This window comes from Cololabis saira, chromosome 17 (assembly GCF_033807715.1).
Source record: "Cololabis saira isolate AMF1-May2022 chromosome 17, fColSai1.1, whole genome shotgun sequence".
Taxonomy (NCBI): Eukaryota; Metazoa; Chordata; class Actinopteri; order Beloniformes; family Belonidae; genus Cololabis; species Cololabis saira.
This window is the reverse complement of record NC_084603.1, coordinates 14,321,013-14,552,134: the sequence shown is the minus strand read 5'-3', so window position 1 is coordinate 14,552,134 and position 231,122 is coordinate 14,321,013. Positions and strand designations below refer to the sequence as shown.

The 231,122-nt window shown below is 39.1% G+C and overlaps 12 protein-coding genes and 1 long non-coding RNA gene across 22 annotated transcripts in view; 5 read left to right on the top strand and 8 right to left on the bottom strand.

Annotated features, from left to right (window-relative positions):
* Nucleotides 1-1,347: 1,347 nt before the first annotated feature.
* Nucleotides 1,348-5,757, bottom strand: pcbd1 (pterin-4 alpha-carbinolamine dehydratase/dimerization cofactor of hepatocyte nuclear factor 1 alpha). Its single transcript, XM_061746171.1, has 4 exons — nt 5,612-5,757; nt 4,809-4,940; nt 4,629-4,709; nt 1,348-2,092 (listed from the first exon to the last, which is right to left on the bottom strand). Exons 1-4 carry the CDS (start codon nt 5,612-5,614, stop codon nt 2,000-2,002), a joined length of 309 nt encoding a protein of 102 aa, XP_061602155.1. The 5' UTR covers nt 5,615-5,757; the 3' UTR covers nt 1,348-1,999.
* Nucleotides 5,758-6,155: 398 nt separating this feature from the next.
* Nucleotides 6,156-49,770, top strand: si:dkey-192p21.6 (uncharacterized protein LOC565246 homolog). Of its 2 annotated transcripts, none has more exons than XM_061746048.1 (18): nt 6,156-6,563; nt 7,710-7,781; nt 9,332-9,456; nt 10,394-10,512; nt 14,078-14,147; nt 14,234-14,300; nt 18,098-18,177; nt 24,015-24,091; nt 24,881-24,911; nt 25,009-25,169; nt 29,180-29,292; nt 32,931-33,052; nt 34,063-34,186; nt 34,276-34,362; nt 37,921-37,998; nt 44,094-44,164; nt 45,241-45,353; nt 49,008-49,770. In XM_061746048.1, exons 1-18 carry the CDS (start codon nt 6,447-6,449, stop codon nt 49,187-49,189), a joined length of 1,809 nt encoding a protein of 602 aa, XP_061602032.1. In that variant the 5' UTR covers nt 6,156-6,446; the 3' UTR covers nt 49,190-49,770. The 2 variants fall into 2 exon arrangements, with proteins under 2 accessions (XP_061602032.1, XP_061602033.1); XM_061746049.1 differs by having other exon boundaries at nt 6,158-6,563; nt 7,687-7,781; nt 49,008-49,769.
* Nucleotides 49,771-62,781: 13,011 nt separating this feature from the next.
* ret (ret proto-oncogene receptor tyrosine kinase) lies at nt 62,782-99,203 on the top strand. 2 transcript variants are annotated; one of them, XM_061746041.1, is made up of 20 exons: nt 62,782-63,226; nt 75,216-75,452; nt 75,704-76,006; nt 80,436-80,674; nt 80,760-80,952; nt 81,042-81,241; nt 83,138-83,420; nt 84,359-84,490; nt 85,948-86,058; nt 86,803-86,916; nt 88,457-88,698; nt 90,287-90,434; nt 90,542-90,649; nt 90,728-90,942; nt 91,890-92,012; nt 92,098-92,168; nt 93,063-93,200; nt 93,355-93,454; nt 97,248-97,395; nt 98,276-99,203. In XM_061746041.1, the coding sequence occupies exons 1-20, from the start codon at nt 63,160-63,162 to the stop codon at nt 98,431-98,433; spliced, it is 3,330 nt and encodes a 1,109-aa protein (XP_061602025.1). In that variant the 5' UTR covers nt 62,782-63,159; the 3' UTR covers nt 98,434-99,203. The 2 variants fall into 2 exon arrangements, with proteins under 2 accessions (XP_061602025.1, XP_061602024.1); XM_061746040.1 differs by having other exon boundaries at nt 88,454-88,698.
* A 4,512-nt stretch (nt 99,204-103,715) lies between these two features.
* On the top strand, nt 103,716-111,754 carry csgalnact2 (chondroitin sulfate N-acetylgalactosaminyltransferase 2). 2 transcript variants are annotated; one of them, XM_061745967.1, is made up of 8 exons: nt 103,716-103,842; nt 105,548-106,391; nt 107,797-108,013; nt 108,147-108,248; nt 108,333-108,511; nt 108,601-108,695; nt 108,786-108,867; nt 110,011-111,754. In XM_061745967.1, the coding sequence occupies exons 2-8, from the start codon at nt 105,740-105,742 to the stop codon at nt 110,301-110,303; spliced, it is 1,620 nt and encodes a 539-aa protein (XP_061601951.1). In that variant the 5' UTR covers nt 103,716-103,842; nt 105,548-105,739; the 3' UTR covers nt 110,304-111,754. The 2 variants fall into 2 exon arrangements, with proteins under 2 accessions (XP_061601951.1, XP_061601952.1); XM_061745968.1 differs by lacking the exon at nt 103,716-103,842 and adding an exon at nt 105,312-105,434.
* On the bottom strand, nt 111,692-127,217 carry sec23ip (SEC23 interacting protein). The gene is made up of 18 exons (XM_061745965.1): nt 127,063-127,217; nt 125,403-125,929; nt 124,633-124,840; nt 123,910-124,103; nt 123,591-123,680; nt 123,375-123,495; nt 121,620-121,709; nt 121,396-121,537; nt 119,370-119,578; nt 119,185-119,282; nt 117,908-118,078; nt 116,794-116,889; nt 116,551-116,706; nt 116,300-116,455; nt 114,977-115,079; nt 114,577-114,756; nt 114,335-114,497; nt 111,692-112,142 (listed from the first exon to the last, which is right to left on the bottom strand). Exons 1-18 carry the CDS (start codon nt 127,193-127,195, stop codon nt 112,061-112,063), a joined length of 2,919 nt encoding a protein of 972 aa, XP_061601949.1. The 5' UTR covers nt 127,196-127,217; the 3' UTR covers nt 111,692-112,060.
* Nucleotides 127,218-127,586: 369 nt separating this feature from the next.
* On the top strand, nt 127,587-148,105 carry mcmbp (minichromosome maintenance complex binding protein). 2 transcript variants are annotated; one of them, XM_061745780.1, is made up of 16 exons: nt 127,587-127,590; nt 131,285-131,377; nt 132,759-132,899; nt 134,025-134,066; nt 134,163-134,253; nt 135,117-135,254; nt 135,349-135,494; nt 136,759-136,856; nt 136,936-137,105; nt 139,378-139,501; nt 139,588-139,705; nt 141,548-141,713; nt 141,833-141,966; nt 145,626-145,793; nt 145,893-145,981; nt 147,562-148,105. In XM_061745780.1, the coding sequence occupies exons 3-16, from the start codon at nt 132,837-132,839 to the stop codon at nt 147,686-147,688; spliced, it is 1,674 nt and encodes a 557-aa protein (XP_061601764.1). In that variant the 5' UTR covers nt 127,587-127,590; nt 131,285-131,377; nt 132,759-132,836; the 3' UTR covers nt 147,689-148,105. The 2 variants fall into 2 exon arrangements, with proteins under 2 accessions (XP_061601764.1, XP_061601763.1); XM_061745779.1 differs by lacking the exon at nt 127,587-127,590 and adding an exon at nt 130,261-130,449 and having other exon boundaries at nt 131,286-131,377.
* A 74-nt stretch (nt 148,106-148,179) lies between these two features.
* inpp5f (inositol polyphosphate-5-phosphatase F) lies at nt 148,180-167,074 on the bottom strand. Of its 4 annotated transcripts, none has more exons than XM_061745775.1 (21): nt 166,681-167,074; nt 163,377-163,457; nt 162,768-162,904; nt 162,418-162,453; nt 161,965-162,090; nt 161,627-161,812; nt 161,485-161,541; nt 161,042-161,240; nt 160,206-160,385; nt 159,405-159,472; nt 158,887-159,011; nt 158,712-158,789; nt 158,431-158,551; nt 157,458-157,586; nt 156,852-156,969; nt 156,546-156,744; nt 155,534-155,605; nt 155,371-155,444; nt 155,066-155,194; nt 153,871-153,958; nt 148,180-152,455 (listed from the first exon to the last, which is right to left on the bottom strand). In XM_061745775.1, the coding sequence occupies exons 1-21, from the start codon at nt 166,775-166,777 to the stop codon at nt 151,306-151,308; spliced, it is 3,450 nt and encodes a 1,149-aa protein (XP_061601759.1). In that variant the 5' UTR covers nt 166,778-167,074; the 3' UTR covers nt 148,180-151,305. The 4 variants fall into 4 exon arrangements, with proteins under 4 accessions (XP_061601759.1, XP_061601760.1, XP_061601761.1 ...); XM_061745776.1 differs by having other exon boundaries at nt 161,627-161,794; XM_061745777.1 differs by lacking the exon at nt 162,418-162,453.
* Nucleotides 167,075-170,059: 2,985 nt separating this feature from the next.
* Nucleotides 170,060-176,703, bottom strand: bag3 (BCL2 associated athanogene 3). Of its 3 annotated transcripts, XM_061745420.1 has the most exons (5): nt 176,456-176,703; nt 173,639-173,977; nt 172,369-172,716; nt 172,030-172,255; nt 170,060-171,978 (listed from the first exon to the last, which is right to left on the bottom strand). In XM_061745420.1, exons 1-5 carry the CDS (start codon nt 176,663-176,665, stop codon nt 171,281-171,283), a joined length of 1,821 nt encoding a protein of 606 aa, XP_061601404.1. In that variant the 5' UTR covers nt 176,666-176,703; the 3' UTR covers nt 170,060-171,280. The 3 variants fall into 3 exon arrangements, with proteins under 3 accessions (XP_061601404.1, XP_061601403.1, XP_061601405.1); XM_061745419.1 differs by having other exon boundaries at nt 170,061-172,255; nt 176,456-176,695; XM_061745421.1 differs by having other exon boundaries at nt 170,062-172,255; nt 173,639-173,972; nt 176,456-176,595.
* A 9,336-nt stretch (nt 176,704-186,039) lies between these two features.
* On the top strand, nt 186,040-197,452 carry tial1 (TIA1 cytotoxic granule-associated RNA binding protein-like 1). The gene is made up of 12 exons (XM_061745792.1): nt 186,040-186,210; nt 188,507-188,603; nt 188,730-188,828; nt 188,927-188,981; nt 189,065-189,152; nt 190,883-190,958; nt 191,197-191,305; nt 192,407-192,502; nt 192,602-192,686; nt 192,893-193,016; nt 194,503-194,645; nt 194,761-197,452. Exons 1-12 carry the CDS (start codon nt 186,182-186,184, stop codon nt 194,882-194,884), a joined length of 1,125 nt encoding a protein of 374 aa, XP_061601776.1. The 5' UTR covers nt 186,040-186,181; the 3' UTR covers nt 194,885-197,452.
* A 1,979-nt stretch (nt 197,453-199,431) lies between these two features.
* On the bottom strand, nt 199,432-214,129 carry pkd2l1 (polycystic kidney disease 2-like 1). Its single transcript, XM_061745791.1, has 15 exons — nt 213,840-214,129; nt 212,664-212,777; nt 210,978-211,105; nt 210,629-210,882; nt 206,485-206,709; nt 205,466-205,694; nt 204,665-204,835; nt 203,704-203,885; nt 201,916-202,036; nt 201,749-201,847; nt 201,548-201,669; nt 201,348-201,465; nt 201,143-201,255; nt 200,911-201,052; nt 199,432-200,084 (listed from the first exon to the last, which is right to left on the bottom strand). Exons 1-15 carry the CDS (start codon nt 214,117-214,119, stop codon nt 199,938-199,940), a joined length of 2,445 nt encoding a protein of 814 aa, XP_061601775.1. The 5' UTR covers nt 214,120-214,129; the 3' UTR covers nt 199,432-199,937.
* A 3,087-nt stretch (nt 214,130-217,216) lies between these two features.
* Nucleotides 217,217-218,291, bottom strand: atoh7 (atonal bHLH transcription factor 7). Its single transcript, XM_061745468.1, has one exon. The coding sequence runs from the start codon at nt 218,078-218,080 to the stop codon at nt 217,661-217,663; it is 420 nt and encodes a 139-aa protein (XP_061601452.1). The 5' UTR covers nt 218,081-218,291; the 3' UTR covers nt 217,217-217,660.
* Nucleotides 218,292-223,176: 4,885 nt separating this feature from the next.
* LOC133464028 (uncharacterized) lies at nt 223,177-226,260 on the bottom strand. Its single transcript, XR_009784401.1, has 2 exons — nt 224,337-226,260; nt 223,177-224,277 (listed from the first exon to the last, which is right to left on the bottom strand). It is a non-coding gene; the product is annotated as an uncharacterized LOC133464028 (long non-coding RNA).
* A 20-nt stretch (nt 226,261-226,280) lies between these two features.
* Nucleotides 226,281-231,122, bottom strand: part of mypn (myopalladin) — a 44,726-nt gene continuing 39,884 nt past the window's right edge. The window contains 3 exon segments of the mRNA XM_061745956.1: nt 226,281-227,260; nt 227,356-227,489; nt 227,700-227,865. Of these exon segments, the coding sequence (XP_061601940.1) occupies nt 227,082-227,260; nt 227,356-227,489; nt 227,700-227,865 (479 nt within the window). The 3' untranslated portion in view covers nt 226,281-227,081.

The window sequence follows — 231,122 nt, the reverse complement described above, 5'->3', positions numbered from 1 at the left end:
TGACTTAGTTTATGTTCATCTTAAGCCTGAATGAAGGCCACTGTTCTCACCCAATGAGATTGACACTACAGCGATAGTGACCAGAGCCGTCTGGGAGATTTGCGAGGCCCTGTGCGAAATGGCTCGGGGGGGCCCTTGCGCGTGAGCGTAGCGAGCATGCGCAAAATTTTTTGGTTTTTCGGGTCGGATCGGGTGTCTATATGCGCAATTTCAACTCTCCAATTAGCAAAATACTGGATACCTTCCCCTGCCTCATCATCATCTCTTGCCTCAACGCGGGGCCCCACGGCTGCTTGAGACCCGGTCGGATCGGTGATTTTTCTAACAAATTTATCAAACGAGCCTTTCAGAGAGGCATTAAACTCTTCCATTTTCTTTAGTTTTTTTCTTTTTTCATCCCCTGATGGAAATTTCCTGAATCTGTCTCGTTCTCTCGACATTGTGTGACTGTTTGTTCCAACTCCACCGTCTGGATCAGAGCACCTTGTGTCTGCGCTTGGTCTGATCAGTTGTATTGAACAACAGACATCAATCAGCAAGCACATCATTGCACATATATTTATTGATATGCACAGACTAGTACACATTTAGGTCTGTAATGGAACGTGACTGTTGATATTTATAAGGGAAAAAAGGAGAAAAAAAACGAAAAAAAAAAAAAAATGGCCCATGGCGCGAGGCCCCGTGCGGTCGCGCGGTTCGCACACCCCTTGCAGCGGCCCTGATAGTGACCTGTCCAATAAACAGAAAATTGCATTCCTTGGGGGGGAAAATAGCCCTATACAATATTTTTATGCGACTTAATTCATGGAGATTTTGGGCAAAAAATGACTTTGAAAATTAAATTTGACCTTCAACATGACCTTGAAATAGGAAATTTATCTCAGAATTGAATTCCTAGCACCAAAGAAGTTGAGAAAGTGACAATATACAACAATCTAGGACTAAGAGTTCTAAGAGTGCTCCGTTGCCCCTAAACTGTGGAACGCCCTCCCCACCCACCTGAGAGAACCACAGACAGTTGACACTTTTAAGAGAGGACTTAAAACCCACCTTTTTAACAAAGCATATGCCAGCTATGATAAATGATCTGAATGGTTTTTTTTTTTCTGTTTTTTTTTTTCTTCTTGTAAGCACTTTGAGGTTTCCGAATGGAAAGTGCATTATAAATTAAATTCATTATTATTATTATTATTATTATTAAGAGAAGCTGAGATATGACCTTTGGCCTTTTCGGCGGGTGACATTTTTAATTTTCTGCAAACCAGCCACTAGGGGTGGTCCCAATTTGTTTGCAGTGGTTTTTGAAAGCCTTATGTCCATGCCTAACACCATGCCAAATATCAAAAACCTCATGATCATTGACATATTCCCTCCCAGCTAAAAGTAATTTGTGATCAAATACAAAAAAAACACTGACAACTGTTAACAGGAGGTTTTAATTTAATAGATCAGATTTGTTTTGTGTTGGTCAGGACCCGTGTGAGCTTCTGGATGTGTTGAGTCTTGTGAAGTGTCTTCACGTAGGACTACATGAATGAACGAGTGCTGATTTGTGGTATCTGATGATGGTTTCTTCTTGATTAATCACACGCATCATTAAACCAACCAAACGCAGCCAAAGGCTCAATAAAATGCTTTAAATCTTATTTCCTGGAAATCTTTCACATACAACAGTTTGACACAGAAACAAACTCACTAACAACAGTACTAAGGCACATGAAGACACGTATTTGGACAGACGACGCGTACTACTGACATGTTTCTGTTGTAACACCTGGAACACTTGCTGGGAATCTTAATTTGTGATCGCCATTTCAAAGTTTACGTCACAAAATAGTTTATTTTTCTCACCATGTTCAAGATCAGCAACAGGATTTCTACATTTTTCACAAAAAGTTGAAAGTAACTGCTTCATTTCTCTTTGGGTTTTAAAAGTTCTGAGCTTTCTTAGTTAAATCAACCTTTAGAGAGCCGGGACTTGTTGGCATCAGGTTGGTCACATCACAGAAACCTGGTCAACGAAGGTGGCCAGCGTGATGTCCCGCTGGGACAGCCCGCCACAGTCGTGAGTGCTGAGAGTGATCTGGACCTGAACCAAGAGAGATTGGAGCACAAGGAAAGTATGAGACGATCACTCAACACTAAAACGGGTAGTGATCCAGCTACTTCCTCCACTTGATGCAAAAATATACAGCACATTTTATTTATTTTTATATATATATATATATATATATATATACACACACACACACACACACACACACATACACTATACATACCGTACATGCATACATACATATAGTTGTGTGTGTGTATTTAGATTTTTTCATCAACTGAAGGTACAATTTTGCTTGATATGTAAACAATTAGAATGAAACCGGGATTTGTGACATCAAAATTAAGAAAAAAAGGAAAAAAAATAATTATAATATATAGTCCTCCATACACATGACTGTCTCAGAAAATTTGAATATTGTGATAAAGTTCTTTATTTTCTGTAATGCAATTAAAAAAACAAAAATGTCATACATTCTGGATTCATTACAAACCAACTGAAATATTGCAAGCCTTTTATTATTTTAATATTGCTGATTATGGCTTACAGTTTAAGATTAAGATTCCCAGAATATTCTAATTTTTTGAGATAGGATATTTGAGTTTTCTTAAACTGTAAGCCATGATCAGCAATATTAAAATAATAAAAGGCATGCAATATTTCAGTTGATTTGTAATGAATCCAGAATGTATGACATTTCTGTTTTTGTAATTGCATTACAGAAAATCACAATATTCTAATTTTCTGAGACAGTCCTGTACATACATATAGTTGTGTGTGTGTATTTAGATTTTTTTCATCAACTTAAAGTACAATTTTGCTTGATATGTAAACAATTAGAATGAAATCGCGATTTTTGACATCAAAATTAAGAAAAAAAGGGAAAAAAAATAATTATAATATATAGTCCTTTTCCATATATTAAACAGGGAGGGAAGTCTCAAACTGAACTATCATTTGTTTAAACCCAGTAGAATAAAAAGACTCATTTTCAAATAGGACGTTCTCTGGAAAGTATGGCAGTCGCTTTATTTTGAAATTACAACCTGCTCTGATTTGTCAGCTCCCCTTTCATGATTACGGGACAGTTCTGATGTTGTTGTCCTCATAGACATATATACATGTATATATGTCTATGGTTGTCCTCCTTCATGCTTGTTTACTAATTGAACTGGAAGAACTCCAACACAAAAGTGCGTGTGGCGCCACCTAGCGTCCCAGATTCAAACGCACCTCACTTAAAGGGGACCTATTATGGCATCTAATACCTATTTTAAACAGGCCTTGAATGTCTTAAAAACAAGCTTTTGATTGTTTTTGCTAAATAAATTAGAAATTCAGCCTCTGAGCCAGGTCTTTATCTTCCCATTCTCTAACCTCATTATCTATGCAGGATTCTGAGTGGGCGGGGCTATGATAATGAGGCTCTGTGCTGATTGGCTGCCTGAATGACGCGATACACCGCTACGAAAAAATGGTGGAAGCTCCGGCCGGCGGAGTTACACCGTGCCCTAACTGCATGCGATGCAAGCGAGCGTCAGCGGCAAAATCAATTCCATTGCTTTATCTCCTATTGAACTGTCCTAACTGGCCGCGAGCGACGCAGCGCTGCACAGCGCGATGCGGTGCGGCGCGCTGTTTTGAGCTGAACATTGAACATTGAACGGTTTCAGTGTGGACAGAGAGCGTCCGATGTCACGCAGTGCGACGCGATAGTCGGGCGCTCGCATGCAGTTAGGACACGGTGTTTAGTTGTGGGCGTGGTTTGCATTTTGGTTACATAACGAAAGGGAGCAGAATCTGAACGGCTCCTAGAAGTCACATTACACTGGACGGTTCATCCGGGCGGCTGTACAGACACTGCAGAATTTGGTTGCTTTCCTCCTTCTCTGAGTTGGCAGGCTGAGGGGAGACCACTTTATATGTTAAAGAAAGAGAAAACCTGGTTTTCAGAATAGGTTAATAATATTATTAAGTTTTAATAATCGATTGTCTTCTCACGCATGTATATTTGGATTTCCTGGAAACTCCAATTTAATTCTGAGCTGGATTGTTGTTAAAAGCTCGATTTAGATGTGCATGTAACCGCACTGAGTATAAGAAGCTTCTTCAAATCTGCTACAACACAGGAGCTGGGTACCTGCTAGTGGTCCCTGGACCAGGGCTTATTTGGTCTGGAACAACTGTTTATTAGGTTTCAAAAGAAAAAATGCAGGCACTCTGGTGGCTTGTAAAAAGTTAAAAAACCTTTATTTAGACTGGGTTACATCTAAAAAACACCAATGGGTACATACTTCTCTGCTTGTATGGGTACATACACCCTGAGGAAGGCGCAAGCCGACACGCGTTGGTGTTTTTTAGATGTAACCCAGTCTAAATAAAGGTTTTTTAACTTTTTTCAAGCCACCAGAGTGCCTGCATTTTTTCTTTTGAGTTCATTGTTGCACCCATTGCAAGAGCACCGGTGGTTGTGGGGACACCAGCAGCGCTACTGTTATTCTGTTTTTTGTTTATTAGGTTTATTAGTCGGTCAAAACCGAGTCCAGTTGTGTTTGCTGGTTTTTAATACCTTGTTATAGACATTGAACCACTCAGGATGATGATCCATCTTCTCTGCTTGTAAGGCCACTCTGGACATGAAACCGAAAGCCTGAGGAAAAAAAATTAAATAAAAAAATCACGCAGGAATATAATAAACGTACAAAAGACGTGGTCTGATATGACTCAGGTGGGACAAAGCTGCACGTGCCTGATTGAAGTCTTTGAAAATAAACTCTTTGTAGATGGCGTCTCGCCCCACAACCTCCACCCACTGAGCCCCGCGTAGCATGGGGAGTAGGTGGGCCCTCTCCTCTTCAGTCAGACCCTGGATCTTTCCTGCCTGGGGGGGTCAGAGCAGAGTAGCACGCGTATTTGAGAGGGGCAGTTTCACAAACACAAACTGTGATTGGCTGCAAGCTCCCATCTGGAAACAATGAGGGGCTGCATTCCTGGTTCAAACAACTAGCTGGTTCCAGGGTGTGTAGTTGTGGTGGTGGGAGTCACTTGCTTCCTATAATCCTCAAACATTATCACGTGGATTAAGTTAGTTACGCTCATTATAGTCAGCCACACTAAAAACTGGCTCCAAATCTGAACTCTGTTGATGGTATTCCCCTTGCATATGACTTTATTGCACAATCCTAGGGGCCACATGTGAAGGTTTTGTCCCCAGATGATCATTGAACCGACAAAACAAACAGACGTGTCGGCCCCAGCCTGAAACACAGCGGTGACATCAACAGGTATCATAGCAACGACGTAATCTGCTGCGTCTGTGTTGATGAGCAGCACGCAAACAACTGTGGCTCAGACCTCCAGTCTGCAAGCGATGAAGCAGCAGCTTCATGAGCATAAATTACAGACACAGGAAAAGGTTTCTCTGTGGTGAGAAATCATGTAGGGACAACTTTAATTGTCTCTCTGCAATAAAACATTAAATTCAACACAATACTTTAAGTCAAAAGGTGTGAAGTAAGAGAGACATGAGCTGGAGTAAAGACGTGTACTCACCATGATTCAAGAGTGATCCTGCTCCCTGTTTCTCAACAGAAAAACTGCTGTGGCAGCCAGTCAGTGCAACTGGAATGATTTCATTAAACACACGAGCCTTGGACTCTGCTTAGCTGCCCCTGCAGGAGCCTGAGCAGAAATCCTCCCTGCTGACAGGCTCTTCATCCGCTCGTCAGCATGGGTTTAATCATAAACAGTCCTCTGTTGTGCAAGGCATTCGTGAGGCCAGCTATGTTTGCAGGATCCAACACAAAGGCCAGGGCGCCAGTGTTTGCTGTGTGATGATAGGAGCTGATAATGGAGCTTTTACACGCGCCTCAATAACCTATTTCTTAATCCTATAAAAACTGAACTTAGAGTATTCATAACCTCCGCTGCAGATGCGAAGGGACGGTCTAGCAGAGCTGATGTCAAAGGTTAATGAGCTGCTCCTGCAAAACCTGCCCCCTTTTGAACTCATCTGTCACAGCAAGTGCTCTGGGAAATGAACTAGTTAATGAAATGAACAGTGGGAGGGGATGTGACTGGTGATCAGCGTTTAACAGCTGAGTGGAGGTGGAAATGAGAAAGGTGCTTCAGTCAGAGAGGAAATTAAGCTGTTATTTAGAAGAAAACCATCAGACCGGGGTCACATGGGGGGGGTTTGATCTTTGAAATTACCTGCGTGACTTCTTAGGTGCACATTCACACGAAGCTGCGATCAGTCCTCAGTTTCCTGACGTCGCTTAACTATTACGTTCGCCTCGCCATTACTAATCACTTAAAAGGATCCACCAACTAGACATATACATACTGACCTTTGACCGTTTTTTATATTAGAGCCAGAGTTATAAAGATGAGCGCTGACGGAGACTGTTTTCAAACAGCAACATGGAACCCTACAGACTACTATTTACAGGTCTACCCGTGTTGTTTCTTATTAACGGCGGCTCTGGAGGACACGTCACAGACGGTGAGCCGTACCATTAGCCATTATGTTAAACGAGTGACAAAGGCGTTATTTATTTATTTAGCCTTTATTTATCCAGGAAATGTCCCATTGAGATATCTTCTCCCAGGGAGTCCTGGTCAAGACGGCACACATAAGTACACATTGCCTTGAATGTGCATTACCAGAGGTGTCAAAAGTATTCACATTCATTACTCAGGTAGAAGTATAGATACTAGAGTTTAAAAATACTCCTGCAGAAGTATTACTCAAGTTTTTTACTCAAGTAAAAGTATAAAAGTACTGGTTTCAAAACTACTTAAAGTATAAAAGTAAAAGTAATGTAAGGGGGAAAAAAGCCATTAAGGACAAAAGCTATTGAAAATGAATGCATCTTAGTATAATGCAAATATATTAAAGAACCATATATGTGTACTATTGAGCATTAACATGTGTTTCAGAGAGCAGGAGATATGATGACTAGTTGCCTATAAGTATTTTAATGGTGCAAAAAGTCAAACTTCAGAGGCATGTTATCATTTATCCTAACCTTTATTGGAATGTACATCCAAGTTTAGTTGCAGGAATCTGAGGGAACGGATGTAAGAACAAAACTGGACAAGAACATCTGAAACAACCACAACCAAATTCACTCTATCCGGATGGAGCAATTTAACTGGATAGTTTTTTTTGAAGGCCGAAATGAAATAGAGTAACGAGGCTGTTTTTAAAATGTAAGGAGTAAAAAGTACAGATAATTGCTTGAAAATGTAAGGAGTAAAAGTAAAAAGTCGTCTGAAAAAGAATTACTCCAGTGAAGTATAGATAACCAAAATTTCTACTTAAGTAAGGTAACAAATTATTTGTACTTTGTTACTTGACACCTCTGCTTATGTAATGTCAGTCAGCAACAATAACTTGTCTCAGTTATGTACAGTATGTCAATCAGTGATTGTTTCCTGAGAAGAAAATTCATTCATGAATTCATTTAGAAACGGAGGACATGTCATTAGTATGAGCATTCAATAGTATCGAGCCCGTGCGATGGTGATGGTGATCTGAAACATCCCTTGTGCTGTCAAATATTTATGAAGACAAGGAGATTTGTGCATCGTCAATAAATCCGAGCTCCTTTGACCCTACGCAGGGTCTCCTCTGAAAATGGACCAGGCTCTGCTCACATTTCATAATCAGCTGACAGAAGAAGTGCACGTTTTCTACACGTCAGATTACTGCTACAAGGTGAGAGATGGGTGGCGTGTCACCACATTTATTGGGAGTATAACATTGGTGGCAGCAGATTGTTTACGTGATTAACCATAATGTCCTGTGTCAGTTGGTCCGGTGTGGTACGAGAGGCCGCTGCACACCAGCCTGTAGTTAGGAAGTGACCGCTTGGTGACCCCTGAGGGCCAGGCCCCAGCAAAGTGAGGGGGGTTCTTCTCATCAACTTCTGCACATTATTTTCCTCTTTTCTTCCGTGTCACTGGAGCTGGAGAGTTCGGGCTGACTGCATTACTCCACAGGTCTTGTTTATGTATCAGCAGAGCTGGGTAGAGGAGCCAAATATTGTACTCAAGTAAAAGTACTGTTACTTCAGAATAATATGACTCAAGTAGAAGTAAAAAGTAGTCATCCAAATAATTACTTGAGTAAAAGTAAAAAAGTACTTGGTGAAAAAACTACTCAAGTACTGAGTAACTGTTGAGTAACGTCTGATTTATTTTTTTAACACAACCATTCAAACAGACAAAAGTAAAAAATAATCATTTTCAGGCAAATTAAATCAATAAAATAAATGAAAATTAATAAAAAAAAATAGCTTAAATTAAAAGAATCTTAAAGTAAATTCAAGTACTTTAATACATAATAAAATAAATAAAATAATAACAGAATGAAAAAATTTTAAAAAGCACAAGTAGCACAACATTTCAAGCCTTTGTACTTTTCTTTTTTAACCAGGCAGAACTAGAACAAGCCCATGAACTCATAGAAACTCTGTGTGTGTTTGAGTCTGTGTATGTGTGACAAAACATGCAAAAACTAACATTCTTCCCAAAGAATCACTCAGTGATGTCATGAGATTGACACGTACGTGGATAAAAGGGATAAAAGAAAAGTAACAGCTCAACGTAGCCTAATGTAGCGGAGTAAGAGTAACAGTTTCTTCTTCACAAATCTACTCAAGTAAAAGTAAAAAGTATAGTGATTCAAAACTACTCCTAAAAGTACAACATTTCCCAAAACTTACTCAAGTAAATGTAACGGAGTAAATGTAACTCGTTACTACCCACCTCTGTGTATCAGGTTTATTTGTATTCAGGTTATTTCGGATTAATCTTCCACGAAAGCCACATTCAAGGACGACGTCATAATAAAGCAAGATGCCTCCAGTCCGGACATCAAAAATGAAAAAGCGGCTTTGATTAGTTTTTTTTGACCGTCCTTTGACTCCCACTTTGTTTTCAAGACCTCAACGTTCATGTTCACAGTTATTCCTTAATTAAAATATATGGTCTGGGAAAGTGTCAGCCCAGAAATGATTTGCGTATTCTTGTGGCCCCTGCTTTGAAAGCCTCAGCTGTTTTTAATGTGCTCATCACGAGACCACAAGGCTGCTGAATGCACAGACTCGGTTCGAAAGAGAGCGTTTCAGTAAGGCATGAAAATGTCTGTTTCATGAAAGAATTAACCACAGCCTTGACAAGACCACAGTTTAAGACACTTTGAAACTGTTCTAAACAAACGAGGAACTTAATTGAATCCAGATTTCTCTTGTTTTTGTTTTTCAGTGCCTGTACCAGCATTTGGGCACAGTGAAGCCCAGGGACAAAAATGCATCTGCAAAAGTCAACACTCAGTTCACTCTGACTATGCAGGTGCACTTACAAACAGGAAATGCAACTTTCTTTTGCAGGTAATACTTTGATTTTCAAACCAGATGTTAATACCACCTTTGGCCTCCCCCCCGGAAGGCAAAAACACTGATTTGAGTGTTGTTTCCTGACATTAACTGTGCCTGAGGGGAGTGCACTCCTCTTGTCTTGAGGAACAGATATACTGTGATGGTATCCAATGATTGCATCAGCAGTCTGTGAGATTATTTACAGGGCTGGGGGGGATAATCATGACCTGCTTTCTGGACCTGAGTGATGCCCTCCCTTAAACCACCTCGCCAGGTATTGATCAGGAGCCTTTTTGGGGTTAATAAGACCTGACATTCTGATATTGATGAAAAGGGCTCATTAAGGCTTGAAAGCTGCATGTCCTCCACACGCATCAGTGGGATGCTAACAGGAGGAGGCAGTTTTACTTATGAAACAGTCAGACCTGACGGGACACGCTGTCTTTCGTGGGGGTCACCGATAAACACATTACAAGGAATTTTGATGCAGTATGAAAAGCCTGTTTTTTTTGTGTGTGTGTTTGTTTTCTTTTCTTTAAAGCTCTTTCAGAGGTCTAGTCTTGATCCTCGGATCAATTCTGAGGTTTCTAACCAGACTGTGCCGCTATTGATTTCTTTTACCCCTTTGAAAAAAAACACTCAGACTGATAGATACTATGTCATCCCAACACTGGATCAATATGAGGGTGTAATGCATGTTTTTTGGGCCTGAAGCTCGAGATGATGAGGGTATAGAGCTGCACTTGCAGCCTGCATAGGTGGTGCTCTTGGTGCTCTAGGTGGTGCTCTTGAGCTGCACAGATGCAGCTACAGACGCTTCTTTCTCTCTTTTTTTTTTGTCTTTTTAATTGTCATGAGTAAAAATGCATCCCTCTTCTATAAAAACAGAGCATCACATTAAAGCTTTGGGGTGGAAATGTGTCTGAATATTTCCCTGTTTTGGCCGCAGGTGGAGTCAGACGTACGAGGAGGGGGGTCATTACTCTGTTTGGGTCCAGAAACCACTAGGCTTCACTCATCCAGTCTGCAAATTCTCTGTGGATAAAAGTCCAAACAATGCATACCTGCGTAAGTAAAAGCACACGTGGAGAGGAATACGTGATATGACTTAGGCCCAGAGGTGTCAGAAGTATTCACATTCATTACTCAGGTAGAAGTATAGATACTAGAGTTTAAAAATACTCCTGTAGAAGTTGAAGTATCAACTCAAGTTTTTTTACTCAAGTAAAAGTATAAAAGTACTGGTTTCAAAACTACTTAAAGTATAAAAGCAAAAGTAATGTAAGGGGGAAAAAAGCCATTAAGGACAAAAGCCATTGAAAATTAATGTATCTTAGTATAATGCAAATATATTAAAGAACCATACATGTGTACTATTGAGCATTAACATGTGTTTCAGAGAGCAGGAGATATGATGACTAGTTGCCTATAAGTATTGTAATGGTGCAAAAAGTCAAACTTCGGAGGCATGTTATCATTTATCCTAACCTTTATTGGAATGAACATCCAAGTTTAGTTGCAGGAATCTGAGGGAACGGATGTAAGAACAAAACTGGACAAGAACATCTGAAACAACCACGACCAAATTCCCTCTATCGGGATGGAGCAATTTAACTGGATAGTTTTTTTTTAAAGGCCGAAATGAAATAGAGTAACGAGGCTGTTTTTAAAATGTAAAGAGTAAAAAGTACAGATAATTGCGTGAAAATGTAATGAGTAAAAGTAAAAAGTCGTCTGAAAAATAATTACTCCAGTGAAGTATAGATAACCAAAATTTCTACTTAAGTAAGGTAACGAAGTATTTGTACTTCGTTACTTGACACCTCTGCTCAGGCCTGACGGCCATGTGGAGATGCAGCGACGGTCATGCACCCTTGGCCGCGGCCAGGCCCGGCCTTTGATCCCTACTCTGTTTAATTGAGTCAGCACAGTGAGGAATCACTTCTCTCGTCCACGTCTACTGAGCAGTAATTCTCATCCATCTCACGGGACATCGTGTGTATTGATCAGATAAGACTCGACTTCTTGAAAAGGGATAAAAGAAAAGCTTTTCAGCCTGTTTTGAAGGCTTGGCTCTGGGTGTCCAGGGATGTGGCAAATACATTAGGGAGTGTGGGAGGATTAGGGCGTAATGGGATTTTGAAAGCGCCTCTCTCCATAATGTACACTCTACTTAACAATATTGCAGATTATGTTGTAGATCAGACTTTTAAGGCCAAGTAGCCATTATCCGTTATGGTCAGTGTGACTGCAGCTCTCACAGCGTGATGAGCTTCCATTAGCTCCGCAGACCGGTGATTACACAAAGTCCCAGTAGGAATTGCTCAGCTTAAGTAATGGTCTTGTCAGCGGCTTGAGACAGGTAAGAGTTGCCCTGCTCGAGTATTTCAAACTTCACTCCCGTCTCTGCCATTGATTGGCCGCAGGGCTTCACCAGCTCCTCCCTCGTGGTCCTCAAGCACATTTCTCAGTCCAGCTGCTATCAGATGCATCCTTTAATCATGTTAGTACTGTATTCTGCATCGGGCCACAGACCACAAGTCACCTGCTCAGCCCTTAATTCTTACGCATAAACCCACAATGTCAACTACTATTAAGTGTTTGTTCGACCAAACATATCAATATATATATGGTATATATACAGTACATGGCTTAATTGAGTTGTTTCAGATGCCTCCATCATATTCTATTTATTTTGTCAGAAATGATTACAGCAAGCACTTTATGTGCTGAGAGCTTTATCGTGTTTTATGAATGGGTGTCAGAGATGCTGTGACTCCTCCAGGGCAGTTAAGGGACCACTCTGCACTCAGAGATCGTCCCAGAGTGAATTCTGTTTTCCCACGGATGAGAAACGCGGCGCTTTGATGCGAGCTGACCATCGTGCTATGACAAGAGCCTTTGTGTTGTAGTTTTATAATAAGAATGAATGCCTCATAGACATAGTGAGGGAGGAGCAGGAACTCATTAAGAAGATTTTTTAAATCTTACCCGACCAATACAGGACGGTCTCAGAAAATTAGAATATTGTGATTTTCTGTAATGCAATTACAAAAATGTCATACATTCTGGATTCATTACAAATCAACTGAAATATTGCAAGCCTTTTATTATTTTAATATTGCTGATCATGGTTTACAGCTTAAGAAAACTCAAATATCCTATCTCAAAAAATTTGAATATTCTGGGAATCTTAATCTTAAACTGTAAGCCATGATCAGCAATATTAAAATAATAAAAGGCTTGCAATATTTCAGTTGATTTGTAATGAATCCAGAATGTATGACATTTTTGTTTTTTTAATTGCATTACAGAAAATAAAGAACTTTATCACAATATTCTAATTTTCTGAGACAGTCCTGTATACTGTAATATCTGTGCAACCCAGTTAAGAAAGTTTAACCTGCATCAAATTTAAATGCCAGGTCTGCTTACTTACTTCACTTTACTTGCTTACTTTAATGTTTCAGCAAATAGAAAACACCAGATTAAGTGCGTCAGTAACATAATCTTAACCACTCTCCTCTCACAGTCGGGGTTTTTCCGTGTGGTTTTGTTTTCCTTTTTCCACTTTAGCCTAAGATTTTCCTCCTCAGCTACTTGCAGGGTTAGATTGCCCAGAATAATGCTTTTTTGATGGTTCGACGGAGATTGTTGTCGTAGCTTCTTGTTTGGTCACAGGAGGGATCCCCTTTGACACGGGTTTGTTGACAGAGAGCCACTGGGGAGTAAATCAGACAGTTTGGCCTACCGTCAACACTTTTAACCTCCGTCAGGTCTCATCCTGACAGAGGTCCATGCAGTACTCGAGTTATAAAAGAAATCAGGGGGATGGTGGATTTTATCATATGGGGACAGATAATTTGTGCTGATTACAAATAATATAATATATTACAAATAATAGCAAAACACCTGCAGAAATACTGCAGGAATGACATAGCAGCAGTTAAATGCAGCCTTCTGTAAGCTTTAAATATCCACTGGGTTTACATCAAATACATCAAAACACAACAATAAAAAACAGTTTTCTGAACTTATCAATATGCCTCTGTTCTTCACAGGATAAGTAAAATGGATCACTGCAAAAACTCAAAATCTTAACAAGAATATTTGTGTCATTTCTAGTTAAAATGTTTCATTTTAGTAAAACAATCTCATTACACTTAAAACAAGACTCATCACTGGAAAAAACAACAATTTTCACCTGTTTCAAGTAGATTTTCACTTGAAATAAGTAGAAAAATCTGCCAGTGGAACAAGATTTTTTTGCTTGTTATAAGAAGATAAATCTTGTCCCACTGGCAGATTTTCCTACTTATTTCAAGTGAAAATTTACCTGAAATAGGTGAAAATTGTCAAAAGTTATTTTTCTGGTGATGACTCTACATGGTGAAATAGCAGTAAAACCACATTAATTGATGAAATGACATAAGGGATGGAAAGGGGGGATGGCAGTTTTACAGGGGAGATGATTTTGACTGTTTTTATTTCAGGGGGGATGCCATTCCCCCTCATCCCCCCTCAACTCCAGTACTGGGTCCATGGTATAAAGCTCTTGTTGTGGTCACTGAGTTGCTTTGACTGATTAAAGTTCCCACTTCCTTGCAGTCATTTCCTTTTCTTATTTTCCCAGCTCTTATGGTGGCAGCTCTCCTGCTCGCCATAATCACCCTCTTATTTGTCATGGTACCCTACATCTTCAGGTATGTTTTATGATGAATCAACCAGAGGTAAAGCTACTTCCCCGCACTGATGACTTATCCATCGGCTCAACTTGCTCGTTTCGCAGGAGGCATTGTACATCAGAGTTCATTAAAACCGTTTGCTGCCAAGATCCACAGCCCTCTTTGGATAATGTAAGTAACGTTCCCCTTCTGATGAATGCATTTGATCAACATCTTAATAAATTGAATTGGAGGACACAGGTGCATAATTTGATTGATTAGATTCCGATCAATCATAAGTGAATCAGAGGATTTGGATGGAAAGGACATCCAATCATTCGTTTTGTAATTCCAGTTTTTTCAGATGTGTACGCTTGCTCAGCACTTACCTGATATTTATTCTTGCGGTGCAGAAAAAGATTTACTTTATGATGTTTTGCAATCAGACATAAACATTCCTTTTATTATGAAAGTGACTTTGCAATATTTTGGTTGGCCTCCTATGCTTCCATCCTGAGATGCATACCAAAGTTGCTCTGAGACTCTCGTCATCAAGGCGTTTGGGAGACATTAATGGGATGATTGATACAAATGTTAGCAGAGCCAGTTGAACAGCAGACTTTCACGGAGGCAGGAGAGCGCCACAGCCCTCCAATCATCTCCCTCCCTGGGAAGAGCTGCTGTGTGCTTTTGGTCGGCATGAATAGCTCCTCTCATTCTCCTGAGCAAGACGTCTCTGGCTTCCATATGCTGTCTGGATGGCCCACAGATCCATCATGACATATTAGTGCTGGTGTCTTCCTGCTCTGGCGCTTTAAACTCCTGCACGGAGGCCAGAAAGTCAGACTAATTCAAGCGAGAGGGCAGCAGGCCAAAGTCATGGAAATGCTGCATTTACAGAGGGAAGAGGGCCAGGACAGAAATCAGCCTCAGTTTTCATCCTTTAAATATAATATATGAACTTGTTTATCAGGATTTAAGTTTTCTAGGACTCTCATTTCTTTACAGACACTACCAACCTTAGATATATAATGTTTTCTATTGTCAACTTCATTTAATATTGTTTATGACTCCTATTTTTAGGCATGTGTTTGTAAAAGCTGTTTGTCTTTGCCTACTTTAGATACTATAGAGAGCATCTATCTGTGACTGCCGGATCAAGGGGAAAAAAGTGCTGTTTTAATTGATCAGCTGGGGGGGGTTGAAGTTTAATTAACTTATCAGCTTTTAAGAGAGGACTTGTAAACGGCACTGTGTAGATTTTGTGCTGCAAAAATCCTCCTAACTGACCAAAAGAGAACCAAGTTGTATATTTCTTTTCAAACGTGAGATTCAATGATTAGATGTAGAATGAAAGGATTCACTTGGAGAGAAAAACAGCAGCTTTCACCTGTTTCCTGTCAGGATTACAGAACATTTCAGAGCGTTTTATTAACGACGCATCGAGCAACAGACAAGAGGAAAAAATGTTGCACACGGTGGAGCATTGGACGATTACAGAACCACAGCAGAAGATTACTTGACAGACGATGTCTTGATGTATCTTGGTGCTGAACAAAAACATCAAGACATCGTCTGGATATAGATATATATTACTTATATTTGAAGAGTCTGCCAACATTTATGAAGCACCATCTTATAAACCATTCTGTATCTGAAGAAAATGTTGGTAACACTTTATAATAACTACACACTATTAGGCATTAGTTAAGCATCAGTAAATGCTTAATTGATCATGAATTCATCATTAGTAAAGCATTATTCATACATTACTAAGCATTAATAAACACAGTTATAAACTTTACAACTATACACTATTAAGCATTAGTAAAATGCTTAAATGATCATGAATTCATCATTAGTAAAGAATTATTCATACATTACTAAGCATTAATAAACACAGTTATAAACTTTACAACTATACACTATTAAGCATTAGTAAAATGCTTAATTGATCATGAATGTATCATTTGTATAGCTGGATTCTCATACTTTGTAAATGATAGGTTCACCATTTATAAATAAGTATTATATGTCTGTTAATGGTTCATAAGATCATTTAGAATGTCTAAGTAAATTATATACGAACCATTTGTATGTATATTTATGCATACATTTGTACATGGTTAGTGTTAATACATGTTTTATAAACACTTATTCATACTCAATGAACGATTTATTAAGGTATTTACTATTCATTAGTTAAGTGTTTCACGAGAGCCCATCTAAAGTGAGGACTATATATGCCTTATAAGGCATTTATAAATGAGATAGAAGCAGTGATATAAAAAATGTAAATTTTTATTGCAACAATGAACTGCCCTTGCAGTTTAAAAATAAAATAAACATTTTTGTACTGAATGAAAGCACAATCTTTGCCACTTTGTTCCCAATTAGGTCTGAAACTCATTCAATGAGATCAGATCTGCAGGGGACTGTGACATCACAGACCCAGATCAGTGTGGATCCATTCAGCGTTTCCACCTTTTCCTCCACACAACTTCTTGTAACTCTGCAATGACTGTTCCTCTGAAGTGCACATTATTTACCTGCAATTTCAGAAGAGGCACTTGGACAAAGGAACGCGGAGGAGAGTGTGGAGGCCCCATAAAACCTGTGAAATCCATCAGACCAGAGCGACCTGGCGTTTTGATGGAAACATTTCACAGAAGTCTCATTCAGACTTCAGGAAAACTGTCAAAAAATGTCTTGATGTGTTTCCTTCACAGGAAGAACAGTTAAGATTAAGTGTTTTAAGCAGTTTGGGCCCCTGAGCAAGGCCCTTAACCCACACTGCTCCCCGGGCGCCGTGCAAATGGCAGACCACTGCTACTAGTTCGACCAGAAAATGGGTTAAATGCAGAGAAAGAACTTCCCCATTGTGGGATTAATAAAAGAAAAATATTATTAAAATTATTATTATTATTATTAAATGGTGTCTCTTTTGGGAAAGAATAACTTCCTTCTGAGCCAAAAACATGCAGAACTTTTATGTTCTCCAAAAAAAAGCCTTAACTTTTTAGGGGCCGAGCACCAGCAAGGATTGTGCGAAGCCCTATTGAAATCACAAAGATTATTATTATTATTTTATCCGAAAACAATTGCGTTTTTGAGGCGCATAACTTACTCGAAAAGTTGTGAAACTTGGCACGCACGTCCCATGTGGCGAAAAATTACGTATTCTAATAGTGTCAAAAAGGGGCGTGGCCTAATGGCTCAACAGCGCACCCTAGAAAACTTTGTGCCTCAAGCCCCACAATACGGTTTGACGTAGATGCACAGAAATCGATACACACCTGTATCATGTCCCAACTTAAAGAAAAGTCTCTTGGCGCCATGGCTGAAAACCAAACAGGGAGTCGGCCATTTTGAATTAATCGTGTCATTTTGGCGCAAATTTTGCCATTTTCGTACTTTAACGAACTCCTCCTAGCAGGATCGTCCGTTCGACATAAAACTCGCTCAGGAGACACAAAAGACGTTGACGATGAAAATCAAAATCGTGAGTTTTCGTGAAATGGCGTGGCCGTGGCGCCGCGTCAAACTTCAACCCTAAACAGGAAGTGATACTAGTAGCTGATTGGCCGATATGTGATTCTGCTGATAACTTTTGAATGGTTTGACATAGAGACTCGTGGGTGGTGTCATCGGACTCGGTATTGAGTCCTTGACCTTCATTGGCCTGAATTAGCTTCATCTGATTGGTTGTCCCTGTTTTCTGCTATAACTTTTGAAGGGTTTGACATAAACAGTCAGGGGTGGTGTCATCAGAGTTGGTTTTGAGTCCTTGACCTCAAATGGTGAAAATTGCACGCGTGAGGTCCCGTTCATTGCTGCTTGCAGCTTTAATTTTGAATATTGTGTTTATACTCTGAATTTCTCACTTGCATATTGAAGCAATTTAAGAAAGCTTGTGATCTAACTTTGGTGTGGCTGGTTTCTAGTTCAGGTCATGACCATATCTAGTCTCCCTGCTGGTGTTTCTACAGGACGGAGCTCCTGCTGGTGAAGCCACCGACACCGGTAGAGCCAAACCGTCACGCCTGCTCTCCCTGGACACTTTCCGAGGGTATGTATGTACACCATCACCAACATTCCTGCTTATCAGTCCATCGCCACATGCTGCTCATTCACAGGCTAATTCTTTATTTCTGATCAGTCTGAAGCACGATGAAGATTTACAGGCCGAGTATAATGAATAATTATGCCGGGGTCACAGTCTGGCCACATGCCCCCCCCTGAAGCCTTTGTTATCAGGCGGCATGGCCTTGGGCGTGATTTCTGATATCACTGCGTCTCGGGTTTGGAACAGAGTGTTTCTGTTGGACAGGAGTGATGCATGTGATTGAATCTGGGCTGCCTGCTAGCCTTAATTGTGGCCTGAGGGCAGACACAAAGCACGCCTATCTGGAAACAGGAAGCCAGCGTGGCTCTGACCTCCCCCATGCCAAATAATTGATGTAATAATACAGTCAACATATCAACACACATCCACACAGGCCATAGATCTCCTGCCAAACTGGAGAGGAAGAGGAAATCCAGCGGGACGGAGACAGCATCCAGCACAAAATTGGCATCTTCTCCATCTGTGGCTTCCTTTTTCAAATGAAGAGCTACTTGAAAACCACCACACACATGAGTGCCGAATTCAAAACGGTCTGCTTTTACTCTCCGTTAAGGAGCTGAAGGAGACTTTTCATCAGAAACTGCAAAAGCACACAGAGAAATATGTTTTCCCTCGGTTATAGTTTGTTGCTGCAGTTGTGTTCAATCTTCCCAGCTGAGATGTCACTCGAGGCTTGCAGATACTCGTCAGTTATTGATGTCCTGATTGGTGATACTGGGAAATTCTCATACCTGACAGGACAGTCAATCAAACTGTGACTCAGCGCTCAAGATTAACACTGCAGGTGCCTGCGCAGCCTGGTGACTTATGATCCACACCCCTGCTAAGTAACAACTTTCTGAAGAGAACAGACACATCAGTCATCTGCCATAAACGCCAAGACATTTCTGAAGGCAAAAGGCTCGGGTTCTGAGCCGAGAGGCTTTTCTGATCATTGCTCAGTCACTGACGTGATGTACAGAGAACTGTAAGATATGGTTCCCCGTTAATTTTTCTAAAAGGGTTTGGATTTTAATCTTGTGCAGGGGCTGCTGAAAGCTTTTCGCCAGTTTCCTTTGCTGCTGAAAGTCGTACCGTCAGACGTTAGTGGCGCAGAACAACAGATGGAACAACTATTAGAGCGAAAGCAAGGATTGTGAGTTGCGTTTAACACCAGGTGGCTGAATCATTGTGTGCTTCAGTTTGACCCAGAGCCAAGTTTTCCTTCAGTGCAGTTTCACTCATACGTGCTGATATCTGGCCACGAAACAAAAGAACGCTCACATTTCAGTCCAATTTATAATCTAATGTGATTGAATTAGTTGTCAAAGTACTTCATTTGTCCAGCCCAGCAGTAACTTAACACTTAGTAGTGCTCGAGTGTGACTATCAGTTTGTAATTGGGTGAGAGCACGAAGTTGATGCTCTTAACTGGTAATGTGCAAACGATTTAAATAACAGAAGACCGTAAGTGTCAGTTACAGCTCGGTTACTACTGCAATTCCTGACGAGTCTCCAGAGTGGAATTGGTGGCCGACTTTTACGGAAATGTTACAGAACGCCAGTATTTAAGCACCTTCTGTAATCTATACGCTATAAATAAGAGAAACTTATTCCAAGACACAAAATAAGTCTGTTGCTGAGTGACAAACCATAGGTGGAGAGCTTTTTTGGGATATGAACGATGTAAACTTGATTAAGACCAAAGAAAGAGTCTGCACTGATTCAATCTGGACACGAAAGCAACAGCCGACAAAGACTTCCCTAACCAATACTATGCTTCAGATTCATGGGTGCAGATCCCGGGGGGGACGGGGGGATGTGGGGGACATGTCCCCCCCAAATTCTGAAAAACATGAATTGTCCCCCCCAATAAAAATACCCTAAATTATTCAAAATTGAACAAATGTATTTTCAGACTTAAAGGTTGAATATGTAGAATATTTATTAAAAATATATTTCTAAAAAAATAATACATCCACGGTGCGTTTGGAGGTGTACAGAATGAAAGTATTGCTACTCCTTACGTCTTTCCTTCCTTCCTTCCTTCCTTCCTTCCTTCCTTCCTTCCTTCCTTCCTTCCTTCCTTCCTTCCTTCCTTCCTTCCTTCCTTCCTTCCTTCCTTCCTTCCTTCCTTCCTTCCTTCCTTCCTTCCTTCCTTCCTTCCTTCCTTCCTTCTTTCCTCCCTTCTTTCCGTCCTTCCTTCTTTTCTTCCTTCCTTCCTTCTTTCCTTCCTTCCTTCTTTTCTCCCTTCCTCCCTTCTTTCCTTCCTTCCTTCCTTCCTTCCTTCCTTCCTTCCTTCCTTCTTTTCTCCCTTCTTTCCTTCCTTCCTTCTTTTCTTTCTTCCTTCCTTCCTTCCTTCCTTATTTTCTCCCTTCCTTCCTTCTTTCCTTCCTTATTTCCTCCCTTCTTTCCTTCCTTCTTTTCTCCCTTCCTTCCTTCTTTTCTTTCTTCCTCCCTTCCATCCTTCTTTTCTCCCTTCCTTCCTTCTTTCCTTCCTTCCTTCTTTTCTCCCTTCCTCCCTTCCTTCCTTCTTTGATTCCTTCCTTCTTTTCTTCCTTCCTTCCTTCTTTTTTCCCTTCCTTCCTTCTTTGATTCCTTCCTTCTTTTTTCCCTTCCTTCCTTCTTTCCTTCCTTCCTTCCTTCCTTCCTTCCTTCCTTCCTTCCTTCCTTCCTTCCTTCTTTCCTCCCTTCTTTCCGTCCTTCCTTCTTTTCTTCCTTCCTTCCTTCTTTCCTTCCTTCCTTCTTTTCTCCCTTCCTCCCTTCTTTCCTTCCTTCCTTCCTTCCTTCCTTCCTTCCTTCCTTTCTTCCTTCCTTCCTTCCTTCCTTCCTTCCTTCTTTTCTCCCTTCCTTCCTTCTTTTCTCCCTTCTTTCCTTCCTTCCTTCTTTTCTTTCTTCCTTCCTTCCTTCCTTCCTTCCTTCCTTATTTTCTCCCTTCCTTCCTTCTTTCCTTCCTTCCTTCCTTATTTCCTCCCTTATTTCCTTCCTTCTTTTCTCCCTTCCTTCCTTCTTTTCTTTCTTCCTCCCTTCCTTCCTTCCTTCCTTCCTTCCTTCCTTCCTTCCTTCCTTCCTTCCTTCCTTCCTTCCTTCCTTCCTTCTTTTTTCCCTTCCTTCCTTCTTTGATTCCTTCCTTCTTTTCTTCCTTCCTTCCTTCTTTTCTCCCTTCCTTCCTTCTTTTCCTTCCTTCCTGGAAGTTTCTGAAAAACATGAATTGTCCCCCCCAATAAAAATACCCTAAATTATTCAAAATTGAACAAATGTATTTTCAGACTTAAAGGTTGAATATGTAGAATATTTATTAAAAATATATTTCTAAAAAAATAATACATCCACGGTGCGTTTGGAGGTGTACAGAATGAAAGTATTGCTACTCCATACATTTTTTTTTTTAGTCTGAATTAATATTTTTAAAACTTTTGACGGCCTTTTTGACATGTATGTAAATAAATTTGATGTTGGGTCAACTTGTGCTGTGTTTATTGTGCTCTTAGCAATGGGTCCTTTTTTTTTTTTTAGAACTGTTTACCACCATAACTGTGTTAAAACATGATCAGTTAGCTTAAACAACTTGTTTAGGGCTCCATATTTCATCCATATATCAATTGATTGTGCATAAAGTAGTCCCATAGGATAAAAGGAAGATGGTGAGAGGAATTTGAGATGAGTAGATCATCTCTACACTACATGCCCAAAACCCTTAAAATTATGATTTAGGAATATAACAGTTAAGTAAGCAGTGACACACACTGTTGGCTGTTTAGGACAAATAAACAAGAAAGGTAAGCACAAGAAATGATTCCCTGTGCAGTATTTTTTGGCGAGCCTTTACCAATTTATGGCATGGTATGAGTTGCATATTGGCAAAAAATTAAAAATTAAAATCACGTTGGTGTCCCCCCACATCCTGACATCGGATCTGCACCCCTGTTCAGATTAAGAATTTCTATTTCCCTTTCTCATAATTAGCGTCCCGTGTTGCATTTACAGTATAACAGAGCTCAGGATATTTTAATTAAAAACATGGTCAACATGCTCGCGATACTGCTGTGATTTTCACAGGGTCTCATCTGGCAAGGGATTTAACCTTTGTCTTTGTTACCATGGCGACTAATGGATTTGTTCGTTAAAATTTAAATGATAGCCCGTGTGCGTACATGTGTGCGAGAGACGGAGGGGGGGGGGGGGGGGGGGGGGGGGGGGAATAAAGCACACAGACACGCACGCACACCGGGGTTTACTCTGCTTTAATAGCCCTTTGGAGATGATAGTGACCGATTAAAATCTTGTATCAGCAGGTCGGGGCTGAAAGAGCAGTAATGGCTTCGGTGCACCTCTTAATTGAATCAAGGCAGAAAAACAAGAGGAGGCAGAGGTAGATACAGTGCACCTTATCAGTGAGTCTAAGTCTTACAGGCCGTCCTAATCTGGTTACGGCACTTAAAGAGCCCCTTATGATGTTTTTTTTTTTTTTTTTTTTTTTTCCTTTTGATGAAATAATATATGAAGCCATAAATTCATATGCTTCAGCCGGTGAAGTTTATGGCTCGCAGCAATCATCCGCTGCATCTCCACCACTTGCATTCCCTTGCAAGTTTATGTTGCGTCATGCACGCCCAGCCTATTTCCTTTGCAGGCCACACAAACACCCTCTCTCCTCTCTTCTCCCGTGCATGTCTGATTCAGTACAGCGCTCCATCACGTGAGCGGTGTTTCAGCAGCCTGGCCCAGTGCTAAAGCATAAAGTGCATCATATATTAGGTGCAAAGTCTTTAGTCAGCAAAGCTGCTCGAGGGGATCCAGAGGACAAGTGTTCATTTCCTGAGTGATTCATAATGCTTAGATTGCATTACCCTGGTTTTGGCGTTGTGACACAATAAAAAGCACAGTGTCTAGCCGCTCTAACTTTTATTCAGAAGTTAATATTCTCCGGTAATCACAAAATTGCGACTGATTTCTCGGAAAGGGTTAAAGGAGACATATATGACCTTTCGAAAGGGTTTCCTTCTGTCTTAATTTGCATGAGATGCTTTGGTCCATATATATTCAGATTCAGATTCAGAAAAGCTTTATTTATCCCAGAGGGGCAATTGCAAGACAACTGAGCAGCAAGACGTTGAAAATATCAAATAGAATAAGAAGTAAAATAGAACAAAATATATATTATTTTAACGTTGGAACAAAGTCTTTACGATACTGCGTTGCCGCGCAACAAGCGTCCAAATTCTGTTAGTATCAAAATTAGCATAGTTGAATATCTCAAAAACCGTAATAGCTAGCATGATGAGACTAAAATATTATGTAGTACAACGCGTCCTGGGTTTGTCAGTTATAATGATGTCTGTACGATAAACCGTTGCCTAGCAACAAGCGTTCAAATTAAAATTGAATTTTTTTAAAAATTTAAAGTTAAATATCGCAAAAAATTTAATAATTGGCATAATGAGGTTGTACGGTCCGTTAGTGCCAATCGGACCGAGTGTTTGAAAGTTTGAATAAACAACGTTAAAATGTAGAGTGACGTGGAGTTGGGTGGAGATAAAGATGGGGAGACTGGATTATTCTCCTGCAGGTCTGAGCGACTCACTAAATGAGACATTTTCAGACCACAAAGAAAATGAGTTTTTGAGCTGTTTGTGACTTCAAACACCCAAACAAAACACCCACATTTCATCGTTGCTGCATAAATGTTTTTATAATGTCTTGTAAATACAATGCCACATATGTTTTTGTCCAGTATTATTTATGTGTACATAAATCAAATGTATACTTAGTACATGCTCATCATTGCGATGTCTTCACAGGTTTTCTCTCACGGTGATGGTGTTTGTCAACTACGGTGGAGGAGGATACTGGTTCTTTCAGCACGCACCTTGGAACGGTTGAGTGAACTACAACACATGCATGAATTTGCAAAATGAGAGTGGCTCGTGTTGTACAACTTGTGCCTTGTAAATTAAGTTTAATCAAAAATCTAAAGATTAATCAAATCCAGAGGTGTTAATTAAGTGCACCACTCTCCACATCAGAGCTGATCTGTTCTCACCAATTATGATAAATAGTCTCAAAACACACACACACACACACACACACACACACACACACACACACACACACACACACACACACACACACACAGGACTCCCTCCTTCATGCAGACCAAACCAAAAGCCCAATCAGTAGATGTTTATTATTTCATACAACCAGTTAAAAAAAAAAAAAAACAAGGAGTTGAAGGTAACCCGGAAGAATATGAGGATAAAGACTGAGATACTCGCTGAGCTAAACAAGGTCCAAGTGCTCTTAAGCATTTGCAGGCAAGTCTTGGTTGTATTTTCTTATGCAAATATATGTTATGTGTAATATCTTTTAACCTTCAGGCCATGCATACCATTGTTCAGCAGTCTTTCCAAAAGTTTTGCAATCACCTCTTTGCCACAAGGGTGAATTGATTTCAGAGGTGTATTGATTAATCCTCGCTGCAGGACTACTGCCTTCACAAGAGTGCAGCTTTTTTTTTTTTTTAATTAATTGCAGCTTTCCAAAAATGGAAAGTTAATGATATAAGCAGTACTTTAAAGAAAAAGTATTGTTCTTAATTCACTCACTATAACGGTGTCCGTGGATCTGTTGGCTTTAGTTTACTCTGGTTCTCCTGGATTTGTTGCAGGTCTGACGGTGGCAGATCTCGTCATGCCGTGGTAGGTGCCGTGCAAGTGGACCGACCTTCATCCTGTCCTTCATTAACCGATGGGAAACCTATATGTTTGAATAATATATTACGGTTGTGTCTGCCAGGTTTGTGTTTATAATTGGAACTTCAGTGGTTTTGGCTTTCAACTCCATGCGGAGGAGAGGAGTTAGCCGCCAGCAGCTGCTGCGAAAAATCACCTGGAGGACGGCCGTGCTGATGATGCTCGGCTTCTGCTTCCTCAACTACTCTCCCAGAGATGGACCATGTAGGTACAAAGTACGCAGCAACATGACAGACATGGCAACCGTGCTGGAGAACAGATGGAGGGTTGTTATTTTTTGTTTGTGTGTTTATCACAAACCTGTTGATGTGTAAAATTAAGCTTGCTGATAAGGGTTTACTACAGGACTGTCTCAGAAAATTAGAATATTGTGATTTTCTGTAATGCAATTACAAAAACAAAAATGTCATACATTCTGGATTCATTACAAATCAACTGAAATATTGCAAGCCTTTTCTTATTTTAATATTGCTGATCATGGTTTACAGCCTAAGAAAACTCAAATATCCTATCTCAAAAAATTTGAATATTCTGGGAATCTTAATCTTAAACTGTAAACCATAATCAGCAATATTAAAATAATAAAAGGCTTGCAATATTTCAGTTGATTTGTAATGAATCCAGAATGTATGACATTTTTGTTTTTTTAATTGCATTACAGAAAACAAAGAACTTTATCACAATATTCTAATTTTCTGAGATGGTCCTGTAGATCTTTCAGTCAACTTTTACGCAACTTATGACTCATTTTTATAGTAAAGAAGTAAAAGAAATTATGCTTTTACTTGTTCTGGCTTCTTATTACATTATGATATGTTTGGGTTTTGGTCTTTGACATAAATGTTAAACATATTTGTCATAAAAGCCGGAGCTCCTGGACGTTCAGGGTTAACTAGGGGAGTAACTGTGCTGATCACCTGGGATGCTCAGGCCGCCCTTCACACATTAGCTATCGCCGGTGTTAATGCACTTTCCTGGGTGGGTGTCTGCATAACTGGGTTAAATAGTCCTGTTGCATGTGCAGTCTCCAAATCCAGCACCAGGGGACGTTTAACAGTGTCAGATTGAGGTAAGAAAAAAGAGAAAAAACCAACCACGGTGGTAATGGACAATTACAAACAGATAGAGTTACACTCGTCAGCTCCGTGCAGCTGCTGTCGGCCTCCGCCGCTGGAGCCCATCACAACAACACAGACTCTTCCCACCAAGTGCAGCTTTGTCCTCTGTCTCCAAGGATGTCCTTGGCTCTCCAGTCCCAGGGTTTGATCTAATAAGAGAATGGAGTCATATCAGCTCAATATGCTAAACCCTTTTAATGTCAGATGGGAGAGGAGGAGGTGTTAACCTTCGTCGGTAACCGTGAGTCATTTCATACGAATCCTGCGGTGGATGTTCAAGTATGGTCAAAAGAGTGTCAGATTAAGACTTTGAAACCAAATTCCTACACTTTACATACTACTTTTGTGCATTTGAGGGGGTTATAGTCAAGTACATAGACCGGGGTTCAGCAACCCGCGGCTCTAGAGCCGCATGCTGCTCTTTAGCGCCGCCCTAGTGGCTCCCTGGAGCTTTTTCAAAAATGTTTGACCTTTTTTTTCCTTTTTTTCTTATTTTTTCTTCCTTTTTAATCTCGGCATTTCGACTTTTTTCTCGTCATTTCGACTTTTTTCTCGAGATTGTCCTTCAACATTAATCTCGACATTTCAACTTTTTTCTCGAAATTTCAACTTTTTTCTCGAAATTTCAACTTTTTTCTCGAAATATCAACTTTTTTCTCAATTTTTTTTTTCCTTTTTTTTCTTTTCTTTTTTCCTTTTTTTCTCGTTTTCCTTTTTTCTCTTTTTTTCTTCCTTTTTCCTTTCTTTTTTAATCTCGACATTTTGACTTTTTTCTCTAGATTGTACTTCAACATTAATCTCAACATTTCGACTTTTTTCTCGACATTTTGACTTTTTTCTTGACTTTTCAACTTTTTTCTCAAGATTGTACTTTAACATTAATCTTGACATTTCGACTTTGTTCTCGAAATTTCGACTGTTTTCTCGAAGTGCATAATGAAAAAAAAAATCTTCCCCCAGTTATAACTAACATAGATGCATGCAGCATGTGTTGTCTTCATTCTAAGGCTGATACAAGACTTTTCATTTTTTGCGGCTCCAGACATATTTCTTTTTGTGTTTTTGGTCCAATCTGGCATAGACATAGACCCTGTGCAATTAACTTGTCTTTGGCATTAATATGCTGATCTGATCATCATCTTAATCATCATAATTAATAGTCAAACACAATGTGCTTCAGCTAGTGACAGACAAACAATTATAATTTCTGTTGTGTTTATTAAACACATCAAGCTGGGTTAACCAGCAGGTTAGTTAACCAGCGGGTTAGTTAACCAGCAGGTTAGTTACCAGGTATAAAAGATGGATGGAGAATTTTCAGCATAGCAGCAGAGAGGAAAACTGACCAATCACAATCTTCAATCTTTATCCCAGACGTATTGTTACTAAACTCCTCACAACCTCTAACTTTTCTTTTTTCAGTCTAAACCAGCTGGCTGCTGTTGACAGTTGCATCTTGTTTCCTCCCCAAACTCAAAAGAGATGTGGACCTTGCCCACAGATGTTGCCCTTCATGGAGCCACATAAACATATACGCAGATAAATATGTCCATCTCTCTCTCCCTCCGTTACTTTGATAAAGAACCTGAAAGCACTTTGGAGGAAACAAGTGGTGATTGCGGTGATAATCACCACCGTGCCTCAAATCTGCCGAGGCCTTTCTGTCCTTGGCACGAGCGGCCAGCTGTTTCCTTCTTTTCATTGTTATTCCAGTTTCTTTTTTCTCTTTTCTAACTGTCCATGTTCCTAATGGACTGTGCTGCTCCGACGTGTTGGGGATTCACTGCACGGCAACTGCGTCATTATTTACATTAGCACTCGGTCCGGTCACACAATACACTCTACTTTGCTCCAGACTCGACATGTTTTAAAGGATTATACCTTTTAGGGAGGCTTTTGGGTCGTGGGCGGGGCCTCTTTTAACGTTTTAGATGGATGCACCACCTTGGCGCTAGATAAACAGGGTCTGCCATCTAACTGAATGGGGTTAAAGCGTCTTTTGTTTGTTGTTTTTTTGAATAAATAAATAAATTCAAACTGACTGAAGAAGCTATTTTACTGAGTTACTGAATTTTTTTTGCACTCGGTTTTCTGACAGCATTTGTTTTCTTTTACAATATAATATATGGGCAGAAATATGTGCAACTAGAAACTGAATTTGAATCATTTATATTTGAATTGCTCAACTTGAATAATTGCATTAAAAAACTGAATCTGAATCACATAATTTGAATTTGTATTGTTTCATTTGAATCATTGCATTGAAAAACTGAATCTACATTCAGTTCTCACAATTCAAATTCAGTTCTTGCAATTCAATTTCAATTCTACTGTGCCAGACATCCGGGTCTTCCGCAGGAAGAGCAATCGAGTGCAGATACAGAGAACTCCTTTTCACGTAGCCTACTATAACCTCTATTTTCTTTCAACGATATAAACGACCAATGGGAGCTAGATATTTCGAAACCTATTGTGTTTTCTCCATTCTGTGTAAAAAGTGTAGATTTATATCTTGCCGTTCTGTAGAAAAATTGCTAAAAGTGCTCAGATTTTGGAAGTAAGCAGTTGCTAGAGGGGCTAGAAATGATTTGGCTGTAATTAAATGTAATATTTGTGGGAGGAAAAACACAGAAGTTGTTTAAAAGTGTGTAACTTGGGGATTAAAGTCAAGTTCCATTAATAAGAGCCTTGTACTTCTGTGAAAGGAGAGGTTTCCGTCCTTTATTTGATTTGCTCGGATCAATGACAGGAGCTATATTGTTTTTACAGCACTTGGTGTGACAAAGAGGTTTTCAATTAACTAATGTGTAGATTACCATCAATCTCTCGAGCAGCAGCCAATCTTATCCATCGCAGTCTATCACGGCCAAGAGATAACTGGGAATCTTTGATTAGCTTGGCATGTTCTTGACGTTTCCATATCCGGATCTCTCACTGCCGCCCCCTGACCTCACGCCGTCTGTCATTCCCATGTAGGGTGTCATAGGACGTCGATTCCTCGAGCCACCGTATTGGAGAGGTTTATCTGGGTCTTTAGGTTCATAGGGTGTGTAGAATATAAAACTGGCACATCAGTGTTTCTTGTGTGTGTTCCAGTGTCCTGCTCCTGGCTGAGGATCCCTGGAGTGCTGCAGCGTCTGGGCTTCACCTACTTTGCTCTGTCCATCCTGCAGACTTTCTGGGGCCAGACAGAAATCCCACTGAGAGCGGTGAGCTCTTCTGTCAAGTTCCCTGCAATCAATCATTACGCAGACAAAAATGCATTCAAGGGATTCAACCTAAAGCAGCACTTTTTTTTTTTTAAGACCGAAAGCCAACTGCTTTGTCACTGATTATTTCACCACCTCATTTTAGCTCGTAACATACTGAACAGGTCTGAATACAAGAGGTTGGACAAACGGAAACTTTAAATTTAGCATTCAGTTGTATGAAAAAAGAGTAAAAAAATGTATGTGAACTAGGGATGGGCGGTATGGACTAAAAAATGTATCACGATAATTTCTGGAATTTATCCCGATAACGATAAAAATGACGATAAAAAAATACCAATCCAACTCCACCTTTGTAACTATAAATCTATCACCACATTCAGTCTTTGGAGCCCCCAAATCACTGCTCTAAAAGAATACTGAATACTACTAAACTACACCAATTAAATTGAATTAATAAAAACCAATTAAATGAGTTACACCTGTACTGCAAAACTGGAATGACTCAGATCCGCCATGTTTGTTACACAAAAACCTCATCAACGGGAATTTTTTCTTTCTTTCTTTCTTTCTTTCTTTCTTTCTTTCTTTCTTTCTTTCTTTCTTTCTTTCTTTCTTTCTTTCTTTCTTTCTTTCTTTCTTTCTTTCTTTCTTTCTTTCTTTCTTTCTTTTTTTCTTTCTTTCTTTCTGTCATTCCTAATGTGAACATACTCAAATTAAAGTTTAATTTAAAAAGAAGAAAAAAAGAGTTCTGTCCAAAGCTAATTAAAAAAAAAACAATATTTTTTTGTAAAATGCAGCAACATTAATTATTGATTAATTTGAGCCTTTATTTAACAGACAAAAGTACATGATAATTGATTTGCAGTGTGTTCACCACATATTGACTCCAATAACACATTCAAAAGAGATCAGAGAGCGATTGAGGCAAAGAAAGCCAGAAACATCTACAAGTGACGTCAGGAGATTATGCAGCAGGCTGATTGATTGGTCACAGGTGAGGATGTCAACGTAAGTTATAAGGGAAACGTCCACTAAATCCACTTATCCTTTACAAAGATCTGTTGTGGCTGAACCTCTTCTGCCAAACTCTGTCAGTGGGTTGAAAAAGACAGATTCTCAGGTCAAAAACTGGAGGGAATGCTCATCTTTCAGGACCCACAGTAAACAAAAAGATGAAAAGATTCAAGATGTCTGGGAAACGCTCCGTGGGAGAAAGCCAAGGCTGGAAAACACAGTAGGATTAGTTTGACCTTGGAGTCCACAGGCAGCACTGGGAGATTTACTCCACTTTCTCCGTGGGCCTCTTATATCAAACAACCAGCAACCACTGTGTCCCACACACGTTTGCAAACTCTCTGATGGTGCGTCCGAGGCCAGTAGCCTTACTTACTGGATTCCTTACTTACGCAGAGGTGCAGGGATGTTGGAAATGCATTTGTTTACCATAGTGGAGACATCATTTTCAACCTCATTCTGCATGACTTACCTTCAACACACTGCAAAAACTCATTTCCTGGAAAGTAAAAAAAGCCTCATTTCAAGAAGACCAGAGGACTATTTAAGACTCTTTTGCTCATTTTAAGAAATCTAGCCAAGAAAATTTTTCTTGCCCCATTGGCAAAAATGTTGTGGCTTAAAATAAGACGATTTCGACTAAATTTAAAGGGGACCTATTATTTCATTTCATTTCATTTCATTTCATTTCATTTCATTTATTCCGTTCATGGTATATCTTCTTACAATGTTGTACATAATTCCAAGAAGTACACATTATCACCAGGCATCTAATACCTATTTAAACAGGCCTTGAATGTCTTAAAAACAAGCTTTTGATTGTTTTTGCTAAATAAATTAGAAATTCAGCCTCTGAGCCATGTCTTTATCTTCCCAGTCTCTAACCTCATTATCTATGCAGGATTCTGAGTGGGCGGGGCTATGATAATGAGGCACTGTGCTGATTGGCTGCCTGAATGACGCGATACACCGCTACCAAAAAATGGCGGAAGCTCCGGCTGGTGGAGTTTACACCGTGTCCTAACTGCATGCAATGCGAGCGATCGTCAGCGACAAAATCAATTCCATTGCTTTATTTTCTATTGGACTGTCCTAACTGGCCGCAGCAATGTAGCGCGACGCGGCGCGCTGTTTTAAGCTGAACATTTGTTGGACGCCCTGTTTCTATTTTCTTCCTGTCGCTCGCGTTGAAAGCCGGTTGAAAGCGCTATAGGAAACGGTCATGGATGAGGAACGGCTGATCCAGTTAGTTGAAATGAGAAGTTATCTCTATGATTCCTCCTCATTTCACTACAAAAACCTCAGTAAAGTGACAGCTGCTGGAGGGAGATGGACAGAGAGCGTCTGATGTCACGCAGTGCGACGCGATAGTCGCGTTGCATGCAGTGTTGCCAACTCCTCAGTAAGGAAAGTCGCTATTGGCTGTCCCAAAAGTCGCTAGAAGTCGCTAAATGACGTCATCGCCTAATTTGCATAATTGGCAATTTGCATATAACTGTAATTGACGCTGTAGGAGAGAGGAATAACGTCGTGGGAGAGACAAAAGTGAGTAAAAAACACCCTAAATATGTTTAGAACTACAAATGTACAAAAATAATTTCAACATTATCAAAATTTAATGATTTTAATGCTTTGTCTAGATCCACAATACACACATCAGTTTTGTCCCGTATTGTTAAATGTTATAACGGCAAATTTAATCAAAAGATTTTTATGTAGGGTAAAATTGCTAGCTCTACAACCAACCCTCCTCCTTTATCCGGGCTTGGGACGGGCAAAGTGACCCAAAAGAAAAAAGAAACGTTTACCTTTACATCCCGCTCTGCAAGCCAACGGCGGCTTTGCGCAAGCGCATTTCATTTGCAGTCTGGATGCGGAGTGGTGAGGGTCTCGTCTCTGCTCTGCTCTGCCCACCAGATAAGTCTCCAATAACACCAGAAAAAGTCGCTAAATTTGTCGCTAGTAGCTTTTTTGAAAAAAAGTCGCTATAGGGGGTCTGAAAAGTTGCTAAATCTAGCGACAAAGTCGCTAAGTTGGCAACACTGCACGCATGCAGTTAGGACACGGTGGTTAGTTGTGGGCGTGGTTTGCATTCTGGTTATGTAACAAAAGTGGGCAGAATCTTATTGGCTCGTAGATCCACATCACACTGGACGGCTCATCCGGGCGGCTGTACAGACACTGCAGAATTTGGTTGCTTTCCTATTTCTCTGAGTTGGCAGGCTGAGGGGAGACCACTTTATATATGTTAAAGCAAGAAATAACGTGTTTTTCATAATAGGTCCACTTTAAGGAATATTGGGCTTAATTCTAGAGGGGCTGTTTTTCCAGTGCAACACAGAGTGGGCTTGACTGACCTGTCTGGAGTCCACACCTGTCTCCTATTGAAGATGCATGAAGCATCACGGCGAGGTGGATCAGATATGAAGGACCACCGACGTTTGAGGGGCTGAAATCTTGTAATCAAAAAGAAAGACCTCAAATTGTGCAGCAGTTTGAATCTGCAGTTCTCAATCAATTAAAAGGTGCCTCTCTGACTTGATTTGAGTTTATTTCTGATATCATATTCAAGACTGGATCAAATGTTATCAATAATAGCGTGTGTGTGTGTGTGTGTGCAGCATCACTGGTGGAACCCTGTCCAGGACGTCGTCCTGTACTGGCCACAGTGGCTGATTATCATCGTCCTGGAGGCTTTATGGCTTTGCATCACTTTCCTCCTGCCCGTACCCGACTGCCCCACGTAAGTCCCCAACAAGGCTCCGACTGTCACACACTCTCATCCGGTCCAGTCATTCATCCACTCTACATATATGTGCGGAGAAAAACCGCTGCACACATCTATTCTTGCTGGGATTATCTCCATTTAGGGATTTTGTGCGGCAGCAGAGGTGTTAGTGTGCGCCTTGTGTTGCAGGTGTTATGAACCAGCCTGATTTATGGGCCTGTGGTGGATGCTTCAGAGGGTATAATTAGCCAATCTCAGTCTGTCATGTGCAGTAAGAGGAGGGAAGACAGAGGATCCATCTTCCTCGCTCTGTCTCTTCCGCGCTTTTTGTGTGCGTGTGTGTGTGTGTGTGTGTTTTTTTTCCCATCTTTGTACGGAATCAGGTTTAGAAAATTGGAGCTTCAAATAGCAGCAGTTTTGATCACTTCTCCTCCTTGTTTCCAATGTTTGACTCTATTGTGAAGATGCATGGTGAAACACATTTACCAGAGTTTAAAGTTCAGGGGTGATCCTAATTGTGGGGAGCAGGGTTATAATAGTTTTGAATTTTTCATTTTAGTTTAGTTTTATTTCGTTTTGACTTTTTCTCCTTCAATTCAGTTAGTTTTAATTCGTTTTTAGTGTGGGTTTGCTAGTTTTTATTAGTTTTTATATTTTCAAAAATGCTTAGTTTTAGTTTTTATTAGTTTTAGTTTTAGTTTTGACGTCACGGACCATGAGGCATTAAGGTGCCGTAGCTGCCAGTTGGAGATAAACGGCCAGAGCGGAATAAATTGATCATATCAAGAGGCTTATATTGACAGGGACGAAAATGGAGGAAATTATATCTATAATTTCACTTAGTTTTTTTCTAAACACGCAATATAGTTTCAGTTAGTTATCGTTTTTGTCTTTTAATTTTCGTTTTTATTTAGTTCAGTTAACAAAATTGTTTTTTCAATTTTAGTTTTCGTTATTTCGTTCGGAGGGAGTTGAACCTTCGTATTTATTCATATTTTAATCATACATTTTCTGATTGTGACCAGAGGGTATTTGGGAGCTGGTGGAATCGGTGACGATGGTCTTTACCCAAACTGTACCGGAGGTGCCGCAGGATACCTTGATAGATGGATCTTTGGAGACAACATGTACAGATACCCCACCTGCAGAGCAAGTATCTTTCTCATGTTCAAATAAATAATGTGTTTGTCACAAGACAGTGCAGCAGGTGTGACTGCAACACGTGGTTCCTCCCCCAGACTCTGTACCTCACTGTGATGCCCTTTGACCCCGAGGGGATTTTGGGTACGATCAACTCCATTGTGATGGGATTTCTGGGGATGCAGGTGAGCCGGGTCATTTATTAGTCCAGTATGAGTCACACATTATAAATCACACACCTCGGTCTTCATGCAGATTTATTGTTGAATATCAAGTCATGCCTGAGGCGGTCGTCAAGATTATACTTTGAGAAAACAATATTTATTTCACTGAGATAATAGTTGATGCGCAACAGAAAAAGATGAATATTTGCAGATTTATGAAGTTCTGCAAGACAATATGAAACACAAAACCAGGTAAAACCTAGATCAATGACTAAGAGCAGGGACACGCTCGTTGGTCCACATGCAACTCCCAGGCCCTCTCCAGAATCCTGTGTTTCCTGGTTATTTCTGTGGCACATTTAAAGCAACTTCAGCTGACTGAAGTGCCGTTCAGGTGAAAGCAAATAAAAAAAATCTCCAAATCAACAATAGAATGAACAAATAAAGCAAAATAGCAAACAAGAATTTCTACTAAAATTGTAGGGTCAACAAGATTTTCATATATCTATATCCATAATATGAATCTATATATCTACATATATTAATAAATGTACAATGTATCACGGTTAAATTATAGTATTATATTGTTATATATAATGGTATGGTTATATAATTTGGTTATGTTATAATATTTTATAAAAATTATGTGAAGAAAAAAACAAAAAAAACAAAAAAAAAGCAAGATTTTCATATATATATATATATATATATATATATATATATATATATATATATATATATATATATATATATATATATATATATATATATATAAAACCAATGGTCTCAAATCTGATACTAGAAAGTAGCTTGTTCCACAAATCATAAAAAGCTGCATCACTTCTACTTTTCAGTTTGAATCTCAAGAGCAGCGGATTGATTTAACTCAGAACTCTGACAGGACGATGAACGTTTAAAAGCTTGGATAAGTGAGGCGCTCCCTTTCCGTTCAGAATGTTAAAACAAACAATAAAATCTCAAACTGGATCCCGTGCTGGACGGGAAGCCAGCGATGTTTCTCCCCCACCAGAAGGCGAGCTGCTTTATTCCTGACAGTTTGTAAAAGGAGGAGCAGAAACTGATCAATCCTAAAGTAGACAGAGCGGATGGATAACGAAGGCAACATCATGCGCAACTTTGTTTCCCAGCAACAGCAACTTATGATGCCAGCGTACCTGTAGACGGAGCAACTATGCCGTGTAACCGCTGGTGTTATCACGAGCCCTAACTCGAACCGCTTGTCTACAACACCGCTCACGTGCATTGATCGGGTTTAGATAAGAACAGGTGATGAATCATCTCCATCAGCATCAGTGAAATAAATCCTTGTTGTCTTACAGCCTTCATATATGACAGATATTTTTTATTTGACTCTAATAATCATTATTCATATGATTCATCATCTGTGTGTAAAAATGATTTTAATAATCAGATTTTAAATACTTGACACCCACAGGGGCTGATGTGGTCTGTGCTGTAACATTGTCCTGCAAAAGGATCGATTGTACCTGATCTCCATCCGCTGTGTCTGTGTGCTGCAAAAGAGACGTTGAGCACAAATCTAAAATAGTAAATTGCTATAAATGTGTAAAGTTTAAGTTGCTTTAGATCCTGAAAATTGTCGACCGAAAGCATCCAAACTGTCTACTACCACACGTTAGAGCTACTAGTTATAAATACTTCACATAATCCCACTTTTAACTGAAAAACAGGTCACACTTCTACTAGTTTGTAGTCGCTGCTCCCGTTATAGAAGCCCACCTGCGTCTTGTTCGCTGATTGGGTCGCCAGGCCCCACACGGTCGAGGACTACGAAAGATGTGATATAGTTACAGTATGCATGGATATGTAGGCAACAGAAACACAATCAACATGGTGATTAGCCTCCCAAAACAGTCTTAAGGCTGAATTATGGTTCTGCGTTAAATCGACGCCGTCGCCGTGACGCCATCGTGAACCTTCGGACTTCTCCGTCACTCCAATTCGCCGCGGTGCAGTACCCCCCACGGCCGCTAAGTCGCGATCTTTTCCTGAATGGTTTATCCGACTTTTCCGGTCACAGTGAATCAAAGAGATAAGGACAACTATTGTGCAAAAAACCAAAACAAAAAAAAAATCACACATACACGAAGAAAAGAGCGCTGAAAGTTCACGAGTGCTTCAAACCGAAAACCAGAAATGCATTGCTACCAAGCGAACCAATCACAGCCCTATCGTCTGCGTTTGGTCTGCGTCACCTCAACGCGTAGTTACAATTTTTGGGAGGTGAACGTCAGTGACGGCGTGTGGTACAGTGTGCGTCGACGCGTACCCTACGGTGTAGGCACGGCGTCATTTTGACGCAGAACCATAACTCAGCCTTTACAGTAATATTTGTCAAGGTTTGACATTCCCCCCAGCTTTCAGTTTCTGTTTTGCCCCGCCTGTGTCCCATCTTCCCTGATTGTCTGCACCTGTGTCTCGTCATGTCTCGTTATCCCCTGTGTATATCTGGTCTTGTAATTCCCTTGTTCCCTGTCGGACCGTACTGTCCTCCCTCCATGTGCTCCTGATTTTTGATCCCCGTTCATGTTAAGTTTAGATCCTGCCAAGCAGTGCTTTTTGTTTTTACCTTTGTGGAATAAATCCTTTTGTTTTTTGAGAACTCCTGCCTCCGGCCTCCCTCTCTCTCCTGCGTTTGGGTCCACACCTTACCCCCAGACGTGACAATATTAATGTCAGTAAATCAATTGTGAGTCCTGACAGTTTATTATTTTTATTATATCAGCTTTTATAGGTTAACAATTATAACTGGGTAACTAAGACAAAACCAGAATATTAATTTAAGGTATTAAATACCTTATTCACTTTATTCATACTTTATTTTGGTTGTTGTTGTTGAGAAGCTGCAGAACTGTCCCTCATGTTTCATAACACCTTCTTTTCTAACAGATGCTTTCCTATGTTAATTCACAAAGAAAACGTGCATCTACATAAGCCTTCCTCTAATAACATATTTATAAAACACAGAAGAGACAGTGAGACTGCAGCTAATTACGTCCTGCCTCAATGTTAAGTGCACAGCTGCGCTGCTTTATTGACACAACGTCGTCAGAGAGCGAGGAGAAAGAGGAGAAAGCTTTGGGTCTGTAGGCCTGAGCCCGCGCTGCTGACGGTGTCACTTATAACCATTTGGGGCTGTGGGAAGCTGCCACGCAGCAGCGGCCACATTGCTTAATTCCCGGTGGGCGGTTAGCTCTGAGCCCGTCAGTCATCGGGTCTTACAAGACACGCCAGGTGTCGGCTGCCGCCTCTGTGCTCGTCCGTGCTAATGCTCTCAGCTGAAACATATTCATCATCACCAAATTAATCAGAGGGCGCGGGCGACTTACACGCCACATCTGGCTCCATGGGACGGGAGAAATGTGACCGCCACGCCAGGGCCGCCGCATCCACAGCCACATCCCAGGACTATTCAGTTACCCAAGGCCAAATGTGCGGACACTCTGAGTGCTGGTGTTCATGTGGCATTTCTCATTAGCTGCATGAGTAAATGGGTTGTGGTCGTCCGTGTTTAACCCGGCCTCTCTCTCTCCACAGGCAGGCAAAATTATCATTTTCTACAAAAGGAATCACGCCCACATCATCTGTCGATTCCTGGCGTGGGCCATCGTCCTGGTACGTATGGCCGCACGTGGAGCTCTGAAACAAAGCTAATAAATGAAAGCGTATATAAAAGTCAATTGATAATTTAAAACCGAGACAGCAAATCACTTCAAACATTGTCGTCCCTCTATTACTCACGAGGAGCTGAGCGCTTTTATGGCCCCGGATGTTTTACTTCGCCCTTCCAGGTAAAGTCTGCGATGTGTTTTCCAGCCTCCTGGGTATTAGTCATCGCTGCCGAGGCCATTCATTAGACGGATCTGTGTGTGATCTCAGTACAATTAAAGAACATCCATGTGGGGCTGCGTTTCCGGGAAGACATGGGTATCCGGTACCTCAGGGGGATGCACGCCGTCTCGCTGCCCGCCTGTGGCTCACATGTGGTTTGAGGATGAGATTAAAACTTTGCATATCATCAACAGTCTGCTGCAAGTATGGGAGAGCCGTACCAGCCTTTGGGTGCCTGCTTGCAATGTTTGACAAGCAGAGGTGTCAAGTAACAAAGTACAAATACTTCGTTATCTTACTTAAAGGAGCTTGAGGCAGGATTGAGGCAGGATTTATGAAAAAAATTTGTATACGTTTTAAGTTTTCTAGTAATAATGTCAGATGAAGCGTTCCAAACCCAAAAGAATGAGCCCTCTAGTGTATCTGTCCGTTGCCTTGAACAGGCTGTGTGCTGCAAAATGTGCTGCAATTCGGGCCCAAATTTCCCGCGCTGGGCTGCGGATGTGACGTCACATGACGATGCATGTGCGTTCTCCCCGTTCTCCCGTGCCGGCTTCGCTGTTGGCTGCAGTACCCCTGACGGCCGTCGTGGAGAAGGGTGGCGCTAGAGAGTCTAATTTACTTAAAAGAGCCTCATGCTCCTTTAAGTAGAAATTTTGGTTATCTATACTTCACTGGAGTAATTATTTTTCAGACGACTTTTTACTTTTACTCCTTACATTTTCACGCAATTATCTGTACTTTTTACTCCTTACATTTTAAAAACCTCGCCTCGTTACTCTATTTCATTTCAGCCTTTAAAAAAAAACTATCCAGTTAAATTGCTCCATCCGGATAGAGTGAATTTGGTTGTGGTTGTTTCAGATGTTCTTGTCCAGTTTTGTTCTTACATCCGTTCCCTCAGATTCCTGCAACTAAACTTGGATGTACATTCCAATAAAGGTTAGGATAAATGATAACATGCCTCTGAAGTTTGACTTTTTGCACCATTACAATACTTATAGGCAACTAGTCATCATATCTCCTGCTCTCTGAAACACATGTTAATGCTCAATAGTACACATATATGGTTCTTTAAAATATTTGCATTATACTAAGATGTATTCATTTTCAATGGCGTTTGCCCTTAATGGCTTTTTTCCCCCTTACATTACTTTTACTTTTATACTTTAAGTAGTTTCAAACCAGTACTTTTACACTTTTACTTGGGTAAAAAACTTGAGTTGATACTTCAACTTCTACAGGAGTATTTTTAAACTCTAGTATCTATACTTCTACCTGAGTAATGAATGTGAATACTGAAGACATCTCTGTTGACAAGCAGAAAAAGAAGTTATTTGAATTTCATGAAGAGGGTTTGAGGTTGTATCGGTTTTAGTTTGGCGCCCTTTCTGGGTGGTCTGCAAAACACACAAAGAAGAGGCAAGCTGGCCTCTTTTTTTCCTCCAAAGGGGGACCGTGTCCCCCGGGGAGAAGTCAAGTGTTACCAGAGGTGACTTGTTTTGCATTTCTAAGCTTGCGACAGGAGGCTCGTCTGCTCTAACGAGACTTGGGAGGTAACCACATAAAATAAAAAGCCAGGCTGTTGCAGAGCCGTGCCTGGCCCCTGTTTTCATGTGTTCACTGAGATGCTGAAGAGATGCTCGTTTTTCTAAATGGGGTTAGTGGGAGCCCGCTCGCTGCGCAGGCAGACGTCCTGAACTGTCTCGGTGTCTGCAAGGCCCCGTGACCTCGGGCGATGATGGAGCTGGCGGAGCTGGCGTCATCAGCAAGCCTTTGAAATCAAACTGTGCAGGATGAAACGGAGGGTAGTCTCAACCAGAAAACAACAGGGGTTTTTTGCACAGCTTTGGGAATCCGGTCCTCTCAGACTGTTATGTTTAACTGTACAAGGTTTGTTTATTTGACTTTGAAACCACCCCGAACAGTGAAATTGATTGACTTGTCAGTAACATACATCTGGTCGTTCAGTCATCAGGTTTAGGAAGCTTTTGTTTTGTGGGTTGTTTTAACTCCACGATTTAAAAACTGACAAAAGCAAGTTATTTTCCAATGAAAATAAAAAATTAAGAAAACACAACACCACGCTTGCAAATCTGTACACTGAAAAAGACTAACATATGTACAGGACTGTCTCAGAAAATTAGAATATTGTGATTTTCTATAATGCAATTATAAAAACAAAAATGTCATACATTCTGGATTCATTACAAATCCACTGAAATATTGCAAGCCTTTTATTATTTTAATATTGCTGATCATGGCTTACAGTTTAAGAAAACTCAAATATCCTATCTCAAAAAATTAGAATATTCTTGAAATCTCAATCTTAAGATGTAAGCCATAATCAGCAATTTTAAAATAATAAAAGGCTTGCAGTATTTCAGTTGATTTGTAATGAATCCAGAATGTATGAAATTTTTGTTTTTTTAATTGCATTACAGAAAATAAAGAACTTTATCACAATATTCTAATTTTCTGAGACAGTCCTGTAGGTTGAGAAGATTTTTTAATACAGAAACTAAGACGGTTTGGTCTTAAACCCCACCCAACTGTGAAAGAGGACAATAACATTAAATAAAAACATCAGCAAAAAGGTCTTTACTAAGGATCGGAGCTGTGTCTAAGTCTAAATTGTGTTTACGATCCTAAAAAGACTTCCTGCTGCAATCGAGCTGGAGTCACCTGTCACACAAGATGATTGATGCTAATGCAGGTTTAGTCTTTGCTGATTACTGATTATATCTTTCATATCTGTGGTTTCCAAAAGCCTGCACGATGGTGTGGTCACAATAACATCCTGGTCTTCAGCGTGCACGTTTCCCATTCATAATGTCATATATCAAATGGGAGATGTCCAAAAAGCCCAAAGAACAAGCGGTTTGTGTTTGTGGGTAAGATCCTGTTTATATGGGGGGGATCAATTGAAATTCTGTTGTGTGAATTTAATGTCATTAACCTCAATTCTTAAATGACAAATCTCCTCCATTATGTGTCCTGGTGTTGAATCTTATTGACTATCATTGTGCTGCGAGCGGCTGGAGGGAGGTGAAATAAATTAGATCCATTTAGCTTCTCCCAGAGGCGCAGAGTGATAAAGTAACACATGAAGGAATAAATAAATATTAAGCTTTTATGGTTTTTTTCCACGACATCCCATGGTGCACCAGTCAAAACCTCCGAAAAGATGTGGATGGTATGAAGGATCATCAGCTGCTAGTGATGGATCCGTACGTTGACTTTAAATACAGGTACATAGAAACACAATGAGATATATTTCCTCCTGTGTTGGGGGTTGACAGAAAGCAGAGCATTTTTATTGATTTTAAAACGGATACAGAAAGAAAGAAAGAAAGAAAGAAAGAAAGAAAGAAAGAAAGAAAGAAAGAAAGAAAGAAAGAAAGAAAGAAAGAAAGAAAGAAAGAAAGAAAGAAAGAAAGAAAGAAAGAAAGAAAGAAAGAAAGAAAGAAAGAAAGAAAGAAAGAAAAATATAATAGAAATATATAATATTTGCACAAGAGCTTCACATGCATATTTCCTTTTTTGTATCATTTCACTTGTTAAATATATTTTTAGAGAAAGAAAGAAAGAAAGAAAGAAAGAAAGAAAGAAAGAAAGAAAGAAAGAAAGAAAGAAAGAAAGAAAGAAAGAAAGAAAGAAAGAAAGAAAGAAAGAAAGAAAGAAAGAAAGAAAGAAAGAAAGAAAGAAAGAATAATATAATAGAAATGTAAAATATTTGCACAAGAGCTTCACATGCATATTTCCTTTTTTGCATCATTTCACTTGTTAAATATATTTTTAGCTGTGTGTTGTTTTGTTTTTTTAACAATAGAGGAATCAAAATTAGTTTGTGTTTGGCCTGTTCTTTTATTGACTTTTCTAAAACAGTCCAACACACGCTTGAGGCTGGAAGTCGAGCCTCCTCGTGTTCCAGGCGCATGTTCTTGGCGTTAGCCGGTTTCCTCAGTGATGCTGCTCGACCACAGGATCCTCCTCGGGTCCACTCATCAGGTCCAGGGTGTGTCCATATACAGTAGATGACAGGCCGGGGTGGGGATTTCTGTGCAGACAGATACTCGGGGCAGCCACGCATCTTCCTCATAATAAACAGCGGCCCCAGTTAATTAAAGTTCAACGATCAGGCTCCAGAAGTGCGAGATTGAAATTGAGCGATTGCCCCACATACCAGCCCCATCCTGCACCCTGCTGCCTGGATAGCCTGGAGACTCAATCCAGCCACAGCTCGGCTATTTCCACGCCATCGATTCTGTCATCTATACACATGATGGATATCCAGCTAACGAGCATGTTTGGATTCTGATCCGCCGCCCCGGCTTCTCTCTCTGGTGCACAGACTGGTTCTTCCTGTATCTAAATCACATGTAAAAGTGAAAAGATGAGAGAATAAAGCCTCTCACTGTACTGTACGTTTCATAATATGTTATATACGTCCCAGTGGGAGTGAATGAGACCGCAGAGCCGTGCTTAAAAAGCTCTTTTAAAGGGAATATATTATGAAAAAATATCTACTTTTTGTACTGAAGTGAATACCAACTTCAAAGCACTGACATAATAAAACCTTTTCGCTTTTTTTGGGGGGTCTGTTTAGTCCAGGGATCGGCAACCCAAAATGTTGAAAGAGCCATATTGGACCAAAAACACAAAAAACAAATATGTCTGGAGCCGCAAAAAATGAAAAGTCTTGTATCAGCCTTAGAATGAAGACAACACATGCTGCATGTTTCTATATTACTTATAACTGGGGGAAGATTTTTTTTTTTCATTATGCACTTCGAGAAAACAGTCGAAATTTCGAGAAAAAAGTTGAAATTTCGAGAAAAAAGCCAAAATGTCAAGATTAATGTTAAAGTACAATCTTGAGGGCCGCTCGGTGGCGCAGTGGGTTAAGCGGCGGTTCATATACTGAGGCTACAGTCCTCCTGCAGCGGTCGCGGGCCCGCGCACCTTTGCTGCGTGTCTTCCCCGTTCTCTCTCTCTACCCCTTTCCAGTCTGCATCTCAATAAAGGGCCACTAGAGCCCAAAAAAATCTTAAAAAAAAAAGAAAAAAAAAAAAAAAAAAGGTCAATCTTCAGAAAAAAGTCGAAATGTCGAGATTAATGTTGAAGTGCAATCTCGAGAAAAAAGTTGAAATTACGAGAAAAAGGTCAAAATGTCGAGATTAAAAAGGAAAGGAAAAGGAAGAAAAAACGAGAAAAAAAGGAAAGAAAAAAAGAGAAAAAAAGAAGAAAAAAAGGAAAGAAAGCGTCAAACATTTTTGAAAAAGCTCCAGGAGCCACTAGGGCGGCGCTAAAGAGCCGCATGCGTCTCTAGAGCCGCGGGTTGCCGACCCCCGGTTTAGTCTGAAAATTAATTAAGTGAACCTGTGACATCTCAGAGTACAGTTATCCAGTTTAGTCATCTTTTTGTCATCCAGTATCACATCAAGCAGCATTAACAAACCTTAGAAGTGGATAATAACAAAGCTGTAGGACAGATTTCAAAAGAGGCCTTGCAGAAGAGGGGTGTGGACTGGAGATGCCGACTCCACCTCCTCCAGCCAGCTGCTATGAAGAGAGCTGAAAACATGGTTGGAAATGTGCTGTTGTTCTGTATCTATGTGCTCTTGTTGTTTTTTAATTTTGAAAAAAGTGCATTGTATGTGTTTACAGGCTGTCATCTCATTGTTTAAGCTTTTCTGCGGTTGACCAAATTGTCTTTTGCACCCTGACAGAGAGTTGGCGTGACCTGGTGCATCTCTCCTCACAGTTAATCTGTTAATCCGCTGGACTCGCTATCTGTTGCCTCACCTTTTGTAGCACAACACGGATAGCTTTATTGCCCCGCATCGATTTGAAATCTGTTTAATTTCCACCCTCAGGGAATCTCCGCAGCCATCCTTTCTAAGTGCACGCGAGATGGAGGATTTATACCTGTCAATAAAAACCTTTGGTAAGTGCTTCCTGACCCTCTAAATCCAGTCACTTTTCCTCACAAAAAGAAAAGGATGGGTTTCCAACGGGCACAAATCAAAGCTGCTAAAACACACATTTCTTAACCTCTAACAGCAGCCACGACTGTAAGTAATCATCCCGGGTGTTGGGAGTGTGAGATGGAGTGGCTCTACACCTGCTTAACATGCTCTTCTTGCAGAAAAACAGAGATCACCGCATCCTCTTTACCCCAGAAGCACTTATTACACATTTAGCAGCCCTGTGCAATGAAAAGGGAGCAAATTCGGAGAAAAATAATAACGTGGCCTAAGTGAAGACTCGCTGCTCCCGTTGTCCTGGGGAATAACATGGATCAGCACCTTGATAAATGTTCGTAATGATTTTGGATTTAAAGATGTGCTATTACTACCTCAGATTTAGATTACTTTACGATTGCACATTGGTTCCACCCCCATATTCTCCTTAAAATGATGTGAATCATTTTAATGTTGCAGCAGGAAGCATGCCATTACATCTGTGATGTGTAAGCAAATTCCTCATGATGTTCCTCAGGGGCCCTCCACTAACGCCACTCTCATCCCTTGCTATTACTGTACCTGCCTGGCTTTTATAGGCAGTTCATCACACGCAGGTTATTGAGCTCTTGAGTACAAGTCCCTGCCTGAATGTCTAGAAGTAATTAACTCCAGGCCAAGAGTCCTTTTTTGGCCCCACTTCAACTGAAATGAAAAAAAAAAGAGAGAAAGAAAACGGCTCTGGTCGGCAGCCATCATACATTAGATGATATTTCATCAAGCATTCTTGCACTTAGCAACAGACAGGGACATGGATAGCTGGCAATGCTCCACGTAGCCGTTGCCAAGGATTCACGCGCCGATGCCTTAGACCGAAACTGTCCTACGATTTTCTGGATTGGCTCAAGAGCTGTGGGTGTTATTTATCTGCAGCAGAGAATTGATGGACTAAGTGTGTTTACATCCTTGTTCACACCAAACTGCTAGTATTTTAGAGATGCCCACGAGTAGGGAGTAAATGCTGTTGTTGTAAAGTGTTACTGACAGCCTGTTTCTCCAGGTCCCTGTCCTACGTGACGTGTATGGGCTGTTTCTCTTTCCTGCTGCTCGGAGGCATGTACTTTGTCATCGATGTGAAGGGCTGGTGGGCTGGACAGCCCTTTATTTACCCAGGTACTGTTCCTTCATGGACCAAGACACTGAGTGTTTTATGACAACAATGATTTGATTTGGCTGGAGAAAAAAAGCAACCTCAAGCTACTTCCACACAGATATTTAATATTTGAAACAATAATCTTTGACTGGATAAGCAATAGCAGAAATAATACAGGACTGTCTCAGAAAATTGGAATATTGTGATAAAGTCCTTTATTTTCTGTAATGCAAAAATGTTGTACATTCTGGATTAATTACAAATCAACTGAAATATTGCAAGCCTTTTATTATTTTAATATTGCTGATCATGGCTTACAGCTTAAGAAAACTCAAATATCCTATCTCAAAAAATTAGAATATTCTGGGAATCTTAATCTTAAACTGTAAGCCATAATCAGCAATATTAAAATAATAAAAGGCTTGCAATATTTCAGTTGATTTGTAATGAATCCAGAATGTATGACATTTGTTTTTTTTTTAATTGCATTACAGAAAATAAAGAACTTTATCACAATATTCAAATTTTCTGAGACAGTCCTGTATGTGGAAGGTAACTTGTCACACAACCAGTTTCAAACACCGAATGTTTTGATCAAATGTGATCCCAGAAAGATGGTCATGGCCCTACAAGCCTGTCAGATGATTACTGAAACTATTGGTTGCTATAATCCAAATGTATCTGCAGCTTGTCTGGTGGTAATGCAGCATACACGCTACCTTTGTGTATTCAGGCACAGATGTTCTCTTTTTACTTCTGCCACAAACAGACACAGAGGCTGATCGGGGATCATCCAGCCATGCACATCTCTCCCCTCATGTTTGAGCAGATTCACTTCATGGAAAGTTTACCAGCCACTTCTGAATGAAAACAGCAGATTTTAACAGCTCATAAGCTGCTTGCAGGGACAAAAAGGTGTGATAAATACATAAATAAATAAGCCTTCTGGTGGAAAAAATGTAATGCAGGAGCAACAAATCAGAGAAAGTGATGTAGGAATAAAACCCGGTAGAGAGAAACTTTCAGGGGCTTTGTGATCGTTTTTTGAGTTTTCAAATTAAACATGATTTCAGTTGAGTTTCCAAAAGTTTACAGAGGTCACAAATACTGGATCAGTTTACAATCACTGGATCGTTAGCAAAACCTATACATTAAAAAAAAAAACAACGTACTAATGTGAAAATAGCCTTTTTTCTTAGATCAGGGGTCGGCAACCCAAAATGTTGAAAGAGCCATATTGGACCAAAAACACAAAAAACAAATATGTCTGGAGCCACAAAAAATGAAAAGTCTTGTATAAGCCTTAGAATGAAGACAAATGGCGAAAGGCAAAATGTCGAGAAAAAAGTCAAAAGTTCAAGAAAAAAGTCAAAATGTTGAGGCAAAAGTCGAAATGTCGAGAAAAAAGTCGAAATGTTGACAAAAAAGTTGAAATGTCGAGATTAATGTTGAAGAACAAACTCGAGAAAAAAGTCTGAATGTCGAGAAAAAAGTCGAAATGTCGAGATTAATGTTGAAGTACAATTTCGAGAAAAAAGAAAAAAGTCGAAATGTTGATAAAAAATTTGAAATGTCGAGATTAAAAAGGAAAGGGAAAAAGGAAGAAAAAAAGAGAAAAAAAAGGAAAAAGAGAAAAAAGGAAAAAAGAAAAAAAGAAGAAAAAAAAGAAGAAAAAAAGAGAAAAAAGGGAAAAAAAGCAAAGAAGAAAAAAAGGAAAAAAAAGGAAAAAAAGGTCAAACCTTTTTGAAAAAGCTCCAGGAGCCACTAGGGCAGCACTAAAGAGCCGCTCTAGAGCCGCTCTAGAGCCGCGGGTTGCCGACCCCTGTCTTAGATACAGTAAATGTTGTGTTTTCAGTATGTCTTGGCCTTTGATTACTCTTAAACACAATATTAGGTCATCAAACTGTTGAACTTTCCCTCAAACATGAGACAATGACGAGAAACCCAGATTTCTAAGCACGTTAAACTAAGCGCTCAACTTGCAGCTCTTTGTTTATGCTGCATGTAAATGATCATGTGATGAAGTTCCTTCCATGTTCAAGCGGACGCCCCCCCCCCCCCCCCCCCCCCCAAACTAAACTAAAACATGTGTCTGACTCTGCACAAATATTACTACATTGAAGTGAAGATGAGTCATGAGTGAAGCGTGCATTCAAACTTTGAACCCACGGAAAAATACATTCACCGTCTTCAAGCTCCTGGAACTGTTGGTCTTTATTTAGGAAAAGATGACTTTCCACTGCTAATATTGGAAGAAAAGGTTTATTTTTTTTAGCTTTAAACTAATAGACAGTTGCAAACATGCAAGCTGCAGCTTAAATCGGCAGCTTTCACGTTTGCAGCGGTGCAAACGCGACTTGTAGTGCAGCAAGTTGTGTTGATTGGCAACTATTAACACATAGCTTTTACCAAATGGGACATGACACATGTCTCCACGTGGTAAATTAGATTAAAAAGTAAATGCTGTCATGAGCAACCCTTATTGCTCATCAGACAGGAATCATGAAAGACAACGACCCGGGGCCCAGATGGGCCGATGCTGCAGCTGTGCCGAGAGGCTCATGACACGGGTCTAAAGTTACGGGTCTAGATGTCAAACTCTTTAAATCCCTTTTACGCCGAGTTTTCTCTGTTCAGGCGTTTTCCACCCCTCTCTTATGCAGAAGTCAGGTGTGAGGGCCTAAAAGAGAGGAAAACAAGTGAGCTGAGAAAAACAGAGCGTAGAGATGAGAAGAGGAGCGTCTGTTTGAGTTATAACGTTTCTAGCAGCTGTAATCGAGTTTTTCACTTATTTGACAGTTTTTGAAGCCGTTTTGCTCTTACCTGTAAAATCTTTATGTTAAACATTTTTAATAAATACATCAGAAGTGGACAGAGGTGTCTTCAGTATTCACATTCATTACTCAGGTAGAAGTATAGATACTAGAGTTTAAAAATACTCCTGTAGAAGTTGAAGTATCAAGTTTTTTACTCAAGTAAAAGTATAAAAGTACTGGTTTCAAACCTACTTAAAGTATAAAAGTAAAAGTAATGTAAGGGGGAAAAAAGACATTAAGGACAAAGGGCATTGAAAATGAATGTATCTTAGTATAATGCAAATATATTAAAGAACCATATATGTGTACTATTGAGCATTAACATGTGTTTCAGAGAGCAGGAGATATGATGACTAGTTGCCTATAAGTATTGTAATGGTGTAAAAAGTCAAACTTCAGAGGCATGTTATCATTTATCCTAACCTTTATTGGAATGTACATCCAAGTTTAGTTGCAGGAATCTGAGGGAACGGATGTAAGAACAAAACTGGACAAGAACATCTGAAACAACCACAACCAAATTCACTCTATCCGGACGGAGCAATTTAACTGGATAGTTTTTTTTAAAAGGCCGAAATGAAATAGAGTAACGATGCTGTTTTTAAAATGTAAGGAGTAAAAAGTACAGATAATTGCGTGAAAATGTAAGGAGTAAAAGTAAAAAGTCGTCTGAAAAATAATTACTCCAGTGAAGTATAGATAACCAAAATTTCTACTTAAGTAAGGTAACAAAGTATTTGTACTTTGTTACTTGACACCTCTGGAAGTGGAGAGTACACAGTTATAAAAAACAAAAAGTGCCATTGTTTTGTTTTACTGAGCAATCTCTTTCAATAACCTCATCCCGTCCTCCCGCAGGGATGAACTCCATCGTTGTGTACGTTGGCCACTCTCTGCTCGGTTTCTACTTCCCTTTCAGCTGGGAAATGCGCTTCCAGGCAAGCCACTGGGAATCCCTGCTCCAGCACCTTTGGGCGACGGCGCTGTGGGTGCTCATCGCCTACCTGCTCTACAGGAAGAAATGCTTCCTCAAAATATAAGCAGGATGAACTTTCCCACTTTTTTTTTCTATTATTAAAAACAAATGATGTATGCACAGTTGAGTACATACATCATCCCAACATCTGTGGGAGTTTTATAGAGCTGATGTATTATTCTTGGCTTAAATAACATACAGAAACAGAGAGTCCATCGTTTTTCACTGCTGAGGTCTTCAGTAACAGGATGTAGTGAAAACTTTCTGGATTGTACCATCACTCAAAATAAAACAAATAAAAGATTGTATTTAAATCACCACACAACATATTACAATGTCGTTATTTCTTTAACTGATCCTAAAGTGTGCAACCATGATTTAATCACTTGTAAAAACCATTTTTAGCAGCAATTACTGACATTGTTTTCTGTATGAGGTCAATTGTTCGCTTTGTAGTGGAAGAATTTTGGCTCCGTCTTTGCATCTGAATCAGGTTAATGTCTGACTTTTTTTGTGGCACCTTTCTGCTTTTCCAGCCGCGCTGTGGTAAATGAGCCGACATGCTCGTCCTGCTGCAGTTTCAGCCAAGTTTAATACAAAACAGCCAGACTTCTCTGTGTTGCCTTTCTATGTCCACTCTGTTGTTCATAAAGGTTAGTCATGGCAACCTTCTGAATAAAGCCTTTACATACACAGTTATTTTCCTGCTGTATGGTCATGACCCTCAACATTTAAAGGTATTATCCATGATTTTGGAGAGCTAGCAAGATTTGAAAGTGGCACCTCGTGTAAGCCCCGCCCCCTCCTCCCCCTCCCGTCAGCGCAAAACAAAACTACCCCATGTCTCATTCACCTGTAAGCGAGGCCGGTTTTAGGGGGGGCAGGGGTGGGCTGTGCCCACCCAAACGTGCATCCTGCCCACCGGCGTCTCCATCCCGGCGAGAGTGGAGAGCAGAGAGCGGAGAGGGGCTGGCGGTGCGCTGCAGGCTCTCGAGCCACGGCTACGGCATATCCTACGGCGTAGGCGTAGGCTACGGCGTAGGCGTAGGCGTACCCTACGGGGTACCCTACGGCGTAGCCGTGGCTCGAGAGCCTGCATGGCACCGCAGCGCTCCGCCAGCCACACCGGCGCTCTCCGCTCTTGCCGGGATGGAGACGCCTCCATCCCCACGGACCCCCATACTGCTTCCGAGCCGGAGCTGCTGCGGCGCTTCATTGCGGCTTCACGTGTCCCCGCGGGCTGCTGCTGCTGGGCGGAGAGTCCTGCAGCAGCAGTCCGGACCGACGCTTTGCTCCCCGCTCTCACACACAGCGGGGGCCGAGCCGCTCTGGAAATAACTACATAATAACTACATACTGGGGGTCCGTGGCAGAGGGGAGAGAGGGGGGTTACACTGGGACACTGTGAGCCCAGGAGGACCCATGGGAAGTGGACACGGGGGGCTGGAAGCGAGTGCGCGCATGGGATAGGGGCGGGGGAGTCGTGGGCGGCATGAAGGCATCTGATTGGTTCTTTCCCCCCCTGCCAATTCTCTGGCCCTGGACCAATCTGTTTCATTTGGACCGAATGAAACGGATTGGTTAGAGTTTTTACATGATTTAAGCTGGGAGGGGGAGGAGGGGGCGGGGCTTAGAGGAGGTGCCACTTTCAAATCTTGCTAGCTCTCCAAAATCATGGATAATACCTTTAATGTGAAGCCTCTTAGCGTCACACTTGGGCCTAAAAGCAAAGTCAGGACTCACACGGGTTCAAACTGCACTACACTGTGTTAGGTTAAAAAGTCATCAACATACATTAATTAACTTAGAAAAAGACACCGGAGACTTATGGAATGATTTTCAATGGCCTTCTGCAGAAGGGAAGCACAGTCGAAGCTTGCAGAGCAACAGCCCTCTCGCTCTCGACGAAATGCTTGCTGTTTCATCCTCAGGGGCTTTTTATTTAAAATGGGACACAGGAAATTACCATATTTAGGTAGCCAATAGAAAATAGACATACAATGGACATATGGAAGAAAACGGGAAACATACAGAGGAACAGACATCGGGGTCAAAATGTCACACATGTGATATTTTCAGTTAAAGAGGTAAACAGAAGCTTAAAGTTTTTATAAACCATAGGTCGCTGAGGTTATATGCCCTCTGGGGCTGAAACAGGAACTCTGAACAGATGTGTGCAGGCTAACTTTACAAATATAATAGAACAGTTGTCCCAGGACAGTCCAAAAACCCCTGAGTATCTCTCAGGAATCTATGCATGTGATCGGTTTCAGGGCAAAGGTCAATTTGGGCCTCCTCCTGAACCCAGGAAATCTGTGACGGATGTGTCCATCTGACAATGGTTCATTGACAGACTGAGAAGTCAGCAGTTTTAACCTCCTGCATGGCAGGCGAGAATTCTACCACTGAACTACCAATGCATGTCATGAGAATAACAGGCAGTTTTCTAATTCTGATTTTGGCAGTTTCACAGTGATAAAACTTGGATTAATCCCACATTTCCCTCCTTTTTTTATCATTTTGAAACTTCAACAGTAAAAAAAAATAAAACACTCCAGTGTCATCGTAAACATACAGGTAATGAAAACACAGAACAGTACAAAGACAGTAATAGTCGGAATCGGAATCGTAATCTCAGTCATTATGTCAGCATGACTCAGTAGTGAAAAAGTTTCTTCCATTCCTCGGACTCCTCTCCTAGTTTGTTGTCGCAAGTCAGTTTGACTAGTCTTCTTCAGGCCGGGCTGGCGAGTAGGCATCAGTTGATTACTTCGGCGAGCAAAGGTTGTGGTACCGCTCGACTTCCCGCACTACTCGAGCCTGGCACTTCTCTGCTAGCTTTCACTGCAACTGGTGAACGCAGTAGATCGTTCAGCAGCCTTTACTGCTGCCGGTGTCCTGATCTGGACAGCAAAAAGGACCCGTCCTGATGAAGTGATGACATTTCACCACTCGACTCAGGATCCGGTTACCCAGTTTCAGCAGTTCCTGCTTTAGGAGAGGGAGAGAGGAAGAAACAGCAGCGTACAAGAAGACGATTCTCATGTACAGTTCGACTAATGGCCGTCATTCAGGCCATGGCTTTCTTGAGCCTTAACTTAACAGGCTATTAGTTCACTCCAAGAACGAAATCCATATGAACAACTTCAAATGGATAGGTCCTTTCATGTTGTATCTGCAACATGTCGGAAAACTCCTACTAAAAAATTTTTTAAAGGGTATTTAGTATTTAATCCTCATGATGTATCATATGTACCCCTACTCCCTCCTGTTGAGCCATAGAAATTCCCTATGGCTCAACTTAGCCACCAGGGGGAACAACTTCCTTGGAAGCACCGGTCTGCTTCGCAGCATTATTTCGCATGCCGACAGGGGTGGGGGTTTCGTGTCATCAGGCCCCCTCCTTGTTGACTTCTCCCTGGAAGAGTCAGGCTGCCAGAGTCAGGCTCCCCAGATAAGTGGCCCTCCCACTTCTTGACCTTCGCACCCTGGCAAGTCTGCAGGTCTGACTCAATGATTCTCTAGGGTTGGATATCTATGTCCCTCAGAGATCCCCCCTCCCATCACCAGATTAGATGGGGCAAAACCTTTAAAATTCTGTCTCCCACCGTAGATTAGACTACAGAATTTCTCATTGAAAAACGTTCTTATTTCAACCCAAGTAGGTTATGATCTTATTAAAGTAACACCACACAAAAACTGTCAGTGCAGCAACTCTCCTGCAACGTAAACAGTAGTCTTCAGTGAACTTATATATATATATATATATATATATATATATATATATATATAAACAAATAGTCCTAGTCACAAAACGTCGGACTGAAAGGAATCATCCTATCAAATAATGCCTTCTCAACTGTTGTTGAGCTCTATTTTCCCCAAATCAAAAGAAATGCCAGAAAATTGTCATAAAATTGTCAGAAAATTATCTCCAGATTAATCATATAGTCTTCAGGAGATTCCTAATCTTCTGTTTGCATGCTGCAACGCAAATGCACGCTCTTCTATGAAAACTCATAGAAGTCTTAAGAAAATTGTGGGATAAATTCCCATGCGTAAACTACACATAGACAAAAACCCACTAACATTAAACACAACTTCAGATCATCTGCATGTGGGTTTGTGTATCAGTGCAAATGTGTGAATTTTTTCTCCTCAAACTACACTAACTAAGCTCAATTGGTGCATTTTAAATTAACTCACAACCTAGATGGTAGCAAAACTGATCACAAATGTACACATTTTCAGTGTGAATAGCTAGTATGCATCCAGAAGTTCTTCTTTTCTAAAAAGATTGTACAACGGGTTTGTTACTCCTGCATACAATCCTTTCTGTGTAAAATATCACTGACATACAAATGACAGTAGGCTAATGAACACACCCCCTTCCACTGTATTCTAAAAATACAGCGGCGCTAATTTCATTGTACAAAACCCATCCTCTGAAGCTGTCAATCATCAGTAGTGATTTCACAACAGACAGAGTAAGGACAAATGATTGATTTGTTTTACATTCATGTCACAAACAACCCAATCATTTTATCTCATGCTCGCAAATTGCAGGAATCCCATTTCCATACAATCCAAGTCAAATACAGTGTTACAAAAGTAATCTGCAAATTAAATGGTGAATTAACCCAATTTAAAACTTCTATGATTCTATGCCTTCATTCAGGGCTTAGAATGATAGAACAAACTATATTTCTCCATTTCTACGTCTCCTCCATAAGGAGAGCTTCTCACTTCTCAGCCTGCACCCGCTCGTAAACCGGAGCATGCTTTCACACACACACACTCTCTCTGCAGCTTGGCCCTGCAAACTCTGCAGCTGTTTCACAAGGTCTCATGAATACACACACACAGAGAGTGTCTCTCACAAACACACACAGAGACACACACACAGAGCTGCAGCTTGTCACACAGACACAGAGAGTCACACCCAGCTGCAGCCCCCACTTCTCCCCATCTTCACGTAGCTTTCTTTACCTTTTTCTTTCTTGCTAAACCTTGTCCCGTTTTGGACATTTAATCAGTTTTCTTTTAGTCTTAAATTAGTCCATTTACTTCTTTTTAAGTTTCGTGTATTATTATTTTGCAAGATTTGTCTCCATTTTCTTAAGTTTGAGGACGTCTCCCCATCAATTAAGCATATTTTGAGATTCTTTAAGCATAAATTTCAGCTTAACCACGCCTCTGCTATTTTTCGTCAGTTATTTTCTTTCCTAAGTTTCTCTCAGAACACAAGTTTCCTTTTTCAACAGTTTGGTTTTAGCCTGATCTTTAGTGAACAATTTAAATTTTTCCTCTCAATTTTAGAAACCCCACATTGAACACACAGTTTTCCTCTCAATTTTGGAAACCCCACATTGAACAGACATAAACATCAGACAAACATTAGACAAACATAAACAAAACCATTAAAAAATCATTCCAAAGAAACCTCTTCTTGTTATTCTGTCGGGTCCGAAACCCCCGTGTTGGCCTTACGCACTGCCCCAGGCATAGTATTTTTAGAGGCCCCTATGCCTTCTTATAAAAATCGTGTCCCCGACCTGCTGCCAATCACCTCTTTCACTAACCTTCTTGTTAGTATACACAGAAATTTCACTCGTATTTTACACAAAAATACTTCAATACCCCAGGTATTAAGTAAGAGGAGTTTTCTCACCAGTCTCCAAGTGCTTTCCCCTGGCTGGGAAATCTCGTCGTCTGGACTCTGGAACAGCGCAGACCAAATCTGGGCCCGTTCCCTAAAGTCGGAAACGCTGTCGACAGATTTTTAGATGCCCTCCTTTGACCGTACGCCGTTCCATCGCCAGAACTTGAGATCCCGGGTTTCGGCACCAAATGTTAGGTTAAAAAGTCATCAACATACATTAATTAACTTAGAAAAAGACACCGGAGACTTATGGAATGATTTTCAATGGCCTTCTGCAGAAGGGAAGCACAGTCGAAGCTTGCAGAGCAACAGCCCTCTCGCTCTCGACGAAATGCTTGCTGTTTCATCCTCTGCAGGGGCTTTTTATTTAAAATGGGACACAGGAAATTACCATATTTAGGTAGCCAATAGAAAATAGACATACAATGGACATATGGAAGAAAACGGGAAACATACAGAGGAACAGACATCGGGGTCAAAATGTCACACATGTGATATTTTCAGTTAAAGAGGTAAACAGAAGCTTAAAGTTTTTATAAACCATAGGTCGCTGAGGTTATATGCCCTCTGGGGCTGAAACAGGAACTCTGAACAGATGTGTGCAGGCTAACTTTACAAATATAATAGAACAGTTGTCCCAGGACAGTCCAAAAACCCCTGAGTATCTCTCAGGAATCTATGCATGTGATCGGTTTCAGGGCAAAGGTCAATTTGGGCCTCCTCCTGAACCCAGGAAATCTGTGACGGATGTGTCCATCTGACAATGGTTCATTGACAGACTGAGAAGTCAGCAGTTTTAACCTCCTGCGTGGCAGGCGAGAATTCTACCACTGAACTACCAATGCATGTCATGAGAATAACAGGCAGTTTTCTAATTCTGATTTTGGCAGTTTCACAGTGATAAAACTTGGATTAATCCCACAACTGGCGTAATACTGACTGTGCTAAACTAAACACTCAGTAGAGACTCAGTAGAGACAGAGAGGATGAAAACCGTCCAACCAGAGGAAGTCACTGTGACACTAGTAGAATCTGAGATGTCTAATTTTGAGAATCTAATTTTGTAATTTTGCTTTAACATCATCCTGGATCTTTTTCTCTTTTGTGCGCCGCTTTTTTGTTTGGGCTTGCTAAACACGATGCTAGGCTATTTTTGTCGTCTATTTTGTTTTGTTAGCTTTTTTTCTTGCTGAAAAGACATGGACTATGGACTATTCCATTCACAAAAACCTTTTTTTTTCTCCCTCCTTCATGGCCCCTAACGGCGTGCGGGCCCGGGTGCAGCTGCACCGGTTGCACTGCCAATAGTTAGGCCTGTGGCCTGGAATATACGCACAGTGGACAACACGTATGTGTAGGTGGACAACACGTACGTGTAGGTGGACAACACGTACCTGTAGGTGGACAACACGTACGTGTAGGTGGACAACACGTACGTGTAGGTGGACAACACGTACCTGTAGGTGGACAACACGTACCTGTAGGTGGACAACACGTACCTGTAGGTGGACAACACGTACCTGTAGGTGGACAACACGTACGTGTAGGTGGACAACACGTACGTGTAGGTGGACAACACGTACGTGTAGGTGGACAACACGTACCTGTAGGTGGACAACACGTATATGTAGGTGGACAACACGTACATGTAGGTGGACAACACGTACCTGTAGGTGGACAACACGTACGTGTAGGTGGACAACACGTACCTGTAGGTGGACAACACGTACCTGTAGGTGGACAACACGTACGTGTAGGTGGACAACACGTACCTGTAGGTGGACAACACGTACCTGTAGGTGGACAACACGTACGTGTAGGTGGACAACACGTACGTGTAGGTGGACAACACGTACGTGTAGGTGGACAACACGTACGTGTAGGTGGACAACACGTACGTGTAGGTGGACAACACGTACGTGTAGGTGGACAACACGTACGTGTAGGTGGACAACACGTACGTGTAGGTGGACAACACGTACGTGTAGGTGGACAACACGTACGTGTTGGCATCATGGGTCCCACGCGTGTCCTGCCTTCATTTGACCCAAAGGTCCATTTTCTAATAATTACTCCCACGATTGATTTCTTCACACCAAGCTGCTACCTATTTCAGATTCAGTCTTCCCAGCCTGGTGCAGGTCTACAATTTTGTTTCTCACGTCCTTTGACAGCTCTTTGGTCTTGGCCATAGTGGAGTTTGGAGTGTGACTGTTTAAGGTTGTGGACAGGTGTCTTTTATACTGATAACCAGTTAAAACAGGTGCCATTAATACAGGTAACGAGTGGAGGACAGAGGAGCCTCTTAAAGGAGACCTATTATGTCAACTAATACCTATTTTAAACAGGCCTTGAATGTCTTAAAAACAAGCTTTTGATTGTTTTTGCTAAATAAATTAGAAATTCAGCCTCTGATCCATGTCTTTATCTTCCCATTCTCTAACCTCATTATCTATGCAGGATTCTGAGTGGGCGGGGCTATGATAATGAGGCTCTGTGCTGATTGGCTGCCTGAATGACGCGATACAACGCTACGAAGAAATGGCTGAAGCTCCGGCCGGCGGAGTTAGTTGTGGGCGTGGTTTCACGCATCGGAGGCCAACCGATGTAAATCGCGCCCGTCGTTACGTAACAACGGGAGCAGAATCTTATTGGCTCGTAGATCCACATCACACTGGATGGCTCATCCGGGCGGCTGTACAGACACTGCAGAATTTGGTTGCTTTCCTCATTCTCTGAGTTGGCAGGCTGAGGGGAGACCACTTTATATATCTTAAAGCAAGAGAAAACCTGTTTTTCATAATAGGTCCCCTTTAAAGAAGAAGTTACAGGTCTGTGAAAGCCAGAAATCTTGCTTGTTTGTAGGTGACCAAATACTTATTTTACCTAGGAATTTACCAATTTATTCACAATGTGATTTCCCGGATTCTTTCCCCCCATTCTGTCTCTCATAGTTGAAATGTACCTATGATGAAAATTACAAGCCTCTCTCATCTTTTTAAGTGACAGAACTTGCACAACTTCTGTCTTAACTGAGGTTACGATCTGCCCCTAGTGGAGGCTGACGGTATCACGTGTACAGGCCGCGTATCACTCAGAATGTTAACATGCAAGTCAGAAAGTCGAATTGTTATCCGACCGATATCGAAGTTTTAAAAGCCACGTATACAATTTAGCCGGGCTCTAGTCGAACCGAACTGAAGCTCTTGAGATCGCGCTATTAGTGCCAGATAATGTGTCCTAATTTGAGTTATTCCGGCATGTACCCACGCTGAACCGAGCTAGTGACTGGCCCTGCCGGAAGTGACGAGCCGCGAAAGAAGAAGAAGACAAACAACAAAGAACTAACCGGAAGAACACCAACGCAAAAGTGCGTGTGGCGCCACCTAGCAGCTGGTCGTGTACAGTACGAACGAAGGGTTGGACAAACTGCAAGTATAAACCAAGCCTAAGAAGAACACTAATGTTTTTCCTCTTTGGCATTGTATTTACACACGGCTGATGCTCCAGACCAGAAAACTGGTTCAAAACTTGTTTTTCAAAACTGCTTTAACATATGTGCTGCTTACTTTTATAGGTCCATAGTAGTCAGAGTGCACTTAGTTTTTTATTCACTGCTTTTACATTTTAGCTCGATTTTAATAAATACATATCACATATATATAATGATATACTGTCTCAGACAATTAGAATATTGTGATTTTCTGTAATGCAATTACAAAAACAAAAATGTCATACATACAAAAATGTCAGCTTAAGAAAACTCAAATACCATAATCATAAACCATAATCAGCAATATTAAAATAATAAAAGGCTTGCAATATTTCAGTTGATTTGTATTGAATCCAGAATATGACATTTTTGTTTTTTTTAATTGCATTACAGAAAATAAAGAACTTTATCACAATATTCAAATTTTCTGAGACAGTCCTTTAATGCAATGTGTGTTTATTTTACTCTGAAATTCCATTTTTACCCCATTTTAAGAAATTATATACAACTTGTTTCTTTGTTTGATTGATTGATTTGTTTAATGAGATATTTAAAACATTGAAATTGATAGATACAGTTTAATTGCTTCCCACATGACTGTACCAGTCTTAAGTATGTTTAAATACATTGATCTATACTTCTATCCATGTCTTTTACTGAATCAAGTAGTTTCACTCAAAGTTTTTGTTCAAATAAAAAAATAATAATTATAAAATGTTCATCAATACAATGAATTGAACCCGGAGCCGGTCTGTTGTCAGCGTGGCGAGCTCGTGATTTATTTGATGCCACCTGTTTTGTGCATAGAATTGAGTCATTAAATCCAATATACGGAGGTGATACTCAACAAATTAAGCCAAGTGATTCCCCGACACATGAGGCAAACCATTATAACTCTGTTGCCATGCCCACACCCCTGTTTAGTGTGTGTGTGTGTGTGTGTGTGTGTGTGTGTGTGTGTGTGTGTGTGTGTGTGTGTGTGTGTGTGTGTGTGTGTGTGTGTGTGTGTGTGTGTGTGTGTGTGTGTGTGTGTGTGTGTGTGTGTGTGTGTGTGTGTGTGTGTGTGTGTGCCATCTGCTGTCTTAGTGGCAGTTCTTTAATAGGGGTCAAGATGCGCACCTCACAAAGGAGTGTTGTTAATGGGACTGGCACCTCCTGCACTTATTATATTAGAAAATCAAGGAAATTACACCAATTTAATTCATTAGACGTTCCCCATCACAGGACCAGAGTCCCTTAGATGTTTTGCATATTGCAATATTAAACGGTGAAAGCTAATTACTAGATTACCTTTTTTCTCTCCCTCTCTGCCTTAGATTATAACATTTCCTCTTGTCACGGTCCTGCTGAGAGATTTACACGTAGGAAAACATCTATGACGGTGCAGAGCGTGCTCAGGCCAGAGTCTCTCAGCATCAGGTCAGGTGGACATCACGAACTGACCATCTAGTTAACAAAATAAACAGCATCAGGCTCTCCTCCCTGAGAGGAAGCCTATTATGCTCTTCTAAGAAGCCGTAATAACATTGTGTAATATGGTGTAATGGTTTTTGGTAATTGTCTTCCGAGGAGAAGTTGTTTGACTCCCAGCAGGTACAGCCTCCTTGAACAAGACTCACACCAGTAATTGCTTTTCCAAATGACTTTACTCGTACTGGAAATGCATAGCTGATGCTTCAGAAGAAAACAAAATCAATACAGTACAACCCCACAGGGATCAAAAGATATCTTTTGTTTATTTGCATGTGACGATAAAGTGTTGCATTTAAAATATAAGCATCATGCGAACTCATTTAAAGTCACTTCAAGTAGCTGGCACATTGGAAAGGAGGTAAAACCCGAGCAGCTCTTAACACAGATCCAGAGGGGATGAAACGTTGGTGGGCGTGGAAAATATCCTGCTCACATTACAGGCTGAGTTCCTGCTGAAACCATACAATCCATGTTCATACCAGCACGTTTCCTGGTATTTATGGATTGTCACCGAGCTCGTGTCCCAGGGAACCTGTGGTGTCTCACAGGGAAACTGTATCCCAGCCAGGCAGTGCACATTCTTGCCTGCTCAGTTTCTGCCCTCATGAACACTTTCCTGTGATACAGCAGGAGGTATTCAAGATGTAAGACGGCATAACCTTTTATCAGATATGCATTTGCATTCATTTCACATCTTAAGAAAAAATAAAAAAGCCACCAAATGTGAAAGTTTGATCTCCTGACTGATCTTTTTTGTCAGTAATTCCTTGTTTTAATCCCACTTTTGCAGACACACAGAGGAGCCCCTTTAAGAAAACAGGTGTTATGCTATTTATTTCCATTTGAGAGGATAAAGGTAAGCTTTGCAGGTTTCTCCAGCCCCACGGCTTCTGCTCCACGCAGAGACATTGATAGTTGAACCACTGCCGAGCTAGCGACTGATTTTCTGCCCGAGGCTCCAACAATGCATCACTCCACATTATCCAGTCACACAGGGATCCCACTCGCATCGGCGAGGGCAAAGGTCTGTCAGAGTTTGACCAGTCGCCCAGCTGGTCTTGGACTGGGAAATACGATGAAACAGAGAAACACTGTGCAGGTCTCCGAGTTGGTGGTGAAGTGTAATGAATCTGCAGTGTGACACGCTGCTCTGTGGAATCATCTCTATAGGAAAACTCAACACATAAATAAGGAAAAACCTTTAATGCAACATTAAGGCCCTGTCCCAATACTCCCCCTACCCCTACTTTTCAGCCCTACCCCTAAATTCTGCGCGTTCCCGTGAGGGTAGTGGTGTCCCAATTACTCTTTCCATCTAGGGGGAGTGTGCTTATTTAGGGGTAGTGCTTATGAATCTGGCCCTTCAGAGCAAGGGTTTTCAGATGTTGACTCGCTGACCGAGGGCTAGAAAAATTTCCCAGAATGCTTTTCGTCGTCACTTGCGGACTGAATAAAGAAAAAAAACATGGCCGACATTTCTTATTTTTTAGTGAATAAAATCAATATTTTGAGTTAGTTTCTGCATAAAAATGCATTTTGATTACATTTCTAACAAGAAATATATATTTTACTTTCATAATATTCACTCAGTGAATGTACATAATCACTCGTTTACCCGTTGTTGCGAAGTCTTGTTCAAACCTTGTCAGAATAAAGGCGTAGGTTACACAGCTACGCGCTCCGTACGCCGTACCCTAGGCCGTAGGCTCTGCATCGATTTAACACGGAACCATAAATCAGCTCCTGAGCCGGCAGCCGGCTGTACTCATCTCGATATTTTCGGATCAAATTTCTTAACAGGCGTTATTTGGATAAACTGAGCCCAGGTTGGGGATCTTAACGGTTACTTTTACGCCTGGAAAAAATATTAAAACTTAATAAAGTGGCATATTAACAGCGCTACAGCTGAAATTAAAACAGCTTTTAGCTCTGGCCTTCCTGATATGGTGTGACGTATGTGCAAACGTAACTACGCAGTCGCTTACGTACCCGAACGTAAACCACGCAGTGACGTAGCAAGCAAAATTTAGGGGTAGTGCTGAAAAGTAGGAGTAGTGGGAGTATTGGGACAGGCCCTGGGAAGATTACAAGGGCCCTAAAAATTTGTGATTTTTAGGGGTAGTTGTAGTGAGGGAGGGATAGTGGTAGAAAGTAGGGGGTGTATTGGGATTGGCCCTAAAGGTTTTTCCTTCTTTCATGTGTTGAGTTAGCCTATAGAGATCATACCACTTTGTACTTTTCAAAAATAATAAATCGTTGACACCTGACCCTGATTTTAAAATGCAGTTGCGTCCTTAAAGGAGACTTTCAATGAAAATAAAATACGGTTGTGTGTCCTTGAAAGTATATATTGAGAGTCTGAAGTTTGAGATATCAAGTGAGCTGTTCAAATGAACGTGTTACTGTGACATCACAGACCCAAATCAGAGTATATATATATATATATATATATATATATATATATATATATATATATATATATATATATATATATATATATATATATATATATACAGCTTTGCTGTTTCCATCTCTACTCAGGTTCATCTTTTACTACATCTATTAAACCTCTGGAGTTGGTAGCAGATGCTGCAGCATCGACTGAATAGTTAGCTTGTTCCAGCTGGCTTCATGTTTGTTCTGAGCATTATGGGTGGTGATGTCACAGGGGGGTTGTCCAGCTCTTCTTATACAGTCTGTGGACATACCACAAAAAGGACATGGGTTAAGGTGCAAACCCCACCTCCTTAAACCAGCTGCTTTGAACAAAACTGTAGAGACAGGGTGGAAAAAGAGCTGCTGTGATTTATTTCTGTGGTATTGTGAGGATAACACATATAATATATGAAACCATGGGAAACTGTGTCAACTATTTAAATATCTATCCTTAAAAATGAACCATTGCTCATGTAAAAATACTGGTTATTAATCCCCCCCGCTGAGGGCTAATGAGATGGCTGACCTGCTGATAAATGATGCTCTAAAATGTCCTGTAGATGCTGAGCTGCTTCTCCTGCGGACGCAGCGGGGCAGTGAGCAGTGAAGGAGTGCGCCTCCTCCTCCTCATCATCCTCTTCCTCTTCCTCATCCTCCTCCTCCTCCATCTCCTCTTCCTCCCCCAGACCAGCCAGTCAGCCCAGCAGCAGCAGAGACTGGAGCCCCGTATTCTCCCTGTTTTCTCTCCCAGGGCTGAGGATTTCATCTTTCCCCGGAGCGACGGACGCAGCGCGCACTGGTTGATACTGCGCCTTTTTGCGCGCGTGTGTTTTCATCCTTTTCATAACTATAATCATTTTTCTTATCACTATCAAATTTCCCAGGAAAGGAAACTTTTTTTTTCTTCCTTTTTTCTTCTTTTTCGTCAGTCGTGTCTCCTTCCAGAAACTTTCCCCTATGGTTCGCGAACATGGGGTCAAGTTGTGGTTTCTCTCGTGGAAACGTCGCGGTGCCGCTGCTTCTTTTGCTTTTTGGAGGTAAGAGAATCATCACTTCACCGTGCAAGTCGTGGAAAAAGGTCAACGGCACAGGATGGAGTTGGAAAACTGTTTTTAAATGTTGCATTGACGCATGTTGCTGAGCTGAAACAAGATCAGCTTATATTTGGAAAGAAATTGGCTCTGTAATATAAATCCTTGTCATTTTTTTTAAAGCACCTTCTTACTTCTCAATGAGTAAATTAGCCATATTTTTTGTGACATTAACACTGAGAGCTAAATTTGAGGTATACAGTATTGTTTCAGATTTATGAATATATCTGCAAATCTGCTCACAATGAAACAAGATAGAAAAGCAATCTCCCTGAGCAGCTCTTGCCAGTGGACCTGGAGTCTAGATTACAACCTGGCCGCCCATGTGTAAAACTAAATTGCTTTGCTAAAAGCATTTTGGAAGCTGAGTGAGTTTTTAGGCACTTTTCCAAGAAGTAGCTACCTGAAAATGGCACGGACGCCATGCCAACACCGCTCCCCCCTGCAGAAAGTGATACTTGCATTGTGTGCTGCATGTTATGTGTGGTATGGCACTGGAGTCCAATGAGAACAGCTATATATCATCATAATATTATAATCCCATTCACAATCCCACAGTCCAACTGTACCAACACTGTTGGCCCTTGCAGTCTATATTTAAAGTGTTTGTCATGGCTCAGGCCTGTGCAAATCTCAGAGTTCAGCCAGGATGTAGGACGTGATGCTTGGACAGATATGTGGACGCTTTTATCACAACCATCATCAGGGAAATATGGAAAAACGATGTTTAATACGTTTTTTAAAGATACTGAAATGTGATTTATTTTTTAAAAGATATTAATTTCCACATGAATTAGCCACTCCTATTTGTTGTCTACAAAAGTGTTGGTTACTTGTAAACTACAGTCCTCTGTAATCATGCAAGAGAGCATTTTGAAATGGTTAAAGATGGGCTTTTGTTAATATTATGATTCTTATTTTACTGTGATGGACACTGTAGTGTTGTTAATTCACGGAAATGGCGTAGACGTGCTCCTCTTGGACACTTTACGCACACCTACATTACTCTTTCACTTCGCTTTAGGAGTATCATGACTGAAAGCAGGTTTTTTCCCCTGACATGCACAGAAGGTGCGTCTAGTTGGATTCCTCGTGCCGAGGATGCGCTGGTAATTAAGTGGTGCTGAAATCTACGCCGTGTTCAAGTGCTGCGCCCATCACCTGCCTGCGTGCTGCAACAAAAGACGTCCACTTGCTGTGAGAGGAGAGGAGGCGAGCTGCAGGCAGGTGTGCAGCAGCTGCTACCATCTCTGGGCAAACACCCACTGTTTGTTTTCTTTAGGAAAATATCCCCTGTTATACAAGAGCGCCCGGCGTTCGGACCGTGGGACGGACGTAAACCTTACAATGACACATCAGATTGATTTCACCGAGCTGTGTTCAAGCTGATGATTGTGTTGTTCTGGCTGTTGATGTCATTAACAAAACTGCAGTGTACTCCTTTGAAGATGTTGGGGTACACTTTCTGTGTTACCTTGCCTCAAATATGTGTTTTTACTGATACAGTAGGAGTGAGTGTGTTTCAGTAGCAGTTGGGTGTGTGCAGCAGTTTAGGCCTTTTTGCTGTTTGAAATCCAGGTTACTGATTACTTTAGCGTTTGTTGCTGAGGTCATTAAAGGAAGGAAATTGGCAATTAGTGCTCACAGTTAGAGAAGTCTGCATTTTTAAATGTGCCAGCGACTCTGAGGAACGTAGGAAATGTTTGGCCTGATGGCGCCTCTGTAGGTATGAGTTCACTAGAATAAAAACCAACGAGTCTTTAGGACCTTTTAGAGATTTGAATATTTGCCTTGGAAGAGGATGTGAAGAGCTTACTGGAACGGCCTCTCGATCGTGGGACTTACTGGAAGGAGCGGCTGGCTCATTGTTCGAGGCGTTTCGTGAGCTGAAGAAGGCCTGCGTTGTGCATTTGCATGGAAAGAGAAACTATTTGGACTTCAGATCCGACTACCTTTCTGTTGTTGAAGTCTGTTAACAAGTGCATCTCATGTTAACACGAGCCGAGCCACAGATGTTCTCACATGAGAGGATTGATCCGTTTATCTCCCTCCGCGACCTTGCCACTGTATCTTTGACCCCGCATTGCCCTCTGACCTGTGAAACCGTAACGAAGCGCTAACCCTCGGTGATGACCCCTCCAGCCCCGGCTCTTTAGCTGCTCCTCCCGGCTCCAGAAAGATCATTTTCATTACTATCTTTTCCTCTGGAGAAGGACCAGTCCCATAAATCTCATTTGGTACGTGCTACTGTGTTAGTTCACGATTGCATTATATCATTAAGTAAATCTTGTTTGGCCCATAGATGCAGTATCAATCTTGTTATTTCAGTTTTCCTTTCTTCTCGTTCCAAGATGTTTGTAGGCAAAAGAAATCCGACTGCAACGTCAATGTTTATGTGTTGTTGTTTGCTTGTGTGTGCAGCTCTGCTTCACATGTGTTTATTTCACACTCTGTGGACTTTTAAACACCATTTTCTTGCCTAAGCTTCCTATCTTCATTTCAGCGCAGTGTACAGAAAGGCCTAACTTCATTTTTAATGAGTTATCGTGGCTGACTGATAATGACTTGCACAGATACTCTATCTGCCTTTCCTAACTTTTCCATTATGGGTCTTCCTTTTGGCAACTTTTGCAATTCAACAACAACATTTTGAAAGAAAAAGATTATTCCAGCTCTTCTGGATGGGCGGTCTGCTGAGGGAACCATCCAGATCTTAAAGTCCCAACCTCCCGCGCTGCTGCTTGCTCCTGTTGTGGGGATGCTGCTCCTACCTGTCAAAGCTCTGCGTCTGATCCTCTAGTCAGTTCAGGGTCACACTTCCCCCTCATGCATGGCTAGAATCTAATTTGCTGTGGTGAAAGGACAAGGAGACATTGATTGAAATTTCCCCCTCTGGGCATTTATTCCCCTGGTTTCACATGGGTTCTGACAAGTTATTTTCCAGTCGCCAAGCCATGCACGCTGGGTCTGACCCATCACTTACAACAAAAGATAAAACAAAGGACAGCTTTATCTCATTTGAGTGCACGTGGTTGGTGTAGCGCTGTAGAAATCAACAGAAAAACCTATTTTTGTAATTAAGTTTTTTACAAAAACTCATTTGTATACTGATTATGTTGACCCCACCCCGGGCTCCACCCCTCTGTTTTTCACTTTTTTAAATCTTAAATATTAAAACTAGGGCTGTGCGATTAATCGATTTTAAATCTAAATCGGATTTATTAATCAAGATGATGTTAAAAAAAGGAAAATCGGAAAATGGATTTTCCTTTTTTGCAGCTGGCTGCATTACAGACAGAGCTCGTCTAGTCATCTTTGTTTGGTCAAGAAAATTGTAAATGTTGTCACTTTACTAAACTCAAGGAGGATTTACAGTATCTTTCAATTGCACTTCATTCCCAATAGGGAAATTTGTTTGCAAATTTTTTTTTAAATATAAAGATAAAATATTTGAAACAATTTATTTCACTGTCTTTTGTAGTTTTACCAAAAAAATCGAAATCGAAAATCGGGTTTTCAGAGAAAAAAATCTGGATTTTATTTTCGTCCAAAATCACCCAGCCCTATTTAAAACATGTTTTGAAATCTTTTTACCAGCCTGTTTTTTTGTAGCTCGCATCATTGTGGTGGAAGAGCAGCGTCCTCACAAAGCAATGTCCCTCCTTTTGTTTCATGCTGTAATCTAATCGGACTCTGAGGTTGTAACAAACTGTACAAACTCTGAGAGTGACAGCTCCTCTTGACTCGGACATCTCTTAGATAATTCCGTAGCAAGCTGCTAAAGACCTAGAGGCTAAAGTGCTAAACATACTTGTAAGGATGTATTACATGGAAACAACAGCTGCATGTGGCACGATTATAAACAGCATATGTAGTTACACGTTTGCTTTTAATTATCCTTGCAGGATTGCCACAAGACAGCAGTGTTGATCATCTGTTCACATTCATAGTCTCCCGCTGACCTTAACCCTGACTTTTATTGAATGTCATAATTATGTCAGAATTTCAATTTGTCTAATAGTAGCACCACTAATGACTCTCATTGGCCTCAGCTTTCGCTGCAGTGATGACTATTGATTGTTATTCACGTGACAAAGATTAAAAGGATTAAACATCGTTACAGTAACTCTGAATTGTGATGAAGAGTCACAGACGCCACAATAACAGAGCTTTTATCCCACATGTGGGGTATTTCACGCGATACCCAGCGTGTGTTTTTGTTAGCTTTGCCTCAAGAGATTGTCGTTGCGTGGAAACAATTAACTAAAGTAAACTTAAAAACGGATCACTGGTTATAAAGCTTGTGTTTCTTTCTATTCTATTACACAGTTATGCAAAGTTAGGAACCTTTTATCCAGATAATTTTAACCTGAACTGTGTGTGTACAGTACATATCGCACAGATTAATGACTTTTGCATCAAACTCGGTCTCCACCTGTTCAATTTTTGATGTCACACTCTTTCCCGGAGGAATCCCCAAACTGTATTTGTACTTGCAGCTAATCCTCAGGGAGATGTTTTATTAGATTTCCTGATGGCTGATGAACACGTATCACTGGATCTCAGCTCTTGTATTCTCCCAGGGCTAATTGGATTACATTACGGGGTAATTGATCATTATGTTATGGTATGCATCGTGTAAACTGAGTAATCTACCTAGAGCTGAACTGCCTCCTCCAAACTCAGATCAAATATCTTATTACGCTGATGAAAAGTTTGATGACGGTGTCATCATGACAGGAAATGACTTTCCCTTCTCATTACATCTTGTTGTTTCGATGTCGAGGGCTTCACAGTCGTGACTATATTAAATCCAGGTTCTAAATCCAGTGTGATACAACGGAGCGGTTGTGCATAATGGCACAGGAAATGGAGGGAGAGAGATTTCCAAACATTCTGATCAATAATAGCTTTCAGAAGTGGAATTATACTTGAATGTGCAGCTTTTTAGTTAATTGAATCTCTGAAAAGAGCTATTCCCATAACCGCTCCGTCCTTGGGAGCGTAGCAATCCTGATAAGTTTCAGAGTGATTTTAATATTTATTGTCTTCTTATCGGTGTAATGTGACTGTTTCTTAATGTGAATGGATGCTGCTTTGTAATAGAGGGTGAATTATTTGGAAGATAGATATTGATGGATTAAATTGTGGCGCTGGCTGTGAATGTAAACTCAGAGCAACGGAGGACAAGTACTCAGTCTCAGACTCTGCAGGTCCATGACGCGTCTGAACAAGTGGGCCAGGCTGCCAGGGAGCGACAGGGATGATCGCTCACATGCAACCTGCAGCATTTTCCCGCAGCATGTCCGTCTCATCAGTGGAAAACAATCACTGTTGATTAGTACAGTTATTGATCGATCTGCTGCCAGATACAGTCCCTCTCCAACGGGTTGTTAGCACATGTTGACCTTGGGAGGGAAGGGGGCCAATCTGAGAACAAGATTACTGAGGGATTGAACCGTCCAACAACCAGGCCGGTAGGGCTGGGGATCGATTCAAATGTCAAGAATCGATTCCGATTCTTAAGATTCAGAATCGATTATCAAGATTTGATTCGATCCGATTCAATTCCGATATTGATTTGGGTTAGTGTTATTAAAACAGTTTTTTGAGCTGTTGCATGAATTATATGACTGTAGTTATGCAAAATATTACTACTGGTATTATATTGAGATTCAACAGCAAGTATTGGCAGCTAATGATGCTGTAAGGACCAATCAGCTCCCAGAATGCTGATAGAACTGCTTTCAGAAACATCGTGTGGGTCAGAATTACCAAACAGATCCAGGGAGGGAACAGAGACGGATGAAATCGGTTTTATTTGTTCCATTTTCGGTCTATTTTGGTTTTTAATTTTTGAGCATTTTGGTTTTTAGCATTTTTTGCAAATGTAACCCCAAGACAGTATATAAAGTAATGAAATATAGACAATTTATGCAATTATAACCTAACACTTTAGTGTTTTCATACCTTTAAACATATTTAAAGGCAAAAACATGGCACCAGTTATTCTTGTGTCCAACAAAACATTCCTTTTTTGGGGATAAACAATAAAAATCGATCTTTAGACATATGAATCGATTTTTAGGAATTAATATGATAAATCGGTTTAGAATTGGGAAATCGATTTTTTTCAACACAGTCCTACAGGCCAGGTCATTTTTCCGATCTGCCGTGGTTGCTGAAGTGACTCTTGTCTTGTTGCAGTGAGACTCAGAGGTGGATTCAAAGAGGCAGATTAGTAAGTCCGTGGGTTCCTCCGGCAGATGAGCTCATAGCTGGTAAATCTATCAGCCGGAGCACGCTCGAGGTAATTGAGTTCCTGTCTTTGTCTGGGACGATGGCGAGGGCGTCCCACCCTCTCAGCCCGACCGGTCCAGCTCTCTGCAGTTCTGCGGCTGATTAAACCTGGTGCTGTCCCATTCTGGGATGAGCTTTTTGTCCTTTTTGCTCTGACTCAGTTAAAAAAGAGGACAAAGATGTATAAACATACACAGCAATGTTATAAACTTGAATGATCAGCACACTAGGGATGGGCGGTATGGACTAAAACATTTATCACGATAACTTCTGGCATTTATCCTGATAACGATAAAAAGGACGATAAAAAAAATACCAATACAAAAACGTCATCAACGGGAATCTATCCTTCTTTCTTTCTTTTAGGCTCATATCTTTCTTTCTTTCTTTCTTTCTTTCTTTCTTTCTTTCTTTCTTTCTTTCTTTCTTTCTTTCTTTCTTTCTTTCTTTTAGGCTCATATCTTTCTTTCTTTCTTTCTTTCTTTCTTTTTTTCTTTCTTTCTTTCTTTCTGGCTCATTTCTTTCTTTCTTTTTTCTTTCTTTCTTTCTTTCTTTTTAGGCTAATTTTTTCTTTCTTTCTTTCTTTCTTTCTTTCTTTCTTTCTATCTTTCTTTCTTTCAGGCTCATATATTTCTTTCTTTCTTTCTTTTTAGGCTCTTCTTTCTTTCTTTCTTTCTTTCTTTTAGGCTAATATATTTTCTTTTTTTCTTTCTTTCTTTCTTTCTTTTAGGCTCATATATTTTCTTTCTTTCTTTCTTTCTTTCTTTCTGGCTCATTTCTTTCTTTCTTTTTTCTTTCTTTCTTTCTTTCTTTTTAGGCTATTTTTTTTCTTTCTTTCTTTCTTTCTTTCTTTCTTTCTTTCTTTCTTTCAGGCTCATATATTTCTTTCTTTCTTTCTTTTTAGGCTCTTCTTTCTTTCTTTCTTTCTTTCTTTCTTTCTTTCTTTTTAGGCTAATTTTTTTTCTTTCTTTCTTTCTTTCTTTTTAGGCTCTTCTTTCTTTCTTTCTTTCTTTCTTTCTTTCTTTCTTTCTTTTTAGGCTCTTCTTTCTTTCTTTCTTTCTTTCTTTCTTTCAGGCTCATATATTTCTTTCTTTCTTTTTAGGCTCTTCTTTCTTTCTTTCTTTCTTTCTTTCTTTTAGGCTAATATATTTTCTTTCTTTCTTTCTTTCTTTTAGGCTAATATATTTTCTTTCTTTCTTTTTTTTCTTTCTTTCTTTCTTTCTTTCTTCCTTTCTTTCTTTCTTTCTTCCTTTCTTTCTTTCTTTCTTTCTTTTTAGGCTAATTTTTTTTCTTTCTGTCTTTCTTTCTTTCTTTTTAGGCTCTTCTTTCTTTCTTTCTTTCTTTCTTTCTTTCTTTCAGGCTCATATATTTATTTATTTCTTTCTTTTTAGGCTCTTCTTTCTTTCTTTCTTTCTTTCTTTTAGGCTCATATATTTTCTTTCTTTCTTTCTGGCTCATTTCTTTCTTTCTTTTTTCTTTCTTTCTTTCTTTCTTTCTTTCTTTTTAGTCTCTTCTTTCTTTCTTTCTTTCTTTCTTTCTTTTAGGCTCATATATTTTCTTTCTTTCTTTCTTTCTTTCTTTCTTTCTTTTTAGGCTAATTTCTTTCTTTATTTCTTCCTTTCTTTCTTTTTAGGCTCTTCTTTCTGTCTCTCTTTCTTTCTTTCTTTCTGGCTCATTTCCTTCCTCCTTCCCTCCCTCCCTCCCTCCCTTCCTCCCTTCCTCCCTTCCTTCCTCCCTTCCTTCCTTCCTTCCTTCCTTCCTTCCTTCCTTCCTTCCTTCCTTCCTTCCTTCCTTCCTTCCTTCCTTCCTCCCTTCCTTCCTTCCTTCCTACAGCACACACGTGGATGAGTGAAAGGGTTTTCCACTGTTTCTCCTAAGGATTTGTGTCAGTAGTGGGTTTAATTGAAAGTAAAGTCACAGGCAAGAAAGAGGGAAGAGCGACAGACCAGGAGTGGAACCTGAACCTGGACTGTCCGCAGGACGGCTGTTGTCTCTGTTTATGGGGCCCCTGCTCAGCCAAATGAGTTATCTCGTGCTCCTGCTGCTTTGCTCTTTTATGATTTTCAGTGTCGTATAAGCCCAATCTTCTGTCCATTCAGCAATACCTGATGTCTACAGCAAACACAGATTGTTACAAGAGCCATTGTGTTCAAACACTGGGTTTGTTTGTGAAATCTCTTAATCTACCTATTGAAGAAATAACACCGATGTAGTGGCTCAGGAACGCTTTTATTCCTGAATGAAACCTGTAAAGCATTTTTCTTTAATGATGTTTATACACTTTGATTCAAAACAGGCCGAGCCTTTTTGTGTGTGTGGGTGCCAAAATGAGAAAAAGGACATACTCTGTCTTACTTTTTTGTGAATCTATCGTACATATAAACAGGTGAAATGTCATCACTCTGTTTATTTCATCCTTGCGGCTCATTATGGGAAGGTAATGAGTCATGCTTTGCAAAAATCATCATCATGGCTTCACAGAGCAAAGATGTCATTTGCTCAGGGAGGTCTGCTCAATCCATCCAATTAATTAGTTTTGATATAAACTGCTCGCTTTCTCTTGGCTTCTGTCCTGGTAAGAAATTGAATTTTGAAAGATATAAACGAATTGCGGGAGGGGTTGGGGGGGGGGCTCCAGTCATCGTGGCTTAAAGCCAAAACCTGCCTTCACAAATGAGTCCAGCTCCCAATGGTTAACACATCCAAGCCACTAGTTTTCATTTGCAGAGCTGCTGTCATCTGCTGCCATTGATTCATGTCTCTGTCACGTGTAAAAGTTCTGTTTATCTGATGTATTTTATTCGTTTATCCAAGAGACGCTTGTACAGCAGTATTTTCTTTCATTCTTACAAACCCAACACGGCCATTAATATAAGCAATGACTAATAATGCACTAAGGACATGACTGAGATCACGAACTGCAGGTCCAAGTGGGTTTAATGGGCCTTTGTCGATGTGATTATAGCGCCCTCTGACGGTGAGTGGCGGTATTACACCGAGCTTGAACGGGTCCGTTCACTTTGAATACTGTAGGACTGTCTCAGAAAATTAGAATATTGTGATAAAGTCCTTTATTTTCTGTAATGCAAAAATGTCATACATTCTGGATTTATTACAAATCAACTGAAATATTGCAAGCCTTGTATTATTTTAATATTGCTGATTATGGTTTACAGCTTAAGAAAACTCAAATATCCTATCTCAAAAAAATTTCTGTGAATCTTAATCTTAAGCTGTAAGCCATAATCAGCAATATTAAAATAATAAAAGGCTTGCAATATTTCAGTTTATTTGTAATGAATCCAGAATGTATGACATTTTTGTTTTTTTAATTGCATTACAGAAAATAAAGAAGTTTATCACAATATTCTAATTTTCTGAGACAGTCCTGTACATCAAATCAGAGGCACAAACAGCCAGTTTAACTGATCCATTATTTCCTGTTATGAGAGACTACAGATCCATAACTGTTTCAGGATGTTTCCTCGCTCTCTCTCTGAGGAATTTTTAAATTTGTCTGACCTTCCTGTTTTCAAAAACCCTAACTAATAAATAAATTATAGGTATCAAGTGATATCCAGGACAAATGCAGCCTCAGAACATATTGAAAGTATTAACTAAAGTTGGTTTTATTTGAGTGACATAGATTTAGAGAGGATAAATTCATCCCATAAACTTTAGCATTCATGAAACGGACTCCTGCCATCCCTGCAGGGCAAATTCATTTGTAGTTTTCATGTTTCGTTTTTTTCTTCTTCGTCCCAGAAACACTTCTAATAAAAAAGGTCTGCAGCCTCACTGAGTGTATCTCCATTCTTCAGGAAGGATGGCCACGTTTTATCTATCAGCTCGGCCTCCTGTCATCTAAGCCCGGGGAAATTAAATCAATGCCTGAAACCAGAGCCGAGGCCTCAATTGCACCAACAGAAATAGAAAATCTAGTTTTGCTGTCTGCTAATGACATTAGTGCGTTCCCTAAATGGTCGCCTACCATCGTCAAAGAGGAGCATAACAAGGATATAATTACAGGAGGAACACATCTCCATTTTCCTGTAAAACACACAGACCGCTATAGTGCTTTATGGATCACTCCAACACACACACACACATGCACGCACACACACACACACACACACACCCTCTTTGACAGGTAATGATTCATTTCTCCTCCATATCATGTTAGCCCTTGTAATTAAACTTCTCAAGGTGAACGCAAGGAGAAAGGGAAACCACATGTTATTGACCAAATGAGAGATTCATTATATAAGCTGCATTAAGTGTCATTTGAACCCTCCTTTCAATTTCCGCTAACAGGGGAAATTAAAGATGTAGGGGGAGAAAAAAACAAAATATTAAACCTGTCATATTACATGGACATACACGGCTGTCTCAGAAAATTAGAATATTGTGGTAAAGTTCTGTAATGCAATTAATAAAACAAAAATGTCATACAATCTGGATTCATTACTAATCAACTGAAATATTGCAAGCCTTTTATTATTTTAATATTGCTGATTATGGTTTACAGTTTAAAATTAAGATTCCCAGAATATTCAAATTTTTTGAGATAGGATATTTTAGTTTTCTTAAGCTGTAAGCCATGATCAACAATATTAAAATAATAAAAGGCTTGCAATATTTCAGTTGATTTGCAATGAATCCAGAATGTATGACATTTTTGTTCTTGTAATCGCATTACAGAAAATCACAATATTCTAATTTTCTGAGACAGTCCTGTATTCATTTTAATTTAGTGGCCTGACAGCATTGTCGGTGGGTTCTGTTGCCAAGTTTAAACTTCCTGGGTGACATCAGCCTTTATCTTTCTCTGTAATAACACGGGGGTCTCAACAGTGATGTCAGGCCTTCATCTTTGATTTTAGGTGTCAAGTAACGAAGTACAAATACTTTGTTACCTTACTTAAGTAGAAAATTTGGTTATCTATACTTCACTGAAATAATTATTTTTCAGACGACTTTTTACTTTTACTCCTTACATTTTCACGCAATTATCTGTACTTTTTACTCCTTACATTTTAAAAACAGCCTCGTTACTCTATTTCATTTCGGCCTTTAAAAAACAACTATCCAGTTAAATTGCTCCATCCAGATAGAGGGAATTTGGTTGTGGTTGTTTCAGATGTTCTTGTCAAGTTTTGTTCTTACATCCGTTCCCTCAGATTCCTGCAACTAAACTTGGATGTACATTCCAATAAAGGTTAGGATAAATGATAACATGCCTCTGAAGTTTGACTTTTTGCACCATTACAATACTTATAGGCAACTAGTCATCATATCTCCTGCTCTCTGAAACACATGTTAATGCTCAATAGTACACATATATGCTTCTTTAATATATTTACATTATACTAAGATACATTCATTTTCAATGGCTTTTGTCCTTAATGGCTTTTTTCCCCCTTACATTACTTTTACTTTTATACTTTAAGTAGTTTTGAAACCAGTACTTTTATACTTTTACTTGAGTAAAAAACTTGAGTTGATACTTCAACTTCTACAGGAGTATTTTTAAACTCTAGTATCTATACTTCTACCTGAGTAATGAATGTGAATACTGAAGACACCTCTGATTTTAAGGCTGTCTTTACAGAGTTGTTTTGTGTTTCCTCTCCAGGAGCGACGGGGCTGTACTTCCCTCAGAAAGAGTACATTGAGACGGTGTACGTGGACCAGCCGGCAGGGACGCCGGTCCTGCAGGTCCACGCCATGCTGGACGCCGACTCCGAGCGGCCGCACTTCTACCTTTGCTGGAGCAGACGTCAGTCCCACAACTACTGGTTCCACATAGACATCAGCACCGGAGTGCTGTTCTTGAACAAAACCCTGGAGGAGACAGACTTCGCCTTGCTATGTGAGTTGGATACGAGCCTTTTCGATGCTAATGCACAGCCCTTCCTCGGTGCCAGGTGCCTCCGCACATGAGAGGAAATAAATTTCTTGACATTTACGCTCTGTGCATACTAATAATTCACTGGCTCTGCATCCAGGTCTCCGACTTCAGCATGATAATGTAATTGCATACTCTGAAAGAAGTGCTAAGTCATCAAAAACAGCCTGAGATTAAAATGTGTCTTGTTTTTTTGTTTTTTTTTGTTTCGTCAGATCCAACTTCTCCACATCCGTTGTCGGTGAAGAGGATATTGCTCCATGTTATGGTTTTAAATAATGTCACCAAGTGGTCCCAGTGCATCACCAAAAAACCAGTTCAGATCACGCTGGATTTTGTCAACGCCACAATTCCCCAGTGTGATCAGTCCGACATGAAGGAGCTCTGCTTCCCACACAGAGACACCTCCAACCCCCACATCATGGAGAACCGGTTCCCGGGGGCCTTACGTCAGTTCCGACGTCTCACAAGACTCAACGTTTGCCCCAACTACACCATCTCTTACAGCGTCGAATCAGGTGAGACCAGGATGCTTCATCTCTGATGCCAAGGTCCTGTCCCAATACTCCCCCTACCCCTCGTTTTCATCCCTACCCCTAAATTTTGCGCGTTCCCGTGAGGGTAGTGGTGTCCCAATTCCTCTTTCCACCTAGGGGGAGTGAAGAAAAGTAGTGTAGTGGCTATGAATCTCTCCCTATGGATGTAGGGATTTCCGATCCTCACTAGTTTTCTAGGGACAGAAAAATTTCCCAGAATGCTTTTCGTCGTCATTTGCAGACTGAATCAAAAAAAAAAAACATGGCGGACATTTTTTATTTTTTAGTGAATAAAATTAATATTTTGAGTTAGTTTCTGCATAAAAATGCGTTTTTATTAAATTTCTAGCGAGAAATTTATATTTTACTTTCATAATATTCACTCAGTGAATGTACATAATCACTAGTTTGCCCGTTTGCCGAAGATCACGCCAGAATAAAGGCTGATTTATGGTTCCGCGTTACACCAACGCAGAGCCTACGGCGTAGGTTACGTACCCTACGCCGTAGGCTCTGTGTCGATTTAACGCGGAACCATAAATCAGCTCCAGAGCCGGCAGGCAGAAATCTCGAACTTTTCAGAGCAACTTTCTTAACAGGCGTAGCTACAACTGTTAGATTTCATCTATTAAACCAACACTTATCTTCCTAAATGATTTATTTCAGCCAGCAGTAATTCTCCACAGAGCTGCAGGTTTCTCCCCGGGACGACGGCGCAGGTTGACCCGGCGATCACGTCTATACTCCGGCTACTGCTGCTCCGAGCCGGCGGCTCTTCTCATCTCCGAAAACATCGGGTCAAATTTTTTTAACAGGCGTTATTTGGATAAACTGAGCCCAGGTTGGGGATCTTAACGGTTACTTTTACGCCTGAAAAAATATTAAAACTTAATAAAGTGGCATATTAACAGCGCTACAGGTGAAATTAAAACAGCTTTTGGCTCTCAGCTTCCTGATTTTAGTGGTGGTGCTGAAAGTAGGAGTAGTGGGAGTATTGGGACAGACCCCTGGGAAGATTTCAAGTGCCCTAAAATCTGTGGCTTCTTTTTTAGGTGTAGTGATAGAAAGTAGGGCTAGTGATAGAAAGTAGGGGGAGTATTGGGATTGGGCCCAAGTCAACACCCCCCATCTCTCAATCTGAATCCAGACCAGCAGTAATATCTCATTTTACTTACGTTTTGATAATCCACATGAAACGCAGATCATGCCTCGCTGGTTTTTATGAATGGGTTATCTCATTGCTTATACTAATGGCGCTAATACTTGTTGCTATCTGCTGTTGCTACCATTTATAAAAGCATAAACTTTCAGCCTTTACAATTTTGCTACACTGTTAAACATCTTAAAGACATTTGCTTTCCCAAAGGTTGCTAGTTATTCATATTGTACTGCATTTTTCGCATTGGATGCTAACTTGGCATATACGTTTGTTCTGAAATCTGCAGCACAAACTCAAATTTGGAAACGCTCAAAACTGAGGAGTTTCACAGTTTTGACTGAGATTACCAAGGTTTTCCTTCCTAGTGAAACACTTCCTTCCTAGTGAAACACCAAACATGCCCCTGCTGTTCGATGCTGGGAATTACAGCTCTGACGTGACGATTGGGGTCAATGGTAGTGCTAGAAATGCCAAAAGCTTATTTTTGCCATCGGAGATAAACTATTGTTATAAAAGCATACACTTTTAGCTTTTTTGCAGTTTCACAAAATCATTAAACAACTAAAAGAAGTTTGTTTTTCAAAAGTCTGCTCATTTTTCATGCTGTGCCAGCTTGCATTGGAGCCTAGCACAGAAATCAACCACAAGAGTTTAAATATTTCAATTAAACATGAGGACACGATCCCTCTTAATCACATATGAACCGAAAGCACATTTTAAGTAAGTAAGTAAAGTTTATTTATAGAGCACCATTCACAGACAAGGGAATGTCATAAGGTGCGTCACAAAAAAATAAAACAATACAATAAAAGTAAAAATACAATAAAAATTAAAGCTGCAAGCAGCGATGAACGGGCCCTCGCACTCACGGCCACCGCCCCCCATAAGCATATCAGAAAAGACACCACCCACGACTTCCTATGTCAAACCATTCAAAAGCTATAGCAGAAAAAAGGGACAACCAATGAGAAGAAGGGGCGGGGCTAATTCAGGCCAATGAAGGTCAAGGACTCCATAAAGAATCTGATGACACCACCCACAACTTCCTATGTCAAACCATTCAAAAGTTATGGCAGAGAAAAGTATTCTAGGGGGCGCTGTTGAGCCGTTAGGCCACGCCCATTAATGCAAACCATGAAATATCAAATTTATCGCCAAGTCTGGCTTGCATGCAAAATTTGGTGACTTTTGGAGAACTATCAAATATGGACCAATCACATGAAGGGGGGGCGCGCCTTTTGGCGTCTAGCGTCGCCAAGGTAACACTTTTGAAAGAGAAAAGTAATGCGTGGTGTCGCAGGATGTAGACGCACATTTTGATGTATAACACACCTGGGTGTACGTTACGGTTCGGGCTGAATTAACTGCCGAAGGAATGGCATAAATTTCGCCAAAATGACACAATTTATTCAAAATGGCCGACATCCTGTTCGGTTTCGGCCATGGCTCCAAGAGACTTTTCTTTAAGTTGTGCCCTGATACAGGTGTGTACCGATTTTCGTGCATGTACGTCAAACCGTATTGTGGGGCTTGAGGCACAAAGTTTTCCGGGGGGCGCTGTTGAGCCATTTTGCCACGCCCATTAATGCAAACCATGAAATATCAAATTTATCGCCAGGCCTGGCTTGCGTGCCAAATTTGGTGCCTTTTGGGGAACTATCAAATATGGACCAATCAGATGAAGGGGGGGTGCGCTTGTTGGCGTCTAGCGTCGCCACGGTAACACTTTTGAAAGAGAAAAGTAATGCGTGTAGTCGCAGGATGGAGACGCACATTTTGATGTATAACACATCTGGGTTCACGATACGGTTCGGGCCGTATTAATTCTCGAAGGAATGGCATATATTGCTCCAAAATTACGCAATTAATTCAGAATGTTCAAAATGGCCGACTTCCTGTTCGGTTTCGGCCATGGCGCCAAGAGACTTTTCTTTTAGGTGCGACATGATACAGGAGTGTACCAATTTTCGTTCATGTACGTCAAACCGTATCATGGGGCTTGAGGCGCAAAGTTTTTTCTGTCTGAACCAACCAGATGAAGGGTGGGCGCGCTTTTTGGTGTCTAGCGTCGCCACGGTAACGCTTTTGAAAGAGAAAAGTAATGCGTGTGGTCGCAGGAGGGAGACACACATTTTGATGTATAACACACCTGGGTGCACGTTACGGTTCGGGCTGAATTAACTGCCGAAGGAATGGCATAAATTGCGCCAAAGTGACACGATTAATTCAAAATGGCCGACTTCCTGTTCCATTTCCGGCATGACGCCAAGAGACTTTTCTTTAAGTTGTCCCATGATACAGGTGTGTACCGATTTTCGTGCATATACGTCAAACCGTATCGTGGGGCTTGAGGCACAAAGTTTTCAAGGGGGCGCTGTTGAGCCATTTTGCCACGCCCATTAATGCAAACCATTAAATATCAAATTTTTCGCCAGGCCTGGCTTGGGTGCAAAATTTGGTGACTTTTTGGGCACGTTTAGGGGGGCAAAAAGGCCCTCCTTTCGTCAGAAGAAATAAAGAAAGAAAGAAAGAAAAATTCCTACAGATACAATAGGGCCTTCGCACTGCAAGTGCTCGGGCCCTAACAAGACGATACAGGTAAAAAGTTCTTGAATAAAAGTACACAAGGGAAGCGTTTAGCACTACTCTCTTTCTTACGGAAGAGGATTAGGGCCAGGCAGGAGAAAAATAAAAATAATATTTTATAGGAGGAAGATTTTTCTTTTCATTATGCACTTCGAGAAAAAAGTGGAAATGTCTAGAAAAAAGTTGAAATGTCAAGATTAATGTTGAAGTACAATTTTGTAAAAAAGTCGAAATGTTGAGAAAAAAGTCGATATGTCGAGAATAATGTTGACGTACAATTTCGAGAAAAAAGTTGAAATGTCAAAAATAATGGTGAAGTACTATTTCGACTTTATTCTCGAAATTTCGACTTTATTCTCGAAATTTCGACTCTATTCTTGAAATTGTATTTCAACATTCATCTCGAAATTTCGACTTTATTCACGAAATTTCGACTTTTTTCTCGACATTTAGACTTTTTTCTCGAAGTGCATAATGAAAAAAAAAAACTTCCTCCTCTAAGATATTATTTTTATTTTTCTCCTGCCTGGCCCTAATACTCTTTCGTACTTTCTTCATATCAATCAGAATAACAAACACTCTTTCTGTAAATGTGTGTGTAAATGTGGCCCATGCCAAGAGGCTACAGAAACATTTGTGGGTTTTCTGTCTTGGTGTTTCCTGCAGAAACCCCAGCACCGTTTGCCGTGAATGAAAACACCACTGAGCTGGTGGTGACCGCTCCTCTGGACCGAGAGGAAAGTGAGGTCTACAGACTCCTGATGGTTTGTTGGGTTCGGACAGAAACCCTCATCACCACGCTGAAAACCTCCCTGGATGTCTATGTTGACGACGAGGACGATAATGCTCCATACGTGAACGGCACTGACACTGCAGACGTCGTCATCAGCTTCAATCGGGCAAGGGTGAGACATAAATCAAAATCATTCTAAGGTGCAGTTCTGGCTGGATCTGTCTTGACTCAAATGTCTGATCTGGACTTTCTTTCAGGGGGGAAAGTTTGGCACCTTGTCCGTCTTTGACAGGGATTTAACCACGACTTTTCCGAAAGAGCAGAGTCACAATAGGTATGTGGAGACGTTGCTCAGCACGGACCCGTGGATCAAGGAAACATTTGACATCAAATTGAAATTCAATGAGAGAAAAGCTGCTCGTGGCATCCGAGAGTCCGTCCACAACTACCGTAAGTAGCTGAGAGAGATTATTTTCTTCACTAGTTAATAGAGACACAGTATTTGACACTCTCTTTCTTGTTTCTCTCTCTCTCTGCAGACCTAGTCCTGAAGAGGAATCTCGATGTGACGGAGAACCGTAGCGTGTATCTGGACTACCTGGTCAATGACACCACCTACCCCGGCGTGGAGGGAACCGTGTTGTTGCACTTCAACGTCACCATTTTACCGGTCGTCCTCAGCTTTGCCAACGTCACCCCCGTGTTCACGGTGTCACGCAAAGCCTCTGTTTATGCACAGGTACGCATGACCGTCAACAAGCTTTTACTTCTCATTAAGTCGGCTTTTTTTCCTGCATTTTATTTAAGATATGATCATTAAGAAGAAGTTGCAAAAGGGGGAAGGAGTTACGAAGTGTTTATTCTAATGCAATTCTAGTTTAGGAGTTAAAGTGGGGAGCAGTCACAGCAATCTCAGTCTGGGGAGTCACTAGGATAGGGAGGTTGTGCACAGAGGTGGGTAGTAACGAGTTACATTTACTCCATTACATTTACTTGAGTACATTTTGGGAAATTTTGTACTTTTAGGAGTTGTTTTGAATCACTATACTTTTTACTTTTACTTGAGTAGATTTGTGAAGAAGAAACTGTTCCTCTTACTCCGCTACATTAGGCTACGTTGAGCTGTTACTTTTCTTTTATCCCTTTTATCCGCGTACGTGTCAATCTCATGACATCACTGGGTGATTCTTTGGGAAAAATGTTTGTTTTTGCATGTCACATTTACACAGACTCAAACACACACAGAGTTTATGAGTTCATGGGCTTGTTCTAGTTCTGCCTGGTTAAAAAAGAAAAGTACAAAGGCTTGAAATTTTGTGCTAGTTGTGCTTAATTTATTTTTTTATTCTGTTATTTTATTTATTTTATTATTGATTAAAGTACTTGAATTTACTTTAAGCTCTTTTTAATTTAAGCTATTATTTTATTTTTTATTAATTTTAATAAATTTGATTATTTTATTGATTTAATTTGCCTGAAGATGATTATTTTGTACTTTTGTCTGTTTGAATGGTTGTGTTAAAAAAATAAATCAGACGTTACTCAACAGTTACTCAGTATTTGAGTAGTTTTTCACCAAGTACTTTTTTACTTTTACTCAAGTAATTATTTGGATGACTACTTTTTACTTCTACTTGAGTCATATTATTCTGAAGTAACAGTACTTTTACTTGAGTACAATTTTTGGCTACTCTACCTACCTCTGGTAGTATTTAACACCTAAACACCTAAACTTCACCACAGTAATGTTATTTTCCTCATATTGCACATTACTGCAGAACTTTTTGTCATCTTCAGCCTTGAAACGTTACATTTATAAGATAAGATAAGATAAGATAAGATAAGATAAGTTAGGATAAGATAGTCCTTTATTGATCCCCAGAGGGGAAATTCGGGTGCTACAGCAGCTCAAAGTCGGACAACATGAACTCAGACTAAAAATGATAAACATAAATTATAAATATGAAAAATAAAAAATACCGTAAGAAAGAAACTGAAACTGAACAAGTGTACTGTAAACTGAATAGATATACTATAAAAATAGTAAGTACAGTATAATAAATAGTCTTTTATACATATTTTTGTAATTATATATATTTTATATATATATATATATATTTATTTTTTTTACTTTTTACCCCTCCCCTGCATGTGTGTGCTAAGTGTACTGCTGCCAACAAAGTAAGTTTCCCCACTGAGGGAGAAAATAAAGGATTATCTTATGTTATCTTATCTTATCTTATCTTATCTTATCTTATCTTATCTTATCTTATCTTATCTTAATATAATATAAAGGAATAGTGTGTATTGTGTGTGAATAGACTTTTTATCTTCCCATGCATTGACTGGTCTGACTGACTGTGTTTTTTTATTATTATTCATCATTTTTTTAGCCATGTCACTTAGTAGGCATTATGCAAAGTTCTTTTAGACTGATGTACTTGAGTAAAGGAAGAGAAGTCTAGACAATGACGTGTTTCACTTTGGCGCCGACTTACTGACAGACAGCCAGCTGGTGGTGGTTAAAAAAAAGAAAAACAACAACAAAGGAAGTTTTTAATCCGTTCCCACGTGTGTTTGGGTGATTTCATCCTTCCAACCTGAGTGACCTTTGAACGGCTCCATTTCCCGGCAGGTTGGCAGAGTCTGTGTGGAAAACTGCCTGCAGTTCGACGGCATCGGGGTCACGTACCGCCTGGAGCTGCCGGATAAGAACGTGTCTGCTGACACGTTGTCCTGCTACGCTGCCGTCAGCATCACCCAGGCTCCAGACGGGATCTGGGGACTGCTGCATGTGAATGACTCCAAGGTGCTGTCCCGGCCCGAGTGCCAGGACCTGCAGTACCTGGTGGTGGCTCAGGAAGACTTCACGCAGCTGGAGACCAGCACGGAGATCCTCGTCGTCCTGACTGGGGCAGGTAAACCTGTTGTAATGTAGTCTGTGCTGCCAATCCAGGTCTAAACATTCAGGGATACAGTCAGTACTGGAGTTGAGGGGGGATGAGGGGGGATGAGGGGGGACAGCATCCCCCCCTGGAATAAAAACGGTCAAAATCATCCCCCCTGTAAAACTGCCATCCCCCCTTTCCATCCCTTATGTCATTTCATCAATGAATGTGGTTTTACTGCTATTTCAACATTTAGAGTCATCACCAGGAAAATAACACCAGAAAAATAACTTATTTGACACTTTCACCTGTTTCAAATACATTTCCACTTGAAATAAGTAGGAAAATCTGCCAGTGGGATTTATCTTCTTATTACAAGCAAAGAAATCTTGTTCCACTGGCAGATTTTTCTACTTATTTCAAGTGAAAATCTACTTGAAACAGGTGAAAATTGTTGTTTTTTCCAGTGATGAGTCTTGTTTTAAGTGTAATGAGATTTTTTTTACTAAAATGAGACATTTTAACTAGAAATAAGACAAATATTCTTGTTAAGATTTTGAGTTTTTGCAGTGATCCATTTTCCTTATCCTGTGAAGGACAGAGTCATATTGATAAGTTCAGAAAACTGTTTTTTATTGTTGTGTTTTGATGTATTTGATGTAAGCCCAGTGGATATTTAAAGCTTACAGAAGGCTGCATTTAACTGCTGCTATGTCATTCCTGCAGTATTTCTGCAGGTGTTTTGGTCAGTGTTATTATTTGTAATATATTATATTATTTGTAATCAGCACAAATTATCTGTCCCCATATGATAAAATCCACCATCCCCCCTGATTGTTTTTACAACTCGAGTACTGGATACAGTGGAACATTAACTATTTCTTCACTCACTTTGTCTTCTTCTATCAGTTTTACTCTCTCCTAAATATCCTTTATAGATTTTAATACAAATATAATCTTCTACATAGCATTCAAGACGGGTCAGGACAGCCAGGAGCTCCTGTCCTGTGCTGTGAACAAACTGCGAGGCGACTGCGAGTCCACCCAAGGCCTGGGGGCAACGACGGGGAAATGCCAGTGGAGGCAAGGCAAAGAAAGAGGTAGACTTTATTTGAATTAAATGAGCTGGTCCTTCACGGTTTCATGTACAGAATTACAGCATCTATTCTGCTGGTTTCTCTCAAGTCTTTAATCCACCTAAATCATCTGAACCTGAAGTAGATGCTGGAGTCGTGTACAGGCTCCTGCAGCCACATCCTGACAAACACAATATTCCTGCTGTCTATCAGCGCTAAAGCTCACCCATGCTCCCACCAGAGGTGTCTTCAGTATTCACATTCATTACTCAGGTAGAAGTATAGATACTAGAGTTTAAAAATACTCCTGTAGAAGTTGAAGTATCAACTCAAGTTTTTTACCCAAGTAAAAGTATAAAAGTACTGGTTCCAAAAATACTTAAAGTATAAAAGTAAAAGTAATTTAAGGGGGAAAAAAGCCATTAAGGACAAAAGCCATTGAAAATGAATGCATCTTAGTATAATGCAAATATATTAAAGAACCATATATGTGTACTATTGAGCATTAACATGTGTTTCAGAGAGCAGGAGATATGATGACTAGTTGCCTATAAGTATTGTAATGGTGCAAAAAGTCAAACTTCAGAGGCATGTTATCATTTATCCTAACCTTTATTGGAATGTACATCCAAGTTTATTTGCAGGAATCTGAGGGAACGGATGTAAGAACAAAACTGGACAAGAACATCTGAAACAACCACAACCAAATTCACTCTATCCGGATGGAGCAATTTAACTGGATAGTTTTTTTTTAAAGGCCGAAATGAAATAGAGTAACGAGGCTGTTTTTAAAATGTAAGGAGTAAAAAGTACAGATAATTGTGTGAAAATGTAAGGAGTAAAAGTAAAAAGTCGTCTGAAAATAATTACTCCAGTGAAGTATAGATAACCAAAATTTGTACTTAAGTAAGGTAACGAAGTATTTGTACTTCGTTACTTGACACCTCTGGCTCCCACCCAGGGATCTTACAGTCTTACATGGTCGTCCAGGGGGGGAAATGGTCAAAGCTTTCCTCTTTTCTTCTTTTTGGTATCCATTTTTCTCTCCTCTCTTTTATTTACCAAACACCTCAAAATAGACCAAGCTGTGTTTATGTCATGGTCATGTTAGCATTTTATCATCACCGGGTAATTACGAGATCTTTGAATGATTCACTCAAATAAATGATCGCATGTTTTTTTCCTCAGTGGAAAAAATGAAAAGGTTCAGATCCCGTAAGCAAGAGGAACTTTAGACAACGATGGTTTTCATCTTCTCAGAGACAAACGCCAGGAGCGTCTTAACAAAGACACGCTCTGCAGGACAAACTGCCACATTTTGCACATTTTTAATTAGAACTTTAGTACAAGTTAGCCAAACGTCAAACATCACTGTCAGTTCCCGCCGGTGGGGTCTGCTTTTTGTCAGCTATGTTTCCATCTGGATGCACGTAGATGTTTTTCCTGCTGAAATGCATTTCCTACCTGTGGTCACATTTCAGGAATAGCTGAAGATTATTCCACGTGCTCCCCTGATCTGCGGACCTGTCCGGATAGCGTCTGCGATGCAGTGGAAAGCAAAGACATGTCGATATGTCCTCAAGACTGCACAAGTAAGAAGTACACGCTTTGCCTTTTTAAATGAACATGCAGTGTAGGAATGGGCGATATTTTACCGTTCACGATAAACCGTCAAAAAAATTCCCCACGGTAAGAATTTGTCATCTCACGGTAAAAACGATAAATTCCTGTTGATGATGTTTTTGTGTAAAACTGATTTATGTTTCTGTGTTAAATCAACGCACAACGTACGGGAAGGAGGGAAGGAAGGAAGGAAGGAAGGAAGGAAGGAAGGAAGGAAGGAAGGAAAGAAGGAAAGAAGGAAAGAAAGAAAGAAAGAAAGAAAGAAAGAAAGAAAGAAAGAAAGAAAGAAAGAAAGAAAGAAAGAAAGAAAGAAAGAAAGAAAGAAAGAAAGAAAGAAAGAAAGAAAGAAAGATAAATTCCCATTGATGAGGTTTTTGTGTAACAAACATGGCGGATCTGAGTCATTCCAGTTTTGCAGTACAGGTGTAACTCATTTAACTGTTTTTTATTAATTCAATTTAATCGGTGTAGTTTAGTAGTATTTAGTATTATTTTAGAGCAGTGTTTTGGGGGCTCCAAAGACTGAATGTGGTGATAGATTTATAGTTACAAAGATGGAGTTGAATTGGTATTTTTTCTATCGTCATTTTTATCGTTATCAGGATAAATGCCAGAAATTATCGTGATACATTCTTTAGTCCATACCGCCCATCCCTAATGCAGTGTCATCCCACACACTGGAAAAGTTCTTCACGTTTTATTGTTGTCTGCAGCGGTGGCTGCAGTCGGAGGCTATGAACCCGGCCTGAGTGGGAAAGGCATCAGGGCCTGCCACGGGACCTGCTACTGCTTCGATAAATGCTTCTGTGAGAAGTCCAACGTTGCTGGTGAGTTGTCCTTCACTGCACAAGTTTTGCATCATTATATTTTTTTTAAATGAATGGCCGTTACAGTTCTCCTCTGTAGTACATACTGTATACAAATGACTGCTGTAGCACTTTTGAAAACTGTCACATACTGAAGTTTGCAGATGACACTGTTCTAGTGAGCCTGCTGAAAAGTACTGAGACTTCACATGGTCCTGTGTTTGAATACTTTTTAAAATGGTGCGAGGAATCTTTTTTATCTTTGAATATTTTAAAGACAAAGGATATGTGTAATCGATTTCAGACGCGTGCAGCCCTCTCCTGTAAGTAAAGTGATTGAGGGTGAAGAAGTTGAAATTGTTGAGTCTTATAAATATTTAGGCACTATTATTGACAACAAACTGTCATTTGGAAAAAATTCAGACTCAATATATAAGAAAAGCCAGCAGCGCCTTTTTTGTCTTCGAAAACTTTCTAAATTCCAGGTGGATTCTTCCCTGATGTCTATGTTTTATCGTTCTTTCATCGAATCTGTCATCACTTTTTCTTTCATTTGTTGGTTTCAATCCTTGAAGGTCAAAGACAGAAATCTGCTCAATAAGGTTGTCAGTCTAAGCCAGGGGTCGGCAACCCGCGGCTCTATCTTTAGCGCCGCCCTAGTGGCTCCTGGAGCTTTTTAAAAAAAGTTTGACCTTTTTTTTCTCCTTTTTTTTCTTTTTTTCCTTTTTTCCTTCTTTTTTTCTTCTTTTTCCTTTCCTTTTTTTGTATTTTTTTCTTTTTTCTTCTTTTTTTCCTTTTTTTCTCTTTTTTTCTTCCTTTTTCCTTTCCTTTTTAATCTCGACATTTTGACTTTTTTCTCGAAATTTTGACTTTTTTCTCAACATTTCGACTTTTTCTCAACATTTCGATTTTTGTCTCGAGATTGTACTTCAACATTAATCTTGACATTTCGACTTTTTTCTCGAAATTTCGACTTTTTTCTTGACATTTCGACTTTTTTCTCGAAGTGCATAATGAAAAGAATGTAGATATATGTAGCATGTGTTGTCTTCATTCTAAGGCTGATACAAGACTTTTCATTTTTTGCGGCTCCAGACATATAGGTTTCTTGTGTTTTTGGTCCAATATGGCTCTAAAACATTTTGGGTTGCCGACCCCTGGTCTAAGCAGTAAAATCATCGGGTCGGCTCAACAAACTTTACAAGAACTTTATAAAAAACAGCTGATCAAGAAGGCAAACTCCATATTGTCTGATAGCTCACATCCCTTACACAAACAGTTTCAGTTTCTACCATCAGTTACTGCTTAGACTCCCTTTTGCAAAGACAAACCGATATAAACACTCCTTTGTTCCTCCGCTATTGTTCTTTTAAATGCCGGAAGGAAAAGGTAGTGGGTGAAAAAAGCCTTCACTCTCAAGCTTAGGTCTATACTACTATTGTAATTTATTATGTATATTTTATGTATATTTAACATTGTGTGCTTCTCCTGTCGAGAAACTAATCGCCCCCTTGGGGACAAATAAAGTAATTGATTGATTGAAAATGCTCTCCTCCAGAAGTGATCTGTGATGACATGTGTAAGACTATCATCGCCACCGCTCTGCTCCTCTCCTTCATCGTGTCCATCCTCCTATCATCATACTTCCTCCACCGCTACCACAAGAACTCGCCCAAGCCCCAAATATCGTCGGCAGAGCTGACTTTCCGCCGGCCGGCTCAGGCGTATCCCATCAGCTTCCCTGCCAACAACCTGCGTCGGGGCTCCACGGACTCCACCGAGACTGAGATCTTTAAGATACCCGTACGTCTCTCTTTCACTCTGCTTTTATTCTCTCTGTATTTTGTTTATTTGTGTTTATTTAAAAAGGATCCCCATTAGTCTTCACCATGGGAAGACTATTCTTCCTGGGGTCCACACATAGACATACAAAAGAACAATAATACAACTCAAAAAGGGTGAAAAACATTCACTATAATTCCTGAAATAATAAATTGAAACAAAAATAAAAGATTAAGTAACCAACCAAAACCATCCACATCTTAAGTAACAATATTTGCTACTATCACATCCACTTTTGAGCAAAATAGTTTGCAACGACTTTATAATTTATAATATACCTATACCACTATTTATAGTAGTATAAATAGACTATATATCATAATATACTTATACATTATAATATACTTATACTACTATACTATAAATACACTCATAGCCTACAGTAATTTAGAATATTATTTTATTTAGAGGTCCTAAACTCTGGAACAATTTAGATATGTCTCTGAGGCCCACAATGTCATTTATATCCTTCAAAAAATAGCTGAAAAAACATCTCATGTCCTAATTTTTTAATGTATTCTCTATTATGTATCTTTGTTTTTCTTTTCATGTTTATAATTAGAGTTTTCCTATGTTTGTACATTTAATTTTCTGTTTACAGTAGATGACGGGAGTGGAACTCTGTACAAGCCCTCTGGGCTTCGTTCCCTATAATATTATATACTTATAATATACCGTATTTTCTGGACTATAAGCCGCTACTTTTTTCACAGGTTTTCAACCATGCAGCTTATACAAAGGTGCAGCTATTCTGTGGATTTTTCTTCCACCGCTCGGGGCGCTCTAACCGGAATTAGAATCAAAACTAAGACAAAATAAATGCAAAGAAGAATACGCTACTTCTTCTTTAGCAGATAGAAGTTGGTGAAAGCAGATTTCAAACAGATAAATAAATACATTATTTTCTCTTGGTTCTGTCCCGTTTTAATCAGCAAAGTTGCTGCCGTGTTAAAAGAAAGGATCTATTTAGGTACAAACATGTACATCATTTACAGTTCAAAATCCTTCTGTACATGTAGTAAATATCTAATCTAACAACATAAATATCTGCGGCTTGCATATCTTTTTTTTTTTTAAATAGAGCGGATGCGGCTTATATGCATGTGCGGCTTATAGTCCAGAAAATACGGTACTTACAATTTGCAAAATAATCACAATATATACCTATGACCGATCATAACTTCCTTCTGAACCACAGCTGCTTCAGTCTCCTTTTAAAACTTGACACCTTGATTATTGCAACTAGACATGGGGGGAAATGGTTCCAGTGTGCGACTGCTCTATACATTACTGTTTTTTTCAATGCATTGGTTCTGGGCATAGGCAGAGAAAAGTGATTACCTAGGGCCATTCTGGTATCATAGCTGTGTTTATTATTTGTTGGTAGAAGTTGCATAAACAAGAAGCCAGGTTTGCGTAATATACAGATATTTTTCAAAAACATAATAAGGCTGCATGCTAGTCGATCCTCCACCATCATCCAAGACTGTACTTCCTCAGACTTTTTGAGGAGTCAAATGTTTCATTTTGTTTCATTTCTTTTCAACAGGAGGATCCGAAGTGGGAGTTTCCTCGTAAAAACCTTGTACTCGGCAAGACTTTAGGAGAAGGAGAGTTTGGGAAAGTTGTCAAGGCAACGGCATTCAGGCTGAAAGGAAAAGCAGGATACACCACTGTAGCTGTGAAAATGCTTAAAGGTAAAACGAAGCATGCAAACGCCAGACAAGCCTGGACGTAGCGGTGATAAATGAGAGAACAGATGAGGGGTGTCGTGTTGATGGTCTCTTGGTTTCCTCTCAAACAGAGAATGCTTCACACAGTGAGCTGCGGGACCTTCTGTCAGAATTCACCCTGCTGAAGCAAGTCAACCACCCACATGTCATAAAGATGTATGGGGCGTGCAGCCAGGACGGTGAGTCCTCACACCAGCCTCTATTAGGACACGTGTGTTTGTGTGCACCCACTCCAAGTGCCACGTTTCTCTCAATAGGTCCATTGTATCTCATCGTGGAGTATGCCAAGTATGGGTCACTGCGTAATTTCCTGCGCGAGAGCCGGAAAGTTGGCCCCAGCTACATGGGCAGGGATAGCAACCGAAACTCCAGCTACTTGGAGAACCCTGATGACAGGGCTCTCACCATGGGAGACCTGATCTCCTTCGCATGGCAGATCTCCAGAGGCATGCAGTACCTGGCAGAAATGAAGGTATTCAACCACAAACTCTTCCAACTGCTTCCATCACAAACACGGATACAATATTCAAACTTGAAAAAAGAGCAATAAGAATTGTAAATAAAGCGGCCTTTAGAGAATCAACAAACCCACTCTTCATCAAACTGAGAACACTCAAATTTAAGGATCTGGTCGACTTCAAAACTTTACAAATCATGCACTAAGCAAATCATCATCAGTTGCCACAAGACATCCAGAAGTTGTTTCAAATAAAAGAAAATAAACACAATCTCAGGGGAATATGCAATTTTAAAAAACAGCATGTACGAACAAACATGAAAACCCATTGTGTCTCAGTGATGGGAGTTAATCCGTGGAACAACTGCAAAGATGAAATGAAATCATGCAAATCACTAAGTAAGTTTAAACAAATGTTTAAAATCAATACTCTTTATGGATACAAAACAGAAATGGACACATGAACTGACAGCCACTGACCAAAGTGCCTTGCTCAGCTGAACCACTTTTTCTTTTCTTTTATGCTTTTCTTTTAGAAGTTCTGTGAAATGAAGAAATTGTAAAAACAGAACATTAGAAGGGGTAGGACTAGAAAAGTTTTTTGAAACTTCATCCTACACCCTGTCAAACAGGAAATATTTATCTACATATAGATTTGTCTCTTTAATTTGCTTTGTTTTGCTTATGTTTTTTTTTCTTTTTTCGGTATATACATTTTATGTATTCTGATTATTTTTTTGTTTTTGTTTTAACCTGTTTGAATAAATAATTAAATGAAAAAAATAAAATCACACCGACGGGAAAGAAAGTGATTTCAGTTGAAATGTCAACGAGATAAAAGCTGTCAGCTGATGTCTTTTTGTGAAAATGATTTCATTATAAACTGAACAGTAATAATTGAAAACAGGAAATAGCTCATTTGGAGTTGTGAGGGATTTTAAACGAGCCTTTTGGTCCAACAGCTCGTTCACCGGGACCTCGCAGCACGAAACGTCCTGGTGGCTGAAGGACGGAAGATGAAGATCTCTGACTTTGGGCTTTCAAGAGATGTGTATGAGGAGGACTCATATGTTAAGAGGAGCAAGGTAGAAAACAAACATGACCTCACTTTTCTGCATTATTTAGAACTTTTAGCAGAAAAACCTGACCCGGTTCCCCTCTGTTCACCAGGGCCGTATACCTGTGAAGTGGATGGCGATTGAGTCCCTGTTTGATCACATTTACACGACACAAAGTGATGTGTGAGTATGAGTTCATCATTGGGAGAGTGTGGTTTGATATTTTGGAGAAAATGCTGATGCACTTTCCTCAAAGTCTGCATTCATGAAAATAAAGCTAATATAGGTAAATCCATAAACGAGTTAATATCATTTTTTAGCATCCAGTCTTTCAGAGGGACTTTTAAATACATTTAGGTAAAATATATACCTGGTCATATATTTTATCACTATAAAATAGCCCATGTTAACATTTGATAGATTTTCTAGCAGAATCATCCGGTATTTTTTCATTTATTTATTTATTTGATTGAATCTGACATCACTTCTGTTTGGCTGCTGAGCTGGGACACGTCAGCAAAGAGAGGAGCTGTTTTCTCTCTTAAACTGGCTAATTTCCTTGATTTTGCCTTTACTTTTCATCCTTTATTTGTTTATTTAACTTTGCCGACTGTAAAGGTTGATTTATTTCAGATCTTTGTTTCTCAGGCCTTTTCATCCATGTCATGAGCACATGTGTTTCTGCAAGGGTTTATTTATTAAATATTTCCACGGTTAAATCAATGCAAAAGCAGAACTGAGAAAACAGCATGTCATGTCAAGGGAAGTTCCTGCAAATGTTCACAACACACATTCATCCATTACACTCTTTTTTTTTGTTTTCATTTGTACTTTTTTGGGTTTTTGCATAGTTTCAACAAACAAGATGAGCTTTCCACATGTTGATATTGAGATTTTGCCATGTTAAAACAAAGACTAGTCAGATTTTTCTCCCTTTTCCCAGCCTTTGTGCTAAGCTCGGATCATCACTTCCTGGCTGTAGCAGCAAATATATCCTGGGGTTATATTGATCTCAAAACATGTGTTTCAGACTTTATTTATATAATCATCCTCAAGATTTATTGCATTCTCTTCCAGCTGGTCCTTTGGTGTGCTCTTGTGGGAAATAGTGACGCTGGGAGGAAACCCGTACCCAGGTATTGCTCCCGAACGCTTGTTTAACCTCCTCAAGACCGGGTACAGAATGGAGAGACCAGAGAACTGCTCCGAGGAAATGTGAGCTCCACTCTTCTGCTCCCTCATGTCCATCATCATTTCTGCTCAATACTAAAGCTGTGCTCCAAGCACATGTCTGTCAGGCATGAAAACTGACTGTTGGGAGGATTAAAATGATAACCAATTCATCCTCTCCAAACCTTTTCCTCTTTAGGTACAACCTAATGCTTCGATGCTGGAAGCAAGAATCAGACAAGAGGCCCACATTCTCAGACATCAGCAAAGAACTGGAAAAGATGATGGTGAAAAGTCGGGTATGGTGAAGCTCTGAAATCCATTATATTAAGTTATGCATGCTCTTTCACTGGGAGGAAAAAAGTCCTTCTGCATGCAATACTAGAGAAATCTTTACAAACAAAATCATCTCAGATTTGCAGATGAACCAAAATTATTTCTGCTCGAAAGCAAACGAATGACACCAAAAAGATTATATTCACCCGCCGTTACCAGGTCTTAAGACGAGAAAAATAACAACATATAACATAGAAATGTCTCGTTATGTGTTCGACAGAAACTAAGCCAAGGTGCATATGTGAATAACTAAGTACACCTTTAAAGCTTCGACAGGAAATAAGACATAAATACGATCCCAAATCAGAGAAGGTTGGGATTATATAGAAAATAGACATTTTACATGTTTACTTTTACTTTTTATCATTGCAGACAGTATGAACCAAAGTTATTTAGTGTTTTATGTTGTTGTTTTCAGCATCTTCCATTAATTTAATTCACGTCTTCCAACAAAAAGTTGGGACTTCTCTGCATATTCTCTATCAGGGAGAACTACAGGCAGGCAAGTCTTGCACCCATACCTTCTTCTTCCTCAATCTAGCCCTTTAAATATGTGAAAAATGTAGTTTTATATAGTAGTCCTTCAAAAGGAAATCTTTTTAAAGGATGCCCCTTCATTTTGAAAGCAGCATACAGGACTGTCTCAGAAAATTAGAATATTGTGATTTTCTGTAATGCAATTACAAAAACAAAAATGTCATACATTCTGGATTCATTACAAATCAACTGAAATATTGCAAGCCTTTTATTATTTTAATATTGCTGATCATGGCTTACAGCTTAAGAAAACTCAAATATCCTATCTCAAAAAATTTGAATATTCTGGGAATCTTAATCTTAAACTGTAAGCCATAATCAGCAATATTAAAATAATAAAAGGCTTGCAATATTTCAGTTGATTTGTAATGAATCCAGAATGTATGACATTTTTGTTTTTTTAATTGCATTACAGAAAATAAAGAACTTTATCACAATATTCTAATTTTCTGAGACAGTCTTGTATGTTACTTTAAAATCTCAATTTATCCTTGTGCATCGATGCTCCCATCATAGAGGTGGAAGTGAGCTTTACTGAGGACGCGGACAAAACCCAAATACGAAATAACTTTTGGACTTGTTGCTGATGAAGTTGTGGATGGCCCTTTTCATCTGGAATACTGATTTTCCTGTCCACAGTACACATGTTTTACTCTGTGATAATTGGAAATTGACTGCATCCCAGATGCTTCTGAGCTCTGCTAATTCAATGCCACCTCTTGACAACATAGATGTGGTACAAGGCTTCTATTTCACACAGATAAGGTTATAACACAGATACATTGTTGATGCAGGGTCGTCTGAGAGATTAGAGATCATGCATGTCCAATTTAAATGTACTGTTGCCCTTTAAACCCTAAAATTGCTCCAGACTCCTTCAATTGTGTAATTATATGCGCTGTACTCTCAATTTTCCACACTTCTGCAGGATTTGCAGCTCATCTTTGCTCCTTAAAGATTCATCCTTCCATAAACTCTGATTTTGTACTAAATAATTATTACAATCATCTGGACATCAACTGTTTGAAATATTATTTAGAAGTTTGAAATTATTTCCACTTTTGCCACCTTACTGTCCCTACACTCCTCCCATACCATATTTTTTGGGACACGTGTAAAGCCTGGAATGCTTCAATTAAATTAACTTGATGAGAAAAACATGTTCGTAGTCTCTGCAAAGAAATAAAAGTCTGAGCAGCCAACAAAATGCACTTGATAAATCGACCAGGAAGTGTGAGTACCTCTATAAAAACAGAGGTTTTGGCAGTTTGCTAGTCCAGATCCATCAGCTGTGCATTAACACAGCGCCACAGGGAAAAGATGTCAGAAATGATCTCAAAGGATCAATAATTGCTTCCTGGAAATCTGGTAATTATGTAGTTTCCCAAAAAGTCATATTCCATCATTCTGTAGTGAAATATACTATTTATACATCAAAATCATTCAAACTGTTATTAAAAATCCTTCACCTACACCTCCAATGTTCAGAGAACCTTATTTGGCATTTTGAACTATGACAATAAAAACAAGGAGAAAGTCTTGAAACTATAAAAAATGAACATGACAGCATGTTTTAGATTTGCAGTTGCATCGGAACAAACCAGATTTGTTAAACAAGGTTCTTTGGCCAGATGAGCGGAGAGTTAATGGTCCTGAAAACATCATATATCACACAAAAACATCAGGTCACCTTGTAGTAATTCAAGTCCAGCAAGAAGTAAGGATAACAAATTCCTCTGAAGAGACAAGCCGAGACCTTTTGTTTAGCAGCTAGAGACTGGCCAGAATGAGTTCACGAAAATTGGAAATTATCCCAAATAGAACTGAAAATCTACAACAAACTAAAAGAAACAAAAATGTTGCCATGATTCAGTCTATTTCCATCCCCTCTATGACTGAACTTAAAGAGAGCTGTGCACAAGTCTGCACACCTCACTGACCCAAGTAGGACGAATTCTGACTGATGACATTATAAACTCCAGGTTATAGCTGCTAAATACGGCTCTGCAAGCCGGTGAATCGTGGGGTGTCCTTAGTTTTTCACAGATTATTTTGTTTTGCGGAATGAAGAAAGTTTAGTATATGTATATATATATATGAATGACCCATCCATCCAGCGTGTGTTGTTGTTCATCCAAGGTTATATTTACCTGCCCAGATGAGTTTTTTGTTGACTTTATACTCAGTACTCGAGTTGTAAAAAAAAATCAGGGGGGATGGTGGATTTTATCATATGGGGACAGATAATTTGTGCTGATTACAAATATTATAATATATTACAAATAATAGCACTGACCAAAAGACCTGCAGAAATACTGCAGGAATGACATAGCAGCAGTTAAATGCAGCCTTCTGTAAGCTTTAAATAAAAAACAGTTTTCTGAACTTATCAATATGACTCTGTCCTTCACAGGATAAGTAAAATGGATTACTGCAAAAACTCAAAATCTTAACAAGAATATTTGTCTTATTTATAGTTAAAATGTCTCATTTTAGTAAAAAAAATCTCATCACACTTAAAACAAGACTCTCACTGGAAAAAACAACAATTTTCACCTGTTTCAAGTAGATTTTCACTTGAAATAAGTAGAAAAATCTGCCAGTGGAACAAGATTTTTTTGCTTGTAATAAGAAGATAAATCTTGTCCCATTGGCAGATTTTCCTACTTATTTCAAGTAAAAATTTACCTGAAAAAGGTGAAAATTGTCACATTTTATTGTGTTATTTTTCTGGTGATGACTCTAAATGTTGAAATAGCAGTAAAACCACATTCATTGATGAAATGACATAAGGGATGGAAAGGGGGGATGGCAGTTTTACAGGGGGGGATGATTTTGACCGTTTTTATTTCAGGGGGGGATGCCATCCCCCCTCATCCCCCCTCAACTCCAGTACTGTTTATACTGACAGAAAACCTGAGGACTGAAACGTAGTAGAATCACAGACATGTATTTTGTTCTCTGTTTTTAAACATACAGTATTCGATACTAAAACCAGTGTTTCAAGTGTTTGAAGAGCAGTTATATGACGTGAACTCACAGAACGTAGAAGTCAGGCTCCGAAAATAGGCAATATCCCAGAATACGACTGTCCATCCTTCACTGTTATGAGCTGGAGTCAGTGTGGGATTCTCTCAGACCGGCGTGTGTCTTAACCTTAGCGTGCTGCCGCTCTTCTCCTCCCTAATCAGCCTAATCAGCCTCATCTGCTCTTGTCAGGATTACCTGGACCTGGCGGCGTCCACTCCGGCCGATGCCCTGCTCTACGACGACGCCCTCTCTGAAGAGGACACTCCACTAGTGGACTGTAATAACGCCCCTCTCCCTCGAACCCTCCCCTCCACATGGATTGAAAACAAGCTCTATGGTAGAATCTCCCATGCATTTACTCGATTTTAGATTCAGGACACACGACACAAGCGCTCTTTTTTGGCAAGCTGTGATTGGCTTTTCCGTAGTTCAGTGTGTGTGACTGTGATCTAGGCATGCCTTTCGTTGTTTGATGCTGACATATCTCCCATTTCATCGTAAATGAGAGAAGCAGTGAGAAAAAAAAAAAGATCTTGTGTCTTGACTTTCTTTGTTTCGTTTTTGTTTGTTCGTTTCGTTTTATTCGGACCTGCTTCTAATGTACATGAATGCTGACCAAAAGTGGTACATTTGTAAATATTGACACTATACCTTCATTCTTATTTATACACCATAACTCATGCTTCATCTGCATTTAATTTGTAAATAGAACATTTTGCCACTTCATCTCATCCTGATGTCATCTTTTCATCATTTGTTTGCACTGGAGGAAACAGAGTGTGACATTTGAAACAGGTCCTCACTGATTCAATCATTCATTGTGGTTTGAAGTCAAGATCGTCTTAAATGTCCTCACTTTCTTATGAGTGTTAGCAAATCAGTCTATTTTGATTCCAAAATACTGAACAGAGAAACAGTAAGGCTTTTGAATGCAACTCTCAGGTGATATTGATCAAAAGGAAGGATCTTTTCATATTATTTGTCACTGAAAGACAAACCTTGGTCAAAAATAATGGCGGGGATAATGTTATATCCCTGATACACGATAAAATAAACCCATAAATGACTAACTGTATTATAAGAAGCCATAGCTTTCTACCTATGACCGTCAACGCTTGTGTCACTCAGACGCCGCAGAGTTTGATTTGAGAGCCTTACTGTCTGCACGCTGTTTGCCTTTCACTGAGTGCAGAAAAATGATATGTTCTCGTTTTTAGGCATGTCATACCCGAACTGGCCCGAGAAGAGCCCGGTACCGCTCAACAGACACGATGCCACTAATCCAGTCTTTACAAGATATGCCAATGATAGTGTTTATGCAAACTGGATGGCTTTGCCTTCACCCGCAAAAGCTGTGGACAAGCTTGATAGCTAAAGACAAACCGACACTGTAGAAAAGATGACTAATTGGTAGATGTATATATTTCTGTAAGACTGTACATAAATAATCTGATGCTAAAGTTGGTTCCCTTTTACTTCTGTTGCACGGGTATTCAACTTTTTAAAATGGGGATTTTTTTTTTTCTGAAAAACCGTCTGGATCACATAGACCAAGTTTCATCTATCTCTCCACTTTGTTAATTATTACCTCACGGGTCATGTTGGCCACAGTGTAATACTGCATGACTATTTTATCAGATTGTACGTCAGTGTCATTGTCTTTTAAGTGCCTGTGACGCTTCTACAATAACCTCTGGCTGTCAATGTGCAACTAAGAAGATCTTGTTCCAGCCCAGGAGTGAAAGGGACATCTTTGCCGACGCCTGCGGTAGACAGCCGGGACTGAGTGGACAAAACAGAAATGCTGAACTCGCTCTGAAAATGTAAAGTTTCTACTTTAGAAGTTTGAGCTCCTCAAAAAAAATGTCAAACAACCCATGTAGAGCTTCTCCCACGAGATGTTTCAGAGCTGCCAAAGAAATCAAATGCAAACATGTTTGAGGAACTCAAAAAACTGTTGTTTTTTTTCTTGTTTTTTTTTTTTTTTACATTGAAACATCCAGTGAGCGCTACTCCAGAGAGAATACAGGGATTAATTATCCAAGGTGACCATGTCTTTAGTCAGCCTACAGTTCACATTTCCATTCATTGTAATGATTATGTAAACCGGTTAGTGTTATTGCTGTTATGTTGTTATTTGATTATGTTCCAATTAATAATAAACATTAAAAATGCATAGTCTGTCTACCTTTGTAAAATAAACATATGCTTCCTCTTCACAACACACAATTACATTTAGTATTTAACATAAACTATGTAAACTAAGTAATTCAACTAAACTAAGCCATATGTCATTATAGCTGAATGTTCATCCTTCTTTCACTTTTCAAAACTTTCCATGTGACGTTGGAAATCTTGGAAACAAACAGTGGAAGGAAATTAGAAAGAAAAAAACTTCTAAAAACACCAAAGTGACGAGATGCACAAATAAAAGTCCTGCAAACGTTTTTATTTCCTCCTCTAAGGCTATTTTTTGTGTAAGAGAGTTTTAGTATTAGGGAAATACAATGTTGTACAAACAACAACATATACAGGACTGTCTCAGAAAATTAGAATATTGTGATAAAGTTCTTTATTTTCTGTAATGCAATTAAAAAAACAAAAATGTCATACATTCTGGATTCATTACAAATCAACTGAAATATTGCAAGCCTTTTATTAGTTTAATATTGCTGATTATGGCTTACAGTTTAAGATTAAGATTCCCAAAATGTTCGAATTTTTTGAGATAGGATATTTGAGTTTTCTTAAGCTGTAAGCCATGATCAGCAATATTAAAATAATAAAAGGCGTGCAATATTTCAGTTGATTTGTAATGAATCCAGAATGTATGACATTTTTGTTTTTGTAATTGCATTACAGAAAATCACAATATTCTAATTTTCTGAGACAGTCCTGTATATTTTCCCCACAGCGCTTTTAATTATTTATCAAAAATGAAGCAAAAAAAAAAGCTAATTTATAACCATATTTTGTATTTGTTGGTTAAAAACGTCAATGCTACAGATCACATATATTTACCCCAGTAATATTGCCAAAGTTTACTCAACTGGTTGTAATCCTTGGACTCAAACAGTGTCAGTGGTCCTGACCTGTAGCATTCTTGGAAACATCTGTGATCTGCAACTTAATTCATAAGAAATCTAAGTGGGATTATTTTGAAATAGTTTTTTCCTGACTTCATTTAAGTTCCATGTTAGGCTGCAGCATTGAAAATGTCCAGTTTAGTCACATTCACTTCCGTATATACAAATTAAATCGCATTAAGTACTCATTAATAAATATTTGCAAACATGACCTTGGCAAAATGTTTTCCTGAATTAACTGGGGAAATGAACGAAAGACTAAATATAGAGCATCATCATGGGAACACTTCCTGGTTTGCAAAGTATAGTGATAACAAATGACATGTTTGAACATCAAACATATGATTCATTTCCAGTTTAAGTTTACTCCTGTATTCATTTAATTAAAAATGGAAAGAACTTGTGTCCATCCCTGCATCAGTACCTTACCCTCAGGTAGGGTATGACAAAAAAAGATATTTACTCCATTAGTTAGAACATAAAAAACCAAAATCTTACTTGCTGAATTAATTTACATGCAGAACCAAATACATCTTTAACCAAATATATGTTGCAGTTTTATTATATGGAAACGAATTGTATTTTGTTGATGTATATGAGTGAAGGCAAGGCAAGTTTATTTGAAAAGCACAATTCAACACAAGGTAATTCAAAGTGCTTTACATCAACAGTAAAAGCAGAAAGACACAATTAAACAGTCTGCTGTCCAGGTAAACACAGAATTACAGTTGAGACCAGAAGTTTACATACACTTTGCAAGAAGACACACACCGTTGGACGACTTGTGGAGCCCATAAGTGAACGAGGAACCCTATGTGATCATTTTGTATCATCTAACCAGTGCTGTGTTTAACAAACTGGGCCAGTGAAACTCGAGTCATGACACGAACTGTCTCAGGTTCAGACTTTTACAGACGCTCAATGCTTCAAAACATTGGTTATAGTTGTGTTGAATTAAGTATGTGAATGAAAAACATGATATAAAATGCTTTGTAGAATTAAGAATATATAAGTGAGCTGATAATTGTTTTTTTTTTTTTTTTAAACTCACCTTTTAATTGTCTTATTCTATCTTTGATTATTTGCATATCAACAACAGTGAATCAACTACATCTTTATTTAGAAATGCAACTATATCATGAGTCTATACTGACTGATAGAAAATTAATCTCAACATCAGAGGTCTTCAACTGTCCTCCATGTTTTCGATGCTCTAACAAACCTGATTGAAATCAACCACCACCATCAACATTTCACCTGGATCTGATGAATCCGGCGTGTCAGAGCTGGGAGGCATCTCAAACATCCCAGACCCGTGCTCTACTTGTTCTGAATATCATTCTATTTTACCCTCATGTTGATAGAGGATACGTATCTGCTCATCAGTGCCAACTCTGTTTGTTGTGTAGGTTGTTCGTGTGTTAATACATGATGAGGTTATGGCCTTTCTGGATTTATTGATAACTTAGCTGTAGCTTACTGTTACTGTGACTAAAATAAATGTTTGAATTGTCCTTTAATATGGATGATTCCACATTCATGTCTATGGGTTGCATTGAAAGGTTCTTAGCAGAGGAACTACATTTACATTTACACCACTTACATACTGACAGTAGAGTTTAAGTAGATTTACTTACTTATATTTGAGGCTAAATATGTACTTCTTAAACATTCAGTTAATTACTCTTTTTTCTATTAGAAAAAGTTATGCAAGCATATACGAATTACATTGTATTTAAAAGTATCTCCACTTTCAATCAAGTACTTAAAGATATAAATAAAATAATAAAATAAAAATGAAAAGTACTTTATTAATCCCCAAAAGGAAATTAACTGTGGAAGTAGTCATGATATCATTCTCTTCAGAGATTCATTGTAGGAGTTTATTGTGTTCCTTCACATGGCTACAGGAGATCCTTTGCTCTGATGCTGCTGCTCCAACAGATACAGTAGCTGCAGATGTGATGGAACTCTCCACGGCAGGCTTATAGAAGACATCCAACATCTTGCTGCAAATGCTGAATAATCTAAGCTTCTTTACAAAGTAAAGTTCTCTCTGTCCTTTCTTATAAACATAAGAAAGGTTGTATCTTCAGTCCATAAAAAGCACAAGTTGTTAAAAAATAAGGGCAGTAGAGTACAGGAGGTAAGTATTTAATCTAAGAGTACGCTTCAGTAAACAGTAATGTTTTTAGTCCTGATTTAAAGGATCTACAGTTGGAGCAGACCTCAGGTCTACAGGAAGTTTGTTCCACCGGTGAGGAGCAGAATAACTGAACGCTGCCTCACCTTGCTTGGTTCTGGTTCTTGGGAACCACAACAAACCAGATCCAGATGAACCTCGGGGTCTGGGAGCTTCATAGGGAACTAACAGGTTCCCTATTTAAGAAAAATATAAAGAAATAGTTTATTTGAGGTATAAAAGTGAAGACTGTGTTTAAAGATCACCAGCTGTGTGTGTTCTGCTATTTCGTCATGTTGTCTTTGTATGTTTATATACTTAGATATACGTATTATATTTATATCAGTTATATTATATTTATATCATAGTTATATTATATTTATGATAGAGCTTACATCTGGTATTAAACATGTTATTTTTGTAAATTATATATATTTATACAAATTAGTGTATAGTATAAAAAGTAAATACAGAAATATAATTTATGTTTAGTTGTGGAAAGGGGGTGGGATTAAATACATTTATACTTCCCCCCACTCCTTGTCGAACATGTAACTGAAATATGTGATTTGATGTTGTTGTTTTTTTCTTCATGTGGTGGAATGCCCACCTGTATTTGTTTTTATTATCTTTTTTTATTGTTTTTTTTATACATGTTCGAAATAAACAAAACGAACGAAAGAACGAACAGCATGTATTTTGGTCCAAGACCATTCAGTGCTTTGTAGACCAGCAGTATTTAAAATTAGAATGTATTAAAGGATAGCCCCTTGAGATGTAACATCTCATTTTCAAGGGGGTCCCATAAAACATACAACATTACAATATATCACATTACAGTACAGACATACATGACATAAAACAAACACAGACATCTTGCTCATCCCCTCCCACACACAACCCCTACACACATAAGTCTAGTTACAAAGAAGACTACCGTAATTGAATAACCGAAACAATGAGATAAATATAACATAACAGAGAGAAAAGAAAAAAATACAATAAAAATAAATAAATAAATAAATACATAAATAAATAAATAAATAGAAAAAAGGACAAAAAATACATAAATAAATTAAACACCTAGGCAATTTCTTTTAAGATGAGAATATAATGCCAACTTAAAACAATGAAAAGAGGTAATAGAACCCAAAAAGCGGGGAAGATTATTCCAATCTGATGGAGCTTTAAAAAATGTAAGATTTTAAACTCTATGAAAACTAATTTAACAAACAGATATTTTCAACATAATACTGTTACCGTGATCATAACGGTTTGTATTGCTAAAATGATAACGTTATTTTACTGGTGTTATTATTATGAAGCAGAGGGCTCAGCGTGTTCGATGACGTCAGCGGCTCTGATCGACTCTGATTGGTCGGCTGCGGACCGGAAGTCAGCTACGACCTGCTCTTTCTCTCTTTGCTCCGTGGCATTTTGTAGCGGAGGCGGAACGCGCTTTCACACCTAACCAGCAGCTGTAAGAGGAGGCGAGAATGGACGAAACCACGGCCAGGTGAGTTAAATGTTTCATTGCTACTACTGGTCACAATAGGGATTTTTGCGGGAGAGAAAATAACCAGAACACGTAGCGAAGATATGAACATCGCTAAGCAGCTGCCGGACTAAACCGTGAGCACATCCGGTTTAGGTTTTTCAAAATAATTGTACAAGATTTCTGCTGTGAATACAATTACTTTACTGCTGCAATCGAGCTCTCTTCTCCCAAATGGACCAATCCACAGAAAATGATGTGTCATTATCTATAAATATGAGTTATATTATATTATATATGTGTTTTTTTATATATATATATATATATATATATATATATATATATATATATATATATATATATATATATATATATATATATATATATATATATGTGTGTGTGTGTGTGTGTATATACGCTGTTATTTCAGTGATTATGGAGTGTTATCATACTGAAGCTATGGTAGTGATGGAAAAGAATATTAGACATATGAAGAGAAAAACAACAGTTTAATGTTGTTTATGACGAGATATGATTGAGAGGATCTTAATACTGTCCTGTTAAGTAACCAAGTAACAATGCTCAAACCGGAAATTATTTTTTTCTGCAAACTCAGCGTTGCTTCCATTGTTTTTCGAGACAAAAATATACAGTTCATGGTGTGATAACCTTGACATTTAACCAGCAGAATATCCTCTATAATTCTGGTAGTGAACGTTTAAAAAAAAAGTGTTTTGACATTTTGCTTTCTTTCCAAATTTATATCAACATTGCTTTTGCACTTTTTAGAGAAGGAAGCTCTGCAAAGCGAAAAATAATTAGGTGATTTATGTGTCACAGAAAGAGAGAGGTGGTTTCCAGCGCTGGTTCCTGGAACTCGGTCCTGCTGGGTTTCTTTATTACAACCTCTGATTTACACTTGTTGAAGATAATAGATGTCAGGATAACAAACAACCGTGTGACCTTTGACAGAGAACTGTGGATAAAGGTTGCTATATGGGATTTATATACAGGACTGTCTCAAAAATTAGAATATTGTGATTTTCCGTAATGCAATTACAAAAACAAAAATGTCATACATTCTAGATTCATTACAAATCAACTGAAATATTGCAAGCCTTTTATTATTTTAATATTGCTGATCATGGCTTACAGCTTAACAAAACTCAAATATCCTATCTCAAAAAATTAGAATATTCTGGGAATCTTAATCTTAAACTGTAAGCCATAATCAGCAATATTAAAATAATAAAAGGCTTGCAATATTTCAGTTGATTTGTAATGAATCCAGAATGTATGACATTTGTGTTACAGAAAATAAAGAACTTTATCACAATAGTCTCTATTTTCTGAGACAGTCCTGTATGTGGGTGTGCGCGTGTATATAAATAATATTTAGGTTTTATTTTGAAGAGGAGGCGATTAAACCGGAAGCCGGGTGAAGCTTGAAGCTCGCCCACCAGTTTTCCTCTGAGCTCTTGTCTGCAGGAGAGCAGTCCGCCTGCTAGCTCTCCAGGTGGAGCTGTCTCTGGCTGTCTTAAGCTGAGCTTTTCAAAATTAAAATCCTCCTATGGACCAGATATATTTTGGTAGAGTGAAACTAAAACTGACAGGTTGGTAAATTAAAAATCCTATTGATTGTGTGCATGAAACCCCAATCTTGGGAGTATTAAGTGTTTATTGTAGGATAATCTGAATCTATTTTTGTCCTGTTTTCTTTTCCCAGGTGATCATTGCAGGAGTGTCAGGGGAGTCGTTGTGTGAGCAGGTTGAAGTGAAGAAGAGAGATCTTCACGTTAAAATGAGCGTAAAACATTTTGATGTCACTGTGACATTGCGTGGGAGAATACTGTGACTGATGTGAGAAGAAAGAAACGGGGAATGCAGGCGTGCCAGCTATAGGTTTTCTGAGGTTGTGATGCCCAGGCGAGGGTTACCGTTCCAGGGTCGGGTCCGCTGGCTCTTCCTGGGCCTCTTCTTGCTGCTGGTGCTGCTGCTGTTTGCCTACCTGCTGGAATGCACTCCACCAGCAGACGTGAGCCAGGTCCCGCCGGGCCTCGCCGGAGAGACCTACGGGAAGGAGTATTACCAGGCTCTGCTGCAGGAACAGGAGGAGCGCCACCTGAACCGCGCGTCCAGTCTCAAGCGCCAGATCGCTCAGCTCAAGCAGGAGCTTCAGGAGATGAGCGACAAACTAAAGCTCCTGCAGGACAAGAAGGAACCTCCCGGGGTGCAGGGTTTGGGGGACAACAAAGACCAAGAGCCGGGCGATTTGCTGGAATACCTGCACTCCCAGATCGACAAGGCCGAGGTCAACACGGGAGCGCGGCTGCCGAGCGAATACGCTCTGGTGCCCTTTGAGAGTTTCACCTCCTCCAAGGTGTACCAGCTGGAGATGGGGCTGACGCGCCACCCGGAGGAGAAGCCCGTCCGCAAAGACCGCAGGGACGAGTTGGTGGAGGTCATCGAGGCCGCGCTGGATATAATCAACAACCCCGACGAGGAGGACGGCGTTGAGGACGACATGCCCATGCAGAGGCAAACCTACACTGACGCTCACTTTATCGAAGGTGAGACCCAAACTATCAGACTGAGGCCCCGTTTACACGGAGCAAAAACGGTGGCGTTTTCATGCGTTTAGGCCGTTCGTTTTAGGGATGGGCGGTATGGACTAAAAAATGTATCACAATAATTTCTGGCATTTAGCCCGATAACGATAAAAAAAATACCAATTCAACTCCACCTTTTTAACTATAAATCTATCACCACATTCAGTCTTTGGAGCCAAAACACTGTTCTAAAAGAATACTAAATGCTACTAAACTACACCAATTAAACTGAATTAATAAAAACCAATTAAATGACAATTAAAGTACTGCAAAACTGGAATGACTCAGATCCGCCATGTTTGTTACACAAACACCTCATCAACAGGAATTTATCCTTTTTTCTTTTTCTTTCTTTCTTTCTTTCTTTCTTTCTTTCTTTCTTTCTTTCTTTCTTTCTTTCTTTCTTTCTTTCTTTCTTTCTTTCTTTCTTTCTTTCTTTCTTTCTTTCTTTCAGGCTAATTTCTTTCTTTCTCTCTTTCTTTCTTTCTTTCTTTCTTTCTTTCAGGCTAATTCCTTCCTTCCTTCCTTCATGTACGTTGTGCGTGGATTTAACGCAGAACCATAAATCAGCTTTACACAAAAACGTCATCAACGGGAATTTATTGTTTTTACCGCGAGATGACAAATTCTTACCGTGGGGAATTTTTTTGGACGGTTTATCGTGAACGGTAAAATATCACCCATTCTTAGTTCGTTTACATGAAAACGAAGCTCAAAATCACTGCGTGACTGCGATTTTCAAAAACTGCGTTTTCACGTTTGCTTGTAAATGGAGGGAAACGGACATTTAGGCTTCAGAACTTCACATTATGCGACAGAGACGTCACCAGCGTCATTTGTGCGACCTGTGTTTACAATTTGTTTGGCCACCGTCAATATTTTCTTGTATTTTACCTGTTTTATATTCTAAAGTCACAAGTAACTCCACTTCTCTGTCACTCCAAACGAAAGACTCATTCCGTCTTGGAAGTAACTGGCAGTCAAGGCTGACTTATGGTTCCGCGTTACACCAACACAGAGCCTACGGCGTAGGGTACGCGGCGACGTGCACCGTACGTAGGCCACGCCGTCGATTTAACGCGGAACCATATTATTCAGGCTTCACTCGTGTCATTTGTTGATGTTTTTTTCCAGGATTCCGATTGGCTAGCATGACTTTATCTTCTCGTTACACTGCCCCCTGCAGGTTTGGATGCTCATAGCACCTTAACAGCTATTTATGCGGGTTCGTGTAAACAAGGGTATTTTTCAAAACGTAGAGGGGGAAATATCCGTTTTTGTAAATACCCAGCGGATGTGGAAACGTGGCCTGACGCTACGGGCCACTTCCCAGAGCGTTGTCTCTTATGTTTTCTTATCTTCACAGGACTGTACAGGACAGAACGAGACAAAGGGACTCTTTACGAGCTCTTCTTCGTCAAAGAGGAGTCCAGCAGCTTCCGCCACGTCACGCTCTTCCGACCATTCGGCCCGATAATGAAAGTCAGGAGCACATCTGTAGAAACATCTGCAATGATTATTAACATCATCGTGCCGCTGGCGGGCAGGGTCGACACTTTCGCACAGTTTTTGCAAAACTTCAGGTAAGATCTGGATGGAAACCATCCCTGTCTGAGAGACTTGACCCAGCATGCTCTGGGAAGGAACTGAAACCTGTTGGGTTTTTCTTTTGTTGCGTAATGACATACAATCTTGAAAAATGCATCTGTTTATTAGGCAGGTGTGCATACAGCAGGACAGACGAGTTCATCTCACAGTGGTTTATTTTGGACAGGAGGGACTGCAGGAGGTAAAGACATCTTTGGAAAAAATGTCAAGGTTTGTCTTTCCGGGTTCCTTCTCCACAGATTGTACTTTGCATTTGTTGAAGCGTTTGCTTGAAACAAGTGTGTTATTAAACAGGGAGGAGAGCTTCTCCAACTACACCCTGATCCCGGTGGAGGAGGAGTTCTCTCGGGGTCGTGGTTTGGACATCGGAGCTCACGCCTGGAAAAAGGGCGACGTTTTAATGTTTTTCTGTGACGTGGACATCCATTTTACTCTGGAGTACCTCAACACCTGCCGTCTCCACACCGCTCCCAGTAGGTCTTACCACACGTTGCCCGCATTGTGCTCTCATTTTTCCTAGAAGTAATTATTATTACATTTTTCTGCTTCTCCACTTTTGTAGACAAAAAAGTCTTCTATCCAGTGGTGTTCAGTCTGTACAATCCTGCCATAGTTTATGGAAATTTGGAGCTGGCTCCACCTACTGAACTCCAGCTGGTGAGTCATGTATTGAGTCATTTTATTGTGAAAGGGCCTTAAGCTCTGCTAAGAGACATTTTCTGACTTTACTACCCTGTTTTGGTGCAGATTCACAAAAAAGACGCTGGATTCTGGAGAGATTTTGGATTTGGAATGACATGTCAGTATCGCTCGGACTTTCTAAACATCGGTAAGTGCTTTTATTGTTGTTTAAATTAAAAAAGAATGATAATAGAAACTAGGGGTGTAACGATACACTAATCTCACGATACAGTACGATACACTATATTGAGGTCACGATAACGATACGATATTATAGCAGTATTTTTTTAACAACCTTGAATGAGGAACATATGACTAGAAAAAATGGTCTTTTATTTGAAAGTCACAAAATACGAAACAATGCTGTGCGTTTGCCCTATTGTTACAGTTTGTAATGCTTTATAACTGTTTAAGTTTTAAAGAGAAAGCCAGGCCAACCATTTTCCACAAACTGAACTAAAAGTAAATGTCAGGTTTGCATTATGCATCTTCAGTTTCAGACAAGTACAAATATTTTGCCACAAACTGAATAGTTTCTCTCATGTATGATTTGACTTTTTTCTTTTCCATAAATTTAACAACTAAAATTAAATAAATAAAGTAAAAGTAAATAAATACATAAAATTTTACATCATAAAAAAGATTGATTCATGCTCACCTTATAAGTGTAAGAGGAGATTTATTTTTGTTAAGGTTATTTTGGTAATTCAGGGTTCATTATTTTATAAATATATTCTTTATATTCTGTAAATCAGGGACTATAATGACACTAGTCAGTTTATCTGTAGTGATTAGTCTGTTTTAGATTGGGCGGAGTGATACGCCACAGTACGGCACTAGGTGCTGTGTTGATGTTCTAAAATCCTACACGGTTGAGGGACATTAAAGTACACTGGAACTCAGCAGAAGTTGTCCCCGTGTTTATCCTACTCACCACCCCAAAAAGGTTTAATTTTATAAGGTAAGGCTTAACTCTACACCAGCCTTAAAAGTTCAGAGCTCTAAACCCTGCAAGAGTCCCGTGATCGGGACCAAAACGGTACTAGTTTCTTCTGAGCGGAGGAAGACTTTGGTCCGCCGGTCGAGGCGCGGTCGGCACCAATACACTGCGCGTTACTTCTCAACACAATATAGGCTATTAATATTAATAATCCAATATCGCGATACAGTTTGTCACCTCCACGTATCGTGACGTTTTTGTATCGCAAAATTTCGTGGCACGATATATTGTTACACCCCTAATAGAAACTAATTTTGACTTTTGTTTGACATCTGGATTTTCTTTCTGCAGGTGGTTTTGATCTGGAGGTCAAAGGCTGGGGCGTGGAAGACGTCCACTTGTACAGGAAGTACCTCCGAAGCGACCTGATCGTGATCCGCACGCCGGTGTCGGGCCTGTTCCACCTGTGGCACGAGAAGCAGTGCGCGGACGAGCTGACGCCGGAGCAGTACCGCATGTGCATCCAGTCCAAAGCCATGAACGAGGCCTCCCACTCCCACCTGGGCATGCTGGTGTTTCGTGAGGAGATCGAAGCTCATCTACGCAAACAGGCCTATAAGACTCAGAGCAAAACAGAGGACTGATCAAGCGCCTGCATCCCCGACATCATTACCACGCAAAGATTTTAAGGGTGCTGATATTATTAAGGCACTACAGCAAAGACGTGTTTACATGGATCCTTCCTTATTTCCCTGCACAGCTGTAGACAAATGAATGTAAACAGTGAGCAATGTGAAAAACTTCACAACACGGTACGAGTTACTGAACAGCTACAGCCATAAATGATCAATTTTTAGCAATATTTAACCTGTTTAAGGAGGACTTGAACGTGAAAAAAGGACAGTATTGTGTATCTTAAAGTAAGGTTGACATTATTCATTTTGAAAGCAGTGAAGTAAAGCATGCAGTCACGAGAGCCGGACGCCTCCCAGCAAGCCATCCTGCCCGTTACAACCCCGGTGCCTGCAGTTTATGCACCACATCTGCTCCTTAACTTCTGAATGTTAAACAGAAAACTCCATCAAACCTCGCCGAGGACGGGCCGATGTGTTTGGGGCTGGCGTGTCCAATGAAAAAGAAGACTGTTACGAAAGGACAACATAGCTTATTTATTGAGTCTAAGAACAAAGAGAATTTGCACTCTCTCATAAAAGGCTAAAACACAATCTGACCAAGGAACAACGTGCTGGAGAACCTCCTCTTCAGATCAAAGCAGTGAACAATCTGTAACTCTTTTTAAGGTATATTGGCAGTATATGTTCTGTTGGTATTGTATTTATACAGTAGGTTGTTTAGAAAAGGCAGCATGGCTGAAAAAAGGGACCCTTTTACATGGATTTTGTGACAGTTATTTTCATACTATGTTAACGATGTCTGAGAGTTTACCAGAAGACGAGTAGTCTTGCAGCAAACTGCGTTACGAAATCAGGCCCATCTGGACCAGTGTTAGATAAAACAAATGAGAAATGCACGCCGTCGATGCCCAGAGAGAATCCCTCCTGGCACCGATCCCTCAAACCGATGCTGGAGCACTACAATCGGTCTTGTAAATACTTTTGCAATCATTTCTTTGTTTCATTCTTGCGAGTTGAATATTTTCGGTCGTTATGTGCCTTCAGGCTCTTGACATGACACGTGGACTAGATTATCTTGCATATGTGTGAAGCTGCGACGGCAGCGGTCGGCGAACTCCAGTCCATCTCGTCGAGAAGTGATTTTACTGAAGTACAGTTTCCTCGCAGGTTTCAGGCAAAAATGTTGAGCTTGGCTGTAAAAAGCTTGCACAAACCAGGCCAGAAGTTCTTTTTGCTTTTCTCTCTGAGAAAGTATTTCTTGCATCACATCTTGTACTATTTTTTTTTTTTTTTAATCTTCCAGTTTTTTTGTAGATAGTCTTAAAGTCTCCTTAACTTGCAGGAGAAATACGCGTCTTCCTTTCAGCAATACACACATATACAAACGGAGAAAAATAAAACATGAGAGGTAATGATTTATTCTGAAATCTCGGCCATGAAATAAAACTTACAGAAAGCTGCATTTACTGTTATTTATGTCATTTTTGCCATTAACCTTTTGATCAGGTGGTTCACATTTTAATAAACATGACAAGCTTTATAATTTATGCTATAAAAATGTTATATCAAACCTGTATCCTTCAGTCTATTAGCTAGTTTCTTAATTTAAGACAAAATGGCTGAATAGAAATGATTGTATACAATAACCTACATCATAGAAAATGAAAATAATAAGGGGGGGAAAAAGTATAATCAAAGTCTAGGTGAACTGACATGAAGTAAACCAAAAGTGAGAGATTCAAACAAACAGGCCTGTAGATTCTGCATTAATGAGCCGTCTGCTCTGGATGGATCCCCTTGGTCTTGTAAATCTCTTTGAGCAGAAGCAGAGCCGTGTCCTCAGATTCCCTAAAACACAAGCAAAAAGTTTCAGTTAAACAGAGTTACAGAAACCATCACACGGTGGTCTCCGCCAGCTCGTCTGCTTCATTTCCACCGATTAAATGACAAACTGCGTTTTTTTCTAATCTGAGGAGTCGTTGGTGAGCAGAAATCAAGAAATATTTAGAAAAAATGACCCGAGAACTTCAGTAAACTGCAGCAGAGTATTTTTATATTGTAAGACAGTATGGATGTAATTAATAATACTAGTTACTAATGAAAAAAGTGAAAAAACCTAACAATTAATAATCCACAAATAGGGCTGGGTATCGATTCAAATGTCAAGAATTGATTCGATTCTGATTCTTAATATTCAGAATTGATTATCATGATTTGATTCGATATTGATTTGGCTTAGTGTTATTTAAAATGTTTTTTGAGCTGTTGCCTGAATTATATGACTGTAAAATAACTAGTGAAATAATAATTTCACAATAATTATTGTGAAATAACTAAGAAATAAATAACTCAAACAGGCCTTTCAATATCCATTTAAAGTGCAAAAAAGAAAGAAATTGCAACAGTTCATGCAGTAAACAAATCATTTTAGCTTATCTAATTTATTCTGTCACCACGCACACATATTGCCATGAAGCACCTGGCATTTTTCAGAAGTGTCATGACTACTGGGATTAAAGTTCACCTGGCGAAAATGCTGAAGAAAAAAAAAAATCTTTAGACATAAGAATCGATTTAGAATCGGAAAATCGATTTTTTCAACACAGGCCTATCCACAAATACTGTATCAAAATAGTTGACAGATCATCAAATCTTGTGTTTATGGTGGGTGTGGCAGCTAACTATTACATGCAGGCGATCCGTATCAGTGATGAAAATATTTAAAACAGATATGCTGTTCATATGCGAGATGGCGGTACAGGTGGCAAACGCAGAGCTTGTCAGTTTAGGTACGTGACAACGTGGTGGCGACGGGTCTTTGTTTGAGAGGTGGATAAAAAGTGGACCAGTGTGAGATCATTTGAAGTGATTAGACAAAAACGTTTTATGGAATATTTTGTTAATAAAACATTTTTTATGACCAAAAGTATGGAATTTACCTCCAACTTGTCAACACTAAACATTGTATTTTATTAAATACTTCATGTCATTTATTCTTTAATTCAAAAAAATAAAACAATTCAATACAAATACAAATGTTCTTAATTTGTGAATGAAAAGGGAGCAGAAAGAAGAAGAATCTTATCTGACCTGCCCCTTTTTCCAAGAAATAACTTCACAAATAACAAATTAAAAATTAAAAAAAAAAACAACAACTAAGTGAATAAAAAACTAAAATAAAATAAAATTACCGCTGTCTATGGGTATGTCAATCAAACTTAACTAACATATTTCATTATATTTACTTAACATACAGGCTTTAATTGTTCTTTTGAATGTAATGTTTGATTTGGATTCTTTGTTTTCTTTATTCAGATTGTTCCATAAACTGATTCCTTTCACAGAAACACAACGTTCCATCAATTTAGTCCTGAATCTTTGTTTTTTTTAAATCTCTGTTCCTTTTAAGTTATACTTGCTTTCTCTTTTTTCAAATCTTTTCTGAATGTTGATTGGTAAAGTTTTTTTATGAGCTTTAAACATAATTTGCAGAATACTATAGTCTACTAATTCATGAAATTTCAACAATTTTAACTGAAGGAATAATGGATTTGTTGGATCTCTATATTGTTTTCTACTGTTTCTATAGTTTATCGCATAATCGCATAGTTTATCTCGTATAAGAAACGAGATAACAATATTGGAATAACAAAAAGAAAAATATGTCAAAGAAAGTCCAGGAAATATGCACCTGGCTGCTCATCGTCATGTAAACACATGTCTTTGTTTTTTTAAAGTCAGGTTTGAACAATTACATTTCTTGTGAAACGCTGACTAAGAAGATGACAAGGGTTTGCTGGGACGCTGCGTCTCGGGGCGCAGTTCTCACGTAAAAACCAGATCCCTGAACCAAACACACGTTTGAGGAAAATAAAAGAGAAATAAGAGATTCTAATGTTTTAAAGGCGCAGATCATTAAACCTTTGGCATTTTTTTCAGCGGTTCACAGAAAAACTCAAAATCTATTAATTGATTTGATTTTGTTTATAAATCAAAGTGACTAGAAAGTTTTGAAATGAAGTGTGTTCACTGAAATTTACCAGTAGCAGAGGTGACTCTGGAGGGCGAACAGATACTCGTTGAAACTCTCGATGGGCTTCTCCTGCAGAACGTAATCGATCCGATTCCCGCCGTTCAGCATCCCGATCTTCACCTGATGCTCCTCTTCTCTTTGCGGCTCGGGGATCTCACTAATCTTTTGCTCTGTGAGAAACCAGAACTCAGCTGCCAAGTCTCACACAGAAATAACTTCCCCGAAAGGCCAGAAACCGGGGAAACTGACCTTCCCTCACGTGCTTCTCCTCCTCCTCTATCTGATTGGCCACGATGGCCAGCTCGGCCTGCAGCGCGGAGGAAGTGTGCGCCCGGGCAAACTCGTTGAGCGTCTGCCAGGCGTTCCTCAGGGAGCTGATGACGCCGTGCTTCAGGTCGGAGCCCATCCTGGAGAGACTGTCTTTGAGCTCTGAAACGCAGACGGAGACGGTGTTAAATCCCACAGAGAGATCAAACTTTTCACACGCAGCTGACAAAACCTTTTTCTGCTGCGTTTTGTCAACCACACCAACAGGGGGCAGAGAGTTGTTCAACCAGATCCAGCAACTCCTTTTCTGCATTTCTCTTCCACTTTTCATGACTTTCCCGCCATTCAATTCGTCATAACAACAGAAAATGATGTGCCGTACCAAGATGAAGTCTCTTCCTCCCTTTGTAATGTGGGATCAGAACCGGCTTCAAGTCCACGTCCGGTACGATCATGGGTTCGATCCTGTACGCCACCGGGTCCAACTAAAAACAAGTTCATCACTAGTGAGTCTACTGATGCCTCATTTACCTTTCAACACACACAGACGTGTGTGTGTGTGTGTGTGTGTGTGTGTGTGTGTGTGTGTGTATGTATATATATATATATATATATATCTCAAAAGGAAATCTTTTTAAAGGATGCCCCTTCATTTTGAAAGCAGCATACAGGACTGTCTCAGAAAATTAGAATATTGTGATTTTCTGTAATGCAATTACAAAAACAAAAATGTCATACATTCTGGATTCATTACAAATCAACTGAAATATTGCAAGCCTTTTATTATTTTAATATTGCTGATCATGGCTTACAGCTTAAGAAAACTCAAATATCCTATCTCAAAAAATTTGAATATTCTGGGAATCTTAATCTTAAACTGTAAACCATAATCAGCAATATTAAAATAATAAAAGGCTTGCAATATTTCAGTTGATTTGTAATGAATCCAGAATGTATGACATTTTTTTTTTTCAGAAACAGTTCACTTCAGAAAATAAAGAACTTCATCACAATATTCCATATTATTCATATATATATATATATATATATATATATATATATATATATATATGTATGTATATATATATGTGTGTGTGTGTGTGTATATATACACACATATATATATATATATACACACATATATATATATATATATATATATATACACACACACACACACACATATACATACATACATACATACATACATACATACATATAGTGTCTTGTAGAGCGTAAGATTGCAACACATTTGTATTTATATTTCCATCATGATATATACAAACAAAGTTTGACTGATGTCCATTTTATGAAATATCATGTGGCGCGACCATTAAAAACAACAATTTATGTATATTACGGAAAACTTGTAAAGAAAAGATGTCAAGATGTTAAGGAAATTAATTTATTTAAATATGAATCATGGTTGCACCACATGACCTTTTTTAAGGCTAGTGCCAATTCATCTTGACAAAAAACTCAGAAAATTGACCTGTTGAAAATCCTTATTCGTCATTGACCCATACACACACACACATATACACATATACATATACATATACATATATACATATATATATATATATATATATATATATATATATATATATATATATATATATATATACATATACACACACACACACACACACACACATACATGAATAAAAGTTTAATGAGCTGCATAACTGGAACATCCACATACCGGATGATAGATGTTGAAGAAGCCCTTGCACGTGGGCAGCTGGTACGTCTCTTCAATCTTCTCGAGTCCTCGAACGGTCAGAAACATGCCAATAGGAGATCCTAAGGCGAAGAAATTAACGGGCTCAAAGTCCAGCGTGCGGTAAACCACCGAGATCTGCAGAGTTAAAAGTAACCGTCAGTTTTCAAGCCCAAACTTTCCTGTCCTGTCTTTCACAGCTGCAACGGTTCCTCTCATTGTGTTTGCTTTACCTGTCCGGTACCAACTTCAAAGTAATTGTAGTCCACGGGGACGGAGGAGACGGTGTTGCCCACCGGGGGCTTATTCGCCGAGGGGTCGGGGACACTTTCAGCTGCTGGTTGAGACGCCACGACCTGAATCTCCTCTTTAACTGCTGCTTTCTTCTCCTGATAAAAACACCACAGGGGCAACGTCACAGCGTCTGTCAGGCTCACCACGCTCAGGCATCACCCACGTTCAAGACACAAACTTACCTGTCTGCTCACTCGTTCTTTAACAAATTTGGCAATCTTTTTCCTGGGACCCAGCGGGATTCCCATCTCCTTCAGGTCCTCGATTGTGCACATGAGCTGCAAAAACACGTGAATGTTCAAACAAATAACTGGTTTATGGCTATAAAAGGATAGTAAGTGAAAAAGAGCCCCACAGTTTACAAACGAATTCCCGCATTTCACCAGTTTTTTCTTAAATCTTTCACTTCTTCTTTGCAAATAAGGGCCATTCTATTAAATGTTACACCGTGTCCTAACTGCATGCGACGCGAGCGAGCGTCAGCGACAAAAACAATTCCATTGCTTTATTTTCTATTGGACTGTCCAAACTGGCCGCGAGCAGCACAGTGCGACGCGGCGCGCCGTTTTGAGCTGAACATTTGTCGGGCGGCCTGTTTCTATTTTCTTCCTGTCGCTCGCGTTGAAAGCCGGTTGAAAGCGCTGTAGGAAACAGTTGTTTCAATACAAGTACCTCAATAAAGTGGCAGCTGGATAATAAAGATATAATAATAAGATAATAGGCTATATAATAATAATATAATATTTCTTTCTGCCACTTTATTGAGGTTTTTGTAGTGAAATGAGGAGGAATCATAGAGATAACTTCTCATTTCAACTAACTGGATCAGCCGTTCCTCATCCATGACTGTTTCCTACAGCGCTTTCAACCGGCTTTCAATGCGAGCGGCAGGAAGAAAATAGAAGAACATTTAAATATCAAGTTTGGTTTATGTTTAGAAAGTACAAACGTAGGAAGATTACAAGTACTCGCCCATCTTTTACTTGTCTCTTTACTCTTTTAGGAGTTTCTTTCAGGAGCGCACGGGCGGGTAGTGCGGTGAATAAAGGCTGATTTATGGTTCCACGTAAAATCGACAGCGTAGCCTACGACGTGCCGCATAACCTACGCCGTAGGGTCTGCGTTGGTGTAACGTGGAACCATAAATCAGCCTTTTAAAAAGCAAGTTTCAGCTGTCAATCTAAATAATGTGGGGGCCCATAACGTTTTCAGTGTGGACAGAGAGCGTCCGATGCCACGCAGTGCAACGCGATAGTCGGACACTCGCGTGCAGTTAGGACAGGCTGTTAGACTTACAAAAGATTCAATGTCAATCTTCTCCTCATCAAAGGTGCTCTTGTACTCAGACAAGCCCAGATGTTGGAGCACAGCATCAAGGTCCTCAAACTCCTCCTCGTCTTCTTTGGCCTTCTCCTCCACGGCTGTTGGAGTGACCGTGTGATTTCCCTGTGCAACAGGAGCTGTTGTCTACAAAGAGACGCACAATTTACAATTATGGTATATATATTGCACTCATACAAGGTTTAGTTTCTGCAGAAACACTGATATCTACAAATATAGTCACTTCAGAGGTTGTGCAACATCAAGCTGGGCAAAATAATTCAATCACGTTGGTGCACTGCACCGTTTCTCAAGTCCAGTCCTGCATGGGTTAGATATTTCCCTGCTTCAATACACCCGGGTGACTGTGTCGTCAACAGACTTGTGCAGACCTTGATAACACGCTGATGGTGGCCATTAATCAGACTCTGGTGTGCTGATAGCAGGAGACATCTAGACATGCAGGACAGGGCTCCTGAGGAGTGGGATCGAGAAACACTGGTTTACCGTTTCTTTGTGCTCGATTCAAACACTTTACGTGACATATTTTCTCTGATTTGAGAGTTATTTGGTGTATTTTTAGCTTTAAATGCACATTGGCTTGTCACAACATGCAGCACTGCAGGAATAGATGAAAACAAGAGAAAGGGGAAGATTTGCTGCTCGTTTTACCCGGGAGCCTCCGGTGCAGGGGGTAAATGCCACATAAGAACATGCGTCTGAGATTAGGCTGATTAAAAATATATTATCACTAGGGATGGGGGCGGTATGGACTAAAAAATGTATCATGATAATTTCTGGCATTTATCCCGATAACGATAAAAATGACGATTAAAAAAAATACCAATTCAACTCCACCTTTGTAACTATAAATCTATCACCACATTCAGTCTTTGGAGCCCCCAAATCACTGCTCTAAAAGAATACTAAATGATACTAAACTACACCAATTAAATGTAATTAATAAAAACCAATTAAATTAGTACACCTGTACTGCAAAACTGGAATGACTCAGATCTGCCATGTTTGTTACACAAACACGTATCAACGGGAATTTATCCTTCCTTCCTTCCTTCCGTGGGTAATTTTTTTGACAGTATATCTTGAACGGTAAAATATCGCCCATTCCTAATTATCACCACCTACAATTTTTCACAGTGAAAACACCAATGTGAAGTAAATCACTCAATTTACTCCTATGACACTACCAGGTGGTTAAATCTGTAACACACTGACTTGTGTGTGTGTTTCACCTGTTTGGCATCTCCGTTAGCAGTGGCAGTGGCCGGCATGAGCAGCGCAGGAGAGCCGGTCTTCTGATTGGATAACAGATCAAAGAGAATCAGGGAGCCTGTAAATAAAAGGATGAAAGATAAATCACAAAGACGTAAAGCAGAAGACAAAAATATAAGCAGTGGTGTTGAAGGTAGTTAATGACCTAAACTGTGTCCGGACACTGATATTCCTCCCCTGAACTCTGGGTTTCTCTGTGTAAAAAGGTCATAAAGTCGGTTCATCTCGAGAGAAACCGTGTCCATGATGGTCTGGCAGTAGGTGGGACTGTTGTAGAAAAGCACGTCCAGCAAAGTCTCGTTTGTAAAGTGACGTAAACGTCCAGTGCTTGGCAGAGTGATCCTCTTTATCTTCCTAAAAATAAACACAAGAAATAAGTCTCGATTAAAGCTGGGCATCGCGGCGGACCTCCCCAATCATTGCACATCCCTAACTCCACTAATAATTAGTTTTATTGTTGACCCAGTGCCGAATACTTCAGCCACAATATCCACTTTGCTTTCGCATGAAAGACAAGAGCCAAAGATGTGTCTCGATAAAATATCAATGAAGACAAAGCTGAACACATCCCAAGAGAAGCCACACACTGAAAGATCAACTCTGACTTTTATAAGACAAACCCAGTTCTAGTTATACAAATTTGAAAGGATGGGTCTGTTATTATCCAATTTGTTCTATTTAAAAAAAACTAAACAAATGAAAAGACTGAATGAATGAATGCGTTGTTGCTCAGGTGTTTAACTTCTCATGAAAAACACGGAACAGATCCTGACAAGTCTGAAAGTGAAACACAAAGCCGATATTGACAAATCGCCCTCACAGACCGGATTCTGGCAACAACCTGTCCCCGTCATAAAACTATATTATTCTGCTACGTGTGCGGTAGCGGTGTGTTAAACACCAGCAGTAAATCAACACAGCGAGAAAGGTCACTTTTGTACGTGTTAAAGCTTGATGTTCTAGTCATGCAAATCTGCTCTGACATCAGCACTGATGTTATCAGCTGAAAAACAAGATCTTTGCTTCACACGAGGACACTGTCTCCTCAAGTTCATCTAGAGTTACAGAGTTGTTTTGTGAGTTCTGAGAAAAAAATGCAGGTAATAAATACGCTGGATACATATTATATATACACAGGACTGTCTCAGAAAATTTGAATATTGTGATAAAGTTCTTTATTTTCTGTAATGCAATTACAAAAACAAAAATGTCATACATTCTGGATTCATTACAAATCAACTGAAATATTGCAAGTCTTTTATTATTTTAATATTGCTGATTATGGTTTACAGCTTAAGATTAAGATTCCCAGAATATTCTAATTTTTTGAGATAAGATATTTGAGTTTTCTTAAGCTGTAAGCCATGATCAAAAATATTAAAATAATAAAAGGCTTGCAATATTTCAGTTGATTTGTAATTAATCCAGAATGTATGATATTTTTGTAATTGCATTACAGAAAGTCACAATATTCTAATTTTCTGAGACAGTCCTGTATGTATGTATGTATGTATGTATGTATGTATGTATGTATGTATGTATGTATGTATGTATGTATGTATGTATGTATGTATGTATGTATGTATGTATGTATGTATGACTGATTTCTCAGAGCATTTATTCAGATGTCAGACTAACCTATCGCTACTATGTGCACCTGTTCAACATGAATAAATGCATTAAATGTGTATTACTGCCGTGAGACTGCAGCAGTTCAGACTTGCGTCGGATTAAAAGTGATATATTTTAACAGTTAACATTTCTGTCATTTCATGTTATAGAAAATCAGAGGGAATAATTCAGTAATGACATTGACACATTAGGTATTAATGTGTATTAATCTGCATCTTTACAGAATCTCAGGCAAATGTTCCGTTAAAAACTGCTGACCAATGAAGTTTGCACACAACAGACAAGAATACTTTATGTCAGGTCTAGTCAGTATTTGATGACATTTAGAAAAATAAAAAGTGCTCAGTTAATAGAAAAACAACCTTGGATGCCAGAATCTGGTTTGTGATGCAGTATTTCAGTAATAAACTGGAAGAAACTATCTGTGTTTGCAATTTTGAGCTCAGGTTAATCTAACTTCGAACAAATTTCAACTCGAGTTCAAGGAGCACATGATGAAATCTGGAAGTCACAGATTGGGCGACACTGCGTCTCCTCACCTGTCCACCCCTGTGGCATCTCCATGCAGAGCCGAGTACCACTGGACGGGCAGGAACTCCACTCGGCTAATAGCGTCCTCGTCCAGCGGCATCTTAAAGTGACTCTGAAGCAGCTTGAGTGACACGCTACGAAAGTCGTCCACTGAAAGCACAAGATGCTACACTAGTACGCTTGTTTACATGGATAACTTGACTGGTGAATACTGGCGTTACTCGGTGCTCACCGCACTCGATCATGCTTCTGAACCTCAAGTCACACACGGGGCCGATTCCGTGAACCATAAACACCAGGTGATCCACCTTGGGGAGCTCACCTGGAAGAGAGTGGACATAATTAAACTCTTTTCTCTCCATTTTCTCAGTTTAACATTTAATGTGGACCTCGAACTTGTCTCCATTAAAACAATCATTCAGTTGCATTACATTTAAAGGGGACCTATTATGAAAAACACGTTTTTTCTTGTTTTAACATATATAAAGTGGTCTCCCCTCACCCTGCCAACACACAGAAGATGAAAAGCAACCGAATTCTGCAGGGTCTGTTCACCCCGCCCGGAGGATCCGTCCAGTGTCATGTGACTTCTATGAGCCGTTCAGAATCTGCGCCTATGGTGACGTCACCATAGGCGCAGAGGTTCGGCCTCCGCTGCTGAAACCACGCCCACAACCAACTCCGCTGGGACAGAACTCCGCCATTGTTTAGAAGCGGTGGCTGCTTCCACAGTGGGGACAGTTTTTGCATCGACATTTACCCTCATAAAAGGATCAGTTCCAACAGCACGGACTCGGCAACTGCACACGAGTCAGCGGTAAGTGACGTTATTTTTTTTTATGTTATTTATATTTGTCTACAAGTATGATCTTTGCATGGGCTAAGTATTTAGCTTAGCTCCGGAGCTGCTCACCGTGGCCCCGGTGGCTCCAGTGTTCCTTAACGGAGCCACTCACTCGTTAGGTAACACCGGAGCTCTATTAATAATACATTTTTCTTCTGTTTATGGTTTCAGATCTTCCAAGCAATGCACCTGAAGCTGTTCAACGACACCTTCAGAAAAAATGCACGGTCCTTCCTTGAGCCAGCAATAGTGATTACATGTTATTTATATACAACTTCTGTTCTTTTATTTTTTTAACAATGAAGTTGCCATTTGTGAACATTTAGTGTTGATTTCTTTACAGTTAACATGATTCATTTGTCTTGAAGAATTGGAGTAAAGAACTGTGGTGTACGTGTTTAGAATTCAATTAAATCTTCCTGTGTGAAGACGAGGTGACCCGGTCAGGTAACTAAAGGCTGATTTATGGTTCCGCGTTACACCAACGCAGAGCCTACGGCGTAGGGTACGCGTCGATTTAACGCAGAACCGTAAATCAGGCTTTAAGATCTGTTTACCGTGTAACTGAATGCGAGCGTCCGACTATCATGTCGAGCTGCGTGACATCAGACGCTCTCTGTCCACACTGAAACCGTTAAACTACAAAAAAAATAAAGCAATGTAATTTATTTTGTCGCCGAAGCTCCCTGGCAAGGGACACGCTTTGTGTACGCAGCCGGCTCTTCTCGCCGGAGCAACGCTTTGTTCCCTCCCCTGCTACACGTCATTCAGGGAGCCAATCAGCGCAGAGCCTCATTATCATAGCCTCCCCGCCCCTCAGGATCACTCACAGAAAAGAGGTTAGAAGGCACAGGCTGAATTTCTGTTTTATGTAGAAAAAACAAGCTTTAGATTGTTTTTAAGACATTCAAGGCCTGTTTAAAATATACATTAAATGCCATAATAGGTCCCCTTTAAAGCAAGCGATTGTATAGCATCTCAATGTTACATCTTAATTCATTTTATTCTTGAAGATGAGATAATAATCACACCCTGCCCTCTTTCTGCTTTTGCGAAAATATTTCTAATGGATCACACCTATTGTCGGTATCTCTACTTCCATTAAGTGCTAAGATGAATTTGAGCACAGAGAAAGCAGACTACCATCTGGCACTTCATCGTGGTCATCATCAATCCCTCTCTTCACCACCCTGGGCCTGGTCTGCCCATCCTGGGTCGTGCCCCACTCGTCTGGTAAGGAGGAGGGCTGAAACTGCACTATAACCTACAAATCAGGTAAACAAGTCAGTCTTAGCTACCAATTAAAGTAAGGCAACAAGACTAATCTCATTACGCCACAGTAAAGAGGCCCTGGCTTACCTTTGGATTGTGCATGACAATCGTTTCTCCTGATGGGAATTCCAGTCTACGATGCCACTGGTTTGTCGACACAGCTTTCTTATATTCGGCCTGAAGTTGGCATAAATACAGTATATTACTGACTTTTAACATATAAGGGGACTGATTATTAACAGTATATAGCATTGAACAATACTGAATACAGAACTGATACATAACAGAACAATCTCAGTAATGATTTAACCCATTTTAAGTCTTACTGAAAGTAAAGTGGATAGTTTTTAGCAGAATTTGGGATGCAGTTATTTAACATCAAAGAGGACCGTGTCCACGGACTAACCTCCAGCTTTTCACTAAAGTCTTCAGAATATGGAACAAAACGACTATCCGAATCTCCTTTGTAGAACCAGGAACAGCGCCGGACCTCCGTCGGCTCCTCCTCCCAGTACACTGAGTTGCGCACACGATCATAGAGCTGCACGTCGTAACGCCCTCCGTCTGTCCGTATGATCACGCTCTCCGGGTCTGGCTGAACTGAATGAGGAGGAAGCACCGCAACAGATGTAGACGGAATAAAACCTTCCCAGTGCTACGAGGAGCTCAGGGGCCTCATGTACTAAGAGTGCGGCGCACAAAAAACGTGCGTACGCCACTTTCTACGCTCATGGTCGGATGTACAAAGAATGACTTGAACGTAGAAAGTTGCGGTCCTTCACTCACATATTAAGGCTGGTGTATTTTTTGGGTGTAATTTGTTTTACCTGTTTTTGCACATTTCTTGTTAGGATGAGCGGTTTTTAATGGATAATTATCTTCATTATCATATTCAAACATATGTATTTGAGGGAAGAGACAGGGCGGAGTGTTGTGCTCCCCCATGTGCGCTCAAATCCACACTGATTGGGATGTACAGAGAAACCTGCGTGGATTTGGGCGTACGCACAGTTTTGTGCATCTGAATTTTTGCTTTCGTGTAAATTCCACGCACGGTTTCACGTTGAAATCCACGCACTTTTTAGTACATGAGGCCCCTGGTCTCTGTGAAGGTAATGTGTCGTCATACCTGAGTTGAACGTCTCCTCGAGCTGAAGAGAATCAATGATACTGAAGGGAAGCCAGACGGTCTTTGACTCGACTTGCTTGCAGTAGAACCAATGATGCTGAACTGGCTCATAAACATTGTAGTTGTACTGCATCATCGGACCTGCAGGAACTATGGCTCCAGCAGTGGTGGCTGAAGGTGGAGGTCCTTGGATATGTGTGTGGGGAGGCTGAAAATAGAAACATTCACAAGCTTTTATTTTCCCTAAATATTAACTGTTTGACATTTTTTTCATCCATATCAGTTTATCAAATACAGGACAGACTCGAGGGATCGTATCTACCTAATACATAATTGATCTGTTAGTTCCTATGAAGTTCCCAGACCCCTGAGGTTCATCTGGATCTGGTTTGTTGTGGTTCCCAAGAACCAGAACCAAGCAAGGTGAGGCAGCGTTCAGTTATTCTGCTCCTCACCGGTGGAACAAACTTCCTGTAGACCTGAGGTCTGCTCCAACTGTAGATCCTTTAAATCCGGCCTAAAAACATTACTGTTTACTGAAGCATACACTTAAATTAAATACTTACCTGCTGGACTATACTGCCCTTATTTTTAACAGCTTGTGCTTTTTATTATTTTACTTCTTTTCTTATCATCTTATTCATAATTTTATTCAATCTTATTTGTTATTTACTGTCTAATTATGTCTTGCCGCTTTTAATGTCAATGTAAAGCACTTTGAATTACCTTGTGTTGAATTGTGCTATATAAATAAACTTGCCTTGCCATACCTGTGTAAACGTGGGTGGTGTCGGAGGGAACATCTGTGGCGAGGAGCTGAGAGAGTAGGGATTCTGCTGAGGAGTGTGTGCTGACGGCGGCGGCAGGACCTCTGGAGCTGGAATGTACGGACTGGCTCTACTGCTGATGGGGGTGTGTCGGTACGGGTTGTGACTCTGCGTCTGCATTGGGGGAGGTGGTGGGGTCGCTGCGGTAGGGGGAGGAGTCTGGCGTCCAACGGGACTCTGGTAAACTGCGCCGCCAAACACTGAAGCAGCAGCAGCAGGGTTCATTTGCGCGCCTGAGGATGCTGGCGCTGGGGCCATGCTAACACTGTTGGGGGCAGAAACGGGTCCAGCTGTGGTCGCGGCCCCAGACAGAGCTGCTGGTGGACATGGCGACTGCCGGCCGATGGATGCGAACGGGTCAGAGGTGGTTACGGGGCTGGAAAAGTAGCTAAATGTGGAGGACGACGCTGGTCCATTTCCTGAGCTCTGACCAAGAAAACTGTCTTCTTCTCCAACATCAGTGGAATCTTCTGATGGACATAAACATGGAGAGCAAACTTTAAAATTTGATCCCTGAACAACATTTTATAGAGATTGTATAATCAACAGAGGTGTCAAATAACAAAGTACAAATACTTTGTTACCTTACTTAAGTAGAAATTTTGGTTATCTATACTTCACTGGAGTAATTATTTTTCAGACGACTTTTTACTTTTACTCCTTACATTTTCACGCAATTATCTGTACTTTTTACTCCTTACATTTTAAAAACAGCCTCGTTACTCTATTTCATTTCGGCCTTTAAACAAAAACTATCCAGTTAAATTGCTCCATCCGGATAGAGTGAATTTGGTTGTGGTTGTTTCAGATGTTCTTGTCCAGTTTTGTTCTTACATCCGTTCCCTCAGATTCCTGCAACTAAACTTGGATGTACATTCCAATAAAGGTTAGGATAAATGATAACATGCCTCTGAAGTTTGACTTTTTGCACCATTACAATACTTATAGGCAACTAGTCATCATATCTGCTGCTCTCTGAAACACATGTTAATGCTCAATAGTACACATATATGGTTCTTTAATATATTTGCATTATACTAAGATGCATTCATTTTCAATGGCTTTTGTCCTTAATGGCTTTTTTCCCCCTTACATTACTTTTACTTTTATACTTTAAGTAGTTTTGAAACCAGTACTTTTATACTTTTACTTGAGTAAAAAACTTGAGTTGATACTTCAACTTATACAGGAGTATTTTTAAACTCTAGTATCTATACTTCTACCTGAGTAATGAATGTGAATACTTTTGACACCTCTGATAATCAATATGCAAAGCAGATTAAAACTGAAGATGCAGATGATAAGAATAAGTCTAGAAAGATGTATTCAGAAGGATGAGAAAGGGGTGTAAACATTACAGGACTTGACCAAATGTTTTGAAATATGATCCACTTAAACTAATGCTTAAAAAAAATAATCAAAGTGTGGGCAGCCTAATCAAAAGGCATTAGTCAGTGAGGCTCATCTGTCTGACAAACTGCTAGAGTTATTTTCTGTTTTATCTTTCACATGTTGACAACAGCTGACAGCAGCAAAGCTAGCCTAGCATGCTAACCACCTCACCAACATTTCAGACATTTCCTCATCGGCTCTTTCATCTCACCTCCTGACAACACGGCCGGACCAGAGGCGTGACTCACTGGCATGAAAGGAAGATTAAAATTAAACTCCGGCGCGGCGCTGAACAGTAGATTTGAACCGGTGTTTGAGGCGTTATTATTTTTTCTATCTGCCATTTTCCCGGAGAATTACACGTAGCCACCACCGGAACTGGCGCATGCTCAGTTGCCGAAACACCGCTTTTGATGACGTCACGGACTTTTCACCGATCTATATAGCACAAAGCGGGCGCGAGCTCTGTAGAACACAGAACACACATGTTTTGTAGATCAGCTACGATCGCGCAGCTTACTTCCGCACAGTTTTGACAACTAATAACATGTTTCAACATTACACTGCAAGTTTTTTAGTTCCACTTTCACCTGAAAGAGGTTTATCCTGGATGAATTATCCATGTAATGATTTTTTACATAAAATATTTAATTTAGATCTGAATATTTGTACTTTTTGTAATGCAGATATTGAACCTTAGAGCATATTTTTTTCCTGTATCGGATCTTTTGGGATGTTTTTCAATATTGGATTACCTACAATGAAAAAAGTATTTTCACATTTAAATTCAAATTTAGATTTGAATATTTATACTTTTTGTAATGCAGATATTGAAACCTTAAGGCATCTTTCCCCCCAGTAGCTTAATAAGGACCTTTAGTGATGTTTTTCAATATTGGATTACCTACAAACAGAGTGTCTTCAGTATTCACATTCATTACTCAGGTAGAAGTATAGATACTAGAGTTTAAAAATACTCCTGTAGAAGTTGAAGTATCAACTCAAGTTGTTTACTCAAGTAAAAGTATAAAAGTGCTGGTTTCAAAACTACTTAAAGTACAAAAGTAAAAGTAATTTAAGGGGGAAAAAAGCCATTAAGGACAAAAGCCATTGAAAATTAATGTATCTTAGTATAATGCAAATATATTAAAGAACCATATATGTGTACTATTGAGCATTAACATGTGTTTCAGAGAGCAGAAGATATGATGACTAGTTGCCTATAATTATTGTAATGGTGCAAAAAGTCAAACTTCAGAGGCATGTTATCATTTATCCTAACCTTTATTGGAATGTACATCCAAGTTTAGTTGCAGGAATCTGAGGGAACGGATGTAAGAACAAAACTGGACAAGAACATCTGAAACAACCACAACCAAATTTACTCTATCCGGATGGAGCAATTTAACTGGATAGTTTTTTTTTAAAGGCCGAAATTAAATAGAGTAACGAGGCTGTTTTTTAAAATGTAAGGAGTAAAAAGTACAGATAATTGGGTGAAAATGTAAGGAGTAAAAGTAAAAAGTCGTCTGAAAAATAATAACTCCAGTAAACATTACATTGGGTTTACAATTGGAGGACAAAAATACAACTGAATTTGGGATTACAATGGCAACATTTTCCATCCATAAATGTTGCTTTCTTTTAAATAAACCTGAATTTTATTGCATATCTTAACGAGATAATACAATACAAAAATGTTTGGGCATATTTTCCCCCTGTAGGACCTTTTGTGATGTTTTTCAATATTGGATTATAATGATTATAATGATTACAATGAACAAAGTATTCAGATTCTTACATTTGACAACATGGGTTTGGGTTTACAATTGGAGGACAAAAGAACCAGAATTTGGGATCGATAATTTAATAATAATGAACGAGGTGTGACCATGCAATGATTTTTTTACATAAAAGATTTGAATATTTGTACTTTTTGTAATGCAGATATTGAAACCTTATGGCATCTTTTCCCCCTGTAGCTTAATAAGGACCTTTAGTGATGTTTTTCAATATTGAATTACCTACAATGAAAAAAGTATTCAGATTCTTACATGTGAAAACATTACGTTGGGTTTACAAATGGCTATATTTTTAATCTATAAATCTTGCTTCTTTTTAAATAAACCTGCATTTTATTGCATATCTTAACGAGATAATACAATACAAAACTGTTTGGGCATCTTTTCCCCCTGTAGCTTAACTAGGACCTTTTGTGATGTTTTTCAATATTGTATACAATGAACAAAGTATTCAGATTCTTACATTTGACAACATGGGTTTGGGTTTACAATTGAAGGACAAAAGAAACAGAATTTGGGATCGATCATTTAATAATAATGAACGAGGTGTGTCCACCGCGGTTGAATTAGTTTGATATTGGATATTGGATATTTTGAATTCAACACCCATAAAACTTGTGACACATACCACTGATTTTGGTCAAACCACTTGTGATGTGTTCATGGTCATCTAGACTATATACACAAAACAGTAATTATTAAAAAAAATCATATATATGGGCTGATTTAATGTGGTTTAATGAATTCAACACCCATAAAACTTGTGATACATAACACCGATTGTTTTCATTAAACCTCATTAAATCAGCCCATAATATGATTTTATAATATTTACTGTTTTGTGACATATAGTCTAGATGACCATGAACACATCACAAGTGGTTTGACCAAAATCAGTGGTATGTATCACACGTTTTATGGGTGTTGAATTCATAATATCCAATATCCAATATCAAACCAATTCAACCGCGGTGGTGTGTCCATGTAATGATTTTTTACACAAAAGATGTGTATGGTATCCTTATGGCATCTTCACCTACAATGAAAAAAGTATTCAGATTCTTACATGTGAAAACATTACCTTGGGTTTACAAATGGAAGGGGGGGGGTTATTTGGAATCAATAATAATAATATAATACAAAAAATATGCATAATGTTGTACTCAAAAAGCCCAACATCTCTATAAGTTTCTTTGTACGTCTGATTTATCACTTGCGTTTTGTTTTAGTTTTATTCTATTTCTATTTTTTATTTTCTCCTTTGTTTTTGTCGTCCAGTGTTCTCATTTTTAATGAATATTTTTCTGGATTGTAAAATGTGCCTTGTTTTATTATGTCCCTACAGTTCGTTGGTTTTAAACAAAAGGAACACGCTCTCTCACTACCGCCACCTGTAGGCGCGGAGTCAACCGTGACGCTGTCAACCTCTATCCTTCAAGTGAACAAAAATAATAAAATCATGTTGTTTTATTTGAATAACATAACTTTTCTCAAACAATTCACGTCTTATAAAAACCACAACACCCACTTGGCAGGGCGGTGTCGCTGGAGCAGGAGCTCCGGCTCGTCCCGGTGCGTAAATCAAACTCACCCCGCGCTACTAGTAGATGACGCAAATTTCCCGCCCTGACTTCTGCAATCCGGTGTGAGGCGACAGTCAACAAACTTGTGGATTCACTCAGATTTATTTTTCTACTCCGCATAAACTGTATATTCTTTGGACTTTAATCACGTAACGATGCCTTCCACCCAGGACTGGATTAACAATCCTCTGGAGGTCGTTGAAGGGATGTTTGGTGAGTCCGTGACACTAAAGCCTGAATTATCGACGCAGAGCTTACGCCGAAGCCTACGGCGTAGGGTACGCGGCGGTGCGCGTCGCCGCGTACCCTACGCCGTAGGCTCTGCGTCGGGGTAACGCGGAACCATAAATTAGCCTCAAACGTCCATGCGTGAAAACTAGCTTGTTAGCAGTGGCGACGTGCCATGCCCGCCGTGCAGATCACACGAATCTGTGTTTTCATCACTTTATAAAGCCTTTTTTCATAATAATTGCCAATAAAGATGAGTAGTTTATCCCTCAGGTTCGGGCTGTCAGCATCTGAGCTGAGGAATATAATCAGAATATAAATAATCTGTCTTTAATGTTTAACTATCTTTTAAAATTGTCACAATTTCAAAATGATTATTGCATATATTTTGAATAACTTGGTTACACATTTTGTAGATCGATACTATTAAAGTGTTGTCAGTTAGAATCCTCTAATATGTAACTAAAGGTTTGCAAGGAAACATCATAGGATGAATTAAATTGTCAAAAAATAATTAGCACAGACTATTATTTATATATATATATATATATATATATATATATATATATATATATATATATATATATATATATATATATATATTTTGTCTCTTTTTCTACTTTTTATATTGCTCTTTTTATTATTTAACCACTTATTGGTTATTTCTATTTTAAATTTTTTTTATAAAGTGTGTGTGTTTTGGCTGCTGCACGACTGAATTTCTCCTCCGGGGGATAAATAAAGTCTTCTATTCTATTCTATTCATTCAGATTGTTGCCAGTTTAAAGTCCACATAACACATTTTCTTTGTGATCTTGCAGCTGCTTCCCAGAACAACTCAAACTCTGGATGGGAGGCGAAAGCAGTTGAGTTTTTCAAAGAGAAGCTGAAAGAGAAGGACACTCAGACCACGGTAATGCCACTTGTTGTCAAGAATCGATTCGGCAAAAAATTGTATTTTAAAAAACTGGAAATCAGAAAACCCCCCAGCACCCAAACAGTGGATCAATGAACTTGGATCATATAGTACTCCAGAAAAAATATTGTATTCTGTTAGAAAAAAAACTAGAGACTTTGACCTTATTTGGGGACCTTTTTTGGATTTTTTGCCTTTTATTGGACTAATGATCTGAATTATCGACTATATTAATGAATGTGTTTACAAAGGACTTGATTATTTAATTTATTATTCATTTTTGTTCTAGTATTGATAGAAATATGTTAAATAAGTTTGAATGATGTAATCTATTGACCATAGGGAGGGAAGGGGAGAGGGTGTGCTGTTTTATTTACTTTTTTTTTTTGTATTTATTTATTTTTTTTTTTTTATTATTATTTATTTTGGTTTAATTAATGTTATGAAAAGTAAAAAAAAAAGGGGGGGAAATATTGATAATTATATTGTTATTGTAAATCTTATTTCTTTTTTTTTAATGCCCTCAATAAAGACATCTATACAAAAAAAATAAGATTCAGAATCGATTATCAAGATTTGATTCGATCCGATATTGATTTGGGTTACTGTTGTTAAAACTGTTTTTTGAGCTGTTGCATGAATTATATGACTGTAGTTATGCAAAATATTACTACTAGTTGTCTATATTAAGATTAAACAGCAAGTATTGCAGCTAATGATGCTGTAAGGACCAATCAGCTCCCAGAATGCTGATAGAACTGCTTTCAGAAACATCATGGAGCAGAATTATCAAACAGAGATGGATGAAATCAGTTTTATTTTTTCCCACATTACATTTTTTATTTGTTCCTTTTTCTGTCTATTTTGGTTTTTAATTTTTGAGAATTTGGTTTTTAGCATTTTTTGCAAATGTAACCCCAAGACAGTATATAAAGTAATTAAATATAGACAATTTATGCAATTATAACTGAACACTTTAATGTTTTCATACCTTTAAACACATTTAAAGGCAAAAACATGGCACCAGTTATTCTCGTGTCCAACAAAACATTCCTTTTTTGGGGATAAACAAAAAAATAACCAAAAGTTGTAATGTAACGATGAAAAAAAAAAAATACATAAATAAATAAATAAAAGAAAATGAACCCCCCCCCCCCCCCCCCCCCCCCCCAAAAAAAAAAAAAAATCGATCTTTAGACATATGAATCGATTTTTAGGAATTAATATGAGAATCGATTTATAATTGGGAAATCGATTTTCTTCAACACAGGCCTAGTTTTAAGTATCCTATCTGAAATGCACAACAGATGCACAGAAATGTCATCGCCAACGCCGGTTTCAGCTCATCTGTAAGCGACTCACCTTTATTTTGACGCAGGTTCCTTCTCTGAACGACGTTCCTCTGCACTACCTGAAGCCCAACAGCCTGGTCAAGTTTCGCTGTTTAATCCAGGACATGTTTGACCCGGAGTTCTATATGGGAGTGTACGAGACCGTCGATCCAACCACGAAGGCTAAAGTACGTCCTTCCTTTATTCCCTTGGAGCCGTTTTGCATACTCAGAAAATTAGAATATTGTGATTTTCTGTAATGCAATTACAAAAACAAAAATGTCATACATTCTGGATTCATTACAAATCAACTGAAATATTGCAAGCCTTTTATTATTTTAATATTGCTGATCATGGCTTACAGCTTAAGAAAACTCAAATATCCTATCTCAAAAAATTAGAATATTCTGGGAATCTTAATCTTAAACTGTAAACCATAATCAGCTATATTAAAATAATAAAAGGCTTGCAATATTTCAGTTGATTTGTAATGAATCCAGAATGTATGACATTTTTGTTTTTTTTTAAGTGCATTACAGAAAATAAAGAACTTTATCACAATATTCTAATTTTCTGAGACAGTCCTGTATACAAAGTGCCCATGCTGCTTGCAATTATTTAGTGATGCACCGAAAGAAAATTTGTGACCGAAACCGAAAATAATAATAAACACTTGGCCTAATACCGAACAATGGTTTCTTCGCAGTTTTTGATTTATTTTGCCAATTGTTTCACCATTGCATAAATCAAATAAATGTTTAGTGAAATATCCGCCAGTCACAATTTGTCTTACTGTACTTATTGTATTTTTTCTCATAATCCTTCATTTTCTCCCATTAAAATCCAGTTAATCGGGTATCGTGGGGCTGATCTCTGCAATTTGAAGCCTTGTATAATACTTGTAAAAATCTGGGTTATTTTCTTGGAGGATCTCGTCATATTAGACAGTGAGGGTTCGTCACCGCGTCGGTAGTACGGGCCCTTTTCTCTGCTGTGCGTCCCGTCACCGTCTCCATCTCAAGCGGCTTTTCCAAATCCAACTCAGCCTGGATCATTTCTCGTGCCCTCTGCTTTTTTCCCACATCCAAGTAACGATCTGACATGCTGACATGTTTGCTGCATTTAACACCGCCCCCCTTCACTCCACGCTGTTCACTGTTTGATTGCATCGTCACACGCCGTTATTAATTGTTCGGTTTTTTCCCCACTTACTATTTTCGCCCGAACAATTTCGGTTACCGAACATTCGGTGCATCACTGGAATTATTTCATGTGGTAGATGTCGTCTCATTTTACCGTGCTCCACTCCCCAGATGCTGCGCTGTGGGAAGTACAAAGATGTGACAGAATGTGGGGTGAGTTAAACCTGCCATCCTTTAGTCATTCTGTGGGCCCGTAAATGCCTCGTCACAGCTTGAATGTTGTCTTTTTCTTTCTTTTTTAATCTCCAGGTGGATTTTAATTCCAGAAACACTGTGACTGCGGAGAGACAGACTTTCTACTGCGTGCCGATCCCCGGAGAGAACCAGTGGGTGAAGGAGATATCCTCATGGCACCAGAAAGTGGAAGTTCTCCAGAACAGGAGGCAGTTTAATATAGGGCTGGGGATCGATTCAAATGTCAAGAATCGATTCGATTCCGATTCTTAAGATTCAGAATCGATTATCAAGATTCGATCCGATTCGATTCCGATATTGATTTGGGTTAGTGTTTTTAAAACTGTTTTTTGAGCTGTTGCATGAATTATATGACTTTAGTTATGCAAAATATTACTACTAGTATTATATTGAGATTCAACAGCAAGTATTGCAGCTAATGATGCTGTAAGGACCAATCAGCTCCCAGAATGCTGATAGAACTGCTTTCAGAAACATCGTGGGTCAGAATTACCAAACAGATCCAGGGAGGAAACAGAGACGGATGAAATCGGTTTTATTTTTTCCCACATTCCGTTTTTCTTTTTCCATTTTCGGTCTATTTTGGTTTTTAATTTTTGAGCATTTGGTTTTTATCATTTTTTGAAAATGTAATCCCAAGACGGTATATAAAGTAATGAAATAGACAATTTATGCAATTATAACCTAACACTTTAATGTTTTCATACCTTTAAACATATTTAAAGGCAAAAACATGGCACCAGTTATTCTCGTGTCCAACAAAATGTAATGTAATGATGAAAAAAAAAAAATACATAAATAAATAAAAAAAAAAAAAAAAAAAAAAAACGATATTTAGACATATGAATCAATTTTTGAATTAATATGAGAAAAGATTTAGAATTGGGAAATCGACTTTTTCAACATAGGCCTAGTTTAATGCGGATTTGTTGTCATCTGATCTTTGAAAACACACGTCAACGCGTGTCCGAATGCTGCTTTGTAGCTTTCCTTAATTTCTTCTGCACAAATATGCCGGCACCACGCAGGCCAGGGTCGTCCCTTCCACCTCATATGTGCCATGCAGGCAGAAACGAAGCTACGAGGAGGACGACGACATGGACGACATGGACACTCAGCCGCAGAAGCAGAGGGACGCGCATGCTGGTGCGAACATCAGTGCCTTGCATATAATCAGGGTCTTATAACTAAGATAAGATCAGCTATTTATTATGTTTCTGGCTCTGATTTATCTCTGCAGGGCCTCAGAGCTCGACAGACCAACACAGCAACGGCGACTGTAAGCGGCAGGAGACGGAAGCTCCTTCCAGCCAGACGGCGTCGGCCTCCCACCTCGACCTCAACTTCCCCCTGCCAGGAGAGAAAGGCCCCTCCTGTTTAGTTAAAGTACGTCCTGTCTCCAGCTTTAAGATGGCAAACATGTGTAATTTAGGGCTGCAGCTATTGAATATTTTAGTAATCGAGTATTCTACTGAAAATTCCATCGATTAATCGGATAAAACATATTTTTGTTTAGTTAAAGAGCAATTATAAATATACATAACGAGGGCCAAAGAACATAACCTCCTATCTGAAAATGTCACTTTTTTGGGAAAACACAAAAAAACTGTACCTGGCTGGTATCGTTAACACATAATGTAGTAATATAGTCCCAAAACAGTGAAATGTATTGGGGTATCCTTAAAAAAATAGCATTCTACAAGAAAACACAGTTTTTTGTGTTTTCCCAAAAAAGTGACATTTTCAGATAGCAGGTTATGTTCTTCGGCCCTCGATAAGATGTTAGATGTTAATTGACATTACTAAGACTAAATTATATAATACATTAGGTTCATGGCTGTGCATTTAAAAAACCCTGAACTTACACCAGTTGACCAAATTCACTGCCTTCACTCAAAAAACTATGGATCTTGCCAAGAAATGTTCTTATTTCTAACCTAAAAATGCCATTACACCTGGTAACACACATCACTTAAAAGATTAGGTGTTTTTCCCACGTGTTTCAATTGAACTTTTATTTGTGTCAAGCAAATTTTAAGTTCAAGTCTTTAAGATTTAGAGTTTTGGCAGTATTCAAAATAAAATTCTGAGACCTGCTGTATTGGAGCACATTTTCTTTTAGTTAAAACTGTAGCGGGAACAGATGTTTAGAGGAACCTATGTATGTACCGGGTTAGAGGGGGAACATATAGGAGAACGGACCAGAAGAATATAGAGCGGATTAAAAATAAAAGTTAAGCACTGAGTTACATGTGTCTCCGTCTGGGCCATTGCAGACTGCCTGAGCCCTTTATTTATATATATATATATATATATATATATATATATATATATATATATATCTATGGTCTGAGCATGGGATGTTACTTAAACCAAACATATCCGCCGCCTCTTTCTTCTACCTTTTACGTGAGCGGCGTCAGCATGTTGTGCCGCATTAAACGTAGTCCGGGTGAAATACCAGCTTTGAGCTGCAAAATTAAACGATTCCTCGAGGCAGAGAAAATTCCTCTATAATTTTTTGTAATCGAATTACTTGAATTATTCGAGGAATTGTTTCAGCCCTAGTGTAATTTCATACCTTAGACAGCAGTGATCAGCAGGCTGTCTGAGTGCTGAGCAGATGCTGCAAGGTGTGTCTCGTTGGCAGGTGTACAAGGACTGGGACAGCTTCAAGCTGAACGACACCCTGGAGGTCTACGGGATCCTCTCCGTCAGTCCCGCTCTCAGCGCTCTGGGCGATGAGAAGTGAGTCCTACCTTTCTGTGTCCCTTCCCTCCGGCTGCGTGCTGCCCGTCTGTAATCCCTCGTCGGCTGGTCTCTGCAGAGACGCCTCTTCCATCCTGGACCCCGGGGAGTGCATGGAGACGGCGGAGGAGCAGAGGGTGCACAGCCCGCCCGCCTCGCTGGTTCCTCGCCTGCACATGCTCTACGCCAAGACCCTGGCACACAACAACCCCCTGCTGCCCTGCACCAGCCTGGAGGACGGCAGTGCCTGTAAGGACACGAGTTTTTACCTGTTTGACGGGAATCAGTGCATGTATGCATTTGCTGCCGCTTGTCTTTTCTTGTTTTGTTTTAATTCAGAAGTAGAGCAGAAATTGAACCGGTTACATGACTTGTGACCAAGTTGTTTTTTATTAAGGGCCAATCCCAATACACCCCCTACTTTCTACCACTAGCCCTCCCTCACTACCACTAGCCCTAAAAAAGAAGCCACAGATTTTAGGGCCCTTGTAATCTTCCCAGGGCCTGTCCCAATACTCCCACTATTCCTACTTTTCAGCACCACCCCTAAATTTTGCTTGCTACGTCACTGCGTGGTTTACGTTCGGGTACGTAAGCGACTGCGTAGTTACGTTTGTACAAACGTCACACCATATCAGGAAGCCCAGAGCTAAAAGCTGTTTTAATTTCAGCTGTAGCGCTGTTAATATGACACTTTATTAAGTTTTAATATTTTTTCAGGCATAAAAGTAACCGTTAAGATCCCCAACCTGGGCTCAGTTTATCCAAATAACGCCTGTTAAGAAATTTGATCCGATGTTTTCGGAGATGAGAAGAGCCACCGGCTCGGAGCAGCAGCAGATCACGTACAGACGTGATCGCCGGGTCAACCTACGCCGTCGTACCGAGGAGAAACCTGCAGCTCTGTTGAGAATTAGCACTGGCTGAAATAAATCATTTAGGAAGATAAATGTTGGTTTAATAGATGAAATCTAACAGTTGTACCTACGCCTGTTAAGAAATTTGCTCCGAAAATTTCGGGATTTCTGCCTGCCGGCTCCGGAGCTGATTTATGGTTCCGCGTTAAATCGACGCAGAGCCTACGGCGTACGGTACGGCGTACGGCGCCGCGTAATCTACGCTGTAGGCTCTGCGTTGGTGTAACGCGGAACCATAAATCAGCCTTTATTCTGGCGAGGTTTGAAAAAGACTTCGCAACAACGAGCAAGCAAGTGATTATGTACATTCACTGAGTGAATATTATGAAAGTAAAATATATATTTCTCGCTAGAAATGTAATGAAAATGCATTTTTATGCAGAAACTAACTCATAATATTGATTTTATTCACTAAAAAATAAATGTCCGCCATGTTTTTTTTTTTGATTCAGTCCGCAAATGACGACGAAAAGTATTCTGGGAATTTTTTCTGGCCCTCGGTCGGCTAGTGAGCATCTGAAAACCCTAGCTGTGTAGGGACAGATTCATAGCCACTACCCTCGTTTTCTGCACTCCCCCTAGGTGGAAAGAGAAATTGGGACACCACTACCCTCACGGGAACGCGCAAAATTTAGGGGTAGGGATGAAAACGAGGGGAAGTGGGTGTATTGCGACAGGGCCTAACTTGTCCGGTTCTGACTGCTCTCACACCCGGTTCTACGTCTGTCTCAGTAAAGCGTACGAGCTGCAGCCTCATACGTCTGTTCGTTTCCCCCGGGGATAAATGTTTAGGACCGTTCACCTTGGAGCTCAAAGTGAGCGCCATCGTCTCCAATGTGTTCACTTATTTTAGGGATCAGTAAGTCAGTAGGTTACCAGTGGCGTTAACTTTATACCTTTTTCAAACATAACTTTGATAGAAAACAATATATAATCTAATTCCCTCCCAGACAAGCCTCGGTTTGAGCTGGACAATGAAATCCCGTGTCCTGCGCCGCCTTTGGACTCGTATCATCCTCTGTTGCTCCGTGGATGGAGCTGGAAGATGAGACCCGTCTTCACCGTTATCATCTCCAACTAGTCAGCGTGCACGTGCGCGGACACTGATGGATCTTCTTGGGTTGAGGAAAAATCATACAGCAAGAACAATAACAGAAGAAAGGGGGGAAAAAAACAAGTGATTTTTATAGTTTCTTTATTAGTTGGCCTGTCAGCTGAGCAGCAGGAATAATGATAATATGTATAATGAGGAATCAGTCGGTGCAGCAGTAAAACTCTTAACAGGATCATTAATGTTGATGGAGCCTCTGAAAACCTCAGGTACATTAAGTTTAATCCGTCTATCCAGTGTGGATGCTTTGTACTTGTAAGATCTACCAAATGAAGCATAAGAAGAGTTTAAGGGTTACTTAAAAACCACTCAGTTACTGTCAGTCTTTGCGCGATCTAGTCGTGCAGTTTGAGATGGGGCTGAATCAAACGATTTAAAATATCGCACAGTGTATGCCCAGCTTAACGCAGCACATGTTTTCAACTGTTTACCTTTTAAAGTGCTCATTCTTGCAGTCGCCATGGGAACCTGTAATTGTTTCTTCTCTCCTCAGTTTTGTCGTCGACCCTGAGTGAGATGGCGTCCGTCAGGGCGGAGCTGCTGTCGTACTTCACCCACGTCCTCCTGGGTGACGCTCTGGCGGCCGAGTACCTCATCCTGCACCTCATCTCCAACGTGTACGTCGGGATTCGTCTGGTGACGTGTGAGCAGGGATCTTTGCAGATGGAGCATTTTAATTTGGGTGTGGTTGATTCTCTTGCAGCTACACAAGACGGGACGTTCTCCCGCTGGGGAAGTTCACGCTGAACCTGAGTGGCGTTCCGACCGTCTGCTCGTACACCGAGCGTCTCTACCAGATCATCCAGCAGCTTGTGCCTTCTGTGAGTTGCAAATCAATCACTGTCTTTTTTTTTTTTTTTTTTATTTAATGCAAAACGGGTAACAATACAGAAAACGCATACAGGTACAGGACAAGAGGGGACACTAGAAAACCAACAAAACGGTTCAAAACAACAAAATCAATGTTTTTGCTCAGATTTTGATCAGGTGTGTGAGTGTGTTAATGTATGTAAGCACGTGTGTATGAGTATGAGGGTTATTTTAGGAGAGAGACGGCAGCAAAAAAATAAATAAATCTAAATAAATAGGATAAATAATTAAATTTAAAAAAAATGGTTTAAAAGAGGGAGTCATTAACTCAGGAAGAAATAAGAGTGAAAGGGATGGGGGGATGGTTTTTGTTTCCTTTTCCCCTTTAATTTGCTTTTTAATTTGGTATGTTTCATATTCTCACATTTTCCTCTTTTCCTTTTATTATAAGTTCTCAATTTCCCCCTCACCTTCTTCTAGCTGTCCCTGACTTTGGGCCATCAGACCCATAAGGAGGTGGCCGGCCCGATGGTTCACCTCTGGGCTGTAGAGCAGATATTCAGGTTGAGGACGGGTCCGCTGACTTATTAATATAACCATCCCACCCCGGTCCAATCTGCCCACAACTGTCTTTTTTTAATATATATATATATATTTCAAAGTAATATATTTTTGATTGAATGATTTATATGTTGGGTTGTCCCGATCAGGATTTTTTTAGCTCCCGATCACTTGAGTTTGAGTATCTGCCGATCCCGATTTTTCCCGATCCGATCCCTTTTTTTGGCTCCCCATACATTTCCAATATTTTTCCCGATCAGATACATTTTGGCAATGAATTAAAAAAAAAAGAAGAAGAAAAAAAAAAAAGAGGACTAAAACTCAAATGATCCCAAGTTTCTTTTATTGTCCATTGGAGAACAACATGGACATTTATTTCAACAAAGCTTATCAGCTCTGGTGCCACAAAATGTAAAAACATGAAATTGTAAACTAAAACAAAAAGTGCAGAATACTGCATAACAAAAATAAATCTATTTAATATATATTAATAACTAGGTATGTCCCGATACTTTTTTGGCCGATACCGATGTTTTGAAAATGCCGTGATCGGGCCCGATCGATCGGGACAACACTATTTGAATGAATGAATGAATGAATGAAGTTTATTCAGTCGTGACAACACAAAACACAACACCAAAAAAAAAAACATTGTGCACAGCATTGATATTTCATACAAAACCAATAATCATGTTTTGAACAATGACTGAAAAGGCATAGGCTGAAACAAACTGCTTATAAAAGGCTATCCTATATTACCAACTTTCTTTTTGTGGCTACCGACCTCCAGAAAACCAAAAAGAGAATAGAAAAGCAAAGAAACAACAGAAAAGCAAAGAAACAACAGAAAAGCAAAGAAACGACAGAAAAGCAAAGAAACAACAAAAAAGCAAAGAAACATTTACAGATAGTCAATTGCCATTATAAGCTTCAAAAAATAGCTTTACAAACCATTTTCTTAAAAACCAAAAGAGAATGACATGTTTTTAAATGTATGTCGGCATCATTCCAGTAATGGAGACACGTCTCCTTTTCATACCTTTTTTTTTTTTTTAGCTTTTTGTACAGTGAAATTGCAGACACCTCTAAGATTATAGGGAGTTTCCTGAATTGAAAGGAACCCCTGTATTGAGTCAGGGAGCATTTTTGATTTTGCTCTGAACATAATTTGCATGATTTTGTAATAAAACAAATCATAAAATGTAATAACATGAGAATTTAGAAAAAGTGGGTCTGTGTGAGCGTAGTAATCAGCTTTATTGATAATTTTTTTGTGTTTTTTATTCCTGCAGTCACACTACCTGGGAATGAGCCTCCAAAAAATGAACCAGCTGAGACTGGGGCCTAAGAAGGACTATGTTGCAAACCGGCTGGTGAGCGGAGCCCTGCAGCTCGCCGCCAACACTTCCCTCTTCCTGGACGAGACCCAGCTGGAGCAGGGACAGCTGGACGGCACCGGTGAGCCGCCCAGACGCCACCAGGGGGCGACACTGAGGGACCAGCTCCTTCCCCGGCGCGTCCTCCCCCTGTCCATAGCACTAACTGGGGTGGATCTTTCTGTCTGTTTTGTGCTGTAGGTGTACGCAACATTACGGCCCTGGGAAACCTGATCTCATGGCAGAAGGTCGACTACGACTTTAACTACCATCAGATGGAATTCCCCTGCAATATTAACGTGCTGATCGCGTCAGAGGCCCGCTCGCTGCTGCCGGTGAGGACAAACAGGCCAGCTGACAGTCCTGCCGGGGCCCCAGACAAAATAATCTAAGATGGGCCCCCCTGCGCCCAGATCTCTCCTCTCCCTCTTCCTCTCCTCTCCCTCTGCTCTTCAGGTTTTTATACAAGCTAGTGGACGTTAACATTAGAGCTAGCCAGTTAGGTTAAGTTACAAGGTTGGTAAACGTTGTAACTGTTTCTTACCTTGCTCTACACTGACTTTATTAATTCCAGCTTCACCGTCACCACCTTTTTAAAATATTGGTGTAGAGAATCTCTGAGGCCTCTATTTTCTTCTTCTCTTTTCTCTTCTTTTCTGAGCACCGGACTTGTGCTGACCGGACATTTTGACCATTCTAATGGTTGAATTAAAGGAGCTTGAGGCCGGATTGTGGCAGGATTAATGAAAAAAATCCGTATACATTTTAAGTTTTCTAGTAATAATGTCAGATGAAGCGTTCCAAACCCAAAAGAATGAGCCCTCTACCGTATCTCTCCGTTGCCTTGAACAGGCTGTGTGCTGCAAAATGTGCTGCAATTCCCGCGCTGGGCTGCGGATGTGACGTCACATGACGCTGCATGTGCGCTCTCCCCGTTCTCCCGTGCCGGCTTCACTGTTGGCTGCAGTACCCCCAACGGCCGTCGTGGTGAAGGGTGGCGCTAGAGAGTCTCATTTCTTAAAAGGAGCCTCAAGCTCCTTTAAATGTTAACATCAAATTTTGATCAGCGGCCAAACCATTTTTTTGTGTTGGGGGTTCTTGACCAAAAGGACAATTAGGAAGAAAACAAATAACAAGCTTTTATGTAACTCAAATACTACATATTTTTCCACAAATAGGCATATTTTGAAACATTTTGAAAAATGATTCCATAATTTAATGAGGATTTCCCCCCCCCTACCCTGGGCCCGGGACAACAGACCCGTTTGTCCCCCCCTATCGGCGGGCGTGAGAACAAAGATGAATGAAGTAGGCCTGTGTGGGAAAAAAATCGATTTTCCGATTCTAAATCGTTTCTCATATTAATTCCTAAAAATCGATTCTTATGTCTAAAGGTTGATTTTTTTTTTTTTTTTTTTTTTTCCTTCTTCTCCTCCATCATTTTCGCCAGGTGAACTTTAATCCCAGTAGTCGGACACACAGTTTGTCATGACACTTCTGAAAAATGCCAGGTGCTTCATGGCAATATGTGTGCGTGATGACGGAATAAATTAGATAAGCTAAAATGATTTGTTTACTGCATGAACTGTTGCAATTTCTTTCTTTTTTGCACTTTAAATGGATATTGAAAGGCCTGTTTGAGTTATTTATTTCTTAGTTATTTCACAATAATTATTGTGAAATTATTATTTCAGTAGTTATTTTAGTCATATAATTCAGGCAACAGCTCAAAAAACATTTTAAATAACACTAAGCCAAATCAATATCAAATCGGAATCGAATCGATTCTTGACATTGGAATCGATACCTAGCCCTAGAATAAAGCCTGTTATTTCAGAGTGTAAAGTACCAGCCCACCAATCCCCCCCCACACACACACACACACACACACACACATGGTCAGGGAAGGCTTAGGTTTCCTCCCGTCTCGAGAGATAGCCGTGTCAGACGCTGGAGCTTGTTTCCAGCCGGCGTCACGCTCCGAGCTCGGCTGCCATTGGTCAGCTGCCCCCGGCAGCTTTGCCCCGGGTCTCACTGTGCTGCGATCGGGCCGAGGAATGTGCCGTTTCTATTCCTGGATGCTGGTCTAATGAGTTGCCATGGCGGCAGCTGTGTGCCGCAGGAACAATCCTGGGAGAGGCGTCAGGCTGGGCCATCCGTTAGTCCTGCCGTGAAGGGCACGCGCTGTAAACAACGAGACACGGCCGTGTTTACGTTGAGCTGTTGTTGCTGCCGAGCAGCTGGACCGTCAGCCCCATCAGATGTTTTACGCTCAAGTTGTTGTGGCTTTGCCTCTCGTATCGCTGCTACAAAGTGTTGATGTCACACCTGTCAAGTTTTGGTTTTAAAAATACAGGGACATTTTCCGCCGCTGTCCCACCAAACTACCTGAGGTCCATTATTACATTTTAAGACAAATTTAGGAGAAATCCAAAATATCTACCTGTCAAGCACTTACAAACTACAATTATGTGCTCAGAATCTGCTAGTTCGACCTTTGTTGACACTGAAATGCTGTGGACATTTCTATGTATGTCATTCCTATAATATCCTAAATGAATCCTAATCCTAAATGAAAACACAAAAGGGAATTAAAGCACATTTATTTATTTTTAAGTATTTTCAGTTTATATACACATTGATTTACTTCAAGTTAGGGCTGGGCGATTTTGGACAAAAATAAAATCCCGATTTTTTTTTTTTTTTTTTTTTTTTTTCTCTGAAAACCCGATTTTTGATTTCGATTTTTTTGGTAAAACTACAAAAGACAATGGAATAAATTGTTTCAAATATTTTATCTTTATTTTTAAAGAAAAATGGCAAAGCAATTTCCCTATTGGGAATGAAGTGCAATTGAAAGATACTGTAAATCCTCCTTGAGTTTAGTAAAGTGACAACATTTACAATGTTCTTGACCAAACAAAGATGACTAGACGAGCTCTGTCTGTAATGCAGCCAGCTGCAAAAAAGGAAAATCCATTTTCCGATTTTCCTTTTTTAACATCGTCTTGATAAATGAATCCGATTTAGATTTAAAATCGATTAATCGCACAGCCCTACTTCAAGTGAAACATTTACATTTTCTTTTAATTTGTCATTTTCACTCATGTGGCTCTCTGGCGCTGCACTGGTAATGCTGACGGACATCAGTCCTTCACCAGTGACTAAGGTTGTCCTGATCAGGATTTTTTAGCTTCCGATCCGATCACTTGAGTTTGAGTATCTGCCGATCCCGATCTGATCACTTTCTAGATACATTTTGGCAATGAATTAAGTAAAAAAGTAAAGTAAATTAAGTAAAAAAAACGTCCATTCTCTCCAACATGGACATACCGGTATTTTTTTTTTTCACTGACTGCATCATTGGATCAAAACAAAGCTTATCAGCACTGGTGCCACAAAATGTAGAAACATGAAATTGTAAACTAAAACAAAAAGTGCAGAATAGTGCTATAACAAAAATAAGTCAACACAGGACAACACTACCAGTGAGAGACACTAACATCACAGTTACAAACCCTTCAGAACGCGCAACTCTTCCCCGTCCGGCTCCTCTTTAGGAAAGTAGATTTTATATCCCATTTTTAGAGATATTTACACGAAGTCTTCGCTTTTTGGGCAGAAATGTCTTCTCTCTCGTTACATCCATCCATCTCTGATTTGTTCCGAGTTTGTTCCCGTTATCGCCACTAACCTCGCGAGAGAACTGCCATCCAGGCTACAGCAGGGGCAGTTCTCGCGAGACTAGTAATAATTCAGTTTGCAGTTTAAAACTTTATTATTATTATATTATAAAACGGGAAATTTACGGGAAAATACTAATACGGGAGGACGGTGGGAAAGAGAGGTAAAACGCGCTAGTTTCCCAGCCAAGACGGGAGACTTGACAGGGATGGTTGACGTACTATTATGCAGGAACTAATAAACACTTTATTATTCAGATGTTCTTCGTTGTATTCACACCACATGTTTCTCGTCCTCTTCATCTCCTCAGTCCGACTGTCAGCTCCATCTGGAGCCTCAGGTGGCTCCGTCCCAGGTGGAGGAATACCTGGGCGGCATCCACGTGCACCTGCAGTCCTCGTCGCAGCTGAACAAGTTCAGGGTGTACCTGTCCGTGGCGCGGCTGCTGGACTACAGCATCTCGGATGAAATCACCAAGGTGAGGCGTGATGTCGTCCGCACAGAAAAGGACGCGTGTAGAAACCCGTTCCTCGCTGGTTTGTGTTGATTACTGCTTGTTCTGTGTCTGTGTCCTCAGTCGGTGGAGGAGGACTTCGTAGACATGAGGAAAGACGACCCGCAGAGCGTTTCTGCCGAGGATCTGCACAGGATGCTGGTGGTGGCCAGGTGGGCGGAGTTGGAATTTACACCGTTAACCTTAAAGGGGACTTATTTAATTTCTATTTTAAACAAGCTTTTGATTGTTTTTTCTATATATATTAGAAATTTAGCCTCTGAGCCATGTCTTTATCTTCCCATTCTCTAACCTCATTATCTATGCAGGATTCTGAGTGGGCGGGGCTATGATAATGAGGCTCTGTGCTGATTGGCTGCCTGAATGACGCGATACACCGCTACGGAAAAATGGCGGAAGCTCCGGCCGGCGGAGTTAAGCCTGAATTATGGTTCTGCGTTAAATCGACGCAGACCCTACGCCGTAGCCTATGGCGTAGGCTCTGCGTTGGTGTAATGCGGAACCATAAATCAGCCTTTACACCGTGTCATGCATGCGATGCGAGCATCAGCGACAAAATCAATTCCATTGCTTTATTTTCTATTGGACTGTCCTAACTGGCCGCAGCGTGCCGTTTTGAGCTGAACATTTGTCGGACGCCCTGCTTCTATTTTCTTCCTGTCGCTCGCGTTGAAAGCCGGTTGAAAGCGCTGTAGGAAACAGTCTCGGACGAGGAACGGCTGATCCAGTTAGTTGAAATGAGAAGTTATCTCTATGATTCCTCCTCATTTCACTACAAAAACCTCAATAAAGTGGCAGCTGCTGGAGGGAGATGGACAGAGAGCGTCCAATGTCACGCAGTGCGACGCGATAGTCGGACGCTCGTATGCAGTTACACGGTTTTATAGTTGTGGGCGCAGTTTGCATTTTGGTTACGTAACGACGGGAGCAGAATCTTATTGGCTCGTAGATCCACATCACACTGGACGGCTCATCCGGGCGGCTGTACAGACACTGCAGAATTTAGTTGCTTTCCTCCTTCTCTGAGTTGGCAGGGTGGCAGGGTTTCGACTTTTTTCCTCGACATTTTGACCTTTTTTCTCGACATTTTGAGCTTTTTTCTCGACATTTTGACCTTTTTTCTTGACATTTCGACTTTTTTTCTCGACATTTTGACTTTTTCTCTCGACATTTCGACTTTTTCTCTCGACATTTTGACTTTTCTCTCTCGACATTTTGACTTTTCTCTCTCGACCTTTTGACTTTTTTCTCTCAACCTTTTGACTTTTTTTTTTCTCGACATTTTGACTTTTTTCTCGAAATTTCCACTTTTTTCTCGACATTTCGACATTCGACCGGCCAGAGTTATTTTTTTAGTGGTTTGCACACATCGTCGTTCCGTAACTTTGGGGAGCAAAATCTGAACGGCTCGTAGATCCACATAACACTGGACGGCTCATCCGGGCGGCTGTACAGACACTGCAGAATTTGGTTTCTTTCCTCCTTCTCTGAGTTGGCAGGCTGAGGGGAGACCACTTTATATATGTTAAAGCAAGAAAAAACCTGTTTTTCATAATAGGTCCCCTTTAATTGAGCTCAGATTTCCTATTTCCATATGAGACCAGTCTTCACGACCAACACCGACATGCTGTATTTGACGTAAACATGTCGACGGCAGCGTCATGGGTCAGATTTGATGGTTTATTCAGTCTTGTTCCAAGCAGGACCTAAGTTTCCGTGAATCTGTCCCCAGGCTGCTGTGTCTGAGCCTGGGACAGACGTCTCTGTCCAGAGACGGCTGGATGAGAGCCAAACACGCCGAGATGCTGCGGCGGAGTCGGATGGAGCAGCACAAGAACGTCAACGGCAACGAGCCATGATTATAGAGGTGGCTTTTTGTCTCTTTTTTTGATACCATAACAGTTTGTAATGACAATTTCCATGTGCCATTTAGTTTGGGTTTTTTTTGTACCAAGTTGAATATAAAGTTTAGGTAACTAATGTCTTTAATAAACTAAATGTATTAATGGGATGCGGGTTGCATGGACAATGACATCTGAATTTTTTTGCTTTAAATTCGAAGTTTACTGTGCACTTCACGCCAGCAAGTTATGTATTTCTGCAGACAACTTTCTGTTTACAAAATCTATTTTTAAATTTTAAAAGTCTGTAAATAACGTATGGTGCATTTTCTTCTTGAATGGTCAGTTTGTTACTTGCCAGCCTAAATGAAACCATGCACATGCTGGCATTAAGATTCCTGTTCATGGATTTGACAATAAAAATTGTACAACGAATCCTCTTTATATTCTGATGGAAAAACAAAAAAAGTGCAGAATGTACTTTATTACGCAACACACCAAACACAGGATAAGAATAAATAGGATACTTTAATATACAATACAATCTCAGTACATTGTGGAAAACAATGGCAACAGTACAGAGGAAAGCCTTTAGACATCCAGATGAACGCCAGTGCCAGAAGAATGTGCTTCAACAGTGCAAATCAAATGCTTGAACATCTAGTCACATGACGACGCGTCATGGCCGGGGGTCCTAATGGAGGGGAAGAGCGGCCGCGACAAACGAGGAGCTGGATGCAAATACGACTGATGTGAAAGAGACAAGATTCTCACCCGGCAAATGCACGATTTGAATATAACTGCAATCTTTTGCATATAAAAAGCAAACGAGCGGCGACGCTTTCACTGGTTTATCAGGAATGTTGAAGATTACTGTTCCTTTTAGCTTCATACACAATAAATGTTTACTCTGCGTTAAAAATTGCTCCAGTGTTAGCAAACCTGAATGAATTAAGAAAAACTAAAACTAACCCTCTGTATTACATATTTTCATTACACCCATTACCTTTTAAAGCTTTGGCAGCAACACATACCATCAGCAGCACCCGTAACTACTGTTTTATTCAAAACAATTATAACAGAATCTAAAAGTGTCCCACATTTCACCTGCTGGTGAGCAAGCAGAGTGCAGAAAAGACAAAAATATGAAACGTATACAACTCTATCTTGGAATATTTCTCCTCAAAGCACAGTTATTTAAAAAAACAAACACTAAACAGAGGGACAAGGGGGACAAGGTTCATTATAATTTCCTATGGCGTTCTACAACAAGGTTTTATCAGAAATGTTCATCAATAATACATGAAAAATGGACTGGATAAGTGATTGAGGCAACACCTCACTGGGTGAGGTTGTTTTATTATCAACAATAATAATAGTAGTGTATGTTTAATATAATCTGAAGACGACGAGAGTTCTTGGGTGAACAAACCAGCGGCAGCAATGATGTTCTAATTAACGGCACATGACCCCCAACTAGCACACTGTTTACACCTAAGACTGGACGTGCTGGTATCTAAATGAAACGTTTCAAGACGAAGCTCGATGACAAAGTTACCCTGAACATATTTTATACAGTACACCAAATGTAACATGAAAGAATGGACTTAAAAAGGTAGATTTTGCCATAAATACCTGATATACAGAATCCCACTTAAATTCACTGTTAAGGCAAATATGCTTTCAGTTTCGGGAGTGCATAAAGCATTTCAAAAAGTGTTTTCTAATAAATGGATGGGTGCGACTGCATATATACCCAATATGTGCTACACTCCGGTCTCGGTCAAACATGCGATGTCACGGCTGGCCAAGGGTCATATTCAAACAAATCCTCATATTAAATAGTACAACAGTAGAATAGTTATTTAATTACATACAGCTGTCAGAACAACTTCAATCCCTTAGTTTTCTATCTGAAATGACACAACAGAGCATTCTTTTAAAATAAAACGCTCCAGTTTCCACCCAACCGTGAATGCAGACAGCTCTGCCCGAGAACACAAATAATACTCACTGTACATATCGACGACCGGGATACTCTTAACTAAGGGTCTAATGGGGTCGTCTCTATTACCGCATTCCATCTAAGTCACATTCGACAACACTGATATTACAAAGGATATCTACGTACGGTATGTCATCCTGCTCGCTTGTGACAGCTGTACAAATTGTAATATTCCACAAATATAACGGTCCTCTGGGTTTCCCAAAAAAGATATTTGGTTCATTTCTACAACGGTTCCAACAAATTGAGGGTTATTATGAGGTTTACATCAAAAGGTAAGCTGCATTCAGAATGACGTACGGCGTAGGATAAAGTCAGAGTTGGTCTTTCTGCATGCAGCTAATGTTAACAGTTGTTACCATCAACCACACATGCAGGCGTCATTAAATAACTTCAGTCTAAGGACAGTCACGTGGTCACCGGGAGCAAAAAATACTTTACAAATCCCTCTGGGGGTGATTTTATGGTGCATATAAAACTTACATATCTGCTTTAACTGTTATTTAATCTCGTCTGGTAAGTCATTTGTATTGAGTTCATAAGAATTGTACCTAAGGAGCGATTTAGTTCAATAATAAAGGCGTCTCTGGAGGGATTTAAGATTCTCAGATCTTATCAAAGTTTCACTGACGTATGGGAATACTTCCCCAGATATCGTAAAGGATAACCATATTCTACTTATCCGTTTAACTCAAGTGCTGCATAAAAAGGTGATCTGAGACATTTATACCAAAAGAAAAGAAAATGGTGTCAGTATTATTGCAAATTCTACTGGGAGGCACAACTGATTATTAAAAGATATCTTCAGTGTGTTGAGGCCGCACGGCAAAGAACGACGACAAAGTAACGAGCAATGTGGTGAAAGGAAGAAGAATCAATAATCATGTGCGTGTAAACGTAGGCGGATGCTGGGATTGGGGGTTTATTTCTCGATTCTGTGAAAGAGTTAAAGGGGGCCGGTGTAAATAAAGGGCAAATTCAGTGGAACGTTTCTCGGCCAAACAGTGATGTTTTTGCAAGCGTTTGCTACTGCTACCGTAAGGGTTTTCTACGGTGGCCGAGACCCGCCATTGCTGAAAATAAAAGTAACGCTGCATACAGAAAAACGCAGCTGAAAATAAAAATAAACGCTGCAAATATAAAGAAACCCCGCTGCAAATAAAAAAAAAAACCGACGCAAATAAAAAAGCCACAACGGAAGTGAATTACCGGGGACTATTTTTGCTGATGCACCGGTGTTTTTTACGTGAGAGGAGAAGTCCCTGACCACCACACACAGCTTCAACTTCACATTCATCCAAATAACTATTGTTTCCCACGCTTTAAATTATTCTTGGCATTATTATTAATGATAAAAACAACAACACCGGTGTCCTCTCGCATAAAAACACTGGTGCATCGGCAAAAACAGTCCCCGGTAACTCACTTCCGTTGTGGCTTTTTTATTTGCGTTGTTTTTTATTTATATATTTTCAGCGTTTCTTTTATTTTCAGCTGCGTTTCTATTTGTTTGCAGCGTTTTATTTTATTTGCAGCAGCGTTTGTTTCTGTTTGCAGCGTTACTTTTATTTTCAGCAGTGGCGGGTCTCGGCCACCGTAGTTTTCTGAATGACCTGCTACGAGTAAAGGACTAGATCTGGATGATCCGGGTCTGGCACTGTGTAAACATTGCCTTCAGCTCGTTCTCTTGGGCCTCGTTGACGGTCTCCGGCTCGGGGCTTTTCTGCACCTTTGCGACGGCGTAGTTGATGCCCTGGGTGAGTCCGGCCTGGGTCAGGTTGGCCACCTGGACCATGGAACTCTTGATCTTGGCGAAGGGCGACACCACGCGGCTGCCGTTGCTGTCGGCCGGCGACGGCCCCAGACTTCCCTCCATCTGTGAGCACAGGCTTCCCCGGGAACCCCCGGAGATGGCGGAGCTGGGTTTCTGGATGGAGAGCAGGTTGGAACCGGAGGTAGAGTTTTGAACGTCCAGCTGGGACGGCCTGGGGAGCTGCGGCTCCTCGTCCTGGTCCTGCGGCTCGGAGCTCCGCTGCTTGTCCGAGTCTGCTGCCGTCTTGTTTTGCACAGGGTTGAGTGGAAGGGCGTTGGGCGGCGGCTGCTCTCCAAACACCTCCACGGGTTTGGTCTGGGCGTCGTGCACGAACTGGTGGCAGTAGGCGTCGATTGGAGTGCCAAAGTCAATGAGAATGGCTTCTTCAGCCACCGACGCAGCCCCGGGGGACTTGTCATCGCTGATTTCAGAGAGGTTTTCTTGCTTTCCGTCACAGCCGGTCACCCGACCGACAGATGGGATATTGAGCTCCACACTGCCGATGGACTGGGAGCGGCTGCCCAGTCGGGGATTTGATGCTACGATGCCGCAGCTGGGCAGCACATAGTCCACTTTTTCCAGGGAGCCAGAGCACGGGGGGTGCTCCGGGTCTGAATTGTACGAGTCCGAGTCTGAAGAGTTGTCGTAATGCTCGTCAGCGAGGTCCTTAAGGTTTCCTGTGACGGCGTCGGACGTCTCCAAGCTGCTGTCGGACTTCCACAGGTTGACGTGCATATTTGGTTTGAGGAAATTTACAGCCACGTCGGGCTTGGAGAAGCTGCCCAGCTTACCGAGAGGCTTGAAGGGGCCGATGTTTACGTTAGTCTTGGTCTGTTTCACCTTCTGGTTGAGGGAGGAGAATTTGTTGAGGAGGAAACTTTTGCCCTGCGCCAGGCCGGACCCGCCCGGGACTTGGTCGGCAGGTTTATTCTGGATCATGATGTCTTCGTGAGGTCTGCTCTGCCGCCTGGAACGCAAATGGGTCAATGACGAATAATGATTTTCAACAGGTCCATTTTAAAATAATAAAAAAAAAGAATATCTATTGCAGTAGTTCAAACATTAAGAATGTTGTGTACACATAAATTCATATAAACATTTTAAATTAAGTGATTTCAGAGTTTTTTGTCTAGATCAGGGGTCGGCAACCCGCGGCTCTAGAGCCGCATGCGGCTCTTTAGCGCTGCCCTAGTGGCTCCTGGAGCTTTTTCAAAAATGTTTGACCTTTTTTTTCCCTCTTCTTCCTTTTTTTAAATCTTTTTTTCCTTCTTTTCTTTCTTTCTTTCTCGAAATTTTGACTTCTTTCTCGACATTTCAACTTTTTTCTCGACATTTCGACTTTTTTCTCGAGATTGTACTTCAACATTAATCTCAAAATTTCGACTTTTTTCTCGACATTTCGACTTTTTTCTCAACATTTTGACTTTTTTCTCGAGATTGTACTTCAACATTAATCTCAACATTTCGACTTTTTTCTCAACAGTTCGACTTTTTACTCGAAATTTCAACTTTTTTCTCGAGATTGTACTTTGACATTTCGACTTTTTTCTTGACATATCGACTTTTTTCTCAAAATTTTGACTTTTTTCTCAACATTTCGACTTTTTTCTCGACATTTCCACTTTTTTCTCGAGATCAACAATCTCAACATTTCGACTTTTTTCTCAACTATTCGACTTTTTTCTCAACATTTTGAGTTTTTTCTCGACATTTCGCCTTTCACCGTTTGCCTTCATTCTAAGGCTTATACAAGACTTTTAATTTTTTGCGGCTCCAGACATATTTGTTTTTTGTGTTTTTGGTCCAATATGGCTCTTTCAACATTTTGGGTTGCCGACCCCTGGTCTAGATGAATTAGCACTAGCCTTAAAAAAGGTCATGTGGTGCAACCATGATTCATATTAAAATAAATCAATTTTTCAGTTTTCAGTATTTAAAAAAATTGTTTTTTTAATGGTCGCGCCACATGATATTTCATAAAATGGACATCAGTCAAACTTTGTTTGTATATTATGATGGAAATATAAATACAAATGTGTTGCCATCTTACACAGGACTACAAGACATTTCAGAAATCATGCCAGATCGCGCAGAAGATTGATTTAAAAACATTTAGAGTGATTTCAAAAAATGTTTTCAAAACAAGAGTCATGGTCGGACGGCCGCACCACATGACATTTTGATGCTTAAAACAACAACAAAATCCCAAATAACCATTTAATATAAAAAAAATATCCATTTAAACCTTTTTTGAATTGAAAAAAAATCTGTAAATATAGGCATCACGTCATTGACCCAAATACAGACCACTCACGTATAGGAGCCACATCTGACAGACTGAGATGACGACTATTTATCTTAGTAACACAAATGAATACTCACCTATCCAGCTTCTTCTCAACCACAACCAGATCTTGCCCTGTGGCTTGTTTAGTGATGCGAAGCATCTCAGCTATGCACTGCAATGTGTCTGAAATACGTCATTAAATATGATTTAATGATAAACCTGCACAACTTCTCATTTAAAAACAACAAAAATGACTTTTCTTCTTTAACTCTTGTGCTGTCTTTGGGTCAAAATGACCCAATTCTTCTATCCTTCTTTCCTCCTGCCATGCTCTCTCCTTCCTTCTTCCTTTCCTCTTTTCCTCCTTCTTTTCCTCCTTTACTCCTTTTTCTTCCTACCTCCCTTCTGTCATTCGTTCCTTTATTACCTTCTTTGCTTTTCCTTCCTTCTTTCCTTATTTTATCCATTCCTTCCTTCTTCCCTCCCTTCTTTCCTTTCTTTCTCCATTCATTCCTTCTTCCCTCCCTTCCATCTTTTCTCCCTTCCTCCCTCCTTTCTCCTTTCTTCCTTCTTTCCATCTTTTCTCCCTTCCTTACTCCCTTTCCTACTTCCTTCCTTCTTTTCTCATTTCTTCCTTACTTCCTTCTTTCCTTCATTCCATCTTTTCTCCCTTCCTTACTCCCTTTCCTACTTCCTTCCTTCTTTTCTCATTTCTTCCTTCTTTCCTTCCTTCCATCTTTTCTCCCTTCCTCCCTTGCATCTTTTCTCCCTTCCTTCCTTCCATCTTTTCTCCATTCCTTACTCCCTTTCCTACTTCCTTTCTTCTTTTCTCATTTCTTCCTTACTTCTTTTCTCCTTTCTTCCTTCTTTCCATCTTTTCTCCCTTCCTTACTCCCTTTCCTACTTCCTTCCTTCTTTTCTCATTTCTTCCTTACTTCCTTCTTTCCTTCATTCCATCTTTTCTCCCTTCCTTACTCCCTTTCCTACTTCCTTCCTTCTTTTCTCATTTCTTCCTTCTTTCCTTCCTTCCATCTTTTCTCCCTTCCTCCCTTGCATCTTTTCTCCCTTCCTTCCTTCCATCTTTTCTCCCTTCCTTACTCCCTTCCTTTCTTCTTTTCTCCTTTCTTCCTTCTTTCCTTCCATCTTTTCTCCCTTCCTTCCATCTTTTCTCCCTTCCTTACTCCCTTTCCTCCTTCCTTCCTTTCTCCTTTCTTCCTTACTTTCCTTCTTTTCTCCCTTCACACTCCCTTGACCCAAAGACAGCACAAGGGTTAAAGAATGACATCATACCTTTCCCATCATCCTCAGAGTTCCGTGTTGCTGCTCTCAGCGTGTGGAAGTATCCACTCGTGTCTTCGTTCCTGAAGTGCAAACGCATACAGCAGAACTTCGGTTTCCCGAATAGAGTAGGCTCCGGACCTGCACAAGAATACACGACTTATAACACTCATTTTTTAATGACTTGCTTTCCTCGGATGAATCATGACTGGTGAGGATGTTGCAGAGAAGATTTGGAGAAACTGTGGTTACACTTCAGGGAAGTGTTGGGTGACTCAGCGACGGCTTTAGCACTTCTCCTTCCAAGAAAAACCTACCAATTTCAATCTTCTCCAAGCCCTCCAAGTTAAGGCGTTGGTATTGGTTAACTTTGTCTGCCTCCTCGTCATAGCTAAAATGAAAAAGAAAGAAATTAAATAAATGAATCCGTACAAACCATTTCTAATGGAAACTTTTTCCTGAACGAAAGTCTTGACTTACTAAGCGATGTAGTAGGCTTTGTCTGACAGGAGCAGCAACACATCCACGTCTTTGTTTGTTGCATCAATGAGGCTGGGGAGAAAATTGGGGAATGCTTAAAGGAAAAGAGGACTAGGAAAGTACCAAATGTGCTCATCATCTATATTCTTGATTAGGGCTGGGGATCGATTCAAATGTCAAGAATCGATTCGATTCCGATTCTCTTTTTTTTTTTGTGATCAAATTTTTTTATTTTCGATTCCGATTCTTAAGATACAAAATCGATTATCAAGATTTGATTTGATCCGATTTGTTTCGATTCCAATATTGATTTGGGTTAGTGTTATTAAAACTGTTTTTTGAGCTGTTGCATGAATTATATGACAGTAGTTATGCAACATATTAATACTAGTATTATAGTATTGCAGCTAATGATGCTGTAAGGACCAATCAGCTCCCAGAATGCTGATAGAACTGCTTTCAGAAACATTATGTTGCAGAATTACCAAACAGATCCAGGGAGGAAACAGACGGATGAAATCGGTTTTATTTTTTCCCACATTCCGTTTTTATTTGTTTCATGTTCGGTCTATTTTGGTTCTTAATTTTTGAGAATTTGGTTTTTAGCATTTTTTGCAAATGTAACCCCAAGACAGTATATAAAGTAATGAAATATAGACAATTTATGCAATTATAACCTAACACTTTAATGTTTTCATACCTTTAAACATATTTAAAGGCAAAAACATGGCACCAGTTATTCTCGTGTCCAACAAAACATTCCTTTTTCGGGGATAAACAAAAAAATAACCAAAAGTTGTAATGTAATGATGAAAAAAAATAATACATAAATAAATAAAAAAAAAAAAAAAAAAAAGAATTAAAAAAAAAATCCATCTTTAGACACATGAATCAATTTTTAAGAATTAATATGAGAATCGAATCAGAATTGGAAAATCGATTTTTTTCAACACAGGCCTATTCTTGATTATATTAAACTGATACATTATCAGCACTACAAGAGCCCACTGACCTCATGTCACAGTTGATCAGGGCCCAACCGCCGTGAAACTTCTCATCATCTAGCAGCAGAAGCTGCATGTACGTCTGCAACAGGAGGCTGACTTGCTCCTGCGCTCCTCTCTGGCTCTCTTCCTCTTTCTCCTCATGCTCCTTCTCCTTACTGAAGATGGAGTAGAGGTCCTCGGTCACCGGCAGCCCCATCATTAGATCTGCAGGGAAACAGATCGGTCGGCTCAGAAGTGTTGAGGACAGATTTTCATTGGAGCTGCAGCACAGATCCACATAAAACCAGCCAAATCTGTCCATCTTTCCATACCGATAACTGCTTGTCTGTAGGCATCTCTAAAACGGTTCAGATAGTAACGGTTGGCAGAGTTTACGCCATCTTTCATCACACCAGCCAGTTTTCTCTCTCCCGTCCTGGTGAAGTCTCCCTAAAACACAAAGTTTTTGTTAAATAACCCCTTTATATGAACTCTCAGCTTGTGTTCTTGCAGAAGCACAAGCTGTTCCTGAAAACAACAGTGACATCACCTCCTCGCGTCAGTCAGTCTACTTAACTCGTTAGCAATGGCTTACAAAGCAGCACACGTATTTAGTTGGAGCCATTTATCTATGGCCCGTCTTTGATTCCTATTAACACCTCAGGGAAACATTTAGCTCTTTAGGTATGAAATGCTCCTCTCTGTACACTACGAAATGGATGGTATGTCTGCAATTTGGTGCTAAACAAGAAATCTACGGTAGCAGTGGTGAGTGTACCCGGACTGCAAAACCGTGCACCACACAGTAAGGAATGAGTATAAAAGGTCAGTAACAATTAGGTATACTTGTTTGTTGGAGCTTAAGTACCACTCGTTTCAGAAAACCTGTTTGTTTCAGTAAACTCTGGTCTGATCGTGTGTTCGGACGGTGATTGTACCTTAAGTGCTGCTGTGCCCGCGTACTGTCTGCTGATGGTGTCACCATTGTTGGCCCACATGACCTGATAAATCCTGTAGCACTTGAGAGGCAGAGGCTGCTCTGGAGGCATCACGCCTAATTTCTTCAGCTGCAGGGAGAGACGGGCATCATGCATTCAAAAAAACATTCATCAGTGATAAATATATAAATAAATAATGCATCTCTAATGGTGTTTTTATAATATAACATTTAAAATATGACAATTTATTTTTTAATACTGTTAATCTTTATTATCCTTTTTTTTTTACAATTTTTTCTTTATTTGGAACGGACAAGTTCAGGACTGTCTCAGAAAATTAGAATATTGTGATAAAGTTCATTATTTTCTGTAATGCAATTTAAAAAAACAAAAATGTCATACATTCTGGATTCATTACAAATCAACTGAAATATTGCAAGCCTTTTATTATTTTAATATTGCTGATTATGGCTTACAGTTTAAGATTAAGATTCCCAGAATATTCTAATTTTTTGAGATAGGATATTTGAGTTTTCTTAAGCTGTAAACCATGATCAGCAATATTAAAATAATAAAAGGCTTGCAATATTTCAGTTGATTTGTAATGAATCCAGAATGTATGACATTTTTGCATTACAGAAAATAAAAGGACTTTATCACAATATTCTAATTTTCTGAGACAGTCCTGTAGATAAAACGGTACAGCAATATTCAAGTAAATGAAAATGAATGTCCTTCCAGTTTTGTTTGTTTAAGTCCTGAAAATGTACATGACTAGACATTAAGGTATGCTGGTCCAAGAGTAGTATAGTCATAGTTCACGGGTTTGTCCTCCTTTGACCTTTAAAGAGTCCAGTTTCACAGAAAACTAAAGTTTCACAGCTCTTTATGATCCTTAAAGAATGGACCGCTGAAGTGATAGTGAGTTTGATAGGTAATATTAATCTAGAAAAGACCACCTATAAAGCCTCACCTGATGTTCCATCACCGCCCGGGCCAGAGCAGCCTGGACCACGTTGGTCCGGTCCAGACAGTCCATGCAGTTGACCCTGAAGAAACCCTCCTGCTGGCAGATCACTCCTGCTTGATCCACCCTGACACAGGGACATCCATTCACAATTCAATACTCATGGAAATCAGACTTTTACACAAATGATAATGAGAAATACCTTATTTATCTACCTTAGCATGTTTTACTGCTTCTATTATGAGGATTTCTCCAAAAACAAACCGCAATACAGACATGACACTTACCAGGCCCACTTCAGGTCCGTGACGATATCAGAAATCGCATCCGTCAGTACTTGCACGTTCTCAAACTTCATACCACGGCTTATCAACAGGATATAAGAGGCACAAAGTGGAAGTTAGAGCTCTGTGCTATAAATTTACATGCATTCATGTCTGCTGAGATCAGCGTGTTTCTTACCAGTGCTCGTGGAAGTCAAATGACACGTAGGTGAGGTTTGGGTTGTTGTATAGAAGGACCTGCTTCAGAAATGCATCGCCAATTATTTTCTCCCGTCCACTTTGATCGACTAAGTTAATGATGACCTGAAAAGACAACAAGTGCCGTCAGGTATGTTTGTGTAAAACATCTAGATCCCTCCAGCTTGTTCTGCCAATAGCCCACTGAATTGCTAAATATTGATGACTACATACTTGGGTCAACTCAACATTTACATAACAAACAACAATTATAAAACAACTGAAGGAACTTTAAATATAATCTTGTGATTATGCAACAAGATTAAATTTTAATTTCACACCCCAGAAAGTACAATAAAACCCAGCAAGACAGGAAAGCCAGCAAGAAAAATGAAAGTGCATGAAACCACAGATGGCAGAGTAAGCACAGTGTTGGCATATACAAATGTATTCCTGTCACGAGGGGGGAACGCTAACCACAGACCCGTGTACCCATGCACATGCTCGAAGCAAACCCACCTGCTTCTTGTAAAGTTTAAGCTGTTCCTCAAAGTGAGTAGCAAAATAAGGCATAGTCTCCTTCTCTCCTGCAAATACAGAACAATATGCAAGTCAATATTTTAGAAATGAATGACTTTTTTTTTTAAAGACATTCAGATATCTGCAGAGAGGGTTTACATGAACGAAGACAAAAGTGGAATAATGCATCTCAGGAGGCTCCACTGACTAAGAAGGAAACTATACAGGACTGTCTCAGAAAATTAGAATATTGTGATTTTCTGTAATGCAATTACAAAAACAAATATGTCATACATTCTGGATTCATTACAAATCAACTGAAATATTGCAAGCCTTTTATTATTTTAATATTGCTGATCATGGCTTACAGCTTAAGAAAACTCAAATATCCTATCTCAAAAAATTAGAATATTCTTGGAATCTTAATCTTAAACTGTAAACCATAATCAGCAATATTAAAATAAAAGGCTTGCAATATTTCAGTTGATTTGTAATGAATCCAGAATGTATGACATTTTTGTTTTTTTAAATTGCATTACAGAAAATAAAGAACTTTATCACAATATTCTAATTTTCTGAGACAGTCCTGTAGTTCATCCAAAATGTGTTCTACAGCTCATAGACTGTAGCTTAAATGCACTATCTAGTTGCCTTAAATATGAAGATGACCTTGGTACTCAATGGTCTATTTAAAAAGGCACTTAACAAAAGAACGGCTCTGCGCAGCGTATTTGAACAACACGGCCAGAGAAACCCTCTCTGCACCCTCTTATTTATGGAAGATAAAATAATATGACTGACCTTTCTCCAAGCGTGGCCTGGGGTTGTAGCGATACCCGGCCTGACTCCAGAACACGGGCACGGAGCCACGAGTCTGCACAAAGGACAGAGTGTGGCTGTGCACGTGAATCAACTGCTCTGTCTCCACATAGTTGGCCACATGTCCGTCTGTATCCACGCCTCTTCGCTTGTACCGCATCCCTTTGAAGAAAAATAATGCATTAGTACATTTCTCCTTATCAATAGATCATTGTTCACCTCAGGTTTTAATACATTATTTACCGTATTTTCTGGACTATAAGCTGCACCTGCATATAAGCCGCATCCGCTCTATTTTTAAAAAAAACTATAAAAAAAAGATATACAAGCTGCACCTGCATACAAGCCGCATCCGCTCTATTTAAAAAAAAAAAAAAAAAAAGATATGCAAGCCGCAGATATTTATGTTGTTAGATTAGATATTTACTACATGTACAGAAGGAATTTGAACTGTAAATGATGTACATGTTTGTACCTAAATAGATCCTTTCCTAACAGTGTCTTTTAACACGGCAGCAACTTTGCTGATTAAAACGGGACAGAACAAAGAGAAAATGTATCTATTTATCTGTTTGAAATCTGCTTCTACCTACTTTTATCTGCTAAAGAAGAAGTAGTGTATTCTTCTTTGCATTTATTTTGTCTTAGTTTTGATTCTAAATCCATAGAATAGCCACATCTTTGTATAAGCCGCATGGTTTAAAACCTATGAAAAAAGTCCAGAAAATACGGTAATTGTTTTTCTAAATGTCTATAGCTAAAATCTGTCCGAGTTTGTTTGACTTCTATCAGAGTTTAGGGATGACTTGTGGTTATACCTGCGCGGTGACGGCTGCGTCTGGAGATCAGGGCCACGGTGAAGCGAGGGTGGATGTCGTCGACACAGGTGACGTCCTTCGGTGGAGTCTCTGGGCTGCTCCGTTCCTCATCCGACGTGTCATTGTAGTTCACCACCAGTTCCTCCACCTGTACGAAGCCCTGGATGATCGGTGTCACCCAGAAGTCCGCTTCTGGGACCTGGACAGTTCAACAGGGCAAGACAAGGACATTAAAATGCTGCTTGTCAGGTTGGTAAGAAACTGCTTTGCATTGACAAAGTACCTGAACAAGATAAAGTTTTATAGCTCTGAACCGTTAACGCCTTGTTTCAGTGATTATTTTCATATTAAGTGATAAAGTCCTACAATTATCAGACAGGACAACTGCACCACTAAAGCCACATGGTCAATAACACTTTATGGGCACAATGAAAAATGATTACCTGAAGGTCGATAAGATCTTGGATCATGTATTTGTTCCAGAAGAAGCGATCATCCACCTTTTAAAAAGGACAAATCATGTAAATGAGGACTTTTTGCAAGACACTTAGAATAAAAGCTCCACAGTGGGATTTTGCTCCCAACCTGCTTCCATAGGGGTAGGTTTGACTTCTCCAACTCTCCCTGGCGCTGCACAGTGTTTGTCAAGTCGTAGGTCAAGCTGTAGTAGAAAGAGTCCGAGTCCATGAAGATCTTGTACAGCTCGTCCAGCAGCCGTCTTTCCAGACGCTCCTTCTCTTTGTTTTCCTTCACCTGGAAAGCAGGGGAATACTACATTGGACAGGTGGGCAGAAAACAGCAGTAAGTTGGAGAAGCAATGAAGGAAAACGCCACTAGAACCTCACAAGATTTTAGAAATGTGAAAGACAGGAAAAATAGTGCTTTGGTTTGAAAAAGACAGAACATGCACAGCAAAACACTACCTTTTTCTTGATGGGCACAGCCACGTTAGATTTGATCTGACTCAACGTTTTCATCAACTTCGACTCGTCTGGGGACTGGGCCAATTTCTCCGATTTGTCAATTCCAAAATGATGTTTCTTGCAAAGCTGGAACAGAAAAACCTCTATCAAACTTATGCAACTGCATGAAGCCCACGATTGTGGTGATATTTAGGCCATTAAAAAAATAATAATACTTTTATAGCCGGAGTAAGAGCAAGCTTGGTAACATGTCTCTCCATAAACAGCCAACTAAAAGGTTTACCTTTCTCACTACAGCAAACTATATTGTGCTAATTTAAACTAACATCTACGTTGATCTGTAGGATTTCTAGGTGTAAAAAGGGGCCAGTGGTCAACACAACACAAGACATCCTACAGGGTGAGGTCTAAAAGCTTATCCACTAACAATCAATCTCTTCCGTTATTACTCACTTGAAAATAATGGGTCTCACCCTCCATGAAGCTCCCCTGAAAAAACTAAAATCTTAGCAATATTCAGCTTCTTTTGTCATTTACTGCTAGGATTTTACAAATGTTTTATTTTTATCAGAGTAAGGAAAAACAACATCCACAACTCATTTTCCACCACTTTCAGTCAATCTTCACAGATGAGTCACTCACTGACTTATACAAGAGTTTTTTTTTCTCCAACTACAGGGTTTGCTTTTTTGAAATAAAAAAATAATTTAGGATTTACACACATACTACTGAATGGTTTTCAAGTTAGACTGAATATAACAGTTAAACCAGAGATTGATGAAATTGTTATCATGTATGCATACCTCCAGCTCGAGTTCCTGAGGCTCTTCTTCAGACAGTGGAATGACAGCTATCTTGGTAATCTTGTAAACTTTGTGGTTGCCTGGTAAAATACCAACCAGTGCTTTCTGGCGGATTAATACGAGGCCGAGTGGAAGGTCTGCCAAGGGGAGAGAGAAGATGGGGAGATGCGTCACTGAGGTCCTCACGATCTAAAAGGCGTAAAGAAAGCGGCTGCACAGCAGTGACTGACTGCAGATTTCATTAATAAGGCACTATAAACCATCCTGTAAAAGGATATTTATACTATGTTAATCTGTCTGATATCCTAGGATAATGTAATGGTCCTTTTCTTGCGAAAAGCATAATTTCGAATGTCCATTTGAAAAAGCCACTTATCAATTGAATCATCTTCATTAGCTGCTTACTCCTCTTCATAAGCACACACACTTCAAAGTCCATTTACACATTTTTTTCAAACTTGTACTTGTTAAAAGGAAACATACAAAGTACTAAATGATTTGGTAATACTGGCATGAATGTGTGTTTTTTGCACAAGTCACAAACAGCTGAGGGTATAATGTTCAAATGCTTTTTTATGATTGTGTGTGTTTGTTTCATTATCCACTTACCTGTGTGAAGCTGTATCTTTCCAATGACACCTTCCACTAAACCCAAACACACCGGGTTCCAGGCTAACAAAAGATCTGTGGCTGAAACAAATACATGGAAATGAACATCAGAGAGGTGTTTTGAAATGTGATCCAGGATAACAAAGGGTTACTGGGAGCTGAGGCTGTTTCATAAAAGCTTGGAGCACGTGTGTCTTCTCAGGCAAAAATAGCCAAATAGTCCAATTATAGTCGTGGCTGGTTGATTTGTACGTGCATAAAGTGTTCAAATTCACAGAAAAGTATGTGCAAGTCTCAGTGATAAAAAGACTTGGTCTAAAAACTGCAACTCAGGGTTTTAAAAAATACGACAACATAGATAAAGAGATCCCACTAAATCTGTGCCAATGTTGTAGGTCTGTTGTTTTTCAAGAATATTAGATGAAATAAAGAGTTATTGGACCTAAATAAACTTGAAAGGAAAGTGTAATTAGATTTGTTTTAAATACTTTTCTATGTTATTTTCATAGTATAATGCAGTTATGTCAAGTCTTGCAGGGAAAACAGAAAACTGGAATGTTCAGCATTAGTCACGGATTAAACCTTACAGTGTGAGGAAACTGGAAAATATGAAAGTCATGGCCAAGGGTGGAGAACATCAACTGAGGTGACCCTCAGACAATGACTCTTCCTGTTCCACAGGCCCAAGAATTGCATGTGGAGAGGAACAGGTCCTGGGGGCCCACGGGAAAACTCTCACAGAAAAAGGAGCAAGACTAATACTGGAACTTTATCCAGAACGTGAAATACCTCACTACCTGCTCCAGTGTGGAGTGGAAACACATGGAGAAGTGGAAACCCTTTTTCCAATTAAATAATGAAACAGCAGTGCAACTAAAACCCTGTTCAGGATGGCTGCACAGCCGCACACTTTCATCTGACTGAAGATGGCATTCACAGCCTGGCGGTGCTTTAATGAAACGTTTCTTTTACCTCAGCAGTCATTCATCTACAAATGAGAGTATGCAACTCCCATAGTGCATGATATCAACAGAGCTGATTATCGGGAACCAACATGATCATATTGTATGAGTGTTTGTGTAAGTGTCTGAACTTAAATAAGATAATAGCAGTATACTGAATCTTTTCAATATACAAAAAGTATATGAAATGTTTTTCTTTTAATTGATTTACTGCTCCGTATCGGTATATGTAGGAGCTGACAGAAATTGATTATAAACGGGTAGGCGTAATAAACTAACCTTCAGTCTACACCTTTTCGGTCTCGTTTTGTTTATATATTTTTGTCTAATGCAATATGTTTTCTTTTGTATTTCAATTCTTATTTTGGAAATGACCGAAATAAACAAACAAACATATCCAGCACTTTCGGCAACACAACTGAGACATAATGTCATGGAGCTGCAGCTCCACATTCATCAATAACACTTAATCAGCTGGTACTGGCAGCTGGAATGTGTTATTATTCACTGTCAAACATTCCTGTGATGAGTCTATTAATGGAAGAAGTGGAAAGTCTTATTTAACCGGCAGATTGTAATGTGAGAAGCTACGAAGGAGCTGCTTGGGGAGTTGGCACAATCGAAATGAAATCTAGAGAGCTGGGTGATTGCACTGCTTAGGAGTGGCACATCCAGCAACTGCTACCTGTCAGTTTTCATCTTTTTTTTTTTTTTTTTTTTCTAACATTCTTTTTATTATGCATTTTTAAAATTATACATGTCCAGTGCAGTATATATACAAATAATTTGAAATATGTAACATATCCAGAATACATACACAGCAATGATTCCTAAGGTCCTCAGTGAATCCAACATTTCAGTTCCCAGGTACTCCAACACTTTGCCAAATTTTGCTGTAAAAAGACACCTCTGACCACTAATTACAAATCTCAGTCTTTCTTTCCATTTATTTATTTATTTATTTAACCAGGTAAGTGAATTGAGAACAGTTTCAATTCAATTTCCAGAGAAATATAGCCCTTCATTCTTTCTTCTCCCACCCACTTAGTCATAATAGCCTTTCGGCCCAACATAAGCAACAACTGTAAAGGGTTTTTATGCCGTCTTAATGATTCAGGGAGTTTCATCATTTTTTATGGGATGAAATCACCTGTGTGACGTTTTCAACCCAGGTGAGTTAAGAGTGAATCAGAATCAGCTTTATTGGCCAAGTCGGGTCAAACAAGACAGGGAATTTGACTCGGTTATTTTTACTCACTGTACAGTAAATAGACAGCTCTTATTAAAATATATACATTTTTTTCTTTTTTAAAGTGAAAGGTGCAGCAGTATGAGGTAGACATGGTTATTGAAGGTGCATTGTTACAGCATATGATTGTGGTTATCATTATTATTATTAATATTAGAGTGATATTCATCTACAAATTCAAAAGCAAATACAAAGAAATTATTTTTGCCAAATACAGGGAAGAGGAGACGTGAGGTCGTGATTGTGTGGGAATTCAGCACAATGTATGTATATAAAATGGTATATATAATAATTATTATATTGTTTATGGTAAGATGTGTGTGTATATACAGGACTGTCTCAGAAAATTAGAATATTGTGATAAAGTTCTTTATTTTTTTGTAATGCAATTAAAAAAACAAAATTGTCATACATTCTGGATTCATTACAAATCAACTGAAATATTGCAAGCCTTTTATTATTTTAATATTGCTGATTATGGTTTACAGTTTAAGATTAAGATTCCCAGAATATTCAAATTTTTTGAGATAGGATATTTGAGTTTTCTTAAGCTGTAAGCCATGATCAGCAATATTAAATGACATTTTTGTAATTGCATTACAGAAAATCACAATATTCTAATTTTCTGAGACAGTCCTGTGTATATATGTATATATATATATATATATATATATATATATATATATATATATATATATATATATATATATATGTGTGTGTGTGTGTGTGTGTGTGTGTGTGTGTGTGTGTGTATTATTTACAATTGCTCTGGTAATAACAGGTATATTTTTTGATAAAGTATAGCTTGCTGTTTTATTTTTTTCTTATTTTTATTTTCAAGCAAAATTTGAAATAGAAACAAGAGGTAGGACCAAATAAGTCCTCCTTTTCGGGCATGAAAGTCTATTTCCCTTTGATTTTGTTTAATCACTATTTATTTGTATTCTTTTTTGTTTTGTATGCTCGAAATAAAGATTTCAATCAATTCAATCAAATATTTTAAACTAACCCAGCAACATAATAATAACAGCTCCAGATGTCTAAACCAGTAGATCTGTTGTGATAAATGAGACATTAATATCAAACATCCTACCAGGTCTGACAGTCAGGCTCCCGTCTCTCCGGCTGCACCACAGGGCACGGTCTCCACTCTGGAGAATATACTCGTCTTTTGCTTGAAACAGCTCCATTTTGCTCCTTTTGTTTTACGTTACAGAAAACTATTTCCCACCAGGTTTACCTGTCACCTAGCCTAGCCGCGTTAGCCCGGGGAGCTAACGACCACCTGACAACAGCAGCAGCAGCAGCAGCGGCTGTAAAAACGTGTCGGGTTTATAGTCTCCACTTCCACGCATATTGATAATTAAAAGCCATTTTTAAGAGGAGCGTCCACCTCCCACCGTCATGCCGACCGGACGGAGTAAAGGCGGAAAAAGCGGAGCGGTGAAGCGGCAGCGAGCCGCGCACGAAGACGTCACTGACGCTTCCTGCTCCAAACAACACCACGTGACCTGACGTCATCGCCGATTCGCGCAGGTACGGTGTTCTGCCAATTTCTGCTACCTGCCGAAAAAATGCTACTTTGTGGTTCTGCGCATGCGCACAGTCGATTTTCGAAGTTTGATTGCCACTGTTCTGCCAATTTCTGCTGCTTTGCCAAAAAATGCTCCCTAATGGTTTCCTACTTTTGTAGAGCTACAATTTTACTGTGTTTTACTCATGGATGTATTATAGAAACTGGATCGGAGACTAAAAATGGCCGCCCATTCATTTCAATGCATTCTGCTCAGCCAGCGCATAAGCCGAAAAAATCTCTGACTTCCGGGTTTACTTCCGCATACAGCGGCCCATAGAGCATGCGCAGTTGAGTCACCTCCCATGATGCTCTGGGGCCTCCCATCATGCCCCGGGGGAATGCCGCGAATATTAATATAATATGTATTAATATAATACATAAATTAATGTATATTATTACATGTATAGCATTACATATATTATGAATGTATTAATATAATATAATTACATAATATATATTAATATAAACATCCGTGGAATGCACGGACACGGCTGTGACGTCATCCGTGACGTCACGCCCAGAAAGAGACTTTTCTTTGACTTTTCTGGCCGTTATAAAACATTTTTGACGGATATAAAGTCCATGACTTAAAAATATAGAATACAAAGATTAGTAATTGCCGGTGATTACAGCTGGAGGTGTCCTGTGAACAGTTTTAGAGGCTTATCTTTTACTATTGCGGTCTATGGGAAAAAAGCTTTCTGGGCCGCATGGGATTTTCTGTTGCAGTACCGCGGCTGGCCACTGGAAAAAATCGGCGCGCCTTCTGACTGCCAGACCCGGGGGCTGGTTTTACTCCCTAAACCACTTCCTTTTCCCCCAAGTGGTCCTTGTCGCTTGCTAGGCCATCATTGTAAATAAGAATGTGTTCTTAATGACCTGCCTGGTTAAATAAAGGCGAATGACTGAATTAATATCAAATAAAGCGATAGAATTGTTGTTTTTTTTCCTCTTTATCGCATAATGTTCACATAGTGTAATGCAATTCATGTCATGGGTAGTGTTTTGACAGGTTTTGACAGTTGTTCTGCCAATTTCTGCTACCTGCCGAGAAATGCTACTTTGTGGTTCTGCGCATGCGCACATTCGATTTTCATTATTATTTTTGATTATTTCAAACTTTTTGAGCGTGAAATTAGTTTGGCTATCAAGCATTAATTGGCTATCTTCATATCTATCTTTTGTCTATCAATCCATTCACAAGCTACTTCCAACCTGTTTTCATTCTTTCCAAATCTTAGTTTGTCCTCCGTCACCTTTATTCTAGTGACCTAGAGAGAGTTTCGGGGTGGACCTGAACACATCCCGTCCACAGAACCACGTAAAGGTGTTATGATTGATGAAAATCTCACTTGGAAAAATCTTATTGCACTCATCTCGAACAAGATTGCGAAGAATATTGGAGTAATAAGACGCATACAGCATCTATTATCAAGAAAATCTGTATTAATTTATATTATACTATGATTTATCCTTGTATTTCATACTGCAATGTAATTTCGGCAAGTACCTTCATGAGCAACCTCAACTGTATATTTATCCTGCAAAAACGTTTTATCAAAATGATTACATTTTCAAATAGACTTACTAGATCCACCCCATTGTTCCAATCCCTAAGTATTCTCCCTATTTTTGCTGTAAATGTTTTTCAGATTTGTCTTTTTGTCTATCAATCCATTCACAAGCTACTTCCGACCTGTTTTCATTCTTTATTTCAATTCAATTCCCAAATTCATCACTTCAATACTAGGTCTGCAAACAATCTCCATCTCACTTTTTTCAGGTCTACTTTTTCCCAATTTTCAATTAGATTCAGAGGTTCCTCTTTATTGGAACACATGAGCACACCATATTAGAGAATGCTTGAGTACAAATACTTTCAATTTTTAGTACTTCTCTGCACTCCCTCATTAGATTCCTGTTTTTGTTTTCTAGCTTATTTTCCTTGTTGTCCTATGTTTTACATATTTCTGTAGATATTGTTTGTTTCACCAGGACCACTCGACAAGCCCTTATGGGTGTTTTCGGTTCCTCCCGCACATTTTGTGTTATATTGTATTTCTTTTTTTTATTTCCTTTTTTTTCTACATACTGTTCGTCTGTACTTTTAAAATTGTTGTATATTTTTATGTGCAAATAATCTAAACTAAACTAAACTAATTGGCTATCTTTAAAAATGAACGACATCCCAAAATTAGAAATCTCAAATATTATTTTTTTTACATAGATACAATTGCCAAATCAGTGTCTCTCTTGCTCTCTTGCTCTCAAACATGCACAAATGTATGTTATGTTTATGTAATAATTGTTCGGGGGTCATGTTTTGGGTCTCTGGAAAGCGCCTAGAGACAACTTCCATTGTAATAGATGCTATATAAATAGAATTGAATTTACTTTTTATTTTAAACTATCTAGATGTGAGGCGCTCTGTTACCATGACAACTTGGAATAAATATTGTGTGACCTCACCTTTTTAGGAATTTGAAAGGTATGTTGTGTTTCATGTAGCCTTAAATGGGACGAATCTAGTTTCAGTGCTGATTTTACACGTTTTAATCATTGGTAAACAAAAAATGCAAAGCACATATTTTGTTTGTTCCCACCAAACCAGGATTAAGGTGCCAAGAGTGTTCTCAGCTATGACTCAGGGGCCCGGAGGGAAAGACGGCAGCAGGCAGCTGTGACCTCACTCACAAAAACTGTCATGCTGTGCCAAAACTTTCTCTGACGAGTTGCAAAAGCAGCTTAGGACTTGGTCAGGGAGATATTATCAATTGAGGGAAAGAACATATGCATGTTTTTTTCCTTCTCTCAGGCAGTGAACACCATGGATTGTATGCTATGCTATTTTATGTTGGTGATTTAGTTCTTAGTGAATACAAAATGATGATCCTACACAAGTATCAGATCTTGCAAACTTTTGTGAAACAAAAACATCTTCCCTTTTTATTTTCATTAATACCAGTGTGACTTTCTTTCAGCAGTGCATCAGTTACGTCTTAATACAACTTAATCAGAAGTAAGCCACGATCCATAATTGTGTTTTTCTAAAGTGTGTTGGTTGCAACAACTTTGCAGATGGTTTACAATTTTATTAGAGTGATAAATTAATACACAAACGTTAAGGTTATCATAAAATAGTAAAAGAGCTATAGGGTAAAAATAAGAGCTGACGTGAAACCATTATAACCAACAAACTGAAATGTCTGTAAATAGGGTACTCTCTCACAGTTGGCACTTTTAAGGCTTTGAGGCCATTGTTGTGTTGACATTATTACAGATTGTGGCTTTGGTAGCTATATAACAACATTCGGACAGTCTTAAAATGTAACTCCTGTTAGCAGCAAGCGCTGATTGTCTCACATCTCTAGTAAGACACACATCTCACTCCCCCATTGTCATTACACATTCATAAAAATACTTTATGATATAAATACTGCTATCATGATTTGAAATAACAAGTAAACCAACTCACATAAAAACACATCAATCAAAACTTGTTTAAATGAAATACTTCAGATGAAGTGATGCTGACTTTCAGCATGATACATTTCAATGATGGCAAAGTGCAAAGATAGCAAAATCAGTAATGCACCGAAAGCAGCATCTAAACATATTCACTGTGTTCTGTGTCGTAGCAGGTGGCTGTAAAAGAGGGAAATGCTTTTCTGCTGACTCAGCTTTGAATTGAGTTCCGCATTAAGCCCCGAAGTTCGCACCAAGTTAACTAACTATGTGTTGGCAGGATAAAGAAAAGCTTCCTACAAAAGGCAACTGCACATAACATTTCTTAAGAAAATACTTGTATTTCTCCTTAATTTATTGACAAAGGCCTCTTATTCAAACTTAAATGTGCCTACTTACTTCTGTCAACATCTTCCTCATGACTGCAGTCTAATTATGAAGACATCGGTACGACATAGAAGGCAACGACAATGGCTCTGACAACTGAGCTGATCATCACTGATGTGCAGAATGAACATACCAACACTGTTAATCAATGCATGCAACTTCTACAAACGCTGTATGTAGTGGAGTTGGAGAGTGAGCCAGAGCAGCACTATCAAATATACAACAAATAATCATACTCTCCTCTGTATTACGAAGTGTGCAGTCATTACGATATTTCCCTTGACATCTCAACATTCTCCTTGGTGATCATGCTCGGCTCTCCCTTCAGTGCCAGGTTGTCTCCTTCCATGGGAGTTGCACTGATGGGTCTAGCTGGCTCGTCTTCCAGCTGCTCCAGTTCCTCCAGTATGGTCTGAACGCGACGGACTCCGTCCCGTCTCGCCTGCCGTACGTCAACGCGACCCTCTGGGTCCACAGAGTCCAGCGCTAAGAGCTCTTTGGTCAACAGCTCCTCCAACAACAAGTATTTCTTCCCATTCTTCCTCCCGTCGAAGCATTTAACCTCCTGCTCCAGTTTAGCGACTCGTCCGACTATCTGCTGTACTTTGACGAGGCCTGGATGGATTGGGTGCTCAGCAGCAGCAGCCTGATCAACCTCTGCCTTTACAGGTGGGACTTCTACGGGGGCAGCCGGCACCTCCGGGACTTCTGGTTTATGAGGTATTTGAACTGTGATATCTGCAACATGATGCTGTGGTTGTTCTGGCTTCTGGGGCTGCGGCTGCGGCTGCGGCTGCGGCTGCGGCTGCGGCTGCGGCTGCGACTGTTCGGGTTGCTGAAGCTGAATCTGACATGGTGCCTGCTGGAACTGGGGAGGCTGCTGAAACGGAGGAGGCTGCTGGAACTGAGGAGGCTGCTGAAACGGAGGCTGCTGGAACTGGGGAGACTGCTGGAACTGAGGAGGCTGCTGAAACGGAGGCTGCTGGAACTGGGGAGACTGTTGGAACTGAGGAGGCTGCTGGAACTGAGGAGGCTGCTGGAACTGAGGAGGCTGCTGGATATGTTGCGGTTGCTGGAACTGAGCAGGCTGCTGGATATGTTGCGGTTGCTGAGGCCTTTGGATTTCAGCTTCCGTGTGTAGCGTTTGGGGAACCGGTGTGCTCTCGGGTTTCTGCTGTGTGATTTGTTGCTCCGGTTCCATTTTCGGAGGCTGATCTCTCGTGATGACATGCTGCTGAGCCTTAGGAGTAACAAAAATAAGAATTCAAAAAGAGAATTCATGATATGACACAATGTAGGTCACGCTGACAGGAATATCAAGTATTTCTAGATGCACATGAAAAATTAAATTACCTGCGGTCTCTCCCCCATCACCTGCGTTACAGTCGGCGACTGGCTTCTAACGTAGGGAGGGATGTGAACGGAAGCAGCCTCACGATGCTGGGGAAACGTGGTTGGAGATGATCTTTCTCGGGATGGCTGCATTGCAACAGAGTAATTGGGCCATTCGTCTGTCTGAAGGCGATGGAAAGGCTGCTGATGCTCCGTGTAGGGAACACGCTGGGAGTAGACGGCAGGATTAAACTGAGATTGTGGCAGGCCCCCTCCACCACCCTCATGGATCACGGGGATGGGGATGTATCCGGCCTGGAGACCAGTGCTGCTGGGGCGCGAAGGCTGGTGGTGTGGGACAGTGTAAACCTTCAAATCAAAAGATTTATGAGTGAAAATTCAGTATCTGATCATTTTTATTGAAAACAAACAACTGCCTGGTATTTAGGAATGGGTGATATTTTACCGTTCACAATATACCGTCAAAAAAATTCATCACGGTAAGAATTTGTCATCTCGCAGTAAAAACGATAAATTCCCGTTGATGACGTTTTTGTGTAACAAACATGGCGGAAGGCGGATCTGAGAGCCAGGAGCTCGTTGTTAAACGAGGCTCCAGCTCCGTTATCTGGAACTGGTTTAGATTTAAAAAGAGTGACGAGGAGCAAACATCATCTATTATATGCAGAGTCTGCAAAAAAGGAAAGGAAATGGTTGTTACATTTTGATTTAACGTTTGAGTATTACGAAAAAAAAATTGCAATAGTATCGGCACATTTTATTTATATTAGAAGAGGATTGGATTTTATTTTCAGTGAACTTTTATTTATTTGTCCTGTTTCTTTATTTATCAGGTTGTATTTTTTTCTACTTTGGGATTTTATAAGCTAGGAAAACTTTGAGGACAACGGTACTTTTGCTGTTTGCACTGTTATCCCACTGTTTAAGCCAAAGAGTTTGAATAAATGTTGAATCTTTTCTTACATTTCAAACTTGTTTCATTTGAGTCATTACAGTTTTGCAGTACAGGTGTACTAATTTAATTGTTTTTTATTAATTCAATTTAATTGGTGTAGTTTGGTAGCATTTAGTATTCTTTTAGAGCAGTGTTTTGGGGGCTCCAAAGACTGAAAGTGGTGATAGATTTATAGTTAAAAAGGTGGAGTTGAATTGGTATTTTTTCTATCGTTATTTGGATAAATGCCAGAAATTATCGTGATAAATGTTTTAGTCCATACCGCCCATCCCTACTGGTATTTATACAATATTTAGTGTTAGAAATGAGCCGTACCTCTGTTGTCTGTGACACAGGTGAGCTGGTCTTTCTAGGCTCAGGACTGCAGCTGTCCAAGGGTGCATGTAGAGGGGAGACGGGCCTGACTGGAAGCCCTGGCGTCTGGGAAGGAGTCGGCCCATCTGTTCGGACAGACTGAACTGTGCTTGGCTGGATGTAGGAGAAACATGGATGCTGCGGCTGCTGCCTCAGTTCAGCACCCTCGTGGAAGACTGGGATGGGAACGTAACCTGGACGGAGAATGGGGTGCTTCATCTCCCTCACGAAGGTCTTCTGCGTCTCCTGAGGACTCGGTTCTGGTGGTACATTAGGTCCATTTGCTGATACTTCTCTACTCTGAAATATTGTCAAATACAAGACATAAAATGGTTAACTGCCATAAATCCTATTTTTTTCAAACACTGAATTTAAAGTATTGTATCACTTACAAAATCCATTACACCACAGATCTCATAATATATACCATAAGCATTTTAAATGCAGCTGTAATTTTGCTTCCTCTACTTGTATTCCAGTTATTGCACTATTGAGCAAGAGTATAGTGGTCTTTTCCTCTTTTTTTTGTAAACACTGCAAATATATATTTTTTTGTGCAGCTAAACATCCATCCATCAATCCATTTTCTATGCCCGCTTTATCCTTTGCAGGGTCACGGGGGTCTGCTGGAGTCCCAGCTCATTACAGGCCAATTTAATGCCAAAAAAACACAAAACCGAGGTATTTTTGAAAAGACTCTATTCTCACCTCTGAGATAATTGGAAAGGTTATTGGTTACACTGTCTCATTTCTGCATAGTGGTGCTTAAAGTATCACTATTCTGCATCTTAAATAAAAATAAAACCTCAACTTCTCCATTCAGATTACTGCTGTGTTTCCACTGGAAATGTTTTTCACTTCTCCATGTGTGTGTGACATCACCAGACTGAATCCCAATACACAATAGTTTGACACACCCACTAAACTAACTTGTTATTGGCTAATCAACATTGTGTAACACAAAACGAACAGTTTTTATTTGCCATTTGATCAATTTCAGTAAGAAGGTAACGTGTGTAACTCCACTTTACTCAGTGACTTTTAATGTAAGAAAGTGGTACTACTTTATGACTCTTATTTTTGACCATACCTATTCTTGCCTAATATATATATATATATATATATATGACCAAGACCTATTCTTGCCAGTGTTATTTCTTTATTTAGAAACACAAAACACTGATTAAAAATAACAGCTCTGATGGATTGCATTCACTGGAACCAGCTCAGAGTGAGATTAGGGCCAAGAACTGGAATATATAAAATTATATATTAAGAAAACATTTCTCTGTATGATTTATCACTATATAAATTATATAAATTCAATTATATAAATGAATTTATAAATTCAATAAATTCAATAGGCTAAATAGATTACCAAACCAAACACTAGAGCTAAGCTTCAGTATTGATAATTGTTTGTTTGATATAAATCATTGGTTTCTGGATCATGAATGACCAAAAATATGTATTATTTATATCATATACACATATATGACCAAGATCCATGAGCTTTATTACTTTCCAAGTTCTCTATCTGCTAAACAGGAGCAACAGGTCTGAGAGTTCAACACCCAGTGACATAAGCGCAACTAAAAACCTATTCCTGGAGGGGGAACCTACAAAACAAGCACTCTTATTTATTTCTTAACCAGTGGGATTTCTTCTCTCCCAGCACAAAACTTGTTAAATAGCTGTGAACGACCCTTTGCCCTCTGCCTGCATGGGACACTTGCAAGCTGCCAGCACCAATGCACCAATTTTATCCCCCAGCAGCTGTGTCTTTCTAGCAGATTCCTCTGGACACTAACTTTGGAAAAGCGTGTCTGTCCCTGAGACGAGAGATTAGCAGCTGGCACTTCAGCCCACCGGCTTCCATTGCACATTTTAATACAGATAAATCACAACGAGCTCCACAGGCAGGCATACATTTTATTGTATATGCTACAAGCACTACCTAATTCCTTGTAAGGGCAAAAAAAAAAAAGTTTATAATAAACTGAACGTCACAATGTTTTTTTCCTCCACGTTAAAACACTGGGAGCTGGTCTCTTTACATACTGCAGGGTGAGTCACTGAGTAATAATAGTGTTAGATCATGACAGGGGGAACATAACAGGATTGATCAACCGTTATAATAGGCTCATGAGCTGTGTGTGTGTGTGTGTGTGTGTGTGTGTGTGTGTGTGTGTGTGTGTGTGTGTGTGTGTGTGTGTGTGTGTGTGTGTGTGTGTGTGTGTGTGTGTGTGTGTGTGTGTGTGTGTGTGTGTGTGTGTGTAAGGGGGGGTGGGGGGACAACATGGCCTATAATCAACAAGATTAATATACACAATGATTAAGCACAACGCTTTTTTGCGAGATTAACCTTTAACGAACCGTTAAAACACACACAAAAAAACGACGCAGCTGACAGGCGTAAAGGCTGATTTATGGTTCCGCGTTACACCAACGCAGACCATACGCCGTAAGGCTCTGCGTCGATTTATGGTTCCGCGTTACAACAAGGCAGAACCTACGCTGTAAAACTCTGCGTCGATTTATGGTTGCGCGTTACACCAACGCAGGCCTACGGCGTAACTTGCGCGTCGACGCGTACCCTGCGTCGATTTAACGCGGAACCATAATTCAGGCAAGGCTGATTTATAAAATAAAAATAAAATAAAAATAAAACAAAAAAAAAAAAAAAATTAAAAAAAATAAAATAAAAAAAAAATAAATAAATAAAATAAAAAAATAAATAAAAAATCTAAAATAAATCAGTGCGCTCCCCTCCGTTACCTTCCTGCCGTCGTGCCTCGGGTCGTTCCAGGTGGTGGAGCGGTTATTATGGTCCACGAAGAACGGCCAGCCGGTGTGCGGGTCGATCTTCACCTCCCAGCCGAGCGGCAGCGGCTCGCTGTCGCTCCCGCCGGCCATGGTAGTGAGAGTAGGCGGCGAGCGTGTCTTCATGGCGTTCATGTTGTTGCTCGCCGACCTGTATTGAGACATTTTTATAGCGGCGACGCACGCTTTAAAGATTCCTGCAAGTGACGTGGTTGGAAGTGGGCTGGAAGTTTCTGGAAATAGCTGGGGTAATAATGTCGGGGGCGGCGGACGGCGCTGCTGGAGACGCTGCCTGCATGGGCTCTGGCTGGAGACACATCTGCTCAGGATTGCAATGTTATTAGTGATAATATTAGTTTCAGAGCACTGCAAAAACTCAAAATCTTACCAGGAATATTTGTTTTATTTCTAGTTAAAATGTCTCATGTCTCATTACACTTAAAACAAGAGTCATTACCATTAACTTATTTGACAATTTCCACCTGTTTCAAGTACATTTTCACTTGAAATAAGTAGGAAAATCTGCCAGTGGGATTTATCTTCTTATTCTAAGCAAAGAAATCTTGTTCCACTGGCAGATGTTTCTACTTATTTTAAGAGAAAATCTACTTGAAACAGGTGAAAATTGTTGTTTTTTCCAGTGATAAGTCTTGTTTTAAGTGTAATGAGATTTGTTTTACTAAAATTAGACATTTTAATGATTGCAATATTATTAATAATAATATTAGTTTCAGAGCACTGCAAAAAACTCAAAATCTTACCAGGAATATTTGTCTTATTTCTAGTTAAAATGTCTCATGTCTCATTACACAAGAGTCATTAACAGAAAAATAACTTAATAAAGTAAAATAATTTCTCAATACAAATGCATTACAAATACTGTGTCATTCTCTCATACTACCATACTGTACATTACTTACTTTGTGGAGATTTGGGGGAGTTCATACAAAACAATCATACATCCAATTATTTTGCTCCAAAAAAGAGCAATCAGAGTTATCAACAGAGCTGATTATCGGGAACAAACAAATCAATTATTTATTAATTGTCAGATGCTCAAATTTAATGAACTTGTTGATTTCAAAATATCCCTGTTGATATTTCACTTGAAGTAGGAAAATCTGCCAGTGGGACCAGATTTATCTTCTTATTACAAGCAAAGAAATCTTGTTCCACTGGGCAGATGCTTCTACTTATTTCAAGTGAAAATCTAATTGAAACAGGTGAAAATTGTTGTTTTTTCCAGTGATGAGTCTTGTTTTAAGTGTAATGAGATTCTTTTACTAAAATGAGACATTTTAACTAGAAATAAGAGAAATATTCATGTTAAGATTTTGAGTTTTTGCAGTGATCCATTTTACTTATCCTGTGAAGGACAGAGTCATATTGATAAGTTCAGAAAACTGTTTTTTATTGTTGTGTTTTGATGTATTTGATGTAAGCCCAGTGGATATTTAAAGCTTACAGAAGGCTGCATTTAACTGCTGCTATGTCATTCCTGCAGTATTTCTGCAGGTGTTTTGGTCAGTGCTATTATTTGTAATATATTATATTATTTGTAATCAGCACAAATTATCTGTCCACATATGATAAAATCCACCATCCCCCCCTTATTTTTTTTTATAACTTGAGTACTGCGTGTATCACAATATTTACATCAACATGCTTTAGGTATGTAATTTTTCCCCACTGGAAGCTATCCTATTCGCTACTATCTCAGAGAAATTGCAGACTATTCAAATATTCTTGTTAAGATTTTGAGTTTTTACAGTGAGGGTGCTGTTATTTTGGAGGAAGAGCCACCTTGTTGTGTATTGACGGGAAATCCTCCAGCCGGTTGCTGATCAGGGAATCCCTGACATCTTTGTGCAATAACTTCTGCAACATTACACGACACTTTTTCTGTCCATATAGTTAGTTATAAAATAAAAATAAATAAAAATAAAATAAATAAAATAAATAAATGAATAAATAAATAAATCAAAAATAAATCAGCCTTTATTAACGGCCGTTGCAGCCGTTGTATAACTTCTGCAACATTACACGACACTTTTTCTGTCCATATAGTTAGTTAGTTAGTTAGTTAGTTAGTTAATCTTTATTTTTCGGTCAATCACAAGCATAAAAATCAACAAGCAAGATAACAAACATCCACAGGTTTTTCCCTGGTCAACATTGTGATTATTTTGACCGAAAAGGTCTTGAAGCATAAAGCTTATCTTGCCCACCTTTTAACAGAATAGAATATGCAAAAAGAACAAATGAAGTATCATGAGGCTACACAAAATAATAATAATGATGATAATAATAATAATAATAATAATAATAATAATAATAATAATAATAATAATAATAATAATAATAATAATAATAATAGCTGTAATAACTGTAATAATAGTAATAATAATGATAATAATAATAATGATAGCTCTGAAAACATAAATTGAAAAGATGCTAAAGAAACTGACAAAACCAATTTAGGTTGTCATTTCATCTCATGCACGTGTATCGTGTCTATACATCTAATCCTACACACTATACATGCATATGTTCACACCGGTACACACACATACACACACACACACACACACACACACACACACACACACACACACACACACACACTATACATGCATATGTTCACACCGGTACACACACATACACACACACACACACACACACACACACACACACACACACACACACACACACACACACACACACACACACCTACACGCATACATGTGTACATTCTTCTTTGTTTGCTAATTCTGCTTCTATATATGTGTCCATATAATTCTTTTTATGGCACTGCACTTTTTATTTTTACCTTTTATTTCTATTTTTATCTTTATTTTAATTTTTTTTATCTTATATGGGTGTTTGGCTTTTGGGGTATTTGATTTGTTTATGACAGTGTGAGATGGAGATGTCAAAAGTGTCCCAAAGGGATTAATAAAGTCATCTGAATCTGAAAAATCTAACCCCACACCTGTTTCCTGCTCCCCAATTTGAGGACTTTATTATTAAATAAGGGAATCCCAAAGCTTTTACGTGTCATCCAAAATACCAATACTCAGACTCCCACGTGATAAAGGTGGTCCAAGGGAAATCTATTTGTTTATTTCGGTCATTTCCAAAATAAGAATTCACATACAAAAGAAATGAAAGAAAAGAAAACAACAAATAAACATGAAGTTAATGTTAATATTGCATTAGACCAAAATATATAAACAAAACAAGACCAAAAAAGGTGTAGGCTGAAGTTTAGCTTATTACCCTTTTATAATCCATTTCTGTCAGCTCCTACATATATAAAAGAAAAACATTTCATATACTTTTTGTATATTGAAAACATTCAATATACTGCATAAAGCTATTATCTATTTAAGTTCTGACACTTACATAAACACTCATACAATATGATCATACTTAATGAGCATCTTGTTCTTCAATATTTTTAAAAATATTTGGTATGTAATGCACTCTTTAATTTCTATTTCCAAAACATTCCAGAGATTAACCCCATAATCTGAAACACATCTATGTTTGACATCCGTTCTGTTTGTTTTTGTGAACATACAGTTTCCTCTCAGTTCATACACTGTCTTTGCTGAAACAGCTTCTGGATACAGTATGGTAACAGATTATTATAAGCCTTGTACATCAACAGTGATATTTTCAAATCAACAAGTTCATTAAATTTGAGCATCTGACAATTAATAAATAATTGATTTGTTGGTTCCCGATAATCAGCTCTGTTGATAACTTTGATTGCTCTTTTTTGGAACAAAATAATTTGATTGGATTGGAACTCCCCCAAATCTCCACAAAGTAAGTAATGTATGGTTGTATGAGAGAATGATACAGTATTTGTAATGCATTTGTATTGAGAAATGATTTTGCTTTATACAAAATAGCAATAGACTTAGATATTTTCTTTTTGATAAAAATCAATATGCGGTTTCCAACAAATTTTATGGTCAATGACCACTCCCAAAAATGTATTCTTGTAAACTCTTTCTATTTCGATTTGATCTACCGGTATCTTGATTTGAACCATTTTATTGATTTTACGATTACCAAATATTATATACCGTATTTAGTTTTATTTACGTTTAATGACAATTTATTAATACTGAACCAATGTTTCAAAACGTCTAACTCTGTTTCAACTGTATCCAGCAGCTGTTCAGGATTGTTACCAGAGCAAAACAGGTTTGTTTCATTCATTTTGTACACAATTATATAACTGCTGGTGTGATTTTAAGTATTTTTCCTCAGTCTATACTCAAGTCTTCTACACTTTGTAGATATTCAGATAAGGTCATTTATTGCATGGCTGGAGAGGAATGGAAAGTGTCACATATGACTGCATCCCTTGAGATTTTTCACATTTCAGTAAAGGGAAGTTGACAAGTATTGTTTGGACACCTAAAAATAGTAAGACTGACAGTAACAAATCATGTAAATTGTGTGGTGCCAAATTCTTTTAATGAAACATGTCATGAGGGGGAAAAAAATCTCCCTGCTTGATACTAGATCTGCGTATTTGAAATAACAACCAAATCAAAAAATCTGACACATCCGTGTCACTTTGTTTGGAGCTGCCTGAAAAAATATCTTTCAGATTCCCGAGGCAGAACGCAGACGCAGATAAAAGGTTTCCCATCTTCATCTCCACACAAGTTTAAACTAATTCTATTGCTCATATGTAGGTAACACAAAGCTGTATATAATATATATATATATATATATATATATATATATATATATATATATATATATATATATATATATATATATATATATATATATAATGTGTTTATATGTGTGTGTGTGTGTATATATACATTACAGACCAAAAGTTTTGTTTGAATGAGAAGGTGTGTCCGAACTTTATATTTTATATATATATATATATATATATATATATATATATATATATATATATATATATATATATATATATATATATATATATATATATATATTATGAAGAATACATCTTCTTGGTCAGTCATGATCCAGATACAAATTATTTACATCAAACAAAAAAGTATCAATACTGAAGCTTTGCTCTAGTGTTTGGTTTGGTAATGTATTTAGCCAATTGAATAATTTATATGGTGATAAATCAAATACAGAAATGTTTTCTGAATATTTAATTTTATATATTCCAGTACATGGCCCTGATCTCACTCTGAGCTGGTTCCAATGAATGCAATACATCAGAGCTATTATTTCTGATGAGTGTTTTGTGTTTCTAAATATAGAAATAACACTGGTTGACTAACGAGTACAAATGAACATTTTATACAGAGTTAACTGGTGAACTTTTTATATATTATGGTTTTCTTTTTTTCAGACAAAGTTCCGACTTCTTACCCTCAGTCTGACAGTTTCGGCGGGACTCCCGCCTTCCTCAGAGTACTTGACCAGTTCTCCTTTCCCTTCCTTTCTCGGGAATGGGTCGATTAGGAGACTGGGCCTAACTCCTACTTATTCTAAGATGTTCTCTTCATGATAATGTTTGATGTACTTAGTGTTTTTACAGTATATTCATCCTCCCTATTTTGAAAAATTATACTGTATGAGATCAGAACACTTAGAAGGGATTATTGCTGTGTGACTCTCTTCCCTCACTGTAATTATTTTAAATTGATTGCAACCAAGATTGACACTTTACAGGTGTACCCATCCTCCCTTTCTAATGATTATACTTTTGGATTCGATAATCATTGATTTATGTATTTTATACACTTTGTGAGTGTTATCTTTTTTACCCTGTGTTTTGGTGATGCTTACTGACTGCACTTTGGTATGTGACCCTGTTTAAATGTGCTCAGGTGTCGTGCCAAAAAGTGATTGCCTGCTAGAATCTGATTTCTGGCCGTGGGAGCACGCACAGCAGCCTGTTGAGCGATAGTTCTAAAACGTCAGATTTTCAGATTATCAAGCTCAAGAAGTCATATTTAGGCAGAAACAACTTTTCATTAACTGTATTTGGCCTTCAATCAATTTTTGGCAGGTGAAAATGCCTATTTTGTGTTGTAATGGTCCTTTTAAAAGAGTTAAAAGCAATCCTGTGAGCTCTAGTGTTTATATTATGAAGCTCAAGAATTAGATCAAACCATATTTAGGTAGAAACAACCTTTCATTAACTGTATTTGGCCTTCAATCAATTTTTTGGCAAAGGTAAAAAGACCCATTTTCAGGGGACAAATCAGATTCTGGCAGGCGATCACTTTTTGGCACGACACGACACCTGTGTGCAAAAAGTTTTCCACTTCGGATATTATATTATAAAACTTGAAATTTACGGGAAAATACTAATACGAGAGGACGGCGGGAAAGAGGGGTAATATAAAAAATAAAAATAAAAAAATGTCGTAAAAAATACGGTAGTTTCCCGGCCAAAACGGGAGACTTGACAAGTATGGTCCATTAGTACTTGGCCATCAGATGGGACCCTTGTGGGTACCATCTGGTGGCATTTGGATTTTCTGATTTATTTTTCTTGACCAACCTTATTTTATGTTCAATTAGTCTAATCTATGTTATTTTAATCAGTTTGTATTTTGTACTTGCACTAAGTGCAAATGTTAACCTTTTATTGTGGTTTCATGACATTGTACAGTAGTCTGTTTCTTGTATTTGCATTTGAATACTGTCATTATTGTAAACCCTAATGTGTACTATTTATGTTTGTTAAGGACCAGAGGTGTCAAAAGTATTCACATTCATTACTCAGGTAGAAGTATAGATACTAGAGTTTAAAAATACTCCTGTAGAAGTTGAAGTATCAACTCAAGTTTTTTACTCAAGTAAAAGTATAAAAGTACTGGTTTCAAAACTACTTAAAGTATAAAAGTAAAAGTAATGTAAGGGGGAAAAAGCCATTAAGGACAAAAGCCATTGAAAATGAATGCATTTTAGTATAATGCAAATATATTAAAGAACCATATATGTGTACTATTGAGCATTAACATGTGTTTCAGAGAGCAGGAGATATGATGACTAGTTGCCTATAAGTATTGTAATGGTGCAAAAAGTCAAACTTCTTATCATTTATCCTAACCTTTATTGGAATGTACATCCAAGTTTAGTTGCAGGAATCTGAGGGAACGGATGTAAGAACAAAACTGGACAAGAACATCTGAAACAACCACAACCAAATTCACTCTATCCGGATGGCGCAATTTAACTGGATAGTTTTTTTCTAAAGGCCGAAATGAAATAGAGTAACGAGGCTGTTTTTAAAATGTAAGGAGTAAAAAGTACAGATAATTGCGTGAAAATGTAAGGAGTAAAAGTAAAAAGTCATCTGAAAAATAATTACTCCAGTGAAGTATAGATAACCAAAATTTCTACTTAAGTAAGGTAACGAAGTATTTGTACTTAGTTACTTGACACCTCTGTCAAGGACTACAGATGGAAATGAGCTTGTGGCTAACTGGTGCAGCCATCTTTTTAATGTACCTGCACATTGTCCTTTAAATAAATAAATAAATAAATAAATAAAAAATAAAATTAAGTATACAGAGGAAGATAAAATTGGCTTATTTTCATAGTTATTTGCTACAGTTGAAATTGTAGAGACATAGCTAATTTTATTAAATCTTACGACGGCGTATTAGGGCCAAACTAAGACAAAAAAAATAAAATTGGAAATTACGAGAATAAAGTCATAATGTTGCGAGAATAAAGTCGTAATAGAATAAAGTTGTAATATTATGAGAATAAAGTCGTAATATTATGAGAATAAAGTTGTAATATTACGAGAATAAAGTTGTAATATTACGAGAATAAAGTCGTAATATTACGAGAATAAAGTCGTAATTTATGGAGAATAAAGTCGTAATATTATGAGAATAAAGTTGTAATATTATTAGAATATAATTTATGAGAACTCTAACAGGAAGGGAAGAGCATCTTCTCTTTGTGTTAAAATGAGGAATATTGAGCATCTTCTGAAGTTATATTTATATATTTATAATATATTTAGTATTACGACTTTATTCTCGTAATATTACGACTTTATTCTCAAAATATTACGACTTTATTCTCGTAATATTACGACTTTATTCTCAAAATATTACGACTTTATTCTCGTAATATAACGACTTTATTCTCAAAATATTACGACTTTATTCTCGTAATATTACGACTTTATTCTCAAAATATTACGACTTTACTCTCGTAATACGACTTTATTCTCGTAATTTTACAACTTTATTCTCATATTATTATGACTTTATTCTCGTAATTTCATTTTTTTTTGTCTTAGTTTGGCCCTAATACACCGTCGTAAAATCTTATATATTTATAATATATTTAGTAGCCTATTACGACTTTATTCTCAAAATATTACGACTTCATTCTCGTAATATTACGACTTTATTCTCAAAATATTACGACTTTACTCTCGTAATATGACTTTATTCTCGTAATTTTACGACTTTATTCTCATATTATTATGACTTTATTCTCGTAATTTCAATTTTCTTTGTCTTAGTTTGGCCCTAATACTCCGTCTTAAAATCTTATATATTTATAATATATTTAGTAGCCTATTACGACTTTATTCTCAAAATATTACGACTTCATTCTCGTAATATTACGACTTTATTCTCAAAATATTACGACTTTACTCTCGTAATATGACTTTATTCTCGTAATTTTACGACTTTATTCTCATATTATTATGACTTTATTCTCGTAATTTCAATTTTCTTTGTCTTAGTTTGGCCCTAATACTCCGTCTTAAAATCTTATATATTTATAATATATTTAGTATTACGACTTTATTCTCGTAATTACGACTTTATTCTCAAAATATTATGACTTTATTCTCGTAATATTACGACTTTATTCTCAAAATATTACGACTTTACTCTCGTAATATGACGTTATTCTCGTAATTTTACGACTTTATTCTCATATTATTATGACTTTATTCTCGTAATTTCAATTTTTTTTGTCTTAGTTTGGCCCTAATACTCCGTCTTAAAATCTTATATATTTATAATATATTTAGTATTACGACTTTATTCTCGTAATTACGACTTTATTCTCAAAATATTATGACTTTATTCTCGTAATATTACGACTTTATTCTCAAAATATTACGACTTTACTCTCGTAATATGACTTTATTCTCGTAATTTTACGACTTTATTCTCATATTATTATGACTTTATTCTCGTAATTTCAATTTTTTTTGTCTTAGTTTGGCCCTAATACTCCGTCTTAAAATCTTATATATTTATAATATATTTTATATTACGACTTTATTCTCGTAATTACGACTTTATTCTCAAAATATTACGACTTTATTCTCAAAATATTACGACTTTACTCTCGTAATATGACTTTATTTTCATATTATTATGACTTTATTCTCGTAATTTCAATTTTTTTTGTCTTAGTTTGGCCCTAATACTCCGTCGTAAAATCTTTTTTAGTAACCTTTTTATGTAAACGTTTCCAGTCTTTAAGCCCCGCCCCCCAGCTGCTCATGCGCATGCGCAGTGTCTGTGACGTCGGATCTGTTGCCCGGTTAGCTAGCTCCGAGCTAGTTAGCTCGCTGTAAATGGTAACAGCCTGAAATCGCCAGTTAACGTCAGCAAAGTGTCGGGTAACCAACGTTTTCTGGACAATTGATTGTCGGCGTCGCTCATGGACGACGAAAGCCTCCCCAGGACCCTGTGAGTCGCGGTTATTTCGCGTTTATTGTGATGTTTCATGAGGTCGACTAGCGTCCGGGGCTAACTTAGCTTTAGTGTTTTAACAAGACGACACAAACGTCAAATCAGTTCAAAATGTAATATTCGTTTTTAAAAGGCAACAAACGCCTTTTTACGAGTTTTCTCTACAGACTAGCTAAATAAATAACACGTAAAAAACACATACCTAAGTCTCCCGTTTTGGCCGCATTTTTGTATTTTTTATTTCATTTTATTTTTTATATTAGCCCTCTTTCCCGCCGTCCTCCCGTGTTAGTATTTCTTTCCCCGTAAATGTCCATTTTTATAATATAATCATTTTTAAACCGCAAAGTGAATTGTCGCTAATCTCGCGAGAACTGCGACCTGCTGCAATCTGGGTGGCAGTTCTCGCGAGACTAGTGGCGACAACGGGAGCGAAATCGGAACAACAAATCAGAGATGGATGTAACGAGAGAGGAGATATTTCTGCCTAAAAAAAGCGAACACTTCGTGTAAATATCTCTAAAAATGGGATATAAAATGTACTTTTCTAAAGAGGAGCAGGACAGGGAACATTTACGAGTTCTGAAAGTTATTTCAGCTAGAGACACAAAAACATGCGTCTGTCATTAATACCAGAGAGCCACATGAGTGAATATGACAAATTAAAAGAAATAAATGTAAATGTAAATGAATGTAAATGTTTCACTTGAAGTACTATATGGGTATATACAGGACTGTCTCAGAAAATTAGAATATTGTGATAAAGTCCTTTATTTTCTGTAATGCAAAAATGTCATACATTCTGGATTCATTAAAAATCAACTGAAATATTGCAAGCCTTTTATTATTTTAATATTGCTGATCATGGCTTACAGCTTAAGAAAACTCAAATATCCTATCTCAAAAAAATAGAATATTCTGGGAATCTTAATCTTAAACTGTAAGCCATAATCAGCTATATTAAAATAATAGAGGCAAGAGGCAAAAAACCCAATGGGCTTATTTGAAGCCTCCACCGAAGATATTACAATTTAATGTGTTATAAAGAACACAAGATTAACATTAGGGCTGTGCGATTAATCGATTTTAAATCTAAATCGGATTTATTAATCAAGGCGATGTTAAAAAAAGGAAAATCGGAAAATCGATTTTCCTTTTTTGCAGCTGGCTGCATTACAGACAGAGCTCGTCTAGTCATCTTTGTTTGGTCAAGAAAATTGTAAATGTTGTCACTTTACTAAACTCAAGGACGATTTACAGTATCTTTAAATTTCACTTTATTCCCAATAGGGAAATTTGTTTGCTATTTTTCTTTAAAAATGAAGATAAAATATTTGAAACAATTTATTCCATTGTCTTTTGTAGTTTTACCAAAGAAATCGAAATCGAAAATCGGGTTTTCAGAGAAAAAAATCAGGATTTTATTTTTGTCCAAAATCACCCAGCCCTAATTAACATACAAAAACAAGAAGTATAATTACACAAAAGTGATGGCTAAATAATAAAGACAAAAAAATAAGTGTGTGTGAGTGTGCATGGGATATTGTTTTTACAACTTATATTAGTTATATTGACTCCTGAGCAAATAAGACGGTACATGTCACTATGAGTGAAACACACACACACAAAAAAAGAACATGGATACATGTACAACAATACATTGGGAAAACAGTTACAAAACAGCAGTCAACTGGTCCTTCAAACGTCTTTTGTAACATTTCAAAGAGGAAGAGCTCTATTAGGCTCTATTATAAGAATTACATACAGAGGAATGTCCTCAGCATTTCAGTGTCAACAAAGGTAGAACTATCAGGTTCTCATAGTTGTAGTTTGTAAGTGGTTGACAGGTAGTTATTTTAGATTTCTCGTAAATCTGTCTTAAAATGTAAGATACTGGACCTGGACTGGTGGACTGGTGGTGGGACAGCACTTGGTGGAAATTTTCCCTTTTTTTTAAATCCAAAACTTAACAGGTATGTAATGGACTCGTACTAAATCAGCAAGTAACCCACAAGAAAACATCAGAGGCACAATAGCCTTTGTGCCACATATAAATGTCGTTTTCCTTTTTATACACATCAATAAAATAGTCAAAGAAAAAAAACAGCTAATATTTGGTTGGGTCTGGTGGGACAGCGGCGGAAAATTTCCCTTATTTTTAAATCCAAAACTTGACAGGTATGGTCAAAAACCATCTCGTAATCTAAAGAAATCAGATGTCATAAATTCACAATGTTGGACTATTATTTAGTCATACTGTGACTGCCTCATTTTAACACTCTATCTCCTCCAGGTATGTGGGAAACCTCTCCAGGGACGTAACAGAGATTTTGATTTTACAACTCTTCACCCAAATTGGACCCTGCAAAAGTTGTAAAATGATCACAGAGGTATGTATCGCGGATATGTGCGACTAATGTCTGTACCCCCGCAATGTGAGCGCTTTGAACCTGAAGTATGACTAACATTTACAAAATCAGCCTTTTTTTAATTCTGTTTTCTGTCTTGTCGTGCAGCATACAAGCACCGACCCGTACTGCTTTGTGGAGTTTTTTGAGCACAGAGATGCTGCCGCAACCCTCGCAGCCATGAATGGGAGGAAGATATTAGGAAAGGTAAGAAGATTGAAATGACTGCTTAAAATTACTTTCATGTTTCTCCTTCGTTGTTAAAATTTTCAATGCAAATTGTTTGTTCGTTTTTTTTTTAACAGGAAGTTAAAGTGAATTGGGCGACCACCCCAAGTAGCCAGAAGAAAGACACATCCAGTGAGTGATCCTTAATTTTTTATTAAAATTTCTGAGATGAAGCTTTATAAGACAATCATATATGGTGTTTTGTTTGGTTTTAGATCACTTTCATGTTTTTGTGGGTGATTTGAACCCAGAGATTTCCACTGAAGATGTCAAGGCTGCATTTGCTCCTTTTGGGAAACTCTCGTAAGTTTTATTGTCTGTGGAAGTGATTTATTTTCATGGGCGTAACTGCATATATTGCAAATAATGCTTCACTATTACTGTTATGATTTCTCTTATGTCAGGTAATGTTAAGGTACTATATATAAGGTAATCTTAGTTTCTGACATAACCATCACATGACCATGTTTACATGCATAAAATTAGGGTATGAACATACCCTGGTCTTCACTCCCAAAGCTTTCACAAGTCAGATTGGTTGAAGTTAGCAGAGTTCAGTTTCAGATTTTACAAGAGGGGGCAAATGTTCTCCAGTGAAGTCCAAGAAGAACCTCTCGTTTGCATGGAGAGGCCCTGGGTGTGGGGAGAGGGGCAGTTGGTGCCTGTACCTTTTTTGAAAATGGATAATAGTCATCCAGATATTAAATGTCAGTTTTCTTTTATTCTACTGGGAAGGTGGCTTAAGAATTGAATTTAAGGTTATCTGTTATCCAGAATATATTTTTTTTAATTCTTCAGAATTTTAAGTGTTTAGAAAATTCAATGTTTCTTCATCTTAAAAGGCTTTTTTGTCACAAAACACCCTAAATCCATACATGTAAACATAGTTGATGATGGAGAAACCTAATGTGAAGTATTATGATAGGGATACCTTTTACTTCCATGATACCTTTTTACTATATATTTTGTTTTCTTTTTCTTTAAATGCTTAAATATTTGAACAACATCTTGTCAAATATTCAAGTGTCAACACAATTCCAGTGAAGTTGCATTTGGTTTTGCATCATTCTATGACTCAGATGTCATTTGTAGCCCCTTTCATGCTTTTATATGCACATGTAGGGTGTGGTAAGTAAACTGTGCAGTCTGTCAACAACATGTAAGCTGTGTGTATGAACCTGAACCGCTTTTAGTTGTGCATCTCAGTGAAGTAATAGCACTTTGGTTATTTTACAGAAATGCTCATAGGATTGGACAGGAGCTTGAAGGCTAACAGCAAGGAACTGTGCACTCTGGAGACTCAGATGTAGTTTTTTTCTCTATTTATTCCATTTTTTCCATGTCTTCATTTGTAGATACCATGTATTAACATGATATAGCTTAGATTAACAAACTCCAATATTCAGTGTATTCCTCTAAATCCATGTTTTAAATTGTCTCATTTTGATTTGCGTAGTGTTGTTTGTAGTGCAATGATCCCTCTTTCCAAAATTTCTGAAAATGTCAATTTCTCAAAATTTACAGCTCCCCAAACTCCATACTCCATTTTGGTGGTAAAGAATTGACCTGGAATAATAAAGAAATCTGTTAACAGGCCATGTATGCCATTTAATTCCTTTTTTCTCTTCTGATATTTTCTATATATTTCTATCTATAGGAAGAGCACCCACAGCAGATTTTAAGAATGCATGGTAATCCATATTCGTTCCTTTGTGAATATTAATCACTAGCCTACTGTTGTGAGGATTGAGCAAAAAATGGTGCTCTACTGGTAAAGATCCATTAATACATCTGAAATAGTTAAAACAGTACTGTAGGCTGCATGTATTTGTATTTCCGTTTCGTTTCGTTTTCAAGTGTTGCTTTGAAGTTATGTATCGAGTCAGTGCTCAGTACAAGGCCATGTTAGCTAACATACCTTAATGTACGACAGAAATGAGCATTCACAGTTTAGTGTGTTTTTGCGTGGTTCCTTTTAATTTGAAGATGTCAATTACGAAGCGTGCTGAAATTGTTTTCACATTTCCTCCTAGTGATGCACGCGTTGTGAAGGACATGACGACCGGCAAATCAAAGGGGTATGGATTTGTGTCCTTCTACAACAAACTGGTAAGGCTTTAGTGCAAGAAAACAGACCGGAGGTTGTGTAAAATTCTTTATTATTCTATTTAAAGGCTTTTAGAAGAATGAAAATAGAATTATTTGTGCATAAAAGTTTAGTTACGACGAAAGTAAACTAGCAACATCATGGCAAGATTAAATATCCATTCTAGTGATTATGGCCACAAGAGTGTTAAATGTGCTTTTCCAACTCAGAAGGGTAACTGTGTTCGATTTGGGTTTACAGGATGCTGAAAACGCCATAATCCACATGGCGGGTCAGTGGCTCGGAGGACGCCAGATCAGGACTAACTGGGCAACGCGTAAACCCCCGGCTCCTAAAAGTGTTCTGGACAGTGAGTATTGGTAGAGATTCGGTCTTCAAAAGTAGTTCATATGATTATTATGATAAGTAAGCTAATTTTGCCTCTAATGTAAAAAAGGATGTCATTTCTGTAAGACTACCGTGAACAATTTTATGAGAATCACAGAAGAAAGGAAGCTATCCTGCTAGACCAGTCTTTACTCTCAGTTTTTGATGATTGATTCCTCATATAGATCTCGTAAATTACAATTTTGGAATTGATTTAATTATCAGCATTAGGGGTGTAACAATATATCGTGCCACGAAATTTTGCGATACAAAAACGTGTCGTGGAGGTGACAAACTGTATCGCGATATTGGGTTATTAATATTAATCTATTGTGTTGACGAGTAACGCGCATCCGACCGCGCCTCGACCCGCGGACCAAAATCTTACTCCGCTCAGAAGAAACTAGTACCGTTTTGGTCCCGGGGCTCTTGCAGGGTTTTGAGCTCTGAACTTTTACTTATGTAAGGCTGGTGTAGAGTTAAGCCTTACCTTATTACGGTAAATTAAACCTTTTTCGGGTCGTGAGTAGGATAAACACGGGGAGAACTTCTGCTGAGTTCCAGTGTACTTTAATGTCCCTCAACAGTGTAGGATTTTAGAACATCAACACAGCAGCTAGTGCTGTATCACTCCGCCCAATCTAAAACAGACTAATCACTACAGATAAACTGACTAGTGTCATTATAGTCCCTGATTTACATCAGAATATAAAGAATATATTTATAAAATAATGAACCTTGAATTACCAAAATAACCTTCTTAACAAAAATAAATCTCCTTTTACACTTATAAGGTGAGCATGAATCAATCTTTTTTTATGATGTAAAATTGTATGTATTTATTTACTTTTATTTAATTTTAGTTGTTAAATTTCTGGAAAAGAAAAAAGGCAAATCATACATGAGAGAAACTATTGTGTCATATGTTCCTCATTCAAGGTTGTTAAAAAAATACTACAATAATATGGAATTAATTTCGTATATCGTGAGATTAGTGTATCGTTACACCCCTAATCAGCATGTAAAACCGTGTATATGTATTTGACTGCATGCTAAACCAGTGTGCTGTTTGTTCTTTTCTCAGATAGCTCAAAGCAGCTGAGGTTTGATGACGTCCTGAGTCAGTCCAGTCCACAGAACTGTACGGTGTACTGCGGTGGGATCCAGACCGGACTATCAGGCACGTTTCACAGTGTGATCTCCTTAAAGTAGCACTTTTACTCCCTCACAGTTATTACCTTCACAGATTAAACCCCTGTTCTCTGTCTTATTCCTTCAGAACACTTAATGCGACAGACCTTCTCGCCGTTTGGTCAAATAATGGAAGTCAGGGTTTTCCCAGAAAAAGGATATTCTTTCATCAGGTATTGTCTTGAGTCCATTGCAGCATTCATCCTCTAGATGTCAACATGAACACACTGGGAGGCTGTTTTATACAAATTAATATCTCATCCATGTTGAGCAATGTTTACTGTTACAGTTTACGATGCCTCACTGATCTGTGTTTTAGCGTTCTTTATTTTCTGACAGAAAATCAGACTTTTAATCTGTTTTTCCTTTTCCTTTTAAGGTTTTCCTCCCATGACAGTGCTGCACATGCCATTGTTTCAGTCAATGGTACAACCATCGAGGGCCACACAGTCAAGTGCTACTGGGGCAAAGAGTCCACTGACATGGCAAAAAGTCCACAGCAGGTAGAGAACACCACCAACATGGCAAAAGGGATAGGATTTTGTGAAATATAAGGGAATTGGGTCGAACAAGCTGACAGTCATCAACTTTAGTCTGACATTTCTTCCAGTCAGTTTTTGTTAGAGTTGTTAGATTATTCTTAACCAATCACAAGAGCCTTATGTGCCTAACAAAGTGTATTTTTCACTTGAGACAAAATTTGATCATACCAACTTGGTTAACTTCCTGTGGTGTTGGGAGTGGAGCTTTGAACAAGAAGAAAACATTTTTGTCACATTTTCATGCAATGTTTATATTATCTATTAGTTTAGTTTAGAGTTTATTTACAAATAATTAAAAAACACAAATACAGATAATAATCAATAGGGGTTTGTAAAATGGGACTCCCCAGAAGCTACTGTAGCTTATGAATAGGGGCCCAGTCACACAGCAGAACAACTATAAATTACACATATAATACATATACATACAGTATAATAACCTTATAACTTAAATTAAAAAAAAACCTGAGACCTCAGATTTCCTAGATACAAATATATTCTTATAAAAATAATGCATCAGGTATTGGTACATAAAAAATTTAATAAGAGACATAATTTGATAACAATTTTTGTTTGTCTTTTTTTAAAATTGAGAGAGATCCAGACTCTTATAGCACTATCAATCTCATTCCAAATTTTTGGACCTTTGCAGGTTACACTGAAACTTGTACATTTCAGTTTCCTTTTCTTTCCCTTTAAAAGTCGTTTTCTCCTTGTGGTGAGTTCATGAGTGGGAGCATAAATGGGGATGAGATGACAGAGTCTGTCATTAAGTCTAAACACTACATTATACATTACACAGGCATTGTGGAAAATGTTACACTCAGTAAGTTTCAGAAGCTTATATCCATAAAAAAGAGGATCAGAGGGAGCATTACATTTGCTCCATGATATAACTCGAATCACTTTCTTTTGTAAAATCTGTAGTTTGTCAACAAAACAAACTCTTGTCTTACACCATAAAACATTACAATAATTTAAATGAGGCTCAAATAGAGACCGGTACAGCGTTAGGAGAGCTTCAAGAGGAAGAAAATGTCTCAATCTATAAAATAAGCCAACATATTTAGATCATTTCTTTCATAATTCATCAATATGTTTCCTAAAGTTTAAAAATTCATCCACATATATTCCCAAAAATTTAATAAATTCTACCCTCTCGATAGCTCTACCATTTATCACTATTTGTATATGTTCAATATTACTTCGGTTTCTATTTGAGCGAAACAAAACATAGTTAGTTTTAGTAATATTTAAAGATAATCTATTGCATTTAAACCAGGAGTCCACCTTGGTCAATTCTTCATTCATAAGGTTTTGGAGATATTCCAGCTTCTTATGTGAAAGAAATACATTTGTGTCATATTACTTCTCTTGAACATGGATGTAAGATCTGATGGGCGTATTTTAGATAATAATGTTCTTCTTTTCCTTTAATGCCACTTAGTTTGACTACAGTCAGTGGGGCCAATGGAACCAAGTTTATGGGAATCCCCAACAGCAGTACGGCCAGTATGTGACCAATGGGTGGCAGGTTCCTTCGTACAGCGTGTACGGCCAGACGTGGAATCAGCAGGGATTCGGAGTAGAGTGAGTTTTACACCGTATCATCTATTCAACTTAGAATTAAGTGTGAATTGTTAACTCAACCACTCTTGTCACTCTTACATTATTGACATGTGACCCACTAACTCATGTCTTGCAGGCAGTCCCAGTCGTCAGCCTGGATGGGCGGCTTTGGATCTCCATCCACTCAGGCAGCTGCCGCTCCGGCTGCATTCACATCCAACATGGCCAATTTCAGCATGGGTGGCTATCAAACTCAGTAGGATGGCCCGAGAGTAACGACAAGGGAACACAGCACTCTTTGATCTGGACAGCTTTATGGTAACGGGAGAGCAAGGGCCGTATTCACAAAGCCTTTGAAGAGAATAGCTGCTCCTAAGCAACCAGTTTAACTGTTGTGTTATAATCCATTAGAACCGGAACCATTAACTTTATTTGGTGACACGTCATAATGTTTAAAGTAAAGTGCTCTCAGACTTCTAAAAGAAAAACTAAACTACCCATCATCGTCGAATTAGTTAATTATATATCAATATTTTGAATGCTTGGCCCTGTGACACCGTACCTCATTTACAAAAGGATTTAAATCCTAATAAAGGTCCCACGTGTATGCATGGTGATCTTTGCCTAATCACACATTGACAAGTTGACAAATTAGATTTTTTCTTATTATTTAAAACCAAAAGACTCATATTCAAACCTTCAGGTTAAAAAAAATACAAAATAAATGCACAAAGAACAGCCAAGCCGTTTTACAGACCTGAAAGCACATAAAAGCCATCGTGTTACTCCAACAGCTAACTGGAATATGACGAGGATTAAAATCCTTGGAAACCTCAAATTCCCTGGCATTAGCAGCGAATGATCAGACATTAGCAGCATCTGCTGTCGGAGGCTGCCGATGTGTTTTTAAAAATGATGTTAATGTGTCTTTACTGGTCATGCTAGGGCATTTTCAGTTTTCTACAAAACAGAGCAAACCTCTGGTGGGTTTGTGTGGTCGCAGGAGTGCACCGGTCAGTCTGATCAGTCTGAGCTCTACTGAGCCACTGCCCTGGCCAGCCACAACTCTCATGCAAATGTCCTAACCCGACTGCAGCAGGGCAGGTTTATGCAGGAGTTTATACACGAGTGTCCAGGTGCCACTAATCAAAACAACCAAGGCGGCTGCAGAATGACTTTTACTGCAAAAAACGACAACAACCACCAGTGTTTCTACTCCACGCCATTTTGGATGTCGATACTTGTCTGGTTGTCCGTCAGCCTGTCTTATGCTTCATTTGTGTCGTTGGTTGTCTGGCCAGTCAGTGGTTTCTTCTGAGTCTCTTGGTACTGCCCCTGGATTCAAAGCCAAATCTAGAGGAATTACACTTAATTCTTTTGTACCGGAGAGAGACAGAATGGGGACGGCTGGCCAGGTTAACGGGCTACATGGCTGACGTTGGTCTGAACCTCTAGTTCATACTCAAGCTACACGCTAGTTGTACTGTGACAAATGCAAAAATGCTTTGTGGATAGAGGCCCTAAAACGGAGGTCTCTCTTTACAGTATATACGTGAAGAAACCGTTTATACAAGCAATCATGACTTTACAGAAGATTTAAGTGGAGTGTGGTATATCCTAGATAAACGTTTCATACAGAGAAATTACACCTACACTGCTCTAAAAGCAAAAATCTACTAGAATTTTTCTTTTTTTTTTTGTTTGGTTGGTTGTTGTTGGGTTGTTTTTTTTGTTTTGTTTTTTTAGAGAACATTAATACGCAGGTCACTTTTGGACTTTGATGGATTTTAGTTTACACCTTGATGTAGCTGAAAATGTAAAAACTGCTGAGCCTCCAGACTTGGTGAAGGTAAACTGCTGATTCTGAAGCTGGTTTCTCCGAGGAAGACTTGATTTTTAAGTGTTTTGCTTCTTCTTCCTCCTCGCTAACCTCGGCTAGATTGACGTCACTCTCAAGTCGTTATCTGGTTTGCTTAACAATCTCCAACTTAATTTTGACTCAAAACCAGCCCGTACTCGTGGCACCGTTTCGTTTTTTATTAAGATACATAGAATATAGAGTTTTAATTGGTAAAAGGGCAGTTAACGTTTGTCACACCTTTTTAGTACATTCATTTTCAAATTTAACATTATCTTAATTCACAGGAAAAAATTATAAAAAAAAAAAAAAAAAGATGCGACTGGTTAATTGTGACTAGAGGATTTCTTAAATAAATCCTGCCATTTGGGTTTTATTTATGTATGTGCCATCCTGTACAGTGTTATACACACCTGGAAAACTCTCCCTCCATTTGTAGAGCAAGATTTCCTCCTTTTTTTTTCTTTTTTTTTGTTTGAAGCAGGGAGTGTTCAAGAAATGAGTTTGGGTCATGTTTGAGTGTAAATATAAACTATGATCCTGAACCTACGTGACACTTGATGTACATACTGTAGGTAGATTGTTATGAAGTTAAATTCCATAATTGAATTTCAGCAATATAATTTATGAGCAAGCCTTATAAGATTGGTTAGTAAAGTCAAACCTTTGAGTTATTTAAAGAAGCTCCTTTTTTCTTTCTTTTTTTTTTTTTTTTCCCTTCCCCCCCCAACTATATTTCCCCATTTTTACGTGTGTGTGCCATTATCGGAGTGTAGCAGGAAGCAGATGATGTGTCGGCCTGAACTGCACGTTTGTGACATGTTGCTTAAAATATTGAATGTAATGGCAATTTGCTTTTATGTCATAATTTGAACAACATAAGTGCTGTTTAATAATACATGATGAAAGCAGTTTTCCATTTCATGGAGAAAAAAAAACTCAAGTACCTTCAAATAAAGAAACATTTGTACCTCGTTGTTCATTACGTTTATTAGTTAATAAGTGGTCTGGTACATCTAGGAGACACGACACACATGACATTTAACATGTAAGATACACAAGGCAGTATGGTGTTCTGAAACATCTCTATCCTGTTTCACATAAAACTTAAAGAAATCTTGTCTAATCAGAACATAGTTATTTCTCATTAAGTGAAATAATTTAATGTTAAAGCCAAGAGCTGTCAGCACTGTTCAGAGAGATCTGGCAGGTCAGGACTGATCAATAACCACTGATGGATTTCACTGAAATACAATCTAGTTCTGAGGCAGCAGCTTTTGATCAGCTGTGAAAGAACATTCGTCAATATTAAATGACTAAAGCAAAGCGACACGTGTACGTCAGGTGCTTATGCATTGCATATTAGTTTATATTGGGTAATTTGTCTTACCTACTGATATATGTTTATATATATATATATATATATATATATATATATATATATATATATATATTACAGTACTAATACATAGATTTACATTTGGATCTCACAACATAGTAGTCATAAATAAATCTGAGGCAGTCAGGCGTCTAGTAAGCAAAAGCTTTTCAAAAACATTTATACAGAATTTACACATTTCTATGAAAGACGCTTAATTTGAAAAGGTTGACATTTTTTGAAGTTGATTTACAGGACTGTTTCAGAAAATTAGAATATTGTGATTTTCTGTAATGCAATTACAAAAACAAAAATGTCATACATTCTGGATTCATTACAAATCAACTGAAATATTGCAAGTCTTTTATTATTTTAATATTGCTGATCATGGCTTACATTATTTATTAAAATAATAAAAGGCTTGCAATATTTCAGTTAATTTGTAATGAATCCAGAATGTATAACATTTTTGTTTTTTTAATTGTATTACAGAAAATAAAGAACTTTATCACAATATTCTAATTTTCTGAGACAGTCCTGTATAGTTGTTTCCAGACGTGGGATACGATACGGCTGTTTGCCTGTACGAGCGCTACAGAGGCGGAGAAGTACAGGGATAGTCAGAGGCGCCGTGCCTGCAGATTTAGAAGTGGAAGAAAGTGTACGACAGGAACTGAGGAAAGTCTGAAATGGCAGAAGAAAGCTGGAAACATATTACTTGTGCAGGAGACCTAACAGGTGGCTTTTAGGTGACGGTCACGTCGACTCAGCCTCTTCTCGGTTACCGTGGTGATGGATAGTGTGATGGATGAGGCCTGACAGGAGTCGCCACGGACCAGGACGTTTGTGGATGGCATTGTGGTTTGTAGTGAGACTAGAGAGTTATCTGGGATAGAAGAAGAGCAGCAAAGATGAAGGTAAATATTTACAAGACGCTGGGGAGACCAGACCTTCTCCGTGCTGTGAAGATGACGGCACCGACCAAGAGACGGGAGGCAGAGCTGGAGGTGCCAGAGAAAAAGATGTTGAGGTTTTTCTTTTCTTTTCAAGAGTGATGAGGATGGATGAGATGAAAAACAACCACATCTGAGGAACACAGGCAGTACTGGAGATGAGGGGGGATGGCATCCCCCCCTGAAATAAATACGGTCAAAATCATCCCCCCTGTAAAACGGCCACCCCCCCTTTCCATCCCTTATTTTATTATTAGGTTTTACTGCTATTTCAACATTTTGAGTCATCACCAGAAACATAACTTATTTGACAAATTTCACCTGTTTCAAGTAAATTTTCACTTGAAATAAGTAGGAAAATCTGCCAGTGGGATTTAACTTCTTATTACAAGCAAAACAATCTTGTTTTGCTGGCAGATTTTTCTACTTATTTCAAGTGAAAATCTACTTGAAACAGGGGAAAATTGTTGTTTTTTCCAGTGATGAGTCTTGTTTTAAGTATAATGAGATTTTTTTACTAAAATTAGACATTTTAACTAGAAATAAGACAAATATTCTTGTTAAGATTTTGAGTTTTTGCAGTGATCCATTTTACTTATCCTGTGAAGGACAGAGTCATATTGATAAGTTCAGAAAAGTGTTTTTTATTGTTGTGTTTTGATGTATTTGATGTAAGCCCAGTGGATATTTAAAGCTTACAGAAGGCTGCATTTAACTGCTGCTATGTCATTCCTGCAGTATTTCTGCAGGTGTTTTGGTCACTGCTATTATTAGTAATATATTATATTATTTGTAATCAGCACAAATTATCTGTCCCCATATGATAAAATCCACCATCCCCCCTGATTTTATTTACAACTCGAGTACTGAACACAGGACGTTGAGATGAAATGAAATGAGATGGTTAAAAGACGCAAAGAGGAAGTGAATATAATGGCAGGAAGGACGATGGAGATGGAGATGCAGCTGGTTGGAAGATACAGATGACAGGGAAAGATGGAAACAGGTGATCTGCTGTGGTGACCCCCTAAAGCAAAAAGATGAAGGAAGAAGATGGTTTCAATGTGAAATATGGGGGTGTGAGCTGATCTGAAGACGATCCGTGGCGGTTTCTTGCAGGTTAATCACATGTGAGAGTTGTATGCAGAGTTGTAGCGGAGCGCTGGTTTTCTGGGCGGCATTTCGGGCTTTGTTGCTCTGTCAACACAAACCAGGATGCGGCCGCCGGAGGCAGATCCATCACTCACAGGGTTCATCGAAAGCAGGTCATTCTGCATTTGAAGAGATAAAAAGAAGCGAGTTATGAGACGGTTGTATGTCCCGCTGGCGTGTTCTGAACTAATGATCTGTCATACTCAGTACAGGAGTTGAGGGGATGAGGGTGGATGGCATCCCCCCCTGAAATAAAAACAGTCCAAATCATCCCCCTGTAAAACTGCCATCCCCCCTTTCCATCCCTTATGTCATTTCATCAATGAATGTGGTTTTACTGCTATTTCAACATTTAGAGTCATCACCAGAAAAATAACTTATTTGACAATTTTCACGTGTTTCAAGTAAATTTTCACTTGAAATAAGTAGAAAAATCTGCCAGTGGGACAAGATTTATCTTCTTATTACAAGCAAATGGCAGATGTTTCTACTTATTTTAAGTGAAAATCTACTTGAAACAGGTGAAAATTGTTGTTCTTTCCAGTGACGAGTCTTGTTTTAAGTGTAATGAGATTTTTTTACTAAAATGAGACATTTTAACTAGAAATAAGACAAATATTCTTGTTAAGATTTTGAGTTTTTGCAGTGATCCATTTTACTTATCCTGTGAAGGACAGAGTCATATTGATAAGTTCAGAAAAGTGTTTTTTATTGTTGTGTTTTGATGTATTTGATGTAAGCCGAGTGGATATTTAAAGCTTACAGAAGGCTGCATTTAACTGCTGCTATGTCATTCCTGCAGTATTTCTGCAGCTGTTTTGGTCAGTGCTATTATTTGTAATATATTATATTATTTGTAATCAGCACAAATTATCTGTCCCCATATGATCAAGTCCACCATCCCCCCTGATTCTTTTTTACAACTCCAGTACTGGTCATACTTACATCCTCCCAGGCTGCAGACGGTTTCTCTGCCAGTTTATTTCCAGCAGCCTTTTCTTGTAGTGCAAGTTTGTGCATAATCAGCTTGATCCTGGATGTGATGTTTTCTACACAAGCTTCAATGCTGACAACCTGTCTGGACAGACTGTGATGTAAAAGAGAGGTGATGGTTTTAAAATAAGGTTAGTATTGTTTTGAAATTACACCAAAATGTCCTGTTTGGAGGTCTGCCCACCCTAGAAACTGATCCTGGTCAACAAAGGTCGGGCTCTTGGGCTCCTTGGATGTGACGGGTTTGTCCGTCTGATAATTCTCCCCGAGGTTGTTGAGCTCAGCGTTAAGAGCATCCTGACAGAAACACATCAACTTGTTTATTTCTGTTTAAACCAAAGAAGTAAAACAACAAATCTGGTATCTTTTAAGTTAGGGGAATCACAAACCCTTTTTTCTTCCAGCTCGATTTTCATCCTCTCTTGTTCGTCGGCATCGAGAATTTGGTTCCCGTCTTGGTCAAACTGTGAGAAGGCAGCAGATATTTCATGGTCAGCATGTCCCATCCTGCAAAACCGTCAGAGTGGTGAGGGTCGTGTTCAACACCCGAGTTATCACATGTTCCTTCTCTTCAGATCAGGCCTCTTACTCTTTAAGAGTTTCTCTGAAGTCCTTGAACTCGATCTCTTTGGATCCCGACTGCAGAGCCTTCTGAACATCCGATATTTTCTCCTTTTTGAGTTTCAGCCTCGTGAATGTCTTCATGTAGCTCTGAATCATAGGGAGAGAAAACAAACTGTCATTTCTAAGCCTTGTGAAATATTTATTCTTACTTTAAATGGACTTTTACCTGTTTGATGATGTCAGTAAACTGCAGCTCGTCTTTCTGGGACGACAGTTCCTCCTTAACCACTGAATATGTGTCATTTATAATGGCCAGGAACATGTTCTGCAGGAAAGAGTGATGCCTCAGATTGATCAGCCTTTGAAAATCAAACATATTAGTGCAGCACTTACCAGGAGCACGAAGAAGACAAAAAACACGTAGGTGACGAAGTAGATGGGCCCGAGGACTCTGTTGGCGCGGTCGATGGCGTCGTAGTCGAAGTCTCCGAGGATGATCCTGAACTGTGTGAAGCTGCAGGGGGAAAAAACGTTGGAGGAAGGTTAAGTGATGCTCAAACCCAGCGAGAGGAGAGATTGGCATGCAGCCTTATTTTGTATTTGAATAATATTTGTACTTTGCGTAAACCCAGTAGCCTGTTTTCTCTATTAGTACCGATCAAGATCACGCATGATTATGATACCAGACAGGCCTTAAGCTGTCGTTTCAGACTACCTAGATCAGCGGTCGGCAACCCAAAATGTTGCAAGAGCCATATTGGACCAAAAACACAAAAAACTAATATGTCTGGAGCCGCAAAAAATGAAAAGTCTTGTATAAACCTTAGAATGAAGGCAACACATGCTGCATGTTTTTATATTAGTTATAACTGGGTACTCAGCTGTAAATGTAGCATGCAAATGTCTTTCCACATGACTCTTTTTGTTATCGTACAACTTCTCGCTACAGAGCAAACATTCAGGCAATGAATGCAAATGATTCGCTCCAAGAAACGTCGAATCCTCTACGGAAGAGTATTTAGGGCCATGCAGGAGAAAAAATATTAGAGAGGGGAATATTTTTTTATTTATTTTACACTTCAAGACAAAAGTCGAAATGTCGAGATTAATGTTGAAATACAATTTCAAGAATAAAGTTGAAATTTCGCCTTTTTTCGCAATATTTCAAATTTATTCACGAAATTTTGACTTTTTTCTTCAACATTTCAACTTTTTTCTCGAAATCGTACTTGAACATTGTCGACATTTCAACTTTTTTCTCGACATTTCGTTTTTTTTCTCAAAATTGTATTTCAACATTAATCTTCAAATTTAAACTTTTTTCTCATCATTTCGACTTTTTTCTCGAAATTTAAACTTTTTTCTCGACATTTCAACTTTTTTCGCAACATTTCAACTTTTTCTTTATCATTTTGACTTTTTTCTCGAAGTGCACAATAAAAAAAACAAATCTTCCCCTCTCAAATATTTTTTCTCCTGCATGGCCTAATACTCTTCCGTACAAATCTTCGTTAAAAGAAATGTTGAAATGTAATATTTATTCTACACATTTTTACAGCATTGGAAAACGTTAAGAATGTTTTTGTCATGTTTCTCCTCCTACAGAAACCATATTAAAACAAAAAATGTCTTTCCCTTCCCCATCGATTTCCATTTTCAAACATTTTTGAAAAAGCTCCAGGAGCCACTAGGGCGGCGCTAAAGAGCCGCATGCGGCTCTAGAGCCGCGGTTTGCCGACCCCGGACCTAGACCAAGGATAAATGCACTGAAAAGAACTGTATTGTACAGAGCTATTGTTTACTGGAATGGACTTCCGTACTGCCTCATACTCAAGTGTAAGAAATCAGGATTTAAAAGGGAATTGAAAAAAGCTGTTTTGAGTAAAGAAATTAGGTTAAATTCAGTTGACTGATGTCTTTAAAGCTGCAGAGTGCCTTATTTTGTATTTTTAGGTTAAACTTGTACAGAGATTATTATTATAGGAATAATCTAATTGCTTGTTTTTATTTTATTTTGTATTTTTTATGATTTCTATTTTGGGAACACTGTATAGGAACTGTTATTTGTATTGCTTTTTAGGGACCCCAGGAAGAATAGTCGTCACCATGGTGACAACTAATGGGAATCCAATAAACAATAAACAATAAACACTTCCTGTTGCAGTCGTCAGCGCCGCTTACATGCACTTCACGAAGGTGCTGAAAGATTCAACCTCCGTCCCGAAGAGTAAATATCCCAGCTGGGCGTAGGCGAAGAAGACGATGAAGAACATGATGGCGAACCCCAGGATGTCTTTGGCGCAGCGGCCCAGCGTGGTGGAGAGCTGCGTCATGGTCTTGTTGAAGCTGATGTACTTGAAGATCTGCAGAGGTGAGAGGGAAGCGGCGTGACCTTACGACCTCAGGTGCAGAGGTATCAAGTAACAAAGTACAAATACTTCGTTATCTAAGTAGAAATGTTGGTTATCTATACTTCACTGGAGTAATTATTTTTCAGACGACTTTTTACTTTTACTCCTTACTTTTTCACGCAATTATCTGTACTTTTTACTCCTTACATTTTAAAAACAGCCTCGTTACTCTATTTCATTTCGGCCTTTAAAAAAAACTATCCAGTTAAATTGCTCCATCCGGATAGAGTGAATTTGGTTGTGGTTGTTTCAGATGTTCTTGTCCAGTTTTGTTCCTACATCCGTTCCCTCAGATTCCTGCAACTAAACTTGGATGTACATTCCAATAAAGGTTAGGATAAATGATAACATGCCTCGAAGTTTGACTTTTTGCACCATTACAATACTTATAGGCAACTAGTCATCATATCTCCTGCTCTCTGAAACACATGTTAATGCTCAATAGTACACATATATGGTTCTTTAATATATTTGCATTATACTAAGATCATTCATTTTCAATGGCTTTTGTCCTTAATGGCTTTTTTCCCCCTTACATTACTTTTACTTTTATACTTTAAGTAGTTTTTAAACCAGTACTTTTATACTTTTACTTGAGTAAAAAACTTGAGTTGATACTTCAACTTCTACAGGAGTATTTTTAACCTCTAGTATCTATACTTCTACCTGAGTAATGAATGTGAACACTTTTGACACCTCTGCTGCATCGCCCTGAAAGACACGACCGGTACCTTGATCCAGGCGAAGAAGAGGTTCACCGCGTTCATGTTGTTGTACTGCATTTGCCAGAACGCCAGAAACTCAAAGTCGGGATAGATGTCCGGATTTTGCAGCAGTTTTCCAAGCAGCTTGTCCACTTTGATGGTTCTGAAGATGTTGAAGATGATGGCAACGAGGGCGAGCTGCAAAAGAAAACATCACTGAAGAGCAAGAACAACAATACACTTATTTAAAAAATACAATAAACTTGTATATATATATTATCATTTAAAAATAAGTATAAACAAACTCTCTTGGCCAGCTACAGAAAACTGGACAGCTAATCTTATTATTCATTTTATTTAGTTAGCATGTTTGTAATGTGGGTTTTATTTATATTCATTCATATAAAGTTACATTTTCTGAATTTTTAAGATTGCATTGATTTATGGAATATTCTTATGGAATTTAAATTTGTATGTATTTGTGTGTGTGCGTGTATGTATGTAGGTATGTGTGTATGGATTTGTATATGTATAGGTGTGTATGTACAGTATGTGTTTATATATGTTTGTTGTACATATATATATATATATTATATATATAATTGTATTAAATACTATATGACAATGTAAGGCGGGGCTGAACTTGATAAGCTTTGCTTCCTTCAGCTCCTTCTCAAACTTGCACTTCATCGCAATGTGCTATTTTTTTAAATATTATTATATATACAGTTTGTTTTTATGCTTGTGCATGTTTGAGACAAATAAAAATCAAATCAAATCAAATCAAAAAGACAAACGAGCAGCGGCGTGACGATGCTCTTTAAATACCAGAATGACTAAGATGTCCAGGATGTTCCAGATGCTTTTCAAGTAGGAAAACTTGTGGATCCGCAGCTCGAGAATCTCCTCAACAATGTAGTACAGGATGAAAAGGCAGAAGATCATCTCGCAGGCCAGGATGAAGTAGTCCCAGGGGCTGATGTAGCGGATCAGTCGAACCGTCCGGATCTGGTAGGACGGGATCGCTCCACCAGTCGCCGGGAATTCAACCACCAACCTGGGACCGGATTCACAAAACATTCTTAAGAAAAAAAATCTTCTTAAGTGTCATTTTTTTCTTAAGTTCAGAAGAAGAAAAAAGAGAAGAAGTCATATTCTCCAAAAAAGTTCTTAAGTATTTTCTCAAATTTGTTCTTAAGTTTCTTCTTAAGAAAAAACTTGAGAATAAATGGTATTCTTGAAATAAAAGTTCTCAAATTTGTTCTTAACTTCTTTCTCAACTTTAAGACAACCTTGACATGTCTTAAAATTTCTTCTGTGAAAAGGTAATAATAATAATAATAATAATAATAATAATAATAATAATATTAATAATAATAATAGTAATAATAGTAGTAATAATAATAATAATAAAACTCTAATATAAACCTTTTTCAACACATTTTAGACAAGTTTAGACTAGTAGGTCATAGTTTGAGGATATACTTTGTAATTAATTACACAAAGAGCCTGTTAACTGTTTGTTAGCATGTTAGTTAGCGTGGTAGTTAATTATTAGTAATTTTCCCCAATAGTATTTTTATTTTAAGAAGTTAAAAAATAAAAAGGAAAAATAAGAACTTCGTAAGAAGTGACAGTTCTTAAGACGGTTCTTAAGAAAATATTGAGGAATTGCCCTTAAGAACTTTCTTATGAACTTCTTAATTTTAGATCTTAAGAGGTTTCTTAAGATCGTTCTTAAGAACATATTGGTGAATCCGGGCCCTGGAAGATTGCGGGTCACACAGGTCGAGCGGTGCCGGAGGACCAACGAGCGGAAGCTGCTGCCGGCGAGTATCCTCACTCACCTGATGACGCAGAACATGTTGATGTTTGCGTTGTAGGTGGAGAAGTCGATGAAGACGGCCCGGGTTCCTCGGCCCAGCCACAGGTTTTCCATCAGCTCCTTCAGCACGTCGGCACTCTCCTCCCTGGTCCGGTTCAGGTCCTGGTAGTACCCCGCTCCGCTGTAGGTCGTCAGCAGGCCCCAGTACGACGAACCTTTCACCTCCTTCTCCGTGTGGTAGCTCCACCTGCGGAGGACCACAAGTTCAAGTTCAACTATGGAACAGAATGGATTCAGAATTAAAACAATGTCCAAACATTAACCAGTTTAAAAACAAATATAAAAACACGATTCTCACGAGGTACAAAGAGGAAGGGGTTTAGCGGCTTTTAGGGGCCTGAATATAACACTATTGGGTGAATGGGTAGATCTGTATTTATGTACAGAAATGGGCAGTTAATTATATATGTGTATGTGTATGTATATATATATATATATATATATATATATATATATATATATATATATATATATATATATATATATATATATATATATATATATATACATAGTGTAAATAAGTATATTTATATAAATATTTATATGGGCATATGTGTACAAATATATAGAAATATTCAACTATGGTATGTATGTATGCATGTATAAGTATGTGTGTGAGTATAATTATAGTATATAATAGTAATAATAATAATAATAATAACAATACTGTTATTTAGCAGTGTGAGTACAGTGTGTGAATAATTATAAATACAGGTTAAATGATCAGTGAATGGGGGTAGGACTAAATAAGTTTACACTTCTTCCTACTTCTTTTTTGGCACAAGTAAATCAAGTTAGCAAGTTTAAAGGAGGAAATTCCTTGTTTTGTTTTGTTGTTATTTTCTTAAACTTCTCATGAAGTGTTGTTTCTTTTTTTTTTACATGTACAAAAATAAAATTAATCAAATCAAAAATAAAAAAAAACTTTACTTATAAATAGGGTTTCCACCTTTCAGAAATAGAAATAAGGGATGCCCTGATTTCAGCAGTGCAGGCGCCAAAAAAAGGTGTTTATTTTATATGAAAAAACAAAATGCTTTGATTTAAAGTTTAAAGTGCTTTAATAGCATTGAACTTGCATGACTGTACAGACAGCCAACCATATAGCAACTGAAATATCCTCTTATGCTACGTACGTCCACATCAGCCAAGAAGGTCGGAAAATTAGAATATGGTGTAAAAGTTAATTTATTTCAATAATTCAACTTAAAAGGTGAAACTAATACATTACATAGTCTCATTACATGCAAAGCAAGATGTGTTAAACCTTTATTTGTTATCATTTTGATGATTGAATTGTTTATTGATTTCATAATATAGAGATTTTTTATTTGGGCTTTTCATAAACCTTGAGCCATAATCACCAAAATTATAACAAATATCTCACTTTGAAAATGGTAATGGAAAATAATATATTAGTTTCCCCTTTAGTTGAATTTACCACGAAGGAAGTTTTGCAATATATTTAAAATTCCGACCTTCACCTGTATATTATGACATCAATAAATAAGAGCACAATATGTGTCCGTATTGGTTCAATACGGAATGCAACTTTTAATTCCCAATTACGTAACAATTCCGTATTTCAAGGGACGGGTGGCGACCCTACTTATAAAGCCCTTTAAAAACAACAGCTGACCAAAGTGCTGGACAAGCGAAAGAAAAATAAGAACCAAACAGGACAACGTAAAACATAAAACACATAAATGTTATGGTAGTTCCTGTTTTATTTTGAAGCCCGTGTCTTTGAGTTTGAGTTGTTGTTTGACTTTCCTGTTTCCCATCTGCCCGTCTGCACCGGTGTCTGTTAACCCTTGTGTATTTCTGGTCTTGTCTTTCCCTGCTCCCTGCTGGTCCGTACTGTTTGTTCCTCTGTGTTTTCCAAGTCAGGTTTTTGTAGTTTTAGATTCTTGTTTTAAGCTCTGGTTTTTACGGAAGAGTATTAGGGCCAGGCAGGAGAAAAAATATTTGAGAGGGGAAGAATTTATTTTACTGTGCACTTCGAGAGAAAAGTCGAAATGTCGAGAAAAAAAGTCGAAATGTCGAGAATAATGTTGAAATACAATTTCAAGAATAAAGTCAAAATTTCGCCTTTTTTCTCAACATTTCAACTTTATTCACGAAATTTTGACTTTTTTCTCAACATTTCGACTTTTTTCTCGAAATTGTACTTCAACATTAATCTCGATATTTCGACTTTTTTCTCCTCAACATTTAGACTTTTTTCTCAAAATTGTGCTTCAACATTAATCTCGACGTTTTAGCTTTTTTCTCGACATTTCGACTTTTTTCTCGAAGTGCACAATAAAAAAAAATCTTCCCCTCTCAAATATTTTTTCTCCTGCCTGGCCCTAATACTCTTCCGTAGGTTTTTGTATCCTGTTCAGCAGCACTTTTTGTTTTTTTGATTAAATAAATAAATCAGTATTTTTGGGAAACTCCTGCCTCCTGCTCTCCTACATCTGTGTCCGACAACAACCATCATTTCACAACACATACATAAACATGATAAAACAATCATGGTGAGTTAATGCTAGTGAGATTTAAAAACAGCCATAGAAGGAGCCGGGCGTAGGTGCAGCGGTCAGGTGATCTAAGAAACCTAAGAACCTGAGAAGGTCTATGGACATTTAAAAGACCTGAGATGTAAGAAGTTGCAGGACCATCTGAAGATTTATAAATAAAATAATTTTAAAATTGCTCCTATAACGGACAGGGAACCAATGAAGAGCTGCGAGCACGGGTATAAAATGGTCCCGCCTTGGCGTTCTGGTGTGGAGACAAGCTGCAGACGGGACGGGGAGGACCAGCTGACGCCTGCAGTAGTCTAGACAGGATAATACAAAGGCCTGTAAAGTGTTCGAAATATAAAAAGGGTTTAACCTTGGACAAAAGCCTCAACTGGAAGAAACTAGATTTTACAAATGCATTAATTTGTTTCACCATTTTAAAGTTAGAGTACAAAATGACACCAAGGTTTTTGGCAGTATCAAGGAAGGAGAAGACAGCTGCGCTTCCTCTGATTGCTGCCAATTAAGTAGACAGTGGGTGCTGGACTTGAAAGAAACTTAACTTGAAGATCCCACAAAGTGGTGAAAGCAGCACACCAAAAGAATCTGTCTTGCATCAACATTTTTTGGTGTGCTGCTTTCACCACTTTGTGGGATCTTCAAGTTTTTGGCAGTGTCTTTGACATGTGGCTCTAGGGGTCCTAGATCTACATATGAGTCACAGGCAGCTCTGGGACGAAAAACTAGGACCTCCGTTTTATTGTCATTAAAGTTTAAAAGGTTAAAAGCCCTCCAGGCTTTGATGTCCTCCAGACAGTGGAGTAAACTTTTAAAAGAATGGGAGTCGTTGTGTTTTAATGGCATGTAGATTTGCGTGTCATCAGCATAGCAGTGGAAAGAGATGTTATATTTTCTAAGAAACAATGTGTTCATTCTAAAAGGAAAAGCATTTGTATCTCAGTTGTTGGAGTGGATCTATGGAATGGGTTGGGTGATGGGTTGAAGCAATGTACAAATATAAATCAATTAAAAAAACGGTACAAAAATGAAATTCTGGGAAGTTATTTGATTGAGGAGTTATGTTAAGGAAAGATTGTGTTTGTTAGCTGGTTAGGTGCAAAGGCACAACCAATGGGAAAATCTGTAGCCTAATAGCTATTTATTATTAATATTTATGTTTAATTTATAATGGAGGTAACAAAGGGGCAGGGTTAAATAAGTTTTACTTCTACCTGCTCCTTTTCGGACACTGTTTTTATTTTTTCTTCCCTGTTTGTATTACGTTTTTGTTGTTGTTTTTTCTGTATGTTTTGAATTTGTTTTAAAATTTTATATTTTTCCCTTATGTGTTCGAAATAAACAATTCAAAGAAAGAAAGAAGAAAAAAGGGGGGAGCATGTACAAGGAAAAGAGTATAGACCCCAGAATAGACCCCTGAGGAACGCCAAAAGGGAGAGGAGCAGAGGGGGAAACCGATCCCTCCAGGCAGACACAAAAACGTCTGTTAGGTCTGATTTAGAGGACTGGGACGTAAAAGGCTGCTGCTGCTGCACGTCCTCTGAAAATACTTTTCTGCAGCAGCAGGGAAACGCTTACGCCGTGCCGTTGACGAGGCCGAAGCTGAGCTCGTCCTCCTTCTTCTCGTTATAAACGTCGAAGCATCCCACGATCTCGTCTCTGAAGTCCTGGTGGACCTTGCAGGAGTTGTCCTTGATCTTGATCTGCCTCATCCTGGGCACGCCCAGCAGCATGTTCTCGTAGTAGATGAAGGAGCGGTCCCCGCCCTGCACCGACTGGTTGTTGTACCACTTGGTCCAGTAGAGGCCGGCCAGCAGCGGACCCTGGGCGTACTGTTCATACGGACACAATGAAGACACTATATACACATATATCTGTATATTCTCATTTGTTTGGGTACAGAAAGCAAATGAGGAATAAAACTCACGGTCCAGAAGTCGGCCATGGTGCTAATGGACTGAAACTTAACCCCCGTGTCAGCGTCTGAATTCACAAACAGGTCCGTCATGGCCTTGGTGAAATAGTAGGTGCTTGAGCTGGTCATGCCGTACGTCACTGGAAGAATGTAAACGTAATCACATTGTCAGCAGACGCTCGGCCGGCTCTCATCTGGCTTTGCTCAGGCTCGGCTCTCAACGTGGCTCCATTCAGAGGGCCGAGATAAGACCGGCGTCAGACGCACGAGGGCAACATTGAAGACTTTGTTTCTGTCAAACTGATGCAGATCAGGGGCTGTCGTTTGTTTGAAGAGGGAGCAAGCTGGCCTGACGTTAATGGCCCCGTCAAACAATGTAAATCTAACCCGAACAAAGCAACAAAAGACGTGGCCAAATGCTCTTATCGCTAAAAGCCAAAAGAGCAGCGCTGGAGTCCCTTTCTCTTCTGAACCTCGGCTGGACAATGGCTTTTAGGCAGAGATGGGAGGGGGGGCAGTAAAGCAGGTAGACAGTAAAGCAAAGGGAAGGTTTGAATGGAGGGTGCTCTCATATCCTGTCACATGGCTGGCACTTTACCAGAATTTCAGGTATTTAATGTTTGTAAGTGTTGATTTTTCATTAACGAAACCAACTTCAGACATTTACTGTTCAATTTAATTACACACATACAAATAATCTTCATAATAATAATAATAATCATTGCTTACGTAATAATACTAATACTTAATCTTTTAATGTCTGACATAGGAAATAATTCACAGAAAATACTTTATTTATTTTATTTGAAGTGTTTATTATATGTTGAAATGAAAAACAGCCCAATTTTGTCTTAAATAGATTCTAAATGATCTATTTTTTAAATATTATTATGAAGAAATTAGGTGTTAGCATGTCTTTTAAAAGTTTATTATCGTATAAAACAATAAAAAAAATATTTTCTTGATTAAAATTGCTAACAAATGTTTCCAGATTTGTTAGCGACCTCATTAGTCTCAGTTTAATCGAGAAACAACACAAAAAAATATTTAAAAGGTTATTGTTTGTTTTGAATTTGATGTCATAGATGCCAACAAAAGACTGAAAGAAATCTGTATTATGCAACAGAAAAAGAAAAGCACAAATAAAGTTCAACAGGTCAACAGAAGTAAAATATAATCCACGGGAGACGAGTCTCGGTCAGGTCACCGTTTCAAAATATAAGGATCTTTTCTCAACATGAAATTACAAACCATTTCATCTACTATTATCTTGTTTCATTAAGGGATTCTGATAATCGGTAGAAATCCCTGTATACATGGGCGAGGCTGAACATTGTTCACTGATTTATACACAAATGCTCGTTAAAACTCACAATACATCACGATCCAGGGACAAAAACAAGACGGTGTCTAATTTTAATCATTCAAACAGCTTTTTAGCTAAAAAGTCCAGCTGATGAATTAAATAAACAGAACTGCTGCTCATTTGAAACATCTGGCTCACTAAAAACTAAATAAAGTTAATCTTCTGAAATATAAAAAAAAAAAGAAATATTTGACTTTCCAACATGCAGCAGCTTTTCTTTTTCTTTTCCAAACTTTTTTTTGCATCATTTACACTTGAAGTTTATGGTTTAAATTAGAGAATCATTGCATCTTTGAATGTGAGCAGACCCATTTGAAGACGTGAGCACTTACAGAGACAGATGTCCACCAGGAACACCAGGTAGACCAGCAGCTCCCGGATCGTGGTCCGGACGAACTGTTCCCGGTTGTTGGAGACGTTCTCGGTCAGCGCCGTGCCCCACAAGCCTGAAGGATCAAACATACACTCTCAGTTCACTGGTACAAATATTGTGCTTGATCTACTTAAAAAAAACAAGTAAACATTTTGCATGAGATTATTATGTAGATCAAGAAAGACTAGTCTTTGTATAAACTACTTAATTTTTTGTATGTAAATAATACATTTTGCAAGTACAGTCAACTTCATTGTGTTAAATTCACTTTATTTACCACAATTAAGTTGACTTTGCTTGCAAATGAATTTTGTACATACTAAAAATTAAGTAGTTTATACAAAGACTAGTCTTGATCTACATAAAAATCTCATGCGAAAAAGTCGCCTTAATTTTTTTAAAGTAGATCAAGCAAGATATTTTTTACTGTTGTGTTCTACATAAAACAAATAAAGCATGTTTCATCTAAACGTTGGTTAATCTGCCCAATAGAATGAAATGAAAAGATTGCCTGGGATTACATAAATACTGCTTGTTAAGGAAAAAATGCACAATGTTTTGTTTTTTGAACAAATGCAGATTAAGTTCAAAACTAGATGTATTCATGTAAAGCAACAAACTTCATTTTAATTGTTAATATCACAGATTTACAGGACTGTCTCAGAAAATTAGAATATTGTGATAAAGTTCTTTATTTTCTGTAATGCAATTATAAAATCAAAAATGTCATACATTCTGGATTCATTACAAATCAACTGAAATATTGCAAGCCTTTTATTATTTTAATATTGCTGATTATGGTTTACAGTTTAAGATTAAGATTCCCAGAATATTCAAATTTTTTTAGATTAGATATTTGAGTTTTCTTAAGCTGTAAGCCATGATCAGCAATATTGAAATAATAAAAGGTTTGCAATATTTCAGTTGATTTGTAATGAATCCAGAATGTATGACATTTTAGTTTTTGTAATTGCATTACAGAAAATCACAATATTCTAATTTTCTGAGACAGTCCTGTAAATATGTTATATTTACATGCACTTAGATTTATTTTTTTCAGTGTTGTTCACTTGTGCAGAGTTGTGTTGTTTCATGCAGGATGAACCTTTGACCCCGAGTGTAGAAAAGCTCCTACCTTTGATGAAGGAGCAGCAGCCTCGTCGTCCCTTCATCAGGCTTTGGTTGGAGGAGGGCGGCTCCTCTGGGGCCCGGCCCGGGGTGTCTGCCGTGTACACGCCCTCCGTGGAGTCCTGGAAGAGAGTCTGGGGGCCGTAGATGGTGCTGACCCCCCGGGCCGGGGGCGGGGGAGACCCGCAGTAGCCGTGGTTCACCCAGGCCCCGTTACGCACCGTCTCCAGCTCGCACTCCACCTCCCCGCTCAGGTGGCTCTCAGCCCGGTTGTTCAGGCACTTCATGCTGCGTGAGTTTCTCCGGCTGGCTGGTGAGCACCTGCTGCAGGGATGCTTATAAAGATGGGACGGCCAAGCCTCGATGAGGGAGGAGCAGTCTGCAGGCGGTGACATCCCGGCCTGACGCTCTGACTCTGACTGGACAGCAGCTGGAGCAGCTGGAGAAACCTTTACAAACCTTTTCAGCCTGTATGTTTAATAAAACAGCACCAAAAGAAGAAAATGTGAAAGCATGTGATGCTTCTCTTTCCCTCAGGTGCTCACATCAAACTGCAGACCAAGTTCAAGGAACATCATGCATTCAGTTCAACATTTCATTATTAAAATGTTGAAAATGTCTATTAAAGCAGCACAATGTAACTTTCAGCTTTTGTTGAGTTTGGCGGCTCCTTTGGACAAAAGCGGTAGTGCTTTACCAGAAAGAACACTACATTTCCCATGAGCACCAGCGCGTGCTGCCGGAAAGAGCCTGTCACCGTCGCGTGCATTTGTTTTGAGAGAAAACGGACGCTTTTCTGTTTCACCAAGTGAACAGACGGAACGCAAAAAAAAAGATGTTAAACTGCTGGAAAGGAACTGGAATTTACCGGGATACCTTAAACAAGGAAACCAGGGAGCGGTATATGGAGAAAATAATGATTATTAACGGATTGGATCCATATGAAATCCCTATCAAAGAATGGAGCTCCTAATCGGAGCTCCACTCTTTAGTAAGGATTTACTGCCGCAGTTCTGCAGAACCGACGTCTTAGGCTGCCTTGTTTAGGAGTGTTTGGCAGCTGCTTTGGTAAATGTTTGACTCGCCATGTGTTTCAATAAATTTGTATAATAGTACAACATACAGTACATGTTTTGTATCACTCTTACTTCTCTTTTCTTTTTTTTTGACTGCTATATTATGTTGAAGAGGCTCTGAGGCGTGAGCAATATTTTTGTTTTCCTCGTGAGAATATTTTTTTCCTCTGCAGCTACAAATAGAGTTAATATCTTTTCCTCAACAAACTAGTTTTATCTGGAGATTGGGGTTAATCGCACCGCAGAGAGCTGGCCAGCAACTGCGTTTAGCTGGAGAAGTGGGGAATAAAACCCGTGTTTTGATCCGACCCCGGTCTGTGTGAGTGTTTGTTTGTGGTAAACTGTGGAAGGTTATGTTTGGTCGTTACAGCCGCGATCAAAAGCGAGCCGACGGCTCTTTCACTCTTTTACTCTGTTATCTCAGATACTTGGCCTCCGTGGTTCTGCCTCCGAGCAGGAAAGCGGTGAAAAGTTAAACCATTAGCGATCTTTTCCCCACGTCTGTTGTGTGGAGCTGCTGCAGCCACAACACAGCAACGGGTTACCAGCTTCTGCGGAGCTCTGAGCTCCACGCCCCGCCCATTTTCGTCTCGACTACAAATCGGGAAGGAGGGGGAAGTGACGTATGCCGTAAAGCAGTCAAAGCCGTAAAAATGTGTAGTTTTTTAGTGTGGCAGGGTTCCTACCATGCTCCTCAAAGTTACATAGTGCCAGTGAAGGCGATACAGACCCCTCAGACCATGACAGAGGTTCATTAAACCTGTTGGAAGTTGATGTACCATCACAATGACTCTGGAAATATGATATTAAGGTGGAAAAGTTACATAGTGCTGCTTTAATTTGCTGGAAATGTTTTATGGCCAAATAATTGGAAGTGCTTGTAGTTTTTCCGACGCCTCTCATTTACTCCCATGCTGAGAACGGGGTTGTCCCTATTGATTAACTACTCACCCAATGACATGTCTCTATTGAGGGAATCAATTAGTTGCACATCTATTATATTCTCTGTCACCAAGTGGTCGCTTGTGGCCGAATTAATGAGCAGCGTAATTGGAGTGTCAGTGACCGTCTCTGCCTCGTTGCCTTTACGCACTTTTGACATCGCCGTCTATTCTTTCCATGCATGCCAACTGTCGGGATGTTTATTAGGTATTGAGAGATGTAATGTGGTATATGAACCATTATGACCATCTGTATTAGTGTTCATTAGTTTAGTCTCCTGTGCCAACAACGCCCCCTCACATTAGTGTTTCAGGTCAGTGTCTGTAATCTCTTTAGTGAGTTATCTCACCTGTTTCTGGGTTGTGTTGAGTTAAATCAAGTAAAGTGTGAAAGGATATGGACTAAATAATGGATATTATTACTAGATACTGGATACAGGACCAGTTCTGAGACGTTGGAGCTGTCCATGTCCTCTCTGATTGCGCGTTCATGCTCCACAGACTCTGAACAGAGCGATTACACACAGCTATTAGTGCACAATGGAGTTTAATTTCTGCTCCCCTGCCGAAGCCGTGCTGCGATCTGGCACACAGGCTTCCTTAATCCGCGGTGGCTTGTGCCACCTTTCAAACTTGCTCAAATCTGCTACGATCACTTTTCAGAGGCCGGTGATGGGCATTTAAATCCCCAGCCCGGTGGCTCCAACAGTCAAATGGCATCCTGGTTTATCCGTTACGCTTCTGCTCGGACTGTCCTGTTGCACACTTAAATGGGGATAATACTTTTAAAAGTCATGAATGTTTCATTTGAGTATATAGCGTAGCACCATCTAATTTATTGTGTTGTAGCCTAAAATAGTCCATTTCAGATAAATTAGTATTTTTGTTCCACTAATGACGTGAAAGGGTCTTATCTCGACGCACAGGAACTCTGGACAAAAGGCTCGTTTATTCCCAGGGAACGTTTAAGAGAAGCTACTTAAAACTGACATGAAACAAATTATGCAGAGTCAAATTGTGAGTATATAAATAAAATAAAAAAAAAAATAAAAATTAAATTAAATTAAAGGAAAAAAAATAATATATATATATACAGTTGTTTGAATGAGAAGGTGTGTCCAAACTTTTGGTCTGTACTGTGTATATATATATATATATATATATATATATATATATATATATATATATATATATATATATATATATATATATATATATATATATATATATATATATATATTATTGAAGCCACTTTTATTAGCTTATTGTTGCACAATAAAATACTGTAGAAAATAGACCAAAAGAGATGAGTTCATAAAAAATTATTTTATTTATGATGAAAAACTATAATTAACAAAATAGAGGTCTGTGGAAAGGAAACATATATTTTTCAGCTCTACACACATGCACTTACAAAGTAGTAAAATCTTTAACTGTTCAATTAAAACCACAATGATTTTCTCAGAATTCATTGAGCATTGCACAACATTTTTGGGTCATATCAAAATAACTGATAAAAATACACCATAACTTGCATAAGTTCAATCTAACGGTCATTGTAATGACACTACTTTTTTTTTCACCGATGTAATTTGAACAAGATTTTTGCTCAACATTGCTGATTTTTTTCTAGTAAAAACAAAAGAAAAGACTTCAAATCAAACAGAAGCTTCTCTGATTGCCATACAAGGACTAAATAAATACAAAATAATGCAATACAAAATGTATTTACTGTCTCCTAGACCGGAGGAAAAACGTTGACATTGTCACCGACGTGTAACAGGACTGACCGTCTACCGGACGGCAGCAGTTTATGCGTGGACCTGGTGGCCGTCAAACTGGTAGGAGAAGGACGAGTGGACGAACTCCTGCTCCGTGGGATGCTCGTACGTCATGACGCAGGAGTAGTTGTCGGGCTGCACGTCGAACTGCAGGTCCACCCACTGCCTGTGAGGAGCCGTGTGCCTCCTGGCGTCCGTCAGGATCCGGCTGAGGGCCATGATGTAGCTGAGGGCCATCTGCAGCGTCTCGTACTTGGACAGCTTCTTGTCCTGACCCCACTGGGGCACCACTTTCCGCAGGCAGTCGAAGGCCGTGTTCAGGCCCTGCATCCTCTTCCTCTCCCTGGCGTTGGCCGCCATCCGTCGCCTGGTGGTCGTCTCGGGGCTCTTGGAGTCTGTCTCTGAGGACTCGGATCCGGAGTCGGTGCAGCTGGGCCGACGGGACTTCATGGTTTTGGGATGGAGACTCAAACCGGTCTGTGATAACCGAGGTCAGACGAGCTCCCAGGCGTCGGCTTCAAGGGTTTTCTGAGGTTTTTCTGAGGTTTTTCTGAGGTTTTTCTGAGGTTTTTCTGAGGTTTTTCTGAGGTTTTTCTGAGGTTCCTCTGGGCTCCGGCTCTGCCGAGCGTCTGAAAGTGCAGATATTGGACAATCTGAAGAGTCCAAGGTGTCTGTGCTGCTCTAGGCAGTGAGGGAGCAGCTTTTATAAGATGGAGAGAGATGAACAGGTGGCAGCAGGTGGAGTCGTCACCCCCACCCCTTCCTCAATATTGCTCTTGGAGAAACACACCCATACAGACTCATAAACACCCACACCCACCCTCAGCACACACACACACACACACACACACACACACACACACACACACACACACACACACACACACACACACACACACACACACACACACACACACACACACACACACACACACACACACACACACACACACACACACACACACAAACAAAACCTTAATGAAATTCCAATTATCTCCTTGGCCTATCGGGCCTCGGCTTCACTCAGAGCCATGTGTCCCAAACACCAAAAGTCTAACCATCTGCTGGCTCAACGCACCACAACTGATGGCCAAACAAACATTTAAAGCCTAAAACCAAAGAAATGTGACACTTTTCATGAAAAAAAAACAACTCATAATTAAATATGAAGGACTGAACTCACAATTTAACTTTAAATTCAACAGAATTCTTAGTAGATAAATTGAACTTTTTTATAGGAAACTAATTTAAATGATCTTTTTACGTTTGATCCCGCTCCCCTAATATAGTTCATCCTCATCAATTAATCAGTTTTATTATATCAATGTTATCTCTCTCAATTATTTATTATTTCATGTTTAATTCTTCATAATTTACACTGCAAAAACTCAAAATCTTACCAGGAATATTTGTCTTATTTCTAGTTAAAATGTCTTTTAGTCAAAAAATCTCATTACACTTAAAACAAGACTCATTACCAGAAAAATAACTTGTTATTTGACAATTTTAACCTGTTTCAAGTAAATTTTCACTTGAAATAAGTAGAAAAATCTGCCAGTGGAACAAAATTGATCTTCTCATTACAAGCAAAAAACAAGACTCATCACTGGAAAAAACAACAATTTTCACCTGTTTCAAGTAGATTTTCACTTAAAGTAAGTACAAAAATCTGCCAGTGGAACAATATTTTTTTGCTTGTAATGAGAGGTAAATCTTATTCCACTGGCAGATTTTTTATTTACTATTTTAAGTGAAAATCTGAACACGTGAAAATTGTTTTTTTTTCTTGTTTTAAGTGTAATGAGATTCTTTGACTAAAAATGAGACATTTTAACTTGAAATAAGAGTTTGAGTTTTTGCAGTGTAGGACTGTATTATTGTTAAAAGTAGCTGTCGAGTGTCTTTAGTGATGAAACTGGTCATTTTTACCACTTAGAAAGGGAAAGCACCTTTTCCTTATTATAATGTCTTTTTAGTTATGTAACAGAAGACATCAGAAAGTAATCTCTCAGCCGTCGCAGGATGATCACCATAATCTGAGATTAGCCCGAGGCAACAAAAGTGTGAGTGCGGCCGGTAACCTGAGGGTTTCTACAGCCACCAGAGGATTATGGCTTTCAGACAATACGGGCCAAGATGGTGTGAAGATTACTGCGCCGTGTACAGTGTGGGCAGCAGAAAGCTCTAATTATGTCAGGGCTGTTGATGAGTCACACTTCCCAGGATGCATTATTGCTCCTTATGTACTTGAGAAATAAATAATTGATCTGTTAAGTCACCTGAAGAGTAATTTGTCTGCCTGTCCCTCCCATCTGCTCACGCACAATCCCATAATTCAGGGGTTTCCTCTGACACATGCAAGGAAACACTGTTATTATGTTCAGCAGCAGACATTATAAATACATTAGAGTTGGCAGTTTCCTCGCGTTTAATGTAATTTGAACTGAAATATTTACTTTATACTTCAGCCATTCGGAGAAAGAAACCCGTACTGAGCTGCATGAATATATGAGATACTTTCAGATCAAGGTTTTTTGTTTTTGTTGTGTGTTTTAATAGTCCACGACTGCAGTTATCTACCAACACTTTACCATATGCATCACACTTAAATACACAACATTTCCTGTGATTGAATTGCTGTTTTCATATTTGTCTAAAAGTGCTTTTTTAAACATTTTTCCTGATGTGAGGAGGGTCATTCTACGACGGAGTATTAGGGCCAAACTAAGACAAAAACAAAAAATTGAAATTACGAGAATAAAGTCATAATATAATGAGAATAAAGTCGTAAAATTACGTGAATAAAGTCATAATGTTGCGAAAATAAAGTCGTAATAGAATAAAATCGTAATATTACGAGAATAAAGTCGTAATATTATGAGAATAAAGTCGTAATATTACGAGAATAAAGTCGTAATAGAATAAAGTCGTAATATTATGAGAATAAAGTCGTAATAGAATAAAGTCGTAATATTATGAGAATAAAGTCGTAATAGAATACAGTCGTAATATTACGAGAATAAAGTCGTAACATTACGAGAATAAAGTCGTTATATTACGAGAATAAAGTCGTAATAGAATAAAGTCGTAATATTATGAGAATAAAGTCGTAATATTACGAGAATAAAGTCGTAACATTACGAGAATAAAGTCGTAATAGAATAAAGTCGTAATATTATGAGAATAAAGTCGTAACATTAAGAGAATAAAGTCGTAATATTATGAGAATAAAGTCGTAATAGAATAAAGTCGTAATATTATGATAATAAAGTCGTAACATTACGAGAATAAAGTCGTAATAGAATAAAGTCGTAATATTACAAGAATAAAGTCGTAATAGAATAAAGTCGTAATATTATGAGAATAAAGTCGTAATATTACGAGAATAAAGTCGTAACATTACGAGAATAAAGTGGTAATTTATGAGAATAAAGTCGTAATATTACGAGAATAAAGTGGTAATTTATGAGAACTCTAACAGGAAGAGCATCTTCTCCCTGTGTTAAAATGAGGAATATCTTGTGAAGTTATATTTATATATTACCGGTATACTATATATTACGACTTTATTCTCGTAATATTACGACTGTATTCTCATAACATTATGACTTTATTCTGGTAATTCTACGACTTTATTTATTTATTTTTTTTGACTTAGTTTGGCCCTAATACTCCGTCGTATCATTCAGCTCCCGTCAGAGCGTATATGCACAGACTCCAAGCTTGGCCGTGGAGGCAGGTTATGAATGATTAATCACCGTCAGAGGCCCAGGATAACGCCCGTCTCTGGTGCTGGGTCATGCACACAAGCTGATGCTGTCTGCTCGTTTTGAGATTGACTGGTGAGCTGTGCAGTTAGGCATATAATCCCATCTACCAGTTGGTTCATTTATTACAGATTGGTGTAGTTTGCCAGCTGCTGCTTGTCTTGTCTCAGGGCCCTCACGTGCTTTTTCTTTTTTTTTTCTTCTTCTCCTTAAACAACCCCCTCACATGATTGGCTTGTCTGAGCACCGGTGGCTCAGCCGGGCCCTCTGTCAAAAGCCATATGTCACAGCTGAAGAGTGGCCGGTCTGCTCCGATATAAACCCTCGTAAATCCACATCTCCTTATGGCCAAATGGAGATTAACGCACAAAAGCGTATGTTTCAGCACGAGAGAAAGTGTAAGAGAGGGATTGTGGGTTGACTTAATAAATCTCATTATCATCCCAAGATTGTTTAAACAAGCCCGGTTGAAAACGCTCTAGTGCACTAACTTTTCTCCTGCATGAGGTTGAACACTTCAAAAACATAAATATCCTAATGTTGATATTTGCAGATGAGAAATGCAAAATGCACTTTGAATCCTGACTGTTCTTTACGAAATAAATTATGAGTGTAATGCATCAACAAAAACAGAAATAACAGCAACATTAAAAATGAAGAAACAACTTCTGAAACATTGGGCGTCTCACTCGGAGCTTCGATTTTTACTTCTCAGCGCAGAGTTAACAAGTAGGTCTGGCAGCTGGTCAGATAGGGCTTAGAGTCTAATTAGGTCAAGTAAGGTGAATGGAATTTTATGCCTATTTGAACTCTCATTATCTCTAATTGGACTGATTAGCAATGCTTAATTGGCTCCTGAGTTCCCCCGTTAGTTGTAAATTTGGCCTCAGTTTAAGCTAATGGGACTCTGGTTGCTGCCCAGTCAAAACAAGCTGCAGAAACTGCAATATAACCAGAGGTGTCAAGTAACAAAGTACAAATACTTCGTTACCTTACTTAAGTAGAAATTTTGGTTATCTATACTTCACTGGAGTAATTATTTTTCAGACGACTTTTTACTTTTATTCCTTACATTTTCACGCAATTATCTGTACTTTTTACTCCTTACATTTTAAAAACAGCCTCGTTACTCTATTTCATTTCAGCCTTTAAAAAAAACTATCCAGTTAAATTGCTCCATCCGGATAGAGTGAATTTGGTTGTGGTTGTTTCAGATGTTCTTGTCCAGTTTTGTTCTTACATCCGTTCCCTCAGATTCCTGCAACTAAACTTGGATGTACATTCCAATAAAGGTTAGGATAAATGATAACATGCCTCTGAAGTTTGACTTTTTGCACCATTACAATACTTATAGGCAACTAGTCATCATATCTCCTGCTCTCTGAAACACATGTTAATGCTCAATAGTACACATATATGGTTCTTTAATATATTTGTATTATACTAACATGCATTCATTTTCAATGGCTTTTGTCCTTAATGGCTTCCCCCCCCCTTACATTACTTTTACTTTTATACTTTAATTAGTTTTAAAACCAGTACTTTTATACTTTTACTTGAGTAAAAAACTTGAGTTGATACTTCAACTACTACAGGAGTATTTTTAAACTCTAGTATCTATACTTCTACCTGAGTAATGCATGTGAATACTTTTGACACCTCTGAATATAACTAATGTTGGTGTCCTGAGATGTTGATTTGTATCTCATGGGATTGATCTCTGCGGCGGCGGAGAGGGATTTGATGTGCAGTGCAAAGCAGATCGAAAGTATCACTCGCTTGAATAAATATAACTTTATTCTGGGACAGACAAAACTATTTTACAATGTGCAACTTTACAGCAGTTGGATATATGCTTTCAAACGTTTCTGCAATGTGTTTTCAAGCTGACTTGAACTTATTAAATCGAAGTCTGGAGGTTTCGCCGATAAACTCTGCACGATATATATTATGAAAGAAAAAAAAAAAGCATCAAGATCTTTCTCCACTTATTCCACTGACAACATAAACCCAAATACAAATGAATTCACTTAGATAAATATCTGTCAATATAAAGATTCATTCACTCAAAAGAAGAAAAAAAAACAGATAGTGTTTTCAATGTTTCAGCTACAAGCCGCCGGTTGGATGTGAATCACAGTGTGTTTGTGCTCTGGCTGTTTCCGTGGTTACGTCTACAGCCACTAACATGAATCTGGACAACATGGGGATGGCAGCATCATTCTGCAGGGAGATTTTTCTTGTTTTTCTTCTTCTGTGACGAGAAGATTGATGTCGAACGATATAGGAGCATGAATGAAATAAGACTGAGGTGACGGTTTTCATTTCAGCAAGAAAACTGAGAGTCTTCAAGGAGACTTCGAGAACGTCCTGGAGTGACCACGTGTTGTATCTTTGCAGTCAAAGGCCCTGTCCCAATACTCCCACTTCCCCTACTTTTCAGCCCTACCCCTAAATTTTCCGCGTTCCTGTGAGGGTAGTGGTGTCCCAATTCCTCTTTTCACCTAGGGGGAGTGAAGAAAAGTAGTGTAGTGGCTATGAATCTGTCCCTACGGATCGAGGGATTTCAGATGCACACTAGCTGACCGTGGGCTAGAAAAATTTCCCAGAATGCTTTTTGTCGTCATTTGCGGACTGAATAAAAAAAAAAAACATGGCGGACATTTCTTATTTTTTAGTGAATAAAATCAATATTTTGAGTTAGTTTCTGCATAAAAATGCATTTTGATTACATTTCTAGCGAGAAATATATATTTTACTTTCATAATATTCACTCAGTGAATGTATATAATCACTCGTTTGCCCGTTTTTTCGAAGTCTTTTTCAAACCTCGCCAGAATAAAGGCTGATTTATGGTTCCGCGTTACATCAACGCAGAGCCTACGGTGTAGGTTATGCGCGACACGCGCCGTAGGCTCTGCGTCAATTTAACGCAGAACCATAAATCATCAACAGGCGTAGCTACAACTGTTAGATTTCATCTATTAAACCAACATTTATCTTCCTAAATGATTTATTTCAGCCAGTTGTAATTCTCCACAGAGCTACAGGTTTCTCCCCCGGAACGACGGCGCAGCGCGATCACGTCTGTTCTCTTATCATCTCCGAAAACATCGGATCAAATTTCTTAACAGGTGTTATTTGGATAAACTGAGCCCAGGTTGGGGATCTTAACGGTTACTTTTACGCCTGAAAAAATATTAAAACTCAATAAAGTGGCATAGTAACAGCGCTACAGCAGAAATTAAAACAGCTTTTGGCTCTCAGCTTCCTGATTTTAGGGGTGGTGCTGAAAGTAGGAGTAGTGGGAGTATTGGGACAGGGCCCTGGGAAGATTTCAAGTGCCCTAAAATCTGTGGCTTCTTTTTTAGGGCTAGTGGTAGTGAGGGAGGGCTAGTGGTAGAAAGTAGGGGGTGTATTGGGATTGGCCCAAAGTCTCCGTCCAACCCTGACAGTAAACTCTGAGAGGAACTACCAAAGGAAAGGTGACCTCGGCCTCACATGTCCAGATGTATGGAGTTTTTTTTAAAGAGAAGAGGTCGTCTCCTGGCAATCCTCCCAAGTAAACCCACCCCCCTCAGTCTTTTCTAATTATGCTAACATGGACTTTAACATTTTATCTGCTTATTTAGGGCTGTAGTGTCTGAGATGGAGCTCTTGTCTTGTTTTTTTTGCATTTCTCTAAGCACTGGTTGGACGAATTTGCTTGTGAATCCACTTCTGGGAAGACCGGTGAACTATTTTGAACGCTTCAAATATTAAATAATCTTTCTCACTACAGAACTTTGGACTCAGAAATGGTTTTAAAATTCCTTCCAGGTGAACTTGCAGCAGCCATTGCTTATGTCTTTGCCTCTTGGCGTTGTGTTTACGCCCTCCCACATGGACTGGTGACTTGTCTCGTCCAGGGTGTGTCCTGCCCTCTTACCCCCCACCAATGACTCTCCAACACTCTCTACTTTGAACATTTTTCCAGATATTCTGTCTACTTGTCATGTAAAGTTTAAAAGAAACTACTTCTACCGATGCAGGCGCGTGTCGTTTGCAATAAAAGTAAGTCAGAACCGCTTAAAGAACATGTTTCACAGATATTATTATCAAGATTTAGCAACCTTGTACGGTGGCCGAGAAGGGCCAAACACACTGCAACGGCTTAATGCGTCTCAGTTAAGGAAAACGGCTTCAAGTACAGAAATGATTCAAATTCACAAACTCAAAACGAGGTTCAAAAAGAGGAACGTGGTGCAAATGAAAAAAACATGCTGCAAAAAACAAAGACAAATGCAGCATCAACAAACGCGCTGCAAATAGAGAAACAATGCAAAGCACAAAACAATATAAAACAAGAAACCATCTTCAAAAGAAAAACGCTTCATAACCGGTCACTACAATCGGAAGTGCTCCAAACCTGCAGGGGGCGCTCTCGGCGTAACAGCTCAATGGACAGACACACGGGATGTAGAGAGAGACCGAACAGCTGACTGTAACGTTAAAATATAATAAAGAAACGTCTCGTAATGTACAGCGTTGTACAGTGATATAAACATCGTATATAAATATAGTCAGATAAAAATCCCATTACCGTTCCCGCTGTATGTTTGAACCAGGGGTCGGCAACCCAAGCGGTTGAAAGAGCCATATTGGAACAAAAACACAAAAAACAAATATGTCTGGAGCCGCAAAAAATGAAGAGCCTTGTATTAGAATGAAGGCAAATGGCGAAAGGCGAAATGTTGAGAAAAAGTCGAAATGTTGAGAAAAAAGTCGAAATGTCGAGAAAAAGGCGAAATATCGAGATTAATGTTGAAGTACAATCTCGAGAAAAAAGTCAAAATGTCGAGAAAAAAGTCAAAATTTCGAGATTAATGTTGAAGTACAATCTCGAGAAAAAAGTCGAAATGTCGAGATTAATGTTGAAGTACAATCTCGAGAAAAAAGTCGAAATGTCGAGAAAAAAGTCGAAATGACGAGAAAAATGTCGAAATGTCGAGATTAATGTTGAAGTACAATGTCGAGAAAAAAGTCAAAATGTCGAGAAAAATGTCGAAATGTCCAAAAAAAGCAGAAAAAAAGGAAAAAAAAAGTCAAACATTTTTGAAAAAGCTCCAGGAGCCACTAGGGCGGCGCTAAAGAGCCGCATGCGGCTCTAGAGCCGCGGGTTACCGACCCCTGGTTTAAACCATGGATGTAAACACTGTGGTTCAGTCAGCTGCGCCCCCTGCACCACGTTCCTCTTTTTGTACCTCGTTTTGAGTTTGTGAATTTGAATCGTTTCTGTACTTGAAGCCGTTTTCCTTAACGGAGACGCATTAGGCCGTTGCAGTGCGTTTGGTCCTTGTCGGCCACCGTAACCTTGCCCTCACAGCTAAGAATGATGTTGAAAACAAATATGAAGAATTCAAAACCTACGAGAAACCAACTCCACCAGTGGCTCATGAGCTAAGACTTTTGCAAATCTGTAAAACACTCTTTATACGACTTGAGTAAATAGGAATGGTGACAAACCCTCTATCAGTGCCGACAGCTTTTAGATAAGAAATCTTTGCCTTACTAACTCGAATGCAACACTTCAAATGCATCACACAAAATCTTGTCTGTTAATCGTTTTTCCTTTGAGCCCCTCGATAGATTCGACCTCGGGGAGGTCACAGAATGTGCTGGAAGGCCCCCGACGGCCACCGTGCTCACAGCTCCTCGCTCTCTAGCGTGGCCTCGCGGGGGGAGCTGGCGTACAGGATGGGGCTGGTGTCCGACGTGGGGAACGCCGACTTGATGTCGAGGCCCTGGCCCGTCAGGGCGGCGTAGCGGCTGCCCGTCCGCGGGGCTTTCCTCATGGGTAGTGGGATGCTCTGGTGCCACTGTGCTGGAGACGCAGCAGAAGGCCTATATTACTATAGACAGTGACGGCGGGGATTTACTTAACTAAGCCCAAAACCACGTAACCGCGTGAGAACATACCATAGATGTCAAGTCTGCAGGTGCACGATACGATTCCAGCGTCATTTTTTGCTGACACTGTGTACCAGCCGGCATCGTCCTTTGTTGTTCCCTGGATGAGGAGACACACATATCCCGTAGCATCCTGGGTCATGCTAAAAAAAACAGAGATAACAGAGATTTAAGTCCTGTTCTATTCAAATTAAGCTTTTATGATGTTATTTGTTGCAAAAGTGGGGAACAAGGCATTAGAGAGTGGGTGTAACATGCAACAAAGGGCTGGATGTTCACAAGCTGAACCACTATTTTTGTTGCATGGCAACCACCCGATTAGGTTTTGATGGAAAAAAAGAGCTGCTGCTAACCCGATTCTGTCCTTGGCTTTCGTTATGGTCTCGTTGTCTTTCTTCCAGTAGATGACCGGAGGAGGCATGCCCACCACACGACACTCCAGCCTCACCGGCGTCCCCTCAGGAATCCCCACGTTCTGCAGTTTCTCCACGAACAGGGGCGGGTGCTTCCTCTCTTTCTCTGAGGTGGAGGAGATAAGATAAGATAAGATAAGATAAGATAAGATAAGATAAGATAAGATAAGATAAGATAAGATAAGATAAGATAAGATAAGATAAGATAAGATAAGATAAGATGTGTAAAAGATAAGATGTGTAAAAGATAAGATGATAAAAAGTGCCTTTGCTGTTCACATAAAACTCAACTTATCATCATAAGCATATTAGAAAATAACAACGTTCTAATAGTGGAGCGGCTAAGAGTGGATTTTAGGCAGAATCGTGCATTTGGTGATACAAGCATGAAAATTGGCATGAGCAGTCTCCATGGGTCACTTGACAAGAAAATTGTCCGGGCCACTTAAAATTTCAAGTTGGCGGCCATCTTGAACCTTGGTCGATCAATTAAGTGATGTAATTGTTTGGTTGGTGATATAGGCATGGAAATTGGCATGAGCAGTCTCCATGGGTCACTTGACCAGAAACTGCTCACAGCCACTTGAAATTTCAAGATGGCAGCCTTCTTTGAGATTTCCACCTGGATTTTTAAATAATATATTTTCCCATGTTAATTTGAGGTCCTAAAAAGGCCAAGAGTGGATTTTTTACTGTATTTTGTCTAACTCCTCACCCTTGACCTGTCCGATGTGGTAAAACCTGCCAGGAGTTGCCTCCTAACGGCATAGCTCTCAGGGTTCAGTGAAGTGCACAAGCTCCCTTACCACGACAAGGTAACAGTCACAAGGGAGGTTTTTTTTTTTTTTTGCCTAATGAACAGACAGTAACGTTGTCAAATAAATACTAAGGGATGGAGAAACAAAAAGGAAGATTATTAAAGTGGCCAGCTTTGGTGCTGAATGGATAGCGCTCCAAAAAATAATTGAACAATTATTTACTGAATGGCAATATGGGCAGATCTAGAGGCAACAGCTGCTCTGACTGACATTGCCATGGAACTATGATAAACTGAAAATATCCCTCACAAATAAAAGGTAGAGGTGCTGACATTACAAAGTATCTCCTCAACTAAAAATATCTCTCACTGGTAATTAGCCAGTGGAAAAAAATACTAAAGAACTAAACTAAAAATGCGATTAACTGGTAAAACTGAAGACAAACTGATGTGGCCATGGGGAGCCGAGCCATAGGTCTACACCAGGGGCGGAGCAGGGGTCCCAGCCTAGGGGGGGCGAAGCATTCTAGATGGGCCCTTGTGGCCTAAACATCCCCGTTAGAACATAATCGCTAAAAATGCCACAGATCAGGCCCAACCAACCACAATTCCAACAGCAGCAGCAACACGGTCAGAACCATCACATGAGGTTTCAGCACCATGGATTTACCAGTCATTATGTCAAACCTAATTATAAGCCTAATGCAGACTTTAAGATATAAGTATCAAACTGGAGATAAAAATCAAATGACATCCAGTGATGTCTATGGAAGCTCATTTCCGCCAGTAAAACAAAAAAATAAGATGAAATCTTAGCCTTAAAAATAAAAATATCCCCACGGTAAGTCATAATTATGAGAAAAAGTCATCATTTCGACTTTCTATCTCATAATTTCGACTTTTTTTTATCTCATCAGCCGGTTCTTCACCTTTATTGAAAGGTTTGCACTTTGCAGCGAAGTCCCTCTGGATTGAGAGCAAGGTGAGGTTGCCAGGTTGGGCAGGTTTCAGCCCAATTGGGCTAAAAAAATATATATTTGGGCTGCTTTTCCTGGGTTTTACTAAATATTTAGGAGAAATTATTAACAAAAAAAGTTTCCATTATGGCAGAGAAAAGTAGAAATTTACACAATAAACTCACTGATAATATATTTGCTTTAATCTGCTCCATTTTATTGTAGTTTTTGTTTGGAGCCTGAACTTTTTTTTAGGTTATTTAGTAATGTGAAGATGAAATGTATTACGAATTTAATAATTTAGGGTTTTAACAAGAGAATGTAAGATTCGGGCTGGTTTTTCATTATTTCGGTGGGTTTTACGTTGCATTTGGGCTGGAACCTGTCAGATCTGGCAACCTCAGCACTGGATTTCTTAATGACTCGTCTTTTTGGTCACAATAAACTTGCTCTCATCAACGGCGATGTCCCTCTGGATTGAGAGCAAGGTGAGGTTTGGTAGTCTGGCCCCATCCATGCAGCCCGGAGAGAGTTTTTATTCAACTTCAGCTGCTGAAACTCAGCATGAGTTAAGGCTCTGATGCGACAACTGGCTCGACGCATTCCTACGGCGTAGGTTACGCGGCGACGCGCACCCTACCCCGTAGGTTCTGTGTTGGTGTAAAGGTGCGGGTATACTTCTGCGTCACACACACGCAGAGCACACGGCGCACCCGTGGTGCCGTCACGAATCGTTCAGACTTCTCCGTCTCTCCATTTGGTCGCGGTGCAGTACCCCCCGCGGCCACTAGTTAGCGATCTTTTTCTGAATGGTTTATCCGACTTTTTCCGGTCACAGTAAATCAAAGAAATAAGGACAACTATTGTGCAAAAAACAAAAACAAAAAAAATCACATATAAACGAAGACCTGCCCCCCCGCCTGCTCCGCTACAGGTCTACACCTAAAAACACAGGTGCCAAGGGGGAGTAACCCTGGCAAAAAGAATATGCAGATAGGATCTAGCAGGGGCAACTACACAGACATGTACAAGTGAGCCCATATCTGAAGCACTTACACCTTCCAGTACATGCCTTGGTGCATCCGCATTTGGTCAACTCCCAACAACTCTCTGCAATAGGTGGAAAAGGAGTCCAAAAGATTTTCCATTCCTCATCTTGTTTTATCCATCCCCAGTCAGATGGGCTTGGCATTTGTGGTTGTCGCTTTAATGCCTGTCCCCACACATATCCAGCCTCATAACATGCACGTTTGGCATGCTCTTTGAGTGCTGCTTGAGTTGGTGGGATCAGGTCATATGGTCTTTGCTTTCTGGCAAATGTATATGCAAAGGCTGAGGGTTCACCCTTTTACCACCTTTTACCAAGCACTTTCTTGTATGGGATACAACTAGGTTCATGCTTTTGCCCTACACCTAGTCCGATCGTTCATCCAATGCCATTTAAATCCTGTGCGATCTGTACACCGTCCGGTTAACTAAATCCCCGTTAACCTTGGCTCGGCTCGCTGGCACAACCTGTCAATTCAGGTGCGGCTATCTAATTGGTTTGGGGAAAATTAGATAACATTTGGGATACTAACTTTCAATTAGCTGACATTGAACCCCACTCTGAGTTTAGTGATATATCACCAGTGTGCCCTGGTAGTGCAG

Bases quoted from the DNA above. Each gene is read 5' to 3' on its own strand.
- inpp5f (XM_061745775.1), bottom strand. From the start codon at position 166,777: ATGGAGCTGTTTCAAGCAAAAGACGAGTATATTCTCCAGAGTGGAGAC. The intron at 162,454-162,767 runs GTATGCATACAT...TAGTTTTTTCAG, and splicing joins CTCAGGAACTCGAGCTGGAG to GGGAGCTTCATGGAGGGTGA. The intron at 159,473-160,205 runs GTCAGTCATATT...CTGTATTTGCAG, and splicing joins CAGGCCACGCTTGGAGAAAG to GAGAGAAGGAGACTATGCCT.
- pkd2l1 (XM_061745791.1), bottom strand. From the start codon at position 214,119: ATGAAGTGCCTGAACAACCGGGCTGAGAGCCACCTGAGCGGGGAGGTG. The intron at 204,836-205,465 runs GTATTTAAAGAG...TTTCTTTTGCAG, and splicing joins TGGACATCTTAGTCATTCTG to CTCGCCCTCGTTGCCATCAT. The intron at 200,085-200,910 runs GTAAGTATGACC...CTTCAAATGCAG, and splicing joins CGTCTGCAGCCTGGGAGGAT to AATGACCTGCTTTCGATGAA.
- csgalnact2 (XM_061745967.1), top strand. From the start codon at position 105,740: ATGCCCAGGCGAGGGTTACCGTTCCAGGGTCGGGTCCGCTGGCTCTTC. The intron at 106,392-107,796 runs GTGAGACCCAAA...TTATCTTCACAG, and splicing joins TGACGCTCACTTTATCGAAG to GACTGTACAGGACAGAACGA. The intron at 108,868-110,010 runs GTAAGTGCTTTT...TTCTTTCTGCAG, and splicing joins CTCGGACTTTCTAAACATCG to GTGGTTTTGATCTGGAGGTC.
- si:dkey-192p21.6 (XM_061746048.1), top strand. From the start codon at position 6,447: ATGAGCGCTGACGGAGACTGTTTTCAAACAGCAACATGGAACCCTACA. The intron at 25,170-29,179 runs GTAGGTACAAAG...TGTGTGTTCCAG, and splicing joins CTCTCCCAGAGATGGACCAT to TGTCCTGCTCCTGGCTGAGG. The intron at 37,999-44,093 runs GTACGTATGGCC...TTCCACCCTCAG, and splicing joins TGGCGTGGGCCATCGTCCTG to GGAATCTCCGCAGCCATCCT.
- ret (XM_061746040.1), top strand. From the start codon at position 63,160: ATGGGGTCAAGTTGTGGTTTCTCTCGTGGAAACGTCGCGGTGCCGCTG. The intron at 81,242-83,137 runs GTACGCATGACC...ATTTCCCGGCAG, and splicing joins AAGCCTCTGTTTATGCACAG to GTTGGCAGAGTCTGTGTGGA. The intron at 92,169-93,062 runs GTGAGTATGAGT...ATTCTCTTCCAG, and splicing joins TACACGACACAAAGTGATGT to CTGGTCCTTTGGTGTGCTCT.
- sec23ip (XM_061745965.1), bottom strand. From the start codon at position 127,195: ATGGCAGATAGAAAAAATAATAACGCCTCAAACACCGGTTCAAATCTA. The intron at 118,079-119,184 runs GTGAAACACACA...GTCTCTTTGTAG, and splicing joins CTAACGGAGATGCCAAACAG to ACAACAGCTCCTGTTGCACA. The intron at 114,757-114,976 runs GTACGGCACATC...TCTGCGTTTCAG, and splicing joins GAGGAAGAGACTTCATCTTG to AGCTCAAAGACAGTCTCTCC.
- atoh7 (XM_061745468.1), bottom strand. From the start codon at position 218,080: ATGAAGTCCCGTCGGCCCAGCTGCACCGACTCCGGATCCGAGTCCTCA.
- bag3 (XM_061745419.1), bottom strand. From the start codon at position 176,665: ATGTCTCAATACAGGTCGGCGAGCAACAACATGAACGCCATGAAGACA. The intron at 173,978-176,455 runs GTAACGGAGGGG...ACAATATTTCAG, and splicing joins CGAGGCACGACGGCAGGAAG to AGTAGAGAAGTATCAGCAAA. The intron at 172,256-172,368 runs GTAATTTAATTT...GTTACTCCTAAG, and splicing joins TGATGGGGGAGAGACCGCAG to GCTCAGCAGCATGTCATCAC.
- mcmbp (XM_061745779.1), top strand. From the start codon at position 130,392: ATGCCTTCCACCCAGGACTGGATTAACAATCCTCTGGAGGTCGTTGAA. The intron at 135,255-135,348 runs GTGCGAACATCA...TTATCTCTGCAG, and splicing joins GCAGAGGGACGCGCATGCTG to GGCCTCAGAGCTCGACAGAC. The intron at 137,106-139,377 runs GTAAGGACACGA...TTCTCTCCTCAG, and splicing joins CCTGGAGGACGGCAGTGCCT to TTTTGTCGTCGACCCTGAGT.
- tial1 (XM_061745792.1), top strand. From the start codon at position 186,182: ATGGACGACGAAAGCCTCCCCAGGACCCT. The intron at 188,982-189,064 runs GTGAGTGATCCT...GTTTGGTTTTAG, and splicing joins CCAGAAGAAAGACACATCCA to ATCACTTTCATGTTTTTGTG. The intron at 193,017-194,502 runs GTAGAGAACACC...AATGCCACTTAG, and splicing joins TGGCAAAAAGTCCACAGCAG to TTTGACTACAGTCAGTGGGG.
- pcbd1 (XM_061746171.1), bottom strand. The intron at 4,710-4,808 runs GCACGTGCAGCT...TTTTTTCCTCAG, and splicing joins TTTTCAAAGACTTCAATCAG to GCTTTCGGTTTCATGTCCAG. The intron at 2,093-4,628 runs GTATTAAAAACC...CTCTTGGTTCAG, and splicing joins GGTTCAATGTCTATAACAAG to GTCCAGATCACTCTCAGCAC.